We start from the raw sequence: 276,901 nt of genomic DNA, 5'->3' as shown, positions 1-276,901 counted from the left end.
CATCAGGAACACACATTTGGATGTCACCAAGTTAAAAATGCCCTGTGCAACATTTGGCAAAGAAACTGATCTCCTTGTCTTTGTATGGTAGCTAAGAGCATCTCAGGCATTTTTTCTGAGGCCTTTAACAGTCAATTTGTTCTGCCACTTAAAGCAAATCCCGGGCAAGACACCAAAACTTGCTGGAAAGTTAGCATTTATCCTCCATATTTTTCAAAAATGTTTGGTTGAAAAATTGTAAAATACAAACTGGAAATGTCACAGGAGAAATGCAGCTAATTCGTGGGATTAGCTAGTCTGATTGTTTTATATCCCCATGCTCTTTTCTGAGGGAGGCGTCCCATGTCCATACAACGTATGCAGCGCATTACGGGAGATGTAGTCCAGTCCTACTCTCTGTTCCCTGTAGACGGACACAGGCATGAGGCATCTGGACTACAGTTCCAGCAAAGCAGTATCCCAGCACACTCCAATAAATATTTCTAGGTTTAGTCTGAAGCATTGTAACACTTAGTAGAGGGATTTGCTTTACTTTCAGCAAATGCTAATGCTAAGCAGAAAGCTGCTTTTCTCTCCCAAATTGATTACACAAGGCAGCTCCTTTACCAAGTTGGGGAGAGCTGGACAGCTTCCATGCAGCATGATGGTGGTGGGACCCAAAACCAGAAGGTCTGGTTTTCCGGATCTAGTTTACAAGGAAACTGCCTTGGGCCTGGAGAAGTTCCAAGTATTTCAAAGTGAAAATGCAAGGCCATGGGCCTGATATATCCCCTCCTCCTATATATGTACTCCTTGTATACATAGATTCCCGATATATACAGGTGAAAATAAAGAGTGATTCCAGCCATGGCTGGACCCATTTTAAAATGAGTGCATCTTTTAGAAGATTCAGTCGCCTTCACTTGCAGAGACCCTTGGTTACTGCCTTCATTTGTTATTCATACTGTACCATTGCTAAGGCACCTTGTGATGGCCAGAATCCAAGGGGTGCTAGGAGCTGTACAGACGCAGGACAAAAAAGCTGAGCCCCACCCAAAGGACCTTGAAGCCAAAGTAGGAACCAAAAAATCCCTCAAGCTTTTGGTGACTGCAATGTAGTGATTTCTCTTTGGCAATGGGAAGGGTGGAAAGAATCTTCTCTTCTTGTTAAAGGGATAAAATGCAGCGCAATATTTGTAATGACGGAGTTTGCACAAGCCAAGAAGAAATTAAAACAAATCCAGTCACTGAACCATTGCAAAGCACCTCCGAGAAGATGTGAATAGTAACTAATGAAATATTCAGTACAAAGGGAAGTAGATTACATGCCTGTGAATAATTGGACTGAGTCTGTGCCTAGCTTAGTAGCTAAAGGGTCCTTGTTACACATGATTAAGTAATTAACTTTTTTGTGTGTATAATTACCACGATTGCACAATTATTAGAGAGGAGCCCAGTCCAAAGCTCCAGAGCCAGACACTCGTGGCCTGCAGGAGTCTTGCTCCAGAACCTGGAGCTGCCCGTGCCCCAGCGAAGTGGGTCCTTGTGGGCATCTGACTGTCGCTTCTCTGATATCTCGGGGCCAATGGCTTGTCTCTGAATCAGAGGCTCATGAGGAGAAGATCCAGTCTGCCAAGGACCTTCTCTATAAGCAGTTGTTCATCGCAACCCAGATATCCATGGGGGAAATAATAAGAAAAAAGGCTTTTTCCCCAGTAGGTTTCCATAGCCCTACTCACATTCCTGAGCCATTATGGATCAAGAAAACAGACTCCTGCCCAGTCTGTAGAGGAGGTGTGATATGGTTTTGGTCTGACAGCTTAGTTTGCTCTGCTTTTCACTGCTCCGCAGAGCCTTCTCCTCCCTTAAACTAGCACAAATGCGCTCCTGGCCTTCAGGAGGGATGCGCTGGCAGAAAACCCAATGCTATCATTCAGCAAAACTCTGATTAGTTTTCTGCCTGTTCAGCTCCCCAAACCAGCTCAGCACAAGGTGAGAGCAAGAATAAGTGTCCAGGGCAGGAACAGAAGTGGGACCGTGCATTTGGGCAGCTGCCAGCTCTTAGATTAGCTTAGCCATCTCATAAAAATCACACCCTAATAAAAGCGTCCAAGAAACTAGAAAGTGCAGTGCTCTGCATATTTTAAAAATGTCTGCATTGCATATGGACCCAAAAACTGGAGTTGGAGTTTGGATGGACTAAAAGTACCTGTGAAATTAGACTGCAATTAAAACCGAGAGGAAATGTTTCCAAAATAGGAATGTGAAATTTCAGAGACTGGTTTTGAAACAGCAGAGTTGATTTCACCACTGATGCAGATCAAAGCAGAAGATGCGTGCTTTAGAAAATATGTATGTAACTCATAAATAACCACATTTTTAAACCAAACTGGGCAAAATATTTCAGACTGAACAAAGTGATTTTTTTCTTTTTCATATAAAAATGCATTCTTCTGATTTAACTCAGCATCTCCCCCTTCTCATTCCCAATTTTTTACTTTGCCACAAGCTGGAATATTTACTGTTTATTAAGAAATGCAAATAAATCTCTGTATCCTCACAGATTCTGTTCTGCATTGCTAATATTCCCCTCCTCTTACTCCCTAAGTCATCAGCTGCTGCCCTCCGATTCCTGCTGCCTTTCATGTCTCTTTCTATTTAGCCTTTCTTCCCCTACATAATTCCTCCCATTAAAATTCCTCCCACTCTCACAAATAATTGTATTACCAGCCATCGTATTGCCCACCCAGTGTATTGTACATGATTTCCTACCCTTCTCCTCACTTTCGATTGCAAAGTGTTTGGGGCAGTGAGTTTCCCTCTTTCTTGTTTTCACCACCCTGCCTGTCTTTAGCTTATCCTGAGGTATTACTTCAATAGACGTGATTAATGGGTATTATCCTCCCACCAGCAAGATTAATTCAATGCAGCTGAATTTCACATAACTCCTTTCATCCGCAGCATGCTTTATACATCATTACAGCCTTGCCCGTGCTGTGTATCAGCAATGGTGCAAATCTGTTTGCAAGGCTGAGGGAGGGAATCCTCCACACAAGCACAGCCAAGGCTGAAACAAGAGGAACATGGGACGCCCGAAATTAGAGCAAGATAGGAAAAGAAATATTTGCAGACCAGAAATGAAACACAATGGAAGGAGATAAAGGCAGGAGGGACTTTCTGTCCCCTCAGGAGCTGGGTAAAAAAAGTGGGACAGTGAGAACGTCTCTCCTAAAGAGAGGAGGAATGACATTGGAAAAGAAGAGGAAGATTCACAGAAGTGTGTTTTGAACTGGATTTCACCCTTTGTAGGTCCCAGGCTTCACAACTTTTGATGGCTTCCACTGATTTTCAGGCAAAAGCGTGCCCGGAGCGAGGAGCTTTGCCCGCTGGAGGCACTGACTGCATTAACATCGATTAATGCTGCAAAACTCCTAATGTGACAGGTTATTTCCATTTAATGAGTTAGCGACTGAAGGAGCTCGGTGGCTGGGGAGAGCTCCCAGACAAAGCCATCGAGCATCAGCAAACCTGCCTGGCAGTCTGAACCAAGGGGAGATTCAAATAGGATTTGAGACCAACAGTGCCCTTGGTGTGAAGCGGGTCTTTCTTAGGAGAGCGTAAATACACCCAACCCTACTGACTCCTTGCTGATTTACACCAGCGGGGGTCTGGCTGAAGAAAATCCAATAGATCTTTCTAATGTTATGAATGGACAGATTTGTGTGTGTGTGTTTCCCCCCCTCCCCCGCCCCGAAATTCCTAGGTGACTCTTAAAAAGACTCTTAAAAATCCTGACCTGAATTATTTAACCTCCATTCACTCCCTCTTTCCTCCGCTGTCTTTTCTCTTTTGCTCCCTTTGCCTTGATCTGTTTATCACCCACTCTGTCATTCCAGTCACTTAATTTCTCCTTCCACCCTTATGCATCTTTCATAGTTTACCCCTCTTTGCTCTGGTGAAGGGCAAGATTTCCTGTTTGGTGGTAATCAGTTTTTGTGACATATCTGGGTTACTGTCAAGACGCCTGTCTGTGTAAAATATCTTTCATTTTTTCTGAATCAGCTTTAATAATTTATCCCCCATCAATGATGTATAATGAAACCGCCATCCTGAAATGGCTTTTCTATGTCGAGGTAATGGAACAGAGGTGGCCTGGAAGGTAGTATTCCCGGATGGAATTTTAATGTAAGAGAAGCCACAAATTTCAGCAGAAGGAGAGGGCTGAAATAGCTGAGAAGACCCTATAGTTTGGGATCTGGGTCAGAACTGAAAGGGATGGACTTGCTTCTCCTTTGCCTATAGTGGAAAATGTCAGGAATCAAGTGAACTGAGTCATGATATTCTCACTGGTGGTTAGCAGCTTTTGGCTCTGAACTGACAGCCATGAATCCAGACCACCAAAAATACCAAGAATAACAACCTTTCCATGGAGTCATAGCATCACATCTCAGGATGCTAAATCTCTTACCTCCCTGAGCTGCAAACCTCCTCAACACTGTGGCCCAAATCAGGTCATCAGATGTAGCTGAGGCTTATGCCCTCACCGTATTGTGAATTAACAGTGGTAGGAGAGCTGATATAGCTCTGGTGGTCTACGAATGTTCATGAGGCAAGACCAGGAGATGTATTTTCTTTTATCAGACCATCTGAGTCTGCTGGAAAGAACAAGCACCCATTTTCAGCAAGGAGACAGCAGAGAGAGACAGAAACCTTGTAAATATGGTTCTTCTGTCCTACGTTAGGCGTCTACGGTAGGAGGAGATAAGTCACAGCCTGGGAGCGCTTGTTACCCTCCGTGAGCGGTGAGGGGAGCTTGGGGTGAATAGCTCAGATTTAGATGTCTATGCATGGTCTGTACACCATTTCCCACCAAATGGCACAGGATGCCCAAACTGACCACTAGATACCTACCCTTGGCCAGATGAAGGCCATCCCAAGCCTAGATCTTCAGAAGCACTGAGGCCTCTACTGCACGTCTGCAGGCAGTGAGAACTAGTCACATCTGAGGGGCTCTTCCCAAGGTCGCAAGGGAGGGCTGTGGAGAGCATGAACTAACTGTCAAGCCACCGTGGTCATTACTAGATGCTCTTACAGTTGGCTGCAAATCCTCACGACATCCTACCTTTTAGTCCTAACTTATATTTCCATACAGTAGAACAACTTACAACAGCCCTGAGCACACAACATGGATGGGTTAATTAAGGAACTGAATACGCACATGCACTGTTCAATAACCACAGCCAAGTACATGCAAGGTACAGCCAAAGTCCTCCTAAGCTTCAGAGGACATGACAAGAAAGTGTGAGAGCCAAATCCTGGTGTAAAATAGCACAGTTAGTTAGATTGTTTTGGAACTTGGATTTGGAGCAGTGCTGATGACTTAACGCAGCAGAGGGGCCTGGGGGTGTGAAGCCTTAGATCCAAATGGTGCGGCTGGTTCCTTCCTGACATTCAATAAAACCAAACAGCCGTATTCCAGGGATCCAGACCAGTGGAATAACTTAACCTCAGATCCAGGCTTTGCAGCTGGATCCATCCCTCAGGAGGACTGCATTCATAGCAGAATGACCAAAAACCCCCAAGTATTTAAAATTTTTATCTCACACGTCCAACATTCATGAGTTATGAAAATAATTAAATTAAAATTGATATTGGCTTATTTTCTGTGATTTCATCTTTTGTTCTCCAGTCATCTTTTTAAGCTTTCCTCTGTAATCACATTACTTTTAGCAAATGGAAGCAAAGGTATTTATCAATCCAGCTGAGCCCAACAGCTGCAAAAATAAAGGGTCCTTTAAAAATAATTTCCTAAATTGCCCGAAGAGAAAAATATAAGAGAATACTTTTGCATGGAAGTAAATGTGAAAGGAATGCCTCTTTTATGCCTGGTTCCTTAGCATTTATCATCTGAATATTTAAATCCTCATAGAAGTCATTAAATAATACAGCTCAAGGAAACATAATTGATTTTCCTCTGTGCTCTGTGGAGCACATTTCTGGTTTACTATTCCTTGCCTATATTTCTTAGGGAAAAAAGATGAATATATATTTCTGAGACATAAATCTACAAAATCACAACTCCCAGAACAGCAATTTTTCCAAAGGTGAGCTATTTTTATATTAAACATGAATGTATTACACAAGGCACTTATGATAGCCATGATTGTCCAGCAGAAATTGCCATGATTATGAAAAAAGAACTCAATTTTTAACTCATGTCTAGCAGAAATATGATAAACCAACTATTCAATCCAGGAAACAAAACCCAAAGCAGTAACAAAACAAAAAGCATCTCAAAACAATGCAAACTAATAAAACACTAACAAAGCTCATGGCAAGATGGGTGCATTTTAGGAGGAAAAGGATGTTCTCCAGAAATCCCTTTAAACTTTAACAATCCTTATGGCTTGTTGGATGGAAAAGAGATGGAATTGTCTTCTCTGGGTCAAATAAACCATTCATATGAACAGAGCTAAAATCTCTTCATGTCCTCAAATGCTAAGTCCACTGCTTTTAGTCACATGTAAACTCCTAAGTTTTGAAAATGGTCCTTAGTGAAGCATTTAAATCGCTTTGTCCAATGCACGCTATCCCTTTATCTCACATTTTCCTGCTGACCCATGGACTCTGGTCTCCATTCCCCGTATGTAACTAGATGCAATCAGGAGGGGCTGAGCTCTCTTGAGAACATGACCCAAAGCCATGTTTTATTCCAATTCTTCTTCTAGACTTCCATCAGACATTTTTTTCCAACCTCACTTGGAATTAGCGTGACTGGGAACATCCTGAAAGGATCTGTCCAGGCTTCCCCTAGAAGGAGGTGGAAAGAGAGAGACAGCACAGCAGGCTTGGGCACTTCTCCAGGCAGTGACCTGGGGATGCAGGTGGCATGACGGTAGGGACCATCAGCATCATGTGGCCTGGAGAAGCACAAGCAAAGTGCTCCTTTGTGGGTCTAGCAACATCTCACCTGCGGTTTGCTTTGGTACCAGTTGTTGCACAAAGTGGAGGAAGCAGACTTGTTATAACAGCAAAGTGTAGATCCCTCTTGTCCAAATTTAAACCTCCCTCCCCAACCCCAAGTGATGCTAGGACTGTTCATGCAGCTGTTAACACAATATTGGACCATCTACCCTGATCTTGCAGAAGGGCAAAATCCTTTTTTTTTTTTTTTTTTTGGCTTGTTTGCAAATAAGAAGCTGAAGTACAGAGAATTTCGTATTTTTTTCCTAACAATTTTGCTATTTTACAGCTGTAGCATGTCTGAAACTTAGACCAGCATTAGTCATGAGACAACTTATCTCAAGAATTACTTTTTGTCTTTAGAAATGCACAGTTGTCCTCCCTCCCAAATGCAACCCAACAGCTCAGAAATGAATGACTGATGGATTTGCTGCTTCTGTTTAGACACACATACATTATTCATAATTCCTTCAGTAGCATTTTCATTTGTCTTAATTTGTGTAGGCATAATGAAAATGACATGCTGAATTCTCCAGTGAAAAGCACAAGGAAAAGGTTAAACTGAAGCTTTGTTTCAAAGCATGACTAAGCAGGTTGGGAAGAACTTGGTGCTCCTTATGAATCCACACACTCCAGGGCGTCCACCACTTTTTCCAGATAGACTTTGGAGTCTAAACATTAGAAGGACCCCCAAACATCATTATGGACATGAAAATACGTGCTCTAGCTTTAATTAGAATAGTCTTTGTCTTTTTTTAAGGACTGTTCTTAAAGACTTCAAGTAGAAGTCAGAAAGCCACTTCCCTTCATGATAGACTATTCTTGGAATGTCCTTTCTAGATTGTTTTCCCCCCAGTTTCCTCCGAAATGACAGGTATCAATCATTAAAGGATTGATAATGGAAAAGAGAGGCAATAACATCTCTTCCAGCTTGAAAATTCCTGTTTCTCTGATACTGAAATCTCTCATGCCCTTTGCTTAAAACAAAAGACAAATGGGATGCTAGATTTCTGTGGTGGAGGGTGGGGATGAGGAAAACCCACTTCTTGTTTGTTACATATGAAATCCCATGTTCTCTGCCTAGCTATTTGGATTTCAGATTGAAAGGGTGAGAGAAGAAGACCCTCTCCACAGTCCCTTGAAGTTCAACAGAGGCCTGCTCATCTACAGCACGTGAGCATCCAGCCTTGGATGCTTCAGACATTGAAGTCAATTCACACTACACATGGTCAAAGGAGTCTGCACAGCCTTCTCCTGCAGTGAGGTCATCTAGGATGATTCAGATACCCCCATGAGGTGAGCAGCATCGCTGGAGAAAAATCTGTCTCTACAGCTTGACACGTTGGGAAAGATTGCCGTAAAGTGCCTACAGATACACTAGACTGCAGAGAGAGGTGGATTACATCTCTGTACTGGCAGAAGCATCCAGCCTGGTGCATTCATTGATTATTTTTGTGGGAGGCTGCTTGTTACTGGACTTGGCCATTGTTTATTTACCAATATCTTTATGATTGAGTTGGTGTCTCCATTACAAAACTTGAACCCTGAGGTTCTGAACTTCTTCGACTCATTAAAATTGCTCTGCATGGAAACTTGACTGCTAACTGTGCTGATTCTGAGAGTTAAATACACTAACAAAATGCTGCTTTCTGTCTGTCTCCACCATGACCCACAGCTCCATCACCTTCTGACTGTATTGCTGCAAAACATGGTGGCTGGAAGTGCAGGAAAACTCCAGCTTATAAAGGGCATGTGATCTTTATTAAGTACACACTGGGCCTGGCCTTAAGAGGATATAAAATTGGGCAGGTTTCAACAAGTTTATCCTCTGAAGGAGACTCCAGACCTTCCATTAGCCCATGCTCTCCCAGTGGTAAGAATAAGGTTCAGAGTTATTCTGTAAGTGTTTTTGCTACCTCTTCTCTGATTCCTCCAGTACTGGCCCCATTAGCACCAGGATGCTGGAGAGATGGCTAGTTTAATCCAGTATAGCAAATCAGTGACTTCCTCTGTCCCTAACAGGACATCAAGAGAGTAGAGCTCCATCACTGAAGCTGACCATCCCTAGATGCAGGTGCAATAGCCACAAAACCAGTCTCGCTGCTAGAATTTGCACTCCCAGGGAATCCCCCTCCAGCAGAATCAGAGCATTTCTTGTCAGTCTGGCGTCACGCTACTCGCTCGTCATCTGGCCATCCAGATGACCCCAGTCCTGGAGCAGTTCATGGGCCTTTATGCCCAGCTGAAGTCTGGGTGATCCCTACATCTCTGCAAGGGACTGCAGCCACCCAGCTAATGGAATTGCATGTGACAGTTGTATCCCAGGTCAACCATTAAACACAGAGAAAAAAAGCAGCTCTTAGTTTCTTCATCGGTGACTTGAATTAAACCCAGCTTAATTCTGCAGCTCACCTGTCTGGGCTTCTAGCAGTAATGTTCCTCCTGGCTTTGTCTGTATGACAAAGTATTGAAGTATGAAGTATTCAATACTTCCATATTGAAGTATGTCTGGCAAAAGAAGACGAGCCCATCTTTGCCTTATGTGACGGGGCTCAGTTGCTGGAACAGTTACATAAGGAGCAAATGCGGCACGTGGGCAAGAACACTCATGATTCAGCTTTCCAGTCAAGCACAAGTAAAAATAGGTTAGTGGGTAAGCAGGAGTAGGAAGCTTCCTGCAACCCCCACCGTAGCCGCACATGTCCTGATGATGTCTCTCTGAGCAATGCTCTATGGCCCAGGCTTTTCCATCTCTCCAGTGATGGTGATAATCCATCTCTTCCAAGAGGGCATATCATCTTGATGGACCAGGAGACAGAGGAGCCATCACTTATCTAACTAAATTTTCTCCCTTGGTGTTTAAAAATGCATTGCTTTACTATGTCTAAAAATAAAAAGCCTGTTAGAATATCTGGGAGCTTTTCTTCATGGCAGTGCTTTTACCTGTCTCAGGATGGCACCAGCCTGTTTCCCCAGAAGATCCCACAGATCAACTGTCTGCCCATGGAGACCCCACAAGCCTGTTCAGAGCCCCTGTTCCCCAGAGACCGTTGCCCAATCTCAGGCCGTGACCGCCTGCATTTTACCATATACTGACTTTGCATTTGGCAGTATTACTATGCATTTTGGCTGAGCGGCCCCAAGTGATTCAGACTGCTCTGTGTGACTCATCATGTTTTTTATGCTGGCTGTCTTTCTGCTGTCTGCCAGTTATATCAGCAGTGATTTCATATTTATTTCCAGATCATTGAGGAAAATGTTGAACAGCATCAAGTCCTGTAGCAGTCTCTGTGGACCTCTGCTTGAAAGACCCACAGGCCATTGCTTTTCAAACCTGCCGGTTCACCCTGTTGGTGCCTGCTGATTGAAACCCGTCAGTCACTTGTATCACTGTCTAAATCCTCCTTTTGTTACTGATGAACTATAAATACTTGGTCATCGTCATGTAGGAGAAATACAGCGTTCAGCATGTATCTTTAAAGGGTTTGCCATCTCCATGGCTCTAATCCCTTTCTAGGATTTGTCCTTTCCCATCACCACTCCTCTTTGTTATCCTTTCCTCAGTCATCATACATCTTTCCTTATAGCTTTCATCTTCCCTTATTCATTTTTTGTTCTTTTTAGCCACTACGCATAATAGAAGGTGCCCACTTCTCTTTTTACCATTGCTTTTTGTATTTCTAATTGTTGACGCTGAATAGAGAAAGCTTTGACTAAGGGTGGTCCTCTTCTGTGTTACAAAATAAAACATTTTAGACATGTTGTTGGCTCTTTCTGAAGAGCTCCTAAATATCACCCACTTTTCTCAGGTTGAATTTTTCCTCTTGGTTCATCTCATTGACCCTGTTTCTCTGTGTGGAGAAAGGAGACATTTCAGAACAGTTCACTGGTAAGCCAGGGAAGGAAAAAAAGGCAAATTGCTTGAAATCAGAAGGATGAATTTAGTGTTCTTAGTGTGCTTAAAAATATATGAGCTGCAATTTATAACTTTGAGCTCTTCAATTAACTGGCGGGATCACCCGACAAAGTGTGGTTTGGATTTCCTTCCCGTGTTCATGTGAAACAAGCCAAGAGTGGGTCTGCACAGGCAAGACTTAATTTTCCAAGGAGCTGACAGGGGATGCTGAGCTGTTTTGAATAGACAGCTGTGGTAAACACATGGGGACCTGGGCACTTCTGAAAAATCAGTCTGGTCCCTTTGGAGAAACCATTCTGCCACATTTAATCATGAAAAGCAAACACGGGATGGGGGGGCACCAGCTGATGCTGTCTCCAGTGCTTTCAAGGAGCTCTTTAGAAAGAGCGCTTCCAAAATGCATCCTTGCCTTGGGTAGCATTTTAAAAAGGCGAAAAAAAAGAAAAAAAAAAAAAGGGTCAGAACAGGCATGTTTCCGTACTGCACAGCTTGTTTGAAAGCCCTGGGCACCCTGGGGGCTGCAGCAGAGTGGGCGCCAGTGGCAGGGAAGGAATGAGGTGACATCAGAATCAGCACCGAGGAGAAGCTCTGACCATGTTCTACATCCCTGGGAGGCACAGACCCGTGGACAGCCACCGGCGTTTGGCTCCCTGCGACGCGGCTCCTGCTCCCTCCTGGACCAGGTGAGACTTCCCCCCCCTGTGCCCATCCCATCTCTTGGCACGATGCTGGAGGCGGTCTCCATCTCCTCCTTCTTCACCCCATGCCAGGCTCTCTGCCCTCCTTCCTGATGCCTACCCCAGAAGCTTGGGTGATGCAAAGTATTCAGAAAGGAAGACTTCATGCCCTGTTCCCTTCTGAGTCAGGAGACTGTGTTTAAAAACTGGGGGGGGGGGGGGGGGGGGGGGTTTTGTTTATTAAAGCGAGTTTCTGTTTGACCACTCATGGGCCTTCCCTGTGACTTTCCCAGGGTTGTCTCTGAAGTCATATGTGTGCAGATGCGATTTCGAGAAATGAGAGGTGGGAGTCTCACATGACTCCAGGAACTTGGGATTTAAGAAAAAAAATACCACTTTTCTTAAGAAATCTCAATAGAGTCTTCCTCCATCTGTCCACCACCGCATTACTGCTTAGGTTTTTTCCCCATACGAGATATCAATCTTAGATAAAGAGGAGAAAATTGTGGGTTTGACATTTTTGGCTATGATGTCAGCTGTTTCATTTGATAATAATTCGGATTCCAAAATCCTCTCTGATCCCAGCCCCTCAGGATGGCAGCAGATTTCTGGAAATACTGGCACAGCTCGAGCTCAACTGCAACTCTTTCACCTTCTATTCCAACCAGAAATGCTGGAGAAAGTTGCTTTTTCTGGCTTCTCAGCATTTCCCACTTCCTTCCCAGCAAAACATTCATTCTTGCAGTTCTGTTTCTCCCAGATCAATGTACTTTCTTTTTCTAACTCTGAAAAAAATGCTTAGGCCATAAATATGATGCAAAGTATGACCCAGAAGCCAGAAACACCACAACTCTGTTCCTCACTCTGCCTTTCATTTCATGCCTGGTCTTGGCCATGTCATTGAATCTTTTTTTTCTTCAGTAGTGATGTATACACAGCAGAAATAATTCCTTTTTTTCTCTCTGTTGTGGGATGTTGTTATGAGGATTAGTCAGTGGTTAAGACTGATAATTTTTCTGAGTTATTCATGAGAAAGCCACAAAATCAGGCTGCATGAAGTCTGTGACAAGATTTCATTTAAAATTATGTCCAAAAAAAAAAAATTGTCTGCAGCTGCAGCAGTTAGCCAGCAGCACCAGCTCCCATCAGGCTGATAACCAACAGCACTGTTCCCCCTGTTTTACCCTCCACGAATGCATCCCATACCCTCTCCCAAAGAGGGTTCCCACAGGAGAGCCCCAGATGGAATTTAATTTAAGTCTTGGTCTCATAACACAAAGTCTTTAGGGGCAATATTGTTCCTGTCCCCTTGGCCCTGCTGGTTCACAGTCCAGGCTGTGTTAGCTTAAACAGATGGATGCCCCTGTTGTCCTCCTCTCAGCTGAGAAAGGAAGGAGGGAAGCCCTTAAGCCAACATTATTGCTTAAAGCCTGGCTTTGTAAATCTTTGCGAATCTCTCACAGCTTTGGGAGTTCAGATTTACCACTGGAGGAGGCTGTGTTACTCCATGGAGAATAGAAACACTAGGCTGTTTCTGCATGCAATCAAAGATGCCTGAAAAACGGGAGAATTATTAACCATTCAGCATATGTGGCCAATATTTTTAGCACCAGCTTGTAAAAGGACCAATTTTCAGAGAATCACAGAATGGTTGAGGCTGGCAAAGACCTTTGGAGATTGTCTAGTCCAGCTCCCCCGCTCAAAGCAAGGTCACCTACAGCAGGTTGCTTAGGGCTGTGTCCTGGCAGATTTTGAATATCTCCAGGGATGGAGACTCCACAGCCTCTCTGGGCGGATATTTATACATACTGATAAGATCCCCCTGAGTCTTCTCTTCTCCAGGCTGAACAGTCCCAGCACTCTCCTCACATGGCAGTGCAAACCCTTAATGATCTTCTTGGTCACAGCAGTCCAGGTGTGGCCTCACCAGTGCTGAGCAGAGAGGAAGGATCACCTCCTTTGACCTGCTGGCAATGCTTCTCCTAATGCAGCCCAGGACATCGTCAGCCACCTTTGCCACAAGGGCACATTGCTGGCTCATGGTCAGCTTGGCCATCAGGATCTCCAGGGCCTTCTCTGCAAAGCTGTTTTCTCCTTCTTGCCTTTCTTAAAGATAGGGGTGACATTTCCTCTCTTTCAGTCCTCAGCAAACTCCCTCAATCACCAGGACCTTCCAAAAATAACCGAAAGTGGACTTGCAGTGGCATTTGCCATAGCATCATTTCTGTAAATGACCTTATAGAATGAATCCACTTGCATCTGCCCCTCTCCGGTTTTCGTCCTCCATTGGGATCTCCTGCTGTGCTCTTGCTCTCTGCTCAGTGGAAAGGTAAAACACTTTGTAGGAGAAGATGAATTCCAGCTACTGATGCTCCAGGTCAGGGTCAGGCCAAAGCAATGAAAATAATTATTGTTTCATTAATAGACTTGGACTTATCCCAAATGCCAAATTATCCATTCTTTTGCCAAACATTACAGTGACTTTTATGACATATTTTATTACATTGTTGGGACTGGGATGTTTGCACACGGATATAAGGAAGGCTAAAGTAATTTTCCATTTTGAAAACTGAGCTTAACAAAATTTGGTCTGGAGATATATTAAATTATTATTTTTTTCTGTGCAATTAAAGAAATTCACTTTGAAAATGTCAAAACAAAATAGTCAGGCCTTTCCAAAAACCCAGCAAACCAAACCCCACCACTTTAACTTGGCTGAAACAATCCCCTGTGGTTTTTAATCCAGCTCTGGGTAATCCTTAAAATTGCAATTTTCAGCAGGTAAATTTTATGGCCAAAAGAAATGTCACCAAATGCTTCGAGTGAGTCAGATATAACAGCATCAGGAGTAAATATTTCTCCAAACACTGATATTAACAACAAAAAGATAAATTTGTGTTCAAACACAGGCAGCATGAGGATAAGCCAAACCAAACCACCCCACATTTGAAGTTTTATTCTGAATTGGCCTTGGATGCTGACCACCCTCAAAAAGGATATTATGGAGGCATCTGATAGGGCCAACAACTACTTGATGTGTAGTTACAAAGGCGATGGAGCCAAACCATTTTTGGTGCAGGGCAACGATATGACAAGAAGCCATAGTCACAAATTGCAGCTTTGGGGATTGAGGTTGGACATTAGGAAGAATTTGCACTAGAAGGGTCATGCAGCCCTGGAACAGGTCACCAGGGAGGTGGATCTCCCTCCTGCAATGTCTGAGACTCAGCTAGACAAAGACGTGGTCAGTCTGATCTAGCGTCAGAGCTCAGGGTGGTTGGACTAAGGTCTTCCAGAGGTCCCTTCTCCCAGCGTGTCTATGAACCTTTCATGGAGTTTGGCTGTTCCCATCCAGCCTCGCTTTAGAAAACAAGGTCTCAAATGACACCTCTGTAAAGAGGCAGGAATGACACAGAGATCCACCACCCAATTATTGATCAAAATTAAAGTGTGGGGAGAGCGTGAGAGGCAGCCCGGCCGGTCTGTGGAGTCAAACGAACTGCTCAGCCATTCAGCTATTTCGTGCTGGAGCCAGACAGACACCAGCTTTTCTTGCTGTGATGGACCGAGATGCAGGTTTTGCTGATTCACAGGAGGCAGGAAGCTTTAATGCAGGCAGTGCCTGACTGTTAACTCTTCCCTTCCCTCAGCTCCTAACCTGGAAGCAAGAGACAGCCTGTGGCTCTTCCTCTGATGGGCAAGGGGGCAGGCCTGGACTCTGGCTGGCAAGCATGTCCCCCAGAAGTGTTTTTTGGTGGGGGGACAACCAAGCCCACCTAGACCTGAGCAGTGCTGCTGCCTCTGCCTCGCACCATGCTGCTGAGCTGTAGGCACAACTGGGGACTGACCCAAAGATGACAGGTTGCATCGGGTCCATGAGGTCACGGTGATGTGGTACTGAAAAAAGGCAGCCTTAAAGTGCAATGGTGTGAGCTGTGAGGGTATCTGTGCCATGTGGGAGATGGACCGGGACTAGGTAGGTGGTAAATGGCACCATCACACCTTCTGCTGTCATGGTTAGGCCTGGATTTGGGCTAACAGCAACCCCCAACTTTGGGGGGAGAGAGGCAGCTCAGCCTCTGAATCCTCTACTTTTCTACTCAAAACAGGGTTCGGAGGGAGGCTTCCAAAGGCATCTCCAAAGCCAAAGCTCTTCTAAAGAGCCCAGCTGTGCGTGCCCAGGGTTACACAGCCTTGAAACCTCTCAGACACGCACTGCGGGGCACGATCAGTTCCTGATTAAGGTTGCTGAGTTCAGCAGAAATTTGAAACCACCTCTTCAGCATTTTGGGTATGCTCTCTGTCTAGTAGGTAGTGGCTGTTCTGTGCGAGGAACAACACAAGAAGGATTGGTTTTCTCTTTCTCCTCTCTCTTCCCCTTGGTTTCGTTTCAGTTTTGCATAAGAAATGTTTTCCATTTGGAGAGCTGTTGTTTACTATTCAAAGCCATTTACCCGTCCTCTAAAATCACTCTATTTACAAATGAAGAAGGAGCTATTAGGTGATCCAGTGTATTCATTGACAGGATATATTAACCTCTGATAGACACATCCACCACCCATCCCTCTAGGACAATTCCTAAACCTAACTTCCTGAAGGAGTGCCTCCACCTCTCTGGCCCCAATTTGCATGAGTCTTTGGTACAAATGCATTTGCAAACCTCCTGCGTGCCTGAAATGTGGAGATTTGCACATACCGTTGCTCGCACTTACTTGTATATGATTATTGTTGAAAGCTGGGCTTCACCTTGGGCTGTTGGAATAGATGTGTCCATGCAACAGCAACGTCTTGAAACAGTAATGCAGTCTCCTGCTTTTTATGGAAGGTCCTGAAAGCAATCACACCAGCTGTGCCCTCCTCTCCAACTTCCCAGGTGTATAAAGCTCCATGACAAGCTCCACCATGTGCTGTCACAGACATCTCAGCAGTCTGTAGATCTGGTCTCCTCCCACATGTGGTCTTGCCATCTTGTTCATGCCTTCAGCTTCGAGCTCTCAGGAAGGACCCGTGTGTGTTTGGATTCATGCCGGTTTAATTCCACTTTCACTCCAAAAGGGAAAAGCCTCTCTGCCTCCTCGCCCCTCCTGGCCACAAAAGTAACCCCAGGGAATGGCTGAACTCCCTGAATGAGACACTTCTCATGCACAGACCAGTGTGATGCCAGCTGCCAGCTCTGGTGCCTTTCTCCTTCCAGTTCACTGGACTATACTGTTTTAATTATGGTAGGACCTCTCTCATCTTTCAGAGTTCAGCCCACTCAGCTACTCACATGCACTGGAGAAGAGAAGAAAAATTTAGGTAGGCTTGAAGGGAAGAGACTTTTAGCTCAAGGATGCAAAGTCCTTGACACTGCAGAACTCTGTGGTAGGCTTTGCTCTGGGATTACTGCAACCACCTATCCATCCCCCCACCCATCCATCCCATCCATCCCATGTTCTCACTGAGCTCTCCAGACAGGGCTTGTCTAGGGAAATCAGTGCCCTATAAAGGAGATTTACAACGTGATAACCTCTCCTTATCCGAAAGCAGAGCAAGCAGCCTCACGCATGCCATGGGCGACAAGATGGGTGGGAAGCACCCAAAGCTCAGCAAGCATGGGGCCAGCTCTTCAGCAGGGATTAGCATAGAGGGTTACTACCTCACTTGCAGATATGCATCCTGAAAACTAAGGAGGCAAATCCTTGCTACCTCTCACTCTGAGGTAGGACAACACTCTTATCCCTGCTTCATTGTATAATACAGTAGACCTACATCTCCCCACTGCTGCTTGATGCTGTTGAGAGCATTTATATCTCATTGGATTGCATTTGTGTACTGATGTGGCAGACTGACATGACTTAAAAAAGGAGGACGTTCTTCAGCTTCTCTGGGCCGGGAGATGACCCAGATGTCCCACGTACTTCAGCTATCAAGGCTGTACCTTCTCATGGCTCTGGGGACATCTCTCAGCTGTTACACTTCCTGATGGCATTAAAGTGTCTTGCCTGCTTGCTGGGTTTTGGAGGATCATCAGATGCCTCCTAAGATGGTTCATCCACCGGCTGTTTCAATGCTTGCTCCCTTGCTGAACAGTTTGTCCCACATTTCCACAGTGGCAAAGACTTTGATTAAATTTGATTTCAAGAGCAGCCCTGCTGAAGCACAGGAAAGGGCCATAAGAAGGCACAAATACAAGGGGTAAAAAGTGAATTAATTCCAACATTAGATTTCTTTTGCAGACTGGTAGCAAAGTCAGTCTTACAGTTACAGTGAAGAGCATTACTGAGGGCTTTGCAGAGCATTTCTTTATGGCTGTGAGAAAGTCACTTAAACTTTCTGTGCTGCAGCTTATGCGTTTAAACAGGGCTTGCCTCAGGCTGTTCCTGTGCCTAATAATGCCTCAGGAATTATTAGTCCTATCTCACGTACTGCAAAAATGCCTCATAAGGATGTGAAAGGGTTCTGTAGCATTTAATTTTGGACTAACTTCTGGCCTCAGTAATGTCTTACGACAATGAGTTCCCCAGATTGATTTTATCTTCCTTAAAATGTTTTTCTTTGATGAGTTTGATACAGATATCATAACCTCTTTTTACAGAGAGGTGGAAGCCACATTGCCGGGAATTAGAGTTCCCATGAACTTGCTTTTCTGATCTTTCCCCACTTTCCCCCTTGATTTCTGCAAGGCAGAATTGGCCACCCTCTGAGCATCTCTGATTTCAGTTTCCAGCCTTTAGAAATATATTTCTCTGTGCCTTTTCCCAAAAGGCCTCCTGATTTCCCCCTCCATACATTTCAGTTGGTGCCTTTAGCCTGCTCCCTTACAGAGATGGTCCAAAATGGGGTCTGCATCTGCTCTACCATCCAGCCTGGAGGTTCATTGCACATGCCGGTTCGCAACATGGATGATTACTTCTCTTCCTGTTTTCTGTGATTGTTTTGCAATACTAATTAGCCTTCATAAAAAACATTTCCAGTGCATTGTACAAAGACAGTCAGTCAGGCTGTGCCTGCAGTGCAGTTTCCCTGGGATTGGCTTCGGGCTGCAGCACGGGGAGTGATCAGGCGGATTTACGGTACCAGCAATATTCCCTCCCCTGTGCCCTGGGGAAAGTTGCAGTTATTGCTTGTGCCTTGGTTCCCCCTTTGGTAAAGTAGCGACCCCAACACTTGTTCGCAGCACAGCCGTGTTCTAGAAAGTAAATAATGACTGTGGAGGTCATTCAAAATAATTTTAATATCTGCTGTTTAAAAACAGAACTAATCAAAGCAAGCCAAATAGACATTTCCCAGGGGTTTTAAAAGCCATCTTTTAAAAATCTTGCTTACGAAAAGCGATGGCAGTGAGCTATGCAAGACAGCAGCAGAAAATAAAAGCAGGGTCGGGAAAGAGTCATCATTTCCATTTTCTCAGTCTCTCTCAACTGGTGGATGCATTGCCATCACCCAGTGCAACCTGCAGCTTGGAAACCATTAGTCTTAACCGTACTGGAGTTAACGTCCCTGCCAGCAGCCATTGCCTCCCCAAATAGAAGGATCACGTCCCTGTGTGTGAACCTCCGGCTGCCCCAGGGCTGCTAATGGGCTGGGAGGGAAGATGCAGAGACCAAAGCCCAGCTGCTGCCTCGTCACAGCTCCGTGGAGAGGCCTGGCACATCCATAATTCATGGTCTCCGTTAAATACCCTTCCCTTCTGAGGAGGGCGACAGAGGAGGAAAAGGCATCGGAGGAAAAGCCAGCTGTGCAGTTCAGACCCGGAGCCCCAGCTGTTTGGCCCTGCCGAGAACAAGGGTGCAATGAGCTGGCTCTCCTAAACACTAGGTTTTGCCATCTGGCATCTGGTTGGCCCGATCTGTCTTTCGATCCCAGAGCAGGAGCAAGGCGGCAGCGCTGCGTGATACAGCCTCCAGCACTGGGCTGTGACCAGAAGCGGGGCTTGATTTTGAACAAAGAAGCTGCGAAAGGGAGTCTGGACAAAGAACAGGAAAGGAAATAGGCGTATGGGGTATCCTGGCTTGCTGAGCAGGGACCCCATCCAAAGTGTCACTACTGTTGACATGAAGAGCATGCAGGGAGGACAGTGTCCCTGCTGAGCCGTGCAAGGCCCAGAGGGATCATTGATGGTCACCAGCGCTAACACCATGTGTCATGCAGAGTTCCCTGCATGCTGCGAGACCCTCACCTGTGGATGAGCTAAATGATGTCATTTAGAAAGAAATGCAGTCTTGAAAGCCTCCAAGAGGGGGGGCAAGTAAGAAGGTCTCTAAGTAAGTTGCTGCCACAGCTAACTCCTCACACTGAAATAGTCAAATTGTGTGTTGTTTCAATTTGTCCGGCTTCACTGTACAGTGAGTTGACTGAGGCCTTTTAGTACATCAGTGGCAGAGCCAGGAATAGTCTGCAGGCGTCCTGCATCCCAGGCCAAAATCTCCTCCAGCAGTCCACATGTCCTACGTTTAAACTCTAAGAAATTGTTTAAAGACTAAGAAATTGGTGAGGGTTCCTTTCTTTGCATCTGCAGCAGGGAGATGTGACAGCAGAGCTGGGAGGAGCAGTTTTGGGGCTCATGGTTTAACTCTCACCTCAAGCTCAGCAGGGAGCAAGCCTGCAATCTTCTCCCTGCTGTCTTGTGTCCATGCCGTAATAGAGCATCCCGCTGCCAAAGGACATTGCAACACATGATTCTGCGTCTGGGAAAGGAAATGACAGTGAAAGTGGATTTTGGAGAAGGCGGAGTGGCCTGGATGAGAGCTCGCTAAGTCACCGTCTGATCTAAGCCTCTCTCGGAGTTGTGACATAGGCATAGTTTTATTCCTTAAATACATACTGCAGGACTCATACGAAGACTTGTAGGGTGTTCAGCACAAACTGTCACAGACTTCCTGGCTGCTGGGTGCTTGGCTCTTAATAAATCCCTATGGTGTGTGTTCAGGAAAAATGGGCACTTTCTACTCTGGGGGCTCTTACTGAGGGTGCTCAGCAAAAGCAGAGGCAAGCAATATGGTTTGAACAGAGTTTTGTAAGGCTGTTAAAGGGCTGAATCCCTTTGCAGCTTTGGGCAAGAGCAGTCACCATCCAAACAGGCCACTCTGCATGCTGATGCTGGTTCCCTGGGTCATCCCAGGCATGGCGCCTTGGGAAGGGGCCAGGACACAGGCTGGACCACGTGGTCCCCAAGCCTTCAAGAGGAACTTGGGGAGACTCCAGCCTCTGCCTACAGCTCTGTGTGGAGTCTGCCACAGAGGGAAATGAGTGAGAGGTGGGAAGAGACAAGTCGTTAAGTCTTGACACTCTCTTTGGGCTGGTTTTGGCCCATGTGCTCTCCAGCTGGTCCCCAGGCAGGGTCTGGGGGACAGCAAGGCCCAAGTATGGTTTCTAGAGTAGCGTCATTTGGCTGTTTTATTCACTCATTTAGACAACAAAAAGCTGAAAGACCCACTGACCAAGTGCAGACATCTCCATCTGAACCAAATCCCATCTCAAGGCAGTGGAGACAGCTGGGCACTTCCAGTACGTGACTCATTTAATCATAACACAGACAACTCAGGTCAAAATAATTGTGGTTTGTCAGCTATGGGGCAATCAGCTGAGGGGAGGCCTCTGCATTGCAGGTGTTTGAGGCTGGGTGAGAAGAACTGTAGCCAGCGTCTGCTCTTGGGACAGGAACACATCAGTTCCCAGAGAGGGCTCAGCAGGTCATTTGATCCCGGAAAGATCTCTGCAGAGATATTTCATGTGCTCGGGGCGAAGGGTCTGAGGCCATCCCAGAGTGCCTCACATCATCCTACATGCCTCCATGGGATGGTTCAGTGCTCCCCAAGAAGCAGAGAGGAGGACTCCTGTGAATACATGAATGTTCAAAGGGTGCAGGCAGGCCCTTTCTGAGACAGTTGCAAGCAGAACATCTGGAATCGTAAAAACAAGCCCTCTCCCAGGGCCAGCCTTAAGGGAGGGAGCGGAAAACCCCATGTTGCACTGCCACATGGCTGGCTCCCATGCATTTCTGAAATCTTTTATTTATACTTCTTCCCTTTATTAAAAAAAACATTTTTGAAAAACAACCTATAAGTCAAAGATTTGGTCCTTGAACATGCTGGTTAAAATGTATTCCAGGTAGATTGCTTCTTAAGGCATTATGGTCATGACTCATTTCCTTATTATTGGTATGATTCACTAATGAATATTCGTGGTCTAATATCTGCCTGTTTTGTGTTCAAGCTTTCTTTTTATTTCCCTACATTGCTGTTTTCTGTCTGACTCCAGCTCAGCATAAAAATCAAATCTGAAATGCTAGCAAATGTCTTCAACTCAATTAAAACCAGCAGGACTTGATTTATGTGGTGTTTCTGCTACTTCAAGAAAGCAAGCCATATATTTTCCTGATATCCAGGGGAAATTACTTCGAGCCTATGAAAAAGCCGAGTTCAAGTTATGGTTATTGCATATTTCCATTAGCAAGACACTCTGCAGCCATGAGATTTCCTTCTCCATCTTTGCTTAAAAAAGAGAAACTTGAATGAAAACACTGGGATGTTCAGACCGTTACACATCAAAAATTTGGGCTTCCCTGAGCCCACAGTGTTTTTGCTCATCCGCCAAGTTTCAGTGCAGCAAGAACTGTCTGTTGTTCCCCTTTGAAGACACTGTTTGCTAAATACCTTTAAATCTTAACTGAGATTTCCAGCTCTTCAGCCACCTTTATTTTTGCGGAATTTCAGCCTGAGCTGTTCACCAGTTTTTGAGGAAGAGGCAAGGAAAAAGATGTGGTGTTACCACCTTGCAACTCTGACCACCATTTCTTGAACCACTTTCTTCCCCTTCCCTCGCCCACCAAGTTTTGAATGTGCAGCTCGAAACCTGGTGGGATTTTCTGGTTTTTGCAGGGAAAAAAAGCCTGGATTTGGATAAGCCTGGCAAAATAGGGGCAACAACACATGATTTGGTGCGGACATTTCACTCAGCGGTAAAAGCTTCCTGCTAAATTCTTCCAACATGCAGTCTCCAAAGGGCATGTCCCATTGCCTTCATGTTCCCACGTCCAGGGCTTGTTCATCTCCACCCCATGACCAGACTCTCAACATGGTGGCTGTGTCTCTTGGGCACTCCATGACACTGACTCCATCTCTCCCCTGTTGGCCCCTCTCTTAACTTCTGCCCATGACACTCAGGTGGGTGGAGGAAGGTGCTTCACCCAAAAGCAGAGGGGCAAAAGATATGGTTATGTATGAGCAGGGCATTAGAAATTTCCATTTTTAAAGCCACTTTTAAACCTAAAGAGCATTTTGAAAATACACTACATTTTACATCAGCTCTTTAGCGATCAGGAAAAAAAAAAACGTGCTTGTATGTGGGGGGATAAACAGAATATCCTCCATGGATGGAAAGAAATGTTCATTGCTCTAGATAAGCACAGCTTTACAGAGATGACTGCAAAAAAAATGAATTAAGAAACTGATCACAAAAATAATTAATACAACCCGACACCTGTTTCCAGGTACTGAAGCTGGCCAGAAACAGCTGTTGATGATGTCTTCAGACCTTCAGCAGCAGGGTTGTATTAGTGCACGTGCCTTGGATTTCTGCTATTGCATCTGCTCTGTGCAACACCTTCTCATGGCTTTGTAGCTCATTAGTGGGCCATGAACTGCAGGTCAACATTGGATCAGGGCAACAGTGCCTGTGTTTAACCACCTGAGCCACTTCTCATCAGATCCATTCATTTCTGGGGGTAATTTCCTTGCTGATGCCTCAGAAGCAGAGCCATAAATCACTTCCAAAAGCTGTTAGACCCAGGTGACACCTTCACGAGGCCTTTTGCAAGCTGACCGCTTGCAGTTTTAATGACTGAAATGGTCATTACTTTTATAGCCATGATTTTCCCTTTCCTTTGAAGAACAGTAAATTACAGTCTGTTAATTGTTTCTCCTGACACTGCAACAGAAGGCGGAGGGGAAAATTATTTCGTCATCAGGATTTTTAAGACAAAAATTTTCCCCAAAGTCCAACAGCTGCAAAAAAAATTCTGCAAGCAAGAGAACCTTTATGCTCATAAATAGGCCACTTAGTGCAGCAGAGACACAATTCATGTAGAAATTCTTGTGAGAATGCCTTGAACTTGTACTGTGGGGAACAAGACTCAGACAAAGGACTATTTTCTAACTCTCCTTGTAAGTCAGTTAGAAGTCTCTATCCAGCAGAGGCTCAGAGAAAACCAGGAACCTGATACCTGACCTTTTTTAGTCTTTTTTAAGTCCCTAAATCATGCAGGAGATTGTGGATGAATAGTGCATTTTGGTATAGGTGTCAGCATTGATATAAATGGAGTTATCATAACTGATGATGCCAACATGCCCATGATCAGATATCCATACTCTGGATGCCAGAGAAGAGAATTAACTGGAAGGAATAGCCTTGTTTCCACAGAGGAAGCATATTTATTATAAGGCAAAGCACCGAGGGTTTGTCCACAGCAGCAGAGGGGGGATACCCAAAAGTGAGCTCGGCCCTCTGGGCAACCCCAAGCCGGTGGGTGCTGATGGTGGCCCGCTTGTGCATTCAGCATCTTGCAAGCCCTAACCATAAAGCAAACGAAAAGGGAATGCCAGTGCATGCCCAGCAGTTAGCAAAGCAGGGTATAACCGGATGATGCTATTCGAGCACTTCCCTGAAAAGCCTGTGTTTACAAGATTTTTCTCTTCACAGGCACAGCCAAGAGTGTCCCTGCCCATTCAGAGGCGAGATTCATCTATCTAGTCCTCTGTTTTGATTTTGGACCATATGGTCTTTGCGTCTCCATTCCCTAATACAAATCTGTTCAGATTGCCTCAGCTGCTCAAGTATTTGGTCATTTGCACTGATATAACTGCCTGATTGTCCTTCTTTGTCACGACTCTTCTGGGTGAGGTTTGGTCTCGTCAACAGCGGAGAGCGAATCCAATAAATCAGAGCATCTGTCAGAGGCTGGAGGGACGGGGAATGGACAGATGTTCTCTCATCCCTAAAACCACAATTGGCTGCAAAACCAAGTCGCTATTCATTTGCATTACAGCAGCTGGGGAGCTGCCTTCTCTGCTCCATCCATGCAAGAGAACAGGGAGGCAAATGGGAAGCCTGCCATCTCTCGTTACCCTATTTTCCTTGATGGCTTTTGTGATTTAAGGTGCAGCTATTGCAGCCAGACAGTCAGTATGGCTCAGCTGGCAAAATTGGCTCAACTCTATTCACCTTATGATATTGGAGTGGTGTGGAGCCCATGCTTAGGCAAACAGCCTTGGTACTCCCTGCAAGGAGTCAACTCACCTGAGTAAAGGCTAGTCGTGAAAAAGGTTAGCAGAGTTCTGCTGGTTGCTGTAAAACTGGCCAGCCTACACCAAAATGTGGACAGATACCTCCTCAAGCTCTGCTAGGTCACAGGAAAAAACATGCATGTTCATGTGTGCACTTGTGTGTGCAAAGAGACAGGCAAGTGCTCTCCATAATTCACCAGCGTGTGCATCGTTTCCTTATAAATATTTCAGCTTCCCAAGGGGGAGGTCATTTTGCCAGCCTGAGCCTCATAACTTCCTAATGTCCTTCTTGAAACACTCAAATAGTGTAAGAGACCCGTGCTTGTGTCCAGAACACACATCGGCTGGGTGTAGAATTGGGTTCAGTCTTGAGTCAATATCTGTAACGTTTATGCAGCAATTATACAATTTTGGGGGGTGAGATTTTTAACTCATCTGACCATTTTCCCATTCCTGGGAGTGATGCCTTCAGAGCCAAACAGGCACCAATGCTTTTCAGCCAGTGTGAGGACTGATTTTCTCAGTTCTCCTGCATCTGGTCATTAGTGTAAGAGTTTCCCCATCTCCATGTACTAGGTCTAGATATCTACTAGGAAGGTTCTTTCTTCTTCATATACGAAATGTTTGCTTCTTGTTGACCTTGACTTTTCCAGTCCCTGGCTTTCATATTGAGGCTTGTAGTTCCCTTTACCAAATTTCTGTACTTTTTAAGTTACAACTTATGTATGTCAACTGCTCGCCATCCCCATTTTTTCTATTATTTCTTATATGGTATTTTGTCCTTTTTTTTTTTTTTAACCCTTAGTTTTACATCTTTCCTTTTCCTAAATTAGGATAAGTTTTAACCAGGAATGATCCTATTTCCTGATTGTGGAATAGTATCTTTTTGCCATCTGAGCAACTCATCTGAAAGAGCCACTTTTTCCTGCATTTTTCCATAGAGTTAACTCAAATCATATTTTTTCCTCTGGAAATCAGCCCTGCAGAAATACTGAGTGAAGGTACAGACGTGTGCAGGTGAACCCCCATGCGCAGTGTGAGACTGGCTGTGACTGCTCTGTATTTACCCAAAATAAATGTAAGCAAGCTGACATCACCAGTCCCTAGGCAGTCATCTTCCAGTCAGTAATTTGTCTTCATCCTCTGTTCCTGTGGCCGAGGGCACAAAGCCTGTTGTGCAAGGCGAGCATTAACTCTATGTTTTAGAAACCTTACTGATGATTTCTTACCAGTTCTGTGCCTGTGTATGTTTTCCAGACTGAAGGCTCCTCTAATACATCATTCTTCTATATTCGTCTTCATACAGAAGAGCCTTAAAAATAGCTCAGACTGATTCCTGCTTTGATCCATCAGACTAACAGACTTCCCAGCAGCGCCTGCTCCTGGACTGAGTTAATCAGCAGACTGCTCATAATACTGACAGTGTGCTCTATCAGTGCCTCCTGATGAACTAATTATAATTATATGTAATATATATAATTACGTATATAATAAATATAGAATTAACTAATAATATCTCTAAGCGCCACTCCCATCATCCCCTTTTGCTCACTGTACTTATCCTAAGGGGTATTACGTCCCACTCATGCCAATCATCTCAGCAGGATTCAGGAGTCTGATTATACCCAAATTCTCATGAACAACCAGGTTAATTCCTCCAGCTTGTTTCCAGGCTCTAGGATTGGTGTACAGACACCTGAAACACGTCTTCCCTCTGTGGCCCTGGTCAGACTGGTCCCACGTGTCCCTGACCTGCTGAGGTTCAGGCTCTCTCACCAGGGCATTGTTGGGTCTTTGACCTTCTCATGTCTCAGTGGGAGTAGATAAATCCAAAGGCCTTTCTTTGAGCTTCAAACAATTTATACAACTGGTGATTTTCATCCCATACTTACTGCTTTTTCTCTTCTTTCACACAGATATTTGGGAGGATTTAAGGAATCACTTGGACTTCTACCTTTGTACGCTCTCCACCAGTGGATATCATCTCCAGGTCAGAGCCCTTCACTTTTATGTAGCACAGTTTTGCTCCCAGAAGATCCCATAACTCCCCGTCCTTGCGCGCAGTGTTGAATTCTCTGCCACCCTCACCAGAATGATTGCTTCCCTCCTATGATGGCGAATCTCTGTTGCTCCTTTGTTTTACACTGCAAAGATATATCTCAGCAGGGCATGATTTTTGGCAGAACCTTTCTAATGCATGTCAGGGCAGGCTTGCAATAGGGGAAAAAGCACCATTCACAGAAGTCATGCTTGTAGCATGCATTACCTTGCCAAGCACATGGAGGCAAAGCAAGTGCTCTGGAGTGTGGGTTACCTTATTCATTTCTAAAGGACAGGATGCCTGGGTGAACTATGCCTCCTGTGATCGAGTACTGTCATCCCCTCTATAAAACAATTTCAGGCACCCCCACAGTCCACTCTGTAAATTGTTTTAAGTGTCATCTTCAGCTCTAGTGCAACAAGACTATCCACTTGCATGAGAAACCAGCATCCACCCTTCCTCCCTTTCCACTCCAGTGTACTAGCAGAAACTGAACCCTTACTCAGGAAGGGACTTTTTTCCTTCTCCGGAATAAATATGTTAGCAACAAAAATATAATAGACAAAGTAATATCAAACAGCTTTGCAAACATTCTTGGAGAGGTCTCAGTTTTCCCATCTGTCAATCTAGCTGTCAGTTCCTCAACAAACCCCTGGTACTGAACAGCTGCTTGAACATCTGTTCTTCAGTGGGACACCCCCTCAGATGCTTTAGGATTCCTGGACATATCTTATTTATTTATTTATTTATTTATTTCCCCCATCTCACTAGAACTGAGAGCAATTTGTGACTGGGATGTGGCTTAAATGCTTATGAACTTGTGGGTTAAATCAGTGGTCCGAGGCCCCAGTCTGTTCTCTGTTGGCTCTCTGTGCTCACTTCCCCCAGCTGAGATGTCCATGTTTGTGCCTTGTTAACAGGCAAGGAGTTATGCAAGCTCCAAGTCAAAAAAGATCATAATGCAGGCATGTGGCAGTGAAAAACACTTCTGGTGGCCTCTGTGTTGAGATGAGACCAGAATTGCACACATGCCAGTTACGCAAGGAGGAGGCAGTATGTTTTCCCTTGCATTTGTGGTGCCTCCCTGGATTAACAGTCAACTGAGTTGTGTGGGGGGAGGTCTACGAATTCCACCCCCTCTGTAGCAAATGCAGCAGAGACTAGGTTTGGTTTCTGACCAGCTCTCTTGAGCTTTGCAGGTGCTCCAACATTCACGGTTGCTGGCAGGACAGGTCTGGGAGCAGAGCTGAGATGCCTACAGCTCTGCAAACCCTTGGAGCAGAGCAGTTAACAGGCAGTGAGGAATGGGGAGATCGTCTCTGCTGCCCCAGCACCAGGAACCAAGGGGCACCACCTATCCAAGCCTTCCCCTCAGGTTGGTCCTGCCCCTTCAGGTCCCTCCGGGTCTGTGGCCACAGGAAAGGGAGCTTTTAATCTATCCCTCTCACCCAGCCCATTCCCAAAACCATGCCTCTAAATCCCTAGGCCCCACTGCTGTTCTCAGCCACGTCTGGGACATCTGTTCCTTCACATGCAGCTCACGTCCTAACCGTCATCCCTTGTCATTATCTTCTTCTCCCTTGTCCTATACTTAACCCACCAGAGGCCATCACTGAATCAAATTATATACACAGGAGCAGGTAGGAAGCTTGAAGAGAGAGAGCTGCCACCATAGGAATGTGTGGGTGGGTTCTTTTGGTTTTTTTTTTTTTGTTTGTTTGAATTGCACGCTCCATGAAGTAAGTGGAAATCTGGAGAGTAGAAGAGGCAATGCCTTAGGAAAATGCTGATTAAAGGAAGAAACAAAGAAAAGTAGGCCAAGGTTAGGAGAAGGACCATAGTATGGATGTCTGAGCAAGGCTACGTGTCAGATGAATCACTGCAAGATCTCAACACGATGCTTTCCTCAGATGTTCAGGCAGGGCAGCAGTGCATGGAGCTGCACCATCCCAGAGCCAGCCCAAGTCCTGCCAGGACCACGTTAACCCACCCTTGCCTTTCGATCTTCCAAGGCTAAATGAGAAAAAACAAGTTTTTGCAGCATAGCTGCTGGTCTGGTTTTGATATGTGTGTCCACAGTGTCACCTGGATCAGAGACCCAAATCCAGCTAAATTAACCTTTTTTTCCCCAGATTAATTTTTTACCAGATCGGTTTTCCAGTCTGGTTCACCACAGGACTGTACGAACAGTTATTCCAGGGCAGGGGCAAGACAGAGGGGCAGAGGGAGGTAGGATTGTCTCCTCTGGGCCCAGCACTGTTTCATGCAGTTTTCAAGTATCCATGAAATTATGTCTTCAGCTCAAGGGTGAGATGTGCTTCGATACCTCATTAGCAGGTACTCAGTTATCTACCATTATTTAGAAGATGGCAGGCATTTTCTGCAAGGAAAGGGACCACCTAATTCAGAAGGAGAAAAAAAGATTTTGTAGTTTAAAAGATGCAGTTCCCTCTGTAGTGTTTCTGGATCAAAAGAAAAGGGAAGAATGGGGAAAAAGGAAAGAAAAAATGACTGGCTTTCAGGTTTCTTCTCTTCTAAAGGCTATCTGATACCCAGAAGAAAGATACAGAATGAGCAGCTTGGCTTGGAGATTGTTTCAAGGAATTTCTTCTCCAGGTCCAGAGCAGAAATTCCTGGAAACCAGCAAAGCGGATACACAACCACTGTATGCAAAATCACTGTGTGCAATCGGTCCTCTCTTGCTGTTCGGCCCAGAAGGAGGCAGCCCGCGCTGCAACCTCAGAACACCCCACCACCTTAGCCACAGGAGGTGCAAGCATTAATTGCCTCCTCTCCCAAAAGCTCAAAACTCAAAGAGGCAAAACAAAAAGGCCCCAAACACTTTTGCTGCGATTCCCAGCCCGGTGTGTAGCATCGTCCTGAAGGTATTTGAGGAGAAGGTGTCTTCCCGTTCCCTACCCTGCATCCCCTTATCCCCATCTTTGCAACCCCCTTTCTTCCATAGCTGGTAAATCAGCATGCGCAGGGGCGATTAGAGAGCAGAGATGTTATTATTCACCGTGCTCAGCGCTGCTAGCTATGCTGATCAAGACGGATGGGTGTTGGTGGAGAGGAGGAGCGCCGAGAGCGCTTTGTCAGGAGCAGATGGCAAGGGGAGGGGGGGAAAGGGGTCTCCCGGGGGAGTAAATCTAGCTCGGAAAAAACATTCATTTCACTCCGTGGCCCAGCCGACTGAATTAACATGAAGTGCAATCGGCCTCTCGCCCACTAATGACGTGCTTTTGAAAGGGAAGACAAGAGAGGAGTCAATCAGTCGAGGGGTAATTGAGAGATGACTGATGGAAAGGCCCTAACGCAGGCGTGTTTGCTGCATCGCGGTGAAATAATATGTTGTGGAAGCAACTCCCTCCCTCGCAACTGCTTGGAGAGGTTGTTGAGGAAACCGAAAACCACCTCTGTCTCCTTAGCGAGGGTGGCAGCTCCCAGTGCTAGGGAGAGCCAGGATGCTCCGGAGCGGAGCAGGATGAGCTGAGGCAGCAGCGATTGGGGTGTGAGCTCAACACGTTCCCCTCCGTAGCCCCATGACAAAAAGATAGCTGGGAAAAGCCCGGCTGCAAATCTGGGCCCTGCTTTTGCTCCAGGAGTCACCTCTTGGGCGTGAGGGACCAGCTGCTGATGGGAAAGGACATTGTCGTCTTCACCACGTCCTGGAGGAGGGGAGCTGGGCACTACCCCTGCGGTACCTGCGGGTTTTGTGGCTGTTGAGCTTTTATTTTGATGGAGAGGTCACTCAGTGCCCCAGGCACTGGGGGAGAGCCAAGCCTGAATTCCCCTTCCCCCCTTATCTCTTTCTCTGATCACTTCGCTGAGTGCATGAGAGAGAAAAAAAAATGTTTACACCTCATTACTGCAGTCTTTCTCTTTCCCTCCTCCCCTGCCAAGGCAACACGGATTTGCAGCTCTGGGTCTTTGTGAGCCAGAGATCAGAGTTGACCCCGAATCTGCTCAAACACGTAGTCCTCTGAGCTAGACCCAGAGATGGTGTCTATACTATCAACAGGACCAAGAATTCATCCTCAATAGCATGACCAAGCAGCATGGACTGGCCTAGGTTTTTGTCCCCACAGAGAGCAGATCTGCTGTGGGGTGAGCTGGCACGGGCCACACAGTGTCAAGGCAAGAGGGGGGATCACAGGTCCTGCGCTGGGGCACAATCCTGGCCACCTTCTGCCTTGGAGACTTGTCCAGGTGCTGCCGCAGGGCGCTGAGTGCTGCTTGTACAACTGGCAGGGGCAGTTCCCACCCAAAAGGGTCCCCCAGTTTCAACAGCATGGGACAACACATGAGTAAAAAGCTTTGGCACAGCTTCCTCCCCCAGCCAAAAGGGATCCCTATTGCATTTTCCCCTGCATGGGAATGAGGGACCTGCCCTTTAGAGAAGTCAGGCACATAGTTAGTGCCTCACTAAAGCAAGACAGATGTAGCTAAGAAGAGGGGCTTAGACAAAAAAGGGTCCTGTTGAGGGGAGGGATGAGCACACAGACCCAGTCCAACAGACACAGCAACAAAGAGCTCAGCCTTTCCACAGTACTCACATCCCGATAAATCTTCATGAGAACATCCAGGAGGTCAAGGGTGCCATTCGATCTTACGGAATAAGATGGGGAAGGGGAAAAACAGCAAGTCAAGGAGATTCATTCATCTAAGGCTCCCAGGCACTGTCAGGTTGGCCTTCTGCTGTAATGCAAGATATTACAGGACATGCAAAGAGCCCCATCAATTTACTGATGGATGAAGGCCAGATTGCAGTTGATGACCAGGAGGAAGCTATAAAAGCTAACAGGGAACTGAGTGAGTTTCTTTCAAAGAGGACCAAAGGCATGAAGGAGAACCAGGTTCCCTGTTGTGTTGGGTGACAGCAGGGAGAGTAGTGCCTTCAGGCTTTTGGGACAAGGAGACCCCAAGCCAACACAAAATGTTGACCTGAAGGTGATGGAGGGGCCAGTCTGCTGCAGGTCAGAGATGAACGGACACTTTGCCCTCCCTGGTGAACTCTGGGAACCTGACTTCATTGACACACACTGATGCTTGCCTTAGATGAGGTTTAGGGGGGGCATGAAAGATCCCCCAAACACAGCTCGGGCTATCACTGCCTGTGTCTGTGTCATTGTCCCTGCACCAGTCATGGGCCAGCCCTATTGATAGGCAGGAGAAACTAACTCAAGAAGCCATCCAGGTCCAGGGGAAAACACTTCAGCTCTGGCCACAATGCTCTGAGGAAGAGACATACCCCATCTAAGCAGCCCAATTTTCAGCTTTCAATTAATTCAGAGAGGTGAGGTGGGGACAAGCTCTTCTTGAAAGCTGGGGGCAGTCAAAGAAGTGTTCAAAACACAGGCGTGCTCGTCACAGACCTGATGGTTATTTGTTTGAGGAGCAGAAAAGCACTGAGATTGCTTTCAAGAGCGATATGTCAGGTCTGCCCTCCCCTCCCCCCCCCCAAGATTTGTTTTTGAAATGTTTTTGAAATAATACACAATCAAATCTCTATCTGTCCTCTGGGGTTTGAAGGCTTTTCAATTCTACTACTTTTCTCTGCATCCGGGAGGGCTAGCAAGTTTTGGCTGGGAGATTTCTCCCATAATCACAGGGGTCAGCAGTGAAGGCTACTAAAGCCATGAGGCACACGAGGATCCTCAACGTCATCGTGACAGCGGGCAACACAGCGTTCACAGAACTGGTAGAAATGTGATACATTCAGCCATTTCCCTTTCGCTCTATGAAGCTCTTCCTAATGATCTCACCCAGAATAAAAAAGCAGCCTCCGAGCTCAAAATGCGGAGTTTGCCCCTAGATCTCAAGTCTCTTTCTGTTCAGGGCTGTTGCTGGGCTGGGATGTTAGTGGTGCTTATTGCATTTACTAACCATCCCAGTCTATTTGAGGCTGGCCTTCCCAGCAGTTTTGGGCAATGACATTACCTGTAGTGTCCTGTTCCTAGCTCGTTTCTTCCTGAAGAAGGAGAATTGCGTGTGCGTTTTGAGATTTCCAACCATCTGGTCCTTATCAGAGACAACAGCCTAAAAGGTGCACACCCTTCTGCCCTGAAAATTCACCTTCGTCCTCCCCTGGCTCAGGTCCTCTCTTCCCAGCTCTGCTCACGGGAGAACCAGCCTCCCGGCGTTTCTCTCCCAGTGCCCTCAGCCCCAGTGACCCGGTGCCGTGCATGAACATCACGGCGTAACATGTTGCTTAACCCACTTGCTGACGGTATTGGCTCAGCCGTTTCCATGGCAAGCGACAGTTCGATGCTATTAGGGGCTCTTGCTTCCCATCGCAGGGGTATGCTGACGAAAACAAATCGGGAAGTGGAGGCAATGCAGGCCCTAGCTGTCTTGAGATGATTATCTGCCTTTCCCACCAGCCCACACTGCGGGACCTGTCCCAGCCCAACTATTATGGGATTTCTGATCGTGAAAACTTCTCTGCCAAACAAACTGGAGGTTTTTGCTGCAAGAAGGACTCTGTCTAGCAATAGAGGTGTTCTCCTTTGCAAGGTGCCTGCATGCTGCTGTTGCTGTCCCCATTTTACAAATGGGGCCCAGCTACAGTGAGGCTGAGGGGTTTGGCCAAGATGGTTTGTAGCAGAGCTGAATGCTGAGCCCGGATGCTTGTCCTTAGAACATATAAACCATCTTGCTTCCCCGTGTACCTTTAGATGGTCCAGAGATGGACCTGAATTGGCTTTGGTAAGGAACCTGGACCTGTATTCGGCATTTGGTCTGTATCCAAACTCCAGACCTGACACCTCTTTCCGTAACCTGCCCATGCCATCATCACAGCCAGGTCTGCTGCAAAGCAAAGACATAAATAAGTCCTCTTCAAACTTGTCTGCTCGGGGTCTTAAAATGCTATACAGAGCTCAGCATGGGCAGCAGAGCACACCCATTAAGCGCAAAAACTGGTGTGTGCAGGGGGTGTGTTGTGTTGTGCTGTTGTTGGCGATTACTGATCCGGCCGCAGCCCCAGGCAGTGGCCGCTGAGCCAGGGCTCTTCCCTGTGCTAGGTGCTGTACAAATCTAGACTGCTCTCACTCTGTCTGCCGCCTCCAATTGCAGTTATCAGGATGGACATGGCAGCAGGGAAAAGGCAATAAAATCTGATAACAAGCTGTACTGGAAAGCACAGCAGTCTGAAATACAGCCTGGATAGGGCTGTCACTCACGGCTCTCCAAGTCCAGGGAACGGTGGTTTTGAGATGACACCATCTGGCGAGGAGCAAGACTGCAAGGAGGCTGAGCCGTCCTGGCAGCACTGCAAGGAGACAACCTTTGGGATGTGCAGTTTAGCACACTGTCGTGAGTCAGGAGAAATGAGATTTAACCAGCACCTTAAAGGATATGCACCAAAAAGTGGTTGCACATTTAGCTGTAGCCTATGGCTGGTATGGGGCTCCCTGTCCCTCCCTGCTTCAGAAGTGTGCATAGTGGTTTTATAGTGGTATTTAATGCATCATCATAGTGTTTAAAAGACTGAGTCATGGAGAAGGATCCTGCTACACTACAGCTGTGGTAGGTGGTCATATTAATCCCCCATTATGCACAGCATAAAGCAGGGATTCCTGCCCCAGAGAGTTTATAATGAAAGAGAAAACAAAGTAATCGATTGCTTATGGTTTAGAAAGACAGAAAAAAGGCTGTTCCATTCAAAAAAATCAACAAGGACAATGTTTTTTGACTTCCAGCAAGAGAATCTGTAATATGTGAGCACAGTGAAGATTTTACATTTTTGGGAGCCTCAGAACTCAAATGTGGTTTGCAGGTCAGGTGGTAACACGCTGGAGGGAGGCCCATGGTGATCCAAGCAGAGGTTAAACCCTTCAGGTCACACGCACCCGGAGCCTGGCTGAGCACTGTTTGCCCGTAGTCACCATCCACGTCCCAGCATCATCCTGCAGCCAGCCCCCTCCTGCACGCCCCCCATATCTTGGAGTGAGCAGGGTGACGGCAGTCAGCGCCTGAGCAGCAGATTAAGGCGCTGGGAGAAGGGGATGTTGCTACTGTTGATGACTCCAGAGGATTAGACAGAATTTTTTGGTGTTAAATTGTACAGTGTCAAGGAGGGCAAATAGGGTACGCAGTCTCCGGATGCTAGTTCAACCTTGTACTGCTCCACTTACCCCTGCTGCAGCCTCAGTGCGGGGGCAAGAGGGGGGTTGGACTGGATGATCTCCAGAGGTCCCTTCCAACCTCAGCGATTCTGTGATTCTGTGAAGAGACGTCTTTTACCTAACAAATAAAGCTGTTTGCCACTGTTTTCTCAGTACAGAGGCACAAGGAGACCTGGCGTGCAGTCGCTATTGTTATTCTCTTACTAACCTTCTCATACTCCTTTTCATGCCTCAGTTTCCCTTCTGGGCCGTAGCGTGATCTGAGCGGCTGATCTCTCTGGCTGAATTTGATGGAAAGCATAAAGTTTATCATGGGCAGTCACTTTGATTTTGCATGTCAGACCAGGGTGCGGTAAGCTTTGTCAATGCTAGCAGGAGCCTGCGTTATGAGCCTTGGCCAGAACCTCCCCAGCTCAGCTCCACTTGCATTTCAGGCCCGTAGCATGAACCACCTGCACCTTTCCGAAAACATTTCCTCTCCACTGGTCCCTCTGTGTTAGATGAACTGGGACCAACCCTGAGATATTTGTCCCATCTGCCTGGCCCGCTCTGCTGTGCCTCACTGCTGTTTGTCCAGCACCTAGCACAAGGGGCCCTGAATCATGATGGGACTTCCAAGGCAGTAAATATTAATAAGTAATGAAAAACAGAGGCAATTTTGGCCCTTCCCAAGCCACTTCCTCCATCCCATGTTGGCCAAAGGCTGATGTGTCCCTCACTCTTACATAAGATGGATATAGTGTTTAACCAGTCAGCCATACTGGTAAAACTGGCAACTCTCCATGCATCAAAAAAGGGGGGCTGAACACCCTCAGCCCCGAGGGAACACCCCAAGGTGGAGAGGGACACACATCCCCAGGAAGCACAAGTGATTTTTGCAATGGTCCATCCTCCACCGGCTCTGCTGGCCAAGGCACAGGGGTGGACAGGAGACCTCGTGCACGTGCTGTGTCCCCATGTGCTCGAGGAGAGGGGAAATACCCTCTCCTTTCCCTGTTTTTCCCAAATCAGCCAGGTTTTGAGAAAACCTTGGAGGTTTTGGATGAAGAAGTGTTGATCTTGCAGCAGATGGCGCTTCTGCCTAGGAAATGGGACGCCTCGGTCCTCTGAGCAAGGAGAGGAGCAAAGACGGTGGCTCCCAAGGATCATTGCTGGAGAGGGCAGGTGTAGTTTGCAAATATCCCAAATTCAGGCTTAATGACATTCCTTCACTGTGACACTTAGAAGGTCTTCCCGATGCTCTTTTATCTCCCCTTGATGTATTATAAATGCATCATTCACCCTCAGTGCAGAATATTTGCATCCACCAGCACAAGCCAATAAAGCCTCTGTTTTGGAATGGTCTTTGCACAGATTTAAGGCAGATGTTTGGAAAAAAAACACTGAGGGAATCATATACCTTCAGACACTGACATCTTGAAATCACCTTCTTCCTCTGGAAGTTTTATTTTGAAGAAAAGGGAAGCTTTCAATAACATCAGAATATCCCATTTAGCTATTTATACTTGGAAGAAAGGTTTTTATCATTTCAACCAAAGTGACTTTGGACTGAATATTTTTTTTTTCTTATTATTGTCCAAACAGTATAGCAAAATATTTCCATAAACTAAAAGCATTAAACATTCTTTCATGGAGAGTTTAAACATTTTAAGATCTTGTCCCTAAATAGAAATGGAAATCAAACCTCTGCAAAACAAAAGTTCAGTTCTGTTCACAGTTTCTGATTTTATATCAACTAATCTCTGCAATGCCATTCAACAGCAAAATCTGCATGTATATATAGCATGCGCCCTGCATTCGGTCCAGAGAAGGTTCAGAACTTTGCAAGCGTTATACAGTTCCTTGGGGTTTTTTTCCCCCATTTTATTTAAGGAGTGGAATTGTACAATTAGAGTATGTAGATTAGAAACAGAGTTAAATATAATAAATTAGCTTATTTCCTACCAATGAAGATAAGTATACTGTGAAATAATGTATTGAGAACCCATCAGATGGCAAGGTCATTACGTGAGTTATCCAACTGATCATAATAGCTTAAAAAGGAAAAAAAAAAAAAAAAAGAAATCAGTGCTCTCTGCTGGGCGGCAAGAGTTTCAAGGGTTTCTCCCAGGATTATATGTGCATAATAAGGCTGGATTTTTCCTTATGGGAGGAGAAGAGGGCAAGGTCAGTCACAAGACGAAGTTTATGAGCAACCACATAAACATCTGTTTGCACAGCAGAGGCAAATAAAAGACTGAAACAGAGCTAACACCCAGCCTGGATGGCAGATCAGGAGACTGCGTGTGAATGAATGCAGCTGGGCTCGTAATCTGTTCCTGTCCACTGCTCCTGCCCCCTGAGTGACCCACCAAAAAAAAAAAAAAAACATTTTATGACATTTTTGCTCTTTCTTGAACATGACTATATTATAATTGCTTTTCTCTCCCTCTAATTGCCATTCTTTAAGGGATGAGGGATGGAGAATTATTTTAAAAAAAGGCTTTTTTCTTTTCTTGGTTGAATACAGGTTACCGAATTACTCCACGTGCCTTTGATCAGACACGCGATCAAATATTTATACAGTGGGAAATCCATCTGTTAGGATGAATTCTCAGCAGGGTAGCTCCATTCCTGTCTTATTACTCACTTTGTTTTCCTCACTCGCTACATTTTTCCTGGAATAAACTGGTTAAAGGCTGACAGTGAAGGAAGAGAATATTTCTTGCTCCTTCTCTTCTCATCTGCACACCTAGGAAACGCAGCGCTCTTGTTTACTTGCATGTGCATTTATTTAGCAGTGGGTTTTGGGCCCCGTCTCTGCACAAAGAGCTGTCATTTGGGCTGGTTTGGCTCTTGCCTCTGACTGTACGTGGCCAGGGCAATTCTCAGCCCATCAATCACATATTCTGACACTTTCCATGTGTATCAGCTGGAGGACAAATAGCTTTCGTGCTGGGATTTCTGCATTTCCATTTTGACCCCTTGGCCTTAGTGGAAGCAACCTCTCTCTCTAATATTTATGTAATTAGGTGGGTAGATATGGGACCGGTGCCAATCCTGCACACTCCTGGAGGGGGAAGGGGACTAAACCTCCTATAGAATAAAAGTCCTTTCAAATGAGAAAAAAACTGCATCTGCATTGGTGTGGAACCGGTTTACCCAGTGTGACAATAACAAAGGAGAATTGCAGCACCGTGATTCCTGCATATTTTAAGGCGTTTCAGCCCCAAGCTATGTCTGCAGGTCAGCTCTTCAACCCCAGGGAACCAGGGGTCTCCACTGGCTGGCTCTCCTATCTGGATACCCCTTGGTAGCACCACCCGGTGATGGGCAGAGACCTCTGTGGCCCTGTTCAAGCACTAATTTCCCTTATCTTCCCCCATGTGCTTCCAGCCTCAGTGATTTTGGTCCCTGGACACATTTGTGGGTGAGATGAGGGAAGCTGAGGGGAATGAAACCCCTCCGCCCCTTGATGTGTCCTGATGTGGCACCTGATGTGGAGCCATTCGGCAGGTCCCTTTATTCCTCTACGCTGGCCATGCTAAGGGGATGTACTGGACCAAAGGCACAGATTTAACCTCCCTGCGGAAGGAAGGGTGTTTGTCCCATCACTCAACAAGTCACCCTTGCAGCTGGGACACAGCTGTCCCATAGGATCACCATTAACACAGGTTGGAGGGACCTTTGGAGGTCTCTAGTCCAACCTCCTGCTCACAGCAGGCCAGCTCTGGGGTCAGACCTGGTTGCTTGGGGCTTCATCCAGTCAGGTCTTGAAAAACTTCCAAGGATGGAGCATGCGCAGCCTCTCTGGGTTCTCTTCCAAATCCCACCTCTTCTGAGGCAAGAGCATCCTCTGGCCTCTCCCAGTCTCCCAGCAGATGGGCTGAAGCCTCTTGAAACAGCTGGTCATACCTGGACGGACAACTTCCTAAGGTGCTATGGTATTATTTTGCATGGTAATAGCATAACAGGGTTTAAGCAAATCCATCATTCTGCCTACACCTAGAACAAAGACAAGCCAAGACCTATTGTCCCCAGCCTGGAGAGTGGGGTGAGATGAAACGGCCCAGCAACCAAGAAAGGAATGAGATGGGGGGGGGGAAAAAAAAAAAGCTATAGAAAGGCTTTTCATATAATTCGCCATGTGCTGATCTCATTCCCATCTGTGTCTGTGGCTGGATGCTGACCAAGACACCAGTAATGTTTCACTGGGAGATCCCCACCAACCCAGGCAGACAGAGGGAAAATTCCTGGTAGGAACAGAAATATTGCAGCAGCGACCGGTATCAAACATTGAGCAGGGGACCAGAGAGGAGAGCAGGAATGTCCTGAGCCTTTATCGTCCATTTTATCTGCTATTAGGAACTGACTTTGCAATCAGAGCCAGCAGCTCTCCTCTCTGACCACTGCTCAGGAAGCAAATTATCACCAGTCAGGGAAGCACGGCCAGCGAGCAAGGAAGAAAGTGTCACCAGTTCAGAGCTGGAAAAGCTCCTAACCCACTGTCACCGTTTAATCTGCAGCCAAAGGAAATCCAGCCCTGCCCTCCGCACCAGGCTAGTCCCGACGTCTGGATTTATAGACATAGCTACCACTACATTAATGAGCTCTGGAGAGCGTCTGCAGTCAGCTTCATTACAGATGGGTGGAAAAAGTCATTCTGGGGAATCCCCCAGCTGGACATAAATATTTAGCATGTGATCAGCTGCTCAGTATTCCCTTGGCCTGAATAAATCTGTGTTGTTTCCCCAGCCTTCAAATAAAAAGCACATAATTAGAATCATTTCCCTCACCTTTTTTTTTTTTTGAGGGGTGCAGTGGAGACGGATGGTTCATATCTATCTTTGCAGCCCCCCCTTAACCCTTTGTCTCACGCAGAAAAGCTGTTTAAGGCCAAATCATCTCTCAGAAGCAAATTCAGCTCAGCCCAACAGGATGTTACAGTAATTCATGTTACAGTAACTCACATTGCATGTAGTATAAAGGCTGCTGGTGCTCAGCGGATTGCAAGGGCTGAAACAGAGCCTGCTCCTGGGTCTTCCAGCCTGGAGCAGGGGCTACGTTGCACCTTGGTAAATTCAGCCTTTAAGACCTCAGGCTAAAAAACTTTCTAGTCCACTGTTTCAAGACCAGTAGAAGATGCAAATAGATATTGATGCTTTCATTATATACACCCTCCCCCACCAGGCTGCAGATAACGGTTTTCTTGAGCTAGAAATGGTATTTTTGTGTTAATACACCCTACTGCTTTTTTCCTTCTGTGAACTTTGTCTGTTTGCTTTCCTGAACCCATACAAATTTTTTGGCATCTGCAATATCTTGTGGCAACGAGGTCCACGGTTTAACAGCGTGCAAGAAAGTATCTTCTGCAGCATGTACCTAGCTTCCCACCTGATAATTCATTTAATGCTCTCTAGTTTGTGCATTATGAGAATAACCAAGTATCCTTTATTTACTGTCTCTAGGCCACTTGCAGCATTTGTCATATTCCTCTTTTTTCAAGATAAAGCGTATTTGCCTGTCAAGTGGTGTCTTTCCCAGCTCCCTTAGCCAGCCTGTGGTTTTGTATCAGGGTCATGCAAAGCTTGCCTCAGTTCTCTTTGGCCAGGGCATCACAGATAATGCAAGGAATTGTAAGCAGGGGAGCTCATGTTTGCATGCAAGCAGCAGCTTGCAGAAGCTGAAAGAATTAAGGCTGCCAAAGCACTAACACAGGCCATGGGAGATGCAGGTTGAAATCCATGCTCCACCACTGGCTTGCTAAGCAACCTCAAGACCTTAAAGACGACTTGTGCATGCCTTTCACACCAGGGGTTGAAAGAGGGCTTGGCCTTGAGGCTGCTGCAATCAATAAAAGGCTTTTTATTAATTCTTCCATGAGCTGCATCAGGACCAAGGAGGGGTTGAGTAGCTTTGATACCATCACTAACACTTCCTGTAATAACTTCTGGAATTCCTTAATTAGGGGAAAAGAGAAAGAGAGTGGTGTCTCTCAAAAGCATAAATCTCCATCATTATTTGTGATCTCTTCTTCAGACAGGGGCTCTGGGAATGCTCTGGATGAAAGGGGAAAAACTCTTGCTCCAGAGAAAACCGACTTTGTTGTGCTTATTTTTACATCTAAGCAAGATCTTGGTTCAAGCCAGGCTTCCACATTAAAATGTTCTTAGCCATAGTCTTTCCAGAAGGAAAGAAAGAGGGTATAATATTCTAGAGAAGATGGGGACTTTCTGGGACAAACTTCTCTTGGCTGATGTCTTTTAACCAGCTCTCAGAATGATAGCAGTGTGATTTGCTGAAACTCATGCCACACACTTTACAAGAAGCCCAGACCATGTATTGCAGAGCCATGCTCGCCCAAGACCAAAGGGACAGGGACAGAGCATACAGCCTCCCATCTTGTAGCATCTCTAATCCACGTGAGCAATGAGGTCCTAATAAAGGCCCAGCTGATGAAAGAAATTGTCACTAGGAGCAGGATAGGTCACTGTCAGAAGAGCTCAGCATCCCAAGCCTTGCTGACTCCCTCCAGGAAAAAGGGGGACTGGCCACCAGGTGGCTGAGTTGTCTGGAGAGGGATGGGGAAGGTACACACGGGATGTGGACTCCAGATGGCCAACCCTTGCTGCAGTTCAAGGTCAGAGCTTCCTGGAGGACATCTGGTCCAGACAGCCAAAAAAACACGATGTGTGACTGAGGGGATTTATGCTTACCACCAGTGGTAACTGTGTGCAAACATTACCTAAGATATAAAATGTTGCCTGTAAGAATCACTATAAAATTATCTCTTGGTAGTTTTACATTTCATTTATGAGACAGAATAAACGTGTGCAAATATAACTTGCAGTGGTGAAGAACACAGCAAAGGCAGTCATATGCAGTAATACTAAACATCAGATTTGGAATAGTCCAAGTGATTGGTATTAGATTTTTTTTTTCTTAATTTTACTTCCTCTTTCTCTACAGGTTTCCAAAGCTTCACCTCCACAGAGCCCACTCCTTTTCTCCACTGTCAGAACAGACACCATCATCCTCAGCAAATGTCATTTCAGGACTTGACAGCTTTCAATGAAATGTTGCGAAACCAAATATGGGACCTCAGGGACCTGGTCGCCGACCTCAGCACAAGAAACCACGAGCTGAGAGAAGAAACCAAAAATCTAGAAGTTCTGAACAGGAGCTTGCAAGCCAAAATTGGCTGTTTCAAGACCCTAGTGGAAGAGTTACAGAAGGAGATAAAGAACATCAAACACACATTGCAGGAAAGGGAATGGAAGCTCAGACAACTAGAATACAAAAACAAGACCCTGAACAGAACCAATAAACAACTCAACTCGCAAATCAATGACATGGCTGGCCAGCTGTCTGCATATGAAGGGTATCAAACTGCAATAGACTTGCTAGGAGGGAGAAGTGAAGCTCAAAAAATCAAAAATTGTGCTCAGCGCCTTGAGGGCAAATTGGAAGGTCTCCAGCAGCAATATGAAGAAGAAAAGCAGCAGACCTCCCGATTAAGGGATGCTTTGAGAGAGCTCTGCCAGATATGGGAGGGTCAGAGAAATGATATAATGCAGCTGAAAGGAGAGCTGGAAACAGCGGAGAAGCAGACAGCTCTCTGGAGACAGGACCATGAGGGCTGGCTCCTGGTGGGCTCACCGTGGGAGGACAGAGAAGGAATCAAGATGTTGGAGATCTCCTCAGAGCAGGCCAAGATGAAAAAGCTGCATTGGCCCTGCGACCTCAAGAAGACTTTATCCCCCCTGATGGCTTGGGTTACACTTGGTGCTGGTTTGGCTCTGTTAAACACCCATTTTGTCAAGGATTATTTCAACGCCGGCATTCTTCTGCTCTTACTTAGTGACCACCACATCTGCATGATTGTGGAGCTCCTGTCTGAATACCTTTCCTGCAAAAAGTAGTGTTCTCTTGTCAAATTAGATTTGCTGTAGCCCTTGTTCAGCTCTTCATGCTTGCAGATTCTACTGATCTTTATAGTGTAAGTTCAGATATACATCTATTATAAAGATATTTATTTAAGATATATTTAATTTAAATAAAGCACTCAAAATAGATTGTCAAGTAGCTTTCCTTATAGTTACTCGTTCACTGAAATACTCAAAAAAAATTTGGTAGACATCAGAGAGAGGATTCTATTATTTAAAGTTTTATTCTAGTTTACATTTTTGCATTTCACTTGCCTGTTCCTGAAATGAAGGCTATTGTGTTGTGATTTTCCAGGTCTCTTACAGCATAGTTAAGAATTCAGTTTGAGCCAACTGTAATTTTTTCTCCAGAGATCAGTGCTGTTGATTGGACAAGGAAGATATCCTGGACTCACCGATGGGGAACAGAGGTGTTTTGTAGATTAAATTACTTGTCTGAGGTCAGACAGAGAAGAGGTGGCAAAGACAGGCACAGAAACTATTGCTCCTGGTCTCAACCTAGTGACACCATGCAGAGTCACTCTGCCCTCTGGGAGAGGGATGCAGGTCAAACTGCTCATGGAAAGATGATAGATATGGCGTAAAGTGAGCCAGTGTCTGTCTCCAGGGCATAATTATTCTGGCAGGTGAAGGTGTGTGATATATACACTATATCAAGGCTGCTAAGAGCACAGGCATGTGTGGGCAGAGCAACTTTGGTGAGGAAAGCCAGACTGATGCTCTCACAGGGATTAATGGTTTTCGAACCAGCGGGAAATTCCTGCTTGCCGAAATGCCATTCCTGCTCTGAGCCATGTGGTGACCAAGGCCCAAGCACAGCCAAAGTACCATTTATTCCAAAAAGATGAGGCAGATACGTTCATGGTGACCGTCACCATGGGTCCATCCCAGGCTTCCTCAAAGCAAGGAGGGGAAGATGGGCTGCAAAGCACCAAGCTGATCTTTAAATGGTGCTGAACTCCACCGCTTCTGAAAATCATGCCCTTTGCAGAAGGATCTCAGCAATAGGAGGAGCTCATGCCCCATATCTTGCAGGTGCAATGAAGAGAGAAACTGGCACAAGGGCCCCACTGCTTCATTTTTTCTAGCATTATTTTTTGGATGCCCCAGAGCCCTGTGGATGCCTGGCTCTGCTACCCTGTTTGTATTTCTCTGCTTTGGCTGGCTGGCTCAATGCAGGGACAGGTTTTGTACTACAGGCAGTTGAAGGAACAGTGTTGAGCTGTAGGTTGGCCTGAGACAAGCCTACAGTTGCTCTTTTCTGATGGTGAGGACCAACAGCTGCAGAGGACAGTACGGGAGGTGAACAGTTGGGAATATTCAACACCCTGCAAACACATCCTCTGACCCATCACCATTGGACAGAGGCAAGGACACATTTGGAAGATCTCACTGCATATTCTGTCCCTTCCAAATCTTCCTTGTTATACAAACACCTCCGGCTATTGTGCTTGCCATTAGCAGTAGGGGAACGTTATGCAGCTTTCAGAAGAACACGAGGACATTGTAGGCTTTCACCTCAAAGGTTTCCATTTCAGAAACAAAAAACTGTGAATGAGATTTGTTTATTTAATAGATTTTTTTGCCATAATTGCAAGAGAAGAGTATCCAATGGCAAGGATACTCTTAACAGTCTCTTAAAAATATGCTTGCAAAACAAAGTTATGCCTCAAGTCTTTACTGTGTTCAGCATGAATGCAAAGAAACAATCAGCCTTTTATGTAACATAGGTAGCTTAAATTATAGGATCCTCTTCCCAAAAGATTTCTGCAGTTTACATACTGAATCAGGTGGAGGAAAGGGCTTGGTTACTGTTTGCCAGAGAAGAGTTCTGCAGAGACCCAGTAAAAAAAGTCATGGAAGACAACAGAAAAAAAAACACCACTTTTAAGCAGAGCATCTATCTGCCGTAACCCCCTGAGAGAGAGAAACTGCTTGGGTAGAGGACAAGCCTCAGAAAGGGCTGAGAGTATGAGTAATAACAGATCCATCCCGTGGGCAGAAACACAGGACTCCACATCAAAATATTTAGCTCATCATTTCCAAAGCAAAATGACCATAAGAAACCTAACTCTAGCTTAGCTGTTAGTGGGGACAAACGTAACTATGACGTTTTAAAAAAGTGATGAGATTTGAGGAATACTGGTTAAAAATATATGCAAATCATTTTTATTGTCATTAAGGATAAGGGCGAAGAGAGAGCAGAATTTTTGCTGCTGCTTTTGGTCACCTTATCTGACATTGACTCCTTCTACAGTGGGTGAAGAGAGAAAAGTGTGACCAGAAGGTGATTTGTGGCTCCTGGTCTCTTTATGGACCCCAGGGTTTTAACACTGGCACCTCCATGAAGTGCTTCAAGTCAGGTGGGGAAACTCCTAGTCCCAATTCCCATCTCTGCTTCCCGCCCAAGTCCTTGGAAAAGTCAGTCAGGACAGTATCACTTGAACCAGAGAGATACTTTAGGGCACCTAATGACTTTGCAGAGCTGGGTCTTGGTGTATCTGTGTTCCCAGCCTGGTGACCGGGTCGTTTTCCCACCTCGCGGGAGTGCTGAAGGTGGCAGAGCACCAAGATATTTTGATAGCAGGAGCCACACACGGTGAGCTGGACAGACCTACTTAATTAATTAGTGGAGCAATCACAGCTTACCTCTTATATGCCTTTATTGTACTTTAATACAAAGAATCACCTGTTCTGCTCTACATCCTGCGTTTTCTCCTCCTCTTCAGCCTTTGCATCCAGTTCTTGCCGCTATTTGGAGCAACCCTACCCTTCACAGAGGGCAGAGCCACTGAAGCAGCTTACGTGGGTGGAATAGCTACCTCGAATGGCTGTGGCTTCTCAATGCGGAGCGGCTGGTGTTTCCTGTTGACGGTGGGGCTCATTGCACGCAGAGGCATTCAGTCTTCTTTCAGTGTCTCGGCAGTTCTGGGGGAGTCATTGAAAACAGGCTCTGTCACCAAAGCAGTGAGCACAAAGGCTGCTGGCCACAGCCCAGGCATGCTTCTGAAGCCCCTTTCTGCAGAGATTAATGGAAACCCAAAAGGGAGACCCAGCACAGACTGTCAATGACCAGCATTTTGCCAAGTCTGGGCTGGATGGGGGCCCAGTTAACCTTCCCATGCGGAGGACTGGGGCACCCTCATTTTGGTACCCTGGGCCAGCTCCGCGGGACAAAAACTACCTTACTACCTTCCTCAGTGATGTTATGTGTGGTAACCCCTGCCTACTTGTGCTGTACCATCCTTGGGGACAGCCCCTACTTCAACCATCCCATCTGCAGCTAGTGGCATATTGGGGTAAGTTGCTCGTGCCAAGTTTGTAGCAGAGCAGTGCTGCAAGCCCAGTATCTGGTTGAGAAAAGTGGCTCCTTCAAGCCATCTTACTTCTCTCCTCTATGCTCCAGCTCAGAGCTGTGTGCTATGCTCTGTGCTGGAGGGTTCATTTTTGGGTGGCCTTCTTTAAGCAATGCTTGCACTTCATGCACCAACTCATGATTGCTCTGTAGCAAGGCACCAAGTCCCTCACTCTCCGTTCAGGAGAAGCTGCCCTTTTTTCTGCATCATTTTTCAAGTGAAGCCTTCTAAATTTTGATCATCTCCTAGACTAAGGCTGTTAAATCAACCTTTCTTATTCTTCTTGTTATCCAAGGCACACTTAATCCTGGGGGAGGGAGGATGACAGTTTAAGCTTCAAAGAGCATCTAAACTGTCTCAGTGTAAACATTTGCTTTACAAACTAATACATATTCAGCTAAAGTTGAAGTGTTCAAATTGAACAAAAAGTTCAAAATTTCAAGCTGAAGTGTTCAGGACTTTTAGGTCACTCAGCTTTGTCTGGTGTTTGCACGCCTAGGAACATCTTTTTTTTCTCTGCTTTGCAATTCTACCTTCTCAGTCTACCTTCTGATATTGCATGGACCACAGGGTGAAAAATAGTATATAGCCCAGAGGACTTCAGCTGCTGCCTAGTCCTGAGCCTAGTGACTTGAGAAAGCTCTCTTTGCATTCAGGCACAAGCTCTGTCAGGAGAGCCATCTCAGCACTTTTGAGATGAAGCAGATGGGAACCAACATGTGAAGCCCAACAGCTGGACAACCCCTCTTGTGTCTACTCACATAACTCAATGCTTGCACCCATGAAGAGCTGCTATGTGTGCATGGGTCCTAAAACTAGGATTCAACCCTTATCGCTCCAAACTGGAAAACATCTTACTCCACATGAAATGGGAATTTGCAGCCAGATACTGGGTATGAATCACCTTGATGGTCCCACCATTATTTGAAAGTAATAAAAAATGAAACCAGTCACATCAAACTTACAATAAATCTGACACAGTTCCCCCCTCCGCTTTCTTCTTACAGGAATATTTAAGGCTAGAGAGACAGCCAGGGTAGCTGTTATTATCTCTGCCCACCAGTTCCCAGCTGGCTATTGTGACCCTTAATCTGAATTAATCAGCGCTAGCTCATCCTTTCAGATGGGGCTTGCATCCCTGAGCAGTGGTGTCCTGCGATGCTATCATCTCCTGCCAGCTGAACAGCTAAATGCAAAGACAAGTTCAACATCTCCAGGGGCTGCAGCATGGCAATGCCCTGCCACATCCATGATGGAGAGGAGTTTTTTTCAGCTCTGTACATTAAAAACAATAATTGCCATATGTGTAAATAAGCTGGATTCATTAGAGCAAGCATATGCAATACACCTGAAATGATAGGACAGGTAGAAACAGCAGTGAGCAAAATAGCCCCAGCCGAGGGAATGGCACTGGGTAAGGGATATATGTCAGAAGGCCAAGCCAGTGTGTCAAGCCAAAACTAGTGAAGGAAAATCTGGGCTTGAGAGATTGAAAGGGCATCCTGAGGAGAGAGAACAGGAAATAGTTTCTATGACCAGTGCTTGTTTCACAGGATAGGACACACTGTGGGTCCTTGCACAAGGTCCTTATCATCTCCAAGTTCAGGTTCTCCAGATTCAAGTTCTTGAGCGGAGGCTGCAACAATGTGTGGGAGCTCTAGGTAGATGGTGAATCAGCAGCAGTCTTAAAGGTGATCTCTGTCTGGCTTTGTGGAAGTCATTGGTGTGCTTAGCTCAGCCACAGTCCACAGCAAAACAGTGGGGAGCTGTCATCTCCCATGGATGAGCGCTGTCCTTGCTCAGCGTGCCAAGGGATGGAGAGCACATGAAAAGCTTTGCTTCGCTCTACCTCTGTGCTGCATTTTGCAGAGAGCACTGGGTGGTGAAAAATACTCCCTGAGGTGACTGTTGCAAAATCTTGAGGGCTCTGACCTCCTGCCAAAGCACAGATTAATGAACTTTCTGTGATGCCTTGGTGATAGACCAGAGATGGAGGCAGATGGTTTCACTCCATGGACAGCAGGCTCAAACCTTCTTTGAGACAAGGGCTATAATCACTCCTTCTAGCCCAAAGCATTCACTGTGGACTCTCAGGACATTCATCACTAAGGGATGACAGCCCAGCATGAGCGTATTACATAGCTCCAGTTTTTGTCATGTTAGGTCAGAGCAGTACAGCAAACTCACAGGACAGGAGGGAGTTATTACTCAGTTCTCATCCTATCATCACAAACCTGCTGCATAACCTTTGGGAACACTCTCAGTGCCTCCCTCCTTTGTCTGTCCCCATGTCATACAGACCGTGAGGTCCTCAGGACACGAACACGGTGTACCTCCATGGTTTTAACATCAAAAAGGACCATTAGATCCTCTGTCATTATTCCTATAGGCTTGATAATTCATGCTGAACTAAAATATCTCTTCCAAAAAGGCATCCAGTCTTGACTTGAGGGATTTTCAGGGTAGGGGAGAGGGTTCCTCTTTTTGCCTCCTGAAGGTTAGATCTCTACCTCAAAGCAGTCATCAAGGTCTCTCTCAAGTCCATGGAGAGTGAGAGGCAGCTCCAAAGGACCACTCATCCCATTCCAAGACACATATCTAACATAAGGGGCTTGACTTACTCTTTGAAGAGACCTCTTTTCCCTAGTGATTTTGGAGGAGATCCCAGTTTCTGTCTTTGATGAGGACACCTGATTTTCTGATGGATGAAGCTGAAGGTTACGAATCTCAGCCCAGTTACATAAACCCCCAATTAGATTTATATAGCTTGATCTTCCCACTATCAGTTTTCGTTCTCTGTGGAACTAAAAAACCCAGCAGTGTATGGAAAGGTACCCATATGACATCAGGTCATCAAGACTTCATATTAAACATACCTCTGCCTTTCTTCTGCTGAATTTCACAGACTGAGCACTCTGTGCTTCTCATCCCACTCCTGAATAACTGTGATGGTTCTTCTGCTCCTGAGGATTTTCACATGCTCTCCCAAGCACAAACTCTAGATCTGTTCCCAATGTCCTTTTTCCATCCTACTGATGACACCAACCTGGTACAGCCCTCCTTGTCATCTCCCTCCTCTTATATCCGAGTATCATATCTCTGATAGCAACCTCACACAGGAAACCATCTCAGCTACTTTTCCATTCTGGCCCCAAATCCATTTCTAAATGCTGTTCCACAGGATCCTTCTTCAGATCTGGGTGACATTTGTTTCTTGCCTCTATGAAGAAGGCATTTTTTGACTAGGTAGCCAAGGTTACCAAGCAATCCATCTTGTTCTCCACAGCAACCCTGTCTTCCAGGTTATTTATCATTCTTCTAGTCTGTGTGTCATGGACAAATATTATCAGTCCCTGCAGGTCTTGCCATCTGCATCATCCATGTGATTTCTTCCCTAAAGCTTTTTCTTCCCTGTGGTTCACACCCAAAATACAAACATAGTAAAAATAAAACTACTGCTGAGACAATCAACAGGAAAACCAAAAAGATGGAGTGAGGAAGGGATGTTTTCAATACTATTTGAAAATGACTGAGAGTTACTGTTTTAGAGTGCAAAAAAAGTCATTTATTGCATACTTAAAAGCTTAAATACATAAAGCTGAATGACTGCACATGATTTACAGATGATCACTACTTTCTTCTACATCTTTTGCTATATAGACCTCCCACAGCAAGTCCGTGTCTTACTATAAACACAGAGAGGCAGTGCTTTACATGTGGTCTAGCAAAAGTCTTCTCCAAAGCCTGGAGTAGATTGTAGCAACAGGCAGTTTCATGTTCTTCTGACACATCAAGAACAAAAATCACGGAAGACAACTAATCTTTCACTTTCTCTGAAGATGCTCTTTCCATGACACCAAAATATCAATAAAGGTTTCCCAGCTCTTCAGCTGAGTTTGACGGATCCAGGCACCTTCACTACCTTGATTTGGCCATGACCTCATATTACATTTAACGATACCATCCTTTGCAGACCAATAGCAGTACCTCGAGGTTCTTACCTGCTTTGAGTGCCAACTCAGGTATCCCAGTCAGAGGCCAAAACCCAGTCCTCAAGCCTTTCTGCTGTTCTCGAGGATGGTGCTCCCAACACTCTTCTGATGCTCCATCAGCATTTTTTGGAATGCCATGAAACAATATACACAAATGAAAGATAAGCAGTCAAAAAATTCCTGCAGCAAAAGCACTTAGAAGTCGATGGAAATGTTTATTTCTAAAAATAACAAGTTAAATTCCTTCCCTACCCCTCCCCTGCATGCCCACAGCTCACAGCCATTACAAAACACAAACACAGTTCAGTAGTACAGTGAATATCAGGACCAAGGTGAACATTTTAGTATCTATGCCACAACTTCCAGCACCGTGTAACACCTATTGCAACACACCACACATGTCAAAAGCACATGGGAAAACTGACCTGAACATCTCATACTGAATCTACCCTTTCAAGTATGTTTATTTCTACAGGACTAAAGTGTGAAGTACAGCAAGAGACTCATAGGAGGCATTAGAAAAATCAGAAAAGACTCTGGAAAAAGAAGTTGCAAAAAGAACAACAGTTCTGTGTTGTGACAATGTGAGTTTTCCTCACGAGGCTTTATTTGTCACTGGAATGAAACCACAAACTTATGAATGTTTCCTCAAAAAAAAGAAAAAAAAAAAAAAAAGCATAGTGAATTGTCTCTAGCGCACATATCTCACCAGATGGTTAAAGCACCATCCTAAGACAAGGAAAACCCAGGTCCAAAAGTCTATCGCCCAAGTCTTCCAAATTCCAAATCAGGACCCCCCAAAATAAGACTATAAAGCACAAGAGTCAATGAGTTTCCCTTTTAGAAACCTCTTTCAAACATTTTAGGCTTAGCCCAAGCAAGACTCCCTCAGGGATGCTTCAGCCAGGTGTAAAAGTAAAGGTGTGTTTACCCAGCAAGGTACCAGTGCAACTGGAAAACTGCTCCCTTTTCCTAGCAAGGCTATTGCTATGTCCAGATATATTACAATGCTCTTTACAAGAACAAGAGCACAAAGGTCTGTCAATGGCCAAACAGGCTATGGTTGTGTTTATAGCCCTATTCTAAATACTTTAGGAGAACCATGCCTTTCATAAGGGCTGATTTCTCACACTGATGACCCTCCTCAGCTGAGCAGAGTTCATTCAGTACATGCACTTGAAAGGTCTAGTTGCACCCATTTTCTTGAAACACCAGCAGGGTTTTCCAAAGTGCAGTCCACATGGAAGGAGATGATAATGGGACAGTCTGTGAATGAAGAACCTACTTGGCCAGACAGAGTAGGGGTTGTGAGGTGGAGATACTGCGTCCCAATCAATACAGTTTGAAGGGGCCTCCACACCAAAGAAAGAGGCGAATTGCTTAAGGCTCGAGGGAGCAGTAAGAGCGGCAGAACCTCTCAGGGCAGATGTGTCGTGCCTTGTGGTCTTCAGGGGATCAGACTGTAGGAGAATCAAGGTGTCTGGCCTAAACTCCACCACACCATGGGTTGATGGGCAAATGCTTTTCCTCTCTACTGAAGTAACCATTCCCACCAAAGACCTAAATGTGATAGCAAATAAAACTTCTTTTCACCAGCATGAACTTCCTTCTCTATCCTCAGGGTAATAACCTATACCAGCACTGAATCTCCTTTATATTGCTCAAAGGACACATTGTGCTACTAATGACCTGATAAAAGAGTTAACCCACATGCACAAGCCTTAAGGAGAATTTGAGGCTGAGAACATAAATAGTGTAACTTTTTAGACAAAATCGCCACCATAACCCCGAAACATTTCAAACTTGACTATAAGGAGTACAAGGTACGATCCCTGCAATAAAATACTTTGCTCTTCACTTGAACAATGGAAAAACATGCACTTCCTTATCAGAGAAAGAGATCAGCTTGCTAGGTTCCAGCCATTTTGGCTCCTGTCAGCAGTGATTTCTTTTTGCCATGTTTTACAGGTGATCATGATATCATCATGAAGAACTTCTTAGATCTCACAGAAGACATAAGTATAGGTCAACTAAAGAGGACCAGATAAAAAATCAGCTCTATGTGGGGAAGCAGGAGATAATATGAGGCTTAAGATAATTAAATGGCCCTGAAAAGGGAAGTATCTGGGCCAATATTCATAGTAGTTTCCTCTGCTTAAGAAAGAGGTCACCATTGGGTTGAGGGAAGGAAGGTACAGAGGGAACAGCAGCCAGCCAGCAGCATGCTGTTAGAGGGGTGCACCCCACAATGTACAAGTAATGGGAGTTTAAGAGACCCCACTCTACATTTGGCGGTAACCAAGTTCCTAAATGATCAACATGTACATTTACATGGACCCGTCCAAAATTACCGATTCTAGTCCTGGACTAAAGACATTGACATCAAAAGCTATGGCTGTTCTACCAAACTTGATGTGTTCAGGATCATTTCTAGACCCTGAGACCACCTGGCCTGGAACAACGCAGTCTGTGCTATCAAACTCACCCTCCAAATGGGCTACCCCCAGCTGCACATGGAGAACACTCTGGACCATGACAGCTCCTGAACCGCGCCTGGGAACTGTGTGGAAAAGTCAGAGCTGACACAGGCGAAAGCTGTGCCAAGAACCATTCTAAGAGCAGGGTAGATGTTTGGGCTGTCGGGGACTCTGTATCCAATTTGTTAAATATTATTTTCCTATTTGCCAGCATACTCTGGAGCCAAACTGAGCCAGATGCAATTCTGCGGCTACCATGCTTCAGTTCTTCATGCCACTGTTGCTATGTAAGTGATGGCTAACTTCTACACATTAATATTCCCCCACCTCTGCTCTCCAAAGAAGGAACTCTTGGCTACACAATTCACTTTTCCTCTCAATGACAAAGACATAGTGAGACAACAGTCCAACCACAAAACACATACGAAAAGAAACAGCACTCTGTGCTATAGGGGGATAGAAGAAAACCTTTTACATGTGCAAAATGGAGTCAGAGCATGCACTATTTAACCAGGCATTTAGGGATTTAGCACAGAAATTTTCTTGGAATATCAACTTTGAAGTCTCAACCTCAGCCTTCCACTGTCAATGGGACTAATAGTTTGTGGCTGTCAACCACTATCTAGGTCAGCGCCGTGGTTTGAAAAAGGGCTCTATAGAGCTAAATGCGCAAATATCTGATAGCTTTAGCTAGAGAACTGGATTCTGTAACTGTGACTGCAGCAGCCTCAGAAGTCAGAGACCAGCAGAATACATGTCGTTGTAGGACAGCGAGACTTTGTTTCCAACATAGCAGAAAACCATAATCTACAGTCAGGAAAACCTATGTAAAGATCAGATTCAGCAGTTTCAAGGGTGCAATGATACTTGAATCCTACTGTTGCAAGGTCCATAGTGCATCTTTCACACAGCTCAGCACCCTTCCCTCCTCTCACTTAGATCAACATCAAAAGCATTGGTGTCATCAGGCCTGCAAAAACAAAACAGAGGTTGGTCAGGGCCTGGCTGGAGCGCATCTGCTTCAATGGCTAGTATTGCCCTTCCTCACAGAGGAAGAGGAGGCGGGCTGTCCATCCACACGCTGGGTGGCCACTGTCTCAAGGGCAGGCTCTGGCTGGGAGGTGGACGCAGTAGAAGCCCCGCGGTCATCTGTTCATGCGCTGCAGGATGGTCACACAGCCGTGATAACTGGTACAGCGCTGCAGTGGAGGCTGCTGCTCCACACTCCCCGTTACCGGGTCGAAAGTGAATGCTTTGTCCGTGCCTTCCCCGTTCTCGTCTCGGCCACCCAGGATGTAGATCTTCCCTCCGCACACTGTCAGGCCACAGCTCTCCTGGAAAGGAGAAGAAAAGCCCAAGAGTTGAGGAACAGCCCTCCGGCTTTATGCAGTGGGGCTGAGCAGGGGAACAAGTCATTGCAATGGGCTCAACTCTCACCTGTCCAGCAAAAGGGAGGGAAGGTAGGTAGGAAAAGTGGGGTCCAGCTCTTGGGAACTGTGGGTTTTTGGGGAACTACTTCATCATGACGTTTGGGGATCATTACTTTTCCTCTGATTCACAGTGATATTAGATGCCACTACCTTACTCTTTCAGCAAGAATTTAGGCATTTGAAATGCCTCAAGCTGGCAATATGACATTTACTGTTTCTGGCAGTTGGCCAGACATAGCACAGACTCATGAGCAAGCTAACAGCCCAGAAAACCAGTCAGCACCTCCCTGAAAGGAGTCGCTTGTAAGAATGCACTGGCATTGGCATGGCATTGGCACAGAGGAAAGGTTCAGAGCTTCTTTCTAAAAAATTTTCCTTACCAGCGGTCCAGGGAGAGTGGCCACATCTCGCCAACTGTCTTTTCTTGGATCGTAGCTGAAGATTTTACTGAGGAGTCCACCTACAACATAAATGATGTTGTCCAAGCACACAGCACTGATGCACCTCTGGTAAAAAGGGGTAGGGGACAAGAGTGTCCACTTGTTCTCCTCTGGATCATAACACTGGACCTGGGAGGAGAAACACAGCTATTGGAACATAAATTTCCCTTGTCTCCATGCTTGGATGAAATTGCTGTTCGCTATAATTAAAAGTGCACAGTGACAGAACCGCAAATGGGAGCTTCAGCACCCAGAGACCAGTGCGCAACCGACTCTACTGAAACCATGCCTAACGTACAACAAACTCCTGACACCTTTCCTTTACCCTCTCCAGTCTCACTGGCTTCCCTTTAAATCTATGACTTATCCTAATCCCAGAAGATGTGAAGAACATGTAATGCCTTCCTTTTATGCAGCTGCCTTTTTTTGAAGACTTACGCTCACTCCCTTTTAGCTTAGGCAACCCCATTTCTCTCTGCATTGCCTAGTGGACCAAGTTTTCTTGGTCTCTGTCCATTTTTGATGTTCCTTTCTGGCCTTTCTTTCAAACCTCTTTCTCAAAGCGCAATGCCGGAAACTAGACCTACACTAAGCTACCTCCTGCTCCTGAGCTGGCTAAAGGCTTATTTTGCATGTCTCAGTCCTGTTTCTACACTACTGTCACCCTCATACCCTCCTGCCAGCAATACCTTGTCTGTGTTTGCGCTGTCGTCCACAGCACCACCCAGCACATACAGTTTGTTGAGGCAGGAGACCACGGCTGCTGAGCTCACGGCTTGAGGCAGCGGGGCCAAGGTCGACCAGCTGTTGGAGAAGGTGTCATAGCACTCCACACTGGAGAGGCGGTAAAAACCATCAAACCCTCCCACAGCATAGATCTGCCACAAAAGGAGCAAAAGCAAACCAATTAGAAAGTCACGGACTCGCCTAATGGGCTGTGCTGCCACAGAGTACATGGGGTAAGGCTAAGACGTCCAGAAGGACAGACACCAAGCCAAGGTAAAACCTTCTCCTTGAATCGGCAGCCAGATATATCAGTTTTAAATGCCCCACACTGCATAGTTTTCACCCAAAAACTACACAGCCAATTGCAGAAGTCTTGCAGCATCCCATGGTAGGTCTTATTGCTACAAGTTTCAGATTTCATTTGTCGCTATTTCAGGTGACAACACAAAACCAAACTGAAAACAGTGACACCTTGATTACATCCCAGTTGTTCTCCCATCAAAATCATCTCTAAATGACCCAGAGGACAAACAAATAGTGACAGCTTCTTATTATATTGGGCAGTGGGAGACGTGGAGGACAGTGCTCCATATGACTTCTTCCAAAAATCAGGCCAGTGCCTACCTTGCCCTGAAGCGTTGCCATTTTGTGCCTCCATCGGCCTTTCTGCAGACACGCAACCTTGATCCAGACGTTCAGCTGGGAGCTTAGCACCCAAACATCATTGCTGCTGATGTGTCCCCCTGAAAATCAGAGGGATGGAGGGCTGGTGGGATCCCAAGGACAGTCCCATCACCTCACTGCACCACAATAAGGCATAGCTCCTCCATGCAACAGAACAACCTAGACCAGAATATGGTTATTGGGAAGCCAGCTAGTACCCTGCTGGGAACCCACAGGACCTTCCCCCTTCCAAAATGAATGTTATATTTTACAGCAGTCTCTAGCCAAAGGTTCAGCTGTTTGGCAGTCAAACATACGCACACACTCTCAGTGTGAATTAAGAAAGCTTGTGCACAATTCCTTTAGCTATTGATAGCCAGGTGTCCACGCTCCTTATTTCTACTGTAACCAGGCCTGAAGATTGTCTGGGCCCTTACAAAGCTGGTTAAGGACAACTTGTTCACCATAAGCCCGTTTTAGGGTTTTCTTGTAATGTTCCTCTCCGCAGGGACTTGGTGGTTGTGTAAACTCAGCCTCCCAAGGGAGATATCCTCTGAATTTCAAGGCACTTATTACACTTCACCCTTCCTTACTCAGAATACATCTGACGGGCATTATATTTTAAATGAGCAGCAGACAGGAAACCCTATTGTTAAAGAAAACCCTATCTGGCTGCACACACCAAATCCAGCTCATTGTAGAGCCAAACACTTGACAGATGCCTAGAAAAGCGGGAGGGAAATATTATCAACACTTCCATCCTCCCACAAAGGTGAAATTGTTCCTTGGGACATCCAAATCCAAACCACATAAAAATAAGCTTCGCCAAGAAGAAACGATTTTGCTACCAAGCTGGGATGCACATGAATAAGGCCCCAGTGAACAGACCTGAGGCATGGCTGTCCAAGCGGAGGTCTCATTGCTCTTCTTCCTAACCAGGAAGGGACCAGCTTGCCCATGGCATCTCACCTGATATGTACACATCGTTTTTCAGTGTGCAGGCAGCAAACTCTGACTTGGTATAGCCGGGCACACTGGAGAGGGCTGTCCATTGCCTGCTCTTTGGATGATAGAGGTCTGTGAAGGGTAGCTTCAGAAGGCCTTTCTTATCGCAGCCCCCAATAATGACGATAACTTCTGCCATCTCCATGAACCTAGACCAAGAGAGGCATGGGTGAGTCCATGGGTCAGGCCACTCCGTTCTGCCATCCCCACCAGCCCATCTAGGATCCTAGCAGCACAGCCCAGTGGGTAGAGCAGGCTCCTTTCCTGCATACGCTACTGATTTTCTAAGGCAAGTCTTTTCACTCTGCACCTTCCCTCCTGGCTGCATGTGCAAATTAAAGGCATCTCTCGGTTTGTGTGGGAAGGGGTCCAAACTGCAGATGGAAGGAGAGGGACCTTTAAAAGCCCTTCACGAGATTGGCTTCTGCCACTCGCCCTCCCCCTTTCCGCGCAATCAAGCCTAATCCTCAACGCACAGCCACGAGCGTGGAAAGCCTTTCCTGGCAGATGGCCTGTGACAAGCTCCCTGCCTGGAGAGAGAAGTGTTTCCAGGAAATTTCACTCTCTCCAGCCGTAATAGCAGCAAGCAGATGAGACAGACAGCAGGGAAAGGAAAATTCTGCCAGCTAGTACGTGGCAAGAGAGGAACAACTCTGCAGGAGGGAAGGAGAGAGGAAGGAGGAGAGTGAGAGGGGATTTGAAAGACTGCGGGACAATCCTGGGCCCTGCCATGGTTTGAGACAATTCACTTATGGCCAAAGCTATAAAAGGACGGAGGTAAAATGTGACCACGGAGGGTGGCATTTACTCCCATCAATTTTAGCTGTCTACCTCCTTGAGCTGGTCACCACAGACCCTTTTATGGAGCAGTTCTTTATATAATGGCCTGTTGTGGCATTCAGCACAGAGAAGACCCTGCTTCAAGCCTCGCCTTGGCTTGAGAGGATTCACATCACCTCTTCCCCTCTGCCACAACAACGTCCTACATACCAGGGTGGGACTTCTGAGGTGCTTTGGGGCAACCTTCAGCCTTCTATCAAGGCCACTCCACTGAGAGGTCAAAATGTCTGGATTCCTTGGGCTGAAGGGCAGGAGAGCACGAAACTCCTGAACCTTAATTCCTGACACCTTGCAGCAAAGTTTGTGAGCTAGGCACGGTTCTGATGGCCAGGAGGAGTCAGACTGTGTCTGAGTCTTTCTGCTAACAGACAGCCTGGGGATACCAGGGGAAACACCAAAAGAGGCAAAATAAGAGTAGACCAGTGGCAGAGCTGGGAATAGAAATCACGTCTGAGCCCAATGCTCTACCCATTGGTGAACTCAGCCAGAAAGAAAGAGCTACAAACATGTCTGCCTGCCCACAGGTTGGACATGCATTTGGATGGCATCACTGCACACCCAGTGCAGCGTGTTCAGAGCACATCTTGCTAACAAATGTTTTGCACGCATTAATGTAAACTTCACAAGAGCCCTTTAAGCCAAGCAGCTATCTCCAGTGCCTCCATTTGGGAAGCAGGGAGGTCGCAAGTGAGTCAAGCTGAGCAAGGCCTGTGCTGACAGGAGTGAGTACTATGAAGAGAAGAGCTGATTAGTGCAGGCTGGGGCTGAAGGACCTTCAGTGAGAGGTATTTCACACTGGCTACTACAACAGGAGAGCTGCTAAGGCACTTTAATCTCTTATTTAAGCATCAAATTGCCCAAATGCAGCTACAGGGTTTCCAGTACTATTTGAGTCAGAGTAGTAGAGTCACTTCATGATAGGTCATAGTCTTGTGAGTCTTTCCACGGGTCAGGGCTCAGGGCAGGCACCTGAATAGCTTTGCAAGAGCCAGATGAAAAAGAATAGTTTGGCTCTGAGCTAAGGTGACAAGCCTCAATGTCACCATGCTGCCTGGTGTTTCTTCATGGTGACTTTAGCACTCCTGGCTGCAAGAACATGGCCCAGGGATACCTAATTTGGTTCTGTGGGGAGCCAAGGTCTAGCACGACTCATCAACTTGTGCCCATGTTATAAAAAAGCTTCTGTGCTGCTTCATGACCTAAGCTGACTTGAGGAGTTGGAAAACCACATTCGCCTAAGCTGATCACTGCGAGGCTGCAGATGTGGCTGTGTTCTCATCTGCCTCCATGGCCAATTGCTACCATTCCTTTCTGTCCAGGAAGAAAAAAATAGCAGAAACATGACCTCTTCCTTTATGCTTTAATTTAAAACGTAAATAGCTTTTTTACCTGCTCTGCAGTTTGAAAAAGATAAAAATTGTTTCCAAAAAAAAATCACCAAAATTGCCTTATCCTGTCACAAATTAATATTTTGGAATAAATTTCACATCAAAACACAGATTTCAAAAGTACAAGATTGTTTGCCTCCTCTTTATAGCACTGTGAGCGTCAAGTGACCTCCAGTAGCATGACTGCTCTCAGAAAGAAACTTTCCCTGTGCTCTAAGCAGAATTGCAAAAGCACAAGAAAGGCAAGGTTCCTCTCTGACACTGAGCCAGAGTCACTACAGTACCAGGGGCCAAAGTACCTCATTCATTCCTGCTGTAAAGCTAAGTTCCTCATATTAACATGCTGCTAAAGGGAGAGGTTTCATAAGAGATGTGAAAGAATGTCTTAAGTCAGAAAACCTAGAAAAACCCAAGAGCCCTCCGCTCATGAACTTAGGCCATGTAGGTCTAGGGAAGAAGATGCTGGTTTTTACCTTCTGGGCCTTGATCGCAAAGAGCTGACCTCATTCCCAAGGATGTAGTACTTGCGTGCCTCATGCAGTAGAGGAATGCACTCCTTTGAGTCCTGGATGAGCCCATCCATTTCCACCTTCTCCAAGAAGTATGTGGGGTCGAGTAGAGGCAGACGCACATGCTCAAGGAGTTCCTTCAATGCTCCCTTCCTGGCAGGTATATCATGCCGTACCCAGCGCATTACTGCTTCAAAGACCACTTCCTCCTTGGGGACCACCAGCTGCTCACTGGAAAGATATTCCACCAGCTCCTTCACCCCCATCTCCAGGAACTCTTCATGACATGACACCTCCACAAAACACTCCAGCATGAACCTCTTGCTCTTCTCTGTCAGGGAAGTGATGGAGAATGAATCAGCAAACTTCATGATGCCCAGGCAATTGCATGGGTGAAGCTGACCTTCGAGGAAGGTGACACAAGCATCTCTGAGCTTGGAGATCTGCAGCAAGTCAGACAGCTCCAAAATGTCTTCAACATTGTCCTCCTGAATGATGATATTCCCCCCATACATATAGTCAAGAAGGAGAGACATGGTGGAAGCAGAAATCTTCTGGATGTTGATGATATCCTGGTGGCCCTCCTTGAGATTGCTACCAAACATGGCCCGGAAATATGTGCTGTTGGCTGACAAAGTGGCACGGTGACAGGGGAATTCTTGTCCATCAATCAACAGCACCACATCTGTAAAGATGCCGCTTTGCCGGTAGGAGTTTAGCGTCTGGAGGATTTGCTCAGCATGGCAGGACCCACTGCAGAGTTTCATGTGCAGCTGTTCTTTGCTTGAGTCCCGAGACGCATTTTCCAGGCTGCTTGTTCTGTAACTTGATTCTTCTTTCATCAGCCGATGCATCCTGATCGAGAAGGAGTGAAGGAGATAAGAGAAGAACAATATGCTTATTAAAATACCTGGCTGCCATATCCAACACCATCATGGTTTTTGGATGTGCCTCAGTGCCTCGAGGAAGTACAGCTTCCAACCAAAATACAACCAGACTCTGCCTCTTCATCCTCACCCCCAGGCTAATCCTCAGCAACAAAATATTTCCTCCAAACCACACCATAACGATGGGCACTAGGGTATTTTCCACCCAAGCCTATTCCACTAGACCAACCTCTTCTTATTTTAGATGTTTTCTCCTTAGGCAGTTGCCCTGCCCAACCTATGCTGTACCTCATGATACCCTGCTGGCACCTTTGTCTACTTTACCTACAATCAATAGACACTGCTTCTCCCTGCGAAGGATAGGAGGGGATATACAGTCATCATGACTGAGGGAGAACGTCACCTTGCAAACCAGAAGTGTCATGGGAACTCCTAAGCCAGCTCTGCAAGGGCACACCCAGCCCAGTAAGGATCCTGAGCTTAGGTGTAAACACATCAGGCTACTAGGTTTCCAGGATCAGCTCAGGTCCAACACCATTATAAGAGAAATGGGACATATAAACCTAGCTTACTCTGTCCAGATGGGCAGTCGGGTTTTCCACTATGTAGTGTCCCCAGCTTTTGATACCCAGCTACAAGAGCTGACTGCACAGAGGATATGTGACTGTTTCCTAAGGTCACGTAGAAAGGTTGTTGTCAGCGAGGGAAACCAAATCGGAGCCTCAAACTAACACCTCAGCATCCTTTCCTTTCTTGCTGACACTTTGCCACTTTTGTTGGCTGTTTTATCCACTCTGCCAAATACAAAAGCTCCGTGGTACAGCCCAGCCCAGAACAATGCAGGATTTTGACTTTTTGTGTCCACCATATTTCCCCAGAAGTCTTATTCCAGGACAAAATCCAGGGGCAAGCATGAGAGACTGAGATTTGCCAAAGGTACTTAAGAAATGACCTGCCCAAAGGCAGGGGCGATGCCTATGTCTGTGTATACCTTTCTGCTAGAGTTGTTCTCTGGGTGACTTTAAAAGTCACATGCTCAGCCAGGAGGCTGTAAACAGCTGCACATCCAAATGGGCAATCCCTGCTCAAACAGGTCAGGGAGGCAGCCAGTTCTCCTGGGAAATGTATCTGGGAGCCCTTACTCCCCTTATCCCTGTGGAGAAGGGTCTCTCCCTGCAGAGGGGATCTGAAAAGGAGAGGAGCATCGTGGCACTGAAATAGTGACAAGAACTGACTATCTCTGACAATAGCAAGTGAACCAGAGACCCCAAACTACAATTTCCAAACCCTCTGCAGCTCCCTCCACAGATCACCCCCGACACTTTGGCTCTGCCACGTTTCCTCCAGTTCTGCCCAAAAGCTGGGTCTGGCCCATCACTGGTGCACAGACCGGCTCCCCGGGGGGGATGAAAGGAGAGAATTGAACCTGGATCCCTGCTCACCTGCCCATCTGCACTCCCGTCTGGACTTTAAATAAGTGGGGCACAGCGACGCCACCACCTGTGTGTTAAAGCAGGGCAGAGACCCAGCACTCTTGGAGAGGACAGTGTCAGTGGAGGCATCCAGCAGAGGACTCTGGGCTCGGGAGTAGACAGAGATGCCTGATCACGGCTCCAGCCTTGGCTGTGCAGGTTTTAGATTGCTTTTCTGAGGCTTGATAACAGCAGAGTGCCTAGTTTTGGAGCTCTTTGGGGCTCAGACCTCCAAAGGTGCTCAGATTCTCCCGTGCTCCAGAGGACACATCCTGGCTGCGCCTTACCCGGGTAGCTGGGTGTAGGACGGACAAGTCTAGTCCTCAGGATCCTCTCCCCACCCCTCCATCCCAAGAAAGCATCACTGTTTCCTTTGTGTCTCCAAAATCCCACAGCAGTGGGGAAAGCAGCTCTGACCCTGTCACAGGGGTGCTGCAGGACTTGAGGAGCAGTCAAAGCAGCATGACAAGCACTACATAAATACCTAAGAAACCCTGGAGGAGTGGGTGAAAGCTCCAGCCGCTCCGAACGCCAATGACAGGCCTTCAGGGCTATGCAGGGAAGGAAAAATGCTCTTAGCCAGACTGAAGTGATTTAGAGAAGTTACAACAAAGACGGGTCTCTAGAGATGCCTTCTGCACACAGCATGGCAAGCTCTGCATTTTGCGGGCGCACGCAGCTCCGGCAAAGACAAACACATCTCTGTCCACACTTCTGTCCCTGACCTGCTCACATTTCCAAGCTATCGGGGTCACCTGCAGCTCCGCACAGCTCGGTGCTGGGAAGAAACAGCTGGGGCTGACCTCCATACAAAGAAACCCCCTGCCACCCTTCCTGGAGTAAGCCAGACACCTTTGCCCAGCTCACAGCCCCCCTGTCTACCCACAGGGCAAGTGATGCCGAGGCTGAAGAGGGATTGAGTTTTCCTCACCATAGGTCACCTCCCCCCGCCCCGGATCACCCTCTCCATCTGAGTCCCACACAGCAGCGATGGTTTTATTTTTCTGGTGATGCTTCCCCAAATGCTAGTGCAAGAAGTCAAATGTTACCTGGCCAGCAGGTCGCGTCCTCCAGGTGGAACCTAGCCAAGCCTCAGCTTCCCTCTCGGAGGGCTCACATTCGTGTTGGGGCTCTGCACGGAGACAGGTCGCCGCTGCAAGGCACACTCAGCCCTTCTCCGGCAATGCTTCGGGAAGCACAAAAGCATCCCCTTTATCCTCGCTGCCAGAGAGGTGGGGGAGAAATCTGCTTTTGTTTCTCCTGAATGACATGCTGGAGAGCTACAGGGCATTAGCCATGCAGCTGTCAATAACAGCCAGCCAGGGAGGAGCCAGGACCCAGGGAAAACCCATAGCAGCTTAGGAAAAAAAATATATTACACCAGGGCAGCTTAAGAGGGCTGAGCCATCTGGAGAGCAAACTGGAGTCCAGGTGGAACGATTCATTTGATAGAGTCTCCGACTTACTGAAAACCACACCAAAGAGGATAAATAAAATACGGCTCTTTGAGCAGAAAGGCACCCGGAGCAGGAACAGACTGGAACAGGGAAGAGCTGCAAAGCCCCTCATTAAAGTGTGGTAATTAGGTCCATGAGGAAGACGAGGACAGAAGGGGAGGTTTGCCCCGTGTGGCTTTCCGCACCCTCTTCTGCAGCCCAATCCCAACAGTTGGCTGGACTTTTAAATGCTCATAGCAGGGATCAAAGGAGCCCTTGGGAAGCCGGTATTTGCTCCACAAAGTAACTGCTGTCCTGAAGACTGACAAAACCCCTAGTGTGACACAGACCACCTTTCCTCTCTTACCCAGTATTATTTCATGATAGGCAGCAGGGAAATATTAGCAATAACCAACCCCTGTGTGTTGTCACTCCGGTGAAACCACCTCTCTGCTGAGGCACCACAGCCACATTTGCTGTCTGGCTCCTTTCTCCTGTCCCATCACCCAGGCACTGGGCACAAGCTGGCATCCTGCTTGCTCCCACCATTTGCATATGAATCGCTGGCAACCTGGAAAGAGCCTGTGGTTTCCCAGCCTGCACAGTGGGCTGGGAGGGCTGGAGGAAGGATTTGTTCTTAGGATCTTCCGCTCAGACAGCGTTGGCACTGCCAGGCGGCACTGGCCAGGACTTCTGCCATAGCCAGGCATGCGCGGAGCTTGGGGTGCCTGGCCATGCAGGGTGGCCTCAGACCTGTTTTTTCTCTATGTAGAGATCGCTGGGAGCTGGGTCACCAGGCCAAACAGCAGCACAGCACCCATGGGACAGGGTCTCCTGAGCATGCGGGAGCATCAGGAACCCTTCAGCGAGCGTGCAAAGCTGTCCTCTCCTTGCAACAGCAGTGCACAGGGCTGCTGATGTGCTCAAAGCCCATCCTCCACTTCAGGCAGGGGGCTGCAGCCACAGAGGAACCAACTAGGAAGATGCTGTAAATACGCAAAGTGACTGCAACGAGAAGGTTTCCTAGGGTGCAGCTGTCCCTGTTGCCCATGTCAAGCCTCCTAGTGAGAAGATTACTACAGCCAGACTACACTGCACTTGGCCCTGGATCTCCCCATGCGATGCCACTGTGCCCCAAAGCGCCTGTCACCATGAGAGAACTGTGCTACAGCCCAGATTGGTGGTGGTCTTGTGTGAAACTAGGGCATTAAGCATCCCAGAGGGCTGCGTGAGCACATGGGAGTTTTTGAAGGGGGTGTCTGCCAGACAGCACTCAAGGAAGGATGCTCTGTGCAGAAGCAAGAGCCCAACCTCTCATCCCCTCCACGTGCCCTGGGTCTCCTCCCAGGGTAGATGCAGACACTGAAAACAGTGCACCATTGCGAGTCCTGCTTCCCTGTAAAATCTCTTCTCTTCGCATTAAAAATGCCCAGCCCTTGGCAGGCAGCCCACAGAAGCCATTAGGTGCAAAGCCACAAGCATTAAAGAGATGCAAAATGGAAATAAGGGATGTTGGTCCAGGAGCTCCAGGAGCCTGCAAGGAAAGCGCAGCGTCTTGACAGGCTGTACTGCTAACTCCAGAGCAAGCAATTGGAAGACCAAGGCTTATGAAAGGAACAGTGTGCATGTGTCAAGAGGAGGAAGGAATAGGAAGGAGAAGGGATGTGGCTAAGCTGAAGAGAAAACGAGGAGAAAAAAGTGGAAGAGACAAGAAGAAAGGTAGGAGAGAGCTGCTGATAAATCAGGTAACTGAGGCCACAGTGAGGAACATTGAGGGATGTGATGACCAGGGCTTAATCACACTGTGGTCTGTACCTCCAAACTCATGCTCCGAGAGAAGAAAACACATCCTGTCCAGGACATCTGTCTATGCAGCCCTGGCACCACCATCCACAGCTCCACCTTGCCATGGAGTGTGTCAAGACACCATCTCAACCAGTTAACAAAAGCAAAGGGTAATCAATAGCATCCAGGAGAACAGACCAAAGCAGGAGACCCAAACAGATAAAGGCGGCAGAGAAGCAACCGAAGCAGAAATGGGCCTCAGGAAGGAGAAGAGGGAGAAAACAAGAGAGGCTTATGAGGAAAAAAACTAGTTTCATCCATTGTCAATACCTGCATTGAGCTCAACGTTCGGTCTAGTGCTCCAGCTGAAGAGACATTGCGTTGCTCTAGGAGCCCAGGAGACAGGGAACCAGCCTTCAATCTCACATCTCCTCTTCCGTTTATATTGCAGCCTGACTTCTCATTTCCAGCTTGAACTTTCCAAGCTCCTAGGTGCTGCACCGCATTAAGGCTTTAGCTGATACCTGAGAGGTCCTTCTTAGGCAGTTGCCTGCATAGGCCTGGGGCATGGTCACATCAGCATCACTTCCCAGACCCCAAGACTACAACTCTACTGGCAAATTTAAAGGGCTGGGAAGGTTCCCAGATACTAGAACTAACTCAGCTGTACCACTAAGCTCTTACAAATGAGGGCAGTTTTGGAGGGGCAGAAAGAGTTAAATGGCATCAAAGTTGGCTGCCCCAAGCCATTTGGGCTCAGTGCCAGCGACTAATCCTCAGTGTTTTTATTTGAATAATATAGATGCAGCCGACACGACTCTCATTTCTCTTCTTTCAACTTTCCAATATCTCTCACTAGGGAACAGCAATGATAGCCCCCAGTTACAGATTACTCAGTACTGGGGGATATCAGGAGCTTTACCCCCTCCCCAAGGGCTATTTTATTTTATTTTTTTACATGCAAACTGTGTGTTCCTGAAGCCAAACTCATGACACATTGCTGACTACCCATCACCAATCAGCGAGATAGATGAAAGGGATTAAAATAAATACTATCAATTAAATGCAACCTTTCACAGGCTGCAGAAAACAGCGACTTAACGATGAAGAATCTATAAGAACTGCCACGCTGGCTCAAACGAGATCCCCTCCTCACCCAAAGCATCCTCTGACTGCAGCTGGGAGCAGATCCTGGAGCACAGTAAAAGAAAGAGAGCAAGCACCAAGCAATATAAATGTTCAGCAAAGAGCTGTCGGGGACTTTCCAAGCTGGAAGTTGCATCTGGACTGCTGTGTTTAATAGCTGCTAATGGGTGCATGAGCCATTTATGCTTCTTTGAACCTGCTCATGCTTTTGGCCTTCATAGCACCCTGGGGCAATGACTTGCATAATGCATGTTAAAAATAAATTGCTTACTCTGGTTTGGTTTAAAACTGCTGCCTGAACAGTTATACGGGCGCATCATTGCCCCCCCCATGGCCACAAGCAGTGAAAATTATTCTATATTTGCTGCTCAAGACACAGCTCTGCAGAGTCATCTCCACCCCACTCAACCGCTTTTCAGCTACTATCATCTAAAATCTGGATGGAAGAGGGGATGGGAGACAACTGCACTGATCTCAAGAAGGATAGATCTCCAAATGCTCCTCTGGGAAGACCCTCTCCCAAAAGTGTCCGTGTCCCCCATAAAGCACAGACAAGGATAAGCACGGGGAGAAGATCAACGCCAGTGACGCAGTGAGCAAGGCACCGTCACGTTGCAAGCAAGCCCCAAACACACGACAACGTCACGGAGCGGCAGGGGAATACTGACAGTTTATTTCACAGAGCATTGCAGAGTTTATTTTGGTCTAGCTCTATTTGCATCAAAAAAGTCTCATCCTTTTTAAAAAAAAAGGTAGCAAATCTTCAGGACGATAACGGTAACAGTCAGTGCATTACGCATAAGGTTTGGGTCTCATTGTAAAAAATAATAATAATAATTTAAAAAAAAATCAGCAACTCTTCATTGGATTGCTTTTTACACTTCCAAGCTTTTAAGCACTTGACCTTTCAATAAAATCATCTTCAAGAATAAGAACAGAACATGCAGATGATTATCAACAGATGCCGAGATTTAACAAAGTCTCTCACTTGGCAATGACAATCTGCAAGGAATGTTTCAATACAGCACCACATTTAAGGGAGAAGCAACTTGTTCTCAAAGGCCTTCAATTCCACCAAAATCTTGCAGTTCTGCAGGAAAAAAACCCACCTTTTTTCACAGGTTTGAGAGAGTACCATATGAAAGGACAGTGTACTAGGGAAGGGAAGAGGGAGCATGAACTGGGGTCTTTCTCCACCTACATTCATAAAAACCCAGGGCAGATGCAAATGATTTAAAGTCTTGATTTGCACTGCTTAGGGAGTGCACATTAAAGCATCACAATTAAGGTTTAATTACTCACTTGCATTATTAGTAGGAACATTTTTCTTCTGTCACTTTGGCATTTTATTTCATTTCTTTCCTTTTATACAACTCAGTTGACCGGTTTTGCCCCCAATTCTTCTGCGCTAAGCACAAGACTGGTGTTTCAAAACACTACTGGATTACGGCTAAAAAATTAGCAGTTTAGTGCTGCCATGATAAGAACTTGTATCATGTCTTGTTTCTGGCTATACCAAGCCTGCGTTTGGTGTCTAACATGATACACGCCAGCACCCCCAAAATACCACTCTCTTCTGCAAGGTCACTTCTTCCGGCTGCGCAAGCTCTGCAGAGAAACCCCGGCTCGGCCAGCACTCAAAGCCTCAGCCTTGGCTCCCACTCCTTCCATGGGAAACAACTTTCGTACTCCCCACATTTCCAAGGCAGCGCACGCCAAACTTCAAAGGAAGCCCATGATCAATGGGATTTCTTATATTGCACGTCGTGTCAACCGCGATGCAGCAAGGAAGGAAGCTACCCAACACCAGAAGGACATGGGGAACGAGCCAAAACCCATTCACATCAACAGCAGCCTTTTGGCTGGCTTCAGCTGCCTTGGGAACTGGCTCCGTGTGAACAGCAAAGTGACCCAAAAACAGGCTTCTCTCAGCCACGCCTTGAAGAGCAGGAGCAGAGAGTCGAGACTTCCCTTGGGCTGGCTGCAAGCTCTTGCAAGGAGGGGAAAAATGCAATTGCAATCTACTTAGTTTGAGATTTTTATTTTTTTATTTTTTTTAACCTCTGGTCTAGGATTTTGGTTTATAGCCTCTTGCATTGGAAAAACGCGGAGGAAAGCTCTCGCCTCCATGAGCCCCTCAGCATCTGCTGCAAGACTGTCGCTCCTTTGGAGGACACTGACATGCAGCCTCAAGAACATTCTGCTTTGAAAGCAAGGAGATAAGGTCTCCTTGCAGGAATAAATTATTTTCCTGGGTAGTTCCCCCTGCCAAGCTATTTACAAATCCTTCGCCCATGGGCATCTGCTTGGCCCCAAAAGGCAGAAGCTCGCACTGCAATGCCACCTTTTCTTCGGCAGGTGCAAGGACAGGCAAGCCAGGAGCGACTGCAAATGCCACTTGAAGTGGCAGGCACTTCAGCCAGATCGCTGAGCGGTGGTGGCACCCATGGCACTGCTTTTTGCAAGCCATCAGGGCTCTCAGTAGAGCCCCACTCAGGGGAGAGAGAAAAAAATTGAAGCCAAATCATTGCTGCCAGCAGAGGCCACATAACAGCCATTTGCTTTAAGACTGCAGCAGGTCATTTTACTTCAAAAAAGGCCATTCTCCTGAAAGCATCATTTGGGGAAAGGGGGACAGGACAGGGAGAAAGTGCCCAACAGAACGAGCCAGTGCAATTCCTCCCCTGGCTCTGAACCTCAGCAGGGAAGAGCAGCGCTATCTCCTCTCCTAGGAAAGCTTCTCTCTCCTCCAAACAGCCTCCTGTTAAAGTAGAGCTAAAACTTCATTGCCCAGGAAGGGAAAAAACAAACAAAAAAAAGAACAAAAATGACTCTTCACGAGAACTTCACAACGTACGTTTTAAACAGAGTTCAGCTACACAGTTGCTGCACCAAGGAAAGGAGTGGAGGTGAGCGGGGAGAGAAAGGGGAGCCACGTCCCACCTGCTTTCCCCGGCATCCCCAAGGCTGTCACGTCAAGATTCAAATAACTTCAGCCATAAGGTGGATGATTTAATGAACAAGGTATTTCCATTCATGCCCTGGAAAAACAGGTACACTCAAAAAAAGAGACAAAAAAATTGGACTTTCTACATATTTACAAAAAAGCCCCACGACCTCACAACCAGAGAGGTGGAGTGGCCACCGATGGGAGAACGGGAAGGGGTGTCTGCCCAACCAGCAGTTCCTCAAAGGTTCCCATCCCGGAGCAGGCAGGAGAGCACGGCTCTCGCTGCCAAAGGGAACGCGGGGAGCCAGCCGCGCTGCAGCGTTGGGTCTGAGCTCCTCAGTTCATCCGCAGCTTGGTGTTCCGATGATCCGTGGGGGTCACCATCTCGTTGGAGTAGCCATTCTCGGAGCAGAGCGACAGCTCGTCCGTGTTCTCCACACCGTTGTTGATCTCTGGCGAGAGCAGAGAAGGGAAGATACTGTGAAAGCTCCAATAAAAAACAATAAAAGCATCTAAGAGCCCCGGAGCAGCTCACAGCCTTCCTCACTGGGCATTGATGGAGAAACTGAGGCACCAAGCAGCTGTGAAGTTCCAGCACAGCAGCAGTATGCAGAATGGGACCTCTGGGATCCTGCAGGGATTTTCCCCCAGGCTTTAGAAACGCTACCCTCAGTTTACACCCACTTACGCCAAATCTGAACAGGATCTGGTTCCCAGCAGGACCTCACCTCTACATCTCAGGCCCTGATGATCCCGCCACCATGAGAGGCAAAACGAGACTCCCAGATACTGGGACGCGCTGTGCCATGGGCTGAATTGCCCGCCTTTGCCAGAGGGTGCAAGGGATGGTCTTAATCTCCTCAGCCCAGACTGTCATTCTGGAAATGGGGAGAGCTCCTGTAGTCACTGGTTTCACTGGGAAAAATGCGCCTCCACTAATATTTTAATTGTAAACACCAAGCAAAAACACTCGTTTCAGAGGCACAAAATTTAAATATGCATCCTCTACCTCTAAAGAACATTTTACGTCGAGAACATTTTGGGGAGAGTTAATTCTGATAGGACTAACAAGGCTTTTCTCGTTCTGGGCTGACCTGATTTACTCCCAATTTTCACTGCCTCTGGAGAGCAGAACCAGGCCTGCATTTCACACAATAAGCTCTTTGAAGCAAGATTTGTCTTTTTGTTCTGCATGTGTGCAGTACAATAAACCCTGATCCCTGCTGGAGGTCTCTAGTCCCTAATACAAAGAAAGAAAACCAATAAAAAAAAACACCAAGGGGGAATTATATTCACATTCCTTAAAATGCAAGTTTTCCAGCTTAACGCACTAACTTTAATCTTTCAAAGCTGAACACATTTCTCTCATTGTACATGTTTCTGAGAGCTTTTTTTAGAGGTGTGCTGAGATGGGCACGTGGGAAAGGTGCCCCCGTGGAGGGGGACAACACGCACCAATGCAAATAAAAGCCAGGAGGAACGTGAGGACATCAGGAACCCCTCAGTCTCTAGTGCCTCTGACTGCCAAGGCCACCCCAAGCTCATCACCGCTATTTGTGGCAACTTAGTGTTTTAGGATGCTGCTATTTTATGTAATTTTAGAGCTGTTCTCCCCTCTGAATCATCAACCACGCATGAAGCTGTGGGACGTTGGAGTGCACTGTGTGGCACAATTTGGGAAGTTAAATGGAGGATATCGGAGCAAATCGGTGCTCAGAACCAGTTTGGGATGGGTGAGCTGGCACCAAATCCCACACATGGTTCAATGCAGCTGGGTCAGCCCAGCCACCCCATCCTGTGTCCCATGCATACCTGAGAAGATCAGCTTCTCCTTCATGATCTTGACGTCCCTGCTGGACCGGCGCACAGCAGCGCTGAGCATGATCTGCTCTGGGTTGTATGTCCTGATGTTTCCTAGGCGCCACCTGCAAGAGAAGAGGGGGATGTCATGGGCTGGTCCCCCCCCAACCTTGGGAGCCTCCTCAAAGCAAGGGGCCACCAGCCTGGAGACCAGCAAGTCCCGGAGACCCTCATGCCTTCGCTCCCCCGCGTCTACACAACCCCACATGGCGGGTGGATGTTCAGAGATGAGAAGGAGCATGTTATCTCAGGGGGGTACAGACATAAAAAACAGGTCATCTTTCAGCACCTTGAACTTCCTGATTCCAGCAGTGCCAATCCACAAATTTCCCCAATGACAACAGATGCCAGAAGCAATTTGTGTCACATCAGCTACCCAACTGCCCTAAGGGATGACCACAGGTAAACTATATCAACTCTTGAGGATGGAAAGAGGGAGAGGAACACAAGACTGAGCCAAGTAAAGAAAACATGACCTTTTCTTCAGTGTCACGTGTTGACATTTGTGGGAGGAGAGAGCTCAAACTAAGGTCTCAAACCTGAGACACAGCAAAGACACTGGCACAAGCTCCTCTGGAGGAAAGTACAAGCAGTCCCAACACAAGTAGCTGTCAAATAAGGTGTCCTTGAATGCAATTTCTCCCAGAGCACTTCCCTGCCCAAATGCCATGGGGTCTTTGCTTAAACATCCTCACCAACTCCTTTCCTCAGCCAGAGAGGGCTTGAGGCTGGAAGACAGCAAGGGATGAAGCCCATGCTGTCAGACTGGATCCAGAAGCCTGGTAGCTGTTTCTACCCCAAAACCACACTTTTTAAGCCTCAGTAAACTCAGCATTTGCCAGAAGTTTTTACCACATGAACAATACGAGGAGAATGATGGGAATCTGGCTGCAAGTTAAAAATCAGCCAGTTTTTTTTTTCCCCCAGTTACTGAATAAAGAAAATGGTTGCTGTTAGCAATGAGTGGTGGCAGCAAGTTAAAGGGGATTTTGCTTTTAAAGCTCTTTCTCAGCCTGGGAGCTACCCTGACACATAGGGACGCTTGGCTGTGGATCTGCTTGAAGAGCAAAAGGCAGGCTGCTGCAGCGCGGCGGGGAGAGGGAGGCTCGGCAGGCTCAGACAAAGCGGCCGTATCCAAGATCCCTTCACAAAGAGATGCTCTTCAGGCCATGTTTTCCCAGCCCAAATCCCACCTACTCTTCTCATCTCCTTACCACAGAGGAAGGCTTTCAGGCTTGCATCCCTCGGGAGGCTATTCCAGGTCTCCCTGCTGGAGCCAGGGATGTTAGGATGCCATTTGATGGAGAAACAGCAGAGATTTAGGGTGGCTTATGGGGTTTCCTATCTTCTGGCACCATCTAGTGGCTCATGCACACAAAAGGAGGAGAGTTTTAGGGGGCAACCATCTTCTCCTAAATTTCTAACTCCCCTCCCCACCCCTGGTTGCAAAGGATTTAAGGAGCCCCAAGCATCTCTGGACTGGGCTCACAGCATCAGCCTGACAAAACAACGTCCGTAGAAGAGATTTTGCTGTTTTGCCGGGAAAATCTAGCTGGTGCCAACCTCACGGGGTTTCAGCCCTTTCCCAGCTCCCTGCAGGTAGCACTGCACTGTTGGGCTCTGAGCAGGGGATGGATGAAGGCTGCTCTGCTACAGAGAGAAGAGGGGATGGGATGGCAAAGCTGCATATTTGACAGCCCCACAGACAGAAGCAACACAGGAAGCACAAGGAGGTAGAGAAGCCACTGAAGCCTAAAAAGATTAAAATAAGAAAATAAAAGCTATTTTGCTTTCATCATTATCTAAGCTGAGCCACACTCTGGCTTGGAAGAAAAGTGTTTCTGCCCTTAGTGTCCCACGCAGGTAGCTAACCTGCCTGTAGCTCCCACTACAGTCAATGGGATTGCAAGTGCTTAGGAGCTTGCAGGATCAGACCCTCCTAAACTATAATCAAGAACAAAATATATTGCTACAGAGGTGAGTCTTTTCTGTGCCTACAATATCACGATTTTCAGCATCGAGCTGGGCTGCTCAGCTGGAGGGCATGAAGACCTCTTGCCACAGGTCCTAGATGTCCCATGGAGGGCACAAGACTCAAAGTGGGCAGAGACAGAGGGCTTTTCTCCTCCTGCCAAGGGAGATGCTCACTGCTCTCTTCTCCCCACCTCACATGGTGGCTGCAGTCGGACCCAGGCCAGTTAATAGCCTGAGGGGCCCGTGACCCCTCTTACAAGAGTGCATTGCTCTGATTGAACAAGCTGGGGGAAGGGGGGGAAAAACACACGCAACTCAACTGCTCAGACTGCTTCACTGGGCAGTGGTTTCCTGCAGCCTGTGCCCCAGCCTGAGCTGGGACATACTGACCTCAGGTACCCTGGGAGTCCCCACTCCCCAAAAATCAGAAGACTCATAACAGGGCCAGCACAGGGGGGTGGCAGATCAAGCCAAGATTTCCTAGGGATCCGGGAGGGAATTTCACCTCCAGGTAAGAGAAGTAGAGCAGGGCTAGCAGCTGGGATGTGTTTGCAAAGGGGAAACACCCAAGGAGCAACATCAAAACCAGATCAAACTTGCAGGGATAGTGCAGTTATTCTTTTAGCTCCCGTGTGGTGGCTACAGAAAGGAAATCAGGCTCTCGACAACCATCCCTATTTTCAGGGGTATTTTGAAACATCCTCTTAGCACAAGAGCCACCAGCACATTTAACTGTGATGCAGCTCCAGTCAATGCCATATAAAACACTACCTGCAACAGTCAGGAGGCTCTGGAGAACCAGAGAGCTTATTTACTATAAAATAGCACCCTTCCTACCAGCTTGGACAACGCTGTTATCAGGCACATGTAGGACAGCAGCATGCAAAAAGGCCAGGCCAGAGCAAGGCTCGCTGTGCCAGATGAGAGCAGGTCAGTCTTGTTCTGACACATTGGCAAAGTGGACCAGATGGACACGGGATAGGACAAACTGAAAGACACTTGGGCAATGACACACAGACAGCACATACCATGTTAAGGCAACAACCGGGGGCCTTTGGTTTGGAGGGAAGATGCTAAACAGCATGGAAAGGGGATGGGAGAGGGCAGGTTGGGGAGAAACCGGGGGTAGGTTGGTGCCAAGGTGAAGAGATGGAGATGAGCAAAGAGCCAAGCCAGCCACAACTGCAGAGCATCCCCATCCTGCTACCACTCTCGTCTGAAGCCTGCCCAACTCCTCTGTGTCCTTCTCCTCTCCTCACCCGTGGCATGCAAGCCTGAGAGCAAGGGGGAGACAAGAGGGGACCCAAGGAGGGCTCAGCCTGGCCCCATAGCCAGGTCCTGTTTTGGAAGGTAGTGCAAGGACGCAGCGCTGCAGAATGGCCTTCTGCGGATCAACGTTGGGTGTTGCTAGTCCAGGGTACCTCGTGGGGCAGGCAATACTTACAGGTGGCACACACCAACCCCGAGGTGGTGGGTGGACAGAGGGAGAGGGGCCGGTAAGTGCACGCACAGAGTAGCTGGTCCTTAGAAATACAACCCCATCGCTCAAAGCGAAAGGAATGGAGAAGGTAACACACAGAACTTGGTCCGAGTACATAAGTGGTGAAGGCTTTACTGCAGAAAGATGATAGAGCCTCCCTCCAAGGGGATAAAAGCTACTGAGGAGAAAACAGCCAATATAAGGAGAAATCTGGGCTTCGAATTTAGGGAGCTTCAAATCTGGCATCCCAGGCTCACTTCCTTCCTGAGTGCAATGCTATTTATTTTCATACTGTGTTTCCAATTTTGTAGTGGTGTAACTGGGAAGAGGCTCCTGAAAGATCCCAAGCTCAAACAAGTGCAGCAGTGGAAGAGCCAAACCTTTACATTCCCTCCTGATTCATTCCCAGGGCTGCAAAAATGATGCTCTACAGACCTGAACAAGGTTACATTTTTCTTTAGAAGCCTTGAAGCTTCACTGGTGGTAGCACAAAGCCAGTCACAAGAGACAGCCATGCTGCTACTTCAAAGGCATCACAAAAATCCAAAATAACTCTTTTCCTCCAACAGAGAGCAGAGCCTGGCCTATGGTGTTAAATATGGATTTTTCTTCCACCAGGAGAGAAAGGGAATGAAACATAGCACAGAAAAGCCCCAGTCTCTAAAATTTGCTCCTAAAACATGCACCTGGTGTAGGTGAGCACACCATGACAAACTCACTGCTTCTTCATTGCCCATCTCCCACGGTTTTAACATTTCAGGGAGGATAGGCAAACAAACTCTCAAATATCAATGGTAACTCCAAATTGGCCAACTTAGAGTAGACTGGACTCAAAAACTTCTGGTGACCACAGTAAGGAAGGTGATCTTTTGCAGTGGGATCATTTCTGTGTGGAAAGCACTACATCCACGAGGAGTTTCCCAATTACAGCACGCTACAGGACATTAGAATAGGGCAGTTTTAAAAGGCAGTGTCTTAGATGAAGGTAACAGAACATCAGATTGCCTTCAAAACACCCGCAGGCTTCAGCATCAGGCTCTCGTGGTGTTCATGATAACAGACCATGCAATGTTCAGACTTTTATGGTCCCCTGTGAAACCAGATGTTTGAAAGCATCATTAAAAGCTGTGTTCTGCCCTGCCCATCTGCAGTGAAGCCATAGCAGAGAAGGAGAAAGAGAGAGAAAGGAAGGTTGAATGAAAAAGAGGAAGAGGAGGAAAGCACCAGAATTACCTGATCATGTGATAGCTGTGAGATGCCAGAATGCAGCAGAGAGAGAAAGAGGAGGAACATGCACAACAGTCAGCAGTAAGAAAATAAACAAGGCAAAGAGGCAAAAAAGATTGGTTAGAAGTCATCACAGTTGGTATTTCCCCTCCAGAGAGGCTGCACGGATCCTGTCATCAGGGCTGAAGCAGAATAGCATGAGCAATTCCTACCCGCAACTACGGAAGAGAGAAAAGCCATGCGTAGGAGAGAGAACGAGCACATCGAAGCGGTGGCTCTGTTCCCACCCACCCCCTCATCCTTGTGTGGAGGAAGCAGCTCTTGTTTTGCCCCAGAAAGGACTTGGAAAAAAACAAAACAAAACACAACAAAGGAAAAAGAATGACATGTTTAAGGCCAAAGGCCAAGCCCCATTTCCCAGATCCGAATCATATCAGCAGGTAGCTGGGCACTTCTGCTGCAACTGGTTTTTGGTATAAACTCAACACAGCTACCAATATTTCCACGTGGTGGAGAAGCCACTGATAGCAGGGAAATAGGTCTCTCCTGAGTGGGACGCACAAGGTAGGAGCTCTTGGAAGAGTAAGCCTTTTCCTAAAAAAAGTCCACTTTATGGTGCTAGTATTTCTTCTTCCTTCTACGGACTTGGGGGTTTCATGACCAGAGTTACCCCAATGGAGTGATCCAAAAAATGAAGCTTGGCCCTGCTACTGACGGACCCCACATGGCTAGACCTCTCTGAGCAAATGCTTTATGTGACAGGTCCAGAGGCTGGGCAGGGAGCTCAGCGCTGCAGGTAGATAAACCCTAAGGAAAGCTAGTGGCGGCTTACAACCGTCCTTGCCTGCATCAGATTTACCCTGAGAGTAAAAGAGAAATCTCACAATAATCAATAATCCTTTCACTCCTTACCCTGATTCTTCACTATCTACCCCATCAAACCACTTCCAAATCAGAAGAAATTCAGTCCATGCAGAGAGGGAGAAGCCAGCTATGGCAAAGGTCACGTAGCTGCAACTTCTTCCCCTCTCTCCAAGCATGCATCATTTCACCCTCTTTTGGGAGCTGTAGCTCACATTCAGCAATTTGAACCAGTTTAATTTCTTTATCTGTGATCTCCTGGGTCAGATTCAGAAAGCCTGCTAAAAAGTGCTTCAGGGGATGACAAGAAAGACTCTGCCAACATTGCATCACCTTGGTCTTCAAATTCTGCTCTCAAGAACAGTAAGAAACCCATCTCTTCCTCCAGACTCCCCAGTGCATTTCTGTATCTGACAGAGTAAGAAAGTCTGAAGAGGGGGGAAATCTCTTATTAGACCAACTGACGAATTTGAAGGGGCAGAGAAAGCTTTCAGACAACACAGCTATGATGGTCTTTTGGAGTTAAGGCTTTAATTGGCTGCAAATCAAATCATGAGACTTTTTATTCCAGCTCAATACTCTAAGCCCATGTTACGATATGCATTTTGAGGACAAGCCATGCCCTTCAGACCTAAAATCACCCAGAAAAAATTCTAATCATGTTGCCAACCTCGTTTTGGTGTTGGTTTCATTAAATGTTGGGAAATCTAATCTGAAAGCTGAGTTTTGAATCTGCCTCTTGCTCCATTATCCCATGCTGCAGTCAATGACCTGCTAGGCACAGCTCCACCAACCTGGAGCTGTGCAAGTCAAGAATTCAGAGGGACATAATTATAACAGAGCCGAACGCATCTCATGAGGTACAACAGACCCAAAATCTCGCCTGAAACCTAGACCATATGGGGGGCGGGCAGGAGCAATAGTCTATTGTAACAGAGAAAATAGTCTATTGTTCCCAGGAAATTACCCACCCTGGGGAAGGAAGGGGATCGCTGCAAGCAGGTGATTTGGGACGATGTGACAGCAAAATCACTAGCTCACAAGGCTGAAGCAGATGGCATTGCTACTCCTAAAGCTAGGGCATTTGGGATATCAATAAGGAAGGAAATTGCAGGTCTCTTGATGTCTCCAGGACTGTAGTTTGTGCATGCCAAAGCAGATGAGATTATAAAGGTAGGGGAAAAGCGGCTGCATTTCCAGATGACGTTCTCCTAGGAGAAGTCTATTGCTTCTCTCTCAAGGGAACAGACTTCCCTTCCTGAGCTCACGCTTTCCCAGAGAGGGTTATTACGTTGTCATCACCGACAGCTAAAATGCCTCCTGAGAGAAAAGTCACATCACCAGGAGGACACCACGGTTTCCTCCAGTATAATCAAGAGGAGGGCATTTTGGCCAACTCTGCTATTAGGAAGCTGATTTATCTCCTACCGATTTATCAATGTCCTAACTTGCCCTGCTCCTACATTTTCTGCTCCATGCTTGTTTTCGGGGATTCTGGACAACTGAGCAAGGTTTCTGCCATGTCCTCGTTAAATCCTTGTTCTGCTCTCTCTCTTCTTTGGAAAAGTAGGGAGACTTTCTCCATGCATCAGACTAAGGCCAATATATAGAGTAACTGCTTTGATCTGCTAAATCATAATAATTTTAAGTCACCTAAAAATGTTTCCTTTTCGTCTTTCAAATGGAAACAAACAGATTTTTTTTTAAATGCCCAAATACAGAGCTTTCTCAAACTATAATGTATCCTTGAAAACTATAACCGTGGAACCTCAAAATATTTCCTCTTCTTCCCTTAAAGCATTTCAATCTTTCTCAATGTCCATTTCCCCTGAAGTATTTACAGTTTCTCTCCCACGCACACTTATGAGCAGAGCAAGGAGTCTATCACTACTTTTTGAGATCTCTCATTCTTCTCAGCAAGCAGTAGTGACTTCATCCAGTTCAATATCTTATCTCAGAAGTGGAAAGAACATGCCACAAATACATAAGAGTTGAGTCGTAACAATGCTACTTACTTCTGGAATATAAAAACTCCTACAATTACGATAAATGAAATGAGATCAGATGTGATCCAGATTAGACGGTACTCGTCTGGAGGCTGGAAGACAAAAAACAGAAGCAGACCTTATACCTTCTGGTTTGTATAATCACACAGAGACCACATATTGTCAAGTTATCACCAGGGCAGAGAGAAATATAAACCTTGTGATTTACATGTGACACCTGTAGCTCTGTTCTTTTCTAATGTTAGCCTGTCACCCAAAATGACTTCATCAGGAAAGACTGCAAATAGGAACAATTTTAAACTCTCCCTCCTTTCATGTGCTCACATTTTCTCAGAGCTTTGTGGGTTGAAAGCTTCCTCTCTCAACTATACCTCTAGGTGAGGTAAGATACTATTTGGAAATCCAAGTCTGTGGGACAACAGAAGAAAATACATATGCTCTGCACATGAGACATTCAGGCCCCCTTTTGAGTGCTTTGCTAGAATAAGCACTACTTATTCTGATGTTTGTGGTCAAACTTATTCTGATATTCGCAGTTGAGCACAGTCCCTGCAGAGGAGGGGAGCCCTCTGCACTTTAGGCATATACTTTCAATATTTGTCCTTTAATACACAGGTAACTCGGAGGTTATAAGCTGTTCTGGCTCCATTTGCTGGTCTAAGTGACTATCATCATTGCACCAACTAACCGTCTGAACCTAGCATAGGAGCATGCTGCTTCACATTTACTTTTGTGTTGCCCAGGAAGGAGAAAGCTGAAAGACAACAAAGTCATGGGGTAATGAATAATAATAGAGTACTGATGGTGCTCAGAGGGCACCTACTGGGCAGAGTCATCAGTGATGGCTAATCAACTTCTGCTTTGCCAACCTAAGCCTGAAGAACATGGTCCCAATCAGAAAAAGGTTGCTGATTTCAGACCACAGACAGACCCATCCCAGCCACCAGTACCAGCACTAACACACACAAGTAATGTCTCATTAGAAAAGCAGAATCCATAAATGCAAGAAGGTGCATTCATGCAAGGGTAGCATGACATGGGTGAACTAGTCTGAAGCCATCAACTGTGCTTGCTCCATCTCCTAGCACAGTACAGCTTGGTTTTTTTCCGTTCTGTACCTCTTTATGGGTCTCAATTCGTACTTTGAAAGCATACTGAAGAATTAGCAGGGCAATGCTTAAATTAGCCAGTGCTTCTCATGGAGATTTAATCCTTGTATTTTCCAGCTTAATTATAGAAGGGTGACATCTGACATGGTGTTGACATTGCATGCAGATCTGGCTGTAATGTTACATTTGCTGCATCTATTAAAATCAATAGACACAAACTGATTGCATTCCCATTTGCAAAGGGAATGTAATCATAACTATTTTGAATGAAAACTCAAGAGTCTTCCAGTTTAGAACAAAATCTACACATCCAAATTTTTTGTTCTGTGCAAGTGTTGGTATTACACAATGGAAGACTCAAAATAGCAGGATTTTCTGTGGGGCAAAAGTTGCATTTCCCAGAATGTACAAAAAGCAATAGGTGGACATGAACTCAGCTTTCTGGGCAGTAAACACCAGCACCTTGTGTTGATGATTATAGGCATTTTTTAAAGTCCTGCGAAAAGCTCAAAGCTATCAGTTTTGGTACCAAATCAAGGCTTCATGAGCTGCAGATCTGCAATTGCAAGGCAATCAACAGGGGAAAATTGGATTTTTTTCAAAAACGTGCACCCAACATGCATGGTCATTAGGAATGCCCAGTGAGCAGATGCCTTCCCAGCTCTGCTGAGGAGGAGCACAGGCCAGCAAACATGCACATTGTACAGAGACAACCCATTGCATTGCCTCATGCACTCCTAGAACTGCACAGGAATTTGTTATTCCCACCACCAGCTTTGCTACATTTCACCAACAGTTCCCCTTTTTAGACAGGGCTGTTTTAGGGGAATTATTTTGCTTGTTACAAACGTTGCACAACCTACGTCCTATTCCTGCAATCCTCAGATTTGCAACCCTTCAAACCAAGCATCAGTACAGTGTAACACTGTGTTGAGAACAACTCAGACACTGGCTCTTGGCTCTGAGGAAGACTTCCAAACAGCTTACTAATGCCTATTAAATTCTTCTCCTTGTGCTCATCCACTCTCTCCTTCCCCAAGCAGATCTGTCAGAGCAGAAAGTAACACTGTCCTAACACCGGACAGGATATGCAAAAAAAAAAAAAAAAAAAAAAAGCTGCACTAACACTGCTGCAGCTGAGTTTTTATTTGGGGAATACTTTAATGCAACTGTTTCATCATTTCGCATTTTTCCTGCTGACACAAATATTTCTATTCGGTTCAGGGACCCAAAATGCTAGCCAAGTTTTCAGAGAGTTGAGTGGCTATGTGATGGACAAGGGGGCTACTTTTGGTCTCTGGCTGCACTTTTTCAGCAGTGGGGTAGCCAGAGGTAAAATCTATCCTTGTTTGGTATAAAAAGAAAAGAAAAGAAAGGCAAAAAGGTCATTTTCACAGCCTGCCTGAAAGCCAGGTTAGCTCATTCACCTGCTTGCCTGCTTCTCTTGCAACTCAAACAGCTACTCAGCAGGTCTGGAAAGGTGTTTTTCCTTGAGAGGAAACAAGAAAAAACATGTGGGCTAAATGGGACATGCAAAGCAGTCTCCAAGGTCCCCAAGCCCTGCATGGGGAGAGACTGAGGCCACCTGAAGCAAGGGATCATGCAGGAGATCTGTTGCCAGCTCAGTATGCAGACATAGAGAAGGCAAAACCCCTCAATCCCAGCAGCATGTTGAACCCAACCAAGCCTTCCTGGAGATATCCACTAGCCGTACGGCTTCAGCGGTGGACAGCCACCTTTCCACCCCCTCTCCTCCAGGGGCTTGCTGTGCATTCCCAGGTGTCGTGCTTACCATTAGCCAGATGGGAGAAGGCACCTTGCGAAGGACGTGGGAGCTGTCAGAGGTGACCGACTGGACGCCAGCGCACCACAGGATGGAGAACAGCCAGGGCTCGTTCACAGTGTAGAGATTCACGCTCAGGTTCGCTGTGGCGTAGTCCCTGCCGCGAGACAAGCGGATGGAGGGGTTAGTGTTGCAGCAAGAAATCAGGCCCCCCACAGCCCATCCCAGTGTCCTCATCTCAAAAAGGAGCGCTCTTGCCATCAGCCACTGCAATAATACTGCCTAGATTTATTGGTTTTTAATTGCATGAGATAGGTTTTTAATAGGGCACATGCACTTCATAAGCAACCAGGGGACATTGCAACCAAATAGGTTGAACTTAAAAGGTTTCTTCTCCTCTCAGACACTATCTGACCCAGGCTACATCCCATTTCCGACACTTTTTCACAAAGGATGGACACATCACATTTTTCTAATGACTGCCTCATCGTGTTGATGTAAAATTGACATCTGGCTCAGATGCCAATAACACTTCATAAGTAATTTATTGAATTGAAAACTGACAGACTGCATTTCCAACACCAGTTCCTACAACCCCCATTTCCCTGCTCTGAGGACGATCACAGGCTGTCCAATCTTACAGACAATCTCTAGTCTCCTAAGATCATTTTCCAAGAAGCTAAAACTTAAAGTTGAAGTACATGACCAGTAGTAAGCCAAGAACTAATACTGGATTCCCCCTGCCCAGCTATTTGAATAGCTTGCTCGGTTTCCTTATCTACAAAGTAGAAACATCACTAATCTGCCTCACATGGGCAGCACGAAGATTAATAATTGCAAATTAGTATCTGCAAAGTACTTTGAGGAAAAAAGCTGCTGTACAAGACATGGACAACTCAAAGCTCACAACATGATCAAGCTGCTCTGAGAGCTACGGGATTCTCAAGGGCAGAGTCGGTCGCAGCGATGTTACGTCCAGACACTGATTTTTGGGGGCCGAGAATTGCGTTACGCCAGAGCTTGTTGAACCTGTTCTGGCAGCGGCTTCACACTAAGGACTGCTGCGATGTTTGACTGGGCACCACACGGCCTTCAGGGGTCAAGAAATACCCAGGTGGCAGGTCTGATTTTAGAGGCAGCTCAGCTGGGATGAGCAGATAGATGAGAATATTGGTGTATGGTCCTCTCCATGAGGCAGAGGAAACAGGTAGGGGAAAACAGGCAGGAATTATCATGCAGGTGAAGCATAGACCCGGTTTTATGGGCAAGCACTAGACTGACTGCTGGCACCCACAGCAAGACACCACTGGATCACACCAAATAGGACCACACACTCAAACAGCTGTAGGCTCAGCTCTTCACTACTCCCATGTCCACACGTATAGTAAGACAGCTTCTTTAAAGACATTTCTCCTCTGCAAACCTGTTTAATTTTCAGTTATTTCTTTAGGGAGTAAAGTCAAGCTCTAAAAATGCAAAAGCTCTGCTAGAGATAATCCACCTTTCCTGAATGCAAGAAAAGAGGGCAAAACTGAGTTAACACACTGCACATTTCAAATACACAGTCAGGTGGAAGGAAGAAAACCCATGCTGTGTCAGTCTCACTAAAGAGGAAACCACACCAGCCTAAATAGGTGACGAGGGCAGTATTTAAACTGGTGAATTTTCTGCAAAAAGGATTTTCTAAAAGCAAACCCAGACTTTGGACTAATCAAAATTCTGCAGTAGCAGCTCTGGAGCAGAAGAACAGACACGAAGGGCAGCTGCTAATGAGGACGAAACTGCAGTTGGAGGTACTCAATGTGAGAAGCCCCAACTTCTTTCGGAGATGACAGTGGAATAAGAATCAAACGACTCATATTTGTATCTCAAAAAGGTTCATCATATCCTGAATTAGCACGTAGAACTATTAGAATCAACTGCGCACTCCTGGGAGCAGTCTGGATTTGGGCTGATGAACAGGCACATCTTTGCACAGCTCAAGCTCCAAGCACATTAAGTCCATCAAAAATGATACTGTGTGCAGACAAGGCAGCCTGGGACAATCAGAAAAAAGATGCTGTGCAGCCAGGGTGCATATGGGGCACAAGGGATGCAAGGGACACTGAGGACACCCACCACGGAGCAAACAGGCAATCACACGGTGTCCAAACAAAGGGCAGTACCTGACATCCTCATTCGTGACCTTGGTGTAACGCAGGTTAAGTTTCACGATTCCTTTCTCTTTCATGTGATGTGCGTCCAGCTTGAGGCCAGAAGTCTGCTGGAAACCCGGCGCAATCTGTCTGACCAGCTGCCGCTCCGCGTCCGGCAGCCACATCACCTGCGGACGGAGGGAGACGGAGAGGGTGACTATTGCAAAGATGGTTCACAAAGCAGGTAACATGAGGCATGTTTGCAGACGTGCCATTTAGACCACGTCAGAAGCAAAACCATGTCAGACACTTTGCCTTATCTGTCATACAAATTGCCTTTGAGACACTTAGAACCTCCCATATCTCTATTCAAACGCATCTCAGGATTGTTGGCAAGCACAGAGGGCTCTAATGAACAAAAAAAACCCAAAAACAACAACAAAAACCTCTTTTGTCTCTAAAAACAGGGGTTGAGATACAAAGAGATCAGGCAAAGGGCTCATGAGAAGAGGCACAGCGTATCCCTTAAAACCTGTCCTCCTCATCCAATTCAGGGCACAGAGAGAAGTAAGGACAGGAGGCTAAAATTGACAGTGCAGACAGGATGTACAGGAAAAGCCTCCCACAGTCCCATGGTTGAGACTAGTTTTATTCAACCCCTTTTTTTAATCAATGCTACATCTATTCCAACCTGGGGCAAGGGTTTCTCTGAATTCATACCATGCTTTAAAAATGTGTCAAATCAATTATCATTAACATGCTTGGCTGCCAGATATAAAGTGGATGCAGAAGCCAAGCTGGGCAGTTTTATGGCTTGTGCCATGCAGAGACTGGGCCCAGCCAGATGATCTCAGTAGTACCACTGGGCATTGCATTGCTTTAGCCCGTGTTTAACAGCTCGTCGGCACTCATTTACCAAGAAATCAGAGCCGCTCAAACATGGCTGCATGCATTTTTAATAAGGAATCTGGGTGAGAGATTTCAGTTTTCATCACTACATCTATGTTTCAACTATTATCCCCCTGCCCTCCACCCTGCTGTGCAATATCCAAGGGGAAGACAGCACAGTCCTCCCAGAGATCTAGCAAAGCTGGCAGCAGCTTGTGGAAAACCCACTCTGTCACTGAGACCCCAGACCTAATTGGAAATTGGGTGGCAGTGTCAATCATTAGAAAGACAGATGGGAGTTAAAAATAGCTCCGTTCCCTCCTGGGCCCATCATTGCACAAGTCAGAGCACTGAGCATTCCTGCTTTTCTGTGCGTATAGATGCAAATAATTGGTACAGATGAAATGTCTAAGTTGCAAGTGATGTAGTCACTCCACTTGCCAGCCTCCCTAAGCTATTTTCATTCAGTCCAAATTCAAGGGAGACACCAGGACAAGTGAAAGGACCAGATTTCCTTCCCAAGACAGGCCAAGGAGAGAAGCTTTCCAAGGACCAACCAGAGTTCCCAGCTATGGTGCCCTTCCAACACATGGGAAGTGGGACTCTCCCTCCAGAAAAGTTTGCTGCATCAGAGGGATCATGCTGGGTGAAACTATATATCTTGGGGTCAGAGGACACTGATAACAAGGCTGGCTGGACAATGCAATGGCTCAAATGTTTAGTATAACCAAGCAAGGACAATTCTGGAAAAGAATTAAGAGCCCGGAGAAGATCTCTGCAGGTTTATATCTCCTTTTGCTGGAAGCCTCTCCTTTCCAGGACACACATTTCTCCTCCAAACAGAGGCTGGCTCCAGGCCGCAGCAGTTTCTTGGCCCAGAGAAAGGATTATTTAAAATTAAGGAGCGGGAAGGAGAGGAAGGTTGGCTTGCTTTCATGCTGCAACTGTCATCCAGGTCTCAGCCTCTTCCCCCATGCCCGGAGGCTCTTATCAAAGTGCTTAGGTAGGAAAAAGCCTTAGGAGGTCTCCACTCCAACCTCTCCTCAAAGCAGGGCCACCACTAAGTTCAGACTGGGTTGCTCTGGGTTTTGTCCAGTCACATCTTGAAAACCTCCAAGGATGGATGTCTCATAGCCTCTCTGGGCCCCAGTCCCAATGCTGTCTGTCCTCATGAGGGAAACTTTTACCTTATATCCAGCAGGAACCTCTTCTGTTTCCATTTATAACAACTGCATCTCACCCTCATCTCACCCTCCTGACATGAACCTCAGGGAAGAGCCTGGATCTGTCTTCTCAGTAACCTCCTTGTAGGTATTGGACAGCTGCTCTTAGGACTCCCCAAAGCCATCTCTTCTCCTGGCTGAACAGACCCAGCTCCCTCAGCCTCTCCTCATACACCACGCGTCCAGCCCTCTGACCAGTTTGGTGGCCTCTGCAGGACTTGCCGCAGTTTATTAATGTCTGTCTTGTACTGAGGAGCCCCATTAGAAACAGTATCCAGATGTGGTTCTAATGAGCACTGAGTAAGGGGGATAATCCCTTTCCTCCATCTGTGTTAATACAGCCCAGGATGCCGTTAAGCATCCTTACCGCCAGGGCACATTGCTGCACAGGAGTAGTCATCTCAAGTGGCTTTCAGAGGCCTGTGCTGACCCTCGCAGGACAGTATTGCCTCTTGGACCACCAGCCTGTGGCATGGTCCTCCCCAGCATGACTTCCTGGCATCAAGCAGCTCTGGACATTTCAAACTATCAAGTGCCAAATGGATCAAGTCAGGCACTCAAGGATATGGGGAGCCCATGAGGGCGGTTTTGGAAACAAGAAGGGTTGTTTGGGAACAGACAGGGGACAGTGTGGAAGTGACCGGAGAGAGATCCCACATCTTTTAACAGCAGGGGAAGAAGGGCCAAAATAAATACTCCTAGGGAAAAAACACTCCCATATTCTACAAATCCCCAGCCAAAGGAAGTCTTTGATTCCCAATGAAGCTGATGCAAGTGGATAGAAATCAGCCCGCTTCCCTCCCGCTCCTAAAGCCCTTCCCTTTGGCACAACGCTGCCAGCCCGTTTGCCCAATCTCCACAGAACTCACAGCCTGCTGACGAATTCCTGATGCCAGGATGGTTTCCAGGGTGATGTTGATGTAAGTGCTGTAGTAAGGATGAGCAGGTGGCAGGTCCTGGAAGTTCAAGATGACTGATGCGTTGTCCTTGACCACTTCTAGCATATCTGCCAATTTGCAGACTGACTGGTTGGCAGCTTCCAAGTAGTCAGACCTTGAGAGAGATCCAGCCGTCCAGAAAGGGTCATTCTGAAAGAAAAGCACATCCCGGCATTATTGCTGTGGAGCTCCTTTGCCACCCCACCTTGGCAACAGCAGGCAATGCCGACAGCTACACTCAATGCCTGTCTTGCAGTTTGCCGAAGTGTATCAGCAAGCCAACTCTGTGCCTCAGTTTCCCCACCCCAGGGCAGGTGGTAGATCCTTACTGGAAGTAAGGTGTGCTGTGCTGATCCCCCCCCGTTTCCAAGGGGACAACTGAACTAAAGGGTACAGGTCAGAAGCAGGCAGTGACCAGAGATAGGAGGAAAGCCTAAAATGAGGAAATGGGAACAAGGAGCAGGAATTAGCAATGTTCACAGAGGAGGCGGGTAAGAAGTAACAGCCTCCCCTGGGGGCTGGCTGAGCTCTTATACGGGGACTAAGGGCATTCAATGCAATTTGCAAAGGTAGTAAGTTAAAAATATACTTTCCTCACACTGGGTATGCTACTGCAAAGGATTCTTCAGGATAGAATTAAGAAAAAGAAACCAGCTATTGTATAGCGTTGTATAGCTAAGAGTGATTAGAGATGAGCTAGCAGTTTGGAAGAGATCTAATCACCTCTGCTCTCCTAGGGCAAACCCTCTCAGTTCGGGGGAACAGCCCTTCTCTTGGAAGCAATCTGTTTCAACACCTAAATGCAGGATCACCCTCCACCTCTGACCTTCCTCTACAAAGTGCTTGAGATCCTTCAAAGCAGAGGGAATAGGCAAATATGGACCATCTGGATTTAAGGACATTCAGGAATGAATCTGTCTCAAAGAGCCAAGGACACCCCCCCAGAGCTGCTCTCCAGCTCTTATCTCAGCCCCTCTCATCTGGCAGGAGGCAATTCCTCAGTGTTCCCGCTCCCACAATCACATCTGTAAGGCAGACAAGCTTCTGTGCTGCCCCACATGCAGCTGTGATACATAGACACCCCAGTCACACCTTCAAACCAGCTCAGGTTGGCACAGCAGTGCAGCTGTGATGGTTCAGGCTGCCACCGAGCAAGTGCCCAGGGTGCTCCAAGGAGGCATGTGAAACTGGTATCTGAGCTTGCATCACTCTAGCAACGCCTCAGCAAGTCATATTCTAGCTAGCTAGCACAAGTGTGCCCATTTCTGCAGCCCTGCCTCCAGAACATAGTTAGTGTTCTCCAAGAGGGTTAAGGCTGCAGGCCAAAGAACAGCTCAGCAAGAGAAATCACACCTGCAAGCTGGCTGCACATCGAAGGATGGATCAGCCCATCCCACAGCAATTCCTTCCCCCTCGGACGGTGAGGGATGCATTTCCTGCCTTTTTTTTTTTAAGGACAATTGTGTCTAAAATTAAATGAAGGAAAAAGGAAGAGAAATGCAAATTTGGTAGAAAAAAAAAGTCACATCCAGCAAAGACAAAAACAGCCTACTTCCTTGTTTGACTTAGCATATAATCCTAAGAGGATGCTCTAGCAGAGGGAATGCAAGATGTTATGCACAAGTCAGTTTGGACACAGCCAGAATGCCAGCCCCAGTTTGCTCTCTGCAGCTGGGAGAGCTGGAACCTGCTCTCACCACCCAGCCTGATGAGGCAAAGGGCATCCAACAGGCAAAGGAGCAGACACTTGCCACGGAAAGACAGGGTAAGGGTGGCAAGAGGGGAAAGCCAAGCTGCACATTGGAGTAACGAATTGCAAAAAGTACTTGAAACATGCTATTAAATAACAAGTCACGGCTTGCTCTTAGCACTGTCGCAGTCTCCCATCAAAACACAGCAAGGCAGGAAGATGCAGTCACAATTAGTTTACCCGTGTAAACACAACTACGAATCTGGCTGCTGGGGGAACTGCAGAAGGAAGGCAGACACTACATCATCTGGAAGAGGGCTGGTCGTATATAACACAATTTTCTGTTCTCTTTATAATCGGGTTCCTCCTCTCAGGATCTTGAAATTCTGAGTGGTGTCAATCAGGCATCAAGACCCCCTCTTCCAGGAGGTGGAAGAGGCACAGAAAGACAATGCAATTTCTCCTCAACCCCAAGTTGTAGGGCAGAGAGAGGACCAAACACCTTGAATCCCAGCCAGGGATCTTGGAGGCTACGAGCAGCATCTCAATGATGCACATTAACAAGCGGCAGCCACCTAGGAAAACTGCCTGCACGACAGTAAGGATTTAGTATTCATGTTTTCCCCAAAGCACAGGTTGAGGAAAAGGAAGAACATGCAGCTTACAAGCTGGGGGAATGTTCCAATTCAGTCTTCCTGTCTGCTGGGCCATTGCTCCAAACCCCTGGGCAGCAGTGCCCGGAAGAGGCCGTGAATGCGAACAGTGGGATGTCAGGCTCTGAGGCTCACAACATGGACAAGCAGACCAACGTCCTAAAATTGATTGCATGAACAGAGAGGCTCCTGACTCTTTTTATCCACTCAGTGGAAAGATTCCTCCATTTGAAAAGCTGAGATTAGCTACCAAGATGCTCCAAACAGCAAATAAAAGGGCAGATTAAATTGTGTAGAGGACAAAAAATATTCTTTATGGAGGCCTGGTCTAGTCACGCTTCAGACTACTTCTTTGAGGACACAGATCTACACTCGTCCACCCCAGGGCGGGTTCAGGTTTGAACTTTCAGCCTGTGGCCTTGGCACCAGGACACCGTCTCCATGGCCACACACACCTGTAAAAACCATTCTCCAGCATTGAGCTTTTCCAGGTCAGTCCAGTTGAACATGGAGGAGTACTCGTAGGCCAGCTCTGGAAACACTTTCTCCACATTCGTTGTTCTCCTGAGTGTCTTGTCATGCATCAGAAATGGCACTCCATCATAGCTGCAAAGAGAGTCAGAGTTCCCGTTACCTGGTGGAGATGAGCAAACAGATATACAATACTAGAGAAACACCCACTCCATCTTCTCCCACGGCTTTGTGGGACCGCATCAAAATCATTGTCAAGATCTCAACCAACTTAGCACATCCAGTTGAAGCATAAGAGTTTTTTTTCCTTTGAGTGTATTTCATTTCAACTGGTCTCAAGAATGCAATGCACCCAAAGGAAAAAGCCTCTTAGATACCTCCTAGATGTTTGCCTTCATTCAAATGTTGACATAAATGAAATAAATGAGAACACCCATGATAACCAAAGCTTTCTGCACTTTTCACAGCTCCCAGTAACATCAGAGGTTTTCCATACCCCATATGCATACACACAGAGAGAGAAATTATTCTCACACTGTAAATGGTAGATAACGGGTAAGATTTTCAAAGGCTCTCAGACTATATTGGACCCTAATGTTCGTGGGCTTTCAACAAGATGTAGGGACTCCAAGCTTTCAAAATTGCTTTGGAATTGCCTTTCCCAATTGAAATTTCTTTTCAGGAGATAGTCATGCTCACACAAGTAGCTAAGTTCACACATCTTAAAGAATGCTCGCCTCTCAGCTGAAACTAAATAACCAAGTGCATGCCCTGTGGTTTTTAACCCATCTGGATATTACAAAACAGTGGTTTCAGGAAACCTAAAAAGCTTTTCAAGCTTTCTTCCAGACCCATTTTCTGTAGCTGGATCAGCGGCAACACTACAGAGGACGATGATGATTTCTATCAAGGGCTGGAGGACATAGAGCTGTCCACACTCAAAAAAAATCAAAACAAACCCAGCGCAGCCAGCCTGACCAAGAGCAGGGGATTATAATGACTTTTTCCAAAGCAAGGGGACAGAACTTGAGCTGGCTGGTTAAAAAAAAAGAGTGCTTCATGTCCACCCCTCCCTGCCAGCTTCACATGGAGGGACTGGGGAGCTCAACCCCTCTAAGGAGCCCATCTTTGCACGAGGAGGCTCAGATAAGGTCTGAAAAGGAGATAGGGTTAAAACCAAAACTCATATGAATCCAATTAGGAAACAACCCAGAGCATTCACCCCAGAGCTAGAGGGAAACCAAAAAGACCAATTTTGGATAATGAAGCAAACGCTGTCCCAGCTTTGCCATTGCTTGCGGAAGGCCCTTATTGCAAAGGTCACTCGCATCTTATTTTCTATTTCTAGCATGCATTATGCCAACTAACTTCCCCCCTTCTCTCCACTCAAAGCAATGCTGACACAGCAACACCATACTCAGCAGCAAGCACACCAAGCTGCTGCAGTCAGAAGGTTTTTTATAAATACTGTTTAAAAAAAATGCTAAGCAACTGCAGAATTAAGAGTGTGGACTGTTTAAGGAAGATAGGAGCTCAAGTCTTAACATCTCTTAACAGAGCATCATCAGATACTGCTAAGCCTTAACCACAGAGCAGAAATCCTATGGGGCATTTAACATTCACTCCCTCCTTCCTAATATTTCCCCTTACACGAATCACTCAGAAAACAGAGTCCAGGGCTAACCACAATGTATTAGCAAGCACAGGTTTGAAAAAGTAATTCAGAGAGAAATCACTGCTTTAGAAAAAAAGGAGATGCAGGAGGAGGCAGAATATGGGACGGGATGGGATGCTGCTTGTAGCAAAGATGTTTTGAGTGCACCAGTGCTGGCTTTATAACCAGGGCCACCCAGTTCAGAGTGCATACTGGGTGCGACAGTTTGCCCCAGTAAGAAGGGACCCACCCACGGCTGGCACCCATGTGGAGGAGGAACAAGTAGGAAGTATGGAGACTTCCAAGGAGGAGGAGTGATGGATTGGGCCTGTCATGTCACAAGCACAAGGAGCATCTTTCAATGAGATTAGGACAACAGTCAGGGCCCATGCTGCAAATCCTTGCCAAAACTGCTGACAGCTGTATTGATGGCTTTGTGTTTAGTCTGAATCGAAGGTCACTAGAGTCCCATTTTTATAAAAAAAAAAAAAAAAAAAAAAAAAAAAAAAAAAAAAAAGACTTAAGACTCCTAAAGATGACACCCTTGAGGGCCAAATCGTCTGGGGCCATTTCGGCTGTGGTGGATGCTCCTTCAGGATGGCTGAGGGGTCGCACCTTGGGAAGCTCTAGCAACTTTTCCAGGTCTCTTTCCCAAAAAGGCTGCCTTTCCCCTTGTCCAAGGCTAAGGGAAGCAACCAGTTCAGCCTACCTCCTGAGGTGAGGCTTCATTTGGTAGATGGGCAGTCAAGCTGCTGTCCTTTTACAACAGCTAATGAACTAATTTTTGAAGGAAGAACTACTGCATCACAAACAACCCAGTTCGCCCTTCATCCTTCCACAATGACCTTCCATTCCCCAGGGGGAAGAAGTTCCATTAGTTTTTACATCATTCACTCTCAAACAATTATGGAAAGCAGAAAAGCACTCTGATGATTAAACTGCTGAAGCCCATCTTTTACCAGGCAGAAATATCTTTTCGTCAATGCCAGCCTCCAAAGAGGTCAGAAATAAATAAATAAATAAATAAAATAGCTATGAGGCTTCCTTATATTAATATCCAGAACTAAGAAATTGTCCCCAAACTCAGCCCCTCATCCCTGCCAAATTTGGCAGTCACAATGATCCTAGATAATCAGAAAGGGTCATTGGCCACTCAGTACAAGGAGCTGAGAACTAAGAGGGACCCACCAAAGCAGAGAGCAGGATGTAGCTTCTAGCCTGGTAAGAATCACAAGTGCCTTCTTCCTTCTCCAGGAGGTACATCTTACAAGACGTACTAAAGTAACATTTTGCCCCGCTCCTGTGAAATGCCCTTATTCCTGCTTTCAGTTGTGCACTTTGTCCTTGTCCATTCCTAGCCAAGGCAGCTTGCTCATACAAGTCAGGAGAACTCTGACTTTTGCTGACCCATGGTCAACAACTTTAAGTAGCATCCCACGGGTAATGTCCACAGTCTTGAGGGGAACAAGATACCCTCAAGCTACAGATGGAAGGTTCACCAAGACAGGGCTCTGCCATTCCCTTCATGCCACTTCTGTCTTCTAGCACATCTATATAACACATGCAGAAATACAGCTCAGAAAAGGAGCAAGAATATTTATAAAGATCAAACTCCTGGAGCAAAGGATGGTTCTTGAAATAACCCTTCTGGGATCCTCTCTAAATTGGCCTTCTCAATTCAGTTCAACATTTTCCTGCAAGGAATGACTCTTTAACAGGCAAAAGCATCACCAGATTCCTCCTTCCCTCAGCATTAGTGTCATTTAAGGGAAGGGAGGAGAGGAGGAGAAGAGTTTTACTTCCGTGCTGCTAAATTCTTGTGACAGTTTTGCAACACTGGTAAAACCTGCCTGGTGACCTGCATAACAAGGAAGTAATTTTGGGATCTCTACTCTCTGTACATGGGCCTTCCCAGCAGCTGTCACTTTTAAGTGGTTCAGTCCCTTCCCTTGGAGCAAGACTGCCAGCAGATTTCAAGCCAGGCTAGAAAGCGAGTGCTTTGTTTCATGAAACAAAATAAGTCCTAGGAAAGGGGACAGTCTTCCTGTAAATGAAGATTAGTTTCATGACAAAGGAATCCAATTTTTCTCCACCTGGACAGCTCCACCTTTAGTCATCATCTCAGTTCAACAATTAGTAACATCTGTGTACCACAAATGGAGGCAGCTGAGGAGTTACTGAGCACAGTCTCCATGAGAGCCCTTTTCAATGGGAAAGGGTGGTAACAACCAGAAAGACACCCCCAAAAAGAGACCCCGGAACATGGTTTAGGCCATCCACAAAGAAAGTTTCTTTGCTCCAGCAAACCAGTGCACTGACTTACCTCAGTACAACATCAGCTTGGACTCCATATGTCTTCTGCTCCACTGCCTTCTGGAAGGACATCAGAGTGTTTTCTGGTGCCAACTATGGGGGGAAAAAAGAGCAGTAAGAGATTAGTAGCAAGTGGAAAGGTTTACAAAGCAGTTCCAGCTTGGATGATGCTGGGAAGAAGGATTAGAGAGATTAGAGAGCCAAAACAATCTTGTTTTGAAGATTATGTGCAGGCCAGTTATTCTGGGGTACCAAGTATCCTCCAGAGAGGATTGCATCTCATTGAAGCCTGAAGATGACCAATGGATCTGAAGCCACTGATGGTATTTCACAGCAAAATAAAGTTCAGCACAGAGCTGTGATGGTCTATGATGTCAGACACCCAACTAGCCCCAGTCCGTTACAATAGGACTATATTAGAGAGATGCCCACCAACGTGGTTCCCAAACAGCAGCTTGCTGGGGTCCCACAGAAAGTGACTGTTAATACAATGTCAGTTGCCTATTCACAGGTTTTATCTGGAGCTACCTAAAACACCCTAATAACTCTTCATTCTCCTACTTCTCTATACAGATAGTGGTTAAAATACTATTACAGAGACACAAAACAGTCCATGAACAAGGATATCATCCATAATGTGGGAAAAAACAACTAGATCCCAGTTTCTGTAGCACACATTTTATTTCCACATCTAGTCATTCACTAAAGAGATCTATTGCTAAGTGTGAAGATCAATTGCTTTCTCTTAATTACAAAATGTCCCAGTTAGTCTTAACAGTGATAAATAACAATAATAAAAACAATAATTAAAAAAAATCCTTAAGCCTGGAAAATTTATGAGTCCTATCTACAAAAGTCATAGAGATAAGTTTAAGTTTAAATTCCTTCCTGTTGAATGGAGCAGACAGTAAAAGATGTAGGACTTGTTTAAAGACAGCTACAACATGATGAGAAATACTTTCTTTTTCTGCTAAAATAGTATAGCCAACATTCCAAAATCCATAAATCAAAAGGCAGACCAGAAAAAACAGACAACTATCTGGATAAAACCTGAGATGTTGCTATTAAACAAGTCTATTTCATAATAAAGCAAATTTTAAAAAGCTTTTTCTTTTTTTTTCAAATTTTGCTTTCAGGTTTAGAGCACTTGTAACATCATTTTTTCCCAGTTATCTCTGCCACCATGAGGATCAGTGAGTATCCATCAAAACACACTGAATATTCCCAAGTTATGATTTTCAAAAATTATTGAGGGGTTGGAGAGAGGAATAATTTTAAGGACAAATACCCAAATGCATGGTGTAAGTAACATGCACAGTACATACAAAAAACTGGGCAGGAGTTTAAAGCATCTTTAAGGAACACTCCTTTTATTAGCTGGCCAGCTTAGGTGCTCAGGTCAGCAAAGCTTTGGTGTAAAAGCAATCAGACCAAATACTCTGCTCTAAGCTGTCTACAACACAACCTTCACATAGTTCTGATATCTCTCTACCGCATTCCTCTGGCCCAAGTCACGCATCAATATTTGTCCATTTTTCTGTTTGTTTAACAAAAGCAACACTGCAGCATGTTATCTTCCCAGCAAAAGCTCCCAATCAACGACTGGCTTGTCTAAGAGGACGTGAGAAGTAACACCCCCATTACACCCTCTTGCACATCGCAAGGATGGGTCACATAAGGTCAGGCTAAAAGAGCTTTTCCCGGTAAATGCACAATGCCCAGAGCTGTCAGCAGGGAGCAGCAACCGCATAAAGATCCCAGCCAGGCAGATCAGCTTCATTTTCTTGGGTTGCTTTCAGCATCTCAGGTTTCTCCCCAAGTAGCTCAGGTTTCTCAGGATGAACATTGCAAGGTGATCCTGTCTATAACAGAGCTATGCTCAGTATTTACTTTCAGAGGCTTCAGCAACTGCACAGAAATAGAGCAGGTAGCATTCAAACCAGAGACAACTGAGATAGGCCAAAGGGCAACGTACAGCCACCAGCCTGAGCTGGAAATGGTTGGTGGGTGGATGCAACATAAGCCCCAGGTCGAGATGCTACATCATATCAAGTAGCAACTTAATCTGGACCCCTATGAGCAGCCTCGCCAAGGATGAATCATACCAGCAACAGAAGAACAGTAAAGTGTGTTACATAGTAAGTCATCTCAGTCAAGGAAGACTGGAAAGAGCAACTTGGACTAGCTTCACTGAGCAATCAATGTAAAACCCTTCAATGAGGGTAGGACAAGGATGGGCAACACTGCCATTACCCACACATATGACTAAGAGCTCATCTTGCATGAAGTAGGGCTAATGAAAGCAAATATTATCATTCCCCCTCTGTAGAGGTGGGCCAGGGTGACCATAGTCTTGTCCACATCCAGCCTGGGCACTGAACTCTGGCACGGCAGAGTCCTAATCCAGTGAGGACACACAGGCTCTGCACAGCTGAGAAAGACTATATGCTCACTGATAACAAGATTAAAACACTTCTTGCCTCCTCCCCTCTCAGTGTATTTTGGTTTCTGCAGAGCCAGGATCAATCCTTGGTTGGATGCCAGCCCTCTTGAGATGCAGTCAATTTGATGACCCCAGAGGAAGCTTTAACCTAAAAAGCAGGGGAGTTGCAACCTGCACTGCTGAAGGTGCTCAAAGGAAACACAGCCAAACAGATCTGAGGTGGCAAATCAATAGGCAAGATCCTGGGGAAAGGCAAGTTTAGACAGAGCCAAGACTGCATGCAAAAGTCATAGATGAAAGCCACATAAGAAAACAGTCTCTTTGAGACGGGTTTTTGATTCAAACTGGGCAGAATTGATAATCTGGAGATAGTGATGACATTTGCGCATCTTAGAGGCAGTGCTACAATATGAGCTCTGGTAAGCTAAAAACCAAGATTTTTAATCAATTTCAAAACTCAGTGCACTTTCGCCATCCCATCCTCGACACTCAAACAGATGCCACTGAGTCTAACCTCATGGAGAGGCAACCTCAGCCCGAGCAGCGTTGCTGTCTCATCTCCAGGTCCTTCCAAGCTTGCAGACCAAGCTTTGCTCTTCGGGTAGGAGAGAACTTAGCTGGGACCCACTGAGGCTGCACGCGGCTGCTGCTCAGGTTGCTGCTGCACTCCTTTCCCAGGAACTCAACCCCAAACACAATTTGTCTTGAAATTCCAGCTTTGCAGATGTGCAGAGGAAAAAGCATTTTGACACTGCTCCAAGAACAGACTCACTTAGGGTCCAACTATCAAAATGTACAGTTAGAAGCTACATCGTCATCCTCACCACAGCACTACAACAGAGCATCCTCTTCAAGAGGTTCACAGACTGGTCAACACCTTAGTTGATCTGAAACAGCAAATAGCACTGACACCAACAGAATCACTTCCTGTAACACTGTGCCCGCAAAGGCATGGGCTGGTTAGTATCTATAACACCATGTTGCTGTTACTTGACAGCCCAGTTCCCACATATGCCATATCCTTTTGCAAAGTAGATTATAAGCCTTCCAGGCAAAGACCTCATCTTCTCGTGAGCATGTCACGGGTAAGTTCCTAACCTGGCCAGAGCCAGTCACCCTTATATAAATAATTACATCTCCAAATCAGTCCATCATCAATGCAAAGAGCTGTCCTCTGCTGTCTCTAAACCTCTCAGTTGTTCCCACCCCAGAGGGGACTAAGCGAGCTGGCATGCAGGGCTCGTCATCTCCAGACTGATGACACAACCCAGGAAAGCAAATTTACCCTGTCCCCTGAAATCAGATGCTGCCTATTCCCAGAGGTTCCCTTGGCGCCACTGGGGAGCCAGGGCCTGTCTTTGCAGTGACTTCATGTACTCTGCAATGCAAAGGGGAGTCTCAGAAAAACAGATATTTCTGTCGTCCCAGGCTGCCTGTCTCTCCTACCAATCTCCAGGGAAGAGGCAGCTGAAAAACAAAAATCCAGTATGTTTAGGGCAGAGATGCATCCAAGCAGGACAGTCATTTCCCCAGAGACTGCTTACTGAGTTTAGTGCTGTTTTTTTGTTGGGTTTTTTTTTTTGTTTTTTTAAGTTTTAAAGCAAAGCTGAAACAAATAAATAAATAAGCTTTCTGTTTGTATTTCCCTCTGTCTCCTCCCAGTCCTTCTGACGGGTCTCATCCTTGATACAACATCAGCAGGCAAATTTTGTATAAAGCCCAAACCCAGATTTGCAACCATCCAGGGTAACTGGGCACAACCAATTTCTTAAGAAATCAGTGTTGAAGCAAAAGAAGCCCTGAGGCATAAAGCAATGATTTCACTCCAAAGTCCTCATCATATAAACTATGACAACACCCACTGAAAACCACAGACAGTCCTTGTGCAGGGTTTCTAGAAGCTGTTCCTCCTTTTTGTGCATGGCTTGACAATCATCCCTTGCAAGAATCGGCCTGCTATTCACTTCTTCCTACTAGATCAAGAGGGCAGCACATAATGTCTTGAAAATTACCTATTTAATGCATTTGACTATTTTTATGCTTAGAAGTCAATTGCAAATGCTTTAAAATGGATCACTGAAGTCAAGAACTTTGACAATGTTTGTTAGGGAAGGTCCAAAGCGTGCTATGTAAAGTGGCAGAGCCTTGCCGTAGTTGGATATCACTATACTATATTTTCACTCTAATTAGCCAGCTCGACAAGGGCTTAAAAAAAAAAATCACTGCATCATATGCATGTGCAGGGAGGCTAATGAAGAAGTTTGCACAGACAAGCCAAATTCACTGAAAACCATAACAGCAGTCACAGCACACCTCTGGCATCATGCACTGAGCTACACTGAAGGATTTGATCTTTGCTTTACTGACAAGCTTCAAGGATATTTTCTGATCCTTTTGGAATCATTAGCATCATCATAAAATTCAATTTGTAATTTATTTTGCTGACCAAGGAAATAGCCCTCAAGAAGCCAAACAAAAGAATTTGAAGACATTTATACACAACTAGGTAGCTGCTTGTGGAGGATGGGAGAGGCAGCAGACCCTCTGAGCAGCAGGACTTCCAGGACACCAACACGAAAAAACAGCCAGCCTTGCCACACGCTGCCTTGCCACGTGCTGTCGTCATCCAAAATCTACTCTCAAACAGGATGCAAAGCAAACTGAGGATGTAACAGAGAGGCAAGAAGGGCAAGAGCATGGCTCTGAATCAGTGTCGGGCAACAACAATACTTTTTCTTTTTTTAATTCTTAATTTAAAGAGTATCTCTAACCCCCCCAGGAATTCAAAGTGTTTTAGGGAGCATGCATACCCAGTACTTCTGGCAAAAACTCACCTAAACTGAAAGGAGATTAAAGAGTGCAGAACAAAAAAACTATGCTCTTGGACAACAGGACAGACTCTTAATCAAAAAGCCATTAGAGATTTAATTACTAGACACAGGAGACAACACCTCAGGATTGTTGTGTCCCATGCATAAAGGCTAAAGATTGATTTAATGGCAGACTACCTAAACCCTACATAGATTTATATATAGGTGAACACAAGCCTTTCTCCAGGTCTGATGGAAGGCACTAATTGCAACTGTTTGTTGCTATCAATTGGACCAACAGTCAGGTTAACTAGCTATATATTTAATAGCTGGGTGTGCATAAAATGTACAGCAGACCAAATGCTTCTTGATTTAAGCAGCACAAATAATACAAACTGAAGCGGTTCAGAGCCCTTAAAAAACAAAGCCATCCCAATCAAATGGCAGTGGAGTTTTGGTGCCCAAGATCAAATGAAATAAAGGCCATCAAAACAACCTAGAAACCAAAACCAAGAACAACAGAAAACCCACCAGCTCTTCTACACTTAGATGACAGCTTTCCAATGAGCCATAACCCCAAACAAAATCTTCACTACTGCTCTCATCAATAGCTGGTATCATGAAAGACTGACTCCACATGTATAATGGGGCATTTGCTGGAAATTTCCTGGGACCAGCAAGATATGCTCCTTGCCAAGGCAAAATATTCCCATGCAGCAAAGTAAAAGGCAAATCATAAGACCAATTAAATGCTGGCTGCCCATCAAGGAGTTTCATCCCATCCATAGGTACGTTTCTACCCCACTCAAGTCATTGGTGTTTTCTGGCAATTGTCCATTTTCACTTTTGGAGGCTGTGTAAAGCCCATGAGCCAGTGCTCCCGAGAAAGACTCCTCCCAGCACAGTGCCTCTGCATGACACAGAAACAGCCTTCGCCTGCCATGCAGGCAAAGAGCTCAGAGACACAGCGGCATTTGAGAACCAAGCACTTCAGAGCCATTCCAACAACACGCCGACAGCTGCTTCAGCACCAGCTTTTTCAGTGCTAAGATACGTCAAAAACCAGCTGTCTAGGTGGTTTGCCAAAGGTGTTTATTTTGATGCTATTTGTAGCTGCAAGCTTTAAAACTAAGAGCCATTCTTGCCCCCCCCCCCCACACCCTTGGTTTGTTTCCATAGGTTTAGCCCCAATTTCTTTTAGAACAACCAGTATTTTATCTGGTCCCAGTAAAGAGAGATGAATATCTAAGCTTCAAGCAGTTTCCTAGGAAGACAGATACAGCTGAAAAAAACTCTTGGTGTTATTAATCCTTTGTGTGATTTACAGAACAAATTTGAGATCAAAGATCATGACTGGCCTAATTTTTCTCATGAGGAATGTACATTGAGGCTTAACAACTTAAAAGCAAATAGGATTCAACATCATGGATAGCAACTTGTTCAGGTCCCAAACACAAAGACAACCTGCATCAAGTCTCAAGCACTTTGTGAGAAAAGATGTCTGGGAGGAGACTTTAAAGATACAAATGGCAGTAGAAGTTGGTGTCCTACTGGATGAAGTTCCTCATTTCCATTTCAGATTTGGTCTTGGCTCCCACCTCGCACCCTTGTTTTGATTTATCCTCAGCATAAGTGACACACTTATCATGACAGGGAGAAAACAGTCAAGTCTGTTGGCATTGAAAACAAAACACAACTAGGTTGCTGCAAGAAGAAGAAAAAGGATTGCTTTGAAGACCAAAGACACCAGCTCATAAAAGCATCTGGCAAGTTTAACCTGCCAACCCGCAACGGTGGCAGCAACCCCACCTCATGTTTCAGGGTATCAGACAATTCCTCTACCTGTCAGGGCAGGAATCCTTTAAACTCATGGGCATCACATGGTTGTGAGGGCTGGTCCGCTCAGTTAACCCTGATGCTTTCCTGATAGGAGTCCAGAAGAGCAGAAATGGATCTGGAGGCTGGATGGCTAATTTAAAAGGAACCTTTGAAAAGAAACACTAATTGATCGGCTAAACACCTGCTCAGAGAAAGGACATATTTATCATAGTGAAAACTGGGCATCACTGGGCAACATTTAGGCAACGGGAATTTAAAGAGAAGTTATTCAGGAAAGTGCTCCTCACAGTGAATTAAAACACACAGGGGAACAGGATGATACCAAAGGGACTTTGAGGAGTGCTACCCTATGCTAGCAGCTGCAGACAAGCCATCAGCCAGCGTGGAACCAGTAGCTCTCCTGTACTGCAGAAAGTCCACATTTCCTCTAGTTGCCAATACCAGGATGCTTTCCAATTTTTCTCGTGGGATGCTACTTAAAACTCAAGGACACTTTCCTCCACCAGTGTTTCAAGGCAAAATATATGAGCCATATGACCTCTGTTTCTCACTTTTACCCTCCACAGCACAAGGATGGCAGCGAGTTGCACTCGCACAGATTTTATGAATGCTGCACTTTCAAATCTTAAAGGGGCCAAAGGAGACAGAGTGAGTGTGTGCATGGAGGAAAGAAGGCTCTGTGGAGCACAAGGAAAGATCTTCGCCCCTGTACATGAAGCAGGCTGCATGCACTGACGGATGAGTCCTGTATCCCTCAGGAAGTGCGTACATCCATGGCTTTCCTGGGAAACTCTCCATTTCACACTAGAAGAGTGCTCCAGCTCAGGCTGGGTCAAAGCACAAAGATCTGCCTGAGCCCTCGTGCCACTTGCTGCAGAGGGACCTCAGCTGACTACTGTGGGTGGGGTGGACAAAGACCAGAGATGATCAAGTGAGTGTCTAAATGAAATCCACTTTTTTTGTCCACACCTTTTGCATCATCTGCAGCTGTTCCCTTGCCATCAGCCCCAAAAAATTTTTTGTTTCAGGACAGCAAGTATATTGATCCAACCCAGTCTCCTTTGCTGGCTTTTGTCAGAATAGCAGTCAATTGCATTTGTGTTTTTCTAGTATAAGGGCAATCGACATGCAAATGCGGTATTACAGAAACAGTCTCGCCAGCCTGGCCAAGCACCAGCTATCAGGCTCTATCTGATCGAGCATTTGTCTGCACAGCTCCCAAATCACATTTGTCTTGCTTTGGGAGATTTGAAGCAACCATTGCTACAGCAGTGCTGTTTATCACCATCCCCTTCCACTAGATCTAGTATCAGCTCAGGTCTCGAGGTGCCAGGCTCTGCAGAGTTTCAACCTTGACAATTCCCTAGGGGAGGACATCTGGGTCCTGCAGCCCAATCTCTATTTTATCTGGGCTATTTCCTCCTCTCCAGCTCTGCTTGGCCATCTCTCCAAACTAAAGCTACATATGCTTGGGCTCAACAGCAGAAGTGCAGTAAATCTTCTTGTGAAAACTAGATCCTATTAGGAGAAATGCCTTTTGAGAAGGCATTACAATCACGAGTTTCCAAGCAGATATTGCTAGTACAACCTGGGGATTTACACTGTAGGTTAGATGGAGCTCTTCAAACTCAAGGTGACATTTGAGATAGTGACAGGCTGGGCAAGAAGGAAAGTACGGAAGAAGGTTTTAAAACACCTTTCTCTGGTTCTCATCTTTCCTTCGATTCCTGCAATTAGTTTCTTATCCCATCTCAGTTTCACTACTCAAGGGCACAGTCACCTGGGCCACAGTTCCATGCATAGCACGAAGCATCCTCTACCACTGCCCTCTGCACCCTAAAATGCAAAAGGGATCTTCTCCGACAGGTTTATTCCATAGGTAAGAAGTGTTTGCTGGCTCCAAGAAAGAACATGAAGCAAAGCAACAGACCAAGCCTCTGCTGAGAGTCTTGTTCAAGATAAGGCACTCCAAAGTTTATCTAGTCCAGTTTGATATAGAGGACAGAAGGGTTTGGTTTGTTGGTTTGTTTCTTTAGAAGGCTACAGGGGGGCACACGGGTCTAGAAATCTTATGGGAAGACAGTGTCCTACCATGTTTTTGTGATTTCCTGCCATGCAGGAAGCATGCAGAGCCCACGTTCTCACACGGCTGCTTCTGGGATTCAGGTTGATACAAACTCAGTGGGACAGAAAAAAAGTGTTTGTCATGCCCAGAACTTTATTCCACCACCCACAGAGGCAATATAGTTAAAAGAGCAGCTCAAATTAAGCTGGAGTTTCAAGGGATTTCTTAAAGAAAAAAAAAAACATTAAAAAAAAAGAGAGAGAACTAAAATAAAATACTTCTGTGTCATGGTCAGCATCCATCTCACCTAGCAAACTCCTAATGCACACTCTTAGGCTTGGAGAGGAGTTCAAGCAGACTCCAGCTTGCCAAATACGTTTTGGCAGCCTGCCTATATTTTTTCTTCTTCGAATGCCAGCAAGAAAGCTAGCTAGCTGCCTTTAGCCACTGGTCTTGCAAGTGGCTTTATGTACTGTAATGTACAAGTTTTTCATAGGCCAGCCAACAAACAGGTAGGGATGGAGCTACAAATACTCAACGGAACCAGGTGCAGAAGCACCCAACCTAGAGCAGGCCCTGGCCAATACATCCAAGGACCACATGACAGCATCATGCAAGCCCAGTGACGTGCCCAAGCCAACAAATCCCGTTCTTCATCCTGGACACATCCAGACACCTTGGAGGAGAAAGGACTACATCATTATGATTTCAAGGTTTAGCTAAGGGGCAGATGAGAGAAAATTTTCAACACCTCACCCAGTCTTATGACCTGTAGCAGAAGAGTACAGCACAAGCTTTTTACAGATTGCCACTTGTCCGAGGCACCGTGCTGTGGGTTGAGTTTAACCACTGCTGATGATGTCCCACAAAGTACAGGAACCCAGACCCTCTAGGTCTAAAATCAAAAACTCTAGTGCTGCAGCTCAAGGGCCAAGCATGGAGAGTGAAAAAACAGCAGAACTTCTAGCGGCCAGACCCACGCAAGGGCACAAAATACCCTGAACAAGTCAAGGACCGTCCTTTTCTTTGTACAGCATCTAGTGCAGGTGGGGCATGATTTGGCTCTGGGTTCATGCCCTGTTTTACTAACACAGTAATTCTAGCCAGAGAAGGGTTCCTGAAAGTCACTTCAAGTACTTTCAAATTCTCTCTCTACTGTCCCACTTCCCTCATGGCACTAAGGTAAATGAGCTATTAGAAATCACACAGACATTTGCTGGAGGTGGATGATATTCTCTAGACAGTAGCATGGAGATCATCAGATCCAGAATCATCATCAGGTAGAAGAGTCGAACAACACAACACTAATAACATGAAACTACTCACCATCGGTGCTCCACGGTGACCTATGATGGCCGGCTTTGGTCCCAGAGCCTTCTTCTCCATTATGCAAGGGGACGAAATGGTGAGAGGGACGAGGTAAAGTGCAACTACAACTGCAAAGTATGCAGTGAACATCAGCATCTGAGCAGCTGAGGCAAAAGAGAGAAAAAGAGCTGGTGAAAATGTTAGTCCAGACTTCCTCGTACCACAGCAGCAAAGTCAAGACACCATCCTGCTCCACAGCAGAGACTGGTTCACAGCCATTGCCTCCAGCAGAATGCAGAGCTCTGTGTTTGGGCAATAACATATTCCATTTAAAAAAGTCTCTTTGAAACATTCAAGTCCTGAGGGAGGTTTTCACTTGATTTTTTTACATTTGGGAAAACAAAAAGTTAAGTGCACTGCATAAAGCCCCAGCAATGTAACCTGAAGCACTGCTGATTTTCAGTCCTTTGGGTGGGACAGCACCAAATTTTGGTCTGCTTGACAATGGAAATAGGGCACCAGTTAAACATTTCTGCACCTCAACTCATGTGCCATGCTGATGCATTTAAAATTGCTTTGGTTTACCTTGGTGGCTCACCAACACTATTCATTTCAGCCAAGGATATGGCCACTTCAAGTGCTTCTGCATCAGGATTTGTGCCACCTAGAAGTGACTTAATTTGCAGTGAAGTTTTACTGGTTAAGGTGGACACATTTGAGTAAGTCCCTCAGGCTGGGATGGTGCTGCACTCACCAGGATCCCAGTAAGCAGCTGCATTACAGGACCAGCAAACGCAGTGAACAGGGTCCTGGCTGCAGTTCTGGGGGCCAGGCCAGCACCCCTGCATCCTGTGCCGTGCCTCAGCTGCCTGCCTTTGACTTTCTGTGACTTCACGCAAACAGCCACACTGGGAATCTTTAGAAAGTGCTGACAGCGCAACAGAAACACTCCTTGCTCTTGACAGACATGTACTCGTTACAAAGGACAATAGGCAACTTTGAACTCATGAGCTATTTAGAGACACTTGAACCCACAAGTATTAAAGCAAAAGACAATTTTGTCTTTTTTTTTTTTTTTAATTTGCAAGCTCATTAAGACATTGGAGCTAGAGGGAGAACCTCCAAAAAACCTAATTAAAACAAAAATATTTGCAGTAGAGGCAAGATGGAGAAAGCTTTTTTTTTTTTTCAGGAGAAGGATGGATCAGCCCAGCTAGGGTCCTGACCGCAGCTGATCTAGTTTCACACATAAATAAATGGCATTTTGCTTCTAGCATCCAATAGCCTTATTCAAATGTGTTCCTACACACCAGAAAGTAACAGCAGCAACTTTGCCAGCTTTGGCAGTGATGTACTCAAGGAACTGAACGTTGCAATGGCATCTTGCTAGGTGAGTTCATGCTGTGCCCTGCACCCATAAAGGTATGGTGCCCTGGAGCTGTGTGTTACCAGCATCAAAACCTGCAGAAGGCACAGGATGCGACCCTGACCCCATTCTTGCTCACCCCAGGAACACAACACACCAACCAGGCTTTCAAAATCAGCCTAACTGTCAGCAAAGTCCCAGGCTGCGCAGAGAATCTGGTCCCTTCCCTTGTGTTACTGCAATTTAAGGATTATGCAGCTCAGATTCAGATCAGAGGCAAGCACCACATGAACTGTGTGGGCTTGAAAATATTTTGATCGCTGGACTGTACCCACCCACAAGGGCAGAATCGCCCCTGGCATGGATAATAGGCCATTTTAAAATGGACCTGAAGACCACAGCCAGCCATGCACATGAGGCAATGGAGGTCATGCCAAAACAAATAAATAAACAAACAAAAACCCTCAAAAAAACAAACAAAAAAAATCACAACACACTGGTTCTTCCCACAGAGCAAGAATGCAGTGAACCAAGGCCATTAATTTCCTTTTTGCACTTTACTACCATGCTGTTCCTTGACACAGAACAGCAGCTGTATGCGAGTCCCATGCCTTCAGCACATCAGCAAGGGTGGAGGTGCTATGCTGTGGCAGACACTGCCACAAAGCCACCTGGCAGATGATGATGGGGACATGCAGGAGGTACTTGGGATTCATCTGAAAGTCATACATAATCACGAAACACAGGCAAAGTACATGCTGTTCAGTTTGAGGTGGGACGGCCTGTACTGAAGAAGCTTTCCTGGTGACCACCCAAGCCAAGTGAGCGGGATGAATAAAGCTCTCACTTTCTACGACACGGCAACACCAATGTCAACATTTAGATATAAGCTTTCTTTCTCCACTCCTCCTGCTCTTTGTGACCACACTGGTGTAGCCTGGGATCCTACAAGAGCATATCTATCACATTCCCCTTCACTATTCAAGGCTTCCAAAGCTACTTTGAAACCAGAAGCAAGCTTTGAAAACAAGCTACTATCTTTTAAAGCACTGAAGCCATTCAAGAAACATCTATTCCTTGGACCTAGAAAATGTAGCAAAGAAAAAGAAGAGCGTGTGTAAATTTACTCAGAAAAAAATCCTTCTGTCGAAGTTCAGATGCCTCAAAGAAAGGACAAGAACAGACTGTTGCACCAATGACTCCAGCTGCAGCAGTTATTTCCAGATTAATATTACTGAGTGAAATGCTGTTTTCCCATTATAAGGGACCATAAATCCTAGTCCAAGGTTTTTGTAGAGATTTCAGTTCTTCATTTCCACTTTTAACACTGCCATGTCAAGCATATCTACACCAAAAGGTCTGCAAACTCCACCAGGTAGGATACCTTTCACAAGTAAAATGACCCCTGAATAAGCAGGGAACTTTAGGATTGAGTGGTACAAAAGAAATACATTTTTCCTTTAAAAATAAATAAATAAATAAATAAAATCCAGGAGCAGAAGAGAAAGAAAAAGAGATTCCTATCTTAATAAACCAAAAAAATAAAGAGCCATTTTCAGAGAACTCAGCTCAATGTAAACAAGCATGAGGAATTCAAAAGCAGCCCATAAAGTCTGCTCTAGGCATACCTTCAAATCCTCCCTCAAATGACAGTCTAATTACACACTAAGACATACATTTAAGAAAAACCAGGTACAGCTTTACTGGCATGTTTATAAATTAAACCACAGCAGCTCTTTCTTTGAAAGATCTGCCTGGATATTAAGTCTTTCGATCTCCAGTCTTCTTCAGACACTGCTTCCCTGTGCTTAACACCCACTTCTTCGAAGACTTTCGCAAGTGCTGCCAAATACTTCCAAGGCTTGTATTTTGCTGCAGGTTAAATACCAATTAAAATCATTTTTTAATTGAGCTGGCACAACAGTCTGAGGACATCCATGACATTCTGAAGAAAAACACTTCTGCATGCACAGAAGGAGCAAACTATTCCCCAAGAAAAACAGAGGGAACGGGCCAGGACTGGGAGAGCCCATGGCAACAAGGTAGGGCCATGGCAATGCACAGAACAACTTATTTCAGTGGACAGGACCAGCAACCAGATCTGGGTTCAGTTCCCAGCTTTGCTGGGTGACACTCATCCAGGTGACTGCATGTCCTTCTCCTGTCTGGTCTCTTCAGATATTAGACCATGTCTCAACACATAGGAAGCACCTAATCATCGGGGTCCAGATCAGCTGAGCCCTCTAGGTGCTACTGTAACACAAAAAATTCCACAAAGGCCTTCAAAAAGGCAGATAAACCAAGGAACCAAGATGAATAAGAGCCAAGGAGCCCCGGGAAGGGAAAAGTGCTTATGAGATGCAGAGAAGAACACTGTGCATTAGGTGGGGATGGTGTAATTATGTTTTCTAAAGCAGAATGATAGAAATTAAGATGCTTTTATTCACTTCATCATTGAAAATAGACCTTTCACCTCCAGGCCTGGTGTACTTCCAACATCAAAGCAGCAGCTGTGGGATCCCGATGTATCCCCAGGCCAGGTGCACCCGCTCCGGCTTCAGCCGAGTTTTCCCAGAGAATAGCCACATCCCCGAGTCAGCAGATGCAGAGACCACCCAGCTCTGGGAAGGGAGCCTTGGGGCTGTCAGCCCTCCGGCGGGATCCCAACAAGGGGAGCCAATGCTGCCGACGGACACCTGGCAGCCTCCGATCGCAATACAAGGACACAAGTGGCACATAGGGTGAGAAAGATGACGACGACGAGCTGGTACTCACTGGCTTTCTCTGTTCTTGCGAACTGCCCAGCTATCAACCACGACAGGGCCGTGACCGCCGCGAGCGCTCCTATGTGCAGGAAAGGAGCTGTGGCCTGCAGGACATGGCAACAGGAGAAAGGAACTGTTACAAACACCCAACACCCTCCAAATTTGCTCACCTTGCAGACTCCGTAGGGCATCAACCCACTCCGTTTCAAACTGGGTTTCACAGCACTCTTGTATTGGACTTGTGCATCCATTTTTGGCCGTCTCTTGTTGCTAACCCTGCCACTGCCACTCAGACCATTAAGAAGGCAAAGCAATAAAGTCCTAACCCCCTTCCTAGGGGAGGGCTCACCCGACTGACAGATATTTGAAACAGGCCTCCTGAGATGCTAGGCAATTTTCAGTAAGGCTCTTGCTGCCACCTGAGTTTTAAATTTCCTGTAGCCCAATTGCTCACCAGCTGAACATGCTGATGTATCACCAGGTAGCATGAGATAAAGTTTGAGATGTGTCCTGTGAGTCACATTTCTGTTCTCCAATTGCCTTCCTAAATCTTTAGAAACCAGGAAAGAATCAACCACTTCTGAGAAACGTTAGTCACTTGTGGGAATGCTATTTTTTCCCCTGTGTCCAAATACAGCAGTAATCATCAGTATAACCTCAGGCCTTTCACAGCCAAAATTTGTTTGTGCACCTTTTTGAGGAAGAGGGGAAAAAAAGGAAGAGAGCAGCTCGATCAAGGAATAAGCAGCTTGTAAGGCTTTTCTGCTAACACTTATACAGCCCTCCAACATACCAGAAGTGCTTCTTAAAATGTGACTAGAGCACGCACATGTCCCATTATTTATTTTTTTTAATATACATATGTATTTATATGCAGTGTAAAAATAAATCCAGAGGACCATCCCCATGAGGCTGTGAAGAGCGTGACATTTCAGGCCTGGACACCACCATCCAGAGCACTGCTAGCCAAGTCAAGATCATGGCTATTTCAGCAAGGAATTGCTCTCTCCTTCCAGCAGCTCTGAGTCACTCCCAGACTCTGTATTTCCCACCTCCAGCTCTGCAGCCAAGCCCTGTTTTGAGTTTAAAGAAAAGAACCCAGGGAGACAGAGTGATATCACGGCCTTGAGGAGTCCATGGGAGTTTTGCCACAGACTTTCTCATGGCCAAGATTTCATTCTCGGTGTTGGGAGTGACAGAACAAACACCGAGAGAGGGTTTTATACAGCAAAAAGACACAAAGTCCACAACAAGTAGCTATGCTGATCCATCACCTCTTTCCCCACTCAGAAGAGCATCCCTGCACACAACTTACTTGAAGTGAAATAAATACCATCTCCCATTCGTCGTCCCAAAGCTGTGCTATCGATGACATGGTCACCACGGTAGTTATCAAGGTCGTCATCAGGCCAATCTGCAACAAATATGAGTGTGTTTACTTACTGGAGGCTTTGTATCACTATCATGGCAGTTTTACATAAGGGAAAACAGAGAGAGAAAGCTTTTGGATGCAATAAATGACCATTTCCTATAACAACTAGTCTTAGGACCCGTGAGGAAAGAGACTGGGCTCGTGTGCTCTCCCAACACAGCCCCCACCTCCCCTTTCCCCCCAACTGGAGATAAAACACCGGGCTAGATGGTCCCAGTAGGGCACATCTTATGGGTGATCTCTCGCTCTCTTCACACAGTGACCAAAGGTATAGAGAGATCAGGTGATTTGCCACGGCGACAAATTGGATCAGAGGTTGGGGTCTGCCTAACAACTTCAGGAGATGATCCTGGCCTCTCCCATTTCTGCTTCAACAGTCTGTGATGCACCAACGCTATGGGAGGTTGGTGGACTTTGCTGCCAGCTCAGATTTGCCTCCCCTCCACCTCTGCTCACAAATAAGCCTTGAAAACACACAGCAGACAGCTACCATTGCACTCCAGTAAAGAGTAAATGCGTGTGCAAATAAGTCTGCACATCCCCACCTCTAAGCAGCCACTTCTCAAATATAGTTTGACACAGCTTCACGCACAGATGTGACTTCAGTTGGGTCTGAAACAGCAACAACTGTGCTGTCAGCATCCAAGTCACATTGGCAGAAAAGTGATAACAGGGATATTGCAGCAAGAGAAGAGGCTCTGGATGACCCAGCAACCGAGCTGAGATGTCAGGACGAGATCTAGTCCATCAGCCACCTTCCCCACCCCACCTTCCATGTGGAAGCACTCAGAAGTCTAAGCAGAACAGTCAAAAAAGAGAAGGTCACCTCCGTTTTGAAGGTAAAAAGTTCAAACAGTCATAAACTGCTATAGATACAACTCCTCCTCAAAAAAACTGCCAGGCTAAATCTAGCCTGTCTCTGTCAAAGAACAGGTGATCATGCTCTGCCTCTCTGTCTGGTATCTCAGCTTCTACTGTACTGCAAGTCTGCGAGATTCAAAGGATGCTGCTGCTCTGTGTCTGGATCTTACATACTGTCTAGATCTGTAATCCTTATGGGAGATTCAGGCAAAAAAAGGCCAAGCAATACATAAGAATGAATTGATCATCTAGGATGCACAGGACATTTCTAGATTGATTTCAGATTTTCTTAACAGCTTAGATGCTTCTTGTCATAGCAACAAGCAAACAGGGGAAAAAAAAACAAACAAAAAAAATTCCCAGCATTTACAGAAATCCATTTTTTATGCAAGAAAGGCTAGTTTAGTCTCAGTTTCCCACCTGTCATTCCTCTCCTGGCTGTCCACAGACAGATCTATCAATGGTGCGATAGTTGCCTGTAGGATGACAGTGGTTTACCCTAAGCTTCCACCTTTTGGAGAACATGAACAAAGCACATGGGGTGGCAAAAGGGGACAAGGGAGACGGCCTTTGAGATTACACTCACATGAGCAAGGATCGATCTTGCCCCAGTCTGAAAAGGATCCATGAGCCAAGAGGTTGCTTGCAAACTGTCCATCTCTGCATGGCAAGGGCTGGATTTTCTTGCCTATTTAAAAGGCAACTCTTGCTCACCATAGTGGTGAGCCACAAAGTGCTTAATGAAACCTGAGATCCAGTACAAAGATGAGACCCAGCATTAACCCAGGAGCAATGGGGCAGGGTACTGGTGGCCGCTTATCTGCTGTGTGCACATCCATCAATGGCTCAGAGGACCCTGCTGATTCGATCAGAGATCAACAGGGTGTTGGCGTGCGGACTTGGTCTGGGGAGCTGACACGACCTGGAAGGGGGACACAACATCCTCCCTATCTGCATGCACGTAGATGATTGCACTTTGCCAAACAGCTTTGCAGCAGTCATTCCGCTCCCGCCTGTCCTGCGGTCAGACCTCTGGGCTGCCTGCCAGAGTGTAACACCAGCATACAACATGGATCAAATGAACTTTGCATCCGTTTTATACCCAAAGCTGAACTCCCAATTCAGTGGCAACGGAAGACCTCGTCAACTAGATTACTTTAATACACACCTAATTCCCATTGACGATCCTGTCCTAACAGAGCACAGGGGTGTCAAAATACAAATGCATCTCCCATTACATCATTTCCATCTCACATCAGCTCTCATTTATTGCTTCTTACCCTCCCCCATGTATCTCCAACTTTGCTTATGATCCCCAGCTCTTTTTGCAGGATCAAGAAAGTTGGAAGGAATCATGCTGCTCACACATACAAGCCTTTCCCACACATTTTAATCTATTTCTGAAGGTAATTCAGCATGGCTACAGAGACAAGAATATTAACTTATTCCAGCCTCTTATCTCATCCTCTCTAGAAAGCTGGGGAAGGTGTAGGAAAGGGGAGAGGCCAAGCAGCGCATCTAAGTTGTGATGAAAGGGGGACTTTTTTGGAAGAAGGGAAGGAAGAATGGGTCTCTATAAGCAAGGAGAACCAACCAATCTCTAACACATTCCTCTTCTTGACTTACTCATCCAAACCCACCAGCCACCTGGAGCATGTCTGAAAAAATACCATCTCCCCAACAAAGAAACATATGTTAGACTCAAGAGTCAACAACTTGTTTTTCCAGCAGCAGTCAGACGGCCTCCACCCCCTCTTTGCATCGCATCCCCTTCTTCCAAGAAGGGAAGATTGCCGGAAAGAGGGGGCTCAGGGGAAGGAAGGGGAGAGCAGTGCTCTCCCTGGCCCTGGGGGAAGATGCATCTGTTCAGGCTCTGATCCTGCAAGATCTTGTCGCATGCAGAACAACCAATTTCAGGAGGCACTGTATATTGGCAGATTCAGGACTGGTCCCTTAATTACCTATTAGCAGATCGTCTGTTACAATCGAATCCTGCCAAGCCATTTTTCTTTGGCATCGTCTCTCCCCAAGCTTGCTAGCTACCGTTCCTCTCCCTTTCCGTGCCCCGAACACCTAATCTGTATTTTCTATAGTTTACTGAGATTTTCTCCAAACTGCTCAACACACACTCATGCAAATCAGGACCTTCTTGGGTTTCAGCAAACCCAACCCACAGACTGAACACCTACATCTTTCCCCCAAGGTTTTTCAGCAGTTACTCCAAGCACACCCTGAATGGCTTCACCTCTGCTCAGCTCCTCCGCCAGAACTGGGTTCGTCACAGAAAGGGGCACAGGAGAGGGACATTAGAGTATCACACTGAGCTGAGACAGAAGTCAGGATGCTCTAGCAACATGGTGTTCCTCAGTCTCCAAAAATGGGTCTTTCGCCAGCAGGGACAGCAAAGCATTTCACCAATCATGGATGAAAGTCTTTGTCCCAAGGCTTTGACTGCCACTACTGTATAATTTTGCTCTGTTCTCTGAGGTGAGGACACAAGCACTACAGTCACCTTAAGGTTATGGGCTTCTCAAAAACACCACAGTAGCAAGTACCCCGTGGGCCACCCATTCCTCAGACTCATGTTTTATTGAGATCCCACTCACTTCCAAGCAGAGAAGAGCCATTTACCTTGTGAAGCCAGTGTAGGTTCATTTGCTGTCCCACAGCTATGTGACATAGTGCTAGTATCTGGAAAGAAGAAAACAAGTCAGACAATGGCACATCACTACCATGAAGCGTTTGCACATGCAGGAATGTGACGCCAACCCAAAAGATAATGACAGGCCAGGACAGAAAGCAGGGCTGGGTTGGGTTTGGTCCTGCAGACAACACCCAGCTCAGTTGCGCAGACAGATCCTCTCCAAAGCAGGGGACATGGTGGAAGAAGCCTTGACCGCCAAGAAGCGGAGAGTTCAGTCCATCCATGACAGGGACTGCAGGATGCACTGCCTGCACGGGGGCCAGGTATGGTCTTGCTGCCTGCACAAACACCACCTTATAGATACCCAGCACCCTGGGGTGCAAGGAAACAGCCTGCACTTGCAATTCACAGATATGTCAAAGTTGGGACTGAACCCTACCAAGGGAAACAAGAACTGTGTTTCTTAGAGGCCCCAATACTGCTGGGGCAGCTGGCTTGCAGTCTTTGCTGTTGATCATCTGAGCTCAAAAGGCTATGTATTTTTCACTTTCCTTTTACTTTAGGCAACTTAAGGCTTTGAGAGAGAGAGAGGGAGAGAAAAATTGCTTCTGAAAGACATCTTACATGGACTGAGAAGTTCATGACCTTTATAAAAACACACACACACAAACCCCTTATAGATGGCATTTTTATTTTACTCACCAATAACACTGTAATGTACGTAAAGCCAGCAGCAGTTGTTACAAGTATTGGAATAGACCAGTCACTCCAATATCCCATTCGGTTATATAAAAACCTGAAAAATAAGTATGAAATAGAGATTAAGAGGGGATTCAACACCATGGCATTTCCACTAGGATTAAACAAAACTTCAGAAAACGTGCCTTTCAGTTTCTACCATACTGATCAGAGCTAGACAGCAAAAAGCACAAGTCATTTTGAAACAAAACTCAGTGTTTGTGCTTTGATCCCTCATGGGAAATTAACTCTGCAAAGAGGAATCAGACAATTATGTCAAGCACAGTAACAATGTTACTTTGGAAAAAAAAAACCAAAACATACTGGACTAGGCTTTTTCAGAAAAAAATATTCCATATAAGCAAGAGAGAAAAAGTATTCCTACATGTATCGTAATTTGCTTAAACAATAGCTCCAAAGCTGTCCCATATGCTAATAGCCTAATAAATACAATATAGAGATAGCATCAAGGACAGAGGAAGAAAATGAGTGTTGTTGTGCATAACTGTGCTATTTACCCAAGGGCCAAGCTCTCTGCAGAGGGGTAAGGCAATAGTGGGAACTGGATCTCCTCTACATATCAAACACATTGTCTCGCATTCCAATGAACTGAAGAGAAGGTCCAGCCTTGCAAGAGTGGAGATGGTCAGCAATTGGCTTCAGGACTTTAAAAAACAGGGCTGGCTAGAAGAGGACGTGCACCCTTCCAATCTTCTCTTCTCCGTCGACTGAAGGGTTTGTCTGCCCAGCCTGAAGAAGGCCTGTGGGTTGTGGGTTTCCTTTTCAGCGAGCTGCCTTGTCCTTCTGTTTGCTCTAAAGCTCTAGGTAAGAGACGGGTCGTTCAATGGCTCCATGAGCCCACTACCCAACCTTGGCAAGGGGCATCCATAGCATCTGGAGCATCAGAGCAGGGGCTTAAGTGAGGTCAGAGCAGTACCAAGATACAGGTGACATCCTACCAGTGATATCTCCAAAGCATTGAACCAGCTTCCTGGGTTCCTCTAGACTGTCACTTGCCAGCAAATTTCCTACAGTTCCCCTATGCACAGGCAGAACAAGTCAAGGCTGAGCAGCACAAAAATATAGAAGCCACGTGTTTTACCTATAACCTAGCAGTCACGGCACTGCTCTGAAAACAGAGAAACTCATGTTCACCCCCTGCCTTAGCCTTTGGGATTGCAGCGCTCATCACCCACAAACTCTGGCCTACAGGCAAGGGATAGGCTCCATCCTCCTGCTGAAACTGTGAGACTGCAGCAATGAAGACAAGATCAGAGCCTGCCAAGGACATAGCCTGAATTGCCTGGCCCAGTGACCCAGGGTCTGTTCTTGAAGGATGGGAACATGGGCCCTGGAAGCGCTGTACACAGAGCAGAGGGCAACCATACTGAGTAGGCAGTAGGTGGCAAAATTTCCAAATGCTCTTCACCAGGGACCCCTGTGACAGAGATTGAGAGCAGGTTAATAGAGGCCTGCAAGGAATAGTTTGGCCATGGCTAGACCAGCTTTGGAGTGATGGATGGACAAGGTGACCTCCAAGTTCTTCCAGGCCCATTAAAGTTTTTAGTGATTTATCTTGCAGATAAGCAGGTTCACCTTCACTCATGGGTTGGACTGACCATGTGCTGTGAGTGTCCTTGCTGCTTCACCTCCAGTGTCCCCTTTGTTTCACCTCCTGTTCCTCATCTGCCCTCTCTGCCTTGCAGAAGGTCTCATCTCCCCTCAATCCCTACTGCCAGCACCGATGCTGAAAGAAAACACTAACCAAGCCACAAACCCAGCAGCTCATCCCCATGAAGATTTTACTACTTCTCGTTCCTCCCCTTTACTTATCCAGGTATCCTCCCCACTCTCATTCATTAGGTTTTCCAATCCTGATTTCAGAGGGCAGTTTATGCCTGCAACCTCTCTCTCCCCGTTGCTTTCATGAAGCCACAGAGCAACGACAGCTTTATGAACAGGTATACCAGATGAAGCAGACCACTATTCGCAGTGGCAGCACTGTAAGAGACACTGTCCCTCGCGCCTGGCAGCAGGTCTCAAATGTCAAATTTGCATTTAAATAGCCATATGTTTCCCAATAAAGCTCTCCTGGAGTTGGACTAGAAAGTCATTAAAGCACATTACAGCAATACACATGATAGGCCAGAAAACACGCTTGGCTGAACCTAAAAAAAGCATCCAGAAGCGCAGAAAGGAATATAGCCCCAGGCAACAGCACTCTTCCCAAAACCAAGACCAGACCCACCTTCATCTCAGCCTCCCATACTTGGGGTTCACATAGCAACAGGATTTCTGGGTGCCAAGACTTTGGAAAACACTTCAGATCCCAATGTTTCTCCTGAAAATAAAACTACAGCATGTGCATGCTTCCCTCTGTGCCACCCCCAGACACACGCCTGCCAAAAGTATCACTTCTGTCAGTCTCCCAGAGGATTTCCCCCTCCACACAGCCAGGCCAAGAAGGTGAAATAGCAGAGATGGAGCCGAGAGAACCAGAGCAGCAACACACAGATGTGCGCTGAAGCTGTCAGAAAGCTGAAACCAATACCGTGGAGACCACCGAAAGAAATGCCTGCGTTCCTAGGGCTGCTGCTCAGACATGGCCCTCAGCCTTTTCATGCACAAGGGTCTCTTAAAAGAGAAAGAGACAACCTGCACACTGAATCACAAACAGCTGTAACTACGCTTGAGGACTGGAGGAAGGAGGGAAGAAAATGCTCTTGAAAGAGCAACAGTATAAACCAGGAGGAGTGAAAACTGCTTTTAAAAATTCATATTGTTGGAAGTTTTTGCAAGCTGTCCTTGAACCATCATCATCTCATCACAGAAGGCAGGATGCTTGCAGACTAGTGCACTGCCTTCCTTTCATCTCATGTATCAGTGATGTCTATGGCCACCTCTGTGTCCCAGGTCTGACCCCGCTCCCATTGAAACAAGCAGGCATCTCCCCAAGAGCATGTCCCTGGAGCATCCCCTGCTAGCACCAAGGCCCCACCATGCTAGGAGAGATGTGGCCAAATCCCAGAACACCTCTTGCAACATTTGGGAGCTCAAGCCTGACCTAAGCTAAAACATCCCTCCGATTTTTAGAAACAACGTCACTGGGTTGACCTGGACTGGGGTTAACTCTGTCTCTGTGCAAATCCTCTGGTAGAGCAGAGGCAGGGCAGCTACAGAGTAGGTGATACAGCAGCGCTGTTTACATGCCCATCAGAAACATGGAGCCCTGGAGCACCGTGGGCCTGCTGTGACCTCCCATGAGCTTCTGGACACAAGGACTGCGTGAAGCCCATCCTGACCTGCCAGTCTTGGGGCTGAGACCTGCTGAAGAGCAAACAGGTTCATGACCCACCTGAGCAGAGACTCCAAAAGGTGAAGTTGAAACAGACCTCACTGTATTAAGTGATCCCATAACACAGTAGATATTTGGCCTCTCCAAACACCTGAAAACTTGGGCTCAGGACAGAACTGTTCCACCAGCTTCCCCTGGCTCTACTCATCAGCTCATTCAGTGAACTAGCCAAGTCCAGGACCAGTCTTAAGGAACACGGTTACATCAGACTAGCGATACTGCTGGTAGAGAGAAACAAGCAGGTCAGAGACTCTATCTCCTCCACAGCCTCCTCCCCAGCAGCCAAATCCAGCATCATTCATCAAGCACAAAATCCTGGCTTGACAGCTGTTCCATCCACTGTGTCCAGGAATAAAGCTCCCATGCAGCATCTGGAGAGTGCAATCCTTGGGCTCAACATGCACACAGCTCATATCCAGGCTCTGTTCAAGGATTCAATGAGCCACAATGAAAGTGACACAAGGCGATTCAAACATGCTGCTTGGGAAAAAGGGGGAAGAAAGGCAAGAGGGTTCTTCTGAATTCATTGTTCATGCCATGTCAAGAGTTTCCTCAGCTCAGCTTCAGTGCTTTTCAGTTTTTTGCTCTGATGTCCCTTCAAGCTCCCCTCTGACAGTGTCAGGTTGCCACTTGATGTGTAAATGACAGTTTTAAAATGCTATCTCACAGTAGTTATGAGCCAGATCAGCCTTCCGGAGAACTACAGAAGAAAGTTTGCTACACAGACTTGTATTTATAGTCCTTCTCCAAACAGGACACAGGCAGGCTCACGAACTACAGCATCTTCCACATCCTTTGTTAACCAAGGTAGAGCTTTCTTTGTGTTGCTGCACATAGTTCTAACCTTGTACATTGAAAATTTGAAGTATAATGGAACTAAATGTAGACATAAAAAATGGAAATGCTCAAAGCAATAAATTAAAAAATATTTACTTTAAATTTAAAAGGCGCAAAGCTCTTTCACTGACAAGGACCTCATTGCATATTCAGGGCAGGAAGCCTTGCAGATAAAGGGTAAAAGCCTGCAGCGACACATGCCAGGCTACAATTTTGCCTTATCTTTCTAAAGCCCATTTCAACCCCAAAGAGTCCCTTAAGTCTTTACAAGTTTGGAGTCCAACTCCTCGCATTTACACAGGTTAAGCCCCACCACTGTTACAACTAGCCCTACTTTAATCACGGGTTCAGTCTGTTTTTTACATAGGTAGGTACATCCACTGCTGGACCCTGAACCTGCTGTATAAACCACAGGCAGGATGCACTATGCTCATCTGTAGGTTTCTGCTATCTTGTAAGTCATCTCTGGCAAGTGTTCAGCAGCATTAAGCAATGCCCTGGACATCTGGGTTAAGAAATGAAGAACATCTTAATGAATTCAGGTTTCATGTGCCGTTTTAGCCAGAAGAATGCAGATGAGAGGGACTGTCAGCCATCATAGTTTCACTGTAATGAAGCTTTACATTAGCACATTAATAACCCTGCAGGGCTTATGGAGGATACTAGGTTGAATAAACCAACAGCCTACCTCCATCATGAGTAAGGGCAAACCATATACTGGGCTGCATTAGGAAGAATGAGGGTAGCAGCCCAAGGGAAGTTGCTGTCCCCCTCTACTCAGCTCTGGTGATGCAGCACCTGCACCACAGTGCACTGTTTTGGGCATCCCAGTTCAAGCAGGCGGTGAAAGATCTGGAGGGAGTCCAAGAGAGTGACCAAGATGAGGAGGTGCCTGGGGAACATGACTTGTTAGGAAAGCTTCAAAGGGGTGGGCTTGCTTAGTCTCAGAAGGAAGAGGCTAAGATATGATCTAATAACTGCCTACAGCTCCCTGAAGGACTGCTACAGAGATGATGAAATCAAACTCTTCTCAGTAGTGACAGACTATCACAAAGGATAAACGGCCCTTGGAGGTTCAGGTTGGACATAAGGAAAACCTTCTTCTCCCAGAGGGTGGTGCAGTCCCAGAGGGGTGGAAATCTCCATCCTTGGGGTTTCAAGACCTCATCTAGTGCTGGCAATAGTCCTGCTTTAAGGGGCTGGTTGAACCAGATGCCTCCAGAGGTGTCCTGCAACCAGCATTTCTTCAGCTGCTGTCGTGGGACAAGCAGAAGCAGCTCAGTGTAGTTGTCTGCATGTGACATGAGAAAGGAGAGCTCATGCGGACAGGCTTTGCAGGGCAGGACCCAGCTCAGCAGCTCATCACAAGAACATGACAGCAATTCTTTACCCCAGTGCCTCCAGGGAGCCCGTCAGCAGCTTGCTGTGCTGGGTGCTGTGCAGAGACAGCGTTTGCTCCAAAGAGCCCTTCCTCTGGGCTGAAAGAGGACACACCCTGCAAATAAAGAGTCATCAGGAGCGGAGAGGGAAGCAACAGGAACAACAAGCCTCAAAGAAATACTGTCCACAAAGACGGACCAGAAGTGACAGCCTCCGAGGCACAGCAAAGAGGGGGTTTCTAAGAGCCACTGCATCCAGTCAGCAACAGGCTCACAGCTCTGCTGGGACCAAAATGATGCTTTCATCTCTTTTGCACCCCATCTGGCTGGAAACTTTCCCCTAACAACTGTCATGTTTTAATGGAGCCCACACATCTGCGATGGGAAGGGAAAAGGGCCAGGCTCAGCCTGAATGTAGCCAGTGGAAATTGTTTCCTCCCTCTCTGGAACCAGCATGGCTGTAATTAAAACCTCGCCCCATGTTATCCTCCCCCCTCCCAGCCTTTCCACAGTATTTCAGGCTGTTTTTAAGAAATCCTGCTGTTTTCCTCAACCTCTGGTGTCAGCACATGGAGCAGGGGTCTAATTGGGGTTATGGCACACACAAAGCACTGGCCTATTTTCAACATTGAATGGCAGTGCTTGAATAGACAGACATAGCCCTGCTATTTTGCATCCAGAGAGCCTCTTTTGTGGCCATTACGCTCAACAAGAGGGCTTGCTTTTCCAGCGCTGTCAAATCCAGCAGGGTTTCCAACACCCTGTGCACACTGGGTTGCACGTCAGGAGAAGGGGCTTTGGACTGCAGGTGATGCGTGGAGCTTTTTAAGCCTAGGTGCCTCTTGCATACAGAGCAGACACACACACCACCTCCCATTCCTGCATGAGGATTTGAGAACCCAAAACTTTGCCACACCAGTGCTGCAACGACCATTCATAGCATTCCCAGGGCTTTAGTTTCTCTCTGCATGATTTAGTAGCCCTTCTCAACCCTGAATTAACAAGAACTTGCCTTTGCACTGGAGTGGGCTAGGAGAGTTCATATCCTTTACTGAAGGTATAAAGCGAAAGAGAAGTTCCAAGAGAGCCAAAAAAATACAGCTATTGTTGACTTGACCAGGAAGGAATATAATGTTGTCACTAAACTTTCAGGGAGGTTTGATCTGCATGCCAGGTGCTCCTTGTTGATTGCACGGCATCTGCAGTAAGAGTTTGCATTGACTTCAACCCTGTTGCTGAACCCGAGTGCCAGCCTTCAAACCAAGGATGCTACAGGAATGATAGGGATGGATTTGGAAAGAAATGTAGTATTTTCCTTATGTTCCTATTATAAATAGTAAGGGCAATAGTGGTGGGTTTCAGTCCTCCACAAGTGTGTGTCTGAGCAAAGAAAAACCACATGTTTGCAAGAGCGAGGGAAGGGAAAAAACATCCATCTGAACTGACTTAAAACTGAGCCCTGCTTACCTTCTTCCTCCTTGGCCAATAACCTAAAAATACATGCAAATAAACAGCTAAGTGCACCCCACTAAAACCTCACACAGATGCTTCCTCAGCAAGCAGAAACACTTGTACCCGAGATATGAGCTGTTACTGCCACTGCAGGAGCCCCCAAGTCCTGGACATCCCAGAAGGCTGTCGAGAGCATCCCAAAAACCACATGGTCCACTCCAAAGTCAACAGCATCCAGCAGGCCATAATGCACCTGTCTCCTCTCAGTTTATTTGACCGGTAGCCCCCTACAATGACATCTCCAAGCGCAATGTTAGCTTGATCGCTGAGCAAAGTGCCACCAACTTTGGCATGCCCAGAGTCAGCCAACCTTGTATTAGTCACTCCTGGAAGGAGACAGCTCACACCACTAAGTTACTAAACACTCTGCCTCGCACAACTTCAGCATCTAAAGCAGGCAGTTCATTTAAAGGATCAGCTACCCACTGTGTTTTAAAATACAGTTTACATATCATCTTTGACAGGAAGACGATGTCAAAGCGGTTTGGTTAGAACAGAGCCCAAAGTACTGTCAAAATGTTTTAGGATGTTGCTGAGGCAGTAAAAAGAAGGATGATTTCCAGCACTGGGGGAGCAGGGCCTGGCAACCCCCCAAACTGCCCAGCATATCCCAGTGGAAAGCTTGTTTTCAGCTCCTTTCAGCATTGCAAAATTTTCCACACCCATGTCAGCTTCAGGCTGAATTTTTTCTTTTATATTTTGTGGAAAGTTTCAGCCAAATTGCTCAGCCATTTCCGAAAACAGCCAACTATAGAAACAAAAAAAAAAAAAGAACAACAAAAAAAAGGCTTTTACATGATTTCAGTTCCACCTTTGTTTTCGCATGCTGTTTACCAGGGAGCACCTGCCCAGAGCTCCATTATGGCCAAGCAACAGAGATGCAAGGCCATATTACATCTATCAGTGCAGGCAGAAGAAGCTCTCATTAAGCCTCACTTTCCTTTTGCTATCATTAGTAAATGCATCAGAAGGACCCAAATGCATCCAACCTGCTTTGAAAGAGCTTTTTAGAGACATGTGAGAGCAGCCAAACTTGGTAAGACCTTGCCGCTCTGCCCGTCTTGCAGCAACGAGGATCTCTACTCACCAGTTGATTTCATTGTAGTCATTATGAACTTCCCACCAGAAATAAAACCAGACCAGCGTCAGGAAGAAGGAGGAGGTGAGGATTAGGAACCAGAGGCGCTCCCACTGCAGAGGGAAAGAAAACCAGTGTTAATGCTACCGCCTTTCAGGGTGGACTCCCCATCCAGGCCCACACCTCACCGAAGCGCAGGTGAGGTTGGCATGGATGAACTAGACACTTCCAAGGGCAGATTTCGCTCCAACGGGCATAAACCTCTAGCTTGGCTGCAACAAGCTTTTCAGGCAACATAGCCTCTAGGTCACATGTTATATTGGACCAAATGTTTGATATAACAGCACCAACGGCCTCAATTTAATTAGGTCAGATCTCAGTCTTTCCACAGATTTAGACAGATATCAAAAGCCTGTGCAGACATGGCCTAACACTCCGATTATTTTTGAGATGCGCGGAGACGAGGAACTGCCCTCAGCACAGCAGAGGTGTCAGCAATGACAGCTGAGCTCGCCTAGATGTTAAAAACAGCTCGTTTCTGCTAGCTGGGTGAAGATCACACCTCCTCTTCTCTCTCGAGACTCCTCGCCTCAGCTCAGCAAGGGATAGGAGGGGAAAAAAAACCACCTTTCCCAGTAGGAAATGGGGGATGCTCATCCTGTCTCCAGCCTGGCCCCACCTGGGTCATTTCCCACCCAGCAGCGTCTTGCATAGGGAAGTGTTTCTCCAGCTCTCAGGGCATATGGAGGCAAGGTAGCCTTTCTGGGTCTGGAGGTGTTTTTTTTCTTTGCTTGGGTTTTGTTTTGGGGGTATTTTTTTTCGAGGCAATAATTTAATTAGTTTCCATTCACATGCAGGAGATGCCACATGGCACCTTACGCTCCCATGGGTTCAGCCTGAATAACCAAGCCGTTATCAGATCTCAAGGACTCCACGCAGCGGGTTAGGGATGCTCAAAAGGGGAACTCGCAACAGTAGGTGCTGCTATATAGACATATAAACCCTTCCTCCTTCTCCCAGGGTGCTCAGATGCTGCAGAGCCAAAGCCCCCAGCTGCAACATTTGTTGGCCCCACACACATACACATATACAAGTCTTTTGCAAATTAAATGGCAGAAGGAAAGGCCACACCAGGCTTGGATCAAAGAGGTTTGCATTGACACTCGGTTTTGATGAATGTTTCATTGACAGTCAGTTTTGATGAATGTTTCAAATACCATCAAAAAAAGAAAGAAAAAAAAAAGAAAAGAAAAAAAGACCTAAAGCAGCTGTTCAGTGCCCTACTCCAATAGCATGGGTAAAATCCTAAATCACAATGACATCCACAGCAGAAACAATGTCGCAAGAAAGCTGTCTATAACCAACACCATTTCCATGTGTTTCTTGTTGTTTTTACTCTGCAGGCATTAAATAGTCCAGCAGGCACACATGCTTCCGCTTCAGATAGCATCCAGTTTTCTTGGAACAAAACACTAAGATAAATTAGTAATGGAAAATATTCAAATGAATCTTCTCTTCCCAGAACGAAGAAGGGATGAAAATTAAACAAAAAGAGACATACGAGTAACACTACTGCTATAATTTCTTTCCAAACCCTTGACACACCATTAATCTCTTTTGAAAATACCCTTTTCTCTAGTGAACTGTTGCATGGCTTTTCAATTACACAAAACAACGCAACCAGTACCAACACTATTTTGGTGATATATAAGAAGCACGACTACTCTCTGCCTTTCCTTTCCATCTTAAAGGCTGAAACTACTTACTTAACTATGCATTGACTATGTTTCATCATGAATCACCCCGGATACCAATCTTGTGATACAGCTCTTCCCTTTAAAGTCCAGGCCATAAACAGTGCCAAAAAAATCTACAATAAAAAGTTAGAATTATTTAATTCCTGCTGTGCCAAAAGTGATCTTTTCTGTTAGAAATTCCCAGTTCTTGGCCAGGAGTTACGGCTCAAGCTTTTCTTCAAGACAGCTCAAGTTTGTTATCCGGCTTCTATCAAATCTCAGTGGAGTCGGGTGCCTAATTCCCGCAAGCAGCTTTGTGGTGCAGATAAACGGCACAAGAGCCACGAGACGGACGTCTGTAGGGACTTTACTATGCAGCTACTGAGTATAATCAAAGCCATGTGCCCAAACTGCCTTGCTATGAGTTTACAGACTATTTTCTCCCCCCTTCACGCACACACCATGACAGCTGGCACGCTGGACACAGATCTGCAGCAAAGCCGCGTAGCAAGCAGCCAAAACTCACGCAGTTCGGTTCCCCAAGGGAAAGCGCAAAGGCTCGAGCCCTGTGCATCATCTCCGCTGAAATGGGTGTTTCAGCCCCCTCGTGTCACCTTCCCTTTTCTCAAAGGCAACCGTCAAAGTTGCCATGAGTCCACCACCATGGTGTGTACCCAAGCTAACCCCTTCCTCACAATCACATGTAAACCTATATATACACACACATGTACAGACACATGTATATAAGTACTTTTTTTCCTCCATTCACATGCAAGTAGCTTCGCTTGTGTCAATCCCTCAGGTTTGGACCCATCTCCTGATGATGTTCTTGCCAGATCTACTTGCCTGGCTGACTTTGGGAAAACCCAGTCAAACTCTTCATGGCATATTTTTGTGAGTTAAAGCACAGTCTGTTCTTCTGGAAGCCCATTCAGAACTATCACATCTCCCCAGCACCACTGATGCAATTCAGCAAGAGCTGAACCAAATTCTAATGTACAGGCACAATGTATTGGACTGAGTCTGGGTCCTGCACAACCTCCCTCCATCAGCCCCTTGGCAGGAGAGCATTACAGGCCCCTAGTTTGCAAGCTCTTGCAAACACTTTGCAGTTTTCACCCTACTGTAAAGCAACAGCTTTTAGCCTCAACTGCTAAAAATATCAGAGACTTGAGAATTCTGTCATTCTGATCAAACACAGCCACAAGTAGGTGGAGGAAACGGTACTTCACCTACAGAAACTCAAGAAAGCTTGAAAACGTTTGAAAAATGTCCATATTTTCAGCTCCACAAGACTTCATAAAACGGTCATCACTGACTTTTTGACAGTTCCTCTAGAAAGCCTTTTTTCCCCCTCCTTCCCTTTAGGCTTCTCCTTCTTTCCATTCATTTGCACTCTGGGACAAGACTGATGTGCTTGCTAGTTATCGATTGCTGAAAACTTCTGAAAGCTTCTGAAACGTGCTCTGCTCACCCAGCACTCAGCAGGGACTTCCAAAGAAACCTGACAAGGAACGTCTGCGTTAACACCTTCATTCCTATTAGGATGTGTTTTTTGGAAGTAGCTCACCCTTTTGCCCTGCTTATTGTGCTCTGGTTCACACTGCAGAATGTTTTTTGGTGAAGCTAAACCAGACGATGTGTTCCAGCAGTGAACCTAATGCACTTCAACCACCAACAGCCACTCAGTCAGCAGGACTGGACTAGAGCTAATCCTAAGTGACCGCACCACCATCACCACCTCCAACATGCTTGGAGGACATCAGAACCTCAGCACCAGCTATCTCCTTCCATAGACCTGCTCCTCTTGAGCCACGCTACTTGCTAAAACAGACGCAGCCAGGGTGTCTTGTTGAATGGCACAAAACAGTATTAGTCTCATTACACCAATATTTAATTTTAAAATAGAGTAATAAATGAAGAGTCACCCTTTTCCTCCAGCTAAGCACAGCTCTCTGGGAAGTCATTCTGGTGTATATAAAAATGGATGTCTTGGGCAGTCAATCTACAGCAATTTCCCCAATCCGAGCACCCCAGAAGAAATTTGCGATGACCCATTATGTCCTGCATATCCAAATAGCCTCCCTGTGACTCGCATGGCTCCCACCACACACTGGTCAATGCTATTAACAGCTAAACACAAAACGCTGGACAGAGGGTCAACACAGGAAACACAGAAGCAGAAGAGACCACTCCGACAATTAACATGGAGGCGCTTTGCCAAGTTTCCTAAGTGACCAACACAACACATCTTGGATAAACCCTCTTAGGTGGAGATGAATTTATTGGCCATGCAGGCATTAGTCCTCACAAAACTCATTTTGCCACAGGGCAAAGCAAGAGAGAAGAAATAACTTAGAAGGATTTGCTGAAAGAACAAGATGATGCTCAAGCTGCAAGTGGAAGCTTGACTCCTAGGTCCTTCCTTTAGCCACACAACCACCTTCCTTCTTCTTGGCTCCTGCCCAGAGAAGCCATGTACCATGTGCTCAATTAATTAAAAAAATAAAAAAAAATAAAGGAAAAAAAAGCAGCCAATTGGTACATGGACTAAGCCGCTGCAAAGCACTCCCACCAAGATCGCCAAAGCCTAAAGAAGGGTGGAGAGTCTCATTTAAAGTAAGAGAGTAAGAGAAGTGCCTTTGAAGTGAGAATATTAAAAAGGTCAGGCATAGGCTTAAATTTCTGAACTTCTGTAGAAGCACTTTCAAAAACCTGCCTTACACATACCGCTGTGCTTGTGATCTCAGGTCTATCATGGAGCCATTTCAAGCAACGGGGATACGATTTCTTATGCCAAGAGTATCTACAGGCCTAATCAGAAGAACCCCAAAAGGAAACAAGTGGAGACTGAGATACGTTACAAAGTGGCTGTTACACTTTTAGTTTGTTCATGATTTTTAATGACAGAATTCTTAAAAAAAAAAAAGTGTCAGGTGTTTCATGCTCATTCTCTGTTATTTTTGTGCATCCCCAACCTGCACCCCATGTCAGTTGGAAACATTATTACTTCCAAAGTGAGGGAACACGGCAAAAAAACAAATCGAAAGGAATTGCCGCAGGAAAGGCCAGGTCGTGATTCAACTGTGAAGCTGACTTGTGCGTTTTACCTGCTCCTGTGCTTCAAGTATTACTCTAACTTGTTAAAAACAATCCTGAACATCATATCAAAGAGCACAGACTAGATTTTTCCACTTCTGGGATTACTTTCGGATAAACAAAGTATGCATCACACTTCCGCTGCAAACCCCCGAAGCATACCAAAGTCACAGCATTATTTGTCACCCAGCACCAGCAGAGCAGGAGAGCAGACAGGCTCAGGAAGATTATTTTATTTTCTGTAGATCTGTGGGAGATATGATGTTCATATGCACATTTCTCAAGCACACACCCTCCTACCTGCTCCTCCCACAAGTACTATTTCAATTTAGTCAGTCCTGTTATATTAGGAGAGATGAAATTTCTTACCCATTTCTACACTTCAGCTGATTACACATATGCTGGAAGACATCTCTTTGCTTAGCATGGTATCTTTTTTAAAGCAAAGAAACTTGTTGACCAACAAGTCCTTTAAAAAAAAAAAAAAAAAAAAGAGTTTCTTTGAAGGCAGTAACCTGTCTATCACTAGAAAGGGATCATCTGCCAGAACTAGTGACGCACAGAGTTAATGCACGTGTGTCTGCCACAGCTATTCGCTGCTGAATTACGGGATGAACACAACTCAGTGTTGTGCTGTTCTAGAGAGGACTGAACAGTGCCCATTTGATAATTACTTAACGAACCCTTTTCAAATTGGTCACTACCTTGCCAAAAATCAGCGCAGCACGATATCAGGAACTGAACAGGATGAGATTTAGACTCCCAACAGAGAAGGGACATGTAAGATCCTAAAAACAAGATTCCATAGGGTGAAGCTTAGTTGATAGGGAGTGGATATCATTGCAATTACATGCGTCCCTCTCCTCCTTAGGCTTAAATATCTTCTAATTAAGCTGGATCCATCAGAAAGTACACCCAAACCCATATCTTGGGCATGCAAGCAAAATAGTGAGGTACAACTGGTTGTGAGAACACACTAGACTGCTTATTTACTATATCGTGCTGGTACTTGTACTGCAATGAGGTTATCCCCCTCAGATACACCTCTGCGTCACTTGTAAAGCAATCCCACAGCCCACCAGAAATGCCGTGCAGTGCTCGAACGTGAGCTAAGCTGCTCCCCTCACCCTTCCTGTGCACGCGGCTCGAGGAGGAGGTTGTGTTGCCGGAACAGATGGTACACCGTCGGCTCGAGGTCTGCTATGCTAAAGCCCAGAAGAAGCTGAGGCGAGAGCCAACTGATTTGCTGGCAGCTTACGGATGAGGCAGAGCATAAGCATTTTGCTTCACTGAAGTTGCTGGAGTCACCCCGGTTGACACTGGTCCTTAGATGTCCTCCTCCACCTATCAGCTGCTCTCGTTGCCAGAGACCTCTCTCAGCCCACCCCATGCAAGCAGCCAGTCTGGCAACCTTAAAACGTGCCTACGTCTCTCGGTGTTGGGATAAAAGCGCAGAGCCCCTGTAAAGCAAACCCACGGTCTCCAGCATCCTCTGTGGCATCCGGAGGCAATGCAGAGTTTCAAAATGAACTGGAAAGAGAGAAGCCAGCTTTGAACTATGAGTGGGTAAGAGGAAATGCCAGCATTGGACGGATGAAGATCCCCACTTCTCTGCAGATAGCTCATCACAAACAACTGTTCAGCAGGTAATCAGCATGGGAGAAGTCAGGTCCCTTTCAGCTTGTGCATCCCTAGAAGTTTGCCAGTGAAGGAAGCTGAATGCCACTTGGGAGCTTGTCCTGATTTATACCAGTATAACCAACTAAGTGTGGCAGCTAGCGGGCCCAGACAAGTATTTTGTACAGCTCTTCTTGGGACCCGCACCCAACTGCATGGATTGCACAGCTCCTCGCATCAAACTCTGTGGTGATAGATCCCCAAACCTCTCCTGAAGCAGCTGGAACCAGAGTGAGCAAAATTTCACCTACAGAGCCTTAAAAATAGTGTTGAGGTTGTCGGTGCATGGAGGTTGAGAGGATGATGGCAAAGCAGGGTTTTTTTCTAATTAAAAGATATGTTCTTTAAAAGATTAAAGGTCAGAAAGGGCAAGTTCACAGCTTTAAAACAAGACACCACTGAGACCCATCAGAAGAAACTAAACTTCCTCCATTAAACAGTATGTTAAGTCAGAAAAGTGTGCCAAGCTGGGGTACCATAATTTTCTTTTTCGCAATGCTTCATACAAACCCTTCACAGAGAGTGTAAGGGGGCTTAAAACACCACAAGAAAAAGTCTGCATATCCAAATCAAGTGAGCTGGCTCTCCAGACACCTTGGTCTTCTAACAAAATTCAATAGAACAAAAAGACAGTTCTTCAAAAGAGACGTTTAAACAGCAAAACATGAAAGAAAAAAAAAAGCTATCAATTCCCTTGAGACTTAAAACCCCCTCACACTTGAAGTCCTCAAATTCAGAAAGATCACTAACATTTACAAAGAAAACCCTTCACCGCAGACCTCGCTGTAGGGACCCAACCTTCATTAGAAGAGGAAGGACAGGAAAGATGGATAGCATTCGCTACCAACCAGAAAGACAGCACGACGGCGGGGAGGCCGAAGGGCAGCGAAGGATCACACAAGCCCACTGAAATCAATAGAAAAACCTTCACCTCGCTTCCCCGCGCTCTGGCTTTGAACCAAAATCTTTTATTGCTAGATTCATTATTTCAGGAAAGTGGATAAATTGAGTTTCCTTCCAATTTCGCATTCCTCTCTGCTGTTAATTTATATTTCACGCCGCACCAGGAAATCACTCGTCATTAAATACTATTGGCAGAGCTGGCAGAGGGGATGCCTGCCCTGACTCATTGCTACCCAGAGCAGAACCAAGGGTTATTCTGCCAAAACTGCTCAGAGATCCCCTTCCTCCTGTTAAGAACACATTTTTCACGTTTCCTCTTAAAACAGTTGGCTTTCTGAAACCGAAAAGTGAGTGCTTTATGGTGCCACATTTGGAAAGAAAGTCAGTGCAAATCAGAGCTGTAAAAGCCACCTGACTCACCTCTCTGCATTAACGCTAAGTTATAATAAACATCGTGCAGAGTAACCCATCTTAACAGCTAGTTAGAGCAGAATATTATTTTTCCATTTCGCCTGCTGATAGGATCTGTGTTCTGGTCAGAGGTTTCTGTGAACACGTACATTAAGCCTGTTTCTAATAAATATAACCAGCTGCTGTGAAATGTAGAAGGAAGTCGGTCCACACAAAAAATATATATATATATGTATAGCAAGTGTATTTATTCATAGCTACTCCTGGACAAGAATTAATATCTTTGCATACACAAGGCTGTAAGCAAAATGTCACTACAAAAGAGGGCAAAAAGAATCAGCATTTGGTGTGCAAACACACATGGAGAGAAAAAGCCCTTTACTGAGTTATTGCAGGTATTCTTAAGCTTTGAAACATCACTGTTCTTAAAAACTTGCTCAAAATCACAGGCAGGAAACAGCCAAGGAGCTTTCAGTCTAACAACAGGTTAAGATGCCTAAGGCCGGTATCCTTGTACAGTTCCTAGAGGCTTCTTCAGAGCAAGGGTTTAAATTAAATGCTCCAAAATTTGCTCTGGAGGAAGCTGGCCCTCTCTGTTGGCTATATAGGGAACCTAAGAGATCAGCCTCTCGGTTTCGACACCTACACCCAGATAGTGCGAATACCTCCCCACCACGGCCCCACCAAGCCCACAGGTCTCTTTCCACCAACATTAATAGAAACACGTTCCACCTCCAGACCTCATGACCGGAGAGGATTTTCACAACTACTTTTTGTACCCTGGGTGCTTTCCAGTCTCGACTTTCAGTGAAAGACAGCCTGCTCCCGTCGGCATCTCTGCCAACACCACCGGCTGAGCCCGGACCCCAGCACGCCATGCAAGGCAGCGGACGTGCCTGCTAGACAACCTCTCCCAGCATAACGTAGGCTCCTTGAGTTAGAAATGAAGGAGCAATCCAATGCTCTGAACGGTTTCTGGAACTGTAAGTTGTCTAACATGAAGAGGGTTTTTGTTCAAGTCAAAATGCCTCTGGGAATTTAGGGCTCCCAGGCCACGTGGCAGATCCTACCCATTCTCCATCTCCTGAACACAGAACGTCCCCTGTTCACTTAAAAATAAATAAATAAATAACACCACACCCTAGAGCTGGAAAGAACTGACAAAGCTGCCTTTTTATTATTTAAGTCAGAAAAATGCCAATCATCAAAAACTGAAACCTTTTGTAGGAAATACGCTATTTTAATGCAAATACTTAGTGGAGGGGCTTCTCAACTTGAGGTTGGAATTTCTGATCAGAGGAAATCAGAGAGAGAACAAGCCTTCCTAAAACAAGGAAGCACAGCCAGCAGGACACATATGGGCAGATGGAGAACAACGGCACTTGAGTCTGACTATGCACATGCACTAAGAAACCAACCTGGGCATCTTTCTCCAGTTCCACCTATCCAACCACTCTGCTGGAACAAATTCAGCTGCTCAGCTTGAGAAAATGCTCTGTTGGCTTTAGCCTCCTCTGCATCATTGGTCACATCCATACTTAAGCTGAGAGAAACTTCCTACACCAGTCCTGCCCTGGCAGCATTAGGATCTCCAGTTTTGAGCTATTTTAGCCTGCTTATTGTGCCCTGATCAGATCTGCTTACAACAGCTCCTACGACACTTGCCAGGAGCAACCAGGGCTTCCAACTATTGCTAAATATACACCAAAACCACTAGAGCGAGCAGATAGTTATCTTCAAAATGTTACATTAATACCTCCATAGCCCCACACAGATCAGATGTCTTGAAACCCACTGGCTTCCCCTGAACTGTAGTCAGGTCTCCCTGAATCCCTCCTCTGTTCTTGGCTCCATCCCTTTACATCAAAACGTTTCTTCCCCCATCACTCCTTCTGAATTCAAGCTTTGGTCCCAGAAGAAAGCACCTAGCAGTTTAAATGCAGAGCTTTCAGAAGAGGTAAGCTATACTAACCAGAGAAGCCACATGACCTGTTGATGAATCTCATCTCCGCAGTCTTCCCCCACGAGATATTTATCATCTTCTCACAAGACACCATAAATCTCCATGCTGAAGGCTTTATATTCAGACAGCATTCCCAGAGACATCCAAGACAACCAGGACCTTAATTTGTAAATGCAGTGAGACAAGAAAGGTCTTTTATCTTCTTGCAGGGCACAGCACATTTGTGTCCCTAAATATCCATCGGTCCGGGCCTGCCCCAGCCTTTGTCAAGTAAATGGATTCTGTTGAAGGACCAAGGCCACGCAGCCCTAAATAATTGCTCTGTACCTCAAGAGCAAATACAAGAGCTGGATTCAAACTGGAGCACAACCTTTACTCAAGTGTGTTTTCAGGTCGTTTAAATTCACTCCCGGATACAATGAAGAGGTTACTAATGAGTCTTCACTACACTGTTCTCTGACATTTTCAAGAATCAATTTCCTGCAGACATTTATCAGTATTAGCTGAGAGCGGAAAGAAGGCAAGCTAACATTTATCCAGTGAATACAAAAGAAAAATTGAAGGCATGATTCTTCATTTCCAGATTACCCAATTGGACCTCCTTCAAATGAACAAAAGAAAATCTTCTTCAGACAAGTGATTAAATCATCTCTGAAGATGAAAGACGATATCTCCCAGCTGTGTCCATTAGAACCAGGAATCGAGGATAAACAAGAAAAAATACCAGCTGAAGCATTTTGTTAGTGTATAGAATACTTAAGTTATTGCAGTGAAGTTACAAAGTTTCATGACTAACTCCTGGTATATGAATGCATAGTCCTTAAGAACTGCATACTATAAACATGACCAGATTTCCATCCAGTTGAGTTCTAGCTCACTCTTCCAATTACAGATCAAAGATCAAATGCAGACCCCAATAAACATTTAAAGATAGAATTACTGAGGTGATAAGGGGCCTCTGTCAGTCTCTGCTCCAAGTCCCTGCTCAAAGCAGGGCCAATTTTGGTCAGGTTGCTCAGGGCAACATCCAGGCAAGCTTTGAACGTCTCCAAGGATGGAGATTGTCACCCTTCTCCGGAGCCTGCTTCAGGGTTTGACCACCTTCACAGGGAAAGACTTTCCTACCTATGTAACTGGAATGTCCCTTGATGCAACGTGTGTCCATTACCTCTTGCCTGGCTCCATCTTCTCCACAACCACTCAATAGATAGTTGAAGACAGCACTAAGATCTCTGCTTCCTCCTCCTCTGCTGCACAGCCCCAGATCTCAGTCTCTCCTTGCATGTCCCAGGCTCCAGCTCTGACCATCTTGGTGGCTCTGCTGGGCTCACTACTATCTGTCACCATCTGCCCGGTACTGGGGACCCCCAAACTGCACCCAGTGCCCAAATGGGCACTTAAGCATCAGTAGGAAGAGAAAGAAAATCACTTCCCTCAACCTGCTGGCTGCAGTGTTGCTAATACAGCCCGGGATGTGATCAGCTTTCCCCACAAGTACATCCAGCGGCTGAACCTCATACTGCAGAGTGATATAATAAAATGAACATACCTTGCACTCCAAGCATCTTTTAAGTGAGCAAATCAATACTTGACTGGCAGATGTTGACCCACCCGACCTTATGTACATCAGGAACAGAATCCAGGCGCCTGTGCTTCGATTCTCTCGCCTTAAGAGTCCACAGAGGGATCAGGCTTTCATCCTTCCATTGTATTTAATGCTCATGAACCCAAAAAAGCAGGCAGCAGTCCAGGGGACTCCACAAAGTATCAGCTAGCTCTCACAGTACTTTGTAACCTGTCCAAAGGCTTTATTTCCTCCATCTAATGAACAAGACTACTGACAACTGGTGCAAAACTCCACTTAAGCATGTTCTCCACCTCTTGCTTTGCACTTTTTACACCCTTAACTTTCTCTTCTCCCCTTTTCTGTTCAGTAGTTCAAAGCTCATAAGGTATGAGACTTATTTCCATTTGCTACAGCCCTTTTAGTGCAGAAGATGACCGATCAGAAGAAGGATGCAACTCTCGTTAGCACTGACTTGAGGTAGTCTGGCCAATTTGCAGGCATTATGAATAAAATGAATTAATGAGAAGAGAAAGTAAGAAATAGTGGTATAGCAAACAATGGGCCTGAAATAATAAGAAAAAAATATTCCCTCCATTCTGGATGCTGCGGCTTCTGTAGCTAACCACATGCTTCCTAAAATAAAAGTCATTGCAAATCTCTGACTTATCTTACTTGGTTATTGTAAAGATGAAGCTAATAACTCTCTGCACACCTTGTTAGAGAAGACCATGAATGAGCTGAGTTGTGACATGCTCCATTTACAATTCAATTTAGCAGGTCAAAAAAGCAGCAGAGAACATATTATTGAAATATGTGTTCCTGCTGGGGCTGCCATAATTGAACTGTGGATCAACAGATGCAACAAAAGAGAGCCAAATCTCTAAAAATAACATTATTGCATTCTGTAAAGTGTCTCAGCTCCCAGCCTCCAAAAACATAACCGAAAAGGGTAGCCAGGCAGGACCGCAAATTCCCTCCAGGTTTTGGGGCTCGTAGCACTACAAAGCTAAGGAGCAATCAGACAGAGGTTGCTTGCTTCCTGTCAAAGAGATAACATATACCTGCCCACCCACCCCTCCTTCTCTCCACACTCTCTGCCTCAAGGAGAGTTTACACCTCCGCAGCAGAGGACCTGTTTCTCTCTAGGTGCATTTCATTTAGCAGAGACAACGTCGAGCTGTACACCAGCAGCTATAATAATCACTAGTGCGTTCTGATGGAAATTGCAGCACTGTCCTGATTTGCCGGCAATGGGAATTCCCATGCCACAGCAGAGACAGTGCACAGCTAGAGCTCGGGCTGTTTCTGGCTATTAGAGGCCCCGGGGGTCTTTCTGCAGCAATAATAACGTCCTGGAGCAGCTCTGCCTCCTACAATTACATCCAGCCTCCTTCATTCAGCGCAGAGGTAAATGAAACCCCTTAGGGAGCCTCGGATTCATGAGGAAACGGGACGGGATGATAGCGGCTCCCCAATCTACCCCCCACAGCATGATCCACTCTACTTTAACAGCTCCTGACAAGGCATCTTTAACCCGCTCTTAAAAACCTCCATTAAGAGAGCCCTGTCTCTTTCCCAAATAACATAACCATTGATCCCAGTGCTTCTGACCTTACTGATGGAAGGATTTCCCAAGTATTTAGCCACAGTCCGCTCCGATACATTATAAATCCATTACTGATGCTAATGATGGGCTATCCCTTTCCCCTTTACAACACACACTGGACTATTCCCTTTCCCTTTGCATATTTTGAGGCTGGGGGGAGGCAGTTATCTTTTCCAGTCTGAACAGGTCCAACCCTTTCAGTCTCTACTGGTGAGGTGGAGCTAAGGAAATGCAGCCCATCATTCCCCCCCCCCAGGCCACCTGGAGGAAGCACAGCTTTGCATGAAGAGCAGCACCTTGCTGGACACATCACCCCTGCTGAGACCTTACCAGTATGGAACAGCAGGAGGACTGAATCCTCTATGTCGCTTAAGGATGCTATTACTGCTAACACATCCCAGTCTCATGCTAGTCCTTTTCAAAGACACACGATGTTGTCGTCTTCCATTCAGCTTGCATGTTATTCCTTCCTTTAAGCATTATCTTAAAGTACTGACATCCTAGGGAAATGGGGTTTAAGATTAAAGAAATATATATCATTTATTTATTTTTATTTATTTTCAGGTTTTAGAAAAAGGTTTACATAAGTTAACTGAGGACAGAGCCAGTGAAGGCTATTAAACATAAAGGCCCCAGCACCACCTATGGCTCAAGAAGTCTCAGAAAAACTGATTGGCAAAGGAAGGATTGTTTTAGGCATGTCCTGAAGGTAGGTTTGTTTGCTTGTTTTTTGGGGGGGGTGGGGAGGCATTCCCTGTCTGCTCCTGGACGCTCTTGGAAATAGGGCATTTAGCTAGACAGATTCTTTACCAGGCCTAGAACAGGCTGCAGTCATTAAAGCCTCCAGATATCTTCAGCAAAGTTGTTGCCCAACCACCCTGCATCTGGACAGATCACTCACACCAGATGAAAAAATTCCGCATTTACCTTTGCTGATCTGATCCTATTTCTGCCCCAGCACCAGGCTCCTTATGCAGTTTGTCAAGATTAGTCTGATTGTGGCTTCCGATGTGCCTCCAGCTCCCTCCTGTTTGGTGTTTGCAAGTTTAATAAGCATGGTTTTCATTAGGAACAATGGTGGACAGGATAAATACCAAATACATATTTAAAAGAATGAATTACTGTTATTATTCTTGCAGAAGTGTTTATAGGACTTTGTTGTAGGAGGCTCTGGTTCACAGCAAATAGTCCTGTTCCAAATCACCTAAGATACAGATGTCAAACAGATTCAAGGTTGAAGGATGAGACAGGAGGAACAAACAGCCAGCAAGCCCATTTCTTGGATGTTTTTCTTCTCCCTTGTTGCATCTCACTTTTGGCAGCAAGTGTCCGCAAAATGAATTCTAAAATGCTACTTTGTCATGATGCTTGACACAAAAACCAAGGGTTTCTTTGCAAGCTCAATGGGTGAGAGCATCACCAGCCAGTGCTGGAAGCTGAAACCCTGCCAGTGAAAGAGGCAAAGGGTGAAGCTTTCAATAAGAGGTTTTCCCTCTCCCCTTCAAAGGGAAGACAAATAGCACATACTTAAGTTGAAAGGAAAAGGAGCCAAAGGAGAGATGCATAGAGAACATTCAAAGAACTGCAAAGGAGTTTGCACTGGCAGCAGCAATCTGCAAGGAAAGAACTGGGGCAACCTCGCGTGCTCAGAGAGGGAAGGTGGCTGCAGTGGTCAGAATGTACGGCGATAACAAGAGCGAGCAAAAGCATTGAGGATACAAACAGACTGGACAGGCTGTGTCTTTGAGGAGCTATGCGAAAATCAGCAAGCCCAGGAGAACTTGTGTTTTTTCCTTTGTCTTCTGCAGAGCTTCTTCCCTCCCCATCCTTACCCAAAGGACTAATGAACCTTCGTGCCAAGTTTATTGCAGTGCATCTCTAAATCCAAATATGTCTTTATTTAAAGGTAAAATTACTCTTCTTCAGAGCAAATGCCTCACTGGAGTATCGCAGACAAGTCCAAGGCTTTCACTAGCATCAGCACCAGTCTATATCCAAGTCTATACATTAAGAACCCCTACATTACACCCCAGATTAGTCTCAATCTGAGTCTAGGAAAACCCTATGTGGTCACTCCCTGCTTCGCAGGAATGACAGAGACGAACATGTCCTACCTCCCCATGAGGTGACAGGCGAAGCATGTGGAATCTGCATGGTTTCCAAAGCCAAGCTAGTCACACCATGGTCATTTCAGTCCACCTGCAAAGAGGGCAATGCCCACACCGGCAGGCACAGGAGGAGAAAGCTAAAGATAGGAACTTTGACAAAACTGGTATCAAAACACAGGCCAGAACATTTCCCCACGAGAAAGTCCACATAAGCTCTTTTATCGCTCTCCAATGTCACAAATAACAGACAATGACAGTCTAAAAAGGCAATTGTGAGGGTGAGTTATCCACCTATCCCTCCTGATGGGCCAGCTGGACCCTGGCTGAGAATGGCAGCAAGGAAAGCTATGAAGTGGTAGGCACCCAAAAGCTCGCGTTACACAGAACTCGCTGTCTGGAAGGCATAAAAATGACAATGGCATTAAGCACAAATTATTAGCTAATAAAAGCTGCATCAAAGCAGCTAAAGATCTGGCTTATGCGAGGTCCCGTTTCTGCTTTTAGGCAGCTCTGACAAATCTCGCATCGTTGTTGTTACAATAGGTCATTTTCTTTGATGTTTGTAACCCTGGCATAGCAAAGTTGAGTTATTATATAACAACTCCACCACACTCGCCTAGAGGGAAGTCATGAGATCCCCCTGCAGCTATTTCCTTTCGGTACCCATTACCATGACTAAAATGCAAGCAGCCAACTTGCAAACAAAAGCAGCAAATTGTTTCCATCCTGTTTGGAGCGGTAGCAAGAGCCCAATTTCTCCATGTATGTGTTGATAAAGGCATTGCAACTGCTTCATCTCCTGATACTTTCCAACAGCCAGCAGGCACATGAACCAGTCAGCACCCAAAATATCTAACAGCACTGCCCATAGAAAGCTATTTTTCTTCCATTCCTTTACCATATGATCATCTGTAGCAAGAAAATGAAGATATACAGTGAAGAGGCAACATAGCTGGAGCGAGATGAGGTACTGGGCCAAGATGAAAGGAGAAGGGACATTCCCAACTCACCTTTCCAGATTCAGAGCGCCCCTAACATTTCTGCTGGGATGTCCAGTGGGTGCCTCTGGAAACAACCAAAGCACCCTGGGGGGATGCTCTTTAAAGGAAACCCTCAGTTAATTTTCTTGTCATAAGATTGTTTGCGATTGAAGAAAAGGCATTTTAACCTCTCTCATATCCTCACTCCTTAAAAATGTGAATAATTATCCATCTCATCGAAGAGCGCTGCACATTGATTAAAGCACTTCAGTTCCTCCAGTGGAAGGTGTTCCAGAAATAGCAAGCTTCTGCCGTACCGCTGTTTCTGCATCTTGCTGTACTTATGAGTTTTTTCAAGGCAGCACCACAGTCAGCTTGATTTTCCACTCTCTTGAGTGGACACAACATTTTCTGGAGGTTCAGAACAGCTGTCACTAAGAATAACACCGATAGCCAAAGTTCATGCTTTCTCCTGGCTCAGCTCTCCCTGGTTGCGGAGACATGCCATGCAAGAGTGCTAACCTTGCAACTCTGCTATACCACACTGGACATCTTGCATGAGAAACCTGTTTTCATACACCTTCCAGTCTCCTTGCTCAATCCAAGAGATTTTTCTGAGTTGGAGATTGAAGAGTTTGAACCACTGTTCTGGCCAGGAGATGGATGGACCAGACAGATATTGTCAATGGGAAAACAGCTAGGGCAAGCAGGCAAGGAAGGACTTCCCAAAGCATCAGCATTTTTCACCCTGGAGCTTTGCAGGCAACAGACCACATGGCTTTTGGCTTCACATCCAGGACACATGCTAACAAAAAAACATTTCCAAGCACAGGAATAGATCATGACACAGATGCTGCCCACAGCATCAACAATACCGTCCCAAAAGACATTCTTACTGAAACCACACAGGGCCTCTCTCCTGCTGTGAAAGAGACTAAGGCAGTCATTTGCTGCAGGCCAAAGTCAGTCTCAACAGACATTACACCAAGGTATAAAGCCTGCATTCAACTATCCTTCACCAATTTTCTCGTGGAGCAAAGGAATGTCTTTCCTTTATATAGGTCAAGTCACAGTCTACCCTCCATGATAAATAACAGCCGAGTTTCAGCTCTCCCCCACACTGTCACAGATTTAACAACATGTCCAGAGGACTAATATATATTCATTACTCACTTCCTCAACTGTCCGTAAGTTTTAAAATAATTAACTGCTCACAAAGTTGCTTTTATTGGCGTAAAAACAGACTCCTTTATAGAGGAGCCAAAAATGCCGTAAGCACTGGAGCATGACAAACTGCTCAGCAAGAGCAGGACGGGCCTCCTTGGGTGTAACTGTTGATCTCTGTCGCTAACTGAGCAAAGATGCTATTGCAGAGACAGCCACCCCGACGGCAGACAGCTGCAAGACTCTGCATACACCAGCGTTTCAAGGATGTGCCTCCTCCCTTTCCTGGTCTGCTCCCCAGACCAAGGTGGGAACAGAGGTCAATTATTTCCACTTTATGTCTGTTTTTATCCTCTGGGCACCATCATGCCACAACCCATAAAAGCCACCTCCAAGTCAGGAGGCAGCGTGATGACCCAGACGGGCAGGCAACAGTGCTTTCCCAGCAGTTTAGCCCCTTGCCGTGAATCAGAGATGCAGGATGAGAACCCAGCCCGCGAAACAGAGCAAACAACAGGGGGGAAAGAGGAGGAGGAGGTCACAATACACCACCCACTAAGCTCAATTCCTGGTATATCATCATCTCTCTTGTCTTTTAGACAGCAGTTGCACCAGGCAATTTCTCTGTCTGGTCTTTCATTAGCACTCCCATTATGATTAACATGAGTAAAATTGTTTCCCCAGTGGTTAGCAAGTTAGCATCAATTTAGCATCAATTTACTCTCATCTCTTGCTGGACAACAAGAGAGATGGAGCTAAGATCTGAACCATGGGGGTATGAGTCCAGCCTTCCTAGTACAGCACCATGTAATGGTCTTGTGCTGCAACATCCACCACTGGAGGGTTGCCATCCCCCTTCCACCTCAACACCTCTGCAGTAAGTTGTGGCCTTCACGAAAATCCCTAAGGCACAAGGCAAGCCTGCATACAGGTCAATAATTGTCTCACCAAGCAAGTGAAGAAACTAAGTACCAGGGCAAGAGACAGCAGGATTCAATATCCAGGAGTTCCCAGAGCTCAGCTCATTCCTTTACACCCAGCAACCTTTCCCAGGTAGGCATTAAAATAGTCCAAAGAAGCGTTCGTTTGGCATTTTCTCCTTAACAGAAACTTCTGTGAAGGTGACAGGAGAGAAGCAGGGAGGTGAAGACAATCCAGGCATGAAGAAGTCAACTCGTGAACACCCTCTAAGTTACCCTCCTCAAGTGAAAGAGCCTGCAGAGCAGCTGAGCAGCTGCCTCTGGCACATGGGTTGCCACAGACATTTTTTTCACTTCAGAAATTTTAAAGCAGATCTTCAATCTTTATTTCTTGTTGCACAATGAAAAGAACCCTTGGCAGATAGTCAAGATGCCCTAAGGGCAGCTGACTGCATTGCTCTCAGAAGCGATTGCTTCTCCCACTCTGTTCAGACCATAACAGATATCTTGGGCTTCGAGAAGTAATGAGGGGAGACAAATATATGAAATAGCCACGAAAAATATTTGTATTTTACATCAAAATAGCATCAACCACCTCCCTGAAAGAAGTTTTCCAAACAGGTTCTTGCCCTCTCTTGGTAAGGGTACAATTGCCCACATGGAGCAAGTTTGTGCTACAGGTCATGCAGATATCAATCCTTTCTGTTTTTATCGCCACTACCAGAGCGGCACGCGATGTCCAGAGCACCCCGCTGCCTTCCCTCTAAGCTGCTCCAGCGAGTCAGCCTTGCAGCCCCACAGAGCCCTGCAAAATCCTGTCTGCAACCCAAAGCCACCTACCCTACCAAGCTTGAATAAAACCCACAGCAGGAAAGTTCATCGCAAAGGAGCCTGTAATGTCTGCGGTCTTTGAAACAGTCCCTTAAGGAGAACATTGTCTCATTAAGGTAGACGTTTTGGGGGACAGCGGATCTGCAGTGGGCTGTAGTTCTGGTTTTACTTGTTACCTTAGCGCTCTCACGCCCTGAGCTCCTCAGTGTGTCCCAGAGCCACATATCCAAGTTTTTCCAGCCTGAAGCAGCTGGTGAGGAGAGAACTAGACACCTGATATTTCAATTAACAGCTACAGTAGTTACGGTTCAGTCGGAAAGAGGACAGAGGAACAAAAGAGGAGGATGGTGATCACCCACTTTTCTTTGGAAAACACAGAGTTGTCTCCTGCCCACCCTGTAATTTCCATCACATGGAGTAGACCCAATTTGTCATCATCTTATGCTTTGGTGGTTAACGTATCAAGGCATGACAGACCTCAGACTCCTCCATTACGGTCTGCTTATTGCTTATACTGACAACACAGTAGAGATGGTGCCTGCACGAAATGCGGGGCAGTGGAAAAGTAAAGCCTGATTTACAGACCTGCAGCCAGACACAGGCTGTCAACTGTCTTTCTGCAGGAAGCTCATCCAAACATTTCCTGTGACAAAGAAACCTGGATTATCTGAGTTATTCAAGGCACCTCAGCTCCCATTTCAGCGGAATTGATAGAACTTCTAAAAATAGCACCTGTAAAATAGCATTTCCGAATTTTCATAGACATGATACAAATTACTTCTCAGCACTCAAGCTATTAACGCTTCAAATCTGCTAAGAGAGAATGTCACAGGTATTTCGCAGAGCTACATAAGGACTCTTTGTTCCTTCCCATCCTAAATTAGACAAGGAGGCTCAGAGTTGGCGATGCATCCTCTGTTTAAGTCCACAAGTTCAAGAGGAGTCTGGCCTTGGACTTAGTCCAGTACCAAACACGCTGGAACTGTTAGAAGAGGAAAATAAAAGGAAAAGCAATAGCTTTAAAGCAATTCAGGCTCTAAATGCTAAGCACAAGCAGTAGTTCCTGTGTCCCTAAGGAATGTGTAGCATTTAATGTTGAACAAAAAGATAAACTGTGAGATTTGGTCACTGAAGCAAGGTGGCAACAAGTCCCATCTCCTTGATGGGCACAGCTGTCCAGAAATCACACGCACAGGGACTGAGATTTCCAGTAACGCGCTGCCTCTATTCCCTGCCCGGCAGGTGCAGGATTATTCCCCACCGTTCTTCATTTAGACTCTGCCTAAATTATTCAAGCAATGGCTCTTCCATCATCTCCCTTGACATTCTAGCTCCAAATGATCTCCATTAGATGCTGAAAGTTCAACTACTGCTAGTTCCATCAACCCACGCCTGAAAGACAGCTGAATTTTCAATTACCAGGCTCATATCACAAGGGGCATTTTCCAAGGCATTTGCTGGCTATGGCCAGTAGCCCTGGGAGTAACACAGCAGATCAGGAGGATGAAAGGATGGAGCCAGTTCCTGCCTGGCATTAGAAGTGTTTTTTCCACCAGCGAAAGGGCATGAATGTTTGATGAGCAAAGCTTTTCTACCAATTGTTAATCCATTACGGAAACAAAGTCAGAACCGATTCTTCTAGCCCAGGACTTCCAGAAAGACATTCCTAAAGCAACAATTGTACTGTGCCAGACAGGAGGGGAGGCAGGGGGGAAGTCTTAATAAATCACACGGCAGCAGCCTGGAAGCAGGCTGTGACCACAGCCCAAACTCATTTACAGTTGAGCTTGCAGGAGGTGAGAGACAGGAAAAAGGTGAAACGTGACCTCCCCAACCTCAGATTAGGAAGCCACAGGGAAAATTGTACACAGATTTTGGTATTTCCAGCAAGAGAATTGCTGCCAGAGACAGGCGCTAAAGCATCCATTTTAGCCAAGTCTCCAATAAAACAGATGCTGGGCAGTTTAAGCAAGAGAGGATCTAGCTTGCTGCTCCTTTGCACTTATTCACACATATTCATAGGTACATCTAGAAGTGCAACACCTCCTTCTGCTTGACACATCCATGCCTGAAGTAGGCTAAGGGGAAACAGAAGGGTGTCTCTCCACTTGGAAATATGCACAGCCTATGCCTTTGGGTAAGGTAAACCACAAGCCAAATTCACTCACTAACCTCCACCTCTCAGCCGAAGACATGGATTCGTTCAACGTTAAAAACAGAAAATCAGCCTGGACTAGTTTGACACTCAGACTCAGTTCTGTTCAGTGCCAACAGACTATTCACAGAAAATATTTTTTCAGCAATTACTTGCACAGCTGGGAAGAAAGTGCCCCAGTGCTTTCCTCCTCGCTGGTGTCCCAGCTGAGGCCTTGCATGGTTCTTGCGGTCAAGAAGAGAAGTTTGCGTTATGCTCATTAGACAGACTGAAGCTCTCTCCTTGCCCATCCACATTATTGTCTGCATTGGAACATCTCCAGTGAATGACTTGGACTTCAGAGTAACTGGTAGATTTATTCTTGTGGCCAAGTCTTTTCTTCTCGATATGCTTAACGCTGTCTGTAAAAGTGAGTTATTAGCATGCCGTGCTCCCCAGCGACTGCCATTTTACACAGCAGATGTGTATCGAGAAAACAGCAAGACAGATGCAGTAGCTGCTTGGGGTCGTGCAAGAAAGTGTAAAAACAAATGCGTCGGAATCACATAACAGCTCAGGGAGCGAGGCTGAACTCCGACTTCTGCCAGCAGGTATTTAGAAAAGCACTCCACCTCACCAAAATGTTAGGTCCTGTAGCACACAACAAAAAACCTTATGTATATGCTCGGGTAATAAACAGCGTACACAAGCCAGCGCTAAATGAAATCAGGTCTCCTCTGCTGTGTCACAGGGCTTGATATAGCAATGGATAAGGGGATTTCTCCTTTAACCAGTTGCTTGCACAGGCAGAGTAAAGAGTTGACCATCCCCCTACTCCACTGTTGCGTGCAAGGAGGCAAAGGCACACAGTTAATTATGAAATCGTCAATAAAATATCCTATAGACAGATTAAGAGGGGCTCAGTATGACCAGCTCATCCCTCTAAGTAGTTCAGTTTCACCCTTGCAACAGCCTCTACTACATATATACCTCCAGCAACCTTTGCTTAGGAGATTTCCTAATACCTTTAGGTTAGTGACGGTAAGCACTTGTTAGAAAAGGAGAGCCAGGTCTTCAGCTGGTGCAAACCAGCCTCTGTCTACACACTACCATCTCTGAACCAGCTATGGACTTGGGATCAGCAGTACTTACAGAAACACTTGCAAACAAGCTTGGTGCAAAGAGCTAAACAAGCCTATCAAACAGCTTCGAAAGTAACAGGACATGACTTTAAGGCAAGGTCAAGCCTTCTCTGATCAAGCCTCAGCCAAACCAGTCCTGTCTTTCTCTGGTTTTCACATCATTCAAGGGCTTTGTTCCTGTGGCATAACGCAAACATCTGCACAGCATTGGCTCGTGAATAACAAAAAGGGTCTTGGTTGATACTAGAGTTACGTGGTTCGGGTGACCAAGACCTTTGGCCACGCACCCTGTTGAGCATAGTGAGTCCTGTCCTACTTTTCTCTCACTTTAGCATAAAAATTCCCAGAGTTTCTTCCACCAAGCTGCTTCCAGAAAGCATTCAAAAACAATGCAGGAATGGCTCTGCTGTCAACCAACAGACTTGCACAGCAAAAGGACCTACTAGAGGTATAAATCAGGGCACAAGTAAGTCCACAGAACTGCATGCAAGCATCCCTTTTGTCACTGGCATCGCAGATCTATTCTTAAGTGTCTCCTGTTTATCACAGACGTGTTTGAAAGCAAGTCATTTTACCGCATGGACAGGCTTGTTTCCCCTATCTAGACAGATTAGACAAGCTATTCTTGGATTGCAGAAATAAATTCAGAGCACAGCAGCCCAATAGAAACAAACTAGGTAGTGCCAAATGGGATAAACTAGCCCATAAAAGCAATTGCACAATAGATGCTATTGAGTTGACTAAACTGCTTCTGAATTATTAGGTTTGGGGAGATATAATGTGCCTGCCGCCTTGAGCAACAATCTATAGTTTTATTGAATTATAAATTACAGTCAACAACTCTAGCAGCATACAGATTAAAAATCTGCTTTGGAAGCATAATTATCACAATGCTATAACTAGTGATACATAGCACTTCCCTTCTTTTATTTTTTATTATATTCAGGGCTCGCTTTAATTTTATGATGAAAATTTTTTAGCATGGGAACCTCTGTCAACCAAAGCATCTTTCCATAAGGGCTAACTAAGAAAATAACCCACAAACCAGAATATTTGCTCAACTGAGCAGGGGGGATATATAGAAGCAGAAGGCAAAAGATCCGCACTGCCTGACGATAAACAAAGAAGCAGAGACGGTTCAGTTTGAGGCCTGGGTATACATCTCCACCAACCAATTTGGCAGTTGATGAAAAAGACAGGAGGGCAAGGGGGCAAACTCCTCCAAACAGCAATGCAAAGGCACAGTCAAGTTTCACTGAACCTCATCAGCTTTGCTTGCTACATCATAGCTCAAGCTGATCTAGTTCAATTGGGGGGAAAAATAAAAATAAAAAAATCTTGCCTTATCAAATCCTGCTGTTATGGGGCTCTTTAGCCTGCTGGGATAGACCAACAAAAATAGATGCTGCAAGTTCGATAGATGTTTTGTCTGATCAGACAGTGGGTACCCCTGAGGCACGAAGGACCCAGAAAAGTGGTGTGAAAGGCAAAAGCAAGAAAGGAGGGGCAAACCTACCGCAGTTTCCACCCTCTTCTTCCTCAGAGTTGGGCCGGCATCTGCCAAGTCCCTCAGATGTTCGTGCAGGATGTGCAGTTCACATTTCTCCTTCCACGTCTCTTCTGAATCTGATGTGGCATCTACAGCATCTCATCATCCTAAGTGTGATTCACGTTACCCAAACATTGGGACTATTTGGCCAGACAGAGCACACTGCAAGCTTTTGCAGCTTCCAAACATTGGGAAGTTGCATCAGCCTTGCTCCTCAGCCCTGCTGAGGTTTGCCAGGGACACAGATGCGAAAACCACAGGCCTGAAGATACATGTTTGGAGGCTTTTCAGTATGAAAAGGTCCTAGTTTGCTGACCAAAACATGACAAATGCCCTCTGCCTGGTGTCAAACATTTGTTATACAGAAGTCTAACCTAAACATACATTTAGATCCTTAAACAAAAAACGTGGTGGCCAGGGATGACTTTGTGAAAATATCCCCTACAACACTGTAAGGGAAGAAAAGGCCTGACATTACTGTAGCCAGATGCACACACAGAGCTGCGTTGCAGCCTTATAAACCCCAGTGTTAAAACAAAATAAAAATTAAAAAAAAATTTTTTTAACGTGCTGCAATACCTAGAGGGGGTCCTTGAATCTAGAGAAAAAAAAACAAAGTTGTCTTTTGAGGCAGAGGCAGACTTATTTATCTTTTGAGAAGGCACATGGCAGTGCTCAAGCACACTAGTATGCACAGGATGGAGATTCAGTGCTTGATTAGTCCACAGCCCACCCAGCTCCACCTTCCATCAGCTTAGTAATTTTACACACACACCCAAAAAACAAGGAGTTTGGCTAATCTCCCATCCCGGGCGCCAGCTCTAACGCAATTTCATACTCTTCAGCTGCAGCTATTTGAGGTAATAGCGTTCAAAGAAAACACGTTCAGCCTCTTCCAGGGACAAACCATCAGATGCTCCAGAGGGAGAGTCAGGAAAAGACCAAAGGAATCGATAGATCTGTATCGGGGTTCAAATAGCAGCCAATAAGTAGGAACATCTTGACAACAACTTAATCGAGGATCCTGTGCACTGAGCAAGGCAAAGGGAATCCAGCAGGCAAGTGAAACACGGTACTGGGATATCCTCCGGCAGGGCAGACTGGCGTGGAGCAATACCTCGATAACATCTTGCTCGGACCACGTGCAAGCGCTAGGTGTGCGAACTCTCCCACCTTTCTGCAGAAGATCCTGCCCCCTCTCTTTAAAGAGGGCAGCGGGCAAAGTAAGCCCAGATTGGGGACCAAAGAAAGAACCAGACAAGGCAAAGGGAGCAGGGATAAAATAGCACTATCAGTTCTTAGAAACATGCCCTATCTCCTCCAACACCCCAAACCAGGAAAGTTCTTCCAGAGAAATCATAACGATTACCAAGTCTGCATAACACTGCAGACAAACAGATCTTGGCTGTATCACTATTTTAGAGTTGCCTCTGCTTGCGATCCAGAAACAGGGAAACAAAAGGTTAAATTTTGAATATTTAAATTACAGCAATAGGTACATTTTATAGGCACAAAAAGACAAGCAGTTGCCTCCACAGAATCCAGCCTACTGCATTTTCCCACAAACCTTCTCTGTGTCTATGTAGAAGAGGTAACATTTTCAAGAAGACACCAATTTGGATAATTTGGTTTTCAATATTCCCAAAGCCCATGAAAAGACACACAGTGGCCCTAAAGTTGTCTTCCAAGCTCAGAGCCCACAAAAGTCAATTCTGTCTTCACAGACAGCAAATCAATCCCGACACACTCTCTAGACCTCTGAGAAAATTAAAATCATTTTTAAAATCCAACAAACAATGACATCTGGAATCTCACTGCAACAAGACCCTGAGGAGGATAAATAGCTGCAATTTTGCAGACAGGAATGACAGAGCACGCAGCTATAGACAGCTCTTTCCCTGCTATTTAAAATAATTAGATTCATATGCATATGTCCCTCCTCCCCCCAAATTATATGAAAGCAAATCCACTGCAGAAAGCTATAACAAATATAAAGCAGTAGCCAAACACACAAGTAGCACATGAATTATTTCACAAGCTTTCATCATTGGTGTTAGTGTCCTTACATAATAAATATGGCATAATAATAGAGCTAAAGCCCTCCTTAAGCAAAATTTCGGGAAGCCAAGAAAAACAAACCATAATCCTATTTCAAGCCAGCGCTACAATCTTAGACAAAAGTGTTTAAACAAAGCTGAAGATGTTGATACATGAATTACTAAGCTCAAAGCCTCTTTTTCACTGATTCAGAAGACATGCAAAAAGCATTTTCATCACATTCCCGTAAGCAAGACAACAGTCCAAATATTTGCGAGTACATTTGTTGAGTGATCTTTCCCCCAGGTATGTGCAGATATTTATTTATTCTCCACTTAATTCCTTGCTTATTTCTGTTCTCTAGCTACCCAGGTAAGGGAACGTAAGTTTTCAGTTTGGGGACCAGTTGACCTCTCGTCTGTGCACGCAACGCTCTCAATGAGGATGGACGTGTGGACATGGACTCGGCCTCTCGACATTATGGAAAGCTATCCAAAAAAGCAAGCTCTGTTACTAGGAATATTAATGCTATATATATATATATATATATATATATATATATATATATATATATAAAAAGCAATCAGCAATAAGTTCAGAGGGGAGGTTGGAAAACCAAATGCCAAATTCCCAAGTCCCTTTTTCAAGGTAGATATCTTCTAGAGCCAGTCAGTTTAGCACTTTGCCTTCGTTTCCCCGAACTTGGGACACCAACCATTATTTTACTACTTTGGAGTCGCCAGAATGATCATTATTGCACAAGGTATTCAAAAGGTGAGAAAGGTAGATAGCTACTTTGTCATTATGAATTCTTGTCTGCATATCTCCTGTTTCTTCCCAACTCTCCCTAAGGTCAAATATTTTTGGATTTTTAACTGTGTTTTTCCCAATCTGTCCAAGATTTAGGGGAGGGGAGGGGAGGACATGGACAGAATGCAGGATGACACACAAGAATTCATTTCTAACTAAAAGGAAAAAAAAATCCCAGCCCTCTGCATTTTGGATAGCTACATCTGAAGTTAAGAGGCTTCCAAGCCATTTCTGGACTTCAGAAAATGATTTTGACCCAGCTAGGATAAAGCAGCACCATTGAAGATTAAAATGAAGTGCGGTAGTTTGCAATTACAGGCGCATTTACCACAGCCACCTTAATGCATTTCTTAAACTACCATGATCCCCACATAAAAATAAAAAGGATTTTTGTTTTGGCAGATGGGAAAAGATTAAATTATTCGTTGTAGCTATTTGCTGCCCTGACTTAACCAGTGCTAAAAATGCGGCCTGATTATTTTAAGTGCATCCTAATTGAGGTGTTCCAGCAGGCTGTACCCAGCCGGTCATGTGCTAGTCCACCCACCAGCTTCAGTGCTACCCAGTGGCACTGTCTTTGCTGTCCCAGAAAAAAGGAGAGTGGGGAAGATGCAGTCTGGTCCCTGCCATTAAAGAGGATGAACCAGCACCCCAAATATTAAAAGGATTGGGAGAAACAGTTACTTTCTGGATCAAGAAGGTGCACAATGACAAATCAAGAGGAGCACTTTCCTTTGGGGGTTGCTACAGCTTTTGCAGGTGTTTTTGCACCTCTCAAGGTGGTTGGACCATCCCAACTTGGCACAACATCAAGGTGGACTGTGCACAAGGGTTTCCACTACACCAAGTGGAGGCAAGTGGCTTCACACTTGAGTTTTTAAATGAAAAGCCTAAAACCCTTGGCACACTTCTAACTACTGCCTTGTCCTTCAGTATCTAGCCCCAGTTAGCAATGTGTCATTTGCCCAAGAGGGTCTGATACGTGACTCTCCAGGCGATGACAGTCTGTAACGGGTCTCACCTCAAGGATGATAAGCCATACACAAACAGCTGCAGTTCTGCAACTCTCATTCACCCAATACAGAATAAAAATACCAGCTGATTCAGGTTACTTTTCCCTTCCATTTGTCCTTGCTACTGAGACCAGCACTAGCCAGTAAGTTGCAATAGACATCTCTTTCTAAAATTAGGTTGAAAGACCACATCTTTCTCCCTAGCAAATTAGGAGAGGAACAGAAAACATGTAAACAAGGGCTGGGATTCTTCTTCAAAACTGTGCATTAAAGCAACATTCACAGCAGCTCTTCCAAGGGCAGTTTTACCCCAAAGCACAGAAGGGGGAACAGACTGCAGCTGATATTTTCACATGTGGAGGCAAAACTATCATTCAAATCCAAATAAGCTGCAACCTACTTTTCAGAGGCAAGTAAGCATCCTGACATCTTACTGAAGCCAACAGGAGCCAGGAATTACCCTGAATTAGGATTTTAGTCTTATACATTTTTTTAGTCTTCTCGGAGTGCCCCCATGTCTTTGCAGCTTTGTCATCCCACATGGATGCTCCACATTAAGCAAGCCGGAAAGATTCTATTCCTTCATCTCCATACCACTTTTAATAATGGGATTTTACCAAATACAGGATCCAATTTTAGCAAGAAAACAATGCAATCTTGTGTCAGACTAGGGTGAGAAATTTATGTTCCCCAGTGTTCAGTCTTGTATCCAGCACACATCTCATGTTTTATAGCAGAGGCTGTTGGCATGGCCAACCAAGCCTACACCCAGACAACCAAGGAGTATGGCCTGCCACGTTTCTTCTAACACATGCCATTTTTTTAAGCCAGCTGATCTTAGAGTTGAACTTTAATGGGGCTGATTCAGTCGCCACTGTTCAGCTCCTCTGAAGAACAACTTTGTGTCCTCTCTTTTGAGAGATTCCTAGAAAGGACAGCCCATGCATGATCAAAAACTTGCCCCATCTCCCTCCCAGCACTCATCAGTGAACTCAGTAAAGGACAGCAAGGTGAGGTCTGTATGCGGCAATGTGATACTAATAGTGCCATTTAGCTGAGGCAGCCTAACAGACTTATAACATTAAGCAAGGAAGACGTGTACACACAAAGCCAGCAAGTGGCAACACATCAGGAGCCGTTGTGCCTTCTCTTGCTCACACACAGTAAATGGACAAGGGCTCATATTGTTAAAGACTGCTCTCTTCCTGCCAAATCCAGCTGATGGACAATAAAGTCAATCAACTAGGCTGGTACACATAATTGCTTTTGTAGAATGAGACAATATACAATAAGAAGCAAATTCAGTATATTCCTCTTAGATTTTTGCTATCATGAACACAAAGGTGAAAACTGTCCATCAGGAACCTCTTATCTAGGATACTTTTACTTCAAGGGTTTCTTGCAGGCCCTGCAGATCAGCTCCTGCTCACACCAAGGTTGACACTGGATACAGCATCTCTGGAGTCATGGGAAAAGCAGTGACATCAGAGCTAGCACTGGAGGAAGCAAAAGTTGCACTTCTGAACGCTGGAGCCTCCCATCACTGAAAGACTCTGGAGAAGAGAAAGAAGAGAGGTCCTACAGCCTTTAGGGAGCAACATCTCATTCATGTTGCTCCCCAGAGCTTAGAGACTACAGAAAAAGAGAAGTTTGGTAATGCAAGAGAATGGAGTATGCATATGTAGAGGGGGAAAAAAGCAGACTCCAGACCCATGCCCTTACAGCAAGGATAGACACAGAGTGGATGTACAGACATAAGCACACACTGAAATACCTCACCAGGACGCTGCAGAAAAGAGGCAAGTACCTTTGCAAACAAGAGCGGTCCTAGCAGACCAGGAGGTCTACCAGTACAATGGAGCCAACGGCAGCGTTTGCATGACACTCTTAGGCCCTTTTCCAGAAAAGCCAGAGCTTTAAGCTACCAAAACATAGGTCAGCCAACTGTTGCTACGCATAAGTCTATTTGGCAGAAGACATGGGATAGACAGGGGTAGGAGGTAAAGAACAACGTGGAAGAGAGCAATATAAGTCTGGGATTTGAACGCAGCTGTCATGGGCTGGTGCAGCACTTTATCTCTGTTCACAGAAAGGATGGGTGAGTAGAGCACAGCTTTTACCTGGCCATCATTGTTCACAGGTCCAGGAGATGCCTTTTGCACAGCTGAGTGACAAGACCACATTCTCCTAGGAACAGAGTGGGACAAAATCTATGCCCCTGCCTGTTCAGTCCCAAGTCTGCTGTATTTGACAGGCAAATGAAGTGACTTGGTTCTCCTGCACACACAGCTGCAAAGTCATCATCATCACAGCAAGAGGCAGCAGCTTTAGGTTAAGTAAGTAAATCAGTACATTTGCAGAGCTGGTTTTGCAATGTCATCCATCCCTGAAGATTGCATTCCCCAGGGCTCCACAGCTCTCCTAAAATAGCCCTCTTCCTTCACAAAGGAGTGAGCAATTCTCAGCTAGCTCCATGCAGACACTGTGCAAGACTCACCATTCCTCAGGCTGAGCCAGACCCTGGGCTCTCCATCCAGGCATTCAGCCCCAGTCCCCTCCCCAGGCAGGGACATACACCTCAGCACCCTAGAAATAAGCAACACACTACAATTCCTCCTACCATCATCTATATATTCTCTCATGTATAGCCATAGGGTAGAAAAGAGTGGAATATACTCGGCAATCAGTCCCAAACCTGAAATACCTCTCATAACCCTCCAAACTCTCCTAGAAGCTTGTAGATCAGCCTGAACCACGGACCATGTAGAAGGAGAGCTCAGAGGAACCAGCCAAGACCAGTGTTTCCATTACACAAAGCACCATCATTCCCAACCTTCAGAAGACTGCACCACTTTCTCATCTAAGAACAGATTTTCTAGAGATAACTGAATGGTATTTAATGCAATGGCTGATCTTGCATCTCTAAGAGCTCCTCCTTCTACAGAAGAGACGCAACATGGAAGACCACCACTTACACATTTGTTTTTCCTTTCAGACCCATGCCTAGAATCCTCCCCGATGCCAAATCCCTCTCCTTTCCAAAGCTTTCACCAAATCTACCATTTTCACCACCTCCCTGCAGTCTAATCTCTTCCAGCATGGAGAAAAGGTGATTTAAGAGGTTCCAATGCTATTTGTAAAGTTAACCTGATACTTTGCTCTGCCGGGTGGTCAGCCTTGTGTCTGCAGCCTTTCTACTTCCCTTACCAGCATTTCAGCACATGGGACCTCACTCCCTCACTCACTTTGAAGTGTCCAAGATACTTTTGGCACATACAGCCATCTGAATGTGCCAAATCGGCTCCAGGACAACATCGGACCATGCACTCCCTTGACCTCTCCGTACGCGAGGGTGACTCTATTCAGTCTCCTGAGGTGCTTGCGTGGGAACCAAAAGCATTTCTCAAGTGACACTTGCGGAGGAAAAGGGGAATTTCCTTTGCGGGTGTCGTTTTAGGGGTGGTATTGCAAGGAGGGTCTTTAGATATCATTGCTATAATTAAATCCGGGCACAAACAGCAGCTGCAGAGAAGAGCTCGGCAGTGACGTGGGCAGCGATATTCACTCTCTAATACAGCAGCTGGACTCCTCGCCGCTCGAGGGTCACGAAAGAGCCCTAATTTGACACGGTTGCCCCTGACCCTAACTCCTTGCCAAACGCACAGCTGGCCAAAGCCAGTCCCAGCATTTTGTGCAACAGAGCAGCCTTTGCCAAAAAAAACCTGATGTCCATTCCCTGCAGCCTTTTTATGCAGGAATTAAGGATACTAAATAGCTATAGAATTCTCACACTGTATTATATTGCTCTCTTCAGTTTTCATAGAGGCACCCCTTGAGCTGTATTTGCTACATCTTGTCTTTCCCTTGGTTTCTCACACGGGTTTCTATGCTGTTTTCAGCATCTCCCTTCACCATGCAAAAAAATATTTGGAGTCCGGCAGAGCAGCAGAGAGGAAAATCTAGAGCTACAGAGATCAGGGAGGTTTTACCTTGCTCCATGGAGGATACAAACACACAGAGAACAAAAAATGACAGCCTGAAATTCATTTTTTTCCAGGAGTTTGCACACTATTTCAATGCCTACTGCCTAGCAGGCAGCATCTGGGCAGCTTGGTCCTGAGAAAGTTGCTTACATAAAAGAAATAAACTAAAAAAAAAATAGCATCAGCCAGCAATGGCAGAGCACTAGGAAAACTCTCTGCCTGCTTCTGAGAAGCTTCATGAATATTATCTAGCTCTGTTGTCTAGATTTTTTCATAAATCTCAAAGCAGAGGGAGAAAATAAGTAAATTAATAAATCTCAGTTGTCTTAAAATCCGCATCGTCAGGAATCAGACTACAAGAACTTGTTATCCTCAGCAAGCACTAGCCCAAACCAGCTATCTGAGGCAGGAGGAGTTTATATTTAAACTGGCTGATGTTGCTTAGTGTAGCAGCTCTCATGAGAGAGATTTTGGCTATGTCTCTGTTCTGCAGAACATGGGGCACCTCAAGCAAAACCATCCAGCAGAGATTGCAGAAGAAGAGAAGAAAACAGAATAAGGAAGGAAGGCAGGGAAGAAGGTGTGCAGTAATAAAATAAGAAGCACAAAGTAAGATGTGATTTTCTTCTGCCAAGGAATAAAAAAAGAAATAATAAAAAAAATAAAAATAATAATAATAAATAATAATAATACAGGCTCTTGCCCTTGTGCACTTTCTCCTTTCCCCATGGACCAAACTCAGGCTCCCAACTTTGCACAGCCTTGGGAAAGCCCAGAGGGTGCTTTGAAAGCCCTCACCACGTATCATTACTTTTTGTTTGCTTTATTAAGCACTACAGGCATCAGCATTACAAGGCACCCCTGGAAAACACTTCAATCAATGTTAACGATTGTAATGGGGGCTTTAGCAGTCATTTCAGCCTCTTGCAACTCTCTAATTGCTTTAAGCATTGCTTGCAAGCATTTAAAACCCCAAATTTAATTTGTTTCCAAGCCACAGTGGCTCTGGACCAATAAGTCGAGTGCTAACCTCTCACCAACCAGTTTATGTGCAAACAACACCAGTAGATGTTTCCAAAACTCCCCCTCCCCGCAGTGCTGCCAACGAGAGTCATTTACAAAGCACAGGGTGCTGGAAGATGGAGCAACACCCTCACCAGCAGCATCTTAAGGTCAGGACGATTATTCTCATTTTCAGACCCGTGAGGAGGAGTGAAGCGAGGACAGCGAGGCAGGCCTTCATCTCCAAAGGTGCCTTGTAGCGCCTGCCAAAATATCCCCCAAAAAGCAGAACGGGTGCAAGGCATCTATCAGCACTTCTGCTCCCGGAAGGGAAACGGGCTCGACAGCCGCTGTGGGTGCCTATGAACCACGTCACCCCGACGTCACAGCGACAGATTGCCACCGTTAGTCAGATTTGATGCTTGCCCAGCATCGTCTTTAAGTAAGCGGTGGGATATTTCTAGCCTGCGCCTGACTCGAGGTGAATCCACCCATCGGTGCCGGGAAGCGAGGAGGCGAATGCGTTGGTACGCCCAGCTCCGGCAGCTCACATCGTCCCGCTGACAGCGGAGAACGAGAGATAATTGATAAGGAAGGCAACGCGGGAGCACAGGCAGTAAATTGGCTCATGAATCACACCCAGACAGGGCAGGCAGAGAGTTCCTCTAAATCCTCACCCCGTTGCAAAATGCGGTGGTTGACCTCCGGTTATCAGCTGACTGCATACCTTAAAGCATCCTGACAGGTCAACGCAGCCTGGGGCTGAACATGTCCATCATCGGCGTAGACAAGTCCGTTCCTTGTTGCCACGATCAGACACATGCAGAGCCCTTTAGCAACGGTCCAAGGTCCCAAACCCATCCTCCCAGCTCGTTTGGCACTAAAGTTGCTAAAACCCAAAACACGCAGAAGGATGCAACAGGGCCACAAGCTTGGGAGCAAAATGGAAAAACATCAAACCAGCCGGGTAGGGAGGGAACTGGCTAAAAATACTCAGCAAAAGGAAGACTTGAACCAAGGCGCTGCAGAGAGCCAGAGCTTCACTCCAAGGCTCTGCTCAAGCAGGCAGACAACTGCCACAGATTTGCAATTGAAATGTTAATGAAGACAGGCTCTCGCAATCAGGAGCTCTGTAATTTAGACTGGAGTGCTTGCCTTTTGCCAAAGAGACAAGAAATGTAATTAGGAGTCCTCACTCTCGCCGGCTGGTGCGGATTTACGAGCGAGTCACAAGATGCCCTTGCATCTGGCAAGTAGCTGCCTCCCAAGCGACGAGTTTGGTGCAGCCCGTGAACGAAACACCTTGCCCCAAAGTTTCCAATCCCTCTGCTCTCGCTGCAAAGTCAGGCTAGAAAAAAAACTTAAGCTTTGACCCATGCAAAAGATAGGGGGAAAAGGGAAAGAGTTGGTGGCTTCTTTGCCACTCTTTCCCAGTGGCAACTGCAGAGATGCTCCCAGATCTTTGTGCAGTTTTTCCTTTCTATTTGAGGGAGAAAGGCTTGTTAAAAATCACAGAATACCTTTAGGAACAGGAAAGTCTTCCCTTCATTTTGCTGCAAAGCAATCGCTCTGTGCCCAAGCCTCTAAAACGAACCAAAGGCTCAGAGGGGGCCCAAACCTTTACGCCTTCTGCCAGATCCTTACACGGCTACAGGTCTGCTTTTAAGTATCAAGAGCAAAATAGGAAAGATTAATTTCCCAGAGCAAGCAAAGGTGCTTTCTTGAATCCTGCACAAGCTTTAGCAAAGAGAGAAGGGAAAAGTATTAACTAACTTGGTCTGGCCGCTCCATGGAGAAGTTTAGACACCGATCCCTGCATTTAAGCACAGCATGTTCCACCACAGAGTCTCCCCGGGGGGCATTCGGTCTTCACACGAAGACAGCCAGCCTAGAGGACTGCTCCTGGCTGTTTACGCCTTGCATTACACCGGTCTCCGCCTGGTTTCATGGCCCCTTAGTGCACTGCACCCTGTACAACACACAAGTGCTCCCGTGCACCAACCTCCGTCTGCAACCACCCCCAGCCTCTGCAGCCTCGAAGAGCCTCCACGGCATCATCACATCACTCTCATGCTCCCAGACAGAAAAAAGTCACCTCTTCCTGCCACTCCAAATCCACTTCTACTCACTTTGTATATGCCAGGAGGGCATTAAGCACTTCTGCTACAAGATCGCAGGAGGAAAAGGTTGCTGCCAGTTACTTGGCCATGCACTACAGGAGGAGGCAGAGAGAACCCTAATAAACTCACTGTGCAAATATCCAGTGAGGCAGAATCTAGTTAAAACACTAGAAAAGTGGAGAGAAATCAACATATTCTGTCCACCAAGGGTTAGGCACAATCCAGGCGTTCCTAAACTATTTCAAACCTCCTGCATGCTCATCACGGTTGACATAACCCACAGCCACATACGGCTTCAATCCACATTACCTAGACACGGGCAGAAGCACATCTTTCAGGCCAACTGCAACATTTGCTCCCCAAGCAATGGTACGTGCACACGTTAACCAGTTCATCACAGCTTTAGCACATCTGCCCAAATACTTTCAAAGCACCAAAAACATTAAGTTTTATGTATTGTATATGTATATATTATACTTCCTTGAAATCAGACCAGCATTCCCCCTATTAGCAGACAAGGGGGATTAAATTGACACCTTGAAAGCCAGAGACAGAATGACTGGAAAGACGAGGGCCAGACCGTAGGCCTGCATTTAAATCACTAGCTCCCACCAGATATACCATTCAGGGCTTTTATTACAATAAAAAAAATTAAATTTAAAAAAAAAAGAGGAAGTACAGAATATTAAGACAAGCAGCACACACACAGCCCAGTCTGCTTAGAAAGATAAGATTACCAAAAAAAGAAAAGCATTAGGACCTAGCACAATTTTTATCACCGAACGAGTTCCAGGCTTCTCACACAAAGAAATCTAATGAAATGCATTGAATCAGTTTATTAGCATAACACCCTGCTCCTCCGTCGTACTCCGCAGCTCTGCTACGAAAACTCTCCTACAAAAAGAGTAGGTCCCTAGGAATTTGCAGTTTACAGAGGAGAGTGAAGCTTTGGCAATAGTGCCTAAAGCAAATACCTTGCAGTCTGGCAGGGGAGGTTTTCAGCAGAGAAGCAGACAAGCTGGTATGGATTTTGTTAAAAATGTATATATATTTTTTTTTATGTATTTATTTATTGTTTTCTTTGGTTTTCACGCACATTTTAGACAGCCAGATCAGAAGCAGCAGCAAAGCAGAGCAGCTGCAGTTAGTGCTGCAGCTTCCCCAAGCAGCAACAAGCCCAGGAGCAAAGGTTCCCGAGTGGTTTTATTTCATATCAATCTGTTAACTTTCAGAAATTGAACAGCTTCAGTTAGACGCATCCAGGCACGGGGGAGAAGTTTTCAAGCCGAGTGGCACCCCTCCAGCCCAATAACTAGCTCAATATCACCAACACTCTGCCAGCATAAAGGAATCTGAAAAAGCCTTGAAGGACATATTGATTCTGGAAAACTAGTGAGCCAGATGCATGTTTCATATTAATAAATCCTCTGTAAAATCAGCCAACTCCTCACCTCAGGCTTCATCAGACAAAGCAAGCTAACTATGTAATGCAAGTTTCCTTTGGTGATAATGATCTCTCTGTCCATCCATAATACACTGGGGGGAGGCTGGGGGTGATATAGTTTTTATTCAAAACAGTACTGAGATATCACCAAGCTCCCTGACAGAAAAGAGCTCTCAATCATAGCTCGGGCAATAAACCCTGAAAAAACAGGACACAAAGATCCCAAAGCCAATCAGAAAGTCAAACAAGGAATTTAGGTGTAAAGAAACAATCAGACACAAACGTTTGGCTGAACATCATCCAGCGAGCGGTGGCAGTCCAGAACATAGGCTGTTGATGATAGGAGATCACAGCATCATCCTATGGCCAGGTCAGACTTTGGTTGGATGCAGTCAGAATAAATCCACTGCATTACCTTTACCCACAGGACAATCTAGAAACAGGGGGATTAAAGAAAAAGTACTCTTCACCCAGCCTGCTCAGAGCAGGGACCACCAAGAGAAACGTCTTCACGTCTCACTTGCTAGCCCAAAGCTTACTTGCAAACTCCAGTCTCCTGCACCCCACTGCCATGCCGTCCCGTCATGCATTTGCAGGCATTGGTGTCCCTTTCCCACTCATGATCCCACCTGCGAGAGGGGCTGGAGAGCCCCAGGGGATGGGCTGAGCTGCGTGTCCCACACCACTGCCCAGGCTGCATCTCCTCGGATGGTGCCTGCATGACCTGCTACACCGTCTCTCTCCCATCTGAGCAACGTCCCAAAGGTAGGTGCACCTGGACAGCACCGTCCATGGCCACACTTCGTGCTGAAAATCCAGGCAGTAAAACGGTAAAAGTGCCTGAATTATAATGCTGTCAATATGCTTCCAAATTAACATGTCACACAGCAGTGAATTACAATCCTTTTCTCCTGTCACAAATTTATCTCCAAGGATGGAGTGCTTGTACAGAGCCCTGAGGGAAATATCTCCCTCTTTAGTGTCTCTGACCCCAAAGCAACCAGCTTTGTCATATCAGGTAATGAGCTACAGCTTCCTAATTGCACATCCTCTATTCAGGGAGGGACCTTTGCAAAGACAACTTGCAGAGCTGGGGCCAGAACCCGTCCCCCAGTTCCTTGCTCCACCAGTTTCCCCGGTTTATGCCAGTTTTGTGCTTCTCCCAGGGGCATACAACACCTTGCAGGAGGTCTGGGATTGGAGCAGGACCCTACTCATCACAGCAGGGACATCACAGCTTGGGGTCTAACAAGGCAGGGCAGAGGGGAATATTGAAACAAATAAAAAAAAATCCTGAAAGTACCTGTTTTCTGTTAAACTAACAACCATTGCAAATCTGTAAAACCTGTGAAAGCAAGTATTGGTCCAATGCATTAACCTAGTTATTCCCACTGGACACAATTAAAACCCTTAAGTGTAGCTAAAGGCTCATTAGTACGTAGTTTATCGAGGACATAATAGCATATAACATTTCTTTATTTGTCAGAAGACGCATTTGTTACGGGGGGAAAAAAGGCTATTGGGTGAGTGGATGAGGACGCTGGCCAGTGCACAGGGTAACTCTTTAAAATACAGCTCTGAGCAGAGTTTGCATCATTGTTCCCAGAGAAATTCCATCTGCTGGTCATCCCTTCCGTAAGCCCTCCGGGTTCACATCCCAGTGAAACCACAACAGGATGGTGCCATAAGAGCACAGGCTGCAGTAGTGGAGTTTGCTCTCACTTCAGCCCAGGCTGGGCAGAAGGACAATTTGGGATTTTTTGTTTTTTTTCCCCCCCTCGGTTGCCTTTAATAGGAAGTGCTGGGCCACTTCCCAGTTGGTTTAATTTATTTGCAGAGGGCTGGCTGGTCCATGGACCTAACATATGCTCGATACCAGCTGGGTCTCCAAAAGAGAGGGAAAATAAATAAATAAAAAAAATACAAATCTTCCATCACGAGACCAGTAATGAAATCTGAAGTACTGGCCACTCAGTTTTCAACAACTGCTGGGTGAAAAATAACTGTAACTTCAAAATTACTTTCAAATAAATTTCCATATTCCATCCTCATAAGCAGTCCAAATCAAAGGAAACAGGAAAAGTAATTTTTAAACTTTTATTGAAATAATAATAAAAAACAACCACATATAAAATGGGTAACTTTTTCCTCCAGTTCTAATTTAAATGACTGAATATATAAAATTCCTCCCAGATCTCTGCTTGAAGGCTCATACATACACAAAAAAAAAATGTTTTGCAGATTTATCTGCTGCCCATAAATACTGCAGTTTATTATGGAAACATTGACAGGCTCTTGTAGAGGAACTGATGCTAGAGCTGATGAAATTAAACCCAGCGAGAATATCCACTGAATTATAGAGCAGGGAGTTGCTCACAACCCCATTCCAGCCAGCCAGGGAGGGAAAAAATAATAATGACTGTATTTCCCAGGTTGGCTGGAAGTTTTGCTGAGACTTAGAGTTGCATTCCAGAGTCAGCAACGGAGATTTAAAAAAGAGGAATAACTAAGTTTGCTACTGTTAGGGGGAATTTTTACTCCGCAGGAACCAAACTCCCCATGAAACACATTCGAAGGTGAAAAAGCGGTGGCCCCAGGCACTACAGGGGTGACCCAGGCTCCCAGACTGAGCCCTTGTCTCTCTCATTTTTGGATCTGCCGATTTAGACGAGGTCACCTGCACTTTAGGCACCCAATTCATGCTCCTTCATAACGAAGATATAAAAATCAGACCAATCCATACATGAACTCAAAGTTGGAAGAAAAAGCACTTTTTCCTCAAGTTCAGACTAAATAAGACACCTGCTATCCCAGAAACACTATGAAGCTGATATTTTAGCATGGCATCCCTGACCAGAGCTAAAAGCTTCACTGCAAAAGAAATGAACAAATCTAAAAAAAGTAATTAAGAAATAATAAAGAAAAAATGGATCTTTAACCAGCAACAGCATGACTCCAGCAACAATATAGCCAAGAACTGATGATCTTGAATTTGTTCCTTGCACAGCAAAGGTAAGCTCTGCCCTAGTCCTACAGCATGGAGGAAGGCTCAGAGCAGCAGAACAATATCCTAAATTGCCGGGTACAGGGAAATACAATATATAGAAGCAGGTCCCTTGGTCTGTCTCTAATCACCTGTGAAATTCTCCAGTCTTCAGCAGAAAGGCAGTCAAAAATAACCCTAATGCCATTTTATTACTCCGTAAGGCGGCAGTGTATCTACCCAAAGTAATCTCACTAGTAAAAGAAATTCTTTTTCCAGTTATATTTTCAAGTGAAGCCTATTAAATTGGAAAAGTTTTGCACTCATTTTCCAGGAGAGCTGATGGACATCAGATAATTAAAATCAAAAAGTGTAGCCAACTATGGAAGAGACTTTTTTTCCCCCCCTTCCTTTCACATTCTTTGTCTTGAGAAAAACCAACTTTATATAAGTCTCAGTGCATCAGGACAGCAGCAGATACAAAAGAAATTCTTCATCTGACAAGCACCAAGAAAGGGACCTGAAATCCAGTCCTTTCCATCTCGCCAAAAACTGCTACAAAACGCATAAAAGGCAAAGTGGGGCCAAGCCCGAGCCCCCTATTTCCACTCCCACCCGGTGGACCTGCACTTCGGGGGAGGAGATGGGGACATCAAACCACAGCCTTGAACGTGGTCCCCTCGAGCATCTGTTTCTTTCTGGGCTCTCCCCGCTCCAGCAAGCTCTGCAATGCCACGTTCCTACCTCCTCACCAGCTCCATTTGCTGGATGCATCCTAAAGACACTTATTTAAAAAGAAACGTGCAAAATGAGAAAAAGTACAGAAATGCTTACTCCGATCAGAGACTTTCCAACAGCAAAACATAGATACCTAGCAGGCTTGGAGCTGTGTTCAGCCCATTTGCTTTCTTAGAGACCTCTCCGTCTGCACGTAGAGACCCAGGGACCTAGCACTCGCACATGGCCAAGGGACGCTCCACCAAGAGCCACAAAGGAAAAAGTAGCTAAATTTCACACTTATTTTTATGCTCCTCTCAAAGATTCCATCACACAATTCACGCTCCCTTTGCAGATTTCTCGTCATATTCTGGCTTCTAGGTTAAGGGATCTCCAGGTGTGTTTTAATCAGACTTTTTGCCAAAGGCAGCCGGGCTTAGCTGGGTCTGTCCCTTGGGCTGCTCATAAAACAAGGGTGCTGGGCAAATTGCAGCCCGTCTGTATTCCTCAAGATGGGAAAGACAACAATAATCTTTACAGTAAAGGAGCACTTTTTCCCAGCCCTTTCTGGGTCAGATCATAAGCTTGATCCACTGCCTTGTTCCACACCAACTCTTCTACCTCATGTCCCCCCCCAAAAGTGGGGACTTCCTACCACCAGCTACACTGAGCTGCTTCCACAGTTTCTGGGGACTTAAGCTAGGTGGTCCTCTACGCAGGAGATGAGGATGTCCCCAGCATGTTGTCCTCCTCTGCCAGGATGAAGACGCCAGCACACAGCCCATTGAGTGCACCACACTGCAGCATGCACACTGCACTGCTCCAAACGCTCCTGCTGAGGCTCTGTCTACACTTTCCCACAACTGTTTATTCCTCCCCTTCCCATCCAAGGCCCTGCCCATCTCCTTTTCACCTTCCTCTTGGCCAAGTTGGCCATCCACTGCACCAGGAGGAGGAAGATGCACCGAGACCATTAGGATAGTGTCTCTTCCCAAGGCATCCATCACTGGGTAGCATCCCTAGATCTTGGTGTACTTTCAGGGCGCAGCAGGTAACGATGGATGCTTAACTTGCAGCCCACCCCCCTCCCATTACACTTAGAGCCGTTCACAGACTTCCCTAGAAGGAGAACAGGCAGTGAGTTTTTGCTTTCTCCGTTACAAGAGGCTTGGGCTTTCCCTCACCTGCCTGAACTAGGCTTCTGGTGTTTGCTGCTAAGAAAACTTTTCTCTAGACAGACACCCCAGGCTGGAAAGCAATGGCCTGCTCTGTTGAAAGCATTATGAGCAGCAGCAGATCTTCCAGTGAAGAGCCCAGCTCAGATGCAAGCCAGCTCCCGAGGTCCCAGGAATTCCTCTAAGCAATTAAAGGAGTATTGTCATACCACAAAAGCCTTTTTCCAGTTACAGCATTTCTGGAGCAAGCTGTTGGCACAAGGTTATTCCAGATGAGCACAAGCAGTTTCACAGAGCAAAGTTACATTTTTGCGTTCAACCACAGATCACCAGAAGCTAGGAGAGAGAAGGGGGAGCACGGACAGCAAACGGGATGGCAGAATGATCTCCTACTCCTCAAACACCCCTTGCCAGACCCTCGAAGAGACAGGATGCTGGGCAGAACGACCTCTGGTCTGACCCATTTGGCAAGTCCTCACGTGCTTGCACTTTGCTCCATGAGACATTGCCCCATCAATACACAGACAGGCTTATTTATTCCACATGATGAGATCCAGAGGGCAAAGACACATCTGTTAACAAAAGCCATTGAACAGGCTAATAGGCAAAATGCTTTCTCCCCTATCTTTGGGGGCAATCCATCGACCTGAAAGTCTATAATAAGGAAGATTTAGAGCAGGGAAAACTGAAGTCTCTCTTTCAAGAGGGAATCGATAAGACCAGAGTCCTCCCCAGCCTCCACATCCCCAGCTGATGTGAACAGAGAGTATCTGAAATACTGGACAGTGACATGTCAGATTTACCAGTACAAGGTTAGAGCTCAGCTTCCCAGAAACAAGGGTGCACTTGTTTCTATATCTGCCAGACAACGGGACGCTTTGTGCAAGTCAAAGAAATCATGTATTTTTCTAATACTTGACATATGGAAGGGATTTACTTATTTTCCCTGTAAGAGATTAAAATGGGTTCAGCGCACTGCCAGAGGGAAACCAAATGAAGTCACAAGCTTCAACAGCAGCTGACTATCCAAACCCAGCATCCATCTGTAGGTGGAGAGAAGGGGGAAGCTTTGCTTGCAGGATTTTTTTTTTTTTTTTTTTTAAGCCTCTCTAGGGCTGAATGTCAAAGAAAAAGAAATCAGCCATCATAGTCAGAATTTAAGTGCTGGCGTCTGCTCATCAAAACAGCCCATTCAAGGCCTTATATGCACTGCAGTGTCACATTCAGTACAATGTGCCAGAGCATAATACAGCAGCATCAAGGCAGGTTTCACTTTGCATTGTGCCATTTATCACTCTTTTTGCTGAAGAAGCAGGAACCCTTGATGGTAGCAGACAACTGCAATAAAAAAAGCTTGTTAAGACTTGCACACATTACTAATAACCCTTCCAAACACACACACACACACGCTAATTCACCATTGACCTCAAGAGGAAAAGCAATGAAATGAGATATCCTTTTCAGATATCATTCAGCTAAAAGCAATACTACCACACCCGATTCAGCTTTGGGCTCTTGACCTTACTGGGGAGGAAAAGCACCGAGACGATAAGGCACAGCTCACAGTGGTGTGGTTTGTTCGAGCTCGGCAGCGGTTTAGGTGGTTACAAACCAGGCTTGTTAAGCAAACCCTAAGTACGGCATAGCAGCGTGTTCCGAATTAGAGAAACTGGGAGGCGGTTTGTTTTTCCAGAAAGGGTAGCAGAGCTACTTAAAAAATATATAGTTTATAAAAGACAGCAGCTAGCAAGAATGAAAGAATGCTCTTGTGGTGAAACCACCAGAGCAGGAGACCAAAAAAGCCCACATGCGTCCTTCCTCTGCTGTTAACCTGCAGCGTTCAGCCTGGCAGAAGGGCTGACGTCACTCAAGTCCTTCACAACACCTCTACTGGAAGAGCATCGCCCCAAGCATCATGATCAGGAGAGGGCTTGTTTTCTCCTGGTAGGGATGAGAGGAAGCTGGGTCTCACTCCTCTCTCCTTACTAAGTCTCCAACTGATTTGAGGGGGCTGAGAAATGTTATTTTGGGGACTTCAGCCCCAGAGGGAGGATTTTGCACCAGGTGAGTTTGCACCAGGCCTTTTCCATCTGTAACACCCAGGAGCAAAGAGCTGCCTATCGCAGCCCTGCTCCTGCCCAGCAACCTCAGACACTCAATGCATGGGGCAGCAAAGCGAGAGCTGCTCTCCTGAGAGCACAGGCAGTCTTTGCCACGTGTTTTGGGCTTTGCCACAGCATTTCAAATAGCACCCAAGTTTTATCTGACAGTAAATGATCCTGCTTTTTTGCCACCCAAAACAAAACTTCAGCTTTGCAACTGGACAGCAAGGCTTTAGGACAGCACACGCAGAAGTTAACTACAGGTGATTCAAATTTTCAAAGTCAGAATGTTTTGAGAAATAAATTTGGAATATTTCAAATAGAGCCTTAGTTATTTTTTCTTAATTATCCCTGAAAAGGGGCCTCTTCTGACTGTGCTGACGTTGACTGATTCTCAAGTGCTGGCTGACGTCATGTGCAAATAAGCATGCTGCCAAGTAAAGGCTCAAAACCACATGTCAAGAAGTACGTGACAGATGACAGGTCCAGACCAGTTCATAAGCTCTTCTTTTAACAGCTCATGGGTGAGGTAGCATGAAGGATAAGTTTAAGCTTGCGATGAACTACAGAAATTAACCACCAAAAAGCCCATTAAAAAAAAAAAAACAAAAAAACCAACCTCCAGCTAGCCACACAAAAACACAGCTTCTCCTTGCACATCTCCAACTGCTGTTTAATGCCCTTGAAATCACATTTCAGAGCTCGGTAGTCATTTGCCTGGAAACAACCAGCAAACAGTTTGCATCTGCCTTCAAACATCCCTAAATTCAAGGCCCTTTTTCAAAAGGCACTCACAAGACAGTAAGGGCAGATGAAAATCATGGCTCAGACTTCATGGCCAACACCAAAGAACAATCATTTCATTGTATTTAAGCCTTGTTAATTGGGTTTGTTAATAGGTCAACAGGTCAGCATAGAGGTCCCCAATCCATAAAAACACAAGCATTTCCAGCACGCAAGCTTCTGGGTTGAACACCTCCATATTGAGAAAGTCCGAATGCCAATCCAGATCCCACAGGCAGCCATGTAGTCTCTGAAATGACTAACTGGAAAACTACTGAAATGTCTCACAATCAGCCCAAGACATAGGCCAGGAAAGCCACCTCTCCATATATCTTCTATCCCCTAACCACACCATGCTGTGAAGTTGCCTCCAGAAACCGACCTGCCTGCATGCATGCGGTTGTGGCATGTGGCCTCATTCTACCCACACCCCAAAGCAGCTTTTGAAAGCATCAGAAACCTGTACACACCACAGGACACCCAAACAAGACCTAGCTCAGACACTCACAGGCTTTCGGGCATTTCCACCACATCAGCAAGCCAAGGTAGAGACAGGGATGCACTCTTCCGTGGCTGACCGGCTCAAACCTTGTTTGCAGGCTTATGCAAAGGACCTTACTACAGCCAAGGATTTAACTTCGTTAGCGCAGTTCAATCCCATTTACACAGCTAATGCATCTATTGGGCTGAGAATTGAATTGCAGATGGCACCTCAGGGAACCTGCAGCAAATGGCACCGCACAGCATCGGGGCAGGACTGTTTGCTAGCAGTACCCAGAAGGAATGAGGTTGCAATACCTAAAGCCAAGCTCTGAAGTTATTAATAAATAATATCAAGATTTCATACATGCATACACCCCCTGAGGGCACAGGCTTTTGGGTCAGGAGGCAGAGCTGGTCTGCAGGCCACTCTGGGCGTTTGCTCAACATAAGCAAGAACAGCTGAGTGAGAAGAAAAGCCAGCCAGAACAATCCCAATAGCATCATCATAACCTGACTGTGCTCCCTAAACTTTGCTACGAGCTTCCCAGCTTCAAGCAGCCCTTGCTCAGAGAAGAGGAGGCTTGGTCTCTACTGCAGGCCAGGATCTGACCACCTGCACATGTGTTATGGAGAGCTTTTTCCTTGGCTCCACCATGCTATCAGCACAAGGGAGACCGTTACGGGAACAGTGCAGCTAGCTATGACTGCATCCCTGCGGAGATCAGTTGCTGGGAGACCTGAAGTGGATTCCGAGGGATTCAGAGCAGGCATTAAGAGCAAAACTTCAGAAAAGCTAAATACGCATTGTTTGGCCTAGCTGCTTGTTAGGATGTGCTAAGAGCATAGGAGAGATTTTGCTGCCAGCTCTTCATATTTATTATGTGTCTCTCAATCTTTGGTGATGCTCTTGAGCTTCAGCTGCTAAGGAGACACACATTTACGGGAGGCAACTTTCACTGCAGCAGCATTCACCTCAGACAAGGCTCCTGTGTCGTCACCACATGGGTGCATGGCAGGGCAGGAGAGGGGGTCAGAAATGCAATTCAGATGATGCACCTTGGAGAGGTAGAAAAATCCCATGGCAAAAGTCACTGCACTCCTAGGTATGGAAATTTTGCATCCATCTCCATGTTTCAATAATCCAAACTGCAGCTTCCTGAAAGCCTGGGACAGAGAGTACGCAGCCTAGCCGAGGCGAAAGCATCTGCCCTGGTCTTGAAAGCTGGGATCAATGGGAACAAACAGGAGAAAAAAGAAGGCTAGTAGTACATCATGATGCTTTTCTCAATACCAAAACTCTGCTTGAGCAGCAAGCTCTTTGGGGCACAGAGTTTCTCCCCATTCAAAGCAGTGCTTTCCAAAAATGGTTGTAATAAAGACATGTACAAAAAAACGCTAAACTGTTACAGTCTTTTCCTGGTAAAGGTGGAGGAAGCTGAAGCCACAGCCGCAACTGATGGATTCAATCTCCTGAACAAGCATCGCTGCAATAACCCACATGCTGCAAGAACGCTTCAGAGTTTCGGTTTGCGGTGGCTTTTTAATTCAATGGGACTAGTCTGCAAACTACAAAGAGCAATTGCCCTGTAGAGAAACGTGCACTCTCCACCCCCTTAATGCGAAAACCAACCACGTGTCGGAAACAGATGCAGTGTTTGATTTATTAGCAAATGTATGGGAGACTCCAGCAAGGAAATTAATCTCAGGTTGTACCTGTTCTGGGATGATGTTGCCTCTAAGAAGGGGTGAAGGACAGGGCCAGGAACAGTGTGCAGTTACTCTATGCAGAAACTTGGCCGGACTCCCAGAATAAGAGGCATGAATGTGAACATCTGTATTAAAAGGCAGAAAGATATTGTTATGCAAAAGCTTTTTGGCTTCCAAGCCTTTCTGTTCCAGGATTTCTCGCAGCCTCGCCTTCCAGATTAGGATGAACAGCTGCGATTTATTTGGCAAGCTAACCTCTGCCCTCAATTTAGAAGCTTCTTACATCACAAAAACAAAACACATACCTTTTAAAACCAAAAGGGACCATTAAAATCGTCTACCTCAACTTCTGTACAAGGCAGGCCACTGAAAGTCACCCACATACTCAAATATTGGGCTACAGCTAAACATGAATTACTAGGTATACTTTCCAAAAAGACATCCCATGTTTTCAGAGACAGACTCCTAAGCATTGCCCACAGTAAAATGGGGAGAAACAGATCCGAGTAATCCACTTTTGAAAGAATTGTTAGAGCCTATTCAAGGAAAATCGTGTTCATCGATGTGAATGGAGATGGTTGCTGCAGATTTTAAATCCTCCCAGCAGCATTTCCTAAGGACACAGAGGAAGTTTGTCATTATTCAAGTAATGCAACTCACTCTCCAAAATAGCAGAGCAAACGCAAATGGAGAATGATGCTGAATTTTGCAAAATAGCATCAGAACTGTGGGAGAACATGCAGAGCATAACACCAGACAGACGAATTCATCCTTAGTATATCCATGCATATCTGTAACTCATTTTAATTACACTTACCATCTTTAGACATGGCAAGTTCCTCATTTTGAGCCTTATCCCACAAATATATTGTGAGGAGAGAAGTACACTCAACTACCAAGAAATTCAGTATTAAAAAAACAAAAATCAGCTTAAAAGAAAGCAGCACATCAGAATTTTTTCAGTATGGCCTTCCATAAACGCTAGTTTCTGGAAATCTCACAGGAAATCAAAATCTTTCATCAGGAGGTTTCTTAGATCCAGGATGCAACTCCTGGGCTTAACCAGAGACCACAGAGTCTCTGGAAAGAAGAGGAAAAGCCAATGACTATTTTGCTATAGCATTCAGAATGGATGGGTGGGTGGGTGGTTGTCTACCCCCTGCTTATCTCTAACCCCCTGTTACATTACCCCCAGCTCCCACCTAGGTAGCAGACATTGAGTTAGCCACTGACTAGGTGGTTTTACACTCACGAGCCAGCTGGAGAGCCTAGACAGAAGAGATTTCTTAGCTGCAGCTTTTCCCCTTTCCCCACTCTTCCTACAGATACTAAAATTCAGCATCTGGGAACTTAGCAGCTCTGAAATCTGCCCCCTCCACCAAGATTTCCGAGCAATGCTGATTGCATGGATGTGTTCATCCCACCTCTGTGGTGCCACAGAAGGATCTGATTTTTCCCAGCCATTTTTAGCCAAAGGGCTTTCACATATGCAAGACACCATATTCTGCAGAAGATCATGAAACAGCCGCAATACAGCGCTGTGTCGTGGGGTGGGGGAACCACGGCACGGCAGAAACACTTGCTCTTTCACACTGCGCGGCGTTTCTGTGGCTTTCGCTGAAACAGTAGGATGTAACACCTAGGGAAAATAAAAGCACGTGATACAAGTTCATCAAAAAATGAGATCAGCTGTCAAAAAGTGCATGACAGCATCCCGCTACCTTGCCAAACCAGCATTAGCAGCAGAGAGGAAGGATTTCTACAGAGGGGATGGGAGAGAAGAGGGTATTGGTCCTCCCCTTTCCCATTGCACAGATACTGCCCCCCTCCATGTAGGCTTTGGCAGCTGCTTCTGAAGTGCATTTCTCTGAGAATTTACTCTTCTAAAGTCTTTTATACTCCGTTCTGCAGTAAGCCAGTACCAAAGGGATGAGGTGGAAGGGCAACGTGCATCTTTTGGGGCAGGGCAGTTACCAGAAATAAAGAAACACCCAAACCCATATACTTGGAGCAGGAGGATTTTGCAAACACTTCATCTCCAGTCCTCTTCAGCATACCCATATAAACCCAATTTCAGCAGGCCATGAGCACACTGAAGCCTTCCCACCCTGAGCTTGCTCTGCCTTGGCCGCGATGCTCCAGCGTGGCCTCCCCAGAGTGGGAGCACATACATCCAGCTCACACCCCACCACCTGCACAAGAGCATCTCCCACCCATCACAGCCAGCAAGAACCAGGCCCTTCTTCATTGCATCTTTCCTACCGCTGGCAAGGTGGCTCCTTCGCAAAACCACTCAAATCTACTCAAAGATCTCCTCTAGAGACAGATATCCACCTCAGATAAGATCTAGAGCTGCAGGATACCACTCTCTTGGGCCTGTTTTGTGCTCCACATGTGGCTCCATGTGAACTTCAATCTCTTCAGCACAAAGATCTCCTTACTTTCTTTTCTTCCTTCCCTGAAGGCTGCTATTCACAGCCATTTAAAATTAATGTGAAAGCGGTGCCAAGTTTAAATTGTTCTTATAAATATCTAATCCACCGCTGAAAATAAATAGAGGACACACCAACAGGAGGCTGTTTGCAAAGCACATCTCATCAGCGATTCCCAGGCAGGGCCCTGTGGGAACACAGCCTTTTAGTTTCCATCAGCGTTTTACAGGATTATTTTCAGCCATTCACAGTTTTGGTGGGAACAGCTGGTCACAGGCTGGGATGGGGCCAAACAGCCGCAGTGACAAGTGGGAGGAGGCTGTATCCCAAGTGACAGTAGGACACGAGCTGGGGAAAGCAGGAGACCCTATCTATTCTCACACCATTGCTTGCTTGACTTCCACCTTTGTCCTGTTACCTGTGTCCATCCACACACACAAGGCAAGTTTTCCTTTCCAGGAAAACTTCTTCTATTGGGGGGGGGGGGGGGGGGAGGAAAAAGAACAGGAGAAGAAAAAGGAAGAGGAAAAAATTCTCTCTTGGCCAGTACATCCTCCTGGGGCAGCCAGTCACCCAGCAAGGACACACCGCAAAGTTACTCTCCTTATATTTTATGTTCTGTCCTCTCAGAATTGTCCTTGGATCTCTTCCAGGACACCTGAGAATAAGGGAAAGACACGGGGAGAGCAACTCAGTAAATCAGAAGACCAGAGAATTCAACCCAAAAGTAAATAAATCACCTGAGTCCAACTGATGGGCAACAAGGTCACACTCATTTCCCTCTGCATTCGCAGTACATGATCAGGAAGAGGAAAAAAACAAAAAAACAAAAAAAAAATATACACACACACACTAATCTCTCTTCTGGAAAAGGACCCCAATTTATCACCATCCTTGTTAAGATCAGAGAGAGGGCTTCAGATACCAAAACAGGTCATCAAGTCAAGTTTCCGTGATTTTAATATCACTTTGCTTTAGCCTTTGCTCTCTTCCATACTCACACACTAATGTTTCTAGAAATGGCAAGGGGCAAAATATCTAAGTAAATAGTGACACATTCAGTTAACCTGTGTTAGTACCGCTACCAACAATAAGTTTGTGCTGGCAGGAGTACAGGTTCCCCTTGCTTCTTTTGAAAAGGGAGTTATCCAATTCACTTTAGAAAGCCTAACTGGTGCCGACAAACTATGCAGCTGAGAGAAAAAAACATATTTGTTTTGGAAAGCAAGCAGAGCACAGATCTCTCCTTCCCACCCCCCCCCCCTTCTTTTGAAAAGCATTTAGTAAATATTCTACCTTCCTCACAGCAAGCTCTGGAATTCCCCAGTCCCCTCACGGGTGTCTTACTGGAAAAATTAAGTATTTACTTATGTGAAGAAAAAACTCACAAAGCAAAGCAAAGCATGCATGCAAGAGACCTAAGAGGATCAACACACCATTGTTTGGCCACAGTAGCTTCAATTACAAGGCACGATCCTGCTGAATTCCCACAGCCAGTGGCAAAAATGCTAAGTAACAAGTAGATCCAATAACAAAACGCCAGGGAGGGTGGGGTGGTCAACCACCATGAGCTGATCAAGCAACCAGGTCTCATCTCTCACCCAGGGCAGGCCCACACCACCACATCTTTTGGACCAGGAAAGATTGCGCAAGAGTGGTTGCATACTGCTATCCTTAGACTGGTGGGATGGAGAGAGCCTGTTCCCAAGTCCCCAGGGAAAAATCCAATCTAAATAGCCACCAGCTCCTTTTGTAAGCAAAAGGACAGGATTTGCTTCAAGGGACCATGACTCAAAGATCTCCCTTTCCCCCCCTCTTCCACCACGTGTCACCCACCCGCCTCCCTCCCCCCCTTTCTCCAGATGTGGCTTCAGTTCAGTGCTGGCCATTTATAGCCTGAAACACATTTTGCAGATGCTCTGCAGTCAAAAAAAAAAAAAAAAAAAAACACACCTTTGACACCTATAAAGCATTATAAATCATAGGGCATGTTAATCACCCAGTCTGAGCCCATAATCCTAACTCAGGCAAAACAGTCAATGGGTTTTGCAGACTCCCTCCCACAGGCATTTTGCCTACATCAGGACTAATTCACAGATCTAGCATTAGTCAAACATCCTCACCCCAACAGCATTATGTTGCACCAGGCAGCAAATTATCAAACACTGCAGCTTTCTTAAGTTTCAGGGAGCTGGGATTTCCCATCCTTCAAACAGGCATTACAGAAGTAGGAAACATCCTTCACATGGAGCAGGCAGGAATTTATGGATGCCACAATATCCTCAACCAAGGGCTGACTACACATATTGAAAAATGACTTTCAGGGGAAAAACACAACCCAGATCCATCAGGCTAGATCTGTATTACTTAATTGGCTGCTATTTACAGTGCTGCCTAGCAGCCTGGTCTTTTAGTCAAGGTGTCAGGAGCTCAAAGAAAAAAAATACACCAGCTTTCTGGGCTTGTACCTCCACGGTAAGATCTAGTCCATGGCAGGATTTAGGCATGACAACCAGCAATGGTTGTCTTCAGGTTCACCTGGTTAAGCTGGCAATGACTTCAGCATTAGCCTTACCCCACAACAGATTCACCCCAGCTTTTCTCAGTCATCTAGGAGCTGTCAGAGGACATGGGTCTCAATGACAAGCAAGCTCCAGGTGGATTAAGCCACCTTCTGATGTCTGACCTACCAGTGGGACTCCTCTCCGCTCCTTTCCAGTCTACGACTGGACTCCTGCCCAGACTAGGAGAGGTCTCACTCCTCCAGTGACACCAAATCATGCCACTGCCAGATGGACACCCCTTGAGGTCCAGTGCCCAGCCCCGAGCTGACGGCACTGCACACAGCAAATGCAGCTGCTGCCTGGCTCAGCTGACAGCAGACCTGCTTTAGGGAATATGCAACGAAAAGCCAAAGAGATGGGGGAAAGGAAAACCCACATTACACGGAGCATCCAATTAATCACTTTATAGAATCAATTAGGCCTTGAAGTGTGGCTGGAGACTGAGAAGAAATATCCTTTGGCAGAAAGCATGGGGAAAAATGGAGAAATCCTGTGTTTTCATTTTCCAAGGGCAGGAGGGAATTGCCACTGCCGCTGAAGCTTTGAGCACATTTCAGCAGCTGAACCCTAACAACGTCACCAAGACGGACAACGCTCAATCGGCCTCCACGCTTTCAGAACAGCTTCCAGCCCCAGATGCAAGGGGCAGTTTGCACTTCTTCCTGACTCCCGGGCATCTGCCAGAGCCAAGAGAAACAGATTTCGTGGGGGAGCGATACCGCAAACGCGGCAGACAGCACAATTCCTGCGAGGCAACGTTAACCGCAGTGACGACAAACCCGAGGGAGTTCGGCAAAACCCGCAGCAGGAGCCAGAGGCACCAGACCCTGCAGCATGGGCAGGGCGATGTATTCACGCACAACTATGAACATCTTGAACCCCTTCCCTCCCCAATCCTCCAACCTGAATCCCCTCACAGACCCCCTGTATAATGAAGGGCTCAAAGGGTTGGTGTAAAGGATGCTTAAATGAGGCCCTGAAAACGGGGTAATTTTGCCTTTGGTTCCAAGCACTGGAAAGTTAGGATTTGATCCAACAATTTGATTTTCCTGCATTTATTCCAATCACTCCAACATAATCTGACATGTCCGTTCAGGGAGACTCAACTCTGAATCACTGCTCATGCCCCACTACAGAATTCAGCATGCAATATCTCAACACCTAATGTAGAAGCAAACAGGCTTGAAAGAGCATTTTCATCAAAAGCTCCCTCGTCCTCAGGACTAGTTGCGAACATTAACAAAATTAAATTGCACCCAAAAAGGCAAATTTATTCATTCTCCGAGAGTGGTTTTTAGCTAAGCAAGCTATTTCTGTGACCCAGCCAGTGACCTTCGACTGTCTGCGGATTAGCGCTGAAGACCCAGCAAAGTGCTGGCTCCAAAGGCTATAGTCATGCAGATATATCACACCAGTGTGGCTTAGATCATCTGTTCAGGTCACTTGCCAGCTATTGCCAAGCAAGAATTACAAGAGTATTTCACTATAAAAGAGAGTTAATACACGTATCACGGACACAGCACAGCAATCCATTATGTCGACAGATCACAGCTTCGCATTCTTCTTGCGGCTTCATCCTTTTGCAAAAGGACAAAAAGCACCATCAGAAGCGTCAGTTCAAGGACATGTGATTTTTTTTGTTTTGTTTCAAATAAGATAGACCATCTTGAATCATTCACGTTTCACTTTAAGGGAATAAGTTTAACAGCAATTGCCCAACTCATTAGGAATAGTTTGATAGCTCATTTATACTATTTTCCACCTACGCAAGCAGTGTTAGAACAGATACTTTAAAGGCAGGGAGAGGCATTTCAAGCATTATATATTGCCCCATCTCCCTCCTGTAGCTGCGCAGCTCAGACGCCTTGCATTTAACCACAGGATTAGGAGACACTTTCTCATGCAAAACACGCCGTCTCCAGAAGGAGAGCGATGGTACGGCTCCTCGAACGATGCTTTCTAGAGAAAGCATTCAGCCAGCCAGCCTCCCCCGTGGGCTGCCTTGAACCCACCGACTTCACCTCACGTACCACATGCCAATCAGGGCATTAGCTGGAAGCATCTAGTTAATTCATAAGGGGCAATTTGGTTTCTAATTTACGCTGCCACAACTCTATTTTTCTTGCTAAATGAACAGCACTGACATTAGCACAAAGGTGCTTTCAGAAAGGGCAGAAGGATGTATCCCAGCTCTGAGCATTTCTATGTTTCTCCAGCATTTTCACACATGGCTCAGCAGTCCCAATTTCTTTGCTGTGACCACAACCAGAAAGCACATACCTGAACGAGAGCATTTTGATAGCTCAGCAGCAGCCAACGCATGCCATAACGCTACCTACAAGGATTTATAACAGACCAAAGCCAGCCACTGGTATTGTCACCCTTTATAACACACTAACGCTATCAGAAATTTGGAACAGGTCTTCAGTGGGTTGGTGTCAGGACTTCCCCTAACTGCTCTGTGCAGCCACTTGTAGGGTGGCATCAGCTAAAGTATATTCTGTGTCAGTCACGTCTATAACTCGTCAATGGACTAGCAGAACACCTTTGCATTTTCCAGAGTCCAGAAACCCCAAAAGCAGCACATGGGTTCAGCCAGTCTGTACTGAAACATCCCAGATGGGACACCCTGCATCAGGAGGCTGCAGCTTCATTGAGCTTTTTCTACTCAAAGAACTCAAGGGTGGATTATTGCCTTATCTTCTACAAGGAAGCACTAGTACAGTTATAAACATCCAAGGAAGAATTCAGAGAAAGAAGTCTCCAGGAAGTGACCAGGGTCCATCTTTCAATCTAAAACATAGCACCTAAAATAATTAGTTGTTGTTTTTCCATCTCCCTGAATGGATATATTAGGTGACGTTGGAGTGATGGGATAAATGCAAGAAAATCCAATTGTTGGATCAAATCTTAATTTTCCAGTGCTTGGAACCAAAGGCAAAAATACCCCGGTTTTCAGGGTTTACACATCATTTAAACATCTTTTACGCTGACCCTTTGAGTCTTTCAGCTTTCAAGCTTCTAACCAGGGGAAAAAGCTTTTCTCTCCTGAAAACTTGTTCTCCCGAGGGGATGCACTTCCCAGTGCAGGGCACAACTCGATGGACTTCTAGCTCTTCCCAATCTCTTCCATCTGTCACCCCTGGAAAATAACATCAGATCCTGGCCCGTCTCTCCGGAAACTCACTCCGGTAATAGGGTAAAAAACAGGGTCCTTACAGCCAACTGTTTTGGCCTTTAAAACTTTCTCCTTCTGCAGTACTTTTCCTCAAGAGCTTCAAAGCATCAACCCTATCCGGTCTCTGCCTTTTTTCTCCTGAGCTGAGCATGGAAAATTTGAAGTCATAGCTTCCCATATTCTTTCTAGGAAGGGTCTGGCGTGGAGCTAAACCTCCTGATAATATGTAAAAGATTTCCTGGGAAGCACAGGCAGCCTGGATTTCTGTCTAGAAACTGAGGATTAATAAATAAATAAAAATACAAGAATCACCTCTTCTGACCACTCCTAAACCAAAGAAAAACAGATTTCTTTAATATCAGAAACTGGACCCATCCGGTTTTGCGCTGGCTTGTCTGGGGATCTCTAAATAAAAGGATTTGAAAATCCTTTTATCCCTATATCCTTCCCCCTCTTTTATGTATTGGCTCTTTCTTTCACATACCCTCAATAGCCCCAAAACTCCTTTTTCTGTATGAACAGCACCTGGCTGCCAATCCTTGGATCTGCTTGTCTACACATACTACATATACACTACTTATTCAGGCCTATTTCAAGCTGTTACTCAAAGGTTGGTTATCACTGCAACCCCAAATAAAAACTGGGAGTGACAAGCGGGGGAGGGAGGGGAGGGCAAGTGACCTATTGACATTCAGTAATGCTGAGCTCACCTTTCCCAATCACACTTTAGGCAACACCAGGTATATAGTGGCTTCAAGGCCAGAATCACAAAACCGCTGATGCTGGAAGGGACCTCTGGAGATCATCTGGTCCAGCCCCCCTGTACAAGCAGGGTCAGCTTGAGCAGGTTGCCCAGGACCATGTCCAGCTGGGTTTTGAATATCTCCAAGGATGGAGACTCAACAACCTCTCTGGGCAACCTGTTGCAGTGCTCAACCACCCTCACAGTGAAAAAAAATGTTATTTTTACGTTCAGAAGCAGCAACATCATCTATACCCTGCTGAAAAGGTGCAAGATCAAGCAAAAGGAGGGAGAGACGATGGGCTCCAGCTACGCAATTATTCACCCAGATAATGAGTACAATGCATAAAGAAAAGTAGTTGGTGGGAGCACATCTGGCAGCTATAACACGGAAATGCCACAATCTGAATAAAACCCTGGAGGCCCATAACATTGGAAAAGCCACAAGGCACCTTTGTGTATCCGAGGGAGGCTGGCCTGTCGTTTATCGCAGGGAGCTTGCGCATGCGTTGCTTCAAAGTCTCTGAATAAAGAGGTACTGACAAAGTATTGGAAATTTTCAAACCATTGCTATATAAACTAATCACTAATCACCTCGAAAAAAGTCAGCCCTTCCCAGGAGTCGCTTTGATTACCTAGAGCCTGAAGAGTTGCAGGCAGCCTAGTTAAAGCCACAGTAAGAACATCTGCCCACTAATTTCTGTTTATTGATGACCCACCAAGGTTCCTGGTGGCATCGGCCAGTGCCACAAGCTGCTGAGATACCATCCCCATCTCCTCACCTCCAAACCACTGCGACAGCTCTCCAAAGAGCACGGGAGAGGCAGGCAGCCAGTGCCATCAGGAAGCCCCTGAGTGCATTCACATGTGCTTTAGCTTTTTAGCACACATCCATTAGCTTTAGAAGTGTCCATGTTCAGAAGGTCCAGGGAAACTGAGGTCTAAGCATCCCAGACAGCAAAGGGGTTCACCTCTTCCAGAAGTGCTTTCTTGAGAAAAGCATTTTTGATTTTCAAGATACCAGACCCAGCTAAACAGATGATGCTAGGATTCAAAATACCCGGACTCTGGCCACCACCAAGTCATCTTGCAACAGCTTGACTTCCGTGCCTCAGCTTACCCAGTTACAGAAAAAGCAAGCCTGCAGAGGAACTTACACCACTTTGCACAGCAAGGTAAATGTAGGAGGTTGTGCTGACTAAAGGCTTTGGTATTTCATCTGAAGATTAGCAGTATTAGCATGGGAACATTATACCAGGGCAAAACGAGGAGGGTGCTGGGCAAGAACTGGTTGGCTTCGGAAGTTTTCAGGTCCCTCCCAGTTCTCTTGCACTTCAGCATGCTCATTTGCTCCAAAGGCCTCAGGTCAGGGAGGCTGAGGCATGATGCCAAGGCCTATTAAGTTTTTATTGCACCAAATCAGAGCACCTCCAGGAAGGCGTTCATTAAAACATCTCAATATTTTCTCCAGCAAAGGTATAAGAGCCTGTTTGCTGACAGGATGGTGAATGAAGCAACACTCCTCGCCTGAGGTGCTTCCAAGCAGCCTGTAATGACTAGCTAGAGATACCCTTTCATTGATTGGATACCAGAGACCCTCAAACCACGATCCATCGTGACAAGATGTGGCAGCTCTTGAACTCCACAGAGCGTGAAGCATCTGCCGCTGGGTTTAGAAGAGCTGACATGTTACAAGGCATTGCTCAGGACCTGACAGCTCTTAACCGATGGGAGCAGGAAGCCTACAAAGCAACAAGAATGAGGAAACAGCACAGCTACAACTACTAAATATCACTGTCACGAAAGAATGGAGGAAGAAAGGAAAAAGCAGACACTGGAAGGACTGGAGTGGCTGTACATCAGAAGGGGAAAAGACCTGCAAGGACATGTGTTCAGGGAATAGACAGCCCAAAAGCGAGGACACACCTGCTGGCACATAGACGTGGGGTCTAAGTACAGCAGTGGGGAAATGCCACCCAACCACAGCGCTGGAAGCAATGGCCACAGTGATGGGTTCCCACAGCAGCAAGTGCTGCTGGGGACAACCAAGCGGTGTTGCTAGGGACAACCAAGTGGCAGGAAGAGTTCGACATCTCCAGCTCTCAGAGCAGGTATCGGTGCTGCTCCCATCAGCTCTGCTTAATGGGAATCTTACGCAGCAGAGGAAAGGGGAGGCAATGCCCTGGATGTGCAAAGACCTGAAGGTCCATCCCCGTCCTCAGACGCATAAAGAGCCGCTTGATTGCTTCTCGTGGTGGAGCTCATCAGTCACAACGTTTCTGTGCCTTCAGCCGCTCCTGATGGCACTTGTAGTTCAGGGCCCAGAGCAAGCTCAACACGCAAAGCACAAACACTGAGGCTATATACAAGAGCTTTAAAACCACAAGATTTATGGGAGACACAGGGGGAAAATGCATTTCCTAAGGCAGGAAGGCAAGCGTAAGGACTTTAAACAGACTATATTCATAATATATGCATGAGCCATACAAGGCCACACTAAATAACTTGTTTCTATGCCTGATGAGAGGTTTTTATGTCGGATTCTCAGCCAGACACATTTTCAGGACAACAAAACCTTAATGTTACGCCCAGCCTCCAGCCCTGCAAACTCATGTTACATTGACCAGTCCTAACTGCCCCAAAAGCTACAAAAAAAAAAAAAAAAAAAAAATCCACTCCTGCGCTTGATTCTTGGCTCTCATTAGCTCCTCTTTCCCCATCTTTGCAGGCTCTTAACAAGGATGTTTTTCACTAAATACTCAGGTTAACACCTGTAGGATTAAAGCATTCAACCATCAGAAAGCAGTGGGATTTCAATGTTTTCCAAATCAGGATTTTATCGCAAACATTGCTCCTTTCACTCACAACATCCCAGGACTTGATACAAGAGAAACGCAAGGAAGAAGACATTGCAGAAGTACCATGAAGTGCAACACTCAAAGAGCTCATGAAAAGGCTTTCATTTAAATGTTGTAGATGACACTGAAAAGCAGAAATCACAGGGATCTCGCAATTTCAGTCGTCTGGGATCCCAGGCTGCCAATTTTGGTTTCATTCCCAGGTGACAAGGGACTTTCCTACTGCATGCAACCAAACCAGGCACCTATCCAAAGCAGAGGAGCAAGATCAATTTTCTGGGGGGGGGGGAATAAAGCTTTGTAAACATGCTTTGGTGGGAATGGAGGAGAGAAGATGGTGTCTCACAACAGGCTTGCTCCCTGGTATCAGCAGCATTTGTCACTAAGCATAGAAGCCACAGCCTTCAGTAAAAAGTAGTATTTTATCCTCTTTGACAGCAAAGTAAACAAGATTATTGCAAAACTCCCAAGATTTTTCAGTAGTTACTAACTGCAAAGACCAGCCAGCTAATAAAGGCAGCTTCTTCCATTTGTTAGCTAAATATAAAGATATTGCAATTTCCTCTTGCTTTCCCCACTACTGCCTCAGACAACGGTTTCTCAGGCGTGAGGTCTGCTGTGGACAGTCAACACGGTTTGGGAGACAGTAAAAAAAACAGAACAAAACCAGTTTATATATCTAACTCCCATTTTGTGTTTATACAAAGAAACCCATCAGCATCTCCTAGGTGGATGCTAACGGAAAGCTTCGAGGGGAAGAATTGGACCCCCTGATCCTGCAGTGTCTGCTGATCCTTCAGCATCTCAGGATGGATGTTATAAGCTGCTGTCACCAGCTCTGGACTCGGCACCCAGAGCAAGAGTTGTTCTGGTGTTGCAGTACCCAGCAGCGGGTCATTTAAGGTGAACCACAAGCTGTGCGTGGAGCATCGTGTTTACACATTGCAATTAGCAATACGGCTCTCTGTGTGCTTAACTGCTGGCAACCCATCAACAGGATAGCATGATCCGGTGGCTACCTAGGAAGCTGCCAATCGTACTTTAAACCTTCAAAAGCAACTACATGCTAAGCCTTATTTACTCACATTTTCTGTGTTCAGGGCAATAGAGCCCTGTTAAGATGATGCACTGATCTCATAAGAACTTCCTTGCTTCAAAACGGTATGAACAAGCTGTAGTTAGATCAGAAATTACTTCCTCACACCAGCTACAGAGATCATTGTGCTCTGAATCTCAGCAAGACCACTTCTTCTTTCTGTTATATGCTTTTCATTAAAAAGATACATTAAAAATTTAAATAACGTGAAAGGGGAACTTGCCAGCAAAGCTGAAGCTGCACAACAGAAAAAGGAATTTTGCAGCTGCTCAAAATTGATTCAAAAAGGAGAAAAAGCATGCAGGTTGGGTGCCTTCAAACCCCGCCACTCCCAGAAGGTCAGAGGAGGGTAGCAGATAATTATGGATCCAGCAAGCACTCTCCCAAAAACTTAGAACTCAAGCTTACAATTAAAATTCTCATTTTTATGCAAATTTCCTACGTGCAGTAAAAAGCCTGATCTGCATAAATTTAGGGAAAGAGGAGAGGAATCGTTAAAAGTCCAGTTGTTGAGCAGCAGCGCAATTCAGGAAATATTCATACTCATCAGTGGAAGATTTCAAGGGGGGGGGGGATGTTCTTTGCAAGGCTGGGTTATTGCCTAAATTCAGGTGAAGGCCTTTTAGTCTAGAAACCCCAGTCTTAAAACATAGTTGTGCTGTAGCCTACCCTAAGAAAAGTTGCTCTTTGAATGTGTACATTGCTTTCTGATAATTAAAGAATATAGACATAACACACACACCCTATTCTTTCCCTCCCAGGATTTTGCAAGACTTAAGACCTCCCAAGCATGGCACACATTTTTATAGAAATCGTGCTCAAGAAAATGTGTATTATACTACAAATGCCTCTATTCTAGATCCACAGTGATTGGGTTATGATAGGGCTGGATCTATGGCAATATAGTAGGTAATATTAACAACATGCTAAAGCCTTTATGTAAAACAAATAGGCACTTAAATTATGGTATTGTATTTGTCTGACTAATCTCTCAGACACACCTGAATACTGTGGCTGGATACATGTCAACCGGAGTCAGTTAGCATACGTAAAACTTTCTGTCCCCATCAAATGCAATACCTTGGGATCCTGGCAAATCCTCCACGTCCCAGAAGTGAACGCATGTAGACCCCAGACCACCAGTCCCCACAGTGGTAACACCCTATATTTTGGGGTTGGCCCATCCCTGGTTCAGAGCTTCATTAAACTGCAGAGTTCGGGGTTTGCTGTGCAAGAGGTCCTGAATTTGAGTGATGCTATGAAATGCTCTCCCGCCCGATCCGGAGAGGATGAGGGATGCTACTACTGGTTTGCAGTCTGTAGAAGTTACCTGTTTGCTTAAACAGCTAAGGGCTATTTTGCAATAAAAAAACAAAAGCAACACAACACAAAAAAAATTTCCCACTCCTCTTTTACACGTATCCTATAGCTGATGTCCATTCTTTGCAGTACCTAAACACCTACAAATAGACCAGTCCAACAGAGGACAAACAGCCTTTGTTTGCACTTTTTTCCCCCCAAAAAATATGGTGCTACAGTAGCTCATTCCATCACTAATGTCTGCAAAGTACTTTACTGACAGCACAATGGGAATGGATACTTCTTACCTCAAGTTTGCTTAGCTTATAGCTGATTTTAGTCTTTCCTTCTTGTGGTCCTTTAAGAATTAAGTTTTCTCCATTTCAGCAATCAACGGAGTTGAAGATGAGGCCTCATGTAGGCCTTAATATGACTTGGACTGGACACATTTTTAAGCCTAGCCTAAGCATCTTTAAGCCCAGCCCAGATTCTTTTCCGGATTTAAATAAATAAATAGGAAAGTTGCAGCTGATGGTAAAAGAAATCACTATAAGCAGAGGTGGATTTTGCTCAAAAATTAAGTCAATGGCGGGTTTTATATGGAATTTTAGCTAACAAACAGTGTTCTTGTTCATAAGACATAAGGCATTTTGAGTATTTAATTTAGTATACGCATGCATGCCAAGACATTACGTCCCACTGTTTTCCTGACAAAGTCTCAGAAGCCCAACTACACCCTCCGCTACGGATGTGCCCGGGTACTTGCTCAAAGGAAACTTCTGCTGGCTCAGAAGGGTTTGCTCAGAATAAGCTGGCCACATTGAAAGAGGAGGAAAAAAACGGCACAAACATTTCTCCTCTGTAAAAGGAAATTTGTGTTACGCTGCACAAACGCAAACCGTGACTTTTTTTTGATTCACATGGGAGTTCTCGGCCCAACGGCGCCGTCAACAATCGATGCGATTCACAACCAGGCGCAGTTTGGCACGAGACCCGCCGCCCAGACACGCTCTCGCCTTAACAACATGTTTTCCAGAGCAGAGGCACTCCGCTGCCTGACAGAGTCCTGGTTATAGGCTTAAAAATAAAACAGAGCAGCTAACTGTCACCGGAGCAAACCGAGCTCTCAAAAAACAAGGGACCTCCTGGGAGCATTGCGGGAACAAACAAGACTTAAGCTTTGTTCTGTGGTTTCTTTTCTTTAAGCAGTAAGCACACTAAAAATAAAAAAAATAATAATAAAAACAACAATGTGGGAGCAGAGAAGAATAGTAATATGCAACAACCATTATCCAGAAGATGGAATAAGATGGATGTGTTTTTTCACCCTCCTTCTTGCAAACACAAATCAGACCTCACAAGGCGCCTCTCAGCCTCATCAGCCAACAGGGAAGGGGCAAGTCCAGCCCCAGCTGTTGGGATTCCCTCTGCCCCAGCTCTTAAAGCCTGTATTTGCACAGAGGGAGGACAAATCACCCTTAAGAGCCCCCCTGCTCGAGCCCAGCTAGTTCCCACTTCGTGCCATCCTTCCCTTCCCAGGAAGTTTCTTTCCGCGCAGGCAGAGGCTGACAACCTTGCAGAACAGGTCCCATGTATTCCCAAGCCTACCTCGTCCTCAGTGCAAAGCACATTTAGAAATAGCTCTTTTCTAAGCAGTGAAAGGAATCAGGGTTTGGAGGGTTTTTTTGTTTGTTTGTTTTCCCTTTATTTCTAACATCAGTTCCCACGAAGATGTAACCTGCCATCAGCATCTCAGACTCTCCCAAGAGATTTGATATCGCTGTGCTGGTTTTGGATATGAAAGTCCCTTCAATTTCCCCAGGTGAACCAGAGGCTGGGCTAGAAAAACACATCTGAGGAGACAGCCGCCACTCCACGTTGGCCGGATGCAGGCTGCCTCTTCGCAGCTTTGTTTGCCTCTACACAGAGGCTGACAGCCAAAGAAACCACAAGCACACCAGAAAAAACAGGAACAAGGAGAAAACAGAAGTCTCCTCCAGCACTAAAGGGAAAATGCACAGAGATTTGGCCAACCCCATGCCACTCACCCGCTTTGAGAGCCAAGACAAGCAACACGTTTACACCTGCAACAGCAACCATGGGCGTGAGGACTTCTCTTGTATAACCCACATTAAAATGCATTCAACTTAATACAAGGCAAATCTCTTGGTAGACTTCCACCATCTACCCAAGCCTACTAAAACCAAGCAAAACAGCATCCATCATTTCTAATTGAGATCTCATCCACAGTCAAGGCTTAAGGTTGGGTTTCTACACCCCAAAGTCGCTGGGAAGAGGAGACACAGGTATGCGGCATCAGAGCCCACTACCAACCTTGGTGGTGTCATCATGTGACCGCTGGTACCGTTTCCAGCGGCAGCCGTAGATTCCCGTCAGGCACGACAAGCATAGCTGTGGCTCGTAGTACTGCAGCGGTTGGTGTTTAACCATGCTCCTTCCAGCCCCTCAGGAGCGAGGTATCAGAAATCCATCAGGTCCTGGAAACGCCCTTCAGCAGGAGGAGAAAAGAAAGAAAAGAAAAAAAACCACATACAAGGAAATTAAAAGTGATATTTCAATATATTAACATGCAATTTAATAATTAACCATGTCCTCTGGCTATTAAGAGAGGAGAGATGGTAATCAGAACTAATCCCAGCCCTGCCAACATCTCAGGCTTGTTTCTCAACAAGACCTCGAGAAGTTTAATTAGTTTGCATGTTGTATTTCCTTGTGCTGTTTCTCCCACTCCACTGAAAGCAAATATATTCATTGCAGCTATCAATAAGAAATGCCGCACAAGGACAAGAGCAGTAGACAGACTATTTGCAGCCTGGATGATTAGATTTATAGAAATGATTAAAATGCAAAGAATCATACCCTCAGCTAACACAACATTAAAATTGACTCCGAGACCTCTGCAAAGCTGCACCCCAGCCAAGGTAAATTAGTTTATCACAAGCATCCTATGGAGGCTGCAAAAAAATCCTAGCTGAGGAGATAACACTTCTGCACGTGCTGCAAGAGGCAGATATTCCCCTTCCTTTGCACGCGTCTGATGAGCCATAGAAGGATGCGAGTGGGAGGTAGAGCTGGCTGCAGCCTTCACCCAGGAAGGAGATCCCCTCTCGACCAAACTGCATGAACTCCCCAGGGGCCACACTGACTTCGAAACAGCTGCCCTGTTTGACATGCGTGGGAACATCGCTGTTTCGAGGGAAAGTACTTCGCTCCATCGATTACGTGCGTTGTGCGTCACAAGGCTGTATTTTATATTTAGGCACTCACTTTCATCTCTGTTGAGATTCATAACAAGAAAGCCCAGGTCATCCTACGTTCTTACTAATTCATAGAGTCAGCATTCAGAAATGGGGACCTAAAAGCAAATGTTTGCCAGTCTGGTGATGTCGTGCTGATATTTCTCAGCTGTACTTAACTCCCACCAGGGGTTTTCCACTGTTCCCTGGTGCACAAGTGCATACCCACAGCCCTACACATTACTCTTGTGTGAATAATCTGTGCACTATGAATGATGCTCAATGGGAGTTGAACTTGCAAAGTGCTTGGCTACCTTTGAAGAGCATGCATAGTTGCACGCACTATCTGCACTTACTTGCAGGAAGAAAGTCAGCTCCCTCTCTAGGGTAACTGCTTCATTTCCTTATAACCCAGATCCCTAGCGCTCTGGTCTTGCAGAAAGATATGACAGCTACGAGTAGCAACATCCCCACTGGCATTGGCAAAGTGCATAGGCCTGAGCAGAGGGGTTGGACTAGATGATCTCCAGAGGTCCCTTCCGACCTCAACAGTTCTGTGATTCTGTGATTAAAGATGTATCCTAGCCATCTAATGAGGATAATCACCCATTGCTATGTCCCATGGAAGGAAGCCACTAAGAACTGGGTTCACCCAACTTCTTTCTACAGTTGATGCATAAGGGGATGTTGCAAGCATTGTGGCAGAGACCAGAAGACATTTCAGCAAGGGTACAATCAGCTCAACCCCTCCAGCTTCTGCCCTTCTCCATGTCTGTTTCTCTCTCTATTTTGCACTGACAGCCCAGGACAGGCCTGTCCCGGCTTTCACTAATTAGGACTCAGCATCCCAGAGGCAGACAGACCTTGCTAGCTGGCTGTTGCGGTTTCAAAGCTCAGCAGACCGTACTGTGCTGTCTCCAGAGCTCACAACCCACAGCTTCTCTGCCCTCCTTTCACATACGCACACGCTGTAGCTTGTTCTTTCAGTAAATCTCTCTAGAAAGCTCTCGGCACTGCTCAAGGCACTGACCCAGGCAGATGACACAAGGGCACGCAGGACTCACTCTCCGTGTAGCAGCTCCTGGCTGGCCTGAATCCCCACGTGCTTTCATTCATCCCCTTGGGGAAGACATGCAGGACAGCATCAAACACATCCAGTCCAAAATGAAAGCTATTTGCTGATCATCTGTCACCCTTGCACTCTCCTAGCTCATCTTCCCCCAAACGCTGCACCACCTCCGTGGTCTCGTGCTTGAGGTCACTTCCCTGCCTGCCTGTCATCTTCTCTTACGCTATTTATAAAACTCTGCATTAGTCACTGCCCAAGTTGCCTGCTCTCTTCCCTCCTCCAGTTTTTGTCTGCTTCAGTTTGTCCCCACGGCTTGAGCTTCCTGGGCTGCCTTCTCCACATGTCAGCAGCACACTGCAGGCAGAAACAACTGCCAGTTAGAATAGGACAGAAACGCTGAGCCCATGGAGTTAGATGCTGTTCAAGAGACTTGGACAAAGCCGTAACCTCTACCCTGAAGATCCTAAATGGCAAGCAATGTACAAAACACTGTAGGACACAGGCAGGACCTAAAGTCGTGCACAGTTGCTAATGCCACATTACTAACCTGAAAACCTAGCAGACTACAGCAAGTAGAAAAAATTCCTCATGAATTCATCTCCAAAGGACACCATTTCTCCCGAGTTCTACCTCATCCTGCTTCATTCATGCAAAACAAGAGGGCAAATAGACAACCTCAGTCTTTAAAAGCTTTTTAAAAGGTATTTTATTTGCTAGCTTAAAGGACTTGCATTGCAAACCCAACACAAGCACAATACGCAAGCATTTCATCACTGTTCTTTTGGGAAGCCACTAGCTGTTCTCCATCCTTCCACTCTAGCCCAAAGCACCTGGAGAAGTGGTGCCATACAGCAACCACATATGCACACCAGATTGTCAGAGCTGGAAAATCCTGACTTTTCAGACAGAAATTCAACTCATCCAAAGTGACAGGAGCCAGGGAACAGAGGCTGCCTTCAGAAATAATAAAATTCATGTGTTATGCAAGCCTTGGATCCACCTTTCCTTTAAGGAAGTTGAGACTCGAGCACTTAAGTCCCTAGCTGAAGCTTTATAGTGCAAAGTTTAAATCTACCTAAAGATGGGAGCTTTTGTAATGCTATAACGATGCTAAGTGATGCTAGGAGTTTGCAAAGATAAGAGCTACACCCATGCACACATACGAATAGGTCTTCCTGCCAAACAAGATAGCAATCTAAATGGATGACAATATAGAAAAAAAAGATAGGAAGCAAGGAAAGATAACAGACAGTGCCACTGTTGCCCAAGGTGTTTGACAGGGACCATCCACAGATGATTATAGGCTGACACAGACTACTCATACTCTTCCAGAGAAAGTCTTCAGGGTCAGGTCTGAGACACAGTGGCTATTTCCCATGTTGCCCCTCTCTCCAAAAAAAAGGGGTAACTCAATGGAAATCCATTGGGAAATGAAACTTGGACCCCAGTTTGTCATAAAGGGTGGGGTGTGGGATAGAGTTTGAGCTTGGGAAGCTTGGATAAAGCTGCAATCAATAATTTCTTTAGTGCCATCAAAAGCATCTAGAGATCCATGAACGGAAAACCTCACCTCTAGCACCCTCATTTCAGCACTAGCCAAGACTCAAAGTTTCCCACATAGAAAGGCAAGCAGTCTCCAGATGCATTCCCCAAGACCCTTGTATTTTACCAGCTGCTAATGGAAAACTGCAGCGCAACACATGTCCTCAGGAATCATTGGCAGGGCGCACACCACATGTGCTAAAGTTGGCTAGAGTGTAAGTTTTGCCTTGATCACCACATCCAGCTGCAGTTTCAGGTGGCTATCATCACTTCACATTTCCTTGACTACATCTGAAGGGGCCAAGCACTGCAGTGGCACCTCCGCCACCTTAGCACAACTTATATTAGGCAGCTGATAGAGCTGTTGGGACAAGTGTCACAAGCTAGCAGGTACATGAAGAGCTCTCATCTCAGTGTTTACCTTGGAAGCCAGGATCTGTGAATCAACCTATTCCAGATACAAACATCCCCCATGACAGCACGTCCAGCAAGGCTATCAGTTAAAGGCACAAGCTTTCACCACGGTAAGCAGCACACCTACAGTTCGTGGAGGCACTGAAGCCATTTCAAATGACATTGCTTTAATGAGGTACAAGTGCACTTCAAAGGAGGACAGGGAACAGCAACCAGCCCTTCTCCCAGAAGAAACATTCTGCCCTGAGTCCTGGGCTTCCTGGTAAATGTGAAAGCTTCAAGTTTATTGTCCAGTTCTGAAGAGCATCCACAAACCTCCCACAGCAGCACCTAATCCAGCATCTCCCAGACTCCCAGAGGGGATCAGGAGGGACACAAGTGTTTTCAGTGAAGGAGGGCAACCAAAAAGCACATCTGTCACACGACACCATTACCAGAAGGCTCTGCTGGAGGGTTTTAGGAGCAGCCAGAATCCACTAAATACAACCAGGAGGGAACAAATTGATTTTGCTCAGAAAGATCAAAGAAAAACATAGCCGAGAAAGCCCTATAATCCACCAAGTGAAGCTCTTGCCCCAGCCCTCTCACTGAGTCCCAGTACAGGCAGATGCTATGGGAGCCCACTGGCTTCACCAGCATTGCCACCTTCAGTCTCGCTGCAGATCCGAGCTACAGAAGCCATTTCAGGTAGCTCTTTATAAAACAAGTCAACAGAGAAGAAATCCAACATGAGTTAAAAAGGCATTCCAGAAATGCAGCAACACGAGTGCCTTTGCTTTGAATTGTAAGAGGCACAACCGACAAGCCTAAAAATCATTCCCTCTTCTCCAAGAGCATCATTAGGTGATACACAGAAACCCACAGCAGAAAGGAAAACACAAACTGCGCAGCACCAACCCTCTCCTTCTCCCCACCACATACAGGCACCTGAGAAGAGGCTGAAGTACCACAAACAAGACGCCGCTCAAGAGAAATCAGACTGATAAAATTGCCACGCTGATCTGTCCAGAGATCCTTGCTTCGCTGAGATCACGGACTGAATACTTGCTTCTCCTGCTACCAGAAACGGATTTAATAGAGAGAAGCAGAAAGTCCGTACCCTACAATCACTGTTCCCATGACATCTACAGCTTTGAGGTGGAGAAAGGAGGCTATGAATGATTCAAACCTCTGCTGGTTAGCATTACATACAGAAATGAAAACAGGAAGCAAGACAACATACATTAATTATTCAAATTCGGCAACACGCACCAGAAGGAGGAAAAAGAAAAAAAAAAAGAAAAAAAGAAAAGTCACCAAACCCACACAGCCCATCAACCTTGACTTTAAAAGATGCATCATCTGCCAATGGCTACAAACTTCTTCGAGCTGAATAGTTTGCCAGCCAGCTTGCCCAAAAAGGGGGAGTCCATCTGCAAATACAGCAGGAGCATTTTCTGAAGGCTCCAGGATGCCTAATTAGCACACACTGCATTCCCGAGATACTGGGCTGTAGGTATCCGTTACAGACTGCGACACATTATTCCTTTCCAAACAGCTTTGGAGAAGAAAAAAAAAAAAAAAAGGCAAAAGAGAATTCAAGATGCAGATTTAAAAGGGAAGCTCTCTGGGGAGATCTGGCCTAAAAATTTGGATTTTTGTCCGAGTTAACTCCTCCATCCCTGTAGTCTTAAGGCAGTACTCCAGATCCTGGATGGAGAGAGGACAGAGCAAGTGGGACTGATCATTTCCATTATACCGTGTCTGCTAAATCTCAATGCCATCATTCTGGCAGAGGAAGAGCAACAACACAAGCCCTGAAGTGCGCTAGGAAAATAATGCAAATGAAGCCACAGAATAATAGGTTTAATAAGATCTAACCCTTTCACACAGCATGGTACAGTCCAAGTCCTTCCCTCTAATCCTCCCTCAGTTTTTATCCATCAGTCTGGTTTCACGCAGGTCACACTCTGATCTCGTTCGGCATCTTGGGAAGAATCTTTTAATAGCCCAGAGGCAAGCGGCTCGCCACGCATCCACCGACCCGAAACCCCAGAGCAGCGTTACAAGCAGTGCTATTCTGGATGCTTGCATGGTTGGCCAGAGTGGTTTGGGGGAGCTGGGGGAAGAGACAAGTGCTACTAGAGCAAGTCTGCTGGCCCCTGCCTGCATCACCTCAATCTACTACCTCAAGCCTCTCTCGGTCACCCTGGGCTGGTTCAGAACAACACAGCACGTGACTTCTTGCTTGAGCCTGCCAAGGACTCCTAAACTAGATCAAAGAAATAGAGAGCCAACACCTAGCTGAGGATGTTTTAATGCACACTGAAACGTGGGCCGACTGAGGTCTACAAGGTTGTTGGAGTGCACACACACCTATTGCCCAGGGGAGAGGAGGACAGCCACGGCCTCCTGCAGTGTCTCCATCTGTCACGATAGGGCTAGAAAGACCCAGAAAATGAAAAGACTTAGTCCTTGTGGGGTTGCACCTGGGACTAGAGGCTCCCATGGCTTCAGAGGGCCAGATTTGTTGGAGGGATGAGGATAGCTGAGAAATGCTGTCACCGTCACAGTCATATCTCACTGTGTTCCCCCCATAACTGGGGAAGCCAGACAGGCCATCTCAGCAGGGGGAGACCCAGAATCAGAGCAGGCCCTAAGCAGACGGGGTTCAACTTCCCCAAAAAAAAAAAAAAAAAAACAGGCCCAAGGACACATGCCCTACTTTCAATGCAAATAAATGCAGAACATACAGACTCCAGGAATGTTTGAGACTTTTCACTAACCTGTTTTTAAAAGAGCCTTGACAGAGTCTACTGCTTTTTACATTAAAATAAGTATTTTTCCACTCGCTGGTGACTCATGGAATCACTGTTTATCATGAACCTCTGTATAATTTCAACATCTCCATCTCTTATTACAAGTTGTATCAAGTTAGTTATGGTTAAAACACTGAGCTGAGCAAGTAAGTACCTATACTGATTACATGAGGCTTGGTAACTGGTTACCAATAACCAGTTACCCCATTGATATTCTTGTAAGCAGTCATCCAATTGTTTCCCTAATTACACTGGAAAATATCAGATTTTCCTTTAAGTACTTCATAATAATAGGAGTTTACCTCTTCAAGAGCCAACCCTCCAGTTCTACATATCTATAACAAAAACCACCCACACACCACACACTCAAATATCTTATTTTTTGCCCAGCTAGGACTGAAATGATTAAAAGTGTTAAAATAAACTGATCTAAATTCTTGCGACTTTCACTGACTCTTTCTTCATGGTTTTTACACCAATCTTTTCTTTGTTTTGGATGAGTTCGGCATATTAAAGTAACACAATTTCACTTTCCCCAGCTTGGAAAATGGAAATGGAAGAGGGAAAATATCCCCATCTGTTTAATAATAGAACAACTCTTATAGAGGGATGTTTGCTACAGCCGTTCCCACAGGAGGAAATCTATATGCACGCTGAGCAGTATTTTCCACGTTTTGTTGGCTCAGACCCAGAGCCTCTCAACTTGCAAGATCAAGATTTAATTTCAAGGCGGGAAGGGTAAGAGAACACCTCAAAGCCATGAACAGCTTCAACACCCTGGAGACACTGCATTTCAGCCAAGGATGGCACGCAAGTAATGGTTGTGATGACCCTCCCAAGATCACTGGAGACCTCTTGATGACCCAGCAGGATTATGCTTCCCAACACATTGTTATTCATGCTCTGGAAATAGGGTTGGGTTGGAGGTCTTCCGCCCAAGGCACAAACATTCAATTTTTTTAATATGGACAACACTCAAGGGTCCCTGCACAAGTGAAAACAGATGTGTTAAAAATGCCAGTTGCCTATCTATTTTCATGCTTGCCAGGAAAAAAAAAAATATATATATATATATATATATGTATTAATCAAAAGCAAGGTGTTCCTTGACACATGCCTGTGTGTGTATGTGTAAATAGAGCATTTGGGATCAGAACTGAGTTTGGAAAATTTGTATTGGCAAAACACGCCTGCCCTAAAAGCCACATGGTGCTGCCCCAGTGACAGAAAATATTAGGGGAAAAAATAAAGTCTGCAGAGCTTATCTTGATCTGACATAGGAGCTCCAGCGTTACAACTCCAGCTCTTATGCCTCTGAAGGGGAACAGCACTGTCTTCCTGATGCCTGATGATGCCAAAAACCCTATGACTACTTCCTAACACAGGGAGACATCCAGCAGATCCACTTTGATTCACAAGAGACAACCCAAATAGTCAGGGATCTGGCTGACGTGTAGCCCCTATGGGTCTGACCTGTTGTTTATTGTTCTTAAGTTTTTAAAAAAAAATTAACGCTTTGAAACTAGGGCAGCATGTAGTTTGGGGTTGTACACTTCCAGTTAATGAGAATTCAGACTTCAAAAGATAAACACTTCAAAGGGATTACAAAAGAAAAACTTAGACTTTAATCTCGTTAAATAAATAAGCGCAATACTTGCTAACGCCCTCTGCAATCTAGCTTCTTAATATTTTCCAGACTAAGGGTATATTTGGCTCCTCACATTTTAAAAAGGGGCTGAAGAAATGGAACAGGTCACCAGAACACCTGTACCAGCTTCTTACAGAGCAATAACCAAATGCGTTCTCCTGCTTTCTGCACAAGCTTGAGCCTTTGCAATAAAACCTTCTTGCAAGTCAAGGCATCAGGGCAGATCTGCAAACCCAACATCTCAACAGCTTTGACTGCAGGAGAAAAGCCTTGTTCTCTTTCCCAAAGCTGAGAGGTAACCAAAACCAGCTACACATATCTTCCTAATATTAGCAGAACTATGCTGTATTTTTATCCGTGATATGACAGCAGAGGTGGTGGTCACACACGGCCTGACCTGAGGCTCTGCCTGCACTGGCGCATCTCAGCAGGGCCCTGCCCTCAAGCGTGACCCCGAGGAAATGGGATCACAGCACATGGCATGCTCGTTCTCAGTAAGACAAAAAAACTTCCCAATTAGCTGATTTTTCTTTTTTAATCCTAACAGCGCTTTGTATCTGCACATCCTCAGAAGACAGTAGGAAAAAAAAAAAAGGTACTGTCATAACCCCAGGCATTGGCTCTCACGCTTAAGACAAAAACCAACTTTTCTTCATCTCAGCAAAGGACACTAGGAATGGAAAAAGCACAAATAATCCAGTTTATGATCAGTTCAGATTCTTCTTGGAAAGATACTCAGAAATGGAAACCAAGAAGATAACAGAGTAGAGTTGACAAACACCTGCAAGGAGTCCCATTAGCTGTGCCCACCTGGTTTCTACATGACTGTTCACTAAAAATCAGTGCAGCCAGCTCAGATGAGTTCTGGCTCCATGCTCAGAAATCTAAAGCCAACAGAAAGTTGGAGATGGACAGAAAGCACTGAGGACACTCCGCACATTTACCTGGGACGCTGCCTTGCCTAGGCACAGCCCCAGAATGAGAGAAACAAGGTGAAGTAGACCTAAGAGATTTCTGTGAAACCTATAAAATGCAGAAGGGACTCAAGTCACTTTCAGATATGAAATAATGGGTGATAATCAGACAAGTCCAACACCTCCCAGGCTTATCTGGTAGAGAAAGCTGAGAGAGGGTGCACATTGCTTCTTTTGGAGTTTCAGGACTGATTTTCTGAAGCATAACAGCTCTGAGAGCTGGCTAATGCAGAAGAGACCAGCTCCCCAAACCTCTGCCTCATGGTTAAGTCCTGGAGGTCACAACAAGAGCTCTGCTCAAAGCTTTTCCTGCCGTCAGGGTAGTTCCCATGTAGCAAACCTGCAAGGCCCACCAAGGGAGAGCTCAAAATGCTTCTTCCCTTCCATCCCTTTTGGCTCATCTCCTCCATGCTATCCCTCGCTTTTTTTTTTTTTTTTAAAGCCCTGTGAGCCCATCTCCCAGACCTCCACTACTCTTAAAAAAAAAAAAAAAAACACACACACATGCACCCCACACAGGTAAAACCACAAACAGATTCTGGAGTTACTGGGAGATGTGGGAAAAACACAGATAGGGCATGATGGCTTTCATTAAGCGGAGAAGAGACATGATACTTTTTGGTCCCCTCCACCAATGACCTCCTGGCAACTTGAGCATGGAAAGAACTCATTCCTCTAGAGAATCATGGTCAACAGCTCCTGCCAGCACATCAGGAATTGCTCACATCCCCAAGTATTCTAACGAGGTTCTTTGCTCTCAAAAGTAGCAAAGAGAAGTTTTAAGCAACCCAAGAGGTGCAAGACCCCATTCTTCCTGGCAGAGAAATACAACTATTAGCCACTGCAGAGACGGACAGTAGAGGAGAGTCAAAGATACCCAAACAAGCAAGATAAATGCATTAAAAACGGCATGGCTAGAGCTGATCCCACCTTCGGGTAACTGGTGGATTAGGTGTTGAAAGTCTACTTCCATTGCTCAGTCTATGTTATAGGGGAGGTCCAAGCTGGAGTGCCCACAGGGAACATGTCTCCTGTCTGCAGTGAGACTAGCAACTGTCAGACAAGATCAGCTACTATTCTGCAGGCAGAGAAACATTAGGTCTTTTCTGCTGCTGGAACATAAAAGCTAAATCCAGATGTAAGCAGGGCCAAAAGGGAGTTCAAGAAAAAAATCAACCAAAAGTAACAGAAAGATCAAGAAAGGCAATAAGAGCAACACCCTGGATTTCAATTCCAAGGAGTTAATTGGCTCTATAATCTCATTTCCTTTATGTAGTGCTTCCTGATTGAGAAATATTAAGAGAGTCTCAGCATTGTATCAGGGTCACGTACCCTGATTAGAAGTACATGAAAAGCTAAAGCAGCCCAACTGCTGCATGATTTTAGACCACGAAAGAAGCTACCTCAATCCTGTTGAGCCTGTATTTGGCAAACACATGCTAATATCAAAGCAAGGAATTGCTAGGAAGCTAGTTGACTTTAATGGATACCAGATTTCAGCTTTACTGGCAAAGCACGTGCTGACTAACGGCCTTTCCCTAGGGTTCTCAAGGAGGCCTTGCCAGTATTGCTGGCATCCAGGAAAACCAAATAAAGAGAAGTCCTTTGTCCTTCAGAAAAGTGGGCTTGCCACACCGAAAACAGAGTTAAGTCAGGCACCAGGAGATGATGACGGGTTAAACCAGAAAAATACTGAGGACCTCCCCGTGCTGCTCAAAATGAGGGCTTTGAGACCCTTAACACAATTGACCACTTGAAGAAAGATCCCAGATTAGCTGCTTTGCTAGAGCTTTCCTGCATTCAAGTAGTTTTCCAGCTAGCTGGGATGGTGGTATTTGGGAAGAGGGAGGACAGCATCCAGGAGGTAGTCAGGCGAGCTTGCATGTTACAGGAGCCAATTGCTTATTGCTCTTGGTTATAGCCATCACCAACCAGAGAAAAATAAGTTGACTACAGAGGGTTTCCACAGGGCCCAGTCCCTAATGCACACACATGGCTCTGAATTACACAGGAGGAGTCACAGGTGCTACAGCGCAGGTACATCTCTCTTGGACCATCAGCTCTTCCAGGGAGGAACATACTTAGAGCATGCTAAAAGTCACTGCAGCGCATCACTTCAGAGTGGTTGATGGCACTGGCACCACAAGAAAACAACAGTTAAAAATAAAAATAAAAATCTGGGCCATGAAAGAACATCAGCAGAGGTAAGCAGAAGAGAGCACCAAGGCCAGAGAAGAGAGGAAAGAAACCAACAACAGTAGAAGACAATAAGACAAGATAACAAGGAAGCACAGCTAGATGCTGAAGCAAGCTATGAAGGGGCTCAAGCACAAACAAAAAATAAAGTTTTAATTAAAAAATATTTAAGGAATTAACAAGATTGCTCTATGTTTTTCCTCTCCATAGATCCCCAAAGCTTTGCCATCTTCTCCAAGCTGAAGAACAACAGTTTGCATCAAGCCTTATCCATTTTCAGCATGTGTTTTTGCTGAGGAATTAAATGGGAACAGAACAGTTTTTGAACACACACCCTCTGACATACGGTTTCCTTTACAGACAAGCTTTTCTCCCCCCTCCCCAATCCCCCTTTCCTACTCACACTCCTGGAAAATTCGCTGTAATCACACGTGAATTGTATTACCTGGCCCTCCAAGAGGCAGTTTTAATCTCCTCTGGAAGACGTTAGGAGCTAAAGCAGAAACCTCTATCGAACATTTTGCTGTAGCTTGTTTGTTCTCCGCTTTCCCCAGGACGCGTTCCCTACTGCACCACTGAAAGTTTGGTTCATGTCAGCAGGAAAAGAAAAGAACTACATAAATTGTGCCAATAGCACTCATCTCAGAATGAACAAAATGCCTCCACACCCACTGCACACGCTTTAATTGAAACAGTAAGGGGAAGAAAAAAAAGTCTGCAAGATTGGTTTTACAATTAATACTTTGCATGTCTGCTGTGCAACTGCTATCCAGAGAATTAAGCATGAATGTCTTTGGCTTAATAAGAGGTGGAAAGTCCTAGTTTAATGGATTAGCAAGCTCTTTATTCCTGTGATTGATTCCTTCCATGTAGCTGCAAGGGACACCAAAAAAAAAAAACAACAAAACAGCATTCTTACCTAGCAGAGAAGCAGCTATATTAGGGAAGCAGCACACTTGCTCTCAAAGACTTGATGCTCCTTTCCTCCCAAGTAGCCACCCTGCACAAAATCAACGTGTTGCAAAGCACTGAAGTACCCTCACCAATAAGATCAGCAATAAAAACAGCACGCACAGGCTGTTTCCTCTGCATCTTCCATATTCTCTGTAGCTCTCTTGTTCTACAAGCCAGATACTGCTTCAGCTTCAGCTTCATACTCCCAAAGCGTATACATTAGCTTGATGAGACCCAAATCACACAAACTCCTCCCCACTACAAACACACTGGATATGCTACGGCCAAAGTAATCAAAAGTAGAACATAGCCAGCAGGACCTGGTGACGTGCAAGACACAAAGAAGCCAACTTCCTCTCCCTGATTTCGGGGAACTTGCGGCTCTAAAGCCCTTTTCTTCCCTTCCCTTTGCAATTGGACTGATTTGGAGCAACCGAGACAGACCATCTGACACCAGAGAGGCCTCAGCTATAATTCTAGGTATTCAGTTTTGGACAGAGAACTCTTAAAAAAAAAAAAAAAAAAAAAAAGGGGGGGGGGGAGGCAAACTGATAAAGTCCAAGAGAGATCATCACAAATGGTCAGCCTGGATTAGGAGATGAATATGGAAGGATTGCTCTGTATGGTACAAGCCCAGGGTGGGAAATAATCAAGCAAAGTTCTTAGCAAAAACAAGAGCATGAAAAAAAAAAAAAATCAGATATTACTGCTTCATGCCTGGGGATGCCAAAAGTTGACACGAGCTCAGACAGTGCTCCATCCTTGGAGAACCTCCATCCTTGGAGGTTTTCAAGACCCAACTGGAAAAGGCTTTGAGCAGCCTGACCTGAACCCAGTGTTGACCCTGCTTCGATCAGGGGTTGGAGTAGACATCTCCAGAGATCCCTTTGCACCTGAGTGGTTCAATGGTCACATGATTTAATAAAATATCCAGCGTTAACCCCCACGGGAGCCCCAGTTCCCAGAACAAGACACACATGTGAGTTTTTCAAGTGACCAGCCACAGCACATCCTGGAAGCCTTTCTCATAAAGCAGCTCAGATGCTGCCCCCGAAGCTATCCTGTCTGCGATAAGAAAACACTTTTCTGTTAAGTTGTCAGGGCAGACTCGCACAATTTACTGTTTACTGAAGTTCATCACCTTCACTACAGTTTTCTGTGCACTCAAAAACATGGAAACAAAGACAAGATCAAAATGAGATGTGCACACACCCCATCCCCTCCTCCAGCCCTATTTTAAGGCAGATATTTTGATTTTTGACATAGCAAGGGTAAAAGTCAGCTTTATCCCTTTCTGTTCCAAAGCTGTTCGATAGGTTTGTCGTGGGTTCCTAAGACCTCTTTCTAGTTATTATTGCCTTTCCAGTTTTGTATAAATCAGAATCAGACTGCTCAGTGCAAGGAGACAGATATGACAGATCACCTCCCAGAGAATTTACAAGCTCAAGCTAGACACTGTGCAGTGAATGAAAGCAGCATCTAGGGAAGCAAGTAGGCAACACAAGACAGGTTACAACAACCAGATCACACAGTTGCTCAACCCAGGCAGGTACTTGTCTTGGTTGCTGATGCGTATATTCTTTCAAAACCTAGGAGCTGAACTTTAGAAAGACATGAATGAGGATGAAGTGATTTTACTGCTCTCTTTACAGCAGCATCCATCTTTCAGCAGACGGGAATTTTCTCATTTGATTGGCAAGCAAGTGCGACATTCCCAAACACTCCCAAGCTTTCAACAGAGTATCTTGAAATGCTGGTCAAGGTCATTACGACTCCGACACATTAGAAACGACACTGCTAGGGAAGGAAACCACCCCTCTATCCATAAGATCACTCCCAGAGTTAACAGAGGAGATTCACAGTCATTTCCAGCCCAGGCCTGGAGAGTTCTGTTCTAGTAAAAACAAAAAACACAAAACCCCATCTGCCAGTTACATCAGCTACTATCTTGTTTTCTTTATGGAAGATACCAGTCATGAGGGATTCATAAACTCATTTACTGATGCAAATCCAAGACCTATTAGTCAAAATGCTCTCAGTCAATTTTGAGGATTTTTTTTTTGTTATTATTACAATGAACATTAACCCGATCCATTCCTGTGCTCTTCCCAGCACTACTGACACTCTTCGGGACGCAGTTACCAATGGCTAGAGACACCACCACTCAGCACGCTGCTACCAGTGACATGCAAACTGGCAGATCCAAGACATTATAGCAAGACACTGACATCTGCAATGAGCTGCCTTCACAGTAAGAAAACCACCTCCCCTCCATCCTGCTCACCGTGACGCTCTAAAGAGAGAGGATAATCATATTCATACGGGAGCTACTTGGGTAGTTGTTAAATCATAGGAATAGGAGTGTCCTACGGCTTGCTAAATGCTCAGCAATGCTGCCCATCCCTATGGGCATTTTTGCATCTCTCTCTCCTCATTCACAACAAGCAGGTGATCCATGGTGGTCAGGTAAGAGGTCCAGCACAAACTCTGGCCAGGTAAGGGACTGATGGCCTTTGTCATTTGGGAATGTTGGAGCAAAACAGAGCCCTGGAAAAGATGCAAGGAGCAGGCAGCAGACTGCTGTCCCTCCTCCCTCTGGTCTCTTGACAATTTTGGATGCACCACAGATCTTGTCATTTGCCAAACAGGCCTGAAGGAGGCGAGAAGATACATCCTGTTGCACACTTAAACATCAGGGCTGAGGACATAGTGCAGAAGATTAGAGACATTTAGACACTAAAAGTCCATTTAGGTCATTGCTTATGATTCTCAGCCTCATTCTACAGAGAACAGGGTCTTGATCCAAGACCCCAAGGGGGCCGTCAAAGCATGGCCACATAGCATGGTGGGAATAGGTTCTAATCCAGAGAAGCACATCCAAGTATCTGGCACAGCTAAACAGCAAGTCCCTCAGGGGCCCAGAGGCCAGGAGGCAGCAGCACCAATATTTTTCTTCTCATCTCCATAAAACACTAAGCTTTCTAGGAAAAAAGCCACAGAAGGAGAGAGGCTGAAAGCTGATTTTGCTTAGTAGCCCAGTGACACTGAAGTGGAAAAATCAGATTTTTTTGCTCAGCATCCCAGACTAAAGATCAGTTACGCAGACCTTCATTCAGCACTAATAAGCCTGACCACAGGGAACATGTGCTCGTTCAACAAGATGACCTTTCCTTCCCTGCCTAGAAGGGCGTGAATGTCACTACAAAGGGGACATGGACAATATACCCAAGGCAGATATTTTAGCACCAGACATGGCGGGGGGTGGGGAAGGCTTCATGCACATTTTTTGACAAGTCATCCTTACGCAAGCATCAAGCAAACAGTAGACACGCTTGCTAGTCTGCAAGTCTATGCTCACTCTGAAGGGAGGAAAGCATCTACTTGGGTGAGTCACACACCTCACACATCTGGAAAACAACCCAAAAAGCAGCTGCAATCCCAGCAAAGCAGAGGAGAACTCTCTGGGGCATGGATCTCCCACAGAAAAGCAATACGTTGGAGGTTTTTTGGGGGGGGACAGGGGGGATTTTGGGCTTTTCCTCCAGGGTTTATTTATAAAGAGGTTCCCAGGAAAGTTAGTCTATCTAACTTGAAAGGGCAGGCCAGCTGCAAACAAGCACACTGCTTCCAGGATTAACTAGCTTTTATTCGGCTTGGTTCATTTCACTTCTCCTAGCTCACTTTGGGTTTTTCATCTTCAGTTAATTTAGATTAAGGGCCTGTCTAGGTGGGAACATTGAGGGAGGTTACCATCCACAGAAAACAGGCAGATTTCCTTATGCTGACAAGGAGCTAAAAATATCTTCATTTTCAGCTTATTTTCCTAGGAAAACAGTGTGATCGTGTGAGCGTCTCTGTTCCCATTCTCTGCTCCTCCACTCTCCACTACCCCCCTTCCCTCCTCAGCCACCACCAACGCCCTGAAGCACTGGTGCGCCTCTTCCAGCGCACACAGCGGTTTCGCTCTGGCACGCTCTTCAAGAAGAGTTGCTGCTGGGTGGGAAAGGATCAAATGAACCTCCCCAAGGGAAGAGCAGTTCCAGTCCAGGCCGCTACCAAAGACTAGTCTGTATGCACAGCTGGAGACATGAAAGGATGGAAGGGGGAAGATTTAAAGTCTTGAAGCAAGTCCCAAAGAAGCTAGACTTCAGTTGCCATTGGGTCAACTTTGGGGGTTAGAAAGGAAAAACCTGAGAGCACCCCAAGTTAAATAACTTGCTGGATGGACCACTAAGCCAGTTTCTGCTGCCTCTTGAACATACTGAAAAGGTCCTGAAAAGACACTGTTTTGTTGACCAAATTAAGAGAAAGCACGAAGTACCCAACACAGCATCTCTGCAAGTGTGATTTAAGTGAGAAATTTCAGAATTAGGCTTCATAAATGCCAGAAAAAACAGATCTGCTGCTGACAGTATCTTTCTTTTTGCCAAAACAGTTCTCACACACTACTGAAACTCTAGCGCAGTCAACGCAAGGCTTCAGTGCCCTCCTCTAGGGAGCGGTGAGTTCAAAGCCACCAGTATCCAGACTGGATAAACCAGAGGACTCATTTGCAAAGGAAAAGAGCTGGGCAAGAAAGAAGGAAAAAGGCAAACTGTAAAACTGGGATTTTTTTTCTGCAAAAATGGTAAACTCCACACGCTAAAGGAGAATATTTGGAAAGTAGATATGGTAGTGGAGGGGGGAAAGGGGGTGTCTCTCGCTTTGCCATATGAGAAGTCATAGCGGAAGGCTGTGGAAAAGGAGGAGAGGAGAGCATTTCCCAAGCTAGAGCAGTCAGATGCAGAAGGGGGTAGGAAGATGGAACTGAGAAATATTAGTTAGAGGTGCAAAACACTGGGGAGGCTGTTCCTGAAGGCACCAGTGCAGAGCAACAGGGAAGGAGGCCTCTTGTTGGGCAGAGAGGAAGAGGAGGAGAAGTCCCAGCTGGCCAAACATGCTTCATGCCACTAATCAGAATATGTGCAGCAGGGAAACACAGGGATTACACCTAGCAAGAATGAGTTTATTCAGATTTACACAAGGCCACAACATAAAACCCTGCATAAACAGGGGCAGCATAACAAATTAACAGGCTAATTCATCATCAGTGAGAAAGAAGTGGGAGGAAGGGGGAAGACAAATGAAAAAATAAGGTATACTTTATGCCTTTGTTTCCAAAGCTGGCAATCAGTTGTTTCACCATATCTTAAGAGCAATTTTCAACTGAAAACAGGGAATCTGACATGAATGTCTACTCCGCTTCATCACTGTGGGGGCTTTTGGGCCTCCAGTTTCCACTATATCCATTAGATTGAACATCAGGGTCTAGGTAAGGCACGAGTGACATAAGAGCTTACACACTGCCTGATACCACTAGAAGACTCTTGGGTTTTCCCAGCTAGAACATAGTTTATAAACCAACATAAGTATCTTCACATCAAGATTACAGTCCAGCTGATGTGTGTCAGCAGGTTTGTTTGGTTTGTGGTGGATTTGACCATCACTCGAATTTCTCTGTTAATCTAAAAAGATCCATTCCCTCCAGCAGGTCCTTTTTCATTCCCAGTAGCATGATCCTATTTTTGGATTCTGTGGGCTTATCAGCTGTATGTTTGACTAGGTTTTCCATTCTGGCTATCTCTCTTAAGCTGATTTAAGAACAGTTACATAATTGTCCTTCTGGGTTATAATGGGGAAAGAAGCTTTTTATTTTCTGACCTGAATTCTGGTATTATTAGCACATCTTCCAAATTTCTATCACCCCCAGTCCTACTGAAACTGTTTATTTCAGAGATGGAAAACAAATCACTCAGCCCTCTGGAATTCAGGTAATTTAGGTATTAGACTACAAATCATTTTCCTAACCAGGAAGTGATTGTTTCTCCTCAAAAGGCACCAAATGGAATGACTGAAAAAAATCATACTTAAAAGAAGCAGTGTCTTAGCTTTGCCAATACAGTCAAGTCACAACTCAACCATTACATAAATCTAGTTTCAAAAGCTCTTATGCCAAGAAAGAAGAAAGAGATACATGCCTCTTCTCAAGTCTGCAAGAAGCTTATTAAGAAATACAATCGTGGATGAGAGAGAAGAGTGCCTCATTCATGAAAAAAAAGTCATTTTAATGTCTGCATCCCCTGAAGCTGGTAGAGTTAAACTACAGTGACCCTCCTTGGCTCCTCTAAGCCCATAGGTGTCAAGTGAGTGACATGAACCAAACTTCCTCCTTTTTTTCGCCAGTGTTATCATTATCTCATTCTCTATGGAAGGTGAACCACTGATTTTATTACTATTATTTGAGGCAACGCAGAAGAAACCTAAGCAATTGCTAAAAGACACCTCCTTTCCTAGCCAGTTCAAAGTGGGGCACTTGACTGTCCAGCATAAAAAAAAGCTTTTTATCTGTTGTAAACTGCATACAAGTCAAAATCCAGACATAGACCCCCCCTCCCCCCCAAAACACAAGCTTAGATTTCAAGCAAGTCCTCAGATTGCTTGACTGAGAATCAGAGAAACGCTGCAGGCTGCTTGATCAGAGCCAGACTTACAAGCCCACTTGAGCTCAGAGGAGCATCTAGCTCTCTGCACCTAAAATGTGCCCCTGCAAGGCAGCCAGAATTCATATTCTCCAAGCTGAGTTCACCTATAGGGAGGGCGCTTGCATGGAAGAGAAGCTGCCTCAAAAGCATTTTTCCACCTGTTTCAGAGTGTGAAACAAGACAACCAATACCCTCTCACTCTGGATAAATACTCTTGAGCCTTCTTTTCCTCATTTCACCAATCAATGCAAAAACCCACCCTGTTCTGCAATAAACACAGCTGCACTCTTTTGCCCATTATACCAGTGGGACCAGCACGGTCAGTCCTGGGTGGTACAAGACATCCCAACTGCATCCTGCTCAGAGCTGTCACTCCATGACCATGTGGGTATCAACTTCACTGCATAAGAGCATTAATGGTGATGGCAGGTCCATGCTCTAAGCAATACAGGGGAGGAAAGAAAAAAAGCCACACCTAAAACAAAAACAAGAGGAAGAAAATATGACAGGCTATGCTTAGCAGACAAGGTGAAGATAAGGCTTTTCAAGAACTTAAAAACCCAAGAGCTGTTGCACTTCCTCCACAAACCTACGCTAATTTTTCGGCCGTGCAGCAAGGCATCGTAGGGAAGCAAGAACGCACTGCTCAGTCTTCCCTCTAGCCAGCTACCGAGCGGCTATTTCATCAGTCACAATCCTCCAGCAGCAGCTTCCATACAAGAAAAACGTTTTGCAGAGGTGTGTCTGCCTTTTGGCCAGGGAGAGCATAACCCAACAACCTGGGGAAAAGAGACCTCCACTCTCACTTTATTCAGGAGCAACTTAGGAAGAGGAGATGGAAGAATTTTTTTCTTTTCTTTTTAAAGAGATGTTTCCATCAGAGAGGCTAAGTTTTTTTCAAACAAGTTTTAAAACAGCCTGAGGTTTACAGCCAACATACAAGCTCTGAAAGAGTCCGGCTGGTCATACTGGAAAAGACATTTCCATCCTAAACCCCTCAAGCTACCTGTGTTAGCCAAACTGCTATAAATCACCATCATCTCTTTAATCTTTGCTCTTGGCTATTAACTTTTAGCTTTCTAAGCAATTTTACATATTCCAGCAAGCTGGAGTTTTGGATCATGCTGCTTTCCAAGAATATCCATTTCTCTCTTGAGCAGCATAGCTATCACAAGCTATTGAGTAGGCTGCAAGGCTTCAGTTAAGAAAGTCCTCAGCCCTTATCTTGGATCTTCCTCAGCTGTATTTAAGAAGGGGTGATGAACTTTTTCACTAGGTTAGAAAACACTCTGCTTTGATATTACTAATATATTACAAAATCCACTTGAATTCTAGGCATTTTCCAATGGAGCTAGTTTTGTTATTCTATCTTCTACCAGACCCCCTGGAATTCCACGTTTTCTCCTTTTTCGTTCAGTTTAGCGCTAATTGACCGAAGCCCATTAAGACCTTCCCTTTTCTGCAAATAGCTGATACCACCTGCTTCCAGCAGCAGGGAGGACAGAAGAGCATCACGCACGCATTTCTATTCACGGGACATTACGCAAGAGCCTTCTTCACACACCACCCACGCTTTGGTCCTCAATCTGTCTGGCTTCACAGCATTCCTCTACAGCAAAAACACGGAGGCAGTTCCGCGTCTTGTCTAGCTCTGTCTTTCAATGGGCTGTTCGTGTTTCTTTTCACAGCTTAATAAGGTTCTGTACTCTGTGCCAGAGAAGCATCGTTGCCACCTAACACTTGCTCAGCCCACAGGTTTGAACCCAGCATATGCAGCTTCCGCAGCACTCACAAGCTCACAAGCTCTCCCTCTGCAACAGGTGGCTCTTCTGCTGGATGTAAGCATGATTTCTCTTAAATCTCTTTTAGAGAGTAGTAGAGAGCTCAAAGTAGACTTTTTAACATAGGATCTAGCAGCCCTTGGGTTTTCTCCTAACTAGACTGACCTGTCAAAGCTGTAATTCTTCAAACTCTCAACTGAAAACCCAGGCTATTTACTGGAACAGATTAAGTTTGACAAGTCCATCCTTGGTGCTTGGCCACCAGGCACAAAAAGTTAACCACAGATTTAGACACATACTACAGAAATAGTAGAGAGGGGAAGAGCCAGCCATTCTTCGGCAATGAGGGGCTCAGTTAACAGAGCACTTTTTAACATGGGATCCTTTCCATTAAGGGACATTTCTTTTCAAGTTCTTACGCTTCACAGAAAGCAACTCACAGTCCTGCCCAAAACACTTTGGCCACGCAGCAGGAAATAATCCTGCTGACAGCTTACTCACAGCTGCAAAAAGCTCCATATGGTCCAGCCAGCACATAGCTAGATTGCATCAGATTTCAGGATAGCAGGTACAACTCAACACTACACTGCTGCCTGCAGAGCAGGCCCAGGGTAGACCAAGCTTTGCATCCAGCCACCAAATGGGCCACTTGAGGTCCCATCATAAAGTCACCACCAATCACAGCCAGTTCTCCACCATGCCTTGGAGGAAGGCCAACCAGTCCAACTGCCCCACTGCGGCAGCAGAAGACAAATACAGATGGATGCCATGAGGTGTGTTTCAAGCTCATAACACTGGTTTAGGCTCTCCTCACCATGAAGAGCGGCCCTCACACTTATCTATGGAGAAGCTTCCAAAACATAAGGTTTTTTGGCTTTCAGATAGGAATAGACTCGGTGGTTGCGCCACTGAACTCCGATTATTATATTAAGACTAGCAGTCTGGAAGGGAGCATACCACATTTCACAGAGACCCCTTCACACAGAGAAAGGATTCTGCTTTCCTCCACAGCAAGATAAAGAAAGGAGAGATGACCCCCAACTGGTAAACCCCAAGCCTGTGTCACCAGCTGTCACATCGAGTTCCCCAGGTCCTGGTCTCTTGTTCAGAGATTTCAGGAGCTAGACAAGATTCAAAAGATTTCAGAGACTAAACACAGATGAAGAGTAAGTAGTGGGATCTCCCAAGCTTGTTTGGAAAGGACGCAAAAGCTTTGCTTATTTATGTTATCATCACAACTGAACTCCCTCCAGCTTGTTTCATCTGTCACAAGAGACCTCTTCCACAGAGCAAATGACATCAAGAGACATCCATCCCGTAGCAGGACAGTGAGGCCCTCATAGAGGATATTGAGGGTTTTACCATACACTGATGGCAGTGCCTCAATTCTTTGCTGTCAAGGTAGGGAGAGAAGAATGGAGATTTAGAGGTTGTTTTTTGTTTTTGTTTTGTTTTGTTTTTTTAAAAAGAGTGAGCAAAGTGGCTACAAACTTCTGGATCTCACAAGGGCCAATATCCCAAAGTTTCAGCACTTCCTCCCATTCCCAACATTACTTTTGGATGAGCAGAACATACAAACAGTGGCATCCTCAGGGCATCAACTCCAACTCCTACCAGCATCTGCGGGTGTCACTGGGGGAAGGAGCAGAGCATTCAGAGGAGATTAGAGGAAGAATGAGACAAGTCATCGAGTCTTTCATTACAGTCAGAGTGCATTTAAGAACAGAGTGTCATCCTTGCCATTCTCTTTGCTCTTATAGAAAGGGCTTAAACTTGTCATTTTGTAGAATTTCCCCTTTTTTTCTCCTGTTCAAGCTATCAAGTGGAAGCAATTGAAATGGATAAAGCTTTGAAAGAGGAGCGCATGGCGTGTTCATGAGCACCCAGAAATTATCAGGGAGATGGTAGCAGGGCTGAACTCTTCCTCAACAGGCCACCCAAAAAGGACATTGCTACAGTTGTTATATTGCTTAGAAGTCACCTTTTCCCCAGCCATTAGGATCTTGGGTCTGCCAGGTTCTGTTTTAGGTTTCAAAAGAAACATGCATATCTCAGATGTTTTGAAAGGCTGAGGCTACCAGACACACTAAAAACCAACCAAACCCGATGAGATGGTCCCTTTAGACATCAGAATAAGCATGCAGATTTTTTTCAGAAGAGCTCAGCAGGTTGCATGCAGAGATTTCAAGCTTGTCACGTATCACAGTGAGAGCTGCAGAGCCAACCGGATCATCTGTTTTGCTCTAAAACAAAACCTAAACAATTTGCTAGAGCTGAGCCCTTCACAAAAGGGGAGGGAAGCAGGTACAGAATTGACTCCCAGTAGATCCCAGCTAAGCAGCAGACAGTACCAGCCTCAAAGATGCCATTTAAACAACCAGGCTCACATTTAATTTTAAGAGAAAAGCATGACATCTTCCTCCCTCCCTGCTCTCCTGCGTTAACCTTTGTCACCACTGTGACGGGTAACTCTCCAGTCACATCTCCAAGACAAGGCTTAGCGAAAGGAACAAGAAAATAAGACAGCTTTTAAGATGACAGTCAGTATTCTTGGCAAGCGGGAGTTTTCAGAGCTGAGCACTCCTGTAGCCTATTTTTTGCTGCGTATTCACGCTTTGTTACAAAAAAGCCTCTCCCACCAAGGCTGAAGTGCTGGACTTCCAGAGATGGGCTGTCCACAGCTTTTCTACTACTTTTTTTTTTGGGGGGGGGGAGGGGGGGTGCTTTACAGGCCAAATTATCTCCATGGCAGTTCCACTACTGAGTTCTGTATTTTTATATTAGCAGCCATAACCTGTATTCAAGATAGCCTCCATCAGTGTATTAAGACAGTCCTGCATTTTTGCTTTGAGTTACAGTGCAGGTTATTAGCAGGAAAGTAGTTCCAGCTGCAGTTACTGCCTAGTAGAAACTAAACCAGTATCAATTCATCATCCTCCTACCTTCAAAAGGAGGTTGCACAAGAAAGCCAAAGCTCCTCATTGATTTCTTGGCGGGGGGGAAGGAGGGGGGCAAGGGGAAATCAGGTTCTAGGGGCAGAAGTAATTCATTATATATTTTAATCTCGTCAGGCTTTGAAATTCTCTCTAACAGGATTTGGAACCTCCCAGGGAAATTGGAAACAGGAGGTGGCCAAGATTTCACCTGCACGGCAGTTCAAGCATCTGGCCAGTTGTTATCCAGGCAACAGAGAGGAGAGAGATTTCAAATCTAGGAAGACACTGGCAGATTCATAAGCAGATCTAGGAACCACCAAGCAGTTCTTTGCAGCAATCCGTTTGAGCATGTAGAACAGACTATTCACAGAGACACGTGTCGGAAATACAAATATCACTTGAACATCAGCAATAGAACGGACAGAAGCGAGATGTTTCTAAGAGTTCAGGAAAATAGGTTTCTTCGCACCATGCCTGGAGGTGAAGGCAAAGGCAGATGCAACGCAACAGAGAAACTCTTTGTATAAGGCAGGGACATTGCACGAGGGGTCCCACCACCTTCTCAGCGCTGTCCTTTGACCACCACATCACCTAGGGACCAGAGCCGCATCCCACAGTTGCAAACCCAGCATGAAATTCCCCCTTTGTTTGCTGGAAACGGAAGTATGTGAAGGGGGAGGCATATCACAGCCACAAAACCCAGTTGCCTTAAAAAGTCTCCGCGCATCGTGATAGTTCAGTGCCCTGGGTGGGGAGATCAGCTGCACTCATGCACAGGCACACCCAGGACGCGTTTTGTCTCGGAGGGTATTTCGAGCAGAAAGACAATAGTGCCTTTTCGCAACACGTCTCCGCTCCAGATAATCTTTTGTACGCCCACGTGTCACGCAACCTTGAAAAGCAGTTCTCAACAGGCAGACGCACGGCTTTTAAAACACAACAGCACAATTAAGAGTAATACCCACAGGGAACAATAGGACATCCACGTGGGCAAATGCGAGCAGCAGGCAGGATGGCAAGTAACAGAGGGAAGGCACAGAAACCAAAGGTGCCTTCACTGCAGTTACTGTAATACTCAAGCCTATTCTTAAATTAAGTTCTTCCAACACTTTAAAAGACAAAGGTAAAAAAAAAGATTCAGACTGTATCTTATATTTACTTTCGGGCAGCCCTCCTATTACCAATGGCTGCTTTTTTTTTTTTTGGTAGCGTGCATACACATGTAGCCAAGTTTTCTGTGGAGTATTATCTTGTACTCGCAAAGCATAAATGAATATCTGCTAGTGAAAATAATCTTGATCATGTTGCATCAATATAGTTTACGTCACTCTTGCCCATACACCTGTCTTAAGATCATGCAGCAATTTGTTCTGTATTTCAAACTGACAAAAAAAAGCAGATAGGCTTCTAGAGCATCTGACCACACACACACACAAAAAAAAAAAAAACCCACAAATTTATACAATTGAAGGAGGACTAGGTTTTTCTTTCTATCACAGGCTGAAACATAGGTTGAAACCTTCCCCTAAGAAAAGTCATCCATCTGAGCACTCTATTTCAGGAGATCATGTTACCATGCATTTTTAGCCAAATTACTGAGAAGCTTGTTACAGATGCTGAATTGCCCAGGAAATTGAGTCTTGTTTTGAACTGAAGACAAGAAACAGCAACAAGAGCTAGAAACTCTAAAAAGAGGGATCCCCCCTCCCAAGGCCACAAGACAACCTGCTGCTGTACAAGGGGTAGCTCAGACCAGTCACAGCAGGTTCCTGCAGATCTCTGGAGAGAGACGTGTTGACCAATGGTGCCCTTTGGTCCCTAAAACCTACAGCCTCATGCTAGGATGGTCCCCGCACAACACAGCCCATGAACTAACCCCTGTCCCCTTTGAGCCTCATCATGCAAGATCTCATTTGGCATCACTGCATTTCAGAGCACCGCTGCCACAAAGCTCTTTTCATCACGGTTTTGTGGCCAACAAGAAAATGATCCTTTGACTCCCCTGCAGCACCTCAGTATGCTCGGATACTTCTCCAGTCACCACAAGCCTGCTGTGCTTGATGGCTCTTCCTCCCCTCTAGGACACTATGAACCAGTGAAGAGCACATAGCAAAGCACCAAAAAGAAATCTCACCATCACGTCCGCAGCACCAATAAATTCATCCCAATTACCTGTTCGTCATGCAAAAAAAAAAACAACTCTACAGGAGATGGTCTAAATCCTCGCCGAGAGGATACAACAGGCAAAATGAAGACGCTGCCCCAAGCATTCATCTCAGGTTTTACATGCCAGGATTGGCCTTTGGGAGTTTGAAGAGTCTCTCAGAAGTGCTCTACAAGGGCAGGCAGACATTAAAGCCCAATTACACCTGAATTCATGTCTTCACCCTCTGATTCAGGAGAAACTGAGGAACACGAACATACAGGAACAGCTTGTTTAAAAAGAGAATCTAAAAAAAAGCCTGTATACGTAATGCAGAGAAGCTGGACAAAGAATGCAAATTCTGACCTACTTCCTCCTCAGTCAGAGGAGGCAGCTGCTATTGCTGCTCTGCAAGTGCAAGAGACTAGCAGGAACCCTGCCAAAATTTCTGCAGCGATGCCTCTTCCAGACACGGGCTGCTCCGTTGTCGGCTCCTTGCAAGGAAGTCTTTCTACCCAGGCACCAAGACAGCAACTACCCAGTCGAGTAGCAAATGAAGTCAGCACTGGCAGTGGTCTCTGAAGTGCCTGAATTCATCTTTCATGCCAGCAGCATTTCCCACCAGACCGATTCCCCAGGGCCTGCCTTACTACTGCACGGAGAAGAGCAGTATCTTCCTGAAGAGCCAGTGGGTAGATGGGAGGTCAGGTGCCCTTATGGAGCCTCTCTCAAAACAGGCTTCAAGGAGGAGAAGGAAGGCAGGTACAAAGACATTGAGGTGAAAGGGACATTGGCTCAGCTACCACCCCAACCACACTAGTGGACAGCAGCGTCTTTCCTGACCAGGATTTGCATGAAAACCACCCGCTCTCCTGGTGCAACAGGCTAGAGATGCAAGAAATACATCAGAAGAGAACAGGAAGCCGCAACAGGAAGAATTTCACCCAGTAACTCCTATTCCTCTGCCAAAGGAAACTTCTGACCCTTATTATGCAAGTTGAGGCACTCAACCCATATCTTTGTGCTGGATCACCTACCTGAGGGCTGCCAACCTGCTGACAAGAATAGTCTACAGGAAAGAAAAACTATGGGCCTTCAGCCACTTCTCATCCCACCAGGAATGGAGTCCAGTCATCACACTTAGTGCCACCAATGGTGAAGTGGAACCAGTGGCATTTATACAAGATACACCATACAGGACTTTCCATCTCAGGAGATTCAAGTTTTCTATATACTCATGAACACTGAGAGATCTTTTAATAAGGAGTCAGGAGAAGCTGTCTTCAAGCTATTCTGTACTCCTTTCTGCATGAGAAAGCCTTTCAGAGAAAGAAATTCGCCTGACCAATCACAGAGGTGACTTAATAGGGTTACCCATCAGTTTCGGCTGGATAACTCAAGTCCTGGAGGTGTGTTATTGAAAATTCTTTTCATTAAAGCACCCATTTCAGCACACAGTGATATAGAATAACCATGACCAAGAAGCAAGAACTACCAGTCTTACACCAACCGAAGATCCAGTTCATTTTACACAATTGCACTTCACTTCACCCAGGGCACAGGATGCACCCCGCATTTGTCGGTGAGCTCACAGGGGACACCTTGCACAGCACACGGCGCTAGTGCCGCTAAAGCAGTGCACAGGTAGAGTTTATCAGATGTTCCTGGCTCGTTGCAGTCAGCTGGGAAGAAACTGGGGCAAGCAAAGCACCGACAGCAGCAGTTTGCAACAGCTCCAAGTTTCAGCACATTTCCAGAGCTAGCATAAAGGCACACATGACCCACAGAGATTAGCAAGACTCAGAAGTTTCCTGCCAAATTTCAAGCCACGGGATCGTGAGTAGCAGCGACAGCCCTATGCCCCAGCAGGAGACACAGGCATCTAAAACAGCATTTAATGAGGCGTTTCCAGGAACACATTGGTTTCTCATCTGCTCCTGACGTGCAAATACCATCACATATTATACACATTAAGCTCTTAATACAGTCCAATACATTAATACAGTCTAAAGTATATTGTTCAGCAGCTCTCAGGTCTCCTGCCCGGCATAAACACAGTTATAGAGACAAAATCCTAGCTATAATGGAGACAGTACTGGCCAGCAAATGCAATTTCTGTCCAAAGCCTACTGCAAACTGTGATTATAAAGAAGGCTTTGTTCAGCCAGTCTCCTTCCTTTCCCTTGGGAAACCTATATGTCAGAAGACCAATAAACATTGGTAATTTATTACGTGGACAGACAGTCATGCAACTAAGAGAGAGATCTGAGAGCTCAGCTAGGTTTATGCCCTAGATTGCCACAGGGCTCTGTGGCAATAAGTCATATTTGCTGCTCCTCTGTTTACACACACACACAAACAGTCAGGCTGAGGGGAAGTAAAGCAGAGAAGCGTTATCAGCATCACAGGAGTGTTGGACACAGATGTAGCTCAGATTTAAAGACTGTTCAGAGATTGCTTTACAAGTAAATAAAGACAGAAACAAAATCATTTACCCGGAATCGGATATTTCCCATTTAAAGAGCTTGTCTGTTAGTGTTGATTAAGGAAAGATTGCTTTTATCCTAAAGGATAGTAGGTGAGTCACCACAATCCTTAGAGCTCTCATCCCTCATTAAGAGATGCCACTACCTCGGGCTCTGGAGGCCTCTCCGGCATAATTTTAATGCTTAAATAAACAAGATGCACATACATAGTATTTGGGGTTCTTTCAGCCTGCCCAAGCATCCAAGTAACCACCCAGCAGACAGAGAATTAGTATCCCACTTGACACCATCTCTGCAGACTCCTAAAGCACAACTTGCAAGACGATCACTCGTTTCTCTCCGGCCTCTTGTCGGGGGATCAGGGCACTCAAACACCACTTTCCCATGCCTTTTCAGTAGAGCTCCAGGCAGAGCAGTCATGGAAGTGTGCTTGCCTGCATTTCAGCTAAGCACACCAAGTAGAACAACTTTCTCTAGCTTCATGGGACATGGCTTACAAAAAAATCTCCTTTTCCCACCCTACAGAAGACTGAGCTGGGATGTTAAATGACACGCTTGCCCACCATCCTTCCCACCAAAACCAACATATCATCATCCCTAGGACTGAGACAGGTACCTGGGATGTGCAAGAGAGTTTCAGGCCTCTGTGATGCCTTTGCCCCATGTCCTAAGTGGGCAGTCTGCCTTGTTTGCCCATGACACTTCTACTCAAACCAAAAAGAGCTCTCAGCTCCTGGATGGAAAGTCTCCAAGCATGTTATGCTCCTGCTGTTTTGATTTCAAAGAGTCAGTGGATCTTTAAAAGAGCTTCTGAGGTCTGTACTCATCTGTATAGCTGCTACAGGAATAGCACAGGGATAAGTAGCTTCCCATCCAAGATCTCAGCAGCTTTGCTGTGCTGCCAGCAGCCCACAGAGCCCACTTGGCCAGATAAATTAACCAGCCAACTCCCATCAGGTTTGTTGGCATCTGCCGTCTGCAAGGATACAAGGGATTCTCAGGTCATTCAAGGTTGCCAGCGGGGCACTGCCTGTGTTTTTGTGCATGCCTACACTAGTGCACGGAGGTCTCAAGCTAGCTCTGAGCAAGTCCATGCACTGCAGTTGATGAGCTGCTAATAATCAGGGTTCAGGTAGTTCCTCCTGTGATGAGTCCAGCATCGCATGAACATCTTCTGGTTCAGAGCTGTCCATCAGTGTAGGTCTGTCCCCACCAGGTGTTAGGTGATAAAGACATTTTACCCCAGATAGTTCTTTTTTTGTTTGGATGGATTTTTAAGAAACCATGTATAAAGGGGAGAAGGGAAAAAATTATTACATAAGCAAATGAGTGTTTTGGACATGACAAACACCACAGAGGTGGAATAGGAAGGCATGAATGCTGCCTGTAGCTCAACAAACAAAGCAGATGGCTTCAGTCTTAATGTGGCCGGTCACAGAGCAGCTGTTTAAAAGAAATAAGAACTGCTGCCTGCTCTCCAGACATACAGCTCTGAGACTGCCCAGGAAGCATTAGAATTAGATGAAAGGTGGTAAATATTATTCACTGCCAAGAGCTGCCCCTGCAGCAGAGGGCACAGCTGTACTTTAGCCATAGGGCACTTTTTCCCCCTCTTCTCCCCTTGGAGGAGGATTAAATAGCCAGCAACTCGTTCAATACTCCTGGACTGACAGAATTACACCATACCCCATGGATTATCTCTCTTGTCCATCAGCATCCACCAATCCCTGAGTTTGAATGGGAATGGCTGGTACTTCGGGACTCTTGCTCAGTCACTCTTCTGGCATAATCTTGGGCAATTCTTCCTTATCCTTTGAGGAATCTGGCAAATGTTCCTCTAGAAAAGGCACAGCACCGTTTTTCTGCAGAAAATCCAACATACAAGCTGTGCTGTTTACTGAATAAAGTATTGCCGGTACCTTGGGTCACTGTTCTGCTCACGTCCTCAAGTTCTTCTCCAGAATCGAAGACTCAAGAAGTTTTAATGAAGGCAGAAATCCTCAGGCTGTTGCAGACTCCAGACTGGGGATTTGAAGAAAACACCAAGAGCTACCCACCAGATTCAAAAAGGGCAGGTTAGGTGGAAATTGGGGAGTCAAGAGCCCATCCCAGTCTGCCCCGTAAAGAAAAAAGGGGAGGAACACTTCTCCCTTCCTCTTTCACATCACCCCCTGCCCTGTCCTACTGAGCAGCTTCTGGACCAGAACTTACTTCTTCCTCACTGCCTTGGAAGGCAGAGGCAGATCAACACTTCCCTAATGTTTTTACCAAGATGAATGCGTAAGTCAGCTCCCTAGCATATTTGTTAATTAAGGGCGCCTCTGCTCTTATGGCCCCTGCTGTAAGAGTTTTAAACAGCCCCAAATTTTAACAGGAAGTAGGTCGCTCCTATGCCTGCAATGAAAGCCGTATCTTGATCCTCACCACCTCCAGCCATTTTACATTCAGAATTAAAGCCTTCTTTATACATGTCGGAGACAAATGAAAGAGAGCATATGGATTTCTCTTCACTCCCAAGGCTAGCTAATACCAATCAAAAGGAGAAAGCAGGTCATACAAAGTAATGTTTAAACCTTCACAGCAGCAAGATCATTTATCAGCAGAAAAGGCAGAAGCGCTGCTAAGGGAGTAGCCCGCTGAATTCAATAGTGCTTAGGATTCACACAGGACCTGAGGGAGCCCAGGGAAATCTCAGGTCCATGCCCTTTGGTGGACACACTTGGAGAGGAGACCAAGTCATCCTTCCCATTTCCCATGGCATTCTCCATCCCTTTGTGAAAGAAAACAATCGCATCCTCTCAAGTCTGCATTAAACCATGGAAGGCAAACGATCCTCTTGCTTCTTACAGCATTAAGAATGATATTCACTGAACAAGAGATTAAAAAAATAAAAAATAAATAAAAATCAATACAACGCAAACATTTCCTGCTTTGCAAGGTTAATCGCACCAGCAAGCTACTAGCATAATTCAGGACACCGTTTTCCACCAAATATTAGATTTTCAGTTACACTGAACAGTAATTATATGCTCAAGCCATCAAGAGCCAAACAAGTGCTTGCGCTACCCACCGGGGCCTCAGCTTGGTTTCCCACATGAGCAGCTCCAATGCCCCACAAAGCATCAGCTCGCACAGGAACACCGTGTTTGAGGCCCTGCCTTTGCTCAGGTTTGTCAAATCTGCCCCACAGGTTCACATGTTAAAAGGAAGAGAAACTGCACAGTTGCACAAACCTTGTTTTCCAAGAGGCCAGAAAAGGAGGAAGACATTAAAGTCAGAGCGCTGATTTATGAAGATGTTGATTTATATGCCGCAAACACATGCTGGAAGGGGAAGGAGGATGAATTAGTACAGACAGTCCAAGTTGAGACATCTGTGTTATTAGCCTCCTGTCATCTCCGGGACTGAGATCCAACCACAAGCGAAGGAGCGTCTCCAACCCAGGATCCCTGCGTCTGCCAGTCCTGCTGATCAACTGCGCAGACGTGAACCATGCCCCCGCCTGGCCCATAACCTGACGTCAGGAGTTCGCGGCGCTCAGGCCATGCGGCGCAGGTGCACACGGGCTGCCTCCCTCCGCACCAGGAAACACCTGGAGGAAGGCAGAGCAATACCTCCAAGGCACCCTTGGACCTGCAGCAGCCCAAGGCACCCAATGGCACCACAGGGCACAGGCAGTTAATTCCCCGGAGAAGCACCGCTCCCTCCTTCCCGACTGCTCATGCACTTTTCAAAAGCAGCAAGATCCTCGAACACTTCCCAAATTTCCTCTGCCCTGGAGGCACAACAAGAACTGTCACTGTGACACCAAGGAAGACAACAGCTGGCATCTTAATGCATGTCACCATGACCTTCTGCTACCCTAGGCAAGCATAGCAAGATAACAGCACAACTGTCCCTTCCCCAGAAATGCAAGTGCAACAGGGAATAAGCTAGTTATAAGTAGCACCAATTAACATTCATCACTAATTTTTCCGTACTCTTTATCTAAATGCCTACTAGAAGAAAAGAGCAGATCCAACCATCCAGGAGCCTTCTGTCTCTGCTAGTTAATAAAACCAACACGCAGCTTTGCAGAAAAACACACTCAGAGTGCTTCCACCAAAGGAAAGGAAAAAAGGAAACGCTCTCCTCTGCCTTGTGGAAAGTCTGTCCTCGTGGTAACTTTCCCCCCAGTGTTTCTGTAAGCAACTTTTAAAACATCTAAAAAGCGCTGTTTCATATTAAATCCATACCCAGAAGTCACTCGCGCTGAAAGAGCACATGGAGCAGAGTCAGGATTCCCAGGCTGCCTTTTTAACCATAAGCACTTAGAAAAGCAGACAAACAAATGTAGCAAGCTGGTGTTAATGAGAATTCAGCACCAGCCTGTGGTTTTGGGTACTCTATTTTAGATCCACAGCATGGGAGGCTGAACATCAGCTTTTGCTTGTAAAGGAGCCAGAAACTGCTTATGCACAGCTCTTCCAAGCACCAGCTTTTAGAGACCTGGGCACACACGCAAGATGGGCTGAATCCCCTCGTGCAGCATGAGGGAATGGTCTCTGCATGCCCATCCATCCACCTGCGCGAGGACACAAGGAGAAGGAGATTGCTGCAAAAAGCACACAGGACTGTCAAATCGAGCAGCCCGTTTCTGCCCAAAATGAACTGGGTTCCTGCATTGCCACGCGCTATGGTGAAAAGTGGTCCCCGATGCAGAGGTGCAGCAGACTAAACCAGAAGGGGTTTGGTAATTCTCCATTTCAGCCAATACAGCCCCAAGGCACAGAGATTTGCTTCTTCTGCAAGGTCACAGGAGACCTGAGAAAACGAGGCTGGAGCAAGCCACAAGTCACACTAGTGTCCCCCATCCCAAAAGTGTAGCCCCAGGGGTCAGCACAAGCCACCACCGCCACATTTGGGTGGTGCTTCCAGCTAAGCTGTCTGCACCTGGGAGTGTCCTTAACCAGCTCTTCCCTTCCAAGGCTCCCCCAAGGGTTCAAACACAAGATTTGTCCCCCTGTTTCCCTTCACACACGCACGTCGCAGTGTTCGGCATGAGACATAAGGTAATAAGCTCCCCGTGGGCCAAATATGACACCTACAGATAAGGTCAGCCCAGCACCAGCTCCCACAAAGCTGACTATTATTAGCAAAATCGACTCAACTCTACAAACAGTGCATTAGTGCAGATCAGCCAGAGCAATGCAGCAGCCAGAGCACCCCATGGCCGCTGTCCCAAAGGCATCCAGCTCACTCCGTCCCGCTGGCAGGAGGAAGCGGAGCACCAGGACACTGCCGCTTGCAGCCTAAGGAGCCCCTTGCATTGGGTATCCCTTTGCACCATGACACCCGAGGCACAAGAACAAGATGCATCTCTCCAGTAACGGATCCAGAACACACAAAGGAAACACACACACCCCACAATAAATAAATAAATAAAATAAAAAATAAACACACACACACCGGACACAACCCACAAACTGTGCTTTTGGATCACTTTTAGTTCTGGAAAAACTTCAATTTCCTCTCTGAGTTTTTCAGCCAGCCTCATTCATCCACTGCTAATCTCTGCTCAGACACTCTCTGTTGACACCAGTTTTAAATAAGCACAGGGATTAAACAGGGTGCTTCAGACAGCCAAGGTCACACTGAATGGGAGTTGAAGCCACCCTTGTGGCCACAGCACAGATCAGCCTCAGCTGTGCTGTTCAGGGTCCTGGCTCCCAAGGCGCATGATGCAAACGTCCCCCATGACTTTCTGCACCACCACGCTAAAGGTGGGTGTCTTCGCACAGGGTTCGTCCAGTGACCAAACCAGCAGCTTATGGGGAGCCCACAGCTTTGCCCCAGGAGGCTGAGCACCAGAGAATGGCCCAGCTACACCTGCTGGGCTCTTTGAAACATGGGCCCGCCAAGAGCAATAGGTCCAACACCAAGAGATGTTGCTCAACCATACAGCTCACCTGCTAAACTCCTTGCACAGGATGATGTGGATACCACCGAGCTTAGAGACATTCAAGGGAGTTACACTTCTAAGAGAAAATTCCACCAAGACCTATTAAATACTATTTTTTATATACATTTATAAACACACATAAAACCTAACACAGGAGGTCTCCAAACAAGCTTGGAGGTTGGAAAAAGACATCTGATGACAGTGTCTTTACATGTTGACCCTGTTCTTCGACTCTTTTCCATGCCTCTGGATCACTTTTGCATTGAAGGCTTTCCAGAAGGACGTTCCCAGGGGTCCAAAATCCAGGGCAATTCAGCTAAGAGAAAGGACACAAGAGAAGAGAGCAAACAACTTGTGCAGAGTCAGCAGCATTTCAAGTGCCTGGATCAACTGACTTGTTTTCTTTTGAGGAATTGGAGAGGAAGGAAGCGGATCAGCACTTCAGAAAAACAACACTATTACAGCTGTATCCACGGAGCGTTTCTGATTCAAAACAGGTCGCAACAATCTAAGCGCTGCTGCAGATTACACAAGCGCTTGTCTCAGATACTTGACATTTCTGGAGCAGCAAACAAAGTTATTTCTTACACACAAGTGGAGCTGGACATGCCATTCCTAGAAGAGCAGAGCCCACATGCACTGCTGGGGTCACCAAGTCAGCACAGGGCCATGCAAAAGGTGCTCACAAGCCCCGGGAGCATCTGGGGAAATTCGGGAGCTGGCAGGAGATAACACGAAGAGAGGGAGCAGTTTCAGGGCCTGCCCATCCTGAACCCCACACGCCAACATCAGCACGAACAAATGCTCTCCCTGAACCTCTGCCCTCCTCCTTTGGCGAGGGACGCTGCAGAGAGGATGCTATCGCTTCCCAAGAGGCGGCAAGGGAGGATCTCAGCCCGCCTCTTGGAATAAATCTACCATGAGGCGTCTTGAGCCTCAGATTCTCCTATTTGGCAAGCACAAGGTCACTATTTAGTTGTCTGGATCCTTGCTAAAGGGAAAGCACTGTGTATTCATGCTGTTTTTAGCTGGACTCAATGCTTCCTGCACATCTCCTGGTAGCTCCTCAGTTCTTTGGCGCTAATATTTTTTTTTAATTAAAAACTGAAATAAGGGATTAGAGAACATAATCTACATATATTCAGTCCTTCCAATAACATATACTCATCCCAGGCTAATGATTTTGCTCTGCGGCATCCGGGCTAGCATTTTAGGTACTGCAGACAACACAGTCCCAGTTCCACCTGCATCAGCATCACCTTTGCGCTGCCAGCAATGCCCAGCTGAGCTTTCAGTACAAGAGAGAAGTCTTCTATGTAATCCAATCTCGTCCCCGTGAGATAGCATTAAACAGTTTTGACAACAAACATTTAAGCATCGCCTAAAAATACATTTGGCCTCCGACCATCACAGATGCAGGTGAAACCTCACAGGGACAATATGATATGGCAAGGACAGATGCTCAGGTAAAGCTCAAGTCTCCATTGTCTCAGGGTCTTATCTGTCAAGTCAGCAAACGGCATCATTTCCAAGCAATTCTCAGTCAATTATTGTTTCAGGGCATTACTTGCAGTTCCTAGCGTACTTTGGGGACGGTAGGAAAAGGATTTTTTTCTTAAATAAATAGGAATAATAAAGCACAACCAATTTACAGCACACAGAAGAGGCTAAAGAGAAATACGCATTGGTTTCAATTCTTTAGACACCAAACAGCCTCCATTCCTGCACACGTGGGATGACAGTCATTCAGCACATCACAGTGCCCATGGCCACTTAGACTGGACTGACCAAAGGGCAGCTGTGCTGAGAGCACCAAAAAACCCACAGACGATACGTTCATCCAAGCAACCAAGAACCCACTGCTTGCTTTGCAGCATCAGCGCTTGCAGCCATGCAATAGCCAACCATGCATGGACTCCTGAAGTCCCTCTAAGGGGAAGAATCTTCAAAGCATTTCATGGGCAGGGAGAAAGTCTGAAGGACATCCATAAAGACCATGAGGCACAGCATACTGGAAGACTCTCATTAGGAAAGAAAACGTGTAATATACATTTAGAGAGCCATTTTGGCTCGAGCAAGAATTAGATTTGCTCTCCAGCACCCCCTACGATAGAGATTCAGCCCATCATTTGGGTGGGCAAGACTGCTGCTGGGAGGCGTCTTCCACTCCCACCAACCCAGAGGGACCTAGCGAACCTCTCACCTCCTCCCACCCACGCAGCGTCCCTCCATCACACCCAGCAGCAACACCTCCTACAAGTGCACTCCTCACCATTCCCCAAACCTGGGCGCTCAGTGCTGAGCTTGGCTACAGCCCAGCACATGAGAAGGAAGCACAGCTGGTGATGGGAAACTGCTGCAGTTCATATAAGAACCTCAGTGCTCATCTCTGCAACTTGGAGTACTTTGGCATCTCATCCTTTACCCATACAGAAAGTCACATTAATGCCAGGCTACAAATTCACACATCCATAATCTTTCATGTTGCTTCTACAAAGAAAGTCAGGTTTAGGTCAGGTTCTACCCTACCCAGACTATCCAATGCCCTGGTTAGTGCCTTGGCATTTCTGGTCCCCCTAGTTATGTGAAGCAGGAAAAAGTTAGAAGAAGCCATTTTAAATCAGCCAAGAAAAGATCCTTTAGGAATATTAGAACCAATGAGTCCACAAACACAAAGCTAACACGTGCACTAGGCCACTGCTCTTTTAGGTTTTTCTGGGAGGATTCTTACATTAACAATGGAAAAGTCACTTTTTCTTCCCCCCATTTTTCATTAGCTGTGTTGGCTTTGCAGTGGCAACCAGGAGATTAAAGTGATCTAGAAAGTATTTAAACACAAACCTTTAGTAATTCCACTAAAGCTAGAAAACTTAATTTCATACTCCTAGGCAAAATTAGAGCTATCCAGTGACAACTGGATCCCAGAGCTACTCACAGGACTATACTGGAAGCAGAACAAAGAATTAAATTTTCAGATATGACCGATTATTTGTTACCGCTCTAGTGGAGATCTCACCATGCATGCTAAAGTGGAAATCTATCATCAGAGCCAAGCCAGATACTAACACAACTTCCAGCAAAATTAGCCTTATCCTCCATGTTACAGCATCAGATGTTTTCCTTAGAGGACCACACTCTTGCAGAGCATCCCAGCTGTGAAAACCTCCACCTCAGAAAGTTTCCAGTTCAAGTCACAGAGGACTTGAACATGTAAAGCTGATCTTTCCAAGAGAAGCTACCATCCAAAACCATCATTATGGCAGTAACCAGCCCTATTAAGATGTGTTACTGCAGCAGACTTGGACTAAGTGACCTACATAGAGCAACCTTCCCTGCTCCAGGGAAGGGAATAGTCGCTGTTGAAGCATTTCAGTCACAGGACATAGACGGCAGTCATCCGAGTTTTCATCCCATCCTGCCAGATGGCTTCATATCCAGCCCTGCCAAGTGGAAAGTTTTCAGACACTCATCAGCTTTCAACTCCAGGGAGACAACACCCTCTCCTCATCCTCACCAGTAATTTTCTTTTTTTTTTTTTTGAAGCAGGGAAGTGCAGATGTGCCCTGGCTCTTTTCAGTTTCCACTTTCTACTAAATTCCAATTCCAAGGCTCCCATTTGCTAGACTGGGAACAAATGTTTATACACTAACTTGCTGCAACGTGTCTTGTAGGTGCAGCAATTTATTGCTGTTCTGCAAAGTGATGAATGAGAGCACAAAGAAAGCAGTGAATAGCTCAAGGTCAACCTATCCTACTCCCAAACCTGCTCACAGAAAACAGATCAGCACCATGCCAGCTCCCCAGGACAAATCCTGGACACCAGGACAGTCTTTGAAACCCAAATATATTGTTCTGTTGCATTACACAGAAGTCAGCTGAAAGGGTTTAAGTTCACTCCTGTCCAAAGAATCGTGTTCCCTATGCAAGAAGGGCCTGCTTACCACTGCCCCAGGGAATTAGTTGTGTGGGCAAGGTTTTAGACAGCTACAGTGGGTTTCACTGAGCTTTTCGCTTATTCTCGAGTTACAGCTCTCCACCATAGCATCTCACACAGGCTTAGACTGTTAATAACTGTGTTTACAGTAGGCGTTGGCCTTATCAACAGGATGAATGCATTTTGGCTGCATGCCTCATTCCACTGAAGCATGATATAATCCCTTAAAACATATTATCAAGAACTGCTGTTGTTTAATTAAACCACATGATTTCCACCTAAGAGGAGAGAGAAAAACCCATGAGTTTGTTGCTGCCTTTCCTAGCTTGCTCCATGGGCTCAGCAATCCAAAGTCCACCGTGAAACATTCCCACCGGCAGCCTTTTCCCTTCCTCCCCAGCATAAATCACCAACAGCTCCCTGCAGGAAGGCTTTGTGATAAGAGTTTCCAGATTTCTGAGCATTTGTCTGCTGTGTGGTGAAGTCCAGAGAACATTCTGAAAAAAGTAGTAGGTCGTATTGAAGTAACTGCATAACCAGGTAGTTACTTATATTGCTCTTAAGCCTTTAATATTCAAGCGCTTATTGTTTCTGCATATGCCACACCGTGAATTGCTCAGATCCAAGTCAATCCACTCACCCATGGTGAAAGCTCAGTTAAAACCTTCCTCCATGCTGCTTTGCAGAAGCCCAATTTATGCTAGCTTTTCCTTGGAAATGCTCTTGGAGAACAAATCTGGTCTCATCAGTAGTGCTCAAGGCGAGTCCACTAATTTTTCCCCCTTTGGTCTAGGCAGCTTTCAGGGAAGCGATGAGACTTCGCAACATTCACAGACCAGCAGAGCCAGCACAGGCATACTCAGACCCATCGTATCAACAGGTAGAAGAAAACAGGCTGTGCTCATCTTCCCTGCCAAACGGCCTCTACCCTCCTTCCTCCACTCCAGTCACAAAAAAGGCTGGTAACATTAGTCACTTTATGCCACGCCACCTTCATACCCTAGCAAGGAATAAAAAGCAGTGCCAAAGTCTTCTTCAAGCTCTTTTCTCAGGGTGCAATTTATTTAAAACCATCTTGCAAAGTTCACCTTGATGTGGAGATGACTTAACAGGACCAGGCTGGATGGACCACAGCTCTGCCCTTAACAGAGATAGTGTAGGAGATTGCAGTACTTAAGGAATAGGGATCCACATGCAGTACTTAAGGAATAGGGATCCTCCAGCCAGGCAGGATTTCACAAATAATTTGATAGACACTGTCCGGTATATTCCTCTCCTCCTGCCCCAAAGAATAGGAAGGTATTTATCCCCATTTAGCTGCATAGACGATCAGTGCTCATGGCTGTGAGCGCAGAGATTAGATTGATCAAAAACAGGTTTTCCTTAAGGAAGGAAGCAGCTCAGCAGAGCAGAGGTTATATCAAGTCCAGGGAGGAAGTCTAGCAGTGCTGCAAAGCCCATGAGGCCTTTCTTTCCCAAACGTCCAGCAGGTAGAAACTGCTCCCATGACTAAGCAACAGCCTCACAGGCCTGCCAAGGCTCTCCATCAGCACCGAGAAACGGCTGTCCCTGCAGCCACGTTTCTGGGGATCCTGTGACAAGGATCCAGGCACTAATTACACAGGAATAATAGGAACCCGAGTAGGGCAAAGAGTAAATCAGAGACAGCAGAGAATAAATTTAGCCTGTGCATCGTCGGCAGAGCGCTTCCCACGATGGAGAGGAAGAGTCAGCTGCACATGGGAACAATTGCTCCAAGGAAGGGGAAACAACATTGTTTGAGAGACTTAACAAAAAGCCATATAAAAACACCACCGCAGGCTTTGGGAAGCAATTCTGCAGCATGCCCGGGTGACCCAACAGTACCACGACCACAGACCCTGCAAACCGCAGCTTTATTTCGGCTGGTCTCTCCTGGCACCTGGCCCGTGGACAGGGATCCTGGAGCAGGTTGGTGCTGCCCGACTCCACACCACCTTAACATCACATACTCGCCCTGAGACAGAAGGGAGGAGAAGTTGCTGGGTTTTGGGAGCAGCGTTAAAACCCTGTTCCCCAGGAAAGAAGCCTCCCACATTTCCCTTCACCTCAAAAACGTGAGAATTTGCAAAGGCTGAACCTGGCAGACACGTTCCCACCCTTCATCAAGCACGGGCAAGGGCCATCACCTCCCTCTCCCCAACAGGGAAGTTTCCCCTTCTGAGGATGTCTGTACAGGCAATAGAAACCTGGCTGTGTCACATCCTGCTTAGCAAAGGTAAAACTCTGGGCTCCGGCTCGTTAAACTCAACATCTCCCTGCTGTAACATGATCACACCTTATTTCCCCCCCCGCCTCCCTCCACTTTAGCCTTCTCAAAATACCTGTAGTCCCTTGAGGTAGGTTTTTTCCTCTCTTCAAAAGGTTTGCAGAAGTTAAATCCTATTAGCACAATGATGCAGCTACAACAGGTTTGTTTCATTACTGACACTGTTTCAGCAAAGGCCTTGCCATACCGTCTTTAAATGAGAGTTCAAAAATTCAAGTCTCAAAGCATTTTCCCACACACCCACGCTAATCCCACCAAAGTTACCCTGTCCTTCACTGCTAGCAGCAGTAACGACCCACAGGCAGATCTCAGCTTGCTCTACCCTGTGCCACCCATGGGTCCAGGAGCAGAGCTTCACCAGTTCCTGGTCCTCAAAGTAGAGTTCAGGACACAAAAGTGGACCTGAACTAACCTCTATACCCGATCATTAACTAACATCCGAGGACCAAAAGCACTGCCTCCAAATCCCTTTTTCCTTATTTTCACCTTCATTTTCTCTTAAGCCAGGGATATCCAGCCAGCCGCCTGTGGTGTTTCACGTGCCTCCAGGCATGAGAAACCAGGCAAGAGGAGGAAAATGCTCTGGCACCCTTGGGTTCGATCCCCTGCAGATAAAGCCAGCAGCAGAGCCATTCACCTTTATAAAAATGGATCTTGTTGGCTCACGTTTGGCTTGACATTAAGTTGTTCTTTCAAGCCATGGGGTTCACAGCCACAAGATCTCCCTCCTCTCTCCCGTTACCAACAGGCGGCTTTGTTTATGAGCTGTTTTCACGTGCCACACACACAAGAGCAATAAAACCTTAGAGAAGAGTTGTGGCAGGGGAAACTCCTAAAAGCAATCATCTATTATAGCTACCGGCTTTTCACAAACACACCCACGTGCTCTCTAGGAAACTCCCCAGGCCTCAGGTTAGAGAGACTCGGAACAAAAGTTTGAAAAGCAAAGTCAGACTTCCAAAATTCTCTCCAACTTTTTGGCCTACAGCTTTTCATTGGCATCTCCGCATTGGCATCTCTTGGCAGAGCCAGAGACTAGTCTCTGGGGCACACTTTCAACCCAAGTGTTAAGGGAAGAAGCATGCAATTAAACTCTGACATCTGCTTTCCGATAGCAATTTCATGTCTGAAAGCTCACAGGATTCATTAAGTTAGTAGGAAGTCTTGCAATAACTTTGGAAGGTGAAAGTTTCTAAAAGACAGATATTTTCTGTCCATTGTCTGCCCCCATCCAAGACATCTTTCTAGGCTTCATTAAGCACATTACAAATTTACTTTTTTTCAATGAAAGTGCAGAAGCAATTTAATCTGTAGATTAGGATCACATTTCCTTCCTCTAAAAGGAAAAGCCAAATATTAGCAAAGACTGCTGGGCTTAAACTTTTATTGCCGCTTAGGAAAGGCTCAAGCTTGCTGAGGCAAGAGATAGGGATTTAATAAATTAGTTGCAGCACATTAAGGTGCAGTTAAGAGAGCCACAAGCAGTAGCAATGTTCAAGTCTTTCCTTTATTCCACTCCTTCCAACGTTTTTAATCTCTCCGGTAAGCCAGGCACAGACTGCAGTGAGCTGACAAGTGCTCAGCACCACAATTACAGGCAGAGCCAGGCGGGAGCATCCAGGCATGGTGCTCTCAGGAAAACACTGTGTTGCAATGCTGCCACTCGAACGGATGCCCTCCACGGGACTCCTCAGCCCACAGCTTCAAAGGACTTTCCAGCAGACCAAATGACTGCTTTAAATGTTGGTTTTAGGAAGTGTTATTTTTAAGTGAGGAGACACAAAGCAAACAAAAGGGCTCAGGCTGGCTCCACATGCTGCTGGCAGGACAGCGAAGGGCAGACTCTTTGGAGACATCAGTCTCTGCTGGGATCTGACTAGCTTCCCCTTAAACGCCAGCTTTGGGGAGAATCCTAAAGAATGAGTTTTATCATTCCCAGCTATTGCACGCAAGGTATTGCTCCCCACTCGAGCAAGAGCAGGGGCAGCTAAGGCAAGGGGACAAACAAAGGGCCACAGTGAGGATCTGGTGACCGACTCCAAGTCGGGAGACGAGGCAGCTTCCTCCAGCAAGCGTGCCGAAAGCCAGGCACCGAGTGACTCCATCTCCCTCCCACTGCAGCTATCACCTAAGCAGCTGGACTTTGCTTCCTAATTAAGACAACTTCCCTTTCCTGTTGGCCCCTCTGAAAGGCAGCTCCGGCAGCAGCCATGGGAACAGCAGCTCCACCACCACTTCACCCCAGACAGCTTCCTCTGACTGCCGCCACCGGGCTTTCTCCACCTCATTCTTTAGGGAAGAGAGGAGACATGCCCCACCAACTTCACCGGAGATGCAAGAGAGGTCATGGTGGTCCCGTGCTCCAGGGAACCTGTGTCTGACGCTACCCACACAGCAGAGCTACGCACACCCCATCCCCAGCTTACTAAGAGCAGTTAATAGATAAAATAAAGGCTTTGGCAACAGGCTCAAGGCAGGCAGGTTTTGAAGCTGTAGTTCCTCCAGCATCAAAGTCACCGTGAAGGCTGCGGACCAGGACAAGTGTTCAGTTCGATGCCTTCATACGTTTTCTAGCCAGAAGAATTGCAAGGGGAGGACTGCACGGTTATTTTACCGCCTTCCCCTCCCCAGAAGCCACACATTTATGTATAGAAAACACTAGGTCACACTTTCTACTGAAGCAGATGCTTCAGAGACAGAGGCAGGCCAAGTCCAGACTGGGACTAAAGAACAGACCACGTGTTCTGAGAAGTAACTGCTTTCCAAAGCAGGCACAACCACAAGGGTTTTCAGAGAGGCTGAGGATGGGTAATTCCATAGTTTTATTTTGCATTCTGGGGGATGGGAGATTATTTCGTAGCTATTAACTTAGCTATGCCATATGGACTTCGCTGGAGACCTTGGCAAGTCATTAACACAAAGCCAGCTAGCAGCCCGCTTGCCCGGGAAGTGCTGGGACTGTGTCCAACTTACAGGATTGTGTAGCACCGAGCCTTCGCGCTCAGAGAGAAAAACAACTCTTCTCCCACTTAAGAAACTGATTATGGAGCCCAGGAGCTGCAGAAACCTGGACCTACCAGAAGACCCACAAAGCTTACAGGGTTCTACATCTCTTCCCATAGAGGAAGAAAGGCTAACGTAGAAGCTCCCTTTGAAACATTCTTGATCTTCACTGTCAGGCCGCTATTTTGGCCATGACATAATTGAGTGGATAGACTGCAGCTCTCCAACCACGACCCTAAGGACTGTGCATCTTCATCCAGGCACAAAGCAGAGACCTGAGAAGACCACTGTCATATAGGTGACTGCTGGAAGCCCTAGGCATGAGGGCGCACAAAGTCAAGCTCCAACCCTCCTGCAAAGTCAACCTTTGTGCATCAAGCACAAGGAAAAAGGGAAAAGAAGGGTAAAAAAAAAAAAAAACAGGGGGAAAGCCACATGCAACTGGCAGAGTAGAGCCAATAGTGACTGACAGAGTGACCTGCTACCCCTTTGTCCAAAGTGCCAGACACAAGGGAGGAGAGTGCCTAAAGTCTGCTTAGCATCTTCCCAAGTCAAGGCCTATACAAAAAGACAAGTGCATTTTTCTTTGGTGGCCAAGCTTCTCAAGCATGGAAGTAATCAGAGTACGTGCCGGGCACAGCTCTCCTCCGAGCCGAATTCCTGCTTGTCAGCATCCAGGCTGTGGCAGCGTTGCACCTTTCTACTTCCTCTGCAGCAAAATTGAGTTATTCTAGGCTCATAACTGACATGAAGTCAAACTCCATCTGTTTCCACCAAGATAAAGATTCCTCCGAGGTTGCTCTGCTAAGTACCTGCACTTTGCTGTCCTGCCTCCCAGCACAGCTCTCCCGCACAGGGAGCAGAAGAGTGCACAGTGCCAAAGTTAGCTTCCAGATTTTCTCAGGGCTTACGATATTTTTGTGCTATTTAAGTCCCCCAGATCAATGCAGCAAGCCTAGCGCTGCACATAGCATCAGTAAATAGGAGTCTTGCAGTCACTGCCAATGGAGCAAAAGGGAGAAAAAATAAATAAATAAATAAAATTGCAATCATCCTGGGGAAGACTCAGGGGTGAGAGAAGGAGAGAACCATTTCTGAAGCCATTTTTAATAACACTGAAGTTTCACAAGCTAGGTCAGAGTCAGGCAAGAAACTCACCTGTATGCAATTCCGGTGACTGCTTCTTTTTGTTTTTTGTTTTTTTTTGTTTTTTGTTTTTTTTTTAGTACTATTAAAAAATATATATATATATATCTTCCCAGCAAAGCTCCAGTGCACAGCTAACACACAGGATGGGAAGGCTGGCAAAAGCCACAGCAACACTGATCTTTGCACCTGGCAAGAAATGGGATTATAGCAGACCCCAAGACTGTCCATAGCCTTCAGAGCAAAGGGGCCACATGAAAGTATTAGGGAGCTGGAAGAATAAAGAAAGGGGAACAGCAAGAAAGTAGGAATGCAGGCAGGAAATAAGAAGTGTGATTTTCTTCAGATCAAGCTATTGGGCGAGGAATCCATTTGTGCTCTGTAAATAGAGGCAGTCAAGCCAAGTTACCCCATTGCCAGAACTAGCACGGGCAGGCCAACAGCTTACTGCAGAGTTATTGCACTTAGAGGCCATTTGGATGTAACTAGATATTGTCACCATTTCAGCCAGCAGGCAGGAAGGGGGCCAGAGAAATCAGCACCCTCACCAGTGTTTTCCGAAGTCCCGCTTGGCCGGCAGACGCAGCACAGGAAGTTTTGTTGCACGCGCGGCCCTTTCGAGCCAGAGAAGCTGCTGAAATTTCTAGCCACGTTTTCAGCAAATGCCCCGTTCGCAAAGCACCCGGCTGTAAACCAGCTTTGGTCTGCGAGCAGTGCAGCACCGTATCCAGGCTAGACAGTCCCAGATGGATAAAGGGCTGCAAGGTTTGATTCTCTCTTACACGTCTAAGTATTCCTCCTCCCCCTTGCACAGTGATGGGCAAACGGCCTGTCCCCAGAGGGACAGCATGGACGGGAAGTCTGTCCCTTGACAATTAGCTCATGACATTAAGAGGCAGAGTCGATGTTAATACACAACTGCTGCCCAGGCAGCTCGGCACATGTCTAGAGACCAGGTGGAGCTTTGAAGCCATCGGTGAAGAGCGTCCCACGCAGCTTCAGAAGCTATTTCTGACGCACAGCCCACCACATAAGTAATGCCATGTATTGACCCTACTGCAAACTCCAGGCCAGTCCCATTTCTGACCCTGAAGTTCCTGCTGATGGTCAATGGCATCACACCTAGATCTGGTAGCAAATCTTTCCAGAGAGCAACTTGCCTTGCTCTCTCTCCATGTGATAAGGCTACTACATTTCCACATGCATATTTTCCAAAAGAGACCAGAAGCTACCATGTATTCATTCTTCAGTATCAAGCGTTCACAGGAACATGCACCTAAATACAGGTACCAAAAATACTTGCTGAGCAAGGGCCAATAGAGGTGTGTAAGCACCCTGCCTTGCACAGCAAGGATGACAAATCTGTTAAGGTCAGGTCCTTGCTGTACTAGCAACACAAGTTCCTGTATTGCCAGAAAGCCACGAGTTTGAGTAACACGTGAAGCTACCCACATCTAACAGAGCACAAAACCCACTACCATCCCCAGTGCAGTCACTGACATGCCAGCAAACAAACTCACATCAAAATGAAGCCTTCTGGAAAATGGCTTCTCAGAGCAGATGTAGTTTCTTCCCTCCTGGATGGACCGAATCCTTGAAGGACTCTTTGAACATTCCCTCAGCAGCCCCACCTCCCTCTTAGCCTTTCCTTGTATTTTATTTGATGACAATGTGTATTGTGTTGCTTCTGCCATGCAGAGGGGAGAATCACTGCATTATCAGGCACTTCTCAGCAGAAATTGGACTTGCCAGGGTCAGAGTATAGAACATGTCCATACTGATTGCAAAGAGCCAGAGCGTTCCCTGTTGCCCTCCTCCCAGATTATTCTCCAAACAACCCACAGAGTCGCCCTAATTCAGGCTGGTGAGGGTGCAGCAGAGGGAGGTTCAGCTGTTAGACCCTTCTGTGCCATTTGCAAATGCCTCTCGGGGAATAAAAGCAGCAGCTAAATATAGCTCATGGTCCTGTAATCAGACCTGGAAGACCGGGATATTACTCCCACCCCAGCTGATCCCTAGTTACTGGAACCAACACCTCCTCTCCACCTCTAAATCACTGCAAGCTACTTTTGCAGGGAGCTGCCTGGGTTTGAAGACCTCCATTATATTCCCAGTCCCATCCCAGGAAACCAAGCACTCAGCTGCTGGACAGATGGGCCTTAAGCCTTTACCTGCACTGCTTACTGATGATACTGTCAATCCAGTGAGTAAAGCTATATATTTTAGCAGCCCAGCAGATCCCTGAGCATCATGATCACCGTTTGCTTCTGGGGGGCTTTGCAGGGATTTATTTTCAAGTTCTCAGTTGCAAGAGGTCTAGAACAATTAAAAGGAGCAATGCTCATGTGACAGTTCTCTAGCTGCCAAACATGTCACAGTGAGGGTGGCAAAACCATCCCTGTGTCACTGCAGCAGCAGCGAGAAGGTTTTCCCATTAACACCTGCACACCCCGCTGGCTCCAAAGATGCTCCATGAACTCAGCCCGTTGGCACGCTGAGGATAAAGTGAGCAGAGCCCTCTGCCAAGTGCCAGCCCCCACAGAGCTCCCAGCTATTTTTGGCAGGTCGCATCCAAAGCTGGAAATATTTGTGGCATTGAATTACCATCCGTCACCGCCCAAAATCACAAATTAAGTGTTCAGCATTTGGCTAAAGTGCTGGAGAAAGGTTGTTAAAAAGGAAAGCTGAAGGGTGGGGAAACCTACTGCAGATTTCCTTTTCTTATCCCATCCTATGCGTTCTATTTCTGATGGCTCCAGTCCTCCAACAGCTCTGTATCATTGCTCTCATGAAACAGTGACATTACACTGAGGACAGACTTTGCTCCATTACAGTATTCCCACCCACATATGAACTCAACTGCAACAGCTAGGCACAGAGTCCAAGCTCCTACACAGTATCCTCTGGACCCTCTCATACATCTCAGCCCTTATCACCTTCCAAAAATCTATTCTCCAAGTATGTCACACCACCTTCGATGCAGGTGCTTCATGCTCTGTTCCAACGTGTCGCCAAGAGGTACCTCCCCCAAGTCACCTTCCTCCCTACAGGGGCGACCCAGCTCCTTTTCTGATATTGCCCGACCACCACCTTCAGATTCTCTGTGGCAGCTCTTACAGCGTATTTTGCCCACTGCAAAGGAAAGCTGCATCTCCACTCCTTAGAGCAGGCACTTGAAAAGTTAAGTTTACTAGCTCAAACTTAACAGCATCACAGTGGGAGCAGGCTGAGCAGCCCACCTAAGGGGGAGACACTTTCCAGGAGCAAGCCTTCTGTTCCTTCACATACGACTGTTCGACAGCTTGTTTGTGGCTCTTCACCGGGTGAACATGGAGGAGGCTGGTCTGCAAGCTCTCCTGTGATAACACAGATCCCACAGATGGAAGACTGGTGTTAAAAGCATGGATAAACCCCAAGAGGTAAGTATCAAGGACATGCACGATGGCCCCACAAAAAGCAGTCCTTAGAGAAAGAGGTGGCTCACACCCAGCTTCCTGGTGCCTCTCCCGTCCCACAGCGTACCAAAAAGCAGACATCCGACTCCTCACGTGAAACCAGTCATGTTTGACACCACTAGACAAGCCTGCAGAGCGGCTGTGTCAGAAGTGCAATTAGCCCAAGATCAGCATCCAGGAAGTTGAACTCATGGAAAGATCTCAAAGCCAGAAAAATCTAGTCACCTATCTGCCCTCCTACACTATCCAGGTCTTCCTCATCCTGTCCCACAGAGGCTGTGCTGTGGCCTCCATTTTGCCGTCACGGAACTGAGAGAGGCGCTTATCTTCTTGACTAAAACCACTCAGGAGATCTGCACAAAGATAAGCCCCAGTCATCACCCAAACCCTTGGCCATCTTCCCTCCAGATTCATCATCATAGCATCAAGCCATTGCTTCACAGCCCCCTTGCAAGTATCTGAGGACACGTAACCAACAGCTCAAGTGTTTCTTAATTTAAGAGGCAGAATAGACAGCTCTGTGCCTCAGTCTTCCCAGGGTGGAACAGGAGCTAGACAGCACAAAAAAACCTAAGATCTCTTCTCCCAAGACCATCATTTTTCACAGATCCCTTCCAGTCACAGCTGAAGGACCCAGGGTTTGCCAGCTCCTGGGAGTGAACATCTCTAACCATTTACATTAGCAAGTGCTAGATCAATGCAGGAGAAAGATTTCTGCTTAGGACTACAAGCTGCCCATAGCATCTTTGAGGTCAGCAGCCTCACACAGGCTCCCACGTGGAAAGGGGACCTCCAGCTCAAGTAACAATCCTGAAGCTGCAGTAGACACAGCCGCTCTCGGTTAGGCATGGAAGAGGCCCATCACCCCCCAGGATCCCAGGGACAGCAAGTCTCTCCCTACTACCATTTGCTCTGTGGGGCAGATGGGAGCAGAGGTGATCACATCGCAGTCAGAGAACATCCAACAGGGACACAGGACAGCAGCCAGCTATGCCCAAAGGATGAGGATGAGCCTCCAACGATCCTGTGAGGCTCAAAGTGAACACCTGCCAAAAAAATCCCAGCCTGGGATAAGGTTTAGGAGAAATAGATTTGTCCAGAGGTCACTGCATGCTCTACCCATTGCTCAAGGCACAACAAGCACCTGGGACGGCTCCTAGTAAGCACAATTTAAGAAGCTGATTTAGGAGATTGTCTTCTCTAGAGAAGACAGAGATTTGCACTTTGCTTCAGGACTGAGTTTAGCCCATTGCCCATGCTTCCCTTTTGCTTTCCTGCATGGTAAAGTTTAAAAAAGCCAGCAGAAACAGCCCGGATGATTTCCATTGCACAAAGGCTCTGGCAGCATCTTAACACAAGACTCGCCCAACTGCAATCCTCCTGTAGCTTCATACAAAGCCCTATTTCAAGCTTACAGCAGTGCTCGCTTCTGTAATGAACACCATTCAGTCATCCATAATAGAAAATAATTGGCCATAGGATAAGGCCGGTAGGAGAACAGAAGGAGCACTTTCCCTGTTGCCATCCAACACATGAAATAAGAAAACCTGTGTGGTCTTGCAAGGAGCATCACCTACACTTTGTGAAGAGCAGAGACTGCATACAGCTCACACAGGACAAACAAAAGGATATCTTGATATCCAAGATAAACCTCTTCTAGGAGGATTAGCTTCGAGAGTCCACTGAGCACTCCAGTCTTCTCCAGAAATATGTTCCAGCACATGGGGCCATCTACTAGCACTGAAGAAAGCCACCTGATGTTTTCTAGTCCTCTCACAGCCTCAAGTTCTCTGCACAGATCTGTGTTTGCAGGGAAGAACCTAAAGTGCTCTGCTTGCAGCTAACTGTTTTCCCAGCTCGTCTCCATTTCATCCAGTAAGAGAACATGCCTCAAAGGTGCTCTCAATATCATCTTAGCACAGCAAGATTTTCCTGAAGGAGATGCTTCCTTGTGCTTTGCTCTCATCTTTACGGGAACTGGAGCTGGTAGGACGTACAGCTTTCAAGATGCCCATCATCTGTGGTTGAGCCGAGCAGAAGCCAAAGGCCCAGCTTTCTCCAGGGCAAACTTTTAGGCCGAGATGTTCTTGTGGGAATGCAACAAGAACAAGTCCTGCTCATCCTTCCTGTTAACTCCATCGCTTTGCAAAGTAAACTCTGAGGAGGGGCAGGGGAAAATCCTTAAATGAAGGCCCTTTCTGCCTGGACTGAAGTGTGATATGGCACAACTAGAGCACCCAGGGAGCAAAACATGACAGCTTGAGCAGACCTCAAGCACATAAAAGCTCCAGGGTGGTCACGGCACACAGGTCTCCACTAAAGCTACACCAAGATGTCACCAACATTTTTCGGCCTGGCAAATCCCCAAGCATTTTACAGTTCTTCTATTAATGCAACAAGCATGGGGGGAATCGGGACACCAACTCAGGAATTCCTGCAGATCCACTCACTGAACTTCCACACTACAATTTATTTCAAAGCTCAGCCACTTGCAGCTAAATTTATTTTTTAATACCAGCAACATCGCCTCAGCCCTATGCTTCCTCTTGACAACTCTGCTATTTAGCTAGCATTAAACCTGATGGTGCATGAGACATAATAGGGTTTTACTCACACCGTTGTCAAAGGGCTGGCTCAGTAGACGTGACAGCCACAAACGTCTTAGGTGGTATTTATCCCGTACCTTTCCTTCCAAAAAAGCCAGTATTTCATAGTCAGACGCACGGGATCGATCACCGAAATGGCTAGTTTGGAGCAGAACGTCTCATCAGCTTCGAGCAATGCTAAACCACGGTAGCAAGTCTTAGGGCAGCCAGGCAAAACCAGCCAGTAAAACTCAGTAGTGGCTGAGCTGAGACGCGGCCAAGAAACCAGACTTCACATCCCCTCATAAGAGCAGCAGGGCGTTCCCCAGAAACATCAGCACAGAGATGAGAGCTTTCCCTCCCCAAAACACTCTTCCAGGCCTTGGCAAGTAGTTCTGTTCTGATGGTATTTATACAAGAGGAATTTCACAGTAGGCACCGCCTTAAGCGTAAGGTATTTAGGAGGTAACAAGTACCAGTAGATGCCATTTCTCCCCAGCTTTACAACATTTGCAGCCAATTCAGATATAATGGTTAGCATGTAAATTCTGGTAGAAGTCAGATGCCTTTCCTACTCGAGGTGCTGGAACCAGGCAGTCCCAGGAACCGGGGCGTACAGACAGCTTCCCATTTATTTTAAACTCTGGCTTTTTTGGATTAGGCTTCTAACACAAAGCCGAGATAGAAACATTGGATGCTGTGTTAAATCCCATTAGCTAATTACACAGCTGAGTAGAGGCAAGAGTTTGCTGAAAAAACGAACCCAAGTGCCCGCTTGGGTCACATCGACCTTGCATGCGGCAGTGTGCAACAGCCACGAGCGTTACAGGAATGAGCGTTCATTCCCAGTTTTGTTCAAAAGCCATCTTTTTCAACAATTAAAAGCATTTGCAGTACAACCAGGGTAACATTCCTCGGACTAATGCTGGTTCTGCCAGAGGAAACCCTGGAGCACAGCTTCGCAGAAAGCAGACGTATATGGTCCTGCCACAGGACCATAGCAAGCATCACTCCTGCCAAATCCCAACTTGCTCCCTTCTCCATCTCCTGCAATGCCATCAGCTGGCCCAAACAAGCTTTCTTCACACAACACCTGTGCTGCCCTTCTGGAGAACCCATCCCATCACATCAGCGCAACAGAAGAAAGAAAATAAGGTTATTCTAAAACTGGCACAAAAAACACAGCCTTTTCTGCTTTCAAAAGCAGAGTCAAGGGCAGCCTAACACACACACACACTGCAACAGCCAGGACCGATTTGTCTGGTGTTCACGACCTGCAGGTCGCTGCTTGCAGGCTGTTCTGCCTGAGGACAGCAACCTGCAGGGAGCTTCCTGCCATGGCCAACAACCAGGAAACCTCAGGTTTGACTCTTCTTTCCCATGGCTTCCTCTGTATTTATGGTGCTGCTGGAAAGTGTCATGAAAAAACAGGAAAGCAAACAGAAAAGGAGAGAGGGAAAAAAAAAAAACAAAACATACACACACACACTCAAACATCTTCCCATCCCTGCTCCTCTTTCTAGTAGGAACAGCTACACACCAGGATCCCTTTCCAGGCCCTTGACTTTTATGTTCTTGATGGTATCACACTCCAGTCTCAACCTCCAGGCTCCATTACTCCTGCTAAAAGAGTTTTCGGGGAGGCAGGAAATGAACAATTTAATTTATTCATGCCAAAAGGGCCAAGACAGTTTCTGAACAGTTGTTCCCATCGCTCCACTCTCCAGTAAAGCTGGTATCACCACATCTCCCCCATGGGAAGCTCAGCCCTTTCTTAGGGAGAAGCTGTGGGCACCTGCCTCTGGAGGGATCTCTAGGCTGCAAATCCCATATGGATGGGGGTGTCTTCATGGGGATGGGGTTGTCTGTCCGAGTTGGAAAAAGCCAGAACCAAAGACAGGCCCATGCTCAGACTGCTGCAACCTCTCCACCCATCTCCGCATGTTCAGGCCACACATGGGAGCACCTAAAAATTATGCACTTTGAGCTCAAAGCAGGAGCCAGGCAATTCCAGGCTGAGGTCTACACCACGATACCCTTTACTGGTGTCAGCCCAGGTTTTTGCTGTCCGTGCAGAGGTCAGTGCCCTGAAAGGGCATCAAGCCAAGTCAGGAGAAGAGTCCTCTGTGCACGGGGTGTTGCACAAAAGCACCAGGAGCTCTTTCTCCAAGCGAAAAACAGCCCAGCGAGACACACGAAGGCGGATCCCTCAATTTAATTCAGTCCTGGCTGAGACCAGCCACCACCTTCATCAGTCACCAGCCAGCTCAGTACACACACAGACCTACACCGCAGTAACCACCCTGCTGCATTTAAGCCAAACGCTCACCTGGCTTACAAGCCTCCGTCCCCAAATTATCCACTGCCTTTTTCTAAAGAAGCAAAGCACTGAAGAGAGACTTACAGCAGCAATTCCAGCACAATTCCTTGCCGAGTGATTCGGTACTGCTAAAGGACCCGGGATGCCCCCCTCTCTCAAGCCTTGGTGACCACTGAAGTTTTAATAGAGCTGATAAGCTCCCAGCTGGAACAGCTCTTGCGCACAGCCTGTTTTATCTGCAGCGAAGCACACTTGTTACCAAGCCCGTCTTATCACCTTTGCAAATATCAGCAGAGATAGAGAGGAACACGTAATGCCCAGGGAGGGAAGCCGCAGAAATATAGGGGAAAAGTTGTCTTTTGACCCCATTTCCCCTACCTCGGGGTCTCCCTGCTCCTCACCCCACGTACCCCCAAGCTCCTGGCGAGGAAAGCCCTGCATCCAGCCTGCGAGCTGCTCAAGGATGGGCCTCCCTCAATCCCTGGCTAAGCTGTGCGGGAAGCCAGGGGTCCAGATCCATTCCTTCAGGCAACCTGCAGCTGAGCTATGAAGCACAGGGAATTTGGAGAAAAAAAGGCACTATTATCCCCGCATGGCGGGAGGAAGGCAAGAGAGACCTGTAGGACCTTCACTCACACTAATACAGCACTCTGTACTACCAGACCATTACCCCAAAAGCTTGGCTTTTAGGACTCTTGGGACATGAAGGGTTTTAACATTATAAGCTGACGCTTTTTAGAAATACACAGACCACCTAGCTCAAGCTTATTCTGCTCTTAAAAGTGGATTTGTGGCTCTTCACCACAGGGCGTCTCTAAGAAAGCCTGGACTGCAGGTTACAGCTTCTCAGTAAAATAAACTCCCAGGCTCCGTTCCTGCTAGCTAATCACATTCCCGCTGTAATACATAGCATTTAGCACATCAGGAAGATAAAGCCGCGAGAGACTAGTAGCCCTGCAGGAACCTCTGCCTCCAGGTCACCGGTTCAAATCCGACCTCGCTATTACCCAGCCGACCTCCCTTCCCGCGCCTCCCTTTCATCAGCCCAGGCATTTATCCAGGTGACACCAAGGCAGGTCACCGGCCTCATTAAGGTTTCCCAGTGTGTCGGTGCTCAGTCAAGCGCAGTTCGAGATCATTGTGCACCAGCCTGGAGGAGGGATTGCAGCAGGTAAGCTGTTTGCAATGGCTCTCCGGACAAAACCTGCTTCCGTAAAGATCATTTCCAACAAGCAGCAGCTTTTGGCCAAGCCTGGAGTTGCATCACCAGCCCAGGGCAGAAGCAGGCCCAGCAGAGCAGGTTTTGAGGGTCAGACACCCAAAACCGGAGGAACCAACCTTGCATTCAAGATCAACAGCTTCCTCCCCAAATCCTTCTTTTTGGGGAGACAGATAGGTTCCTCTTTGGATATCTGGGTAGGCACATTGCTCCAAGAGCTCAGTCAGGTACTAGCTAGAGGCGATGCCTTTAAATCTCCCTGGAGATACAAAAGTGCAGTAGCTGGCTCCACTGGGCTGGTTACCGTCCCCCTGGGAGCGCTGGCTGCCTTCTCCCCCAAACCCTACCTCTTGCACAGGGAGGACAGTTTTCCAGGCTACACCGGGCAAGCAGAAACCCATTGCCAGACAGCTCCAGTTTGCTTCCCACACTCAGAGCTTCCAGCTCATTTCACTTAAAGGTTTTTTTGGGAAGCAAAGAGAGAAGTTGCCAGATGCTGAAGCCTCATCACCAAATACAAGGTGCTCTGGATGGACTATGCATTTGAAAAGGCTCCCAAGGTGGATGTTTTGGCCCCATCGACAACATCTAGGAAGTCGAATAGGTTTGTACCTCAAGGGTATCACCCTCACATTGGTACTGGGACAGCTGACAAGATGCCCACCCTCCTCATGGATTTTTTAGTCGGACGTTTTCCAACAAAAGACAGACACCCCTCTGTATCCAGAGACTCCCTTCCAGTTTCCAGAGGCTTGGAAACTGCAGAGCAAGTTTTGAGCTCCTATTTAAGTGAACTGGATTCACACACAGAGCCCCAGAAGAAAAATAAATAAATAAAAATCAAGTGTTTCCAACAGCAGCAGCTTTCTCAGCTTCCTACAAGTTACCCGTGCAAGCTCAGGCTGGAGCTGAAGCCACCGCGCGTCACAGGATCTTGTGCTCGCGCGGGTGCAAACACGAGGAAGGACGCTTCCTCGGGATCCGGCCTTCAGCCGCTCCCGCCCGTGTTTTCAGGGACAGCATCTCTATGGCTGTAATCCCACAAGCAGATTTATCTTTTTCTTCGCAAAGCAAACCTGTACGCAGAGAGTCCCCAGGGTCTGCGTTTAAGCAGCGCGCGCTGACGCGGCAGCGCGACCTTGCGATGCGCGGAGGCAGCTCGCCCAGCGGCCCCGTACACGAGACACCAGAGTACCCCCCACTACATATTTACAGAGCATCCAGTGAAACACAAGAAGCGGTTCAGGAGCTCACAGGACCCAGCTCACGAGCACGGGGAAAACACGATGGGAAAAACTATTTTTAACAAGCTTTTTGGTATCTGTGCAGAAGCTGGAAAACAGGGCTTGCAAGGTCAGCGCAGCAAGCGAGTACAGAGCAGTCCTCGATGATAAATATAATTTGCATGTTAGCATGAACGTACCTAAAAATAGAAGCTTTGACAAGCCCTAGGTCTTGGCTTACCTCTTAGCTTGACAAAGTCTGGGGCTCTTAACAAGCTCAAAACGATACACAGATTACAAGGATTATTCGGCCGTTAATGTAAGCGCGGATCTCTACGGTCAGGCAGCCAGCTCGTGGCCACGAACAGAGAAATCACAACCAGAGAACTCCAGAGGGAAAAGCTTGAGAGAAATTGAGCAAGTTGCCCAGCTGGATTTCTGCTGGGATGCCAAGATCAGGACACAAATGTTCCCCTTTTGCTGGCTTTAAGGCAGCAACAGGTTTGAGTGACAGCGTGAAGTCTCATCTACAAGAAGCATGAATAATTAGGAGATAGATTGACACCAGAATTCCCACGATACCGGCAAACACAATTGCTGCCGTATCAGGTGACTGCCTACAAGGCATCACTGACTTGACAGCCTCAAGCAACTCCTCTCTACAAGGTTTCCTCCTGCAGGGAAGTAGTAGGGTACAAAGAAGAGCCTGGGCATTAGTCTCCAACCCTCTCCAAGCTCTGAAGTGACCTGAACCGGGATTAGACCCACTTCTCGACAGCCTCTCGTAGCACTCGCTGCCTAACCCTGCCGTCCAGCCACAACATCCTGACCATCGCCTGCAAGACCATCATCATCTCCCGGTCTGAAAATTTAAATGTGTTTTCTTTGTTAGGCTGCAATTCTGCAGCAGGCGATAGGACCGTTGACTTGATTTTTAGACTGAGGCAATTAGATTTATGATTCGGCAACCATCGACTCAAGAGATTCATCAATACAAGATGAGTGGCCCAAGATATAACCTAGGAGAGCACCTGGGAGAACACTTGGGCACCGAAACACGCAGCAAAGACATCATGTATTTTTAAATGCTGCATCCAAAAATACCTATTAAGAGAGACTCTGCTCTTCACCTTGTGCTATTTAAGTCAGACATGAGGCGCATCGACCGAATAACCTGCGCAAACGTAAACCTCAAACTCGGTACAGCCAAAAAAACGGCAGAAGAGCCGGGTATTTCTGCGCCGTGCATCTAACCTCAGGCCAGGGGAGGGAGAAGTTTCATTTCGGCTTAACCGAGGGGGGGAAGGGAAGATAAACGGCAGCGAGCAGACTTTTATAAAAGCACCGTACGAGCAGCCAAGGCTAACGAAGTTTTAAGGAGAAACGATAGGAATTAAAACAAATAAATAAATAAATGCTATTAGGAGGCAAGCGTTCTTTAAAAGCTCCCGGCAGCGTGCGAGATGAACCGCGTTAGCACGGCGCCGCGTGGTAAATCTGAAAGCGAAACACCCTTTTAAGCGTTCCCGGACAAGGACGGCATAAACTCACGGTCCATCGCGTCCGAGTCCCCTCGGAGGCAGCGGCTGCGGGACGTCTGGCAGCGAGCCGGGCTCCCACGTGGCCCGCACCCCGGGGGGGGGGGGGATGCAGTGGTTAGGCAGCCGGACGACTCCGTTTTGTCATGACGAAGGAATTACGTTAAATCAGCGCGAGCCATTTCCGAGGAGCGCGTTAGCCGCCCGGCGGGACCGCGCACGGACGCGGGAGCCCGGGAACAGAGCTGGGGTGCAGATTTGCTCAGGAGCCGCAAAGTAAGTGCAAAAATATTCACAAAAAGGACGGAGAGACTTTTTTTTTTTTTTTTTTCCTTCTCCCCTCCCAGAAAGCTAATTCTGACCAAAGACCAGGCAGGCAAAGGAGACAGAGCTCAATCAAAACACGTAATGGATTCAGCATGTGAAAACATGCAACGCATCGAGATAGACATAAGCACGGAAAGATTTCCGATTGCCACCCAAGAAGGTCCTTGTTTGAATATCCTTCGGGAGAACGCGCTGTACCTTGAAACCATTTCTTGGCAGAAGCGTTATACAAATATTTAATTACGTATAAAAATAAAGCTTTTTTTCCCCAGGTTATTGAGCAAGGATAGGCCATTTAACCAAGTATTTGGGCTGTTGTTCAGCCAGCATCTGCGGGTATTTTTGGAGGAAGTGGGGAGAACACAGCGGTTAGCTAAAGAGGAAAAAGAAACGAAGGCAAACACCAGCACGCAGCTTTTTTTTTTTTGAAAGCAAGACACACATTAAAGTAGCTGTATCTAATCTCTGTTTATAGAGGGGCTGGCAGTCAAAAGCAACTGCTACAACCGCCTTTTAAATCCCTTTTCCCTGCATCACGCGTATAATATTCCTGCAGCGATCTGTTAAATGCCATCGGCGTACTCAGGGTCACAGAAAAGCAGCAGGGACCATATCTGGAAGGGAGATATTTTGCACAGGGAAGAAGGGAGCAGGAACAAGACACCTAGGTCCCACCGGCATGCGGGAAATTACACCGGTGCCCTTGCAAGACCCTTCCGCACCCCTGGGCGGGCAAAGGGTGTCATCTCCATACACACTTTCGGCGCCGCCAAGGAACCAGCTCGTCGGTGTGACACTGCCCTCTCCTGAGCAGAGGGAACTACTCAGCTTCAAGCCGAGCTCCAGCACAGCAGCCCTGGGGAGGATCAGCCCTAGGACCTCAGTCCTGGGTGAGAAAACACCCTATTCCAACGAGAGGAACTGCAAGACACCACTCACCTTGCAGCCAGGACCACCAGTGAAGCCCAAAGCAGATGCAGGCTCCTCACACCAACACCACTTGCTACTTCCCTGCACAAGAGGGAAATACCAAAGTCACCTCTTTCCCCACCCTTGAGTCTCCTCAGAGCATGCTCATCACCTGCAGCAGTTTAATGAAACCTCATTAAGTCCAGGAGCTTCCAGGTGAAGCCCCCTATTTCATCTCACTGTCAGCAAGGAGGTGCAAAGCATCTCCTTAAAGCTCTTTGGGGCAGGAGCACAGGCCTCCCCAGCTGCGTTTCTTGTTAAAAAGGAGTTTCGAACCAGAATTGCAGACTCTACATTCCCAGAAGGTGAGAAACACTTGCATCAGTATAATTTCCCACCAGCTAGATTTAGCCACGTGTCTCCACCCCACCAGGATGGGAGCTGCCCGGCACGTGTCTCAGGTGCAGGACTGGGACAGAACCTTCTCTGAGGCTGAAATCACCTCCAAGCTGAGATCCTACCCCTCTATTTTCACCCTTGGGAAGACTCACAAAGCGAGTTAAAGGACAATATTCCCTGCAGGTGTGTCTGTTAAAAGAGGGCCCAGATCCAACTTCCACCACCTGTGAGCTCCAAAGTGCCTCTAAGCAGGCAACGGTAGGTGTGAATGAGCTGGATTTCGACCTCCATCTGTGACAGCATTTGCAACCGTGGACTACCGTAACCCCCACATCAGCACATTAAAATTGCCATAGCGTTTCACAGTGTCTAACACCAAGGTCAGTGGTTTTAGGGCTTTTTTTTTATTTTATGAGATCAAATATGCATGGCGCTTTGTAGAAAAAAGTGCAAGACACAACCCCTGGCCCTTGCAGCCAGTTCATTATAATCTTCCCGGGTCATAAGATCAATTTGTTTCCCTGCTAAAATTAGAACTGTTATCATTAATTCCAAGCCAGCAGCTCCCGCAAAGGACAACCCCACACCAAAATAATCAATGGGACCAGAATTCATTTCCTTTGTGCTATTCACTGTTGACGTGCGAGACAAACATCAGTCAGATTTTGCCTTCCAGTACAGAATTCATTGCAGGGAAGAGCAGTAACGTGCAAAACACGCTTATTTAATAGAAAAAGTGCAGCTTGACGGAGACACCCACTCTAAAATTAACTCTGCCTCAAAGCGGAGCTTATATCCCCCACTGAAGCAGTACATCCTAAATTGCAAAGAAGTACTCTGCAGCTGAGTGCTGTTTGAGTAGTGGTTGGAAGATGCTTCAAGTCTCGACAGAGGAAAATACGTTAAAATAGCAGCCTTTAAGGCTTGGAGAACCACTGCTCAGGTAGACAAAGGCTGGGTAATGTATTAACGACTGCTTTCTGCAGCAGTTCGGGGGCCAGCGAACTTGGACACACCAGACCAAATGCAAGGCAGGAAGTCCATTTACTTCAGCTTTTCCCCAGCCACACCTGCCAAGCGCAAGCTAGAAGTTTATAAGAAGGAAAGAAGGAAGGAGACATTTATTCTGCATCCGTGTGTGATCCAAACCAAAAAAAAAAAAAAAAAAAAAGCTCTTGAAGAATAAGCAGAAAGGCTAACTTTTAAACTTCCTGGCAGTCGTGCAAGCGCCCGGAGGGGAAAGCGCGATCTGAGCGGCGTATTCGGGTTTAAATTGCTCTCCGCACCACGTAACTTCCTAATGCAGAAACAACCTTCTGGGGCTTGCTGAATGAACGCTCATTTTCCTTCGCACGGGGAGGAAGCGCCAGCAAAGAGAAACCTAATTCTTTTTTTTTTTCTTCCTAATTTTGCATGCAGCATTGTCATGACGATTCAGATCACACTGCCATAATCCCTTTCCAGCCCCAAAACAACCCTTAAGCCAGCATGATTACAAATAATAACTGTAGCTGTACAAACCCACCCCTAAAAAACAAAGTACGGTGAGTTTGAAGAAGCCTTTTTTTTTTTTTTCCGGCTGAAGAATCACCGTTTCCATCAGGCCAGGGTGAGATTTTGTAGCTCCGACATCGGGAATTGCTACAACAGACCGTTTCCAGCAGAAGGCTCACATTTCAGCTGCAACTCTTAAACGCCTAGTTTTCGAGGCGCTGAATATACAGGGCTGGAGCGGACTCGGGAGAGAGCGTCAAAACGACAGCAGCGAGGGGTTGGGTTTTTTTTTCTTTCCCCCTTCTCTCCTGTCCTGAATTTATTCCCTTTCCAAGTGATTTCTCTGCCAAGTGTCAAGGACAAAATGAGACCTTCCACCTTCACCCCCTCCCACCCTATCTTCTCACCGCTGGCACGAAATACAGGGTGCTTGAGGCGAATAGCGGTTTGCTCCTGGGGAACATCACCGGGAGCCCGGCGTCCCTATCGCCACCTCCGAGGTGCCACGAAGGGCTCAGGCGCTGGACGGGCACCATGTGGCCTGGGCGAGGGACAGCAAGTGGAAAACTCTCCCGGGATTTTTCCTGCCTCGGGGTTTTAAGGCGCCGGACAAGCCCAGCGTAAAGCCGTGGGGCAACGGGGCGCTGCGGACGCCGATATTTCGAGAGCGGCATCTCCAAAACGAAGCGTTACCTGGCCGCTCGGCACAAAGCGAGCACGGCCTGAAGGAGAAACGGGGGGTGGCCGGATCCAACCCCTGGCGACTGGGTCCCGGACAGCCGAGAGGGCAGCGGGCATCTCCCGCCCCATGTCCCCCCCCTGCCGCCCAGCGGCACCCGGAGCATCACCTTGGGATGCTCCCAGCCAGGTGAGCCACCCCGGGGGGACACGGAAGGTAACGAAGCACCTTTTGGGCCAAAGAAGCGCCTTTTTGGAAGGAGGGGGGGCAGTGTTAAATACTCCGGTTCAGCATCGCACACACCCCGAGGGGGGGCACGTTGCACCCCCCCCCTTTTTCTCCGCGCAGGGCACGGGCATGCAAAAGCCCCCCGTCCCCTCCCAGTGCCACCAGTCGCCCCGTGTCCCCCCCCCCTTTACCTGCTGGGGGCTCCTCGGGGCAGCCGCCGGGACCCCCCCCCGCCCCGCCGGGCGCGGCGAGGCCGGCGGACACCGGCACCGTGCCCGGGCGGAGGGCAGAGCCGGGGGCAGCCGAGGACCAGCCGGGAAGGCAGCGAGGCAGGCAGGCAGGCAGGCAGGGAGGTGGCACCGCGTCCCCGTCGCCGCGGCTCGGCTCGGGCTCGGGCTCGGCCGCCGGCTGCCGGCAGCGGGGCGGGCGCTGGGGGCGGGCGGCTCCGCCCCGGCCGGCGGCAGGAGGAAGAGGAGGAGGAGGCAGGCTGCTGCCGAAAGCTGGCGGCACCCTGCCCTGCGGGGGCATCTCCGCAGCCCCCTGCGCCCCAGCGGGGCAGTTTGGGGGGCGCCGCAGCCCCGCGGCGCTGGACCGTAACGCCGGACCCGGAGCCCCGCACGGGGGGGGGGGAAGCATCGGGGCGTTTGGCCCCACATCGGGAGGGCTCCGGTGTCCGCGGGGTTTGGGAACGCTGAGTCCCGAAGAGGCAGCCAACACCTTCTTCCAGCACGGTCACCCCCCCCCCCCTCCCCTTCCTCTGCCGGGCAACCCAGCCTTCATCCGCCCTCATCTTCCTCCTCGCGAATGGGACGTCTAGGAACCGTCCGCCCCAAGGAGCACCCTATGGGAATAGACACACGGATGCACGCGCGGTGCAGCTAACATATAAAAGCCAGCCTGGAAAACCTCCGCCGATTATAGTAAAAATAATGGTCCTGTAAGAGCCCGGCTGGCCCGCGGTTAGCTGGACACCAGTAAATCCCCGCTTGGCAGTGAGGAGCAGGGCGGTCAGGAGGGAAAATAGATCACTCATATTTATATTTCTGGGATATTTATAGTGAAGGCAGTAGCGTCTCCAAGCCTGCTAGGAGGGACGCGAGGGGGTTGTGCAACCAGGTGCTCCCGCGCGGCGGGATGGAGGTGGGAAGGAAGCGGGTCAGGCAGTCACAGGGCGCCAGGCTTGGGCTTTGCAGTCTCTTGATTTCCCTCACTCCTGCAAATGTGCTCATTCCTGCCTGACTAATATTTATTTTTCCACCCATTTTCATCAGATGCGCTTGATCTTCCATTAGATCCCGATATTGCAGGTGTGCGGGTACACGTGCACCACGGACTAGTCCCCCGGACCTCATGTACACACGTGCCTGTGGATGTCCCAGCACCAGGTCCTCACGTTGCAGCCAGTTTGGGGAAGGGATGAGCATTTTAGTGTGTCTACACCACACTCAGGACTTGATTTCTCTGTGCTCTGACCACACGAATGAATCACCGTGAGGAACACATCCAGGCTGGCTCGGCACCGAAGGCAAAATGGAATTTTACCCCCAGTGTGAGTCTTCTGCCTTTCTTGATCCAAATACCTACCTTAGACCAGAGGGTCCATTTCTCTCTCTGCAAATTGGCCGTTTTCCACCCTTTAACCCCTTGCCCAGGGCCAGCCCTGGAGCCGTGCATGGCCCAAATGGTGCAAAAGCACAAGAAGCGCTATCAAAATAAAAAGCGAGCATGAGACAGATACCAGACTCATCTTCACAGGCACAGAAAAAGCTGGTAGCCCACTAGCAACCGTCCCTCTCTTCCAGGGCGGCGCAGGAATGTAAGACAGACACAGCTTTCCCTCGCCTCCAAGGAGCAGCCCGAAGGCGAAAAATCGGAATATAAAACCTGATCCAAAGAGACGGTCCCCAGCCTCAGCAGAGGAGACCCAGAGTCACGTTACAGCAGAAGACGTCGTTATGGGAAGGTAGCTGTTTGCCAGACACTTTTCCTTGTGGTCCTGCTGACGGCAGGCGTTTCCAAACTGCAAGTCCCTCAAAGCTGTGATTAACTCAAACCCTGATGAAAGTATATCCCGCGGGTGCATTTTTTATGCATTCTGGTGGCCGGGCCCATTTAAGTGTTTTAGGACTCATTTTTGATTTTTTTTTTTTCTCTCCTGCAGCTTCAAGGATGGGAGCGCAAGGGGGAGAAGCAGGTATTGAGAGACATATAACAAAGTCATGACCGTAGGTACTTGCGACTCTGCCAGACTTTAAACAACCAGGCTGAAATTTTACGTGCTTGGGTCTCTGCCTAGTGATGATCTCTTTTTAATTTCAGCAAAAATAGTCCAGCCCTTTGTCAGATTAAGGGCAAAAATACTTTGTTTTGGCACTGTTAGAAAATACTCTTATAACTCTTGAGATTCCAGAAACATTGCAGCTGCCCTTAATGTCAGCCAATAATTTGCTTTTTTACCATCCCTGCATACGTTTGCTCAAATCTAGCTGAGTAAAACACCTCAGAAAAAAAAATAAAATCTCGGTTTGCACATTTTCTGAAATTTTTTTCCCCCTGACTTTGCCAGTTGAATCCGGCACAGCCTTCACTGAGCAAGCTCCTGCCCAGGGATGCCGGGCTGGGAAAGGGTTTTCTCTCCGAGCAGCTGTGAAGAGAGGAACGGTGAGCAGAGAGACCATCTTTCCCCCCGCTATCATCACTTCTGCTGCTAAAGGCCACACCATGTCAAAAAAAAGTCACAGGGTGGCCGACGGAAGAAAATTTCATCTGAATTTTTTTAGGAAAAAAAATGACGAAATTTTGGACTGGGAAAGTATTTTCAGATTTCAAAGTTCCTTATCCTACGCAAACGTGTAATTTAGAGCCTTGAATGCTCAAAGCTGTTTTAAATATCTCCCTTTGGCATGGCCAGAGTCCATAATGTGTCGTGCCTATATCCCCAGGCACATTTATTACAAAATGGGGTGCCTATGGAGGTCTTATTAAAGCCCTTTTGCTCCATGACGCTCACAGCACGTGATCACGTTTTCAGCTGACTGCGCTTTCCAGTAAGACCCTGCTCAGTGCCGACGATTGAAACCAGGGGCAAGTTTTAGCCTATGGACGTGGGACAGATTTTGCACCCAATCCTGTAAGGATTTATTTATGGACGGGACAACTTGGTAGGCAAATACAAAAAGAACTAAGGTTGCAGCATCCCATCGCTGCTACACTGTGCGCGCCCGTCTGTCCATGCATACGAGGCTGGCTGGAGGTAAATCTGCACCGCGACGGCCCACGACAGCATCCGACCGACGGGAGAGCCCTGGGAAGGGGAAGGAAGCGTGGTAAGGGCCACGCTATTGTTTTGCTCGTGCAAACACTCGGGGAATGCAGGAGAAACAGGGGGGAGGTCTGCGTTTTCCTGTGTTTGTGCTGCAGATATTTTCGTTCGGGTGCTTTTTCCTACTTCTTTCTCCGAGGCCTTTGCACCAATAATAAGCGTTAAGGAGAGCGTTGGCTGCAAGCGCGCCCTTAGGTCCCGTTATTTGACCGTGGTAACGTTTGCAGGGAGCCTTTGCAGAGACACTTTGCTGTTATATTCTGCGCTTTGCAGCCTCTCCTTCATCCTTTCTTCTTCGTCGGTCTGCCCAGGCAAGCCCGCGCAAGGCATCCGTTCCCGCAGCGGCGGCCGTGGTTGGATCGCGAGTCCCAAAGAGATCCTTGACTGAGAGTATGCGAGCGTTTGATGTTACCCAGCAACTGGAGGTATCGCTAGTCCGCTAAGCCGGGGAGTGCTTTGCCTGTTTGCACAACATAACTGTGTTTGCCTGCTCAGCGGTAGGTTAACCAGCAGCCCCGCAACCCTTTCAGCCGGAGATAAGGTGAATGTACTTAAAATAGGAGGAAAGTCGCTGGTACGGGTTATCGCTGCAGGTCTGACGGTAAATCGGGTCCTGGATGCCCTGCTCTGGCTCCGTTGCCCTTAATTACTGCACCGAAGACTCCCAGCATGGGGGAGGAACTGTGACCATATCAACGGTCCACATATTCACGCAAAAATAGGACTAATTTTGTCCCGGCGTGGTCTGGAAGAGAGAATTGCAGTCAGCTCCCTGCCTCCTTTCCCCAGCACCAGAATAAAAATGCTTCAACTTTGTGGCATGTCATTCAGCACAAAATTAGCCCTGAGCACATCTTCACAAACACCAGGCAGCTGGAAGTCCACAGCAAAGTCAATTAGATGAGTGAGTATTTTTTAGCTGTGAGAAGAAACTACCGAGGAAGGAAGGCAGAATTCTCCCCATTTGATGTCTTTATCTCAGACTGGATGCTTCTTTGCTGCAGGGACGGCATTTCAATGTAGAATACTATATAAATAAATGTAGGGTATTGTATAAGGTGTATTATGAGACAGGTCACATGAGGTATCTACTTGTCTTTCCTATCCGTGAAAGGTGCAATCTAGCTCCTGAACAGGGGAGGGGAGTACACCTGGGCAAAGGTTAGCCCGCGTTGGAGCATGTTCTTGGCTATCGCGCGCTGATCTCCCTGCCAAGTCAGCTGCCGTACTCCAGCTCCACATGAAGCCAACCAGGGACACACGCAATTCCTAGTTGCACAAGCCAAATGCTGTGCAAAGTATGAACTTTCCTAGGAAGTGACCCAAAATGCACTGCAGGCTGCTTTGCCAAGTGGCTCCTTCCTGAATGAAGCTTCTGGGAAATGGTTTGAGTTTCACGTGGTGGACAGGAACAGGTAGGGATGGCAGGTTTTCCCCTTTGGGACCTAAGAGGTTCCTGGGTTTCAGCCAACTCATTTTGCATAAGGAGAAGAGCAGAGGAACAGGCAATGAGAGAGAAATGCTTCTCCCTCGAAGGGAGAGGTGGGGAAGAGTAGCAAGGTACAGGTTGTCTTTATAAGATCTTCTGCAAAAGCCTGTAGAGAGAGGAGAGATAGATAGGTTCTTATCGGTGAGAAACAGGCAAGCCCAAAAATTGACAGGGCAAATGCAAAAAGCATCGGAGGAAATAGGCCCAGATACGGAAGAAGGTGCGGGACCCTGTCTGGTTGCTCCTTTGTCCAGAGTGATCTTTGTGCTGATGTTGGTCCAACGGCAAGGCAAGAGACCTCTGTCTCCATCAAGATTTCAGAGGAGGAAGGGTGACCTGTGCCTTCTGTTTCCCCTGAAGCCCTAAAGGATGTTGCCCTGCAGCAGTGCGTTCATGCAGACAACTCCTGGACTTCCACCATGGCCCTTCGAAGGGCTTGGCTGGAGAAAAGTGGCTCTCGTCAGCTCGTCCACAGCCTCCTGTAGGTTCTGGTGGAGGTGAGGTGGGAAGCGGCGCATGATCTTGTTGTGCAGATATCTTAATTGACTTTGACACCCACTGCCATAGAGGGAATCTACACGGAGTTGATGGCAAGTCTCAGTCCTGCATCCCAAGCGGTCTCCTTTAAAACTTTTATTTGTTGGCTTATTAAGTACACACTATTAGAAATAATGAACCCATCTATAACCCTCAGCTCTTACTCTCAGTTAGAGACATAGGATAAATCCAGGTCTGTTACTGGGAAAAAAAGTAGACGCGCATTAGTAAGAAGTCCCTATCGCCTCTCACACTGGCCTTCACTACCAAAGCTCTGCTAGTGCCAGAGGCATTCATAATTGCGTTCAATTAGTGAAGCAGTAAAATAAATAACTGGATCTAATACTGGACTCCCTCCCCGTCCCTCTGAGGTCTGCAGCTGGTCTGGATCACAAAACGCATGCATGTTGACTACAGCCACCTGTCGTTAGTGGAAAGAGTACATCTGGCCTCCCCGTGAAGACATTCGAAGGAGCAAAATACCTTCTAATGTAGACAGAAAACCAGACCAACTGAGCAGACTGACCCCTCCAGCAGAGCTATCAGCTGGGATATGCGGCACGTGGCCAGACCAGTCGGTCCGCTTCCTCCCTGTATTGAGGAGCAAGTTACATCTCCTTTCCTCCCCTCTCTCCGAACAAACCAGCATCATGCAGATAATAAGTGTACGGGCAGGATGAGCCTTCAGCCCTGCTATTCTGCCCACTGCTCTCGAGGGTTGGGAGGACACAGCGGGAACAGGGGAGCCACATACTCCAAGATGTGTGGATCATACCCCAGAAGGTATGAATTAAGACCATTATGTAGCTTTTTGCTTCTGAAAGGGAACATCTAGGCACCACTGGCCAACCCAAGGGTCCTTTTCTGCCCTTTTTGGAAACCATTTACCAGCATCTTCCTCAGTTTCAGGTGATTCCCTGAATGAAGGTAGCTTAAGGAGGGAAAGTCCAGCCCTGAATATATAATTGGTGGCAAACAAGGTTATTTTAAACCTTCAAATGCTTTTTGAAATGTGTATTTAGCTGTAAGTGGGACTAGCTATCCACTCTCTGCCAGACACCGTTTAGATATATGGTGAGAACTTCAGGACACGTAGGTAAAGCCATCTCCAAATTAATGAGTCAAAATGACTGAGTTTGTTGAAGTTTTTTAGATCCTGGAAATGGTCCACCTAATAAACAAACGTGGCTGAAATGGCAGCGTAAGAAAAACGTTTGTCATCTTGTGGGGCAACATTTCCCTGCCCCTGTGGGAAGGAGCTTCACTGAAGCCGCCGCTGATAACATCTGGGCCGAGGAGCTGTAAAGGAGGAGAGGGGATGAGTATGAAGGCCAAACCTTGCCTGCGTTGAAACCCAGGTGGGTTTTGCCGCCGGGGGAGAGCTCGCAATAGCTGTTCCTTAGGGGAACCGGCCAGGCGCGAAATCCGCGGATGTCCCAAGAGAGCCGTTCCCGGCGTCCTCGTGCAAACAGGGCTTCGTTGTTTCCTTACCCTCCCTGCTGGCTGGCCTCTTGGTTTCTCTTATCTAAAACATTAATCACAGGCGTTGCTGTTATCTCTTCGCTCTGCGCCTGCACAGCACCGAGCACGGGCAGATCTGGGCTTACGACTTAAATTTCCGGTGCCAACACAGAAACCCATCTTTATTGACAAAAACGGTCGTCAATGCAGCTACCTCCGGGAGGACTTTCACCTGCCCCAGCCCGTGCAAGGCTTCAGCCGCGTTAATATGGCTTTGGAGGTGATGTTGTTATATAAACACAGACAGACACACAATCAAACCTTTCATAGATGTGCACCGGTCCAGTTAATATTAAACAATACCTTGGGTTAGTATCTCTCCGTTCCTCCAGACCGAGAGGAACCTACGACATTCTTCTCATAGCTTCTTTGCAGGTAGCTGAAATAAAATCTCTCGCGAGCTGCTCTGCCACAGACCCGACCTGTATCCCCGAACAAAGCATCTCTTATTCGGCGAGGCAAAAGGGAACATCAGTTTGCTGATTACCTCCATCCTGGAGTCTTCTCGGACGAAGACATGGGCTGTTCAGGTCCCCGTTCAAGTGACCCCGTAACGGGGGCTTTATCTGCAGGCAGGGATGAAAGGTCCATCACGGCCTCTGGCCAAGTCTGCCTGCGACGGTGCACGTTTGCACAGACAATGCAGAAATTAGAGCCCCGGAGCTCAAAATCTCGTTGTCTGAAAAATGCTATGCGAACCCATTCCCTGTCCCCCTCTCTTTCACTAAAAAAAGAAGCAACACGGTACATTTTCTTCCTGGTACAATATAATGTGGTTCTACATAATGCTCTACATAATACATTTAATCTGTAAATTACTTTTTGATGGATGAAATACGGTGTGTGTCTGTGGTGGAGGAGGCGGTGTGTATGATTTCGGTTGTCCGAGCATCAGCAGCAGCGTGCAGACAAGTGTGCGCAAACACACCGGCCTACTGAGGTCGGACTGGTGTTTGGGGGAATATTTGTCCCATAAAACCGTAATCTAAGTTCTTGGAAAGATGAGTCCTCCTTGCAAAACTCCACCTCTCCTAGCCACCATCTGAGCGGTCTGGGCTCATGGAGAGGATTTTAAGGAAGGCAGAGCGGTCAGCCGCAGAGCTGATTTTGCCCGAATGCTGGGTGTACTTGAAAGTTTGACGTGTGCACACACACACACATATCCCAAATATGTGAGAAAGCAAGCAAAAAAAAGAGTCAACTAATGGACTCACGTAGGAAGGCTGAAGAGGGGGATGTAACAAGGGGGCCACCGCGGTGACTCAGGAGTAAGAGTGAGCAAGACCCTACGTGCAGCCATCCAGAATGGGATGCGCGTGCAGGAGAGCACAAGCACCTTAAAATAGCAGGGAGTGAGCCTATGGGCAGAATCGCCTACGCGCTGCCCGTCTTTTCCTGGATCAGCTCACGATTTCTGGCCGCAAATCCTCCAAGAAGCATTTTCCCAGGAGATTTCTAGCCCCATGTTAAGAGCTGAGCGCGCACAGCTTGTTTCTTCCCAATGCCCCTCTGCCCCGTTTGGACTTTCCCATCATTAACGTGACGTGTTCGCGACCCAGACGGGTTTATTTCTGCGTTCAAATCCAGTTTCCTCATATGGCGCCTGGGCTCTCCCGGCTGAAATCGGAGCGGTGCGAAATAGCTGGAGAAGGCGGAGGGCCTGGCTGCAGCAAGGATTTCACCTCTGCAACCCAAGCTGTGCTGGCAGAGCTCCTGCTACCGCCTCGTGGTCGCCGGCAGCAGAATGGTCCCATTGTACTGGGGGCGCTGGGTGGGTCAGGGCTAAAAGCCAGGACTTCACCGCAAGGGCTCCTTGTCCCCAGTGTCCCACGGTGCCGGGGCAGGATGATGCCCAAGGGAGCTTCAGCAGTAATCGGACGAGGCTCTAAGGATGCAGTGAGGTCTGGGGCGGCAGGACTGGCTGCCTGGCCAGGCAAGGTGAATGCAGTTTCCCCTCTTTCCCCAGGTCTAAGATGCTTTTTCCTCACTTTGAACAGTCTCCAGAACTTTTTATCATCTTTTTATCCTCCCATTGGGAAGCCATTAACCCAGAAGTGGTCGTGTTTTACTGGCAGACGCCCCAATCCCCATGTGGGGTTAGCAGCTACCCCAGCAATCACTGCAATGCTTTACACCTCGGCACAAATATGCTCATTTTCACCCAGCGGATGCAGAGCAAGGGCAGCTCTGCTCCTCGGGGCAGCTTTCCCCCCACTCTGGTTTGCAGTATGGATTGGAGAGGCCACGGCAAATTTGCTCTGAACATGAGGTAACGTCTGGGGTGGAAAGGTTACAGTGAAGACGCTTCCAGTATTTATGCTAGCAAAACCAGCAGCCACCGGCAAGCTGTGCTGGGCAGCGCTGTTATAATGAGGAAAGCAAATATTATGCTATATAGGCGTAATGAGCTGCTGGTGCTTTTTAATGCTGGGCTTATCCAGAAAGAAGGGCCTCCTTAAATAGTTGGGATTCCTCTGACCAGCACGGGGATAAAAGGAATAATATTTGGGAGAGGAACACGCCTTAAAAACAGTGTCTGCGCGCTGGGTGGAAAGCGGAGAGCAGCCAGCATCTCCCAGTCACAGATGGTTCCCATCAAGATGAATTTTTTCCTGTTAATCCCAAAACAATCTTGAGATATATTTTTATTACAGAGTCAAGTGAAGAAAAAAAGAAACTTCAACATGACCCACTGTTTTTCTGGCCTCATTCCATGCTTGGCTTCTGCTCTGACCAAGCACATAAAATTCATTTCATCTTAGGGGCAGGTCCTAGCAGAGACACTGAATCCAAAAGCTCCTGGGGTGGTATTTCCAGCTCATCTTGACCTGGAAATTTGTCCCATGAAAGCAATATGCTCTTAAAGCTGCAAATAGGGCTGAAAATCCAGACCCAGCACCACTTCACTCTATTACTGAACTTAGCCAGAACAGGGGGCCTAAAAAGAGCATTGAACCTTGACAATAGCTAAAAGCTCTTTTAGGGGTTTGTACCCATGTCCTGCCTGTGACCTGCTCTTCAGGAGGAGGAGAGGACGAAGAAAACGGAGGCCATGTACAAGAGAGCAAATAGGTAACTCCTAGATAGGATGGAGAAGATCTTCTTGTGCAGGAAGATCTGGTTCTTCCGTGGTCCAGATGAGCTCCCACCTTACCTGCAGACTGGAAGGACCTCCATGCTGTCCCTCTGATACCTGTCATCATCCTAGGTGTTCATTTTTCCCATTTTATAGCTGAAAGAAAGGAAGGAGGAAATCAAGGGCTTGATAGAAATAACCAGGACTCCTCTTTTAGGGTGGCTGTGAGGAGCATCCCTACAGCCAGCAAGTGCCTGGAAAGAAAGAGAAGAGGATTAGGGGACAGGTGTTTAAAGCACCGTCTGGTGCGCTCTGTGCTGTCCTCAGGCAGACAGATGTTATTCCGGTGTCTGTTGGGTGTATCAGCAAGGGCACCTGACACAGAGAACCTGCCCCAGCCACGAAACTCCCCTTTAAATCCAAACGCAGCTTTTCGGACTCGTTTCTCCTAGACCATGCTGCCTGCGTGGTGAACTCCCTAGACTCTGTGTGATGGAGCAACCAAGAGGAACCCTTTCGCATGTCCCAGGACAGATCTGCAAGGGCAGCCACAGGTTAGGGACAGCACCGCACCTCCTGCATAAGAAGATGTGGACCGTCTGAATTGGTTGAGGTGGAGGCAGGGTCAGGCAATAACCTTTCCTCATGAAGTGACATCTTCATGGTGACCCTGCCAGAAGAAACCCTAGAAGGTGGTGACAGGTCTGTGACAGCTCAATGGGTTTCATTAATAGCAATTTGTTTTCAGACTGCTCTTCCTCCTGTGACATTTGTACCCCCACTGATGGGGCTGCCCAGCACGAGAACAGATTACCAACCATCAGCCAACATGCAGTAACGCATCTGCGAGCAGGGCAGCAACTCCTGCACCAGCTCCAATATAGGACCTGCTCTCTGGGACCTGCTCTTCTAGCTGAGGAGAAGGACCAGGGGTAGGTTTAGGATGAAGGTTTTGCAGAGGTGAGGAAGAGGGTGGGTAAAGCCAGGGCTGGTGTCTGGCTTCATGGTTGGGGGAGGGTGGTAGAACAGACCTTGTAAAGTTAGGGAGCTTGGCTGCATTAGCACAAACACAAAGATTTCAGCACAAATGTCAAGAGAAAATTATTGTATACAAGGATAAAAATAAATGGTTTCTGCAGCAAACAGCACCACTGAAAAGGCAGCCAAGCTCTCAAGTCTGTGACCGCCCACTGCAAATTCTACTAGAAAATTGTGGAGAAAGCTGTATTTGCTTGCCAGGGATGAGTGGGCTTCTCCCTTGGAGATCTGCAAAATAAATGGTTGTCCTGAAAAAGATATGTAAATGCTTATCCCGAAAAAGACATCTCCTCATGCCATTGCAAGTTGTGGGGGCAATGCTCTCTGACCTGCATCATTTACGAGTCAAAGTAGATGAAAAAGGTGTTCCCTTCCAGACCAAACGAAAAGGTTTTAGACAGCATCCCGGACAGTTCACCTGAAAGATCCCGTGATGAGGGTACAAGCCCCGGTGTCCTTGCACGGTTGCAATCCAAGGGTCTGCCGAGGTTCCTGTTGCACTTCTCGTGAAGGGACACCTTTAGTGAACGGCAGGGACAGAGCATGGCTGGGCATGCTGGTGCAGCATTTCTCCCCAAAAGTGGCTGCATTCTCACGGAGCTCTTCTTGCCCAGCTGTACCAAGTCTCGGAGAGATACACCTAGTCTCAAGTTTCGCCCCGGCCAGGCCGGTATCTCACTAACATACAATGCAATGCCTGGCCTCTTCTCTGCTCTGTTAGGTCCCCGGACTGTGATCTGGGGCTGCAGAGCTGGGAAGGTCTAGCAACAGGTCCATCACCCTTCTTCTGGTCCATGACCTGCTGCTCCCACCCCATCTCTTGTGGGGCCTCAGACAGCCCAGGAAAAACCTTGGGGAGGTCCAGACACATGTATTAGCTGACCAGCTACAGCTGGGTCCTTTCTCTGCTGATCTGCAGGCACACCTGGAGCCAGCACATCCCTCCGGATGGTGCTACCCAATTGCTCTCCTTCCGAGCTGAACCCAGACCGCTAACACTAGCTATCCCATGAGGATTTCTTCAGCAGAGTGATTTCTAGCCACTTAGAGACCTTTCTGCCTTTGGCTGTCATGCCTGGCCAAATTACTCCATTGATTATACTACAATTAAGGCTCATCTGAATTAATAACCCAATTAAGAACTCCAGAGTGTCTTACCTGGGGGTGAAGTCTCAAGATTTACCCATCTCTAACCCTCCTTTCAACAGCATTCATCTTCCACCATGGGTTTATTAGTGTATTGTGTTTTTGAATGTCCTTGAAATATTTTTAGAGTGAGAGGTGCTCCATGGACACGGTACAACTGAATCAACCCAGGCTAGGAAGCAAGCAAGCCCAGATGAGCGCAGGAAGTCTAACAGGACAGTGTTTGCACAGGTGATGCCTGTGGTTGCGTTTGGCACTGATGTGCCCATTGCTCCAGCAAAGAAACGCCAGTGGTTGTCCCTGCCCCCCAGCCCCACTGCCAATCCCCCAACCCCTGTGGCACAGCCACAGGCATAGACTTCCCAGGAACACAGTGCAGAAATGAGCCAGATGAATGGGAGGAAGCTAGAGATGAAATAAATAGGTTTTGAGACCCGGCATTTTGGGTTGCTCTCCCCCATCAGTCTGCAACTGTTTCTCACTGTGTGTTAGAAACGGATGGGATGCATGGAGCCTGTGAGTCTGCATGGGGAATGGGAAGACCAGCCAGGAGGAATAAGAGAAGCTGAATGACTTAGGCTTTGTCTGTACTTCAGGAAGAGGAAAACTGTCTGTCCAGGGCCTGTGGGTCTTGGATGGACAGTGGTTCTTTTCACAGGTCCCATGGAAAGTCAAGATCCCATCTCAGTCCTGCCAAGAGCTGTGGATTTCTGGTAGGGTGCTCTTGCTCCATCTCAGCTAAATAGGCTCCTTGTGGCCACAGAGACTCTCTGCCATGTGGATTCTCTAGTGCCTCATAAGGGTTGGGTTGTACTCATATTCCAGCCTTTCCCCTATGGGCCATTTAGATCTTCTCTCTGCACATCCAGTTTCACAAAGTTTGAAGACTGCTATTCCTCATCAAGCCTGTCTGAAATTGGCCACCAGCTCCATAAGATGGGACAAACAGGCACAAGGTGAAACCACCTAAGCCTTGCTCTCCCCTCTCAGGAGAGGCAGGAAGGATGTGCGATGCAGAGCAAATGCCTAGTGCCGTCCGCTAAAGATTACAAGCTAGCCTGGAGCAGAAGGATTGTAGGAGTCGATCCCGTTTAAGCCTCTCTGTTTAAAGGAATAAACTGCCCAGGAAAAGCAGCCTAAGATTAGAAACTAGCAGGATTTCCTCAAATTCCAGCCATCAGCCAGAGATTCAGCCCGGGGGGCAGTTTATTATTCTCCCGCTGCACGAAGTCCGCACCCCAGCGAAGCGACGTGTGGATTACACTCTGCAGCTCCAGAACCAAAGCCCACGCTCAAAGCTGGTTTAACGCTGCTCCCTCTCCGCCTAAACCCTCTCCGGCACTGCCTGGTTGACAAACAGTTTTCAAAGGGGCCGAACAGGAGCGTTTCGGCCTTGCTGGAGAGGCACGAGCAGGGGATGTTTCCCGCAGGGTGCATGCAACGGTTCAGTGCACACGGAGGGACTGAGGCCAGCAGCATCTTTCAGAAAATGCGATGCTAAATGTCGAGTGGATAGCAGCAATAAATGCAGCTGGTCCGATTGCTGCTGGTGGACGGTGGCTTCTGCTCGATCTCGAGTCAAAACGTCACGGAAGCAAATGGGCTGCTCATCAGCTGAACCAGAGGAAGAGAGTATGGGGAAAATCCCAGGGACAGAGGGTAGCAGAGGTGGTTCACTGCAGAGATAAGGAGGCAGAGGGGTTTGGTTTGCATGGTTTACGTCCAGACCTCGCCCTTTTGTGGCACTGGTACTGCAAAGCACCAAGTGCCCTGAGGATGCTCCCGGACCGGGCAGCACAGACGGACCTTTGTGCCTGCAGCCGGCTTTGCCTCTCAGTGACAGTAAGCAAACAGCTTGATTGCTGCGTCTATAAAACGGGGTAGTGTCTCCTCCGGAGCTGGAAAGGCAAAATACTTTTTGTATCCTGCAAAGGGCTGGGGTTTCAGCACTTACTTGTTTGTTCTGTTCTGGGGCAAAAAAAAAAAAAAAAGCAAGGAATTTGGGCAAAAAGAAAAAAAATCGCTCTGTACTTTTTGCCGTACTAGCTGGGCACTGCGCCGTCATGTGGGAGCCAGGTTTGACTCCCTGCTCTTCTGCTCCTCCCCAACCTGACTTAAACCCCAGCCTGCAAATTCGCTTTCTATTTTAGAGCAGAAAAGGCATGCAAAGCCTTTTCGTAATGAAAATGTGTTGAAACCTGCTAAGCCGTACAGGCTCACAGCTGCACATGCAAGGACGAGTAGCATTTTCTGAGGAAAACCATTTTGCCAAAAAAAAAAAAAAAACCATTCAGCTGCTCCTCCTCACTTCTCTGTTTAGGCTAAAAATGTCTGGAGGCCGGGAGTGTATATACAGCACCTAACGCAACACAGCCCACCGACAGCTCGCTCCCGCGCCACGGTCCCACCTCTCTATGCCAGGGACCGGAGGGGCCGAGAGTGCCCCTGGGTGGCCACTTCAAAATGCACTGAGCGCAACGGGAAGACGCCTGCTCAGATACGCGATCCTCCGCTGGCCCGGCTGCCCCAGAGAGATCCTTTCCCTCTTTTGGTCTCCTGATCCTCCCATGCAAGAAGGACTGGGTGGTTGGGTGTGATGGGCAACTCCCGCCAGGGCAGAGGGTGGGGAGATGCTGATGCACCGGGCAGGGGGGTGCAGCCTGCATTAAAAAAAAAAAGCAAGCCAAAAAAAGAGATCCCAGAGGAACCAGCGAGCCTTCCTCCCCCCAGCACCTTCTTCCCACCATGCATGGGAAGCGGTTGCCACCGGCTGGTTTTTCCAGGCGTATTCATGCACGCGGAGCGTGACTCATCCCCAGCAGGAATTTCCATCTCGCTCCTGGCCCTTCCATGGGAACGCTCCAACCCATCTCTCTGCCTGGAGGTTTTCAGCTGTCCCCCGACACATGACAGAAAGCAGCAAGGAGGAGTCACGGGGGCAAAGCTGGGCTGTCAAGTGCAGCCACAAAGCAGCGACCTTCTCTGGTCCTAGCTGTCAGCAGCTGGGCAGGGACATGTCAAAGAGGGCCCTGAGGTCCCTGCTCCCTCACAGCTGCCAAATGCATGTTTCAGAAAGGAGGAGAAGTGAAATACTGAGACCTACCTCAGCAGGAGGGTTGGATATCAAGAGGAAGATGTCTCCTGTAAATCATCCAGGTGATCATCCCATGGTGCAGCCGTGGCTTTCCTGGTCACCAGGGCTGGGCAGGGCATGGTGAGGAACCTCAACCCTCCCAGGAGGCCGCAAGCCTATCTGCAAGCTCAGATTAGCTGTGTGTGCATAGACACTAGATCCAGCCACGTGCTAGCAAGGAGACATCCAGGCGCTACCTTGCTGCCAGGTGGCCCACAGCTCTTGGGGTAATGCTGTGCCTCATCTGTGTAAGCTGCTGTCACTCCCCCTGTGCCTCTGCTTCTCCATCCAGACAAGCAGCAAATCCATCAGTGCAGGGACTGACTTTTACTGTGCCTACAGAGCACGCTCAGGTCCTTCTGCAGCCTGCGTTGGTAGGAGCTGCCAGTACGGATGCTGCAGCTGCTGCTAGTGTAATACAAGACCTTAATTCAGTTTGCCACACAACAGCAGTAAATCCTTCCCTGTGTGATTTACACCACTGCTCTAGGTCTAGGGTAGCCTAGGGGGAAAGTCTGGATTTCTCAAGGGGAACATAAGGCACAGAACCTCAAAGGAGAACTTAGAAAGCTGAAGATGGGAACAAAGAGCTCAGATGTGGACTTCATTTGCAGCAAAATACCGGTGGTCACCACCCTACAGGGGCACAGCAGCCACCTGCAGTGGGAAGCTCCAGTCTGAGCTTGACCAGACGTTTGCAGCCCCAGTCACAGCCTGTGCTGGCCAGGACACATTTGAGTTACGCTCGAGGGATGCGTTCACTAGGAGACACCTTCCACATGAGTCTGCTCAAGGTTACAGTGAGCCTGGACTATGTTGAAATTGCAGTCCTACGTTGAAACCGTACAAAATACAAGGCTTTCTATGGTTTCATCAGATATTTTCACTAAGTTTCATTAAGGAATGTGGGGCTGGATGGGAATTCAGGATCCTTCGGTTGCACCATGTCATGCAACCTAACCCAGAGACTGCTGAGCTCCTCCCTGGTTTTTGTGGTCCTTCCCTTTGGGAGGTAGAGAAGATCCTTGCTGTCCTGGATGGGACTTTCTGATGCTCAGAGTCCTCCCCCAGCCTAACCATCATCTGGGCTTGTCCATACACTGCCAAAGTTGTCTCAAAGTCATGTTTTTTTCCCCAGTGTGTTTACTGCTTCTTCCCTCTCCAGCCCCCCAAGGAATTTATAGAGTGATGTCTCAGCCTTTGTTTTGTTAGACTAAACAAATCATGCTCGCTTGGAATCACAGGGCCTTCAGAAAGCCACGGAGACTTCCCCTGCCCCAGGCAGGCCCAATTATGGTACGTGTTTATCTACCATGTGCTTAAAGACCTCCAGCGATGGGAACTGCAAGCCCTCCCCAGCTCCTCTCTCTCCATCCTTATAATTTTTCCCTGATGTCTGACCTAAACTGACTGGTAGGATTTTAGCCCATGGCATCTTGTCCTATCTATGATGAACATGGAGAAGTTTATTCCTTTTTTCTTTGTAACTTTTTTTTATGTACTTGAAGACTGTTTCACGTCTCCACTTTGTTTCTTCAGGCTAAAAAGCCCATATAACTCCATTTCTTCCCAGAAATCATGTTTTCCTGGCTGCCAGTCAGTATCTCATCACTTTCTTCCAGCCTAGGCTTCCCCAGGGCAGAGGAGAGCAGAAGGACTGTTTGCACAACATACACACCAGGATGGTGCTGGCCTTTTTTTCATGACAGCACTATTTTGTTGGCTGGCATCCAGGATGTGATAGATCACGGTCTCCTCTCCAAGCCTGCCTATATCTTGAAGATCCCATTAGCCCTAAAAATCACTCATTCCAAGCTGACTTGATTTTTCTTGAAGTAACTGTAGGAGCTATACATACAGTAGGTCATGGTGCAATGGCATTAGTACCTCCCCATTTCCTGGGAAATACACGTTACGAAAGTTTTAGAGCTCATTTAAGCCTGCAGATTATAGAGGGCCACTCAAAATACATTCTGCCCAAACAAAAACATTCACATGCAAACCCCAAAAGGCTGAAACAGCTCTGAACTCAAACAGCTATGAACTGAACCCAGGAACGCATCTGTTACCTACTCAGCTGGGCTTCTTTTTCACTGTAAGCTGTGCATTTTATGGAAAAGCTTTAGATACAGCAGCCTGCCTGTGAAGCCAGCAGCTGATCCAAATAGAAATGGAAGTTCAGATCTGGATCCAGTACCGAATTTAAATGCACCTCTAGGCCAACCCATCACAGAGATGAAAACCTAGGCACTGGAGCTAGGCTTAGGTCAACATTTTGCGACTTGGATCTGTTTCTGGTTTAAAAGTACACACAGCTAAGGGAATATACCTAGGAGAATAGCAGCCTGGCTTAAGAAATAGAGTGGTTTGCACCAAGGAATGCGATGGGGTGAGGCAGAAAGAAACATTTCTATCACCATGATACTAAAACATGCTTGGAGTTGAGTTTGATTTCAGAGCAGCAAAAATGCAGGAGGCCTGCATTGCTGACGCCTATTAAGTTGCCATGGAAAAGGGGCTTTCAAAACAGCTTTTTAGAGTTATTCCCTAGATCCTGGTGGAGAAGCTGCCTGCCAGAACTGCAGAAACAGCTTGATGGCTGAGCCATTCGCAAGATCCCGGCTCCTCTAGGGCAGGAGGAGGAGAGACCCACGACACCCACAGCCGGCTTTGACCCCTTCTGTCCTCCTTTCCATCATAATAGAAAAATGTCAATTTAATAAGGAAGGGCACAAGGGTGAGCAGAACACCTGGGGATGTCATCCGGGACCAGGTCCAAAGGGCTGAAGGCTTGTCTCCAAAGCAAGAAGCCCTGGCAAGCAGCCCACAATCTGCGGAGGCCCATTTTAAGTATTCCGAATTAAAAGTCTGATGCTAACAGCCCTTGGGAGCCCAGGAGTGGCTGCTGCAGGCTGAAATCACCTTGGATGTGTTTGGATTCAGTTGCACCAAGAATGGTCCACAGAGGTGAGTCTTCAAGAGCAGAGCTGCTGAGCTCTGTAGGGCCAGCGTGGGACTCGCAGGCCAGCGGAGAGGACAGCCAAGTGCTGTACATTGGGTTTTGGCTGTCTGACTTTGCATTCGTGCTCTGTCAGACTCCCTGGATGGGCCAGGTGGATTCCCAGCCAGAGACGTCCTTTCTGAACGCTCAGCACTGCGCCGAGCAAAGGAAGATTTTTCTTCCGGGCTGCTCGGATAGCTGCACGCCCAGGGCCAGACTGCTCCATAAAAAACAATTTATCCCTTCCCATCGTAACAGTGCCAATGGCCGCGCTGCACCCAGAGCCGGTCGCATTCCCACGCAGCGGCTGTTCACAGTGTAATGGCAAGTCCTTCGGTCTCCTTGAGAGGCAAAAGCTGTTTAAACATCATAAAGAATTACACGGCCTGGAGCGGCACCTCCCTCCATCATTTGCTGATCCTCAGATCTGCTTTGGCAAGTTTTATCTCCGCGGAGCTCTCACCAGCCGCCCGGGAGAGAAGTTCCTATGGGAACACAGAGCGATCCCAGCCCATCCGACTCTCCCCAGGAGAAAAAGCAGCAGGTAGGGCAGAGACGTGCCCCTGTCTCCTGGGAGCCCGCCTGGTGTGCTTTTCATTCACCAGTTATGCAAAATAAGCCAGCTTGCCTTTTTTCTCCCCCCCCCCCCCCCCACTGTGCAGACACAGATTGAATGTCAGTGGAAAATAATTCCTTTAATGAGTATGCTGAGATAGATCAGCTGACTGGGCTCGCTTCGGTAAATCTCATGGTCACACAGCCCTAAATGTGCAGCAGTGTCTGCCTAAGCCTTTCCATTTATAGGACAGGGACAGGAGCAGGGACGGAGGGGTTGGGAAACGGGCCAAGCGGATGGAAATAAAGTGTTTGCAAGTAAAGGGCCACAGGGTTTAGAGGTGGAACGACACTCCCCAGGCGAAAAGCGCTGTGGTTGGGGAGAGATACGCAGGTTGGGTAGCAAGCACACGTCCAGGCATGAAACGGAGCTGGTCAAACTTCCCTACATCTGATTCCTGCCGTCTGCTCAGAGGCCAGAGGAACGTCCACGGCCGCTGGAGATCCACGAGGTCAGGCAGGTGCTGACGTACCTGCTCGATCCAAGGGGGTGCAACGGCTCAAAGCAGATAAGCCTGTTTCTAACCACCTTGTCTTTCCCCACCGTGCACAAAAAGGTATTCCCAGCAGGACAGGGTTGTGAGACAAGATCAGGACACCCACGCTCGGGGACGGAGGAGACGCACTGGGGCTCCTTCTCTCCACAAGCCCCAGCAGAGCTGGGACCTCCCTTCCGAGGTGCCGAGACCCGAGGGAGGCTGAGCCCGTCTTGACAAGAGAGATCAAGGTGCTAATCTGGAGCCAGCGTCCCCTCATTTCTGGGGACATTTCTGGGTCACTGCTGCTTGCATCTCCCCGGTTTCCTCCAATCCCTGCCCTGGGGGTCATTTTCTGAGTCCAGACTCCCAACAAGCACCTCTTCGCCCTGCCGGATCCTGTGCTGGGAGAAAAGGGGCAGAGGCAGGGGTTCAGCTGGGCATGCAAAATTAAAGCTATTGCACGAGGGATGCAAGGACAGGAGAGTGAAACTGCATCCCTGATGTGACCTGGCTCGTTCCTCCGACCCCGCATCTCACTGCAATTGCACAGAAGCAGAAATGCAGCTACCGAATAAATCACAGCTGTCTCCAAGGCAGGGCTCAGCAGTGGCTTTCCCCGGGCGAGCTGTCACTCCGTGACAAACCGGATCCTCCCTAGAAAGCGAGACCCTGAGATATTGCTCCTCAGGAACCATCCTGCTGACGAATTGTGTCACTGAATAACGTATGCCTTTCATTACTCATTCATTCACCCCAATTCCTGTGGGAAGCACTATGTCCTTAAGAAAGGAGCGCACGCAGCACCCAGACACGTGTGCGTAGACATCCAGATGCCAGCTAAATCGTCAGCAGACAGGCAATGCTAATTATGGGAGGCTCTAATTGCTCTGTTCTGGATCTATATGGGGCTAAAACTTATTGCATCGATTGGTTATTCTAATTACAGGGGACTGTAAAATGCCCCAAGCAGCCCTGGCAGGAGCATAGGGAAGGTGGCAGGAGGGAAGAGCGATGCCAGCGCGGTGGATCATTCCCAGCCTCCCCGCTCGAGCCTCAGTTCTTCCCCACAAGGCACCAGGCTGGAAATGCATCCTGGATATCACCCATCTCCCCGGGGCGGCCGGGCAGCCCAGCCAAAATCTGCCCCAAAGCGGATGTTTTTTATATCCCGTGCACTCCTCTGAATGCTGCGGCGGGTTCGATCCATGCCCTTGCTCCGGGCACAGGAACGGAGTCACAGAAACAAGCCTCCGCTTTCCATCCATGGAGGACACTGTCTTCATCTCCAGCTGAGTCCCCAGGCTTTGGTGTCCCGGTAGGGCAGGTCTGTACTACTCTGCAGGGATTTTTCCTAATCTCTAGCTATTGCAAAGTCAGTAGACGAGGGGATGTGAGCAAGAGCTGCCCTGATTCCTGATGCTTCATTTAAAACATCCGTTCCCTGAGCATGAAATGTTTCATGAAAAACAACTCGGACTCGGCACGCTTTGGCTGGATCCAAGCCAGGGCTTTGAAGGAGCTGGTGTGAAGTCCCAGCAGGTCTGTCCTAGGACTGGGGACACTGGCAGTCACAGCCCGTCCTGCGTGGGGCCGATCTGGGAAATACGGTTTATTTGTAGCTTTTGCTGGCGTTCGCGCTGACACTGGTGAGGCTGTCAGCTTCGATCACTCTGCACGGCTTGGGGCTCACTGGCAATCCAGAAAATGTTTGGTCTCCATCCAGTTCAGATTAAATTAAGAAAAAAAAAGCCCAAAAAACTTCCCTACAGGCATGGTTACAGTGAGGGAAGGCAGCATGGCTCTCTTCCCAGTACAGCCACTGATTCTGAAGCACATTGGGACACCAAGAAGGTGCCTGTACCTTGATTTCTCCACCCAAAGCAACCCAGAATAGGAAAACGGCACTGCAAACTGGATATTGCCACCACTCTGACACCTCTCCTTAAATTGCAGCAACCCCCTAAACCATCCGCAACCAGGGACATGGCTTTTTGCTTCCCTTTTTGCATCACTCAGAAATGCTCTGAGCTCCACGTCAGCTGCAGCGCTGGGAACTGAAGGGCTTTTGGGGCTGCTGGACATGGCCCTGTGGGAAGGAGTCCGGGGGGGCTGCCCCATGCTTCCCAGGGGGGGTCCTTCCTCCGGCAAACCCTACAGAAAAGGGCTGCAAGACAGTAATGGAAACCAGCAGAAATAGATGGATTTAAAAATAGTCGGGACAGAGGAGACGGGCTGGATAAGATTTAGTAGCTGACAGAGAGATGGGATGATAGAGATCAAATTAGCGTGTTGCGGGATTAATTTAGGCCCTGTTCCTACACAGTCAGTGAAACACCAGGCCTGGCAGGGCTCTCTCCAGCCAGCCAGAGAGCTGGCTTTGCCCTGCAGAGACTCCTCCGTGTCTGTGGCGCTCCGGCCTCAGTCCTGGGGACATTCCCTCCATGCACTGTGTCCACAGCGGCCGCGCTCCCAAGCGATGCCCCGATGGGAAACCCGCAGCCGCCAGGCGACTGCAGTGCTGCTGCCACTGCTCGCGTTGGTGTCACTGCACCATCTTTACAGCGTTACAAATAACGGGGGTTTCTGGGCTCGAGAGCGAATTTAAGGTGGCTGCAACCCAGCACAGGGTGGGTTCTCGGTAACTGCTCCCAGCCCCAGGGAGGGACCACAGCTCTTGCCTCCCACCGAAGCCTTGGGGGCTGGTAACCTTCAAGCTGCTTTTTGGTGTGTTCCCCACCACCAACAAGTGGTGGAGGAACAGCAAAGGAGGCACAAGGCAGCCAGTGTCTGCAGGGCACACGGGCAGGCTGGGCCTCCACGTTGCTCCCTGGGATTTCCCAGAAACAGCCACGACCTGCTCACCACCTCTCCCGATCCAGCACACATTTCTGCCCATCCTGGATTAAACCCAACCAACGTCCCCTCCTTGCTGAGCACCAGAACCCAGCTAAACCCATCCAATGTCTCTCTTTGCTGAGCACCAGGTCCCACCTGAAACCCATCCAACATCCCCTTTCTGCTGAGCTCCAGGTCCCTGGCTAAATCCATCACACATCCCCTCCTTGCTGAGCACAAGATCCCACCTAAACCAAACCAACGTCCCCTCCTTGCTGAGCACCACATCCCCGGATAAACCCATGCAACGTCTCCTCCCTGCTGAGTGCTGGATGACCAGGGTCCAGCTCCCCAACGAGCAGTGTTGCCCTCGGAGGGAAGCTCCCCTCCTGCTGAGAAGATCTTGGGGACCTGCTTCCTACCTGCTGGGCTGGTTGAGCCCCCCTCCTCCTCCACCACGGCCCATGTTATGGTCTCGCTGCTCCCCCCACTGCCCAGCTCTGCAGCGTGCGGCTGTCTATGCTGCAACAGGGATCTCCAGCCTTTGCCGTTCGAGAGCCTGCACTGCTGTGGAAAGCACTTTGGGATGAAGGAGGACAAGTCAGGGAGCTTCTCTCCACCAGATAACCCATGGACGCTCCACAGCTTGTGGTGGGACAGGTCTCCCATGGCTGCGTTGCTTTCAAAACACAGCACACACCAGGTGTGGGATACAGACATGAGAGACTCCCTTTACAGGGAAGAGGCTTTTCTCCTTCTACTTGCTGCAGGACTGATGCTTGTCCTGGCCAGTCCTCCCCGGTGCAAGAAGGAGAATGGTCTGAAGAGTTGGCTGGGTAGATGGAGTTCGACCTTCCTAGTGCAGGTGCTGGAGCTCGGGGGCTCACAGATGCTAACTGCTGCCCACCCTGCTCGGGCAGAGCGAAACCGCGAGCCATGCCGTGGGGAGGAGGTGGGGGCTGATGGTGCCAAGGGACAGGACCAGCCCCAGTGTGGGCAGACAGGTCCCCACCTTTGTTAGATGCTGCACGGTCCTCGTGGGTGAATGGTCTCCATCAACATACCCGTGACAGGTCTGGGCTGATCTCTGCTCTCCTACCATCCTGGGACATGTCTTCGAGAGCCAGACATAGCTTCTTATAGACAGCCACCAGGGACAGCCCGAATCTTTAATCAATCACTTTGATTTCTGATGCTGTTGGGAGGACGACAGTCCAATTCCACGGCACAGCTAGAGCAAAGGAGAGCACAGGGAATGACATCCCATGTGCTCACAGCCATGGAGGGACTCGCTCCCCGCTGGGCTTGGGCAGCTCCTGGCCAGGCCTGCCCAGGAGAGTCTGGCTTGCCCAGGAGAGTAGGCTGTACCCTGCAAGCCCAGGGCAGAGCCTTCTCTCTAGCTACCTGCATTGGCCGCTGGTTGGGCCTGGCACCCTGCTGCAGAGGGGCTGACGTTGCTCCCACCCAGGGCACTCTGACTCCCCTCCCAGCAGAGGACTGCCTGCGGACTCCTGAGCTGCTTCGGCTCCTCTGGCCCCACTGTGTCACCCTTTCCAGCTGGATGAGTCATCATGGACCCAGCACAAAGTGTTTGAAGTCTTGATAATGGTCAGTAGGAGGAAAAGGTAGATGTTGCCCAAATATAAGAGAGCTGCTCCAAATCCCTACTCTGCCACAATCCTCCTGCATGGTTTTCCCACAGCACCTGGCTGCTCCCTGCCTCTCTTTCCCTCCCCGTACAGGGAGAATATGAGCATTTCAAAGAAAGGTTAGGAAGTCCTCATGCAATTTGTGATTTGGGCTGTCTCGGGGCAAACTATCCTCTTGAAGACAGAGAGATCCTGAGGGTGCTTCAGAGCCAGGAGAAGGACTCCCTCTCCCTGCCCTCGAGCAGAAAAGCTGCATTGAACAAAAAGTTTATAAAATTAAACCGGAAAATGCCACGCTGGGAGCAGTCCAGCCTGTTGTCTTCAATGCCTGATTCCTGCCACTGGGGGACAATTAATAGAGGTGACTAAAAGCCTTTCCCATGGTGGATTTCCACCCTGGCTGTGATCAGCAGTAACCCAGAGCCACCAGGAGATGGCAAGACAGGCCATCTTCAGCAGTACCGTGTTGCCCATGCAGACTGTTGCTTCTCCTAGAAAAGCAGATGGGCTGTTTTGGAAGGTGGATGGGTTTTTTTCAGCAGTTTCTGCTCATCCAAGGACTTATTTCACAGGCTGTGACTATGAAGTTAATCAGTCAAGAGACATCAGTTAGCTCTGAAGAAAAACCCCCTGATCCTGGAAGGTAGATCATAACTCTTGGCTGGGGAAAGTGTTAGTAGATCTAGAAATAAAATCTGGTGGACCACTGGATCTGTCTTCTGCTAGGCAGGATAATGCCACGCAGATCCACTTGGATCCAGCTCAACAACAAGGAGGTTTTAGGGTATTTTTGTTCCTTGAAATCCCAGCTGGATGCCCAATACTGCTGAGCAAAGCATCATATACTGCTGTGGTCGATCTTTAGCTATTATACGCCTGGAAGATTTTCATGCTAAGGTTATTTATTTATTTCACTGCTCTTCAGGGCATTGGCAGTACTCCACTGGGCTCAGCGAGCTCCTCCTGCCCATCCGCATCCCTTGAGGCTCCTCTCCAAAGCGCCTTCCGTGAACCTGCTCTCCAAAGCGCCTTCCACAGACTTGTTTTACGTACTGCCATCCACGGACTTCCTTGCTGTTGACTTTTAGCTCAAAACACAGAGCCTTTTTCACCGTCTGATACTTCCCGGGTGCCTTGCGGATGGGGACGGCAGGGAGCGAGGGCAGCTCCTGCCCGAAGCTCTGCTCCCCTGGCTGTGGGGAGCTGCGAGGCGAGTCCTGAGGGCACATTTTCGCCACGTCCCCGTCCGTGGGCCGCGCGTTGCCCCGCAGCCGGGCCAGCACCGCCGTCAGCAGCTGGCGCTGGCGCTCGCAGACAGCCTGGCCGGCGCGCAGGGTGCCGAGGAAGGTGTTCAGGAGCTCCCCCAGGCTGGGGCGGTGAGCCCCATCTTCCGGCACACGTCTCCCCGACGGGATCCCTTGCGGGTGACCGGGATGGGTCCCACGGGGCTGCTCCCGGGAAGCTCGCTGGTTCTCAGGGGCCTTCCGGCCACGGCGGTCCAGTTGCCTCTGGGACGCAGCGTGCAGCTCCTTCTTGTCTCGTCGACGGCCGCGGGCTGCGCCCGGACGGTCCTTGTCCTTGAGGCGTCCCACAGCCAGCATCATCCTTCGCTCCCATCGCAGGCAACGTCCCGTCAGTGACCCTCGGGGCAGCGGGGTACTCAAGCGGGGCCGCAGCTTGGGGGTGGCCAGCGGTTGCACGTCCCTCCTCTCCATCCTTGGGCCAGCAGCAGGCCAAGGGGAAGGACCCAGTGCCGCCATTCCCTTGGGCACCACGCAGGCCGGATCCAGCCCCACAGCTGGGAGAGCTGCCGCCTCCTCCAGCTGCATCCCGCTGGCCCCAGGGCACGGGAGCAGAGCCTCAGCGTGCAGCTCCTTCTTGCCTTGCCGACGGCTGCGGGCTGCGCCCGGACGGTCCTCGTCCCTGGGGCGTTCCACAGCCAGCATCATCCTTCGCTCCAGTTGCAGGCAACGTCCTGTCAGTGACCCTCGGGGCAGCGGGGTGCTCGAGCGGGGCCGCAGCTTGGGGGTGGCCAGCGGTTGCACGTCCCTCTTCTCCATCCTTGGGCCAGCAGCAGGCCAAGGGGAAGGACCCAGTGCCGCCATTCCCTTGGGCACCACGCAGGCCGGATCCAGCCCCACAGCTGGGAGAGCTGCCGCCTCCTCCGGCTGCATCCCGCCGGCCCCAGGGCACGGGAGCAGAGCCTCGGCGTGCAGCTCTTTCTTGTCTTGCCGACGGCTGCGGGCTGCGCCCAGACGGTCCTCGTCCCTGGGGCGTTCCACAGCCAGCATCATCCTTCGCTCCAGTTGCAGGCAACGTCCCGTCAGTGACCCTCGGGGCAGCGGGGTGCTCGAGCAGGGCCGCAGCTTGGGGGTGGCCAGCGGTTGCACGTCCCTCTTCTCCATCCTTGGGCCAGCAGCAGGCCAAGGGGAAGGACCCAGTGCCGCCATTCCCTTGGGCACCACGCAGGCCGGATCCAGCCCCACGGCTGGGAGAGCTGCCGCCTCCTCCAGCTGCATCCCACCGGCCCCAGGGCACGGGAGCAGAGCCTCGGCGTGCAGCTCTTTCTTGTCTTGCCGACGGCTGCGGGCTGCGCCCGGACGGTCCTCGTCCCTGGGGCGTTCCACAGCCAGCATCATCCTTCGCTCCAGTTGCAGGCAACGTCCCGTCAGTGACCCTCGGGGCAGCGGGGTGCTCGAGTGGGGCCGCAGCTTGGGGGTGGCCAGCGGTTGCACGTCCCTCCTCTCCATCCTTGGGCCAGCAGCAGGCCAAGGGGAAGGACCCAGTGCCGCCATTCCCTTGGGCACCACGCAGGCCGGATCCAGCCCCACGGCTGGGAGAGCTGCCGCCTCCTCCGGCTGCATCCCGCCGGCCCCAGGGCACGGGAGCAGAGCCTCAGCGTGCAGCTCCTTCTTGTCTTGCCGACGGCTGCGGGCTGCGCCCGGACGGTCCTCGTCCCTGGGGCGTTCCACAGCCAGCATCATCCTTCGCTCCAGTTGCAGGCAACGTCCCGTCAGTGACCCTCGGGGCAGCGGGGTACTCGAGCGGGGCCGCAGCTTGGGGGTGGCCAGCGGTTGCACGTCCCTCCTCTCCATCCTTGGGCCAGCAGCAGGCCAAGGGGAAGGACCCAGTGCCGCCATTCCCTTGGGCACCACGCAGGCCAAATCCAGCCCCACAGCTGGGAGAGCTGCCGCCTCCTCCAGCTGCATCCCGCCGGTCCCAGGGCACGGGAGCAGAACCTCGGCGGTGGTAGTCAGCACCGTGGCTCCCTCCAGCAAGGAGGATAAGGAGGCCAGCGAGGAGGAGCTGCTTGTGCCCAGCAGGCTGGAGTCGAAGGAGGCCAGTGGTGCCCGCAGTGGGAAGGAGAAGACGGCCGATGCCTCCATGCTCAACCTGGGGGAGGCAGGAAGTGAGGACAGAGCCCGCTCCGGGATGGGCAGATCCTTCCCGATGCACCCCCTTTTCAGGGTAAATCCCTCAGCAGCAACACTGCCCCCCCCCCAGATTTGAGGTCCATGGGGTTGCCGAGGCTGTCCCCCCCCCCCTTTCCATGCTCCCCAGCTCCAGCCCTTCATGGGGCTGCTCACGGCTGCAGATCTTGGCCATGTTTCTGGCACCGTCTCGCAGCTCTCAGCTGCACCGAGCCTTTCCCAAAAGGCATGGGGCAGCCGGCCTGGGGGCAGGGGGCAGGACTCGGGGGGGGCTGCCCCACAGCAGGGACCACTCACCGCCTCTCGAGGGTCAGCGACGACTCTGCCCGCTCTTCCTTCACCATGAGAAAAACTGCCCAAGGAGGAGAAGGAGAGCCGGTGAGGAGGCTGGGAGTCCCGGGTCAAAACCCCCGGGGCAAGGGGTTACATGGGGATTTCTGAGCTTTGCGGGCGCTCGGCGCCGCTGCTCACCTCTCTGCTCCTCCGTCTCGGTTCGCAGCCCGCTCCTCCGCCTTCTCGTCCTCCCCTGGAGATGCTGCGCAAGCACACGAAGCAGCCGGCTGAGACGGGAGCAGCCCGCTCCGCTGCCGCGCCGCCGTCCCTGCCCCGGCCCCCGACCCTGCCCAGCTGCCGGCCCCTCGCCCCGCAATGCCGGCGGTCGCCTACCCGCAGTCTGTTGAGCTGCACCACGGTGTAGATGAGGCACAGCTGCATCGTGAGCGGCAGGAGCGGGGCAAGCTCCGCAAAGGAGGAAAGGCTGAAGCGCCCCATGTTGTCGGGTCAGGCGCGGCTGCGACACTCCGAATCGCCACCGGGGCCGGCGAAGGGCCCGGACCTACGACAAAAATGTCCTTTTTTGACCAGAGAAAGTCTGAAGCCTCCGACCAGAAGTGCCAGAAACAGGATAGACGTGTCCAGGTACCAGGATGCCACCGCCAGCACCCACAGCTCATGCCCAGGAGGAGGACGGTGGAGCTGGGAGTTATTACTTCGGTGCTTGTAAGACCATCAGGGTGGTTGTTTTTATATCCTTTCTAACACCCTCAGCCCCCCGCTATCCTGCCAGCTCGGCTCGGCTCGCATCGCAATCATCTCCCTAGCAGGACACACTCGCCTCCGAGACCCCGCAGACAAGGCCCCCGTTGTGACACAGCAGCCACATCACTGTGGTAGCCTTCGACACCGGGGCAGAGCTCAGCCCCACCAGGAACAAGCGCCTGCCACCTCTGGCCGTGGCAGCCTCGTGCAAGCTCAGCCCCAAGAGAACCCAACAGATCCCACGGCCTTGCACTACCCATGGCCGCAGCCATCTCTCCAGGGCTGCAATCCCCCACCATCTCAGGGGCTGCCAAACACAGCTGTCCCTCACAGGTCCACCGTGGATGTGCAAAAATGTGGGGGGACTCCAGACCCCCCCCCCCCCGCAACGCTGACCCCAGGGCAAATGAGAGATACTCACGCCCCTTGTCAGCTCCATGTTGAGTCCCCAGCCCTTGCATCGCCATCACTTGCCCAGCTCAGTGCTTGCTCTCCCAGGGCTTTGCCTGGCCTACACTGCCCCCAAAACAAGTGCTATTTCCCCCATTACACCCCAGGCTGCAGAGCTAAGTCCCACACCCTGCACACAACAGTGACCATCTTCAGAGGCACCTCCACCAGCAAGGAGGTCCCGCAGCTTTCCTCACACTCTGAATACATGGAATCACCTCGTAACGGCACCCCGCCTTGGTCCTGGATCAGGGGCTTGTTTTACTGCCCACTTCACCGTAGATGTTACACATGGATGCTATTATTTGCCACAACGGCGCAGAAGTCCACCTTGGGTGCTATGGCTTTTGGATCAGGCTACACTTTCCTAGGGCCATGCAAGTTCAGTGCTCCTTCTGTAAGCTAACGTCCCTCCCTCCCATGGTCACACTCACCAGACACACTGTCGGGCAGGTCCTGCGCAACGAGGTGGCCCCAAAGGCTGCCAGAAGCCACAGAGGCAACGAGCCCGACTCGAGCCCAGCAGCACCATCAGAGCCTGAGCCGAGACAAGGCACAAGCCCACTGCTGGCTCCCTGCTCTCCTGACAGTGTGGCTAGACTGGACCGCATCGTCCCCCTTTATAACACAGCGGGGACAGACACCTCACACCTCCCTCTTTGTGACACAGCAGCTACCTCATTCATTGCTTTGCTTTTTTAGCACCCAGGCTTATGACAGAGCTCAGTCCCACCAAGAGCAAGTGCTTGCTGGCTCCGGCCGCAACAGCCCTGGACTGAATGCAGCTGTCCATCAGCAGTGCAGCACGGATGTGGCTCACCCTGCGGGGACTTCAGTCCCCTGCACGGCCCCGATACTGGGACATCCTGGAGCTTCTTGCACCTCCTTCTTTTGGCTCCGTGTTGAGTCTTGGAAGGACATTTACAAGCTCAAACTTTTTTGAGCTAGAGAAGATCTTCTAGAAAAAACATCCCATTTTCGTGTTAAAATTACTCCCTTAACATTTTAATGGTCTTTTCCAGTGATTAATTACCAGGTCATGGTGATCAGAAGAGGGCCCTGAGGACCAAGAAAGCATGGAGAAAGCAAATGCCATCTCTATCTTTAAGAAGGAGGATCCGGGAAACTACAGACCAGTCAGCCTCACCTCGATTGTGGGGAAGGTGGTGGATCAGCTGAGTCTGGACACTATTTCCAGACATGTAAATGACAGGAATGTTATTGGGAATAGTCAGCATGGATTTACAAAGGGGAAATCATGCTTAACCAACCTGACAGTCTTCTATGATGAGATGTCTGGCTGGGTAGATGAGGGCAGAGCAGTGGATGCTGTTCACCTGGACTTCAGTAAGGCTTTTGACCTGGCTTTAGTAAGGCTGATGAAGTGTGGGCTAGATGAGTGGACACGGAGGTGGACTGAAAACTGGCTGAACTGCCGGGCTCAGAGGGTTGTGATCAGCAGCACACAGGCCAGCTGGAGGCCAGTCACTAGTGGGGTACCCCAGGGATCAGTACTGGGTCCAATACTGTTTAACCTCTTCATTAATTACTTGGATGATGGGACAGCGTACATCCTCAGCAAGTTTGCAATGATAGAAAACTGGGAGGAGGGGCTGATAGACCAGAGGGTTGTGGTGTCATTCAGAGGGACCTCAACAGGCTGGAGAAATGGGCAGAGGAACATCATGAAGTTCAACAAAGGGAAATGCCAAGTCCTGCACCTGGGGAGGAATAACCGCAGGCACCAGGACAGGCTGGAGGCTGACCTGCTGTAGAGCAGCTTTGCAGAGAAGGACCTGGGCGTCCTGGTGGACAACGAGTTGGACATGAGCCAGCAATGCGCCCTCATGGCAAAGAAGGCCACCAGCTTCCTGGGCTGCATTAGGCAGAGCGTTTCCAGCCTGTAAAGGGACATGATCCTTCCCCTCTACTCAGCACTGGTGAAGCCAAATCTGGAGTGCTGGGTCCAGCTCTGGGCTCCTAGTGCAAGAGAGACATGGACATGCTGGAGTGAGTTCAGCAAAGGGCCACAAAAATGATTAAGGGTTTGGAGCCTGGGCCCAGGGCCAGCACAGAGACACTGCTCCTGTTAGCAATAACATTGCTCTTTCTCCCAAATTCCCATCCCATATGGTGCCGCCAGCCCTTGCCGTGCCCTGACACCACTGGTGATAGCCCCAGGGCTCCAGCGCCAGCCTGTGCCCTGACTCATCCTCTGTCCCCATCACTCAGGGCTTCTGCTGTCCTGCAGAGACTCCTCTTTCTCTGCACCAGTACAGGGGAGGCATAAATATTTCACTCT

The 276,901-nt window shown here is 47.0% G+C and overlaps 2 protein-coding genes across 4 annotated transcripts; both read right to left on the bottom strand.

Moving 5' to 3' along the window:
- Window positions 1-53,865: 53,865 nt before the first annotated feature.
- Window positions 53,866-60,575, bottom strand: KLHL35 (kelch like family member 35). Its single transcript, XM_013961951.2, has 6 exons — window positions 59,686-60,575; window positions 56,949-57,133; window positions 55,941-56,059; window positions 55,280-55,468; window positions 54,531-54,719; window positions 53,866-54,054 (listed from the first exon to the last, which is right to left on the bottom strand). Exons 1-6 carry the CDS (start codon window positions 60,573-60,575, stop codon window positions 53,866-53,868), a joined length of 1,761 nt encoding a protein of 586 aa, XP_013817405.1.
- A 6,530-nt stretch (window positions 60,576-67,105) lies between these two features.
- On the bottom strand, window positions 67,106-246,184 carry GDPD5 (glycerophosphodiester phosphodiesterase domain containing 5). 3 transcript variants are annotated; one of them, XM_067309589.1, is made up of 16 exons: window positions 246,031-246,184; window positions 184,747-184,921; window positions 122,104-122,207; window positions 113,898-113,991; window positions 113,183-113,242; window positions 109,574-109,672; window positions 108,269-108,362; window positions 104,146-104,291; window positions 93,673-93,755; window positions 89,680-89,830; window positions 86,813-87,031; window positions 83,863-84,020; window positions 81,707-81,854; window positions 78,815-78,897; window positions 71,210-71,322; window positions 67,106-69,849 (listed from the first exon to the last, which is right to left on the bottom strand). In XM_067309589.1, the coding sequence occupies exons 2-16, from the start codon at window positions 184,861-184,863 to the stop codon at window positions 69,734-69,736; spliced, it is 1,785 nt and encodes a 594-aa protein (XP_067165690.1). In that variant the 5' UTR covers window positions 184,864-184,921; window positions 246,031-246,184; the 3' UTR covers window positions 67,106-69,733. The 3 variants fall into 3 exon arrangements, with proteins under 3 accessions (XP_067165690.1, XP_067165753.1, XP_067165813.1); XM_067309652.1 differs by lacking the exon at window positions 246,031-246,184 and adding an exon at window positions 241,817-241,860; XM_067309712.1 differs by lacking the exons at window positions 67,106-69,849; window positions 71,210-71,322 and adding an exon at window positions 81,342-81,403 and having other exon boundaries at window positions 78,832-78,897.
- Window positions 246,185-276,901: the final 30,717 nt, after the last annotated feature.

The sequence above is a fragment of the Apteryx mantelli genome, chromosome 1 (assembly GCF_036417845.1).
Source record: "Apteryx mantelli isolate bAptMan1 chromosome 1, bAptMan1.hap1, whole genome shotgun sequence".
NCBI classification, from domain to species: Eukaryota; Metazoa; Chordata; class Aves; order Apterygiformes; family Apterygidae; genus Apteryx; species Apteryx mantelli.
This window is presented reverse-complemented; position numbering and strand designations above follow the sequence as displayed.

What these genes read in the sequence shown, in the direction of transcription:
- GDPD5 (XM_067309589.1), bottom strand. Translation starts at nt 184,863, where the DNA reads ATGGTTAAACACCAACCGCTGCAGTACTACGAGCCACAGCTATGCTTG. An exon ending in TGGTATTTATTTCACTTCAA is followed by an intron (nt 108,363 to 109,573) that starts GTAAGTTGTGTG and finishes CATGTCCTGCAG; the next exon opens with GCCACAGCTCCTTTCCTGCA. An exon ending in CAAGCTGATGTTGTACTGAG is followed by an intron (nt 89,831 to 93,672) that starts GTAAGTCAGTGC and finishes CTCTCTTTGCAG; the next exon opens with CTATGATGGAGTGCCATTTC.
- KLHL35 (XM_013961951.2), bottom strand. Translation starts at nt 60,575, where the DNA reads ATGCATCGGCTGATGAAAGAAGAATCAAGTTACAGAACAAGCAGCCTG. An exon ending in AAACGATGTGTACATATCAG is followed by an intron (nt 56,060 to 56,948) that starts GTGAGATGCCAT and finishes TCTGATTTTCAG; the next exon opens with GGGGACACATCAGCAGCAAT. An exon ending in ACAGCGCAAACACAGACAAG is followed by an intron (nt 54,720 to 55,279) that starts GTATTGCTGGCA and finishes TTCTCCTCCCAG; the next exon opens with GTCCAGTGTTATGATCCAGA.